The sequence below is a fragment of a genome, unplaced genomic scaffold (assembly GCF_019419815.1).
Source record: "Pyrus x bretschneideri cultivar Hongxiangsu unplaced genomic scaffold, Pyrus_bretschneideri_v1 Contig25, whole genome shotgun sequence".
Taxonomy (NCBI): Eukaryota; Viridiplantae; Streptophyta; class Magnoliopsida; order Rosales; family Rosaceae; genus Pyrus; species Pyrus x bretschneideri.
The window spans coordinates 3,270,999-3,492,167 of record NW_025999557.1 but is presented as its reverse complement, the minus strand read 5'-3'; the positions used below and the strand labels follow the sequence as shown (position 1 = coordinate 3,492,167).

Here is a 221,169-nt window from a genome sequence, read left to right as displayed (position 1 = left end):
TTTGACTGAATTTTCCAACAAGGTTTGCCTTATACATTGTACCTAAAAATCATGTCACAAGATAAAACTAGTTTAGCTTTCTTGACTAGGCTTTATATCTTGCACCAAATGTCAATGGACTATCATCAAAAAAGAAAAAAAGGGATATCTAGGGTTTTCATGATGATGATGGAGGAATGTATGAAATGAGACTTGTGCGTTTCTTGTGATGCTTTTGGAAATTTGAGACACATTGAAAGCACAAGGAAAGTAATCCATGGGCCTAGACATGGACCACTCTTTTACAAACCCTAATAATTGACTGAAATGTTTGTGGTCTTTTATCTTATCTTTTATTTTCTTTGTGTGAAAGTAATTGTGTGGATTTGCACTTCGTAACTAAAGCTATTAAGCTAATTATGTTCTTCTTCTTTTTTTTCGAAAAAATGGGACTAGTTGGTGGTGAAGTCATGTAGTCTATCATTTTTGGGGTTAAAAAGACCCACATAAACATTTCAGCCTCCTTCTGACTACCATTGTGTGATTTACAAGCTCCAAAAATCGAACCAAGAACCATCCGTGTGAAATACAGACCTGGATTCACCCGAATCATTGGAGCACCCCGTTGTGGTTTATTAAGCTAATTGTGTTCACTTGATGTTTCTCTTTATTTGTTTGTATGATTCAATGGGAGTTGCTTCCTAAAGATAAATACACTATACATTCGGGAAAAAAAAAATCAAGTTTTCTAATTACTTACGGGTAATCAGTTTCACCATATATTTGATCATTAAATTTAACCTGATAAATTAAGTTGATTGATGAATGATTATGAGATAAAATTTAACGATCAAACACGGATCGACATTGTAGCTATTTAAGAAAATTTGGCAAAGGGGAGCCAATAGAATTTAGAAACCAGATACATAAAATTCAAATAACGAATGAACTTGATTGCTTATTGACATGGTAGGAGCAAGATAAGTGTGATTATAACTTGATAAAATATGTCACACCACTAAATGGCAAACAAATGGACGACACATAGCGCCAATTAAATCATCTCTATTTTTTTCATATACAATCCATGTATAGAAAGTGTAAAAAGTAAATCCGTATATTATCAGAGTATGCAAATACCATGATTTTTCATATTTTTTATCCATTATATTGAAGAGAATCGAACCTTAATTTTTATTTCACTATTTAAATTTTTTTTACTGAAGGCGATTATAAATTTTTCAATAAATCATTGTTATAAAAACATTAAAAATTTATACATCAAGTGGTTAAAAATATTTATTAATTCAGTCGAAAATATGCATTGCACTACACAATCACACAAAAAAAAAAAAAAAAAAAAGGAGTAGTCCACTTTGCACGGCATGTCGTTGAAAAACGGATGAGGTTTTTTTTTGGGACAGACAGGATTTTAATTCGGAGGCCCACCGAAAAAGGCATTGGGTGTGTGGGACCCATTTGACCTTAATACGGTTGTCCATCCCTCTCTGTGGCCCACAACCAAAATCCAGCCCCAGAAGGAGGCATTTATGTGGAAAATTCATCATTTCCAGATCTCTTCCACCTAATATTCCTTATCAAACAATCTGGAGTCTTAAAATTTAATTCAACAACTAAATTTATTATAACTTTTAAAATAGGCCCGTAATTTTAGCCGTTATATCAAATTTTAAGGATCTAAATTGTTTGATGAGGAGGATTATGTGATAGGGGTCTGAAAATGATGCCTTTCCATTTATGTGCGTTTGCTTGGGCAACGCACATCATGGGTTTTTTTTTTTATTTTTTGGTTGAATAATTTTATTTTATAAGACGGGAGGATCTAAAAAATATTACAATGATTCAGGGAGGACGAATTTTTGAACACGAGATACATAGATGAAAACCGAACATTTTATGTACTACGATATTTGACCACATGCAACTTGAACGTGATGCTAAACTAATTGTGAAAAAATATACGCAAAAAAATAGCTCAGAGAAAATGTCAAACTCGGAACATATAATCCAATAATTGTACCAATTAGTTTACAATACAGTTTAGTAGTATTATTTTTCACTTGTAAGTCAAGCTTTTCAAGGTGCACTCACATGAATGATGATAATGTATATAATTATTATATCTAGAAAAAAAAGAAACATAAGGGGAAAAATAATATTTTGTTATCTTTTTTTAGAAAATTTATTTTTGTAATTATATTCAGCCAATTGCCCCTAGTAAAAATAATATATCCTTCATTTTACATCTTAGTATATTACATCCATTAAGTTTATTCGTGTTAGTTGTATATCATTTTCATGTGCATCTTCAAGGAAATTACGCCATGAATTCCTGTATCAAATTGAAGACACATTATCCCATATTTCAGCTGGCTTTTAGTTAAATTTTTTGCTCAATTGGTTTAGGTAAATACCTAGCTTTCTATTTCACTTGTGAGTTGTTATGCGATTTGAAGAAAACGATCGAGAACCTCCATATTTGTTGGGGTGTACTTTTGCTTACCACGCTCAAGTGGTGGTAATGCTAACCACTTTATTTACTGTTGTTTAATTAGTTTAAATTTTGATATTTGTATTTATTCATTATACAGGTCTCGAAATTTAAATTCATCTAAAAATAATAAATAAGGTAGTATGCTTGATCGGAAGAGCATCCCCTTCAAATCCTGTTTGTGCGGACCCTCGGGATCCATTGATCCTGATCGTTCACCACAGTTCGAGCGGTGAAGAAAAACAAATTATGCCGTCGAAGCGCGCCGTCGTGGCTGAAGGACCTCCAAATTCATGGACACCATGTTTCATCAACTGCCTTCCTCCTCCCTACGATTTTGCCCAATCAAGAGCCGTCTCCGATTTGCGCACTCATCATGCACCGAAGCTTGCCGTTGCCGATGAAGGTGGAATTTTAACCTCTCTTCTGTCGCGGCAGGGCCGGCCCTGAAGGTAACCCAAGTAGGCACCCCCTTAGGGCCCCCACTTAGAAGGGGTCCCCAAAAAAATTTTACATCCTGTAAATAATATATAAATACAAAAAAAAGTAAGAGATATCATATTTCATTTGTTGGTGCAGTGGAAATGTTTGACTTTCTTTTTCTTTGGAGTGTTGAGTTCAAAACACAGATATACCTTTTTTAGTCACTAAATTTTTCTTGTTTTTCAAATTTACTGCCAATTCATCTGTCTAAATGCTTATAAAGTTATAAAACTCAAGTCCCAGTCAATCTTTTTTTATTTCAACTTCCTAATCTCCCTATTTTTATCGAATTTTTAAATCAACTATCACATAGTCTTGAAGATTGTGCTTTAAGGTATTCAAAACTTTGAATTTATATTTTTCTTTTCAATAATTTTTTATTCAATGGATTGTTTTAATATTCAATTCATTAGTGTGATGTTGATTTTACGAAAAAAACACAAGAGAAACAATTGGTGTTGTTGAATTTATTATACTCATCAATCAAGTTTTATTGTTTTTCTACTCCCTTGATCATCAAGTTTTATTGTTTTTCACTCTCAATCTTAGACTCTTGACTACAAACATTTAGTAGATTTGAGTCTAAAAACTTAAACCGTTTAATGTTTAAGTAATGTTTGTATATTTATGTTCTTTTTATATTAATTTTTAATGATATTGGATGTGGAAATAGAATATGTATTTAGCTAATTATTTTTTATACATATCAATGTACAAAGAACCATAAATCAGAAAATATTAAGACCCCATTTCGAAAACTCGATTAGGGCTTCCAAATTTTTAGGACCGGCCTTGTGTCGCGAACTCGTTCGAACTGTGAACACGTGAAGAGAAGGCAGTGATCAATCGGCAGGGAACATGAGAACATAAGCAGTGAATGGTCGTAGCCATTCGATCTGTGGTGAACAACCATGATCAATTGATCCCGAGCATCGGCATAGACATAATCCGGAAGGATTGTCGTCCTGCATCACTATCAATATTTATTTTTTCACAAAACTAAGCAAATCATGACACGTTAAGTCATTAGAACCTCACACGTATAAAAATGGGAAATAAATTAGAATCCCATGTCGGAATAGTAAACAATTAGGTCATGTACATAAAGGGAAAATAAGTTCTTTTATGATATAAATATTATTGTCTGAAAAAAGGGAAGTAACAATGTGTGTGTAAGATCCCACATTGACCAACGGAAAGGAAGTGATATGCCTTATATGTACATGCTCTCCTCCTTATAACACGAGGTCTTTTGGAAACTCACTGGTTTTGGATCCCATAAGAACTCCGAAGTTAAGTGAGTTTGGGCGAGAGCAGTCCTACGATGGATGACCCCCTTGGGAAGTTCTCGTGCCGAAACCCAAAAACAAAACCATGAGGGAATGGTAAGCCCATAACGGACAATATCGTGCTACGGCGGAGCTGAGCTGGGATGTGGCTGTGTGAATGCGTGCACCTACCATGCACGAACGAATCAAAGAAAATCACCACTGTTGTTCCATTCCTAATCCTAATTAAGCTAAAAGTTGGTAACAAGTAGGGCAAAACCTTACTTTCAGAAGAAGCATAAGCTTTGCCATGCCTTCCATTATTTATGGATAATCTACTCAGCCTTTCCCTTTATGTAGATCCAATGCTTCAAGTAATTACCTTATGGAGGAAAAATACAAGCATAATATTATCCTTTATCATTCAAATTGCCCACATAATGACATTATCGGTAATGTGTTCTGTATCCGAACTCATAGTATTTAGTATGGTTCGTCTTTCTCGTCTTACTATTGTTAACCCTAGCTAATTAGGAATCCCATAGATGATGGGGAAAATTGACCTATGAACTTGCTTGAAGAATAAGTAATCTTTCCTTAATAATTTGGATCAAGTTGAAGTTAGAAATCCTAGATAGATACACTTCGTATAGTAATTAGACACTAACCATTTCATCACGTCATCACTATAATTAAATACGATCGAAAATTGTTGTTATATTACAAAACAACAAACTAAGATGCTGTAAGCAATGAAAGATTTGTAGTGTACCAAACACAACCTAATTTATCAAGTGTCATAATATAATTAGTTAGAAATGAAACAAAATTTCAACGAATTATGTTATAACACTTGTATGCCGAGCTGTGTTATCGGCAAACTGACAATTTTCTTGTAATATAGGGAACGGAAATTAGGAATGCTTGACTTCTCCTTAAGGTATCGCATTTCTTTAAATTAAAGTTGACCAAAACTCCAATTAACCTTGTATTAATTCTTAATTTGCATGAATGATGGTTGCTTTGGCAGTGCTTGCTTGTAGAATTATTTATGAGTTAAATTAAGATTCCGTTAGGATGCACCCTCCTCAAAGCAAACATTAGTATAAGAAAAATAATTTAAAAACTCACATATTATCTATACTATATACCTTACTCAAACCCACAAGTAACAACAAATTCAATAAAAAAGTTTCATCTTTCAAATTTTAGTTCCTTCAATTTCAGTTGATTAAATAAACAAATTATCGAATATAATCATTACGTCAATAATTTGGTTAATCGAGTATGAGCGCGTGATACATTCATGAAGGATTGAAAAGATATTACGAGCTCATGCTCGATAGACAGTACCACGACATTCAATTGACAATAAATTTCACACACTATTCAAGAATTGCGATGTTGTTACCTCCACACTTAGTGGAAATATATATTGCCGATACTTTTCAAGAGTTGAGATGATGTAACATGCGCGTTCTCAATTGACTCTAGGACAACTCATTTTGATACGACCTTTGCTCCTCATGTTCATGGGGACCTTCAAACTTAATGAAAATGCGAAGAAAAATATTATATATTTTTTAATACATTTGGAAACAATGTAGAATCTCTCGTGCTTAAAGTACACCAACTAAGCCTTAAAAGCTATTCAATCATTCTACATTTTTGTGTGGATAAAACACAAAGTACTTGTACTCGTCAAATGGTCACATCAGGTGGCATTATCATTTCAACATCGTTCTTGGGAGTTTGTGCTAAATGTAATGGTGATGTTGAAGAGATCATCTTTTTACATTAAATTTATAAATTATACAATGCAGCAGTTGATAGTTAGATTTTTTTTTTTAATCATTAAAAAAAGGAAATTTAACCATCAAATACCACATTGATCTACAAAATATAGTATAAAACAAGACGGTCTTTCTAACATTTTTCTAAATGTAAGTATCTACACTCCCACTATAGAGAGACTTATATTGTACGTACTTTAGTGGTACATATATGTCATTTCAACAGTGTTTTTGGTGGTCCATTTTACCTGAATACCTAACTCTTTCCTTTTCAACCTACTGTTGTCCACATCAAAACTTATGGGCCTACTAGTCCTAACGGGCTTTGAAAGCTGGATCTATAGATCCGAACCCGATTTGTCTCAACGACAACTGTGAGGATTCAAATTCTAAGGGGGGGGGGGGTTATTTTGGTGATTTGGCAATCAGCCGAAGCAATCTAACGGACATCACTACCACTTACTGGACACGTGTCCCGGCCTACACAAATAGCTTTGCATCAATTAAAAGGAAAATGCCCTGCTTTCCCAAAATAGCCCTACTTTCCAGATTAATCTCATATTTTCTTTAGCATTATAGTGGAAATGGTCATTGAATTTGACATAACTCTTCACTTTGCCTTTACAATAAAATTCAATAGAAGTAGTCCCTGAGTTTACTTGTTCCTTGAATTTAATTATCACGTGAACGACCACATGACTATTTTTATATGGTTTTTTGTCAAATCAACCCTTCATTTAATGAGAATACTAGCATATAGGTGGGAGAAAGTTTTTTATTTTTGTTTTTGAAATAGAAGGAGAGAGGAAAAGGAGAAAAACTTGTGTGGGGCTTTACTTACCACTAGATTTTGTTGAGTGGCACTACAATCCAATCAAAACTCGCAACGTGACAAGTCTTAAATATTATCTTTTATTATTTTTCTTTAATATTTAAAACTTTCATAATTATATTTCCTATTACTTTATATAAGATTAATTTAAGATTTCAATTTTCCTCTGATCTCCTCTGTCTTCCCTTTTTCTTCTCAAATTTTCTCTCTGCCAGTGCCGGCTTCTTCCCCACTCTGTGCATTTCCTTCCTTCATAAGAATAATGGGAAAAAAAATTAAACCATCTTCTCCATCTATAATGAAATAAAACTGTGATATATATATATTCTAACACAGGGTTGATGTTTAACAAAATTTGTCTGTTCCTTTTTTTTCATTTTTTTTTTCCTCTTCTCATTCTCGCTTATTTTTCTTCCCCAGTTTTCTCTGCCGTGTGCAGTCTTCTTCCCCCTCTTTATTTCCTTTCTTCATAAGAATATGGGGCAAAAACAAAGTCATCTTCTCCAAACCTATACTTCTTTTTTTCGTTTTTTTTCTTTTCTCTTTTTTTTTTTTAATTTTTTAATATTTTTTAATATTTTTTTTTTTTACAAAAGCTGTTTATTAATTTTTTTTTTCAATTATAAGCACAATTTCATTGCCCAACAGCTCATCCTGTTTTATATATATCTGAGTTGTAATTTGCGTATTTATGTTTTTCCTATAAAGGATTAGAATATTTTGTAGCAAACTCTAAATACAATCTTGCAGACTCACTCCATACAATCGAGTTGATCTTTTCACAATTTATTGGTTATCCTTCACTTTATTTTGGTTGAAGTACAACTATTTTGGTTGATTAGCCATCTTTAACATGATGGTAGAAGTGTGAGAGAGAGAAGAAACTAAAGACTTCTACGACAAAACATAAAAGTACCAAAAGGGAAAATTTGGGAAGAAAAAGAGGGAGGGGGAGAAGAAAAATATACATCAAATTAATCTCATGATGTATATTAATTAGTAGGAAAAATAATTATGAGAATTTTAATTATAAAAGAATGATAAGAGATAATATTTAAGACTTGCCATGTGACAAGTTTTAATTGGATTGTAGTGTCACTCAGCAAAATCCAATGACAAGCAAAGCCCCACACAAGTTTTTCTCGAGGAAAAGAGTGACAAAGAATGTGGGAGTGAGAAATTATTTATTTATTTATTTATATTTTTAAATTAGAGATATGTTAGGATTACATTTATGTCCCATATTTCTTATTTATGTTATGTTTTAATTATATGGTTAAACTGGTAAATTCATAGAATTTTGATTGACAATTAATGTTTTATTAATTAGTAGAGATTAACAAGTTTTTCAAGAAAAATTAAAATAATTTAAGATGGATAAACTCATAAAGTATTTCTATTATTTTTTTTTTTTTTTTTAACTTTTTGAGAAAAAATAGAAAGTGAAAAAGAGAGTGGCATCAAGCACTCAACGGTCATCGAAATATGGACCCCACCCCCTCTGAATTTTCTCTGGCCCCCCAAACTTTAGCTTGTCGGTTTATTTTTTTATTTTTTTATTTTTCAGTTTTCTTTATAGCTTTCACCATCACTTTGGTTGGTTTCGCCAATTTCTTTTTCCCAAATTTTACCCTATAAATTTAAGGTATATGTATACCTTAGGTGGAAATACATTGTTTGGTCTATAATTTGATGTTTAATCAATATTATAGATAATCAACAAAATTATGGTGCTTCACTAATCAATGGAAGTTACAAATTATAGACCGTTAGTTTAAGAAACAACATATTTTTTTAAGGTTAAAGAGCATATCTAAGACAAAAAGGTGAAAACAAAAACATAGCGCTTTTGCCTGTATATAATTTCGAAAAAGGGAGCTGGAAGGATAAAATTTTAAAATACAAGGTAGTACAAGTGTTCTATTGTGTTGTGTGTTTGATTTTCGCATTGATCAAAAGACGGACATATGTTTAAATAACTGGCTACACAAAAACCGTTTTGTGAAACAACACCTCGAGTCACATGGGCACGTATAGTACAACTAGAAATTTATATTTAATTTTTTGAGGGGCCAAAAACTATTTTACCATTACTACAGGGGTACTTCCAGAAAATACCTCTAAAAATAACAAAAAGAAAATAAAAAGGGCAAAAAGGGCCACGTTAATTTCAGGTTCGCCAAAGGGCCTTTCTGTCATACAAGGCGCACCAACCACCGCAATCAAACCTGGAAGTTAGAAGGACCAAAATGACGAATCTGCCCTAATGCACATCCGGCAACGCGGCCTGAAAATCCGTCCCTATCCAACTCTTATCTCCACCCGGAGGAGGATATTTCAGTAAAAACAAGTAAAAAAAGAACCAGAAAAACCGATTGTTTTTGGAACTCGGACCACGCCAGGAACGTGAGGGCGGTTTTGGGATTGGGCGCCTCCATATCACGAGCGGTTCAAAAAAAACAAGAAGATATCATCTTCAGATCTCTAAGTCGGATTAAATGATTCAGATTTTTAAAATTTTATTTAACAACTTACCTGTTTTGATACTTTAAAAATTATAATTATTTTTTATTATTGGATAAATTTTTAAAAACCTGAAACACTTAATCTGGTGATCTTGATGGAAGAGATATGAAGAATATATCTTCTTCTTCAAAAAAAAAAAACACCGCACCCTCGGTAATTATACCAAAAGTCTGAGTGTACTTTCGGTATAAAAATGCGGACCCAACTCGCCACGTAGCCGCAAAACCACAACGTGTCGGCACGGAAAGAAAACAGCGAAACGAACCCGGTTCGCGCCTCCGAAACGTAACCCTCCCGTGACGGATTAGGTACTGTGCCATGTAGGATACACAAGTGGCGGCATAGTCCTAGTCAGCAGCTCCTCTCTTTATAGCTCACCCCTGCTGCTCTTTTGGGCTCCTAAGCACACCAAAAACCATAAACAGAGGAAGGAAGCTCTCATTTCGTTTTCACCTCCCTCTTGAAATTTCTGGGTTTCGTCGGCGGCGAACTGAGACTTGTATCGCCGGAGAATGGAGTTTACGGCGGCCGATCGTCTTGGAATTGAGGAGAACAGCAGGGGCAGCATCATGACGTTCTCTTGCCGTCGCGTATCTCGGGAATCCTAAGAACCGCATTTCCAGAGAAAATCCTACGCAAAAGCGACTTTTACTTGGCAGAGTTTCGAAGTTATTCCATGCTTTGTTTGGCAAACTGGAGGCAGAAGAAACTATATAATATTGGAGATTAAAAGGTACTTGCTACTTGTTCTTCTTCTTCTCGCTCCGGAGCCTCGAATTTAGCTAAAATCCGGATTATTTTTCTCCAAGTTTTCTTGATTTCTGCTTCGATTCATCGATCTCAGTCGCGAGAAGATTCTGTGGAGTTGTCAGTGAAGGATTTCGATCGATGTATCGGCATTAGAACCCTCTGCTTTTTGTTTTCGGGCTTTGAATTTGTAATTTCGGTTTTTAGTGAAAAGTTTAGCTTTTCGTTCTCGAATTTTGTAATTGATTGCGGAGAGAAAATAGATTAGTATAATAGGTAGAGAATCAGGCTTAATTTTTTTGATTAAGCTCGAGAGGAAGCTTTAACCTTGTGGAAATGGAGGAAGTTTGTGAAGACGATCGGACGTTCTGAATTTTTTTTGTTCTCGTGAATTTGATCACGCCGATCATGCCTTTTCCAATGAAAATCCAACCGATCGATTTTCGCACGAGTCCTGAAGAACTGACTCTGTTCGAGCCGGTCAAGCCGGTGGCGGCGAAGTCGCGGCTCAAGCGGCTGTTCGAGCGGCCGTTCACGAACGTATTGAAAAGCTCAGCGGCGACGGAGAAGACCAGCGGAGGAATCGGAATGGAAGAGCTGCATTTCAACAAAGACGGAGGCGGCGGAGGATCGGCCGAGTTCGAGCCGAGCTCCATGTGCTTGACGAAGATGGTTCAGAATTTCATCGAGGAGAGCAACGAGAAGCAATCATCGACTGCGGCGCGGTGCAGCCGGAACCGCTGCAACTGCTTCAACGGAAACGACAGTTCGGAAGACGAATCGGAGCTGTTTGGCGGTTTCGGCGACTCCAACGTGGCGTCCTCTGCCGAATCATGTGAGCTTCTCAAGGTAAACAAAAAATATCTGATATCCTCTGGAGTTTCAACAGCCCAAAAACGACTCCGTTTTGAGGTCAAATGGTTTTTCCACAGGGTTTGGTTTCGTGCCAGAGCGTGAGCGAGAGGAACCTGCTAGCCGACACAGCGAAGATTGTTGAGAGAAACAAGGCCTGCTGCAAGCGGAAAGACGACACCTGCAGAACCGTCGTTTCTGATAGTCTGTTAGCTCTCGGATACGACGCGTCGGTCTGCAAATCTCGTTGGGAAAAAGCTCCGTCCTATCCCGCCGGTACTTTCCCTCTCTCCGCCTCACAAAAATATCTAACCATACGACGCCGTTTCTTAAATGTAGGAAATTATCGGGACTGAATTTGCTGAATTATTTTTTTTTTTGCAGGAGAATATGATTACATTGACGTGATCGTCAAAGGAGAGAGACTGCTGATCGACGTCGATTTCAGATCGGAATTCGAGATCGCACGGCCGACGAAGAGCTACAAGGCGATTCTCCAGACGCTTCCGTACATTTTCGTCGGGAAGCACGACCGGCTGTGGGGGATCATCGCGGTGGTGTCGGAGGCGGCGAAGCAGAGCTTGAAGAAGAAGGGGATGCCAGTTCCACCGTGGAGAAAAGCCGAGTACATCAGGGCCAAGTGGCTGTCTCCTCACACTAGAGCCACACCGGCGCCGTCCGATTCGACTCAGCCACTGATCGGGTCAGGCGACTCGGGACTGAGTCTGGGCGGGACAAGCTCGGTTGAGGATGGTGAGTTGGGCGACGAGTCGGTGTTTGAGTTGTCGGCGAGTTCCGGTGAGGAAGAGAAGGCGATGGAGGCGGCGAAGGAGTGGAAGCCGCCGGAGCTGAAGCCGAAAAGATCGGCGGTGACCGGAGTAAAAATCGTGACCGGTTTGGCTTCTGTCATGAAATATGAACCGTAAAATTTTGATAATTTTTGAAACTTTTTTGTTTTAATTTTACTTTTGACTGTTAGAGGAAGTGAAATATCGTATATGCCCCTGTATATGCTTTATATGGTAGAGCATAACAACCGTTTGATCCCTTCTATATTTTTGATGTAAGGGTCGGATTTACTAGTAGCAAAAAATAAAGTGATATTTTTACAAATTTCATATTTTAGTGTGCGAAAATCAAGGAAAAGAGAAGGTAATAATTTTCAGTCTGATGTTTTATATTCTTTTCAGTGGATAATTATATTCTAATTAATTTTTTAAACTCTGCTGAATATTCAATTCTTTATTTCCTATTTTCTTGTTTTTAAACTAGGGAGGGGGAGGGGGAGTTGGGCAAAAGAATCCGATGACGAAAGGCTGAAGAAAACTCGGTAGATACTCGTGATGTCTCGTGAGTTATGACAAGCACTATTTGGGTTTCTGAGTTTAGCCAGAGTTTAGTCAAGTCAGTTAGAATAGTATGTACTCGTGAATGTCGTGAGAGAATAGTTTTTACTTTTAAAATGCATTTTTGCTCATCATCATTTAATGTGGTATATGCTCACTATCTTATTTATCATATAAGTTTGAATTTTGAGATTTGTATTTATCCATTACACGAATTTCGAAATTCAAATTTATCTAACGATGATAAATAGGATGATCAACATACACTACACTAAAATGATGATAAACAAAAATGCTTCCTCGTTTTTATGTCTTGTCTTCAAGTTTGAATCTCCTTCTACGGAATTTGGTAGATTTAGTGTGGTTCATTAAATGTGGCATATCTTACTTATATTCCCAATTTCTTGAATTGGTATTGACGAAACTGTGCTTTGATCCATATTTGGTACTGATCTTGGAGGTCTGATTTAGAACTGTGGGGCGAGGCTGTAGCCTGTCAGCAAATTATACAGTTACACCATCAATGGGTTTTGTCGTATTTTCTTCTAAAGATGTGACATAATTCTATTTAAGAAAAACTAATCAAAATGATTTGAAAACTTTGAGTTCTAACGATAAAGACAAAATAAAGGGTAAAATGAATAGTGCCAGATTTGACTTTTTAGTGTTAAAAATTTGATTTTTTGTTAAAGTGAACAATACCATGAACTTTTCGTTAAAACTCTCTTCTATTTACCATATAACATGTTATCGTCTCTTCATCACTGTTAGTTTTATCTTAAAAAAATGCTGGAAAACCTTGGACGGATTCAGCAGTTCACTCCCTAGAATTTGATTCAAAATTTAAAAAAGGAATGACAAATATGAAAATAGTTAAGGGTCTTCGTTGGTAAAATTTGTGACAAATGTAGGTTGATCCATATGGACAATGACAATCTGTAGTATCATTTCTTAATTTTGAACAAAGAACATGAGCGAGATGAAGGAACATGAAAACCTTCGAGTGAGACTCGTAGATGAGGTAGCATTACCGAATACACTATCGAGTCAATATGGCATGGTTTAAGGAAATTACTTACTTAGGACGAGTTTACCATCACTGTAGTGTTCTACTTCAATAACGCATTGTCGTGCATAAAAAAAATATACATGATAATGTGTTATCGAACCTAAACATCCCGTAACAGCAAGAAGAAAATTGTTACGAAAACCAAGCGAATGCCAACACAGAAAATCCCAAGTAGTCCGTGATGCCAACTTTACACGATCATAATCTTTGGAAAAGGTCCTGAACACATAAACCCTAATCTGCAAAATCTCTTCTACTTGTAATCCTCCACGCCCCGCGCAGATAGCACCTTCACTACATGAATTCTGCTGACTTGCCGTTTACAAGAGCCTCGTACTGAACCACCGGGTCCATAACCTTTTTCGGAAGCTGCGTTGTTTTAATTTCCTGCTTGGAAATTTAGGGTATTTTATATTTTGAGCCACATAACAATGATGGCGTCTGTATAATTTTACAAAATTTAGTAGCATTATTTAAATCTTGAAAGCTCCTTCTATCCATTTCGCTTTTGTTATCATAAACATTAAAAATGGGGAAATTCAGGTAGGGTCAGAATCAGCTATAATAGCATGTAGTGGGGTCAATTTCTGAATTATATAAGTTAGAAGTTGGACCTAATCAAAACAAATTTGAGTGTTATCTTAACATATTCCACTGTTATTAATTTATGCGTTATAAAACTATTAAACGATAAGATTAATATTTCAAAGATGTAAAATGCGAATGTCCTATTTTATTAGGGAATGTAGAAAACTTTATTTATGGACACCTTGTTCAGGCCGCTCCAAAGTTTCTTTCAAAGGTTCGAACTTTTTGTTTCTTAAGTCTTCATAGACAAAATTGTAAAGTACAATAGAAGATAGATAATTACGATGTTTTGAGAAAATATTAAAATGAACTATTATTTGAATCATTAAATATTTACATGTCTTGAAATGGTCATGTTACATCTTTCTTTTTGTCGATAAATTCTTCAATGGTGGATGTATATTTATACGTCTTGGCCAGAAGGTGTAAATAAAAACTTATATTTATATTTATTTTTACATCTTTTGATGATGAGTCTTGCTAATCAAAGTAAACTAAATGAGATCTCAATTTACATCTCTCTATTACATTTTTCTTTTTGTTGAAAAATTCTCCAATGACGGAATGTAAATTAGACGTTTTGGCAGGAAGATGTAGATAAAAACTTAAGTTTACATTCTTTTTACATATTTTTGTAATGAGTCCCACTAATTAAAGTGAGAAAGTTAAATGAGATCTCAAATCTGGAGCCTACCGAGATAGAACTTTCATTTACATTTGCTGGAAATGTAAAATGGGTATAAATATGATTTTTTGCATTTCAAATTTGCATTTTCTCTTTGGAAACGCCCTGATGTTATGCAAAAATAATCTTTTGATGAAGAGCTATAAACTAGACAATTCAGATTATTAAAAGCAATCCAAAACAATATTTATAACGGTATCCGTCAAGTAAGTTTATTCTAAAAAACTAATAGTATCACTCAGTGGTGTAACTATTACGGCAGAAAATTTCCCCTAAGCCAATGTCCAAATGCTTGAGACCAATGTTCTACTTTGTGAAAGCAACTTCCCACCCACTTTTAGTTAACTCAATCACAAATAAAATTTTGGAAGCTTGTCCTTGAAATAATTGGTTACTTGTGGGATTAAGCTTGGGATAAACCAATCTGGTGAAGCTTGCAAAGATCCTTGATTATTGGCTAAAGTTCATGTTAATTGCGTTTAAAACTCTCCATTATCCAAAGTTTTCCTTTTTAAATGATAGATTTTTCAGTGTACTAGAATAATAGTTCGATACACTATAAGTAATAAAATAATTGGTTAAAAACATGAAAAAATTAATTTTCAACCAATTGTATTATTACACTTAGTATACCAAATTGTGTTTCTGGCATACTGAAAAATTGCTTCTTCTAAAAAAAATTCTCACACTTATCCACGTACCATATGTGCTTTCCTAGTTTTAACTAAAAATTTTCAATGCGAGAGGTGGTCCATTTTTTTTTCCTGCGCCCTTATTCGCTTATGGATCACGAAACTAGGCATTTTGATTTTTTGGTTCCTTCGTGAGAGGGCAAGGTCAATTGTAATTAGCAGAATGGCATTTTCATGCCTCTTCAAGTGACCTACCTAAACGATTAATTTTGTAAACAAAGTGGTATTTTGGTCCAGATGCATCTATCTTTGTTTAGTTGAAAAATGCTTCATATTCGATTCTACAGAAGACGAGGATGATATGAATTCTTGATAAATTTAACATAAGAGTGTCGATAATTTAGATGTGATTCTGTGCGTGCATTGTTGAAGTGTTTATAGTTGCTCGATATCCTTTCGAGCAATGTCAAGTTCTCCTTGAGATAGCTGGAGCAGTGCTCGAACATCCATCGAGTAGTTAATTAAAATTCCAAAGGTGAAAAAAAAAAAAAATAAGCCAAGGTCTTTAGAATGACATAAACCCTAGCCAATTAAGTTTGTTAATAAGGAAGCTAGGTATATGAAGCAAGTTCTGAAACTTTTTGAAATGCGAAATGGCTTTTGTATAAAGTAGTCAGTGTTCGGGTTATAGTGGAGTGCTCAGATGACGTTGGGATTCTGCAATCTTGGAAGGCAAATAAGGCTCTCTGCTAGTTGCAGGCTGCTATGATTTTGTCCTCAACTTACAATTTTTATTCACCATCTGGCAGAAGGATGGTTCTTTTCACAGTCCACTACATACACTATTATTTTACCGTCATGAAAGTCCCTTGTTTTAAGAACAAAATACAAACGTAAATTAGTTAATTAAGAGATCAGGAAGGTGCCTTTTGTTTTTTCTTGGTCTAATTGCACTGGTAATCCAATTTGTTTACTGTGTTTGCAGTTTCCTCCATGCAAAGGTTTTATAGGTCGATTTTCACTGATATATATATCGACAGCCTAATTTACGATTATTATTGGTATGTAAAAGTTATATCAACTTAAATCCGAGAGTAAATTAGACAAATTCAAAAAACACAAGGACATGTCGTGGTTCAGCAACCTCAATTGAAGTTATGTCCAAGTTGGCGTTGTTTTCGTTTTCACAATGTAAATGTAGGTTACATTGTACAAAAATGCTTGTTACTTTAAGAGAGTAAAATGGTTATGATTTAGAATGAGAGGCTCCCTACTTTACTCTTTGAAAGATAGCAAGTCTCCCTGTACAATATAACCTACATCTACATAGTGATTTAATCACTATATATCGACGATATTTTTGTTGATCATCAACGAAAATGATAGAAACTAAGTCCTAATCTCGAAAATTTAAGAATGGTTTAATTACTAACAGGTGCATTGATGGTTCCTTTTGTTTAGTTAAAATACAAAATTCTTTATAGTTCTATTTTTTTTAGTCCAATCCGCCAATTAAGTAGATTTCTCCATCAACTTTCGTGCACGTCTTCTCATTTGAAAAACAGACTAATCGCACTATAGGGACAATACAACAAGAAGAAAATGCCATAAAAAATTACCGTGACAAAAGCAAAAAATTACAGAAACAAAATGTTAGTGTAATTCAACCTTTGTTCTTTTGCATGCGTCGGTGCAAAGGGACACGAGAGTTTCGGTTCATGTCTGCTGATCAAAACACACATACTTTCCTTCCAGTACTGTAATTTTTTTCTGTCGATATGGACCACTTCCAAGAATACAGATTGAGAAAATCATGTCCTGATGCTGCTAGGGTTTCTGGAGCAAGCTTTATTAACCCTAGCTTCTGCTGAGGACTTGTTTGTCAAAGTAGTAGGGTTTTGCTTTTGGCATTCAAAGAATGTGTCCAAACATCTTTCTTTCTGTTGTGGTTTTTGCCGATGAAGATCAAGCCATACCTGTGGGATTTGGTATATGATGCCATTCCCTGCTGTATGGGAGCAGTACTGATGTAAGAAATTGACCTAACCCTAACTTTTTCAATCTGCCACCATTCCCACCAGCAAAAGACTTGTTCACACTCGAACACTTCACGTGTATGTCATTGTATTATTGTATAGGAATATTGTTAGTTTGCCCACGCTCGAATATATGAGTCTGTATAAGAACCATGCATCACGCGTGTGCGACTTACTTTAGTAGGTCATTATATATGTATAAATAGCTAATTGTGAATGTATGGAAGTTTTGATTCTCGCATACGTCATATGTGTGTGCGACTTACCTTAGTGGTCGTCGTTATATATGTATAAACAACGAGAGTATATTGTTAGTTGTAAATGTATGTAAGTTTTGATTCTCGCATACATTTTTTTTTTTTGCAGGAAACGATAGCGTAGTATTTCATTAATTAACACAAACAATTACAAAGGTGTCATTGGGTACATAGCTCCAGTGACCAATCAATTGATCTGGAGTGAATTTGCACAAACAGGCAAATAAGAGTAAACCCTTAGTAGACAACCACAAGAGCAAACATACAATTGCCAACCGCACAAGTGTTACCAGTACAAATCTGTCACAATAAATGATAGCCGCAACAGAGAAATACAGGCAGCCACAATGGTCATCGTTGAATTGCGAGGCCACAAAAAGTCATTGCGTTAAAGCAAGACCACATCAAGTCATCGTTGACAAACGAGACCAACAAAGCGCATCACACAAAGGCGAAGACCAATTTAACCAAAACAAAAAACGCCACCACGATGCACAAAGACGAGTGGACAACTAGACTACACCGAAAAAAGGTCTGTTGTTCAACTCATTGCTAAACAAACTACTCCGAGAAAGAAGCCACAAGGCAGCACCTTCCGATGGTATGATGAGCCAATCCTGATAAAGGCCATTGCACATATTTGGATTAGGGGTGGGCACGGGTCAGGCAGGGCCCAAAATTGAAGGAACCGGACCAGACCTACTTAAAAATAAAACGGGGCAGGGCGAGGCGGGTTTTGGATTTTTCAAAATGGGATCCGGACCTAACCCAGACTGTTGAAATGGGTCGGTTCCTACGGGTCCCCACGGGTCCAAATCTTCACTCATGCTTATCTAGTTTTCGTTATCCTCTTCGTTTTCCCTCCCCAGCATCTCCGCCGACGCCTTTACCTTCCCACGAAAACCCACCCTGTTTCCCACCATTATTACCTCCCTTGCTACTAGGCCTTTTCCTTGATCCTCCTCCTCTCTCTGTTGCCAGCTCAGTACCCCCAACAACCCCGCCTTTGCTCATCCTTGCCTCCCCGTCACCGTCGCGACTCCTCCAACACACCATCCACAGCAGAACCGAGTAGATTACGACCAGATGTGCAACCCTTTTCCCACCATGTCCATCATACACCCCAAAAAATGCCTATAGATTTGCACCAAAAACAAAATCAATTAAAACATAAAAAGAAAGTAATACAAAAAAATAAAATTACAGCAAAACCCATAAATGATTAGAGCAAATTTTTTTACTTTCTTTGATTTCTGGCCTTGTAAGCAAGAAACAATCTTGTGGGTATCTTCCAAAAACTTCTTCTTGCCTTTGGAGACGGAGACCCCAACTTCAATCCTGCCGAAGCATAGGGTTCTGTTTTGCTGGGTGAAATCCTAGAGCTTCTGCGACGGTGATGGGGTGGTGATAGTCGCGACGGCGATGATAGGTGACGATGGTGGTGAATCAATGGTGGTTTGCGAGGAGAGATAGAAGTGGGAATAGAAAGAGGACGACTAGGTCACTCGGATTCGATAAACAAATCTCATCCAGATTGCAGATTCCATTCGTTCCTTTTCAGAAACGAGCTGGGCCAGGGGCCTGTGCAAAAATCAAGAGATGGAAGCATCACAACATTGGAAAATGAGGATGGAAATGGCTTCAACCCACCAAACAACCCTAATCCAAACCCAAGCTCTGAATTAGACCTAAATCAAAAGAATACCTTGAGAAGGGCATAACTCGGATCTGGGAAGAAGACAGGAAAATACGGGACAACCGTGCATAAAAAGGTGGAAGAGAAGAAAACGGGGATAGAGGAAGCTAATAGAGGTGGAGTGGTTGGCACAGAGAAGGGGGACAAAGTGAAACAGAAAGAACAGAGGCGTGGGCGAGTGGGCAGCACGGGGGAGGGAGTGAAAACACGAGGGAAGGGGGTGGAAGAGGAAGGGATGAAAAGCTAGGAAAAGAAAATGAGAGGCTGCCACTGGCCCCCAGCCATAGCTAGAGACCGGCGGCGATGAGGGTAAACGACTAGGGTTTGGTTGGGAGATAGATAGAGCTTTTAGGGTAGACGGCTAGGGACATATGACTTGTTGATCCTTACATACGTCGTTGACATCTAGTCATCTGGTCACGATGTAGCAAAAATAGTTTTGTTGGGGCTCTGCCCCTTGTATCGACGTACACCATCCGTGCACAATAGACACCGTAGGCCTAAGCAACTCTTATAAGAGGAATATAGAAAGACTAAATTCGTAGACTAAATTTGTAAATCAAATGATGTGTCATCGGTAAGAAATAAACATGTTAAATCAACATTTGTAATATCCAATCATGAACTTTTATGTCATTTGATTTTATAAAATTTGATTTACAAATGTTGTCTCCCTAGTATTACTCTTCTTGTAACCAAATGTTTGGTTTACTCTTCATGCAAACATTAAATAATATCCCAAAGACAAAGAGCCTTTGCGATGTAAATTGTAGAAATGGTCTCTCAACTTTAACCCAATTGGAGTAATGGTCCCTTAACTAAAAATCTATGATTGTTGGTCTTGTAACTCATCAAAACGTGCATTAAAGATCATTTTCATCAACTCCATAAGATATCCGTCAAAATTAGTCTTTGTTGGAAGGACCATTGCTACAATTGGGTTAAAGTTGAAGGACCATTACTCCAATTACTTTAAAGTTGAAGGACCATTTCAACCAATTGGGTTAAAGTTAAGGGACCATTACGACAATTTTTCTCATTTAGTTTTCCATAATTTGCCCCTTGATTTAACCTCATGTGCTTGACACATGACTCATTTTGATGGAAGTTCAAACGAAGTTGATGAAAATGACCATAACTGCACATTTTTATGATTTAAGGGACCGATGATCATGGTTTTTAGTTACGAGATCATTAGTCCAATCAGGTTAAAGTTGAAAGATCATTTCTACAATTTCTTCTAATTCTTAGGTACTATGGAATTATAATTCAAAAACCTTTTTGATGACCTTAACCTTAGTTAACACGTCTCACTAAATTTGGCATTTTAGCCAAAATGGTCATTGAGATTTGTATATCACTTTGGTCCCTGAGATTGAAATCAATAGAAATGGTCCCTGAGATTGTCCACCATCCATTATTTTGGTCCTTCCGTTAAAAGCTCTGTTAAGTGTCTCGTAGCTCTTGGTCGAAAGTTTAGGTAATTTTCAAAACTTCGTAACTCAATTGTTTCTTAACCAAATTCGACCCATAATATATCAAAATGAAGATAGGAAAGTGTAGAACAAGATTATCCCTACTTGGAAGCCCAATGGTTTCCGGAGATGGCTGGAAAATAGCCTAAAAGTTGACTGGTTCGCGGGAAAACTGGAAAACTCGTCTGAAACTGGGTAAACTTTAAACGTTCATAACTTCTTCAATACTCAACAAAATCAAGTGATTCAAAATGAAAATCATACGTCTCGACGAGATGAAGAGAATGGTATCTTTCTCGATGCTAAATCGTCATGGTTTGGCTGGAAAACAGCTAGAAAGTGGCAGTCTTGGTCTCGAGTTAGCCATTTTCCGGCCAAACCACAAAGAATTATCCCTCAAGAAAGGTACCATTCTCTTCGTCTCGTTGAGAAGTATGATTTTCATTTTTGAATCACTTGATTTCGTTAAGTATTGAAGAAGTTATGAACGTTTAAAGTTTACCCAGTTTCCACCGAGTTTTCTAGTTTTCCTGCGAACTAGTAACCTTTCAGGCTATTTTCTGGCCATCATCAGCAACTATTGGGCTTCTAAATAGGTATAATCTTGTTCTACAGTTTCCTATCTTCATTTTGATATATCACAGGTCGAAGTTGGTTAAGAAACGATTGAGTTACGAAACTTTGAAAATTGCCCAAACTTCTGGCCAAGAGCTCCTAGACACTTAACGAAGTTTTTAACGGAATGACTAAAATAATGGATGGTGGACAATCTGAGGGACCATTTCTATTGATTTTCAATCTCAGGGACCAAAATGATGTGTTATACAAATCTCAGGGACCATTTTGGCTAAAAAGCCCACTAAATTTTGATGGCTGTGGCTTTCTAAATTGCAGAGCGTAGGCCAAGCCCAAGAGACTTCCCTGTTGGATTAAAACTAGGACAAGCCCAGGTTGTAGGAGGATGGGATCTATTTTTTGGTTCAACTGATAGGACGGGGTACTTTGTTGAAGCCCGTTTGTAAAAGCATCACAACTACTTTAAGAAAAAAGCACTTTTGCTATAAGCATAACGAAAGTTTCTGAGTAAACTGTCGTTTGACTCTTGAATTATTACTCCAATTAAAATTGACTAGCTAAACTATTTTGTTTAGTAAATTAATCATTTGAATTATTTCAAATTAGCCCATTAACCCCTTATAGTCAAATTCAATGAAATTTCATCTACTTTGCCGCGCAAATATTGGCACAACTTTACTTTCAAGAGTGAATCACGTGCTGAATGCCAGCAGTTGACAGCAAAGCGGATGAAATTTCATCTAATCTCGGTGAGGGGTTAGTTGGCTAATTGTAAATGGTTCAAGAGTTAATTTACCAAAAAAAAAGTTCAGAAGGTCAATTTCAATAGGATAATAATTCGAAGAGTGAAACGACCAATTTCTCATTTTTCGTACCACTGGTACGTACCCGTTGAATAAAAAACCTAAAGGCCAAAAAATGGTGACTTAGGTATCTAGTGATCCCTTTAAACAATTTTTTAGGTAACCTATGGTACATACTAATCATATTTTAAACAAAAAATATATATAAATGAAAATAGTAATACTAAAATTCTAATTCTAACTTTATATTTAATTGTCATTGTGTCTGTTTATTATTTTTTCAGACTATTATCAGAGTATAAATATGAATTTTTGTTGTATAGTTTGATTTTTAAAGTGTTTCACATTAATATTATCAGATCGAAGCTCCAAATTCAAAGGAGGGAACTTCTATTGCTTTTGGTCGAAATCTTCACCAAAACCAATTTAACGTTGGAAAGACATGGAGTTTCGTTTTGGAACAAAAGTGACAAACAACAACGTACGCATAACCAATCAGAATCCAGTTCTCTTCCAGATGCCAAATCCTAACAAAATTACCAACCTACCCTTTCTCCTCGTCCGTCCAGACTCCAAACTCCAAACTCCGAGGACTCATCCGTCAATTCAAACTTAAACCCCAATCAGACCACTTCCCGTCTCTTAGGGCAGGAATCCCATGCTTTTCGGGACAAAAACCCAACTGTCCTGAAAGCTTTCCCCTCTCAGAAGAACCGCCATCGTGTGGGTGCACGATTCTTAACGTACACTCATCTCTTCGTCTTCCCCAGATCCCACCACTGCCTTTCTCTGCTTAACACGATTGCTTTTCTCACCCCCATGATTGCTCCGTGCACACAGTTCCGTGAACCCGCCTGTAACTCCACCGCATTTGCCCGATGAAGGTCCCTGCCACCACCACTGCTTCTTCCATGACCATATCTAATTGGGGTTTTGTGTTTTCGATTGTTGTCTGCTTTTTCGCATCTGGGTCGCTCGCAATCGAGAATTTCCACCAGGCGTAAGTGATTTCTGTGATGCAAGTTCTGTTTTTTTGGATTTAAAGTTAGGTGCTTTTTTTTTTTTTTTTTTTTGCTGGTGGGAGAAACCTGGTTCCAATGGGGTCAGCTCGATGGCTTTTGACTTTTTTGGATAGTTGGAGTAGAATTTTGATCATGGTGAACAATATTGCAATGCAGTTGTTATGCTTAGTGAATAAATTTGGAAACTTTTGTTTTAGATCTGAGAGTACATTTGGTGATTCTAAATACAAGTTTCAGAAACATGAGGAAGTTGGAAAAGTTCTTCCAAAATACTGAAAAGTTGGGAACTTTTAGCTGATTTATGTCGTTTAGTGTTTTGTTTACGGCATGAAGTATGTGAATCTGCTTCATATGAACAGTGTGCTTCTTTTTTTAAATTTTTTGTGAGCCAATTGATAGTCACCAATTTTGGATATGATTGTAACGTGCTCTGGATTGTGAAGGTTAAATATTGTTTTGCTCTCGTAGTAGGTAGGATGTTCCTAATGACTAATGAGAGACTATAACGAGGAAAATGAACATCATAAGAAACTATGCTCCCTGCCTCAATTGTGCGGTGCTGTGATTTTTCGCATCCTATTTTGAAAACCTTGTCGACCCCTGAGTCACTTTATGGCACCGTAATTTTGAGATTACTTGCTGCCTAACCGTAGTCGCTGTTTTTCTGCCAATGTTATCTACTTCGTATTTGGCTAATGTTTGTGTAATATTGCACATACAGATTTCCTATTGTGGAACCTGATCCTGGTCATACAAAACTTCGTCTTTCAAGGGAAGGGTTGGAGGCCATTGAAAGAATAACAAATCCAATTGCAGCTGTTGCCGTAAGACTTAAACCTGTTCTCCTTAGCATCTATAATAGTTGCAATTGATCTTCCTTAGCATCTATTACGTAATGGTAAAAGATTATACAGTGATCTTTTAATTTTGAAAATCTTACCGAACTTTGGATATTTAGTTTTAGCTAGAGTTGAATGACTCACTGTTGCAGAGGTGTAGTAGTATCATGTAGGCTACAGGGCAGTAGTTTTCAGTCTCCATGCATACAAATATGACTACAGATTACGATTAAAGTTATTGTCTTACTTTTCCCTCGGTAAAGCAAACTTTCTTTTCTTCTGTGTACATCTTGATTCGATTCAAATGGTTGTCTTCTTAGGTAATTGGACCATACCGCTCGGGAAAATCTTTTTTGCTCAATCAACTGCTATCCCTTTCTTGTTATGAAGGTGTAGTCTTTACTCCTATTAGTTATAAAACTCTTGCCTTCTCATTGTGGATCTTGCTTGATTAATCTTTATGCATTGGTTGTTGGGTTTGAACAATATAACAACCATTAAGTTTTAATTTTTAAACGCCTTCCCCACAGGGTTTGGTGTTGGACATATGCGTGACACAAAGACAAAAGGTAAATCTAGATGCAACCTTGATATCGTGGATGTGCATTATTGTTTCTTGAGAGATATATTTACGGTGGCTATTTGCCTCTTACAGGGATTTGGGTATGGGGAACCCCAATAGAATTGGATATTGATGGAGTGAAAACTTCAGTTTTTTACCTTGATACTGAGGGATTTGAAAGTGTTGGGAAGTCAAACGTATATGATGACCGGTAATCTTCAAGTCATCATGTAATCTTCAATTTTCCTTTGATGGTCATTCAAGTTTTGTATATTCTGCTGGGTTTCTGAGTATGCTTTTGCAGAATTTTTGCTCTGGCAACTGTTATGAGTTCTGTCCTTGTTTATAACCTGGCTGAGACGGTGAGTTGTACAATGTGTGGCGTCTTAGAAGCATGTACTAGTTCTCCTTGGTCCATTATTGTTCAAGCCCAGTTTGCCTTATATGATTTATCTCTTTGGTTGTCATGCTGTAGATCCGTGAAGCTGACATTGCCCGGTTGTCTTTTGCTGTTGAGCTTGCTGAAGAATTTTATGGAAGGTCCACAGTTTCTTTTATTCCTTCTTGTTATTGTATTTAATTTGTTCCCTCTATTATCAAAACTGACATGTTTGCTCTTGGTTGCAAATTTCATGTGGCAAATAGAGTGAAGGTAAGTTCCAATCCCTTAAATCATTGTTCCTCGCTTGTAATATCTTGCAATAATTTACACGGGAATAGTCGGATTGTTTTGTAGGGACAAGATGTTGCCTTTGAACCTGCAAAACTATTGTGGCTTATCCAGCGTGATTTTTTACGTAAGTTTGAGAAATGCCTATAACATGTTTGTTCAAGTTAAATATGAGCAACATAGAAGTTACAATGACAGTCTACCAAGATTTGTTTTTTCACCTATCCACCCTTTTTTTCAAGCTTCCAGCAGAAAGCTCATATATTGACATTCTGGTGTTTGTTCTGCAGAAGGGAAATCTGTGCAAGAAATGGTTCGTGAAGCTCTCCTTCACGTCCCTAACAAGGATGGTTAGTGTTTTTTCCCTCCCTCTATGCTTTATTCATAAAAGCACAAGTTATTTATTTCTTTATTTGTTTCCATGGATTTAATAGTGGGTTCTTTGTGACATTGCAGGCAACAAAAATATTGATATGGTATTTTTCACCCTTATATTATCGCTTGCCGCTGAGATATTGCTGTTCACGGATTGAAAGTGAACCCTTTTTGTGTCTTTATCAGGTCAACCAGATCCGAGATTCTTTGGCTATTATGGGTGATAATAGCACAGCCTTCAGTTTACCACAAGTATGGGTTTTCCTATTTTCAGCTGTTTTTGCATTCATTTTCTTGGTTTTATGTTTTAGTTGGGTGATTGTTCAATAAAGCTTCTCAGCATTACACATTTACAGCAAATCCCTAGATTTTTTTGTTAAAAATGGACAAGACATTGTGTCGAGTTTCCTTGATGTTGGCGTGTTTTGGACAAGCTTTATTTTTATCGTGTGCAATAGTTGATGATTTCTTAGTTGCTATGCATGCTACATGGTCATCTTAACTTTTATTAAGTCACTTGAGCTCACTGTTGATAAAGTAAGCGTCGTTTTTAACCCATACAAAATAATCCATAATATTGTAATATTGTGCATGTACTTTCTTTTATGTTTCCAAGGGTAGGGAAAACAAAAATTGAAGTTTTGGATTCTGAGTTGTTTTCAATTGCCCTAAGGCTTGTGAGATGGAAGATATTTATCTTGGCACACCTGCACCCTACCTATTCATTGCATTTAGATATTCCGTGCTCTGGGAATACTATATTTTGTATCGGGAAAGTTTTTATGATTACAGAAATTTATAATTCAAGTTATTGCTATCACTGCATCACTCATGTGATAGGGAGAGGTAAATGTGAAACATGGTTGACTAGGATTGCTATTCCAATCAATTTAAACTTCCCTTTCCTGTAGATATATTTTCTATTTGTTTGTCAAGTGTTTTGATTCTGTAGAGATTCCAAACTTTTCAAACAGCCTCACCTTGACCGAACGAAACTCTGCGACATGAAGGATGGTGAGCTCGACCCATTGTATGTTAAGAAAAAGGAACAACTAAAACAGCTTGTTTCTAGTATCATCCGTCCAAAGATTGTGCAGGGAAGAACTCTAAGTGGAAAGGAGTTTGTATCTTTTCTGGAGCAGGTACCTGTTATATTGTAACGTTGGTTGGTTAAAATCAGCTACGATAGGAGAATCATTAAGTTTCATTAAAGTTTATGTTGTGTGGCATTCCATCTATTAGGAATTGAAGACAAGAAAAATAAGGGATCCTACCTACATTTGTTCTTTTAGTTTATTTGTGTGTGTTTTTATTATTTCCTCTTATCAGATTCTTGAAGCGTTGAACAAGGGGGAGATTCCATCAACAGGCTCTCTGGTGGAGGTTTTCAACAAGGGTATTCTTGAGAGATGCTTAAAGCTGTACCATGAAAGGATGGAAAAACTCAGTTTACCACTCGTAGAGCAATCTGTGCAAGACTACCATGAAAGGTCCATGGAGGAAGTGATGAAACTTTTTGAGGAGCAACATTTTGGCCGTCACCATGCAAAGAAGTCAGTCGAGCAACTACAAGAAGAAGTAGACAAGGTATATCCACTTTGTAATAATAGCTCTATACCCCTTTCCTCGTCACGTTTTACGTATTTTGTTGGCACCCTCACTTCCACCAGCTACGCAACCTGCAATTTTTTTAACATGACTTTGCTGCTTAAACTCTGGGATTTGTTTAGGTGTTTAAGAATGTGGTCATGGCAAACGAATATCAATCTTCAAAGCTCTGTGAGGCATTGTATACCAGATGTGAGGATAAAATGGACCAACTTCAAGTTCTCAGGCTTCCTTCCATGGCAAAATTCAACGCAGGTTTCCTGCAGTGCAACCAAAGTTTTGAGCAAAAGTGTATTGGACCTGCAAAAGCAAACTATGAGGTTCGCATGATGAAGGTCAGGCATACCTTGTGTCCTCCATTTTTTCCCCTCGTCTTCATTTTTTGCCGTTGGGTGCAAAAGCTCATTTATACGATCTATATTATTTGATTCGCAGATGTTGGGGAAGTCACGTTCTCTATTTATAAAAGAATACAATCACCGGCTCTTCAATTGGTTGGTCGCCTTCTCCCTTGTAATGGTGGTTGTTGGCCGGTTCATCATAAAGTTTATATTGATAGAAATCGGGGCCTGGATCCTCTTCATCTTCTTAGAGACATACACGAGGATGTTTTGGTCTGCAGAGTCTCTTTACTACAACTCCGTTTGGCATGTAATAGTATCCACTTGGGAAACACTCGTTTACAGTCCCGTCCTTGATCTAGACAGGTAACAAAACCCTCCTCCTACTCAGTCCTCAGGATGTTGCTTGGATTGCAAGTCAAGTTGTGTTTTAATTTGTTCTTTGTTTTGAGGCAGATGGGCTATCCCAGCCGGTGTCATGGTAGCTCTGTTCATACTATATTGGCGGTGTTACGGAAGAAGCAAACACGGGTCCGGATGGATCTTACCATTGTACAATACCAAAAAAGGCGGGTCGAATCGGCCGAGATCGGACTAAAGAAAAGAGATGGCATGCTTGATATATACTTCGTCTCGGGCAAGAATGTTTTTGTACATAAAGCCCGGCCGGCCTAGCAGCTCTTTTGGAGCTGAAATGTCAGATTCGTTTCACTCTCCAATCGTGAAGAGGTGAAGGATCAAAAGGACTGCTCGTATAGGTCTAACTGTAACAATTCCAAATTGTTTGTATTGCAGTTATTTTTTTAATTAATTATTTTAAAGTCATTTATGTTTAATTAGCCATTTAAAACTGGAATTTGTTAAAAAAAAAAAAAAAAAAAAAGCTAGAATTGTATAACACTAATGTTTCAAAACGAAATAAGCAAAGCTAAAAACAGAATGAAAATGTTCACTTCAGAGGGGTATTATTTTATTAAAAAAGCTGGACTTGTATAACACTGTAATGTTTCAAAACGAAATAAGCAAAGCTAAAAACAGAATGAAAATGTTCACTTCAGAGGGGTATTATTTTATTTTATTTTATTTTCTAGTGCTTTCAGTTCTTATTTTATTGTTGATTTATTGTTGATGATAGCTGGTGAACTGAAAGAACCAGCAAAATAAAATAAAATAAGAACTGAGAGCACTAGGAAAATAAAATAAGAACTGAAAGTGTTATACTCGTTTTGTTTTTGTACTCTTACTTTAATTTGTTTGTACTTTATACATATCACATGCATATATGATTTCGTCACTTTTCAAGTATGGTGTCAACATGCTTTGGTTTCAATGTCAACATGAATATCCGAGTTAGAGTGTGTCGCTCTTCGAAAAACCCATCCTTCCCAAATGAAGTGCCCACATTTAGTCTTGGCCTAATTGGATTATTACTTATTGGCCGGATAAATGATTCATGTGGTCATAAGGTATTCGGAAGATAGTCTTTGTGCTAAAAAAAAAATCAGATTTAAACCCCTGTAGAGTACTCCGTTAGCAAATTTAGTCCAAAAGTGATTTTTCCATTAACTATCTGTTAATGCATAGGTAAAATTGTACTTTGACATGTGCACTCTTCCTCATCTTTTTGCTCTCTCTGTAATTTGAATTTTCACAAAACCAGTTCTGAGAAAGCTGTCATTGAGATCGGCAAGAAGCTTCAAGACAGTCCTCTCGTTGCTTTCTACAAACAACAAGAAAGTTGTCACTAAGGTCTCCAAGTTTGCTTCGGGCTCATTGCAGCTTCAGAATGAACATGTGGAAGAAGGTGAAGCTGTTGATGATGGCGGTGGTCACATGCCAAGAATAATGGATGAGGTTCGCAGTTTCTTCACTGAGATTTCGGTGATGCCGGACTGCTTAGCCGACTTTCCTACGACGCTTGACCATGGTAAAGTTGCTGAATTTCACTTCAAATTGAATGCAATGTTGGTTTGGCCTATTTTCTTTGTGCCTGTTGCTTTAATTTTCTAATGAAGTTGTGGAGAATTGAAAAGAAATCACGTTTCTGGGAGGAAGCTTTGATTTGTTTTGAAGAAATCGAAATTTATTCAAAATCTGTTATGATGATTTTCGTTCGGTTCGATTTTGTGTTCTACTTTTGTAATGGTAGATACCGGAGTTGGAATCAGAGACCTCTTAATCTGTTTGTGATTGCGATACAACGATTGACAAGATAATTTGAAACAAACTGACATGACATTTGTGTTGGCAAGTTTATGCTGATTGAATTTGATTCAGACATGGTGTTGTACAAATACAAATTACAGACCTTCTTCTTATCCATACTTCTCGGATATGGTGTTGTGAAAGTACAAATTACAGACCTTGTTCTTATACATTGGACAATATAAAGACGAGGAAGAAGAAGGTGTACAAGTCAAAGTACAATTTTACCCATGTATTAACAAATAGTTAACTGAAAAATCACTTTTGAACTAAATTTGCTAACGAAATACACCAGAAGGGTTTAAATCTAAGTTTTTTTAGCACATGAACTATGTTCTGAATACCTTATGACCACATGGATCATTTATTCGATTTGGCCTTACTTATTAGTCCCCATTGTGATAAGGTAGTTGGAATATAGCTCATGTGGTAAAAAACTTCAGATTTAAGCCCCTGTGGTTAGGACGGTTAGGATTTAGACCTAAAATTAAAAATTCTGTTATCTCTTCGTTAATTATTAGCACGTGAGCCACACATATGAGGCTAAAACGGGACTCTCCATCGAGAGAACAAGTGCGAATTAATCAACGTTACTTAGCTAGATCGATGGATATAGTTTAGGGAACTTTAACGAAAAACTCATAGTACTGTTCACTTTAACGAAAAACTACATTTTTACACTAAAAAGTCAATCATAGTACTATTCACTTTACCCTTTATTTTGTCCTTATCGTTAAAACCCAAAGTTTTCAAATCATTTTCATTAATTTTCCTTGTAGTTTAGTTTTGTTAACATAATTTTGTTATTTAGCCAACGGACAATTATATGTTCCCAATTTGTCTCCCTATTTGTCTCCCTTATCAGTTCATATATCTGTCTCTCATATGAAGGTCATTTCTTATTGGTTTACCCACTTTTCCATTGAGTCAAAAACACAAATTCTGTTTCTCCATTTTTTTTCTTTTCTCCGTGGATCCTGTAGAGCACTTTTAATGTGACATTGTGGTTGGTAGGCTAGGTTATCAACCGGTGGTTTTTGCATGTACTTTCAGACCCATCACTTTAAACATATTGGAACTTAGTCTGTTTGCCTTACGTGCATTGAGCACCACCACCACCTTGCAAGCCACCTTTCATTTATTCCACCACCAGTGCAACCCCATTTAATCCATCTCCATCCATTAACTTAAATTAGAACTCAAACCCTAGCTAACCTCTTACACCTCTGCACCCCATCTCTCCTTACCTCTTGAACACACCCCCGTACATCGATCTTTCTCTCCTTACCTCTCGAACATGCCCCGTACATCTCTCTCCTGTAACCAGCTCCAGTATGGCCACCATCACCCAAATAGAGACTGACGACGAAGATGAGTACAAGGACAAAAATGGACGACGATACATTTTGGAATGAGTGGCATTGGTAACATTCCTTTTCCATTGGGGTAAAATATTTCAAATTGGGTAATTAGGACTTTGATAATCAGGTTTTATTTTGTTCAGGTAATTAGGGCTCTGATAATCAGGTTTTGTTTTGTTCGGGTAATTAGGGCTCTGATAATCAGGTTTTGTTTGTTTTCAGGAATCTAATTTGGACTTGAGCTTCATAGATGCACCTTCGCATTTAGAAGACCAGATCCTGCCATACGAGCTGTGGCAGTTTATAAAGAGATATATTGCTTCAAATGACAAACTGGCAAGCTGTTACTACTTGTGCTAGTACTCTGCAAAAAATTAATTCTAAGAAGGTACTGCATTTGTGCTATGAACTGAACGCGCCCTGCTGTTGTGAACTAAACCCTAAAACCTATGAAACCTTGTTCGGAGGGAGACACCAACTGAGCCCTAATTACCCGAACAAAATCTGTTCCTAATTACCCGAACAGAACCTGATTAATAGAGTACTAATTATTTTTGTATCAATTTTTTAAAACACTATATTTAATGTTCACTTGCAGCCGACTGTTGGGCAAACAACGGCTGTGGAATGTGTTGAAGCACTCTACTTTAAAGAAAAGGGAGTCTGAGTTGAGCTATCTGTTGAACACGTTGTGGATAGGGCTTGGAGGCCAAAGCCGAAAGAGGAGCTTTCATTTGAGGAGGAGGGCGGCTACATATACGATGCTTTCGATTTTATCATGGAGCACGGTGTTGCACTGGAGCGCGATTGACCATACAATAAACCTCCAATCAATGTAAGCTAGCTAGCAATCCAGTACTTGTATTATAATACTTTTGAAATCAAAGAAGATTTTGAGTTAACAAAACTGTATTTCATTAATTGATTAACATGAATACAATGCTAACTAAATCAACACACTACACTGATCACAAATACTAATATCTCTAACACTCATGGAATAATCTAAGCCAACCTCTTTAGATGGCAGTGTCATAAGGAGCGCGATTGGATTAAATATTTTCAAGCTAGACACATAATCAATCTAATAAAAACATAACAAACACATCGAAAATACATATCAAATTCCAAAACAAAAAAAATCATAGCAACAGAGAAACTTGAAGTTAAAGGCTATCAACGTTGCTGCTGGCGTCAAATCGGTTGAAAACAATGTCGGGGGTTGATGAGAATTTTATCGAAGTTCAAAATCAAAGTTTGAGAAAGACGAATTGGGGTTTTACGGTTGGAATTTCGCCAAACTACATTTTTCTGCCTTTAAAATTTTCACCTTTTTTTGTGGGTCTATGTGTGCATTTTTCATCATATTTTTATGAGTAATACTAGAAGATAATTCGGAGGTAAAATTTGAAAATTAAATGATATGTCATTAATAAGAAATAAGCACATTTATCAACCTTTTATCTAATTATCAACCTTCATATAATTTAATTTACAAATTTAACCACTCTAACATTTCTTTTTTTTTTTTTTTTAATTTTTGTTTCCTTTATTCTTTTACAATTTCATCACCCCATCTATTATTATTATTTTTTCAATATAAAAATTAATCCAACCTTACGCCGGCAATAGAAAAAAAAGAGGGAAAGTAAAATAAAAAATAGTGACACCATATATTTTCACGTTTTCGCACATTTTTTGAGATACTCCAACCATTAAAGAAAAAAAGAGAAGTTAAAACTAAATAAATGCGAAAATGACAAAAAAAAAAAAAAAAAAAAAAGAAGAGAAAATTACCTCGAGTTCGCCTTTTTCATGCTTCATGCCCTTATTTCCCTATATATCAAGAAGACGTGCGTGATTAGCGAGAAACACAAAAACCAAAAAGGATAATAATAGGGAAATCAAATTCGTTAATTAAATTTACAAACCAAATGATGTGGGTGTTGATGATTGAATTATTATATAAGCTGATTAACATGTTTATTTCCTATTAGTGACACATCTTTTGGTTTACAAATTTAATTTAAAATTTTGGTTATCCTTAGTATTATTGAATAAAAAATAAAGAAATTAACACCATAACTCAGCTACGTTACCAAGAAACACCCAGAAAATCAAAATCAAGAAATTAACACCATAACTCAGCTACGTACTTCTGTCTTGGCCATCTTGTCCTGGTCGTGGTCGACCTTTGCCGGGGATGGAAACAATTAAATAGTGTGAGTGGCGGGAAGTGCAGAGTAACTGTTTAGTTCTTGTGTTTTTTATGTGCTCGTTGTTAGAATGTAAAATTTGAGTGTATGAATTCGATGGATTATTATCAAGTTGAGATTTTGACTCAGAAAGAACAATCACCATTGAAATCTAAGAAAATTTAGAGAGAATTTTAGAAAGAGGTTTTTTTTTCTTTTCTGTGTAATAGCTTCTTCGATTACATCACTCACAAAGTGTGAGGGAATATTACTGTTAGAGAGAGAAGCTCTCTCACTCTCTCTCTCATACATCATTACATAACTTGATCTCAACCATCCATCCATAACTAATTGCTTAAGATCATTACACTTGTCATGAAATATGACTCAATACAATCTATCTAACATAGCAGAGGTGTTGCTTCAACTTGTTCTTCTCCAAAGTCATCTAGTACAAACCTTAGCTAAATTGCCTATGCCATGGCTTCTGCAACACTCGCATACTCTGCTTCTGCAGTGGACAAGGCTACACTGCATTGCTTCATAGAGGTCCAAGAAAATATCCCTGAACCAAAGCTAAATGCATATCCAGATGTACACCTCATGTCATCTTCACTCCTTGCCTAATCATTATCACAAAAGCCAATTAACTTAGCTACTTTGCCTTTGACATACTCAATTCCATAGTCCAAAGTCCCTTGTACATATCTCAAGACTCTCGTGGCAGTTCCCAAGTGTTTTCTAGTTGGACTATGCAAGAATCGAGCTAGTAAACAAGTTGCATACATCAAGTCAGGTCTTGTAGTTGTTAAGTACAACAAACTACCAACAATCTTTCTATATAGACCCTCATCTGTACTTTCACTACCATCAATCTTACTCAATTTCTCATTCACTACCAAAGGTGTGATAACTGCCTTGCAATCTTTCAACCCAAACTTTTCAAGCAATGTTTTGGCATACTTCTTTTGATGTATGAATATTCCTTTCTTAGTTTGAACAATCCCCAAACCAAGAAAATGGTGCAATAGACCTAAATCAGACATTTCATAATGATTCATCATTTCCATTTTGAACTCTTGCATCATAGTTTTTGAGCTTCCAGTGTAGATAATGTCATCTACATATAAAGATACAATGAGAATACCTTCATCACTGGTCTTAATGTATAATGTAGCCTTAATTGGACTATTTTCAAAACCAGCTTTACTGAAATAATTGTCAATTTCATCATACCAAGCCTTAGGGGCTTCTTTTAGACCATATAATGCCTTCTTCAACTTGTACACTTTATCTTCTTGTCATTTCAAAACAAATCCTAATGGCTGATCAACATATACTTCTTTATGTAAATCCCATTAAGGAAAACAGACTTGACATCCAATTAGAACAACTTCCATTCCTTTTGAGTTGCCAAGGCAATCAAGGTCCTAATGGTGTTTAACCTTGCCACTAGTGTAAAGGTTTCACTGAAGTCAACTCCTGGCTTATGGGAATAGCCTTTGGCTACCAATATAGCATTGTTCTTTTGCACCGAATCATCTAGATTCAATTTAGTCTTATAAACTCACTTGACAACAATGATTGGTTTATCAACTAACTCCTAGGTAGAGTTTTTCTCAATCATTTCTTTCTCAGTAGACATTGCTACATCTTCAAAAGACTCAGGCTCAACTATGCACAAATTGCATCTCTCATATACTTCATTTAAACTCTTGAATCTCAGAGGTGTATGATCAAATTCTTGTGGACCTGTGTAAGCAGCTTGCGAAGATGGAGTAATAGAATCAACATTTAGTTGATCATTTTGATCTTGTTACTTGTGCTTCTTGCATCACAGTGTATACTTTGATCTTCATAATTTCCAAAGATATTCACATGCTTCATAGCCTTAGAGTTTCAATTCCAACTAGCATATTCATTGTATATGACATCCCTGGAGACAATCAGAGTCTCAGTTTCAAGATTATAGAGCCTATAGCCCTTTTCACAAATTCCATATCCTAGAAAAATACATTTAAAACTAGTTACATCTAGCCTCTGTCTTAATTGGCTTGGAACTTAAGCATAACATAGACATCCAAACACCCTTAGATGCTTGATCCCTGGCCTTCTCATACTGAAGGCTTCAAATAGAGTCTTTCTATTCAATGCATTGGTTGGATTTCTGTTGAGAATATAGGCTGCAGTGTTGATTGCTTCTGCCCAGAATTCAAGTGGAATACCCTTCTCAAATAACATACATTTTGCCATTTCCTCCAAGTTCTATTCTTTCCCTTTGCCACCCTATTTTGTTGAGGTGAGTATGCAACAGTGAGTTGCCTCTCTAGTCCAAGAGTTTCACAGAATTCAGTAAATTTAAAGGAGGTGTATTCACCCCTTCTATCACTTAGCAGTCTTTTCAGCTTGTATCCACTTTGCAACTCAGCAGTGGCTTTGAACACACTAAAAGTCTCAGATTTATTTCTTAGAAAATAGATTCATCTCATTGTAGTGCAGTCATCAATAAAGGTGAGAAAGTATCTGTTCCCAACCTTGGTTGGTGTTTGCATTGGACCACATATATCTGAATGGACTAATTCTAGTGGTAGTGAAGCTCTCCAATTGGTTATGCTTGGAAATGAATCTCTGCAATGCTTCCCAAAAACACAACCTTCACAAATTGCATTCTTCAACTCTGGCATACCAACTACCATATATTGTTCCTGCAATAACTTCAAAACATTCATGTTTTAATGCCCCATCCTCTTATGCCATAACTCAGTAGATTGGCAAATACTAGTTTTCATTGCCATTTGCATTCATGGTTGAAGTTTAAGTGGGAAACATTTATTACCTTTCATAGGTACCTTCACAATAAGATTAGTGCATGTGTAGTCGTCATAGATACATACATTAGTCCCCCCAAACACCAAGTAATGACCACTCTCTATCATCTACCTCACACTTAACAAATTCTCTTTCAATCCAAGAACCAACATAACCTCCTTAATGTATCTTTTGCCTTGCTTGGTCTCAACCAACAAATGTCCCTTTCTAGTTACATCAACAAGTTGCCCTGTGCCCATTTCTACCTTCGCAGTTATGCTCTTGTCAATGTCAACTAACAAGTCTTCTTTCCCTGTCATGTGGTTACTACAACCACTATCAATATACTATATATCTTCACATCTTTGCACAATAGCATTATTACATGAAAGAACATTGTGGGAGTTTATTCAATCTGATTTGCAAAGTTCACATGCTGGTTTCCCTTATCCTTCTTACCATTACAGTCCTTAGCAATGTGATCCAACTTCTTGCAATTATGACATCTAGGTTTATTCTTGAACCAACATTCACCAAAGTGAAGCTTATCACAATACTTACAAGAGTTCTTAGCTCCATCAGAGGTTCCACCAGCTTTTCCAGCTTGATTAGTAGGCTTATTAACCCATTTTTTGCCTTTTGACTTCCAATTCTTTTGAGGCTTGAAGTTTTGATTCCCATTATACCTATTATCCGTAGGAGCCACATTTAAACTAGCAAAAGCCTTCTCAGTTTGATTGTCAACATGCCTATCAATTCTTTGTTCATACCCCTTTAGAATAGCTACCACATCTTGAGCATTAACTATCTCTAGATCTTTAGTATTCTCAATCACAGGGGCTATACTATCATAAGATCTAGGTAAGCTTATCAACAGTTTCTGAACAATTCTTTGATTACCAATATCTTCACCATAGCTTCTCATTTGACTGATTAAATCAAACAACCTAACTAGATATGTAGAGAAAGATTCATTTTCGCCCATTCTAGTGTATTCAAAGTCACGGTGTAAGCCTTGGAGTTTCATAGACCTCACATGTTTATCTCCTACTAACTCTTGTTTTAACACATTCCATGCTGCATTTGCAGTTTCTTAGATGGCGATTCTCGAAAATATTTGATCGGAAACCGCCCCCTGAATAATGCCAAGCACCTTTGCATCTTTGACAATGTTTTCTTGCAATAGCTTGTTCTCTGTTGCAGTGAGATCCTCCTCCTTCTTCATTGGAGTAGCAAAACCCTTCTTGACTATATCCCAGAGTTCGTGTGACCGGAATATCCTCTTCATCCTGATTTGTCAAAAATCGAAGTTGTCTCCATTGAACACCGGTGCTCAAAGATCAGCACTGCTCGATCTAGCTATATGAGACTTGTAATCGAGTTTCATAGAGATTTTCTCCCTTCAAATTTGCAGCAGCAAAGCTCGATTTAACTCGAGTTCTTCACTACCCAGAATCACAGATTCATGCCCATTTTCAGATGATCTAACATTGCTCTGAGGCCATGTTAGAACGTAAAATTTAAGTGTATGAATTCAATGGATTATTATCAAGCTGAGATTATGACTCAGAAAGAACAATCACCATTGAAATCCAAGAAAATTTAGAGAGAATTTTAGAGAGAGGTTTTTTTTTTTTTTTTTTTTTTTTTTTTTTTTTTTTTTTTTTTTTGTGTAATAGCTTCTTCGATTACATCACTTACAAAGTGTGAGGGAATATTACTGTTAGAACGAGGAGCTCTCTCTCATACATCATTACATAACTTGATCTCAGCCATCCATCCATAACTAAGTGCTTAAGATCATTACACTGGTCATGATTTATGACTCAATACAATCTAATCTAAGATGCCAACTAGACTATGATCTAATGGCTTAGATTAATTCACCCCATAAATCAGCTAATACATTTATAAATCAACACTTGTTATTTTTCTCTTTCGTTAGGGGTATTTATGAACCTAATAGAGGGTTGGGGTTGCAGCAAAACTCGACACACAGAAAGCTAGACAAACAATGGAATTCTCTGGAAAAGTAAGACATGTTATGAAACTGGTTGTTGCAGTGATATGGACTATAGTTCTTCCTGTTTATTTTGGAAATTCTAGAAGAAAACATACTTGTTATTATGCACGATATGGAAGCTGGCTTCAGGGTCCTATATGGTTGCAGTTGCAATTTATTGGACGACTAACGCCGTTGAGATGGTGCTGTTTTTGGTTCCTTTATTCGGCAAATACACCAAGATCTCAATGTACCTGATATGCACCATTTTTTAGCCCACATTACTTCCTCCTCTCTTAAAACTTGGGACGTTCATTATAGTTCCGAGCTTCAGTTTGTAAATCACTGCTGTTATTACCAGTGGCAGTAGTACTCATAATACTCTCTTGGACGTTACTGAGTTCGTTAAACAATTTGGTTTTTCGCTCCTTAATGTTACCAAAAGGCGAGTAGTTCCATCTTTTCACCAGGAACTTAAAAGTATCTGCACACGCTCTGAAGTGATCCATAGGATTAAGAACACCCTTGCACTTCCAAGCATTGTTAAATACCTTAGAAGCTTCATCTATACAACCAAATCTACAATACATAATGGTCACAAAATTTCCTAAAAAGACATCATAGTTAAATCCCTTATGAGAAACACCCGTGCATCCGAATCCCTTCTCGATATCTATCAAAACTTCCACAAGCTTGATGTTGAAATATCTCATATCGATCGTATCTTTGTGAAAATAAGAGTTTAAATATCCTAATCCACTCCAACTAATGCCGTAACCTTTTGTGATAAAGCCTCACACCTAACGAATTGTCCAAGTGGTAATTAACAAGTTGAGGACAATATCAGTGTTGGTGGAAATGAGCTTTCGACCCGTCTCTCTGATAATCCTACACTTGGAACATTACAGCCTCCACTATCCCTTTCGTACTCATGTCCAAGAACAATTCAAAACACGCTTTGAAAATTCCCATCTTCATATACCAATCAATCATTGCTGTCCAAGTAACCACATTCCTCTCCAGCATCTGATCAAACAATTTCTAGCATCCGCAATCCTTCCCATTTTGCAGTACCCATCAACCATGCAGCTCTGAGAAACCACGTTGCTATTAATTACCATACCCTCAAAAACTCGAACTGTATTATCAGTTCTTCCAACCTTCATATACCCATTTATCAAAACATTTGTACAAACCCGTTCCCGCCACCTAACTGGCATCTCACAGTAAAGCCTCTCAGCCTTGTCAAAACATCCCCGCCTTTCCAAAACCCGTGATCATGGCACCATAAGACACCTCATTGTGCTCCAGACTCCAGTATCCCAGAAACAAACTCAAAAGCATCATATACCGTACATTGATTTCTAATATAAGCCTGATCATCGCATTATACGATGCTAAGTTTGGTTGGGGAAGTTCGTCGAACAGTTTACGTGATTTGGAAGTTTGGCCAATTTTGGCATCTGCAGTGAGCATAGCAGTCCAGGAAATAGTGTTCTTCCGTTTTGGGTTATGTGGGAATTGCACTAAACAAGAAAGCTGCTGGCTTTTCTGCTTTTGGACACTCTTGGGGTTTACAACAAGCTTGACTGGGCAAAAATGAGCAGTGAATCTTATGACGAGAAAAGCTATAGTTGGGAAAGTCCAGCTATAGTTGGGAAAGTCCTTCTGGAAAAAGCTGGTTTTGAGTTTCGTAGGCATGATTTGAGTTGGCACAACACATGATCTCAATTAGCAAACTTGTATTTTTAATCTGATGGGCAAAAATCCATGTTAATCAACTTGAACTAGTTGCCTGGCCTCAATAGCCCAACTCTTGTTTTGATGGGCATGGTGGCATTTTCTTAGACCCAACGAGAGGAATAGGCTTAAAAACCCTGACCCGATTTGGATGAGAATTGGGTTAGGGTTGTGAATTGGCTTGGCACTGCTAGACCGAGCTTAGCTCATAATGGAAATAAACAAAATCTTTGGTATTGACATGTTTGGCTTCTAAAGTACGTGAAATTTCAGTAGAAACGAAAGAAAATAAGGGATTCCATATTAATCTTCGTCTAAAATTAAGGTCAATTGAAGATGGTCAATTTTTATTTTAGAAAAAAACCTCGACGATACGAGATAAATTTTATTTATAAAAAAGATAGTTAATCTAAATTTAGAACAAACGTAAACATGAGTCTTCGAAAGAAAAATCTCAAGTATGATCTTTTGTACAATAATTTTTGTTTGAATATAAAATAATTCAACTTGTCTCATGAAAGAATACGCTCACAAATTTCAAGAGTCAAGCATACCGACTTATTAAACTTTTCTTGTTCCTTTCAAATGTCAAGCTTCAACTAACCAATTTACAGCCCTTAGCTTTAGCACTAAGAACCCCTTATATACTTATTTTTATATATCCAAAATTTTACGATTTTTTTTTTGTCAAATGAACTCACGTCGTGGTACAAGGGTAACACTTCTCTCTATTAATGTAGTAGAGGACCCCTTGAAAGAGAAATTTTACGATTTAATAATTCTTTTGTTCTTTCTAATATCGAAATCCAAATGCATCCCACCAGGCTATCCTTATCCTATCATGCTTCTAACCCAATTTTTAACTCCTCCATTCTCTCAACATAATTTTGGAACGCATGCATGCACATAAACAGGTACATGTGTATTGGGTTTAGTAATTATCTAACCAATTGTTGCTTTTTAGGTGGCCGATTAATCAAATAGTTTTACTTCCATAGTTCCATTGCACTGATTTAGCATGATATTACTACTACTATTCATTCCCCTTAGTCTCCTAATTTGTTCTTTGCTTTTTAATTTTTCGGGTGAAAGAGTGAATGATATATCAAGGTCGGTTGACATTTGCTGAAATTTTTTAGAGAAAATTAGGTTGACATCCTTCTTTTTGTTACTCCATTGATTAAAATCTTGTGGGAATATTAGAATCCCCTGCACTTTTCTAATACTCTTTAGATTAAACATTGGTTATATTTTGAAATTTGATAAGGACGCCTAAACCATAGCTATGTCAGCATTTTTATATTTATTTAGATTACATGTAATTATTGTGTTTTTTCAATTTAAAATGTTAATTATTAAATTCCATATATATCCTTTTAGGTTGATATATTTCTGTACGTGGCCTTTTTTTTTTTAGGATGCCAATTTCTTCTCCCACGTTAGAATGCTATGATCCTCATTTTTGAATTTTGAATGGACTTATCCATTTCAATTAGTGGTTGTTTTCACTATTTTATATTGATATCATGTGAGATAATTAGATGAATTATCTATTTTCAGAGGCTTGAGGTTGGTACGTTTAGATAATATATTTAAACGTGCCGAATATGTGCCAAGAAGATATATACAACAATGTACCAAATATGTTTTTTTTAAATAAATATAAACGTACCAAAATAATATATAAATGTACCAAATGCATACAAAAAAAATATGAACGTACCAAATACGTACCAAGAAGATATATAAAGTAACGTACCAAATCTGTACCAAGGAGAAATATATGTTTAATCAAGAGGAAATATATGTACCAAATATGTTTTTTTTTTTAAATAAAATAAATATAAACATATCAAATACATACAAAAAAGAAAACAAACATACCAAATATGTACCAAGAAGATATATTAAGTAACGTATCAAATATGTACCAAGAAGAAATCAACGTTTCATGTGTAATTTGAAAGACTTTTTATTAAAATTGAATACTACAATATTTATCTACAAGATCTAAGGAGTTTTGAGATATTATCTAAGAAAATTAAAAGTTATATTAAATATAATGGCAAGTCGCATTTTTGTGTATTTTGAAAGACTTTTTTTATTGGAATTAAATTCTACAATATTTATCAACAAGATTTTAGGAGTTTTGATGTATTATCTAGGAATTAAAAGATATATTTATATAATGGCAAGTTGGGTAATTTAAATTATAAAAAATGCTACTTCTAATCCATTTGGCACCTAAATTGTAGGAAGATGTTTAATCAAAACTCTAAAGGCCATAAATATTTAATCTCAAAATTTTAAAACCTAGGCATCTGTATCAAAACCCCCCAAATCTTATTCATTTTCAATTTTTGATCAAGGTCCTTGGGTATTAATAACATCATTAATTATTTGAATAATAAAATATTTTTATTTTTAAATATATTCCTTTAGTGTTAAAAATGTTACAATTAGTATATTTATATTTATGGCTAAATTTTTTATCATATATTTTTATTTTTAGTTTGTAACTATTTTTAATTTGTAAATATTTTTTAATTTGTACCAATTTTCTTTTCATTCTTAATTTGTACCCATATATTAATTTCTGTTTGTGCCCATATTTTTTAAAGTTTTACTTGTGTTTGTACTCATGTGCATACCGTCACGTGACATTGTATATTTAATCAATGATAGAAAAATTACATATGGTATATTTATGTTTTATGCCTAAACTTTGTATCATATATTTATATTTTTAGTTTGTACCCACTTTTAATTTGCAACATTTTTTCTTAAATTTGTAGTATTTTATTTTTGGTTTTATTTTGTACCCATGTATTAATTTCTTTTAGCGCCTATATTTTTTAAAAATTCATTTGTACTCATAATTTTCTAATCTTTATCTGTTCCCTAATTTATTTACAACGTACCCATTCTTCTTTATTAATGTATCACTTTGTTATATGTGAAATGTACCATTTTTTTTGTAAAATGTACCAATTTTTTTAACACTATGGATACATTCTTTTGCCATTTATTATTTCTTATTTTTACATAGTTTTTATCCATCTATTCAATCAAAATGTTTGAATTTTTTTTTTATTGTAACCGTTTCTAATAGTATTATAATGAGGGATTTTAAATTTATAGGATTATAAATCTCATAAAATATCAAACAATTAATGTCAAAACTATAAAAATAAAAATATAAATACTAATATAACGAGGTGTACAAAGTCAAGGGACTTTGATCAAACTTTGAATACTATCAAGGTTTTAATCAAAGAATGTTAAGGATTAGAGATCGTATCCAAAGTATCCTAATTTTTTAACTCCAACAATAGAATACTTTACCTTCAACGAGAATACGATACAAGCCAACTCTTCTTTGGCCTTTTATTGTGGTTATCATTTAGTTGAATTTAATAATTAAAATCACTCTCATTTAACTCAAATTTTCTATTAGACTTTGAATCGGATAAAATTAGAATCAAACTCAAATTTCAGACCCACTTTAAAACGCCGTAACCCTTCAACTGTAAACCAGACTTTTCTTTAATTCAAAGAATAGGTGGATGACAAATCAAGATTACGATTAATCAAAATGATTATGCTTAAATAAATAATTGGCGTGGTTTCTGCAAGGTGTTGGTGTCTTGTCGGGAAGCATATCGCTTGGGTGGGGATTCATATTCACAGCGCACTAACAGAGGTTGAGGGAGATTTTGGGATCTAAATTCCACCTAAATTGATGTGGTGGCACCACGTGCACCTTAGCCTATTGGATGTTCGATCAAACATAATTTAGTAATTGGTATCTTAATCCATGCGTTTCTTCAGCTTCTTCCTCCAACCATTTCTTTGACTGACATCCCCTCGAGTGCTTGATCAGATAATTACTTCTCTTATAATCAATGAAATGAATAACAACAAATTATTCAAGTGGATTTTGGAGTAGGTGAAAATTGAACATGAGACTTCAAATGTAGAAATAATTTTGTTAATTTGTTAATTACTTGAATTACAAGATATTTGAGCACTTCTTTGAAAGGTATCATAAAAAATATTTATGAAACCTAAAAATATCACACTACTTATTATATTAACTCGAAAAATATACTATACAAAAGCGTTTTTGATTATCTAGAACTTATTTTGTAAAATATTCCAAACACACACCTATAGGTGTTTGAATAAATTGGAGACCACAGGTGGTAGCTAGTGGGTGTATTATATGATAAGTTGTCTTTGTGCGAATATGCCCATGTTATCATGACTTGCATGCCTAGCCACTTATATAAGGCCTAACTTGTTTATATTTCATACCACTTGCAAATCATTTAGGTCTAATAACTTAAACACAAGTACTAGACTTCTCCCTTGCAATATTCCTCATTTCTTAGTTTCTTGCCAATTTGATCTCTTGCCCAAATGGCTTCTTTGGTGCCTGAAAACTGGTCATACACCAATATGGGTATTAACGATAATTTCTCGGAATCAGTTGGACTTGCGTCATCAAACACGAGCAATGCCCTACTGATGTCCTTGTTGGAAGAAACACAAGGTGGCGATCAAGACCACGACGAGGAACAGTTAAGCAGCCTGATCCGAGCTCTAGAGGTAGAGCTCGAGCCTACGACGGGTGAAGGTGATGAAATTTTCACGGATAATCTTCATGAATTTGGTGGCATTAACCAAGAGGATCATTTTCAGCCGTTCGATGTTGAATATGTGGACGGTAGGGATTTCCAGGCAACAAGCGCACCTGGGTTCGGTTGGATGGATATGAAAAAAGGGTCTTCTTCTTCACAGGGTACTGAGGAATCAGTTGATTGGTACATGGATGATTCTTGTTTTGATGACATCGATTGCATGTCTAGTTCTGGAGGGTCTCAGTACAATGGCAGCATTATTCCTACAACTAATATTACTCCTTGTGAGGAAGATGGATACCAAAATCTGTGGCAGGAAACATATGTTAATACAAGGATGCATGTTTAATTGAGGCTGATTATTAATTAATTACATGTAAAATTTATTTTATAAATATTTTTCGTGTCAGAAATCAAGCTGTTACTAGTTGAGACGGCCGAGAGATAACTAGTAGTAGTTACATCAATAATCGATATTGTTATTTGAAGGAAATCACAATCGGCCTTGCCAGAGCACTGACAGTAATTTAATAAAATGTTTTACTTATGTTACCAACAATAACTGAAATTATAAATCTCAAGACTTTCTTGTTGACCCTTTGGATTGGGAAAACCTAAGTGAAGAAGAGACTTTATAAATACCTAAAGAGAGGACAAAGTAGAAATTTCTCTGTGAGGGTTTAACAAGTAGAAAATTCAACTATTTTAAGGCTATAAATTCATACAAATATAGCAGATTCAAAGTGAAATCATTGTTGCAGATGACTTTTACCGTAATGGTGGAAAATAATCATGTATATGCACTCTAGTGCAAATTTGATCTTCATCGATTACTCTTCCCTTGACAACTAACATTTTAATCGACTATCGTTATGTTTGTGGAAAAAAAAAAAGAAAAAAAAAAAAAAGTGAAATCATTGTTAACAACAAATTGATTCCTTATAAAAAGACGACATTCTGAACTGACCATCCTCTTTCTGGAAAGAAAAAAAAAGGGAGAACTACAGCATTCATGATTCATCATTATGTGAAACCTAGCTAACCTCAAAAGATTTTCTTTATTGTTAATTTATACAATATGATTAGAAAAATTTTAAGTGAAAAAATAAAAACAATATTTTATAGTGTCTTTTGACTCTTTTTGTTGTATTGACAGTCTTCGGACTTCGAATCTAGTTGTTTCTATTCATCATCAAACTCACTTTCATCACTCAGGCTTACTTAATTAGTGACCTTAATATCTTGTAGTTTCATTTATGCATTGGCACATTGATTTTGTATTCTTAACTATAACGAAAGCCAGGTGCATGCGTTGCTTACAACTAATTTTAGAAATATTTTTGCTCTATCACCTTAAAGTGATGGTGATGCTCATCACTCTAAAATGATGGTGATGCTCATTATTTTAATGATTATCATTAGATAAGTTTGATTTAATCTATCTACTACACCAATTTCAAAAAAAATAGTAATCTACTAACAGTAACTAATAGGATGGTGATGATTAACCACCACTTTAGGATGGTGAGAAAAATACACTCTCTAATTCCAACTAATCACACGTTACCACAGCAAAGATGAAGATGGATGGAGTCGATAGGGGATCTGAAAAGTTGGTCCATAATTTAGTGCACAATAATTAATGGACATCACCTCATGGTCTGTGGGATCATTCACCATCTTAATTATTTACAAGCATTAAACATATTGCGATCTAAATCTTTAAACACCACCGAACATGTTTGGGTGGCACCATATGCTTCTAAGCAAGACTTGGAAGGAAAAGAAAAAGGAAAATTCTATGTATAATAATGTATTATTTTATATGTTATAATGTGATAGACGATAATCGATATATTTTATTTATATTAATAAAACAACAAATAAATGTGTTATAGCATAGAACAATAACATCACGTGGTTGTATTTTGGGTATACCAAAAAATTCTTAAAATAGATATATGTTAACCCATTATTATATATATGTCGGAGCCACTTGTTGATCACTCATTCATACGTTTGTCAAAAGAAAACTCAACATAACATGTGAAAGACATTTTATGTGTTATCAGATATAATTGGGCACCCCACATAACTGATTCTTTGTTAAAATTAGTAACATCGATCAATTATATGTACATAGCTGCCTACTTGGTATCAATTATTTACTTATAAAATTGAAACGAGAGCATCAAACTTCACATCACCAAAGCAAAAGAATCCAAAGAGGATTCTTTTCCCTCTTTTTTTTTCCTCTCCTTCCATCATCTCTTATTTGAACGGTTATGCTTAAATTATGTCAACATCTTATATTAATTTTTTATAGAAAGAGAACGAAATAGAGAAGGTAAGAAAAGGGAATGAAAAGAGATTGATAAAGGAAGGAAGAGAATCCTAGTCCGAAATCAACATTATTTTAATAATATTGTCAAAGAATGTATCCCTTCAAGTAAGCATTTGGGACAGTACCAGCTGACCACCCTTAATTATTTTTAAATTATTGTTGGTTTGGTGATCCTTCAGCCAAAGATATGTTCTGCCGTACCTTGTATGGCCATATTCAATACATGCATGATGTTGCATTTTTGTGAGAATGTGAAAGTAAAAGAGTCTCAAATTAATAAAATGAAAAACCTTGCAAGGGCTTATAAGAGATTGTGCTACTTCCTATATTGCCAATTGGTTCGAATCTTAGCTTTCTTCATGGTATTAGAGCCAGGTTTTCCCACGTGTGAAGTCCAACGGCAACACGTGCTCCACGTCACTTGAGTTGTGTTGACGTGTTAGGCAAGAAAATTTGCCACACGTGAGGGAGCGTATTGAGAGTGAATTTCACATTGATGAGAGGAGGGACCTTGCATGTGCTTATAAATAGTTGGGCTATTCCCCATATCGCCAATTGGTTTTATATATGGTGGAACCTCAACTGCTTCATGGTATCAGAGCCAGATTGGCCCATGTGTGAAGCCCAATGGCCGCACATGCTTCACGTCACCCAATTCATTTTGTCTACTTGTTTGGCTTGAAAATTCGTCACACATGAAGTGGCGTGTGAGAATGTGAAGGTAAAAGAGTCTCACATTGGTGAAAGGACAAACCTTGCAAGGGTTTTAAGAGATTGGGCTACTCCCCATATTACCTATTGGTTTTATGGAGGAACCTTAATTTCTTCATGGTATCAGAGCTAGGTTGGTCCACGTGTGAAGCCCAACGGCCGCACTCACTCCACGTCACCTAGTTCATGTTGCTCACGTGTTTGGCTTAAAAATTCGCCAGAGGGGGCTTGTGAGAATGTGAAGGTAAAAGAGTCCCACATAATTAGTGAAAGGAAAAACCTTACAAGGGCTTATAAGAGATTAAACTGCTCCCTATTTTACCAATTGATTTTATGATAGAACCTTAACTTTCTTCAGCATTTTGGCTTGCTTTGCAAACAAGCTAGATATACTTTAGACTCGACAATGAGATATTTGTTTAATGGTGAAATGTGAAGTTGTCCGTTGTTTAACATGGATGTTTCATCATTACATAATCCCCTATATCTCTTCATAATAGTCTATTTTTTGTCCATATGTTACGTAATGTGTTGTTAAACTGTTAATATAACTGACATATTCAAATAAAATTGACTTCATTTGATTATTGGTTACATAACACATGAGTTTTAATATACATACTATATAGTGTTATCAAGTTGTTCAAATTATCATCAATTTAAACCACATATTTCTTCGTATCGCCGGACTTCTCAAAAAAAAATGTTAATATATCAACATTAACATATGGTTTGATAAGAAAACATAGAAAACTATTTGTTCATGTGCACATGATTGGCCAGTCCACAATGAAAGGTCGCTCGTGGTCATATGCGCATATAAAGTCCCACCTCTCTTGGGGGGAATCATATAGCAAATACACAAATCTTTAAGGGCCAAAATCTCACTTCTTGAGCTTGGCTTTTCCTTAAAACTCTATTTTCTTCAATTGTTTTCTCCTTCAAGGGAATATAAATTTCTTCTGCAAAATGGGTTCTTCCGCCACACTGATCAGAAACTATGCAAGCATGAACGACGACAATGCATATGCTTTCAAGGTTCACGAAGGCATGGAAACAAACGGTGCCATTCTCATGTCGTTGCTAGAAGAATGGCAGGAGGAAGATCGAGATGAGGAGAGATTAAACAGTGTGATCCAATCTCTAGGGGCAGAAATAATCAAAACAACTATGGACAACAATGATTCGAGTAACACAGACTGAATGGATCACCATCGAAGATTTGGAAGATAGTAACTTGTGGAACGTCGTAGGAGGCTTGGGCGGTCAGGATTGCTTACGATCGCCTTCATCAGATGATTGCAATCCGTAGGCGATCCGTTGAGATGGTTTGAAATGGATCAGGTGGCTTGCTCACCAAGTAATGACATGAATTGGTATGTGGATTCTTGTGAGTATGATCAGATGGATAATTGTCCAAAAGATCGTTGTGAATGGGTTCGTGATTATTCTCATGTTTATTGTAATGGAGTTGGCATAGAAGAGGAGCATGTGTACAGCTCTATATGGCAGGAAACAGCATATGATTCAATTACGTATGACTAAGCTAAAGAGATTTTTTGCCCATATGTAAATTTTAATTTGAAAGCCTTACAGATTTTTCGATTCAGATATATCATATATGTATCTGCATAATCTAATTTCCTCGAGATCTAAGAAGCAAATAGATTTATTTTTGCAAAAAACGCTTGTGAACAGAAGTGCTTTAAACATAATCCTTCTGAACTCAGGAAGCTGAACTTCAAAACTCAAATCTCTAGAAACCTAAGGTTGCATATTGAAAAATTCAACTTGACAAGTCATCAAAGCCCTTTGGAACATTAGAAACTCCTTGTACAACTCGTTCTCTTCCGTAAACAAAAGACCTGTATAAATTGTCAACTTGTTCAAAACTTCACCATATTTCAACAAATACTTTGCCAATCCAATCTCAGCACGTCATCCCATGAATCCCCTAATGGAGATGGTCTTGAGGTGTGACCGCACGCAACAGGGTGGCTTACATAAGCCTATCGGATTATGGTCTGAATCGTCTTCATTGCATTTGGTTCTCTGAAAGCCATTTAAACAAATGTGTGAAACGAGAATCTTTAAAAGCTGCATTTGGCGGCATGTAGGATAAGTGTACACAGATATTACTTACATCTTCTAAGACAATATCTTCCAGATTACTTGAGCCGTGGAGAAACGCAGCTAACACTTTCCAGTATGGGTCATCACGAAAAACCAGCTTCAATGGCCGCAAATTAGGACAAGAGGGGACAACCAAGCCCTTCGTGAAAGTTAAACAAGTATAGAAATTCAATATATGCTTGTCCGTATATAACATTAGAATGATACATTACCAAATTTGCTCATATTATATGCAGTTTGAGGAATTTAATTTTTGGGATTCATGTAGCACGTAAAATAAATCAAACTCATTCAACCACACAAAATAATCTATTCTTCACTGCTTAGATAGGGCTTTCAATCAGTACTTAACTACAATGAAAGTAAAAGAATCAAGAGAATTGTTAAGAACGGAAATGAGGCGATGAGGAGGATGTCAGCCTTTGAATCTTCTTAAATTTGATATACTAATTCTTAGTTAGTATATCAAGGAAATCGAAAAGTCTTCCTTATTTGCTTTTGTTTTTGAGAATGAAAGATGAAAATCCTCCTAAATAACTTCCATTTTATTTTCTTTCATTCGTTTATTTCAAAACCTATTTACAATTTTTCATCTGTTAATGTGTCCAGCCACCTTTGGTTCCCCCGTAAGCGTAACCCACCTTTATCATCAACCCGTCCAACTCTTTGTCATCCATCCCATTTCTCAAACCTAGTATCTTATCTACCAAACATAGTGTAAAAGAACAAGAGTGAGGCTATGCTTACCTTGAAAAGACATGCCCAATCAAGAAACAAATACTTGACAGTGCAAATTCCCTTCAAAAACTTAAAGTAGGGTTTAGGACCGATGTAGGAAGACCTTCCTTCATTTATAATACTGGCCTTGACTAGAAATTTTGCATTCTCCACGTAATACGTTAAACCATGATCTTGCTTGAGATAAACGCTTTCAAGATTAGGGGCATCGATAACAAAGTTGCATTCAGACAAAAAACAATGAAAGGACTCGCTGATTCTTAATCTCTTCGGTTTAGGCAAAGAAATGGAATACACTTGTACATAACTCTTATTGTCATGTCTAAGATTATTCCCATCTATAGTCAAGTCTTCAAGGTCAGGGCAGTAAGATAAACACTTCTCTATTGTTAACTGCTTTAGCTATGTTACGGTCGAATCGGACCTTATCATCCGTATCAGCCACTCAGGTACTGGTTTCCTTCTGTGTATGCTCTGTCATACCACCACCACTCGTTTCACTGCTACGGATGCTCGAGTCTCAGCTTTGGAAGCTTCAGTGGGAAGGATACCACCGACTATCCAAGCCTCGCTCTCCGATCGAAGCCAAACTGGCGGTGTGTTTTGAGCAGTTCCGGCACGAACTATCTTATGATGGTGGGGGAGATTCTTCCTTAGAACCAGCACATGCTCATCCTCTGATAGTTGCTAATGATGCCAAACTTTGCGATCTCGAGCCACACCGAATCCTTCGTCGTGAGATCTATGATGGTGGTGTTAACTACATTGCAGAAGATGATGAATTGGTACAGAAGAAGAGGAAGATGAAAGAGAGAAACAAGAGAGATTGTATTGATTGATTGGAGAAAATGTATACAATTGAACTTAAGAAAGTGATAGCTATACAATTCCTTATAAAGCCATATATCCTAATTACAATAATACCCTTCTAACTACACTAACAAACTCCACTACTGAAATAGTACCATGTGGCATTTATGTTATTACTAAACATTTAAGTTATTATGCAGAGGTCATTTTCCTCGTCACCAATGGCAACATCAAATTGATTTTCCTCAATTCGTTGATGGTGACAATCCATTAGCCTAGATCTACAAGGCGGAGTAATTTTTTGCTTATTACAATACCGCCGAGCATCAAAAGGTTGTTACAGTGTCATTTCACCTTGATGGTGAGGCCTTGAAATGTTTGAGATGGATGGATCGACTTCAATCCATTCTAGGTGGAAAGATTTCACCAAGGCTTTCTCTAGGGAGTTTGAACCATCTAAATTTGAGGACAATGCTTCAAATTGCACCAAATAGGTATTCTCATGTATTTTTAAGGACTATATCACGGAGTTTCGTAAATTGGCAAATCGTACTAGTAATATAAGCTCTATTTTGCTTAAGAGTTGTTTTCTGGGTGGTTTGAAGCGTAATTAAATTATGATGTGAAGTTGTTGAGGCCTTCCAATGTTCATGAGGCTACAGCTATTGCTGTGCAAATTGATACAAAATTGGCCGAGCTTAAGCCTATTCCTCAAAAGTTAACAACAGTAGCAAAACCTCAACTCTTGGCCTTACCTAATGTTCCAGTCTCTAGGGCTAGGCAGGGTGTACTTCCATTAAAAAAATTGGTTCCTGCTGAATTGCAAAGCAAGAAAGAAAAAAAGGAATGCTGGTTCTATGATGAAAAATGGGCTAGGGGACATAAGTGTAACGACAATCAGTTGCTAATGTTGGAAGTCGTATCGAACAAAGAAGATGAGGGTAAAATTGAAGAGGAATTGCAGGTTAAGATGCATCAAATGACAATCAGTGAATGTGCTTTCTAGGACACTAATGCCAATCCAAAAGTGCAAACTAAGGAGGTGGATGGTCTAGTTAGGAATCAACCTGTGAGGATTCTACTTGATTTAGGTAGCGCTCATAATTTAATTGACTTTAGACCGGTCAAAAAATTAGGGTGGCAGTTGCACAATACTAAACCATTTGAGGTAATGATTGCTGATGGAGGCAAGGTTAGGGGCCAAGCCTGTTGTTGTTGGCAGTTCCAGGCAGGGAAAGTCAACAAGAATGGCTTTAAATATGATTACTCTACTCTAACTAATACTGAGGTCTTTTGTGGAAAAACCTACACCTGACGGATTGGGCAGATATTAAAGTTGGGGACAGTATCAGTGTCGTTAGAGTGGAGCCCCCTGGACCGTCGATCTAAAAAAATTCCAACAGTTGTAAGAGTACTCCCATGAGGGTCAGGCGATATTAGGGTCGGGCAATATGACTGTGAGATAGACCTTACTCTCTTCCTCTGGGAGGCCGTGATGTGATACTAGGAATACAATGGCTCTGTTCAGTAAGTCCAGTGCGTTGGGAGGCTCCAACTTCTAGAAGAATTTTCAGTAGCTGCTGTTATTAGTATTTTTTGTGTCAATATATTAGTTGCACAGAAAGAACAGTGTAAAATTCCTTTTGGTGGTTACTGGCATGGCCAACCAGGTGTCGATTCAACCAACCACGAACATGCCCGCCATAGGCATCAGCGATGGTCTTTTGATATCTTACGGCAATGAAAAAGTCTGTAGAAACTTGGTTCTCTTAAAGTTTGCTCTTTGACCTTCAAATTATAGACATGCATAGTTGTTTACATTATTTCATGCCTTTGCATTTCTTAACCCTTCAACTTTTGATAGCTTTTTAGGTACGTATGGTTGTTTCTTGTCTTGTTTTCTGTTTGATTAGCCAGCCTTCCTGTTGTTGGAAGACAACTAATTCTAAAGTTAGAAACAATGCTATGACTGATGACTTTCATCATTAATATTATATTAATAAATTTGTAAAGAAATTGAAGCACTCACACTTTACAATTTAAAATAAAAATATGTACTACTTTTGATAGATGCTTAATGAACAGAGTAATTTAGAACATGATTTTCATTTGAATAACGAATCTACCCTTAAATATGATTCTTTTTCCTACTATAGTAGCCTTCTTGAGATGATTGCATATGAGTAACCCTAGACACTAGCGGAGTTGGGTGTGCAAAACGTGCAATGGCATAGGCCTGAATTTATGAGAGCCTTAAAAAAATTTCATCCTCATGTATATTACATATGAATATAAGTATTTTAATAAAAAGTTTTTGATTAAAAGAAAAATCATAATCATATGATGAATACAAACGTATTTCTGTATCTCTCTTTCAGTCGTGCTCCCTTTTTCATGGATGAGTCCTATATCTTAATTTCATGGCAATTGGAGATTATGCAATTCATAAGAGTGAGATACTGATTTCGATTAAGTTTGAAAGTTGAATGATGAATTATGTATGAATGTATTGTCAAAACAATTATTATTTTTAATTAGGAGGACCTTTTTATTTAATTTGCACAGAGCCCATAAAATGTCACAGACGACTCTAATGCTAGAAGACCGATTTGAGGAGAGATTTTTCAGTGTGACTGGAACACGGGGTGGTGCACCACATGTTATTATACCAATGGTAGAATATATGTGCTAAAAAGTTAATAACTTAAAAAATACAATTTCTCACCACTTATATAAAAACACGTTATGTATCACTCATGTTCTCGTCACAATGAAAAATTTCTCTGATTTGAGACCATATTATATTAGCTAACCATAATGGAATGCTACAATTGAAAATATGCACATACTTATACTAGTTGATGTAAATCCCATATTTTGTTAGTGGGTACATATATATTATTGGGCCTTTGTATGGTTTGTATGTATATTCAAAAGATTGTGGATGAAAATAATGGTAAAACTCTTTACATAGTGTAGTAGATTCTTCCTTTTAAATTATAAGGAGGAAGATTTAAATTTTAGTGCAGAAAATACAACATTAACTCTAATTAATTTAGCTAAACTAATTATGTCTGTATTACTCCTAATATTAAAAACACAACACATGAACATTTGCTCATCTCGGTCCAAATTTGAGATGTAGAAGCCCTTTCAATCATGATTACTAAAATACTAGACATGACATTTGAGTACGTGTGTCATTGGAAACTTTCTGAAACAAAATTAGGGAGCTAGTCGCATCCAACTTTTATATCTTCCTACCTAACAAAATTTTAGAATTCTCCCCCTCAGTCATTTATTCTTTCAAGTAGACCCTCATCAAATAAACTTAAATTTACGTTCTCTTTTCCTCTTCTCACTTCTCATCCACCCGGTCTATCGTGAAAGCAAGTTCACCTCATTAATACAATAATAACCCGTCAATTGGGCGAATAAGGCAATGAGTGCCATCTCCATCACACTTTGGCTATTATGTAAAATTTTAGTATTTATCTAATAAACATTCAATAGATTTTTCATTTTTCTCTGATGTAGAAGGTTTTTTTTTTAATATATGTACGTAATGTATAAGATACAAGAATATACGAATTGGGCTTGGATTCGTTCACTCGTGGGAGAAACGCGCAATCATTTCACAACCCCCTTGGCTCTTTACCCATAAACTATAAAGTGAAGGAAACTGCTCATGACAAACTTCCAAACGAAGAAATTCATGTAGTTCCCTCTCTCAAAAGAGAAAGCAAAACACAGCTCCAAAAGCAAAAGCAAAAAAGATAACAAATCCTCTTTGCTAATCACACTGTATAAAGCAAAAGGCACTTCTCACTAGCCAAATCTGACCACATTAAGCAAACAACTCATGCAGAAGATCCCACTTATATACTATGAACCCGTGTCAGATTCTCCCTTGTTCACAATCCCACCATTCCTGTTGAGCTCCCAGCAATGTCTGAGATTGTGCTTGCAGAGCCTATCTATGAAGGCGACCTGGAAGAGCCGCAAGGGCCCGTTACACGGGCCATTACTATGGGCTCTACAAGTTATCACAATCATGTTCCTGAACCCTTTGAGAGCGAGAGATTGCCTGCTACTCTGGCTTCTGAAATCCAGAGGTTTCTGCGTGTTGCAAACTTGATCGAAATCGAGGAGCCCCGTATTGCTTATCTGTGTGAGTTGTTAAGTTTTGTTTTGTTTTTTTCTTTTTGGTTTGTTTTATAAGGTGTCAGTTACAAAGGGGTGAGAGATTTTTTGATAAATTTGGAGGTTTTCTTGATTAGCAAGTAAGTCAAATCAACATTAGAAAACTGATAATAGTTTTGTAACATGAAGTTGAGTTGTAATTTTTGTTCTTTTGACTCTCAAATATTTATACTTAAGGTTGCAGAAATTCAATCTGTTCACCTCAATTTAGAATTTTAAAGGGGTAAATCAATTAGTAAGTTGGAATTTCGATAGATGATACGAAAAATGGTTGATGTAATGACGTTTGAGATTATTTTGAAAAAAAAATGCTTTCCCTCTTCTTTTCCTTGAATTTCAATTTGCTTTTGGAAGATACGTTTGAATCTTTTCTCAAGGATAGCAGAATTCGATGTTATAAGTGGTTTCGTTGTGAGTTAAAATTTATTCACGAACCAGTAGCTTTGTCTGAGTGATTTTTATGGAGCAGGCCGCTTTCATGCCTTTGAAATAGCACATAACATGGACCGCAATTCCACTGGTCGGGGTGTTCGACAATTCAAAACTTCCCTTCTCCAGCGACTTGAACAGGTAGTTATACATATCAAAGTATAGTATACAAAAATATGCAACTGCTAACAGGGAAATTGCATAACTTTCATGTATGGAGTAGGATTAGGTCGAAGATAGTTCCCTTCTCTGGCGTTTCTGTGTTTCAGTTGGAAGTATATACTGTGTTTTTCCTGTGTATGTAAACTTCTTGATTCTACCAGTATTTGTGGAAGCAAAAAAGTTGATTTCTTCTGGGGTGGAATATAATCTTTCACAATTTTGACATTTTTTTCTTGTTTTTTATGGTTTACAGGATGAAGAAACTACAATAAGCAAACGGAAGGAAGAGAGCGATATACGTGAGCTGAGACGTGTCTATCATGCTCACAAAGAGTACATCATTAAACATGATAGAGCGTTTCATTTGGAGAATAGGTAAATACATCCACACGTACATTATATGCATATGTATGTTTCGGGATATTCAACTTGGTTTCTAATAAACTAAAAGTATCAAATAGTTTTGTCTGCTAAGCACAATTCATTTGTGGCAATTGATCTGAATCAGACACAGAGAGCAGTTGATAAATGCACGTAGAATCGGCTCTGTTTTGTTTGAAGTTCTAAAGAGAGTTTCAAATACAAACCCTCAGGTATTTTCCCCTTTCTGTTTCGATTTTGTTTTTCTGTATTCTTCTTGTAGGCACATTTTATATGATCATAAAAGTGATGCTTTTGTTCTTTTCTTTTATACCTGAAATGCGTATGTCTTATGTTTCCGTTTGATTTATATATATTATCCCGTAGGCACTTGCTAATAGAGGTCGCATCCAGAAAAAATCTAATGATCTCTTCGTGCCATATAATATTCTACCACTCGATCATGGAGGTATTCAGCAAGCAATTATGCAACTACCTGAGGTATGATTTTGTATGTTAGATAAAAGTTCTATTTCTTTTCCGGAACTTTTACTTATGTAGAATGATCCAAGTGGTCATATCAGTATATGATAGTGCAGGTCCTATGAAATTGTAAATTTGGTCGAGAATGCTAATAATCTAACGAAATGATACAGATTAAGGCTGCACTAGCTGCTATTCGCAATATTCGTGGTATACCTTCGGCCAATGATTTTCAGAAACATGGGGATTTCATTGATATGTTTGATTTTCTTCAGTACTGCTTTGGATTTCAGGTAATCTCTTCCAAAGTTTCTATTTAATTTTCTCCCCACTACCAGGCCTACCCCCTTCTACTTGGCCAGTTAGACATGCACGACATAGTTTTCTCTGTTCTGTGAATCTTCCTTTCATAAATTTGATTCATATGATATCTTATGTCAGGAGGGAAATGTCACCAATCAGAGGGAACATCTACTTCTACTCCTTGCTAACATTCACATACGAAAAACTCATAAGCCGGCATCTGTCTCAAAGGTTCTTCTGTCGTCAGAGTTTATACGTCTTGGTTTAACACTATATTTCTTCTGTTTTTTTCACTTTTTGTGCCATTCTTATTCTTATGATACCAGTTAGAAGATGGTGCAGTGGATGAGTTAATGCGCAAATTTTTTAAAAATTATACAAACTGGTGCAAATTTTTTGGTAGGAAAAGCAACATCCGGTAAGATTAAATTATCTGCTTTCCACCTACGTCAAAAGACACACTGAAATTTCCTGCTCTTTTGTGATTGCTTCTGTTTCACCAATTTGAAGTTCTTAAACTTGTGTACATGACTCCTTACTATAAGTTACATTGTTTACGGGTGTAGGTTGCCTTATGTGAAACAAGAAGCACAACAGTATAAACTTTTATATCTAGCGCTTTACCTTCTTATCTGGGGGGAGGCTGCAAATCTGCGATTCATGCCAGAGTGTCTATGTTATATTTTTCACCATGTAAGTTTACTGTCTCTTTCGATTTAGTAGCTCCATATGACTGAATCTAATTTCATGTTCTTATTTCCCATTCAAATACATCTCGAGTCTTGACATTTATTTCACTTGATGAATTCTTTTCCGTAGTATAACTGTCACTTATTATTTTCTTGTTTTCTTGAAGATGGCATATGAGTTACATGGTATGCTAACTGGTGCTGTTAGCTTGACAACATGGGAGAAAGTCATGCCAGCTTATGGAGGCCAGCCCGAGTCTTTCCTCAACAATATAGTTACCCCCATATACACGGTTATAAGCGAGGTACTTTGTGAATGCACCCTAATTTTTCAGTTGAGCCCGTTCTGTAGTTATTCATTTTTGGTCTAATGAAACTGAAGGAAGCCAAGAAAAGCAAAGGTGGGACAACTGACCATGCCATGTGGAGAAACTATGATGATCTGAATGAGTATTTTTGGTTAGAACTGAACTTGATCTTCTATCTATTTCCATATATATATATGTTAATACTGCTGCATTTGATCCAAATTTGTCTCCCACCGAGTTAGAATCATGAGTCGCGAGGCTGTAAATCTGCCCTTCTTTTGCAGGTCTCCTGATTGTTTCGAAATAGGTTGGCCCATGCGTCTAGACCATGATTTCTTCTGCACTCAACCTTCAAAGAAACCAAAACCCAAGAAGGCTTCAGAATCCACTGGTTCTGTAGAAGAAAGGAGGGAAGACGGGGAGGAAGTGGAAGTGGGGGTATATTATATCACAATCATATTACTGCTCTCTGTTCAGGATTGCAGTTAATGAATTAACAGATCCATAATTTGATAATTCTTGTTCATGTCTCACATGTTTTCTTTTGTCACAGGCTACTAATAAAGAAGAAGATCGCGAGCCCCAATGGTTAGGGAAAACAAATTTTGTAGAAGTCCGTTCATTTTGGCAAATTTTTAGAAGCTTTGACAGAATGTGGAGCTTTTTAATTCTTTCACTTCAGGTGAACATTTTTTCAGTCTGAATGCTTTACCAAGCACCTTCTGACAATGATTCCCGTGTGCTTAATGGTTCCTTTTGCTTTGTAGGCATTGATAATTATGGCATGCCATGAATTGGAATCTCCACTTCAACTGTTTGACAAGGTTATATTCGAGGATGTCATGAGCGTATTTGTCACATCTGCGTTTCTTAAACTCTTACGAGGTATAATTTTTATTACAATCACTGTACTGAACAATAGGCTAAGTAGAATGACTAGAATGTCGTTTATGTGCTCGTTATTTTTCCATTTCGTTTTGGGGAATTTCTTAACCTAATAGAGGGTTGGGGTTGCAGCAATGCTCGACATTGTATTTACATGGAAAGCCAGACAAACAATGGAATTCTCTGGAAAAGTAAGACATGTTATGAAGCTGGTTGTTGCAGCGATATGGACTATAGTTCTTCCTGTTTATTATGGAAATTCCAGAAGAAAATATACTTGTTATCCTGCACGATATGGAAGCTGGCTTCAGGAGTGGTGTTTCTCCTCCTATATGGTTGCAGTTGCAATTTATTTGATGACTAACGGGGTTGAGATGGTGCTGTTTTTGGTTCCTTCTATTCGCAAATACATCGAGATCTCAAATTACCGAATGTGCACTATTTTGTCTTGGTGGACACAGGTAGGTTTATCTTATGCAACTCTCAGATTGAATTTTGGTTTTGGACATTGTCGATATATATTGAAAATTTTGTTCTGATCGTGCAGTCTGGATTATATATTGGTCGTGGGATGCAAGAAAGCCAGCTTTCAGTTTTGAAGTATATACGAAACCCTATGATAAATTTTTGTTACGTACCTTTGCTTTTATACATTGTGCCCTAATATGATGTCTTTCTTATTACTTAGGTATACAGTGTTTTGGGTGCTAGTACTACTGAGCAAATTTTCTTTCAGCTACTTCTTCGAGGTGGGTTCTACCATCACTGCATCTGTTATCCTAAAGGACTGTAATTAATCTTTCAAGAAAGTTTAGGCGACGATAAATATATTCACTTATTCAAAGGAAATGGTTTTCAAAAGATAGCCAAATAATATGAAAAACATTAGTTTCGAAAAGTCAAATATCTGGAAAATGTGGTTGTATCAATATTAATGCCAGTCTCTTGATATAGCTAGTTCTAGTAATTGGATTCACAAAGTTCAGTAGGTATCATTGGGAAATGAGGTTTCCTTCTCTGTTCGAAACTGAAGTATCTTCTTTGAGTTTTAGATTCTTTTTGACGATGTGTTTTTGTACATAATTTTCTGAACGTTTATTTGCTTGCAATGGCCTATGGAACAATGCAGATAAAACCGCTCATAGAACCAACGAAACGGATCATTAAACTTAGTGTGAAACATTATGAGTGGCACGAGCTTTTTCCGACAGGTAAATACCATATTTTTTTACATAGTGAGTATAGGGAGTTGAAGATTTTCGATTATACTAAAGAATTTGTCCTATTGCAGTTCAGAGTAATGCCGGTGTAATTGTTGCTGTATGGGCTCCAATCGTAGTTGTGAGTTTTGTTTAAAGTATCTAAAGTAGTTCCGTTTGATGTTCAATCTTCTGTCTTTTCAGATGATAGAAGTGCAATTTAATAGGTTGGCAGCTCATTAGCATCATAACGATATGCATATTGATGCTGATATACCCGAAACTCACGTGTGGTTATTTCTGTTTTCTTCTTATAAGGTGTATTTTATGGACACTCAGATATGGTATTCTGTTTACTGCACAATCTTTGGTGGAGTCTATGGCATATTGCACCACCTTGGTGAGGTAAGCTGTGTTTTTTAATTTTCTTCCCTCCGAAAACATTTTGTTACCTATCTTACTCCTCTTCTGTACTATAGATTCGGACGTTGGGGATGTTGAGAAGTCGGTTTCACACTTTGCCTTCTGCATTCAATGTTTCCCTTATCCCACCCTCATCAAGAAATGATCAAAAGAGAAAAAACGGTTTCTTTCACAATAAATTCAAAAAGGTACGAGGTTTTAATTGTTCTATCGATCACATTTCTTGAAAAATCTCTTGCTAACTCAATCTCGTATTCTCAGGTCTCAAAGATTGAAAACAATGGCCTTGCAAAGTTTGTATTAGTTTGGAACCAAATTATCAATAGCTTTCGAACGGAGGACTTGATAAACAACAGGTGATTTAACTTGGCACAGGCGTGTGTTTTTCAGCAAAGCTTAACAGAAGGTGCCTTACAAGTTTATTTTCTAAAATAGGGAGTTGGATTTGATGAGTATGCCTATGTCATCAGAACTATTTTCTGGCATAGTTCGTTGGCCTGTTTTCCTTCTTGCGAATAAGGTATCTTCTACATTCAAAACCTTTAAATCGTATCATCGTATCTTTCTTTACTATTTTGGTTCACTTATAGACATCTCTCCTGTACATAATAGTTTTCAACAGCGCTGAGTATCGCAAAGGATTTTGTCGGGAAGGATGAGATTCTTATCAGAAAAATCAAAAAAGACGAGTACATGTACTGTGCTGTGAAGGAGTGCTACGAATCCTTGAAGTACATCCTCGAAATCCTCATTGTTGGTGATCTTGAAAAAAGGTAGAGACATCATCTGAAATCTATGTTTATGAGTGCGTGTGTATGTGCACGCGTGTGGCAGTGTGTTTTCTCTCCTTTTTTAACCTCTTGAAAGAAAACATAATGGAGATTCGTGAGAGTTCCTATTCCCACTTATAATGTATATCGTTTTTCTGAATTTTTATCAGTATTGTATCTGCCGTGCTGACTGAAATTGAAGAAAGCATCGCAAGGTCAAGTCTTCTTGAGGATTTAAGGATGACTGAACTTCCACATCTTCTCGCCAAATGTATCGAGTTGATTGAACTTCTGGTGGTTATTCCAATTCCTGCAAAGCCATTAAACCATTGCCGATCACTTTTAAAAACCCTGACTTTAAGTCATTCTAATCTTTGATATGAAATCTTTTAAGGTTGAGGGAAACGAAGAGCATCACAGTAAAGTTGTGAAGATTCTTCAAGATATATTTGAGCTTGTAACCAACGATATGATGACTAATGGCTCCAGGTTTGGCGTATAAAACTTTGTTTCATTTTGAAGATTCAATTCATTTTGTGCACTTAACAGATATTCATGTAATCCTGCAGGATACTGGATTTGCTGAATTCATTCCAACAAATCGACGTGGACTTTGTTGATTTTAAGAGAACTATTGAACCAGAATTATTTGGATCTGCTGATGACAAGAACTCCATCCATTTCCCTTTGCCAGACGACAGTGCTTCTCTGATTGAGCAGGTGATATTCCTTACCTCCTTCTCATCTTTGTTGATGTTTTCGTTACGATTTTCCTTCTTAAGTTTCATTAGTTTAACCAACTGTTTCAAGTGCAGATCAAGCGTTTCCATCTGTTACTTACTGTCAAGGATACAGCATTGGACATTCCAACTAACTTGGAGGCTCGAAGACGCATATCATTCTTTGCCACTTCTCTCTTTATGAACATGCCCGGCGCACCCAAAGTCTGCAATATGCTGCCTTTCTGGTCTGTTTTCTCCTCTTAACTGTTATTTTCTCATAGGTTTTTCTATGCATTTTTTTCTTTAATTCTGCCATGTATTTAGATCATCATAGGAACATCTTGATGGTGACATTTCAAATTAACAAACAATTGGAGTCGAAAGGAAAATCGTAAATTTTCCAGTTATGAAGAAGCTGATTTTTTATACATAAAAACAACTGCAATCCCATCATCTGTATCTGACCGACTTTTTGTTGATAGTGTTATGACACCACACTTCATGGAGGATATTAATTTTTCAATGAAGGAGCTTCATTCGAGCCAACGAGAGGTCTCCATCATCTTTTACATGCAAAAGATATTTCCAGGTACTGAGATAGTGAATATATTCGTTACGTTGTAGGCTATCCGTTTAGGTTCATCTCTGAACAATTGCCTCTCATATTTCTCAGATGAGTGGAAAAACTTCTTGGAGCGCATGGGTTGTGAAAACTTGGATGGATTGAAAGAGGAAAGCAAGGAGGAAGAGCTTAGGAATTGGGCTTCCTACCGGGGCCAAACGCTAAGCAGAACAGGTGAATATAAGATCTGACATAATCTAAATCCATCAGATCAGTTGATCATTTTAATAACCTCCTTTTTGATGTATATGGTTGTAACAGTTCGAGGAATGATGTACTATAGAGAAGCCTTAAAATTACAAGCATTCCTCGACGTGGCTGAAGATGAAGGTTTGTATTCTGAATCTCTGATGCAAATCTCATTGTAGTTTTTTATTAGACGATTTCAGTAAGCACTTGTATGCCATCTGGCCTATTCTCTTCTTCCAGATATTCTTGAAGGTTATGACGCCGTTGAAAGTAGAAATCACCTGTTATCTGCTCAGCTAGATGCATTAGCAGACATGAAATTCACATATGTACTTACTTGTCAATTGTTTGGATCACAAAAAGCTTCTGGAGATCCACGTGCAAAAGACATTATTGACTTGATGAAAAGGTAATCTGCTACCTGGGAAAGAAAAAAAATTATTGCAGATGTACGGAACTTTTACAGTAAAATTTTAGAAGTCATATGACTCTAGAAATTTTTTCTTGAAGACACCCATCTCTCCGCGTTGCTTACGTTGAGGAGAAAGAAGAGATACGTGGAAAAAAGCCTCAGAAAGTTTATTCTTCTGTATTGGTTAAAGCTGTCAATGATTTTGATCAGGTATGTACAAAAATTATATGGATTAGTATGCCAAATTGGATATTCATGTCAAGCAATTTAAGTAAAGTTCAAATTAGTTTTTATCATATCAACCGTTCAATGCATCGTCCCCAAGTTTTCTTTCATCATATGTGCTGTGATCATTCATAGGAAATATATCGCATAAAGCTTCCTGGTCCACCAACTATTGGAGAAGGGAAGCCCGAAAACCAGAATCACGGGATAATTTTCACTCGTGGTGAAGCTCTCCAGACTATTGATATGAACCAAGTAGGTTCCTTGTCCAGTACCTAAGGATTAGTCATTTTCTTGTTTGTTTCTCTTATACTATCTGCCTTTATAGGATAGTTATCTGGAAGAAGCATTCAAAATGAGAAACGTTCTGCAAGAATTTCTTCAGAACCAAGGACGGAGACCTCCTACGCTACTTGGTTTGAGGGAACACATATTTACAGGAAGGTCAGCTCCTCTAATCCCCTAAACTTCGATTTTGACATCATATGAGATGTGAAATGCATCACTAGCAAATGTATTTCACCTGAGTTTTTATAAACTAATATGTTATTCAGACATTCTTGAACTGTTAAGTCGATTCTTTTTTTTTTCTTTTCTTGCAGTGTTTCTTCTCTTGCTTGGTTCATGTCGTATCAAGAGACAAGCTTCGTCACCATTGGTCAAAGGCTTCTTGCTAATCCCCTCAAGTAACAGATATCTTATTTCCTAAGCTCATTTTTTAATGACATCGAACACACGTGCGCTTGCTTCTGTATCTGTTGTGCGCTATACTTATACATTCTCATTCCTGTTCTCGATAAACAGAGTACGGTTCCATTATGGACATCCCGATGTATTTGACAGACTATTTCACATCACAAGAGGCGGCATAAGCAAAGCATCAAAAACAATTAACCTAAGCGAGGATGTTTTTGCTGGTAAGATTTAGTGATGTTAAAAATCACATTCCTATATTGTTGATATTTCTTCAAGCTGCTTACATAAGATATCATGTAGGATTTAACTGCACTTTACGACGCGGATGTATAACTTATCACGAGTACATGCAAGTTGGCAAGGGGCGTGATGTAAGTCTGAACCAGATATCAAAGTTCGAAGCTAAGGTTGCTAACGGAAACAGTGAACAGACTATAAGCCGTGACATATACCACCTTGGACGCCAGTTTGATTTCTTCCGGATGCTATCATGTTATTTCACAACCATTGGGTTTTACTTTAGTAGCCTGGTAATTCGTTTGAACCCCCAAACAATTTGTTCTTGCTTATTTATTTCTGTTTGAAGTGATTAATCTAAAATTCTGCTATAAAACTTCTCAGATGTCAGTTATTGGAATATACGTCTTCCTTTACGGACAGTTATACCTTGTCCTCAGTGGCTTGGAAAGAGTGATTATAGTTGAAGCGAGACTGCAGAACATACAATCCTTGGAAACGGCTCTTGCATCGCAGTCATTTATACAGCTAGGCCTACTAACAGGATTACCAATGGTGATGGAAATTGGGCTAGAGAAGGGTTTCCTTAACGCATTCAAAGATTTTGTCCTGATGCAGTTGCAGCTGGCTTCTGTTTTCTTCACCTTCTCCTTCGGCACGAAGATACATTATTATGGCCGAACAATTCTGCATGGTGGTGCTAAATACAGACCCACTGGGCGTAAGGTGGTTGTGTTCCATACTAGCTTCACTGAGAACTACAGGTCATATTCAAGAAGCCACTTTGTGAAAGGATTCGAGTTGTTGCTCCTGTTGATTGTTTACGATTTATTTAGGCGGTCTTATCAGAGCAGCATGGCGTATGTATTAATCACTTATTCGATTTGGTTCATGTCAATCACTTGGTTGTTTGCTCCATTTCTTTTTAATCCCTCCGGATTCAGTTGGGAGAAGATAGTAGACGACTGGAAAGATTGGAACAAGTGGATCAGGCAGCAGGGTGGTATTGGAGTTCAACAAGACAAAAGTTGGCAGTCTTGGTGGATGGATGAGCAAGACCATCTTCGCCGTTCAGGGATGACTTCTAGGTTGCTTGAAATACTCCTTTCCGTTCGGTTTTTCCTGTATCAGTATGGTCTGGTCTACCACCTTGACATCTCCCAGAATAGCATGAATTTTCTCGTATATTTGCTTTCATGGATTGTGATCCTCGCAGTTTTCTTGTTAGTAAAGGTAAACCTTATAATCTCCTTCTATTAGAAACTATGCTTATATCTAAGATGCCAACGAAGAAAAAAATCTGTTTGGTCCCTTCTCTTTTCTTTTTGTCTGAGAAATCTGGATTTCGGAATGTCTTTTCGTTTGACATTTACTCAAATTATCTACTTGCCTTCATTCTTTTTGTGACCAATTAATTTCAGAAATTTTCTGACCTAATGCAGTAGCAATGAACATGTGTGTCTAATATCGAGTGCTTTCTTCAAATTGATCATAGGTTACATGAAAAAATAGATCGTCGGTTCCCTTGTATAGCTTTTTGCATGAGTCACTAACACGATCACCTCATCATTCTTCGCAGGCAGTGAATCTCGGAAGGAAACAGTTCAGCGCTAATTATCACCTCGTGTTTAGGCTGTTCAAGGCATTCCTCTTCTTGGGTGTTCTTGCTGTCATACTTGCTCTCTATTTTATATGCAAACTCTCCTGGAAGGACTTAGTCGTCTGCTGTCTAGCATTTTTTCCGACAGGCTGGGGTTTGATATTGGTAAGTTTACGATGACACAGATCCTTTTCCTTTCGGTCTGCATTAGTTCTTTTTCGCTGATAACTTTGTTGGTTCAGTTTGCACAAGCTGTGAGGCCCCTGATAGAGAATACTGGATTCTGGGAATTCACCAGAGTACTCGCCAAGACTTATGACTACGGAATGGGTGTTGCTCTCTTTGCACCTATCGCGGTCTTTTCATGGCTTCCGATTATATCAGCATTCCAGACTCGTTTCCTGTTCAACGAGGCGTTCAACAGGCACTTACAGATCCAACCAATTCTTGCAGGGAAGAAGAAGAACAGATGATTTTAGAAGCTGGCCCTAATTATTCATAGTATATATTGTATAGAGTCATATTATATTGTCAAATCTTATAGGTTTTGGAAATGTGATCACACTGGCACAAAATGGTTTCATATGTTAAAGATAAGGAAAGAAAACATAGTCGATTTAGAAACTTTTGTAAATTATAATGGATCAATAAAATTCTTGGTGACAAATTCAGAAAAGAAGGGAGCGTGCTTTTCTAGTTTTGCCTCAAATGATTCAAATCTTTTCTAGCATGGTTGTAACTTTATGGGGTTCTAGTACATAAAAAGTATGAACCCTCCCCAAGCATTAGGGTGCATTTCAAATTGGTACCGATCTTATAAGACCCTACAAATTCTTTCGCAAACTCAGGAAAACCCTACACATTGTTAATCAGATTGTCAAACCCGAATTGATGACTCATTAATCAGATTGTCAGACTTGAAGTTAATTGATGACTCGTTAACCCCGATTGTCATACTTGAAGTTAATTGATGATGTGACAATTTCAATATGAATTTATTCCCATGAAGAATGGGTGGTCGGTAAAAAGTTTCTTGCTTAAAGTCTAGGAAGCTGAATTTTTTCCTTCTCACTTTCTGTTTAATTTTTTCTGTTCATCTTTTTTAAATCACTGAATATAATAGCTTAAAACATGGGAGTGTTAGAGAATTAAGAGTTGATAAAAGGAAAGTGGCGGCTGAGCCTAATAGCGTGGACTTGTAATTAAGTAGGGCATTAAAGTAATTGATTGTCGGCATGAAGCCTTAACTAGTTGAGATTATGATGGTCTTGGTCTATTCACTTTTGGTGAAATCACATAAAGTGTGCCCTTAAGCCCTCGGGTAGTAGGGTTCACCATCTATCATGGTTGGGTAGCTAATTACTTCGTAAAAGAAGATACCAAGGTGATGGGGTCTCAAGCCAATTATCCAATTATAAGACCAAATCAACTTAAAACATGTGACCTCGTGTCATTAGTTTGAGATGTTGTGTTTGGATAGTGTAGTTAAAATCCTCCATATTATGTCCTCTAACCTCAAACAACCAAAACCCCAGTATGAACTTCCCACAAACCTCATTAGCATTCCACACCTGAGCAGCCAACATGATTCCACGTTCTACAAAGGCACTTTTCAAAAAGCCAATCTTTTTCCAATCAACTCAATCCTGCACCTTCATCATCAAAAACCCATCAAATTTCTCCACACACCCATCATCTTCCCCACCCGAAATCCCCAAAAAGCTGCACCACAAAGACTGGTTATCCGCCAACGAAGTCCTGCAAGTCTTCACCTCCGTCAGAGACCCCAATTCAATCCTCACGGCACTCGATCACTATTCCAACCGCAAGGACTACAAACCCAATGAAGCTCTCTACACTTTGATCATCGCCAAGCTCGCCGAGGCCCGCCTCTTCGACGCAATTGACTCCGTCATGGCCCGAATCAAAGCCGAAAGCAAATGCCGATTGTCCGACGACTTTTTCCGGTCCGTTATCAAGGCTTACGGCAATGTGGGTGGTTTTATAAACAGGGCGATTCACACCCTTTACGATATGCCCAGATATGGCTGCTGGCCTTCTGTGAAGACGTTCAATTTCGTGCTGCATTTGCTGGTTTCGACGAAGATGTTCGAAGTCGTTCATGAGGTGTTCCTGGAGGCTTCCAGGTTGGGGATTGAGATTGATGCGTGTTCATTGAATATAATCATCAAAGGGTTGTGTGAGTTTGGGAAATTGGATGGTGCACTCCAGGTGCTCGACGAATTTCCTAAGCAGAGGTGTGAGCCGAACGCGCTGACCTTTTCGACGCTTATGCATGGTTTGTGCGTCAACGGGAAGGTGGATGAGGCTTTCGGGTTGTTGAAGAGGATGGAAGATGAGGGCATTGACCCGGATACCATCACATTTAATATATTGATAGCGGGGCTTAGGAAGCAAGGGAGATTCCACGAGGGGATTAAGCTGTTGGAGGAAATGAAGTTTAAGGGGTGTGATCCGAATCCAGGGTCTTATCAGGAGGTTTTGTATTGTTTCCTTGATGCACAGAGGTTTCTTGAGGCCAAAGGGTTTATGAGTTGGATGATTTCAAAGGGTGTTGGTCCGAGTTTTGTGTCGTACAAGGCGTTGATTCATGGGCTGTGCAAAGAAAATCTGGTGCAGGATGTGGAATGGGTTTTGAAGCAGATGATACGACAAGGTTTTCTTCCGAAGATGGGGATGTGGAGGCAGATTCTCAAAAGTATGTTTGCAGAGAAGAGCAGCCATTGCTGTGCTTCGTTTGAAGAAATTGTAGCTAGTTGAATCATACAAAATGGATGATTGTATGGTGATGTTTCTCACAGATTAGTCCTTCCAAACAATTTTGAGGTCATGTAAATTGAAAGGCACTCTTCCTATATTCCGGCCCAGCTTGAGACTCGAATTTATGAAACGAAAGGAGCTGAAGATTTTTCGTCTGATAAAATGATCTCGGTACATTGAGTAATCACGGACCGTTGACACTCCGGCGTCCTGCTGAAGCTGTGCAAGGAAATACCTAACAAACTGATGGCGACCGGAATGAGGATAATGTTGGATCGATGGAATTATGGAAGTCGAACTTGTTTAATCAACTTCAGTTATTGGAGTTTTCAAAGTTGTAATTTTATTGCCTAAACCCTATACAAATATGTCCCCTTTCTCTATGCTTTTGTGGCTTACACCACTGAATGTGCTACAATACGCTGCTAACCCGAAGGGTTCTTTATGGCGAAAAGGGGCAAGTAATCTTCGACGTCCCCAAACTTGTAACACGGTAATTGCAATCAAGAACTTATGACTACACAAAAAGATATTGGTTCCATGATCGAACCACCATCTCACAAATGGAACTATATGCAAATTGGTTTCGACCATGAATATCGATGTAATATATATTAGTGTCTACAGAAAACAAAAACAAACGAGTCAAAAAAACAAGCACCCTCTAGCATGGCACTGCCAAAAGAGAATCCGGTGACGGAAAAACACTCCTAGAATACGCCCCCAATGCTACCGGCTATTTTTCCTTTTCCACTTTTCACCTTGATTACTATTTTCCCCTCTTCCCCGGAAATGATAGAAAATAAACCAACGAAGCATTGGCAATATATCAGAACAGAATCAACCTAGCATGGCGTACCTACGAATGCAAAAGGGAACCCCTCACGGCTTGTGAAACTACGTTGCCGACTGCAGAGTTAGCAAGTCCGCCATGAGAGAGGTAAATAAGGATGAGAATGTAAAGAACCCTACTTCCGAAGCCACGAGGGACTGTTAATATAAGAAAGATTTAAATCCAGCCTTCATCGTTGGACCTTCAGCATCAACTGCAGTGTCGCTTGCAACCATAACTGCTAACATATCAACTATTTGGGCAGAGGATCATCATCAGAAGAGTTGTAATATTCTAACATTTCTCTTTCTTTCACTACCGAAGAATCACTTCGAGACTTTGCAAAATCTTTTCGATCAGATTTTTCATTACGCTTGAAGAAACTTTTCATCTCTCTCAACTTGCCCTTTCCCGGGGTACCTGAACCACTCCCTCCTGAAGAAGTGAAATCCTTTTCTTCCGGAACCTTACAAGAAAGAGGCCCAGAAAGGTCATCTTCCACAACAAATTTCACCCCACTTTCATTGTCATGAACTCCTCTAAGATTAATACTTTGAGAACGAGCGGTCTCTTTAAAGCTGCTTGTACTCGGCTCCTTCTTGGAACTCCTGTGGAGCATCGAACATAACTTATTTAGTCCCTTGCGAACTCCTTTCATGTGCCGTTTCGCATCAGGATTTTTATCCATGCCTCTGTCGTCATTGTTTTGGGAGCCAGATGTGACTGAATTACGGCTGTTAGTATCATTTAGAATCTCGGTATCAAGGAGTCGGCTCCTTCCTTTTCTACTTTCCCAAGTTTGTAAAACTTTACTTCCTGGATGATGGACCCATATACCAGTCTCTTTTTGCCCTTCAACATCAATCGGCTCAAAGTTATCTGCCAACCTGTTAGACTTCCCGGATGATATAGATGAGAAGGAACTTTTATTAGCATCACTGGCAAATGAATTTCTTTTATCTTCCAAATCTACCGTTTCCTGAACTTCTGACTGCTCAGGTCCCTGCATATGCAAGTGGCTCAAATCAAACTCTTGAATGCATACTTGAGCATCTTTGGTAAGACTTGCACATATGCAGCAACTACAACTACGAATCTCTAATCTCTTTATTTTCAACTCATAATAGACCTGATCGATAGAGTGCGGTTGAGGTGAAGTAAAAAGGTACCTTCACATTGTCTTCAAGAACAGTTATTGCAAGATGCAGCCTCCCGGTTTTAATATTCTGAAGAGGCACCCACATGTCATGTCTCTGGCCGTCTCTAAGATCACCAATGTTAATCGAGCAGTCACTGGAGATATAGAATAAGAGTAAGTTAGTCCTGCATGTAAGAAAGCACTTATAAAACAATTTCAGTGGAAACTAAGGGCATAAAAGGTGATAAACGACACTTGAAATAAGCTGAAAGCATACTTCTGTAACGAATTTGAATAAATCTAGGCACAGAAGGACATATTACACTAAAAAGTTCAGAAACACACCCAAGGGCATCATCAACGAATCGGTCCTTGTCACAAAGTTCAATAGCAAGCACATTAGGTGAATCCCATGTAATAATGGGGATCTTGAACTCCTCATGCCATTTTGGAGACAGTGTTTTCTTTTGAATCTTAGTCTTGAACCGGTAAAGGCCCAATTGACCCTTAACATAAGGGTCGGAAAATCCTGAAAGAAAGGCTCTATCCGTTAAATATAAATTTAAAACATGCTGTGGAAACTTAACACCAATGTACTAGCAAAGAGAGACTGACCATTTAAATCAGCGGCTTTCACGTCAGATGCTTCAATAACTTCTACTTTGGCAAGAGCAAGAGGCTCCTTCTCATTCACAGAGAACCAACTTTCTGTCAATGAAATGAGCATCTACTATCAACCGAAACATTTTAAAAATACATTTTGAACAACCAGCATATTAGGCTGCAAAGATAAGTACCTTGCTTTGGGGAAACAAATTTCTCCATGTCAACAACCAGCATATTAGGCTGCAAAGATAAGTAATAATTTGATTTAAAGGTCTAATATTCATTCCAATAAGTAATAATTTGATTTAAAGGTCTAATATTCATTCCAATAGGGGCAAGATGTAAAGGTTGTTTACGGAGGAGTCCAAAATCCATACCTCAACAAGTGTCTGCTCAAAGGCAACTGACAGAAGCTTCTCCTGGCAGACAAAATCACAAAGAGCAAGTCAGAGAGAAAGATACATAGACGGAGAGCGAGAAATGGAGAGAGTTAAGAATTTATTCTGCTTCAATATGATAAAAGTTACCAGCCATCCAGCAATCCCAGGGAGTACTGTAACGTCAAGTCCATGAGTGAAAATAGGTTTAACAGTCATCTGAAAATATGGAGGCTCAACGAAGCATAGCCGCACGCGGCCAAGAAATGGCCACCTGCGAAGAAACTTCACTCCAATCAAGACCTTCAAAAGAAAAATTCAGCTTGATCAGAACGCATAAGTAGTTTGTACATGCCATTGTGGACATCCTATTTCCCATGTAAATAAAGTATGAAAATAGCTTACAGATACACTTATGTTACACTAGCTGAACCAACTCAACAAGGTGAAATAGAGTACCTAGCATAAATAACAGGAGCTACAGTGCAACATAAAATGGAAAATTGTTCATCAATTTTAAATTTCAGATGTCTACGACACACGACTAGCTTATAAGTAGTCCCATCTAGACCTACAGTTAACAGTTATTCAAGTACATACCCTTCCTTCAACATGCATGCCTGTAATATTCAACTTTGCCCACATCCCAAAACCTAGTCTTTTCCTTAACTTCACAGCAAGTATTGCGATCATATCATCAGCTGTAAGAAAATTCAATCCCAACTCCAGAACCTGCATCAAGTTACAATTTAGTATCTGAATTTGGGACCTGCTGCGACGAAGGGTGCATGAAAAGTATTGATTGAACATTCCGGAGAATATAAACAATACCAGGTGGTCATCATCAGTAGACTGGCGAACCACTCTCATATCTGTGAGTATAGGTGCATTTCTTCCCAAGTAAAGGTGCTGAACTACTGCTTGCTTCTGTAAACATATTTAGATCATCGTCAATAACTGAAAAAAGTATCAATATATAACCACCAGATAACAAGATGACACTATCGAATTCAGAAAAAAGAAGACATGTTTCACAAAAACTATACCTGCAAAAGATTGAAATATTGGACATCACATAATTCACTTTATAATTTTGGATGCCCTTCAATAAGAAAATGAAAAACAATAACATAGTTGTATAAGATGTGGATTCAACAACAACAGTTGTTGCCACTTCAATAGCATTAATAAATGAAAATACACTCTCTAAAGAACACTAAGTTAAGAGCCAACAAAGCATTACATAGGGGTGGTTCAATATGGGATACCATACCGAAACTAGTATCCCGAATCCCAAACCAAAATTTTTCGGGACGGGAATTTGAAGACCAATCCCAAACCAAATTTTCCGGAATCCCAAATTTCGGGAATCCCGAAATATTTTCGAGATTTTGGGACAAATCGGGAATCCCAAATTGAAATATGAAATTATGAATTGTTCTTCAAATATATAATTCAAGAACACATTCATGAACTAGGAATTTCATTTCATTTACACTATCATTTAATTGAACACTGGTATGCCTGATTGTTTTTATCATAGTCAAAATTCAAATTAATTAAACCCTTTTTGCAATATGTTGAGAGACAAAAGAATCAAGCCTTCTAAAATCATCAGTCATGGCAGCAGCAATAATAAAATCCACATGAATATCAAACAAAACATGAAAAATATGCAAGGTGTAGGGCATTCCAAGTTGCAGAGCATGAATTAGAAACTACTAGCATCAATTATAAAAGAATAATATATATATAATAATTAATATTATATATTTTCGGTTCGGTATGGGATTCCCGAAATATCGAGAAGCCAATCCCGAATCCCATACCAAAATTTTGGGATCGGTTTGGGATAGCATCCCGAAAATTTCGGGAATTTCGGTTTGGGAAATTTTTGGTTTGGGATCGGGATTTTTTCAGTTCGGTTTGGAATTTTTGGGAATTTTTTCCACCCCTAGCATTACATCCTTTGAGAGTTGTCGATCACTCAACAATCTCGTTCAATCAGAACAGGTATATGATAATAAATAAAGTAACCATACCAGAAATACCGACACTGACATACATCAAACTACAACAAGAAATCCAAGAGTCTTAATAAGAGAGCAATTAGGACCAAGTGATCAATCCAAATCAATAGCATGATTTCATCGTATTTGATTTTAATAGATCAGAAGTTAGTCTTACGGCAGTCCATGGCTTGTACTTCTCCAAAAACCAAGGTATGATGGGGAGGAGGATCTTCTGCGAAGCAATCTGTTCCATACATAATGGCCATATCTTTTCAATTGTGTGGTTCAACCACAGCACCGTCTCAGAATCAGAAAGCACCTGAAGTATTCGAAAAAGGAATAAAACTCTAATGAAGTATTGTAATGTCATCTGAACATTAAGATTTAAATTTTTACTCCATGTCCAACAACATTTCTTGGGGCGGATTTTTTTCTCTGTTTTGATAGTTTTGTTGAAGGCATAATTTTTAACCAATAAAGCAATTAATAACAACTGAAAATGCAGAATGGGAAAAGTAAGAAACTACCCGTCTCTGATTAGCCTGTTTTCTTTCCTCGAACTGTAATTTCTTCCGCAATCTCGTAATGTACCTATCATGAACCTTTCACAAGTGCAAGAAAAGTTCACTTCAATCTCATCCTTTTTAGCACATACCAATTTACCAAATTATATTACATACCATGTTTCCCTTCACAGAAATAATCATTACATAACACTGATAAAACGTATCGAAGGCGAAAGACCCTAATGCTGCGAGTTTCAAATGTATACATATATGAAAGATGAATGAAAACAAAATGTAAAGGCATAAGTGAATGGTAAAATTCTTACGAGGTAAAGATAAATGAGAGATAAAAAGTAGGCAACTGGGTGGCAGTAATTGTAGTGGGAAAGCAACCACAGCATGCATAACACAATCCCCACATGGTGAATTATTGACACCTCTGTTATATCCATTTCTCCTTCTTCTTCTTCTTCTTCTTCAACCCCAAAAAAGGCACCAACTTTGCAACTTCTACACACACACACATACACAACTTTACAACTTCCTCTCACCTCCTCTTTTGTAATTTTTCCGGGTTTTCTAATTCACACTGTATAAAATTAAAGAAAATAAAATCATAAAATTCAGTCAAAATATGAGAGAATTTGGAAAAGGGAAAATCGCAAGATTGAGACTTGAACTCAAGAAATCATCAAAAGCCATGAATGAAACAAAACCCTGAAAAGGAAATTGAATTATGAGTTATATTTTACAAGAACAAAAATTGGGAGGGAGAGAGAGAGAGAGAGAGAGAGAGAGACCGTTAAGGATGATTAATTGTGTATTGTTGCCTTTCAGGCTGTGATTAGATATGGCAACGCCTGAAACGGTGTTATACGGTTCTCCGTTAAAGTAACCGGCGGGAAGAAACGCAGAGAGAGAGTGAAGGTAACGGCCAAGACAGAGAACATGATCAGAGAGAAATAATGGCGAAGTTCGCGTTTCAGAGAGAAATGAGCAGTTGCCACTTTTAAACTGGTTTTTAGGCGCCACGTGTATAAGACAAACCAAGTACGCGTGTCACTGTACTCATAGACACAAATACGTATATTTTGCTCATACATATATTTTTTTTTTTTTAAATGGAGCAATAATTCTGAATTTTGTCTTAATTAGAGTTTTCGTATCTAATTAGAAATGTTTTGGATAGAAGTTCTACCAGAGTTATAACTAAGGATGCGTTTGTTGCATCGGACTATTTCAGACTGGACTATCTTTAGGGACTAATCTAGACTGACTTAGACTAGACTAAGCTGGACTAGCTTAGTGAAGCATTTGGTGCAGTGTCGGACTAAAAAGCAGGATAATGAAAATAGTATTGTTACCAGTTTGATGTTTGCTTAGACTAGGACTACGTTATTGTTCTATTTTAATTGCTTTTTTATTAAAGATATTATTAAAATTAATAATATTTGATGAGAGTGAGACTCAATAAAAATACAAAAACCAAATTTTCTTGCCAACAAAAAAAACATACAAGATTCAAGAGTAGCATTGTTCCAAACATCAATATAACAAATTTTTCTCCCAACAATCGACAGGGTTCGTGATGCTTTTCTTAATTATTCACCTTTGGTTTAAAGTTGTAGATTAAAGTTAAAGGTGTTGGCTTATACTTGTATTTGAGTACAACGAAAATTGATGTCTAACAAGTTCAGTTTTTTACTCAATTGTGAAATAATTACTTGGAATTGCTCTTGTATGTATAAGCCAATTTCAGTCCATACCATGACAATTGCATTCAATCCCAAACCCACAATGATGCAAGGCACAATGACAAATGGATAGTTGCACATTGATCATTGCTACATTTGGATTGGCTTGTTCCAACTAGTTTGAAGAAAACTAGTAACAATATGCAAAAGGAAGAGATCATGATCATTTTAAGCATTCCACTTGTATATAAAACTAAGCAATTAAAATGTCTTCCCTCACAACGAAGCAAGTCAGTTAGTCAATTCCATGTGCACTAGTGCTAATCCAATGAAAGGAAAAACAAATGAGAGAGGGAAAGGTCACCAATTTAATCAAACTGTTGGATGTTCCAACTAGAACAAATGAAAGATCCCAATACTACATTAACATTCTACAATTTTTTTTACAATAAACTTTGGAAAATAGCTAACTGCCTCAATCATTCGAGCTATATTTACTCAATTCAAGAACTGCAACAGAAGCGCGGCAAAACAACTCTTTATCCTTCAGGAGGAGACAACTTCCAACTCAATTCCATTTTAGATCCAGTATGCTAAATTGTGGTTAGGGTGGGATGCTCACACTATAGGCAACACCAGGAGTCCACATGTACAAACGAGAACTTCCTGTGCAAACAACATGATGAGTGCATGTAGGATCCTAAACTGCTGCACGAATAAGATATTTCTGCACCAAGATAACAGCGAGTTCAAGGTGGCGTATGTGACATGTCCCATATCCAAAGAATGCTTGGCATGCTATCATAACCATATCACCTACAATAGCCAAACTCATAGCTAAGATAACTTTCCTAGTACAAAAAAAGAATGTGAAACATCAGTGCTGCAATTCATCAATTTTCTTTTCAAATAAAAATCTTCACGGTCTGAGTTACTCCACAAAATTGATCCCAAAATACTTGACCATGGAAGACTCAACGCCAAAACACATCAATTTCCTCCATGTATGGAGGCCAACATCACAACCCCAAACATTCCATCTTGGCTTCAAAAGAATTTTCATATTCATTCATACAAGGAAAACAAATAAAGACCAAAAGTTTAACACAAGAAACAGATTGATACCATAGATTTGTAATGTTTCCACCTGACAAAAACCTGAACAAGTATGATTGCACAATACTCAAATAACTTATTTAAGGACCTTCAATTGACTAGTGATATACTGTGGTCTGAGTGACTTATTTAAGGACTTTAATTGGGGTTATCCACTTCCAGAAAGGTAAGGCGCTGGTGATGGGTCACAGTCAAAATCAAACCATAGCCTCTTTCAAAAGTGACCACAAGGAAACTAAGTAGCAAAAACAAAGCAAAAATCACAAATCAAGCCAAGTAATTGACCAAATTTTTTTTAATAAAACTAATCCAAATTAACGTAATTTTATCAAACCCATTAACACAAACCTGATTAACAAGCTGATAGGGCTGGAGAAGGGGCTCGGTGCTGAAGCTACGGGTCAAGGCTTTGATGCCCTTTTTAGAGCTGCATCACGAGTTTGAAATTGAACAAAAAAAAAATACAGGAAATTAAATAAATTAACCTACACAACTTCTCGGCGGTATTGAATCGAGGACGATGAGTGCGAGATCTTCCTCAGAGGTGGATCGAAGGACGGCTAGAGTTGGACGAACAACGGTAAGAGCGGGGTCTTCCTCAATTCGAAATTCTAGGTTTAGGGTGAGGAGAGAGGGAGAGAGTGGTGGTGTGGTCTTGCTGGAATTGGCGAGTTGTGGTGTGATGGTGGCTGTCGGTGCTCAAGAGAACAAATAGCAGAGAGAGATAAGAGCATAATGAGGACGGAGCATACGAAGACGGAGCAAACGAGGTCTTAGCAATCCCATGGGTATTGGGGGTCTCGCTAAGAACTCCTAGCGAAGGAATTTGTCCATGCGAGTCCCTCTTAGTCTCATTAAACATAATCTCAGTACAGAACAAATACTGGATTGGACTAATTGTTAGTCCAGTCTAGTCCAGTGACATTTAGTGAGGAAAAACAAACGCCCCCTAAATGGATTATTGCTCTACATTATCATTAAATCAAGTTTAGTGACCAATATTTACGAATTTTTATTTCAAGGCCAACTCGAATTAAGCTAAAATTCAAAGACCATTGCTTTAATTATCTCAAAAAAATAAAAAATAAAAAGCGCCGATTTGCTTTGGTAAATTGACTACAAAATGCAAGTCGTGGATTTGGTGATTAAGATCGTCCTCTTTTAACTCATTACGTTCATTCTCAGTACTAAGACAATATGTGTCATTGTTAGAGGATGCCAAAAGACAGAACACATGTAGAATTTGTAGGTTTGCACTTAGATTTGAATGCTTAACCAAACAAGCACCGGATGAAACGAATGTATTTGGACCACACCACATGACGTTTTTATTTCACTAATTTTTTTTGGTTTTTTATTTTGTTATTTCACTAAAATCATGATGTAATTTATTTTCGATTAATAATTTCTCTATTAATTAAATGATAATGCTAAATAGACTAAACATATAGACAAAATTACTTTCTAATTATATGTAACACATAGAATTAATGTTACACCATGTGACTTGGCCTATGAATCAATTTCTCATGAACCTAACCCTAACCCAACTGTAGACAAATGGGGAGGTATTTCTTTCCAATTTTTTTCGTCTACTTAATGTTAGCTATATTTGTTTGAATTCTGTTTGGGTTTTGGGTTATTTTGCCTCAGATCCACAAAACATAGAGAAATGGATATGACATTTCTACCAATGTGAGGGTTTTGTTTCGTTTTGGATCTCTAATTAGGTTTTTTATTCCATTTAGGTGAAGATGCATGTGGTTTGTTATGACATGATAGGTTGCATGTGGTTCAATATATTCTAGTAGATAGGGTGTTAAGTTTCCATTCATACTTTTCGGATTTGAAACTCTCCATCTTGTAAATAACTAAAAAAACTCAATCATTATCATGCATTGGATTTTATTCTCCAAACCCATTAAGCAATTTAACTTAACTAAAACTCAATCGGCATCCTGCACCGGATTTTCATTCCATAGCCCCATAAAGCAATTTAACGTAAGTGTAAACACGGAAAATTCCTGAAACAAGAGACAAGAATACGTGTACAAAATATCTTTTTTGTTTGTATTGATTTTGGGGTTACAATCTCTTTGTAATTTGATCCTCTGATTCTATCTTCGTAGGGTGTAGGTTTGTGGATGAGCTGTTGATCCAAAGGGCCGTCGGGGCTTGATCTAGGGATGAACAGTTGATGAACGGATCTTCAAGGGCTTTTGGGCTTGATCTTGAAGGCTGGGTGTATGGATTTCTTCAAGGGGCCGTCGGGGCTTAATCTTGAGGGTTGATGGATGAGCGGATCTTCAAGGGCTTTTGGGCCTAATCTTGAAGACTGAGTGTATGGATTTCTTCAAGAGGCCGTTGGGGCTTGATCTTGAGGGTTGATGGATGAGCGGATCTTCAAGGGCTTTTGGGCCTAATCTTGAAGACTGAGTGTATGGATTTCTTCAAGAGGCCGTTGGGGCTTGATCTTGAGGGTTGATGGATGAGCGGATCTTCAAGGGCTTTTGGGCCTAATCTTGAAGACTGAGTGTATGTGTGGATTTGTTGAGGTTGTTGATCCAAAGGGCCGTTGGGGCTTGATCTTAGGACGAACGGATGATGAACACTTTCTTCAAGGGGCCGTCGGGGCTTGATCTTGAGTCGGCGGAAGTTCTTCAAGGGCCGTTGGGGCTTGACCTTTGAAGGAGGATTTGACGAAGAACGAAGAATGTTTTCTTGATCCTTCGGGATTTGCTTGAGAGCTTTAGAGTTTCGAGGCTTCAAGGTTTTGGTGTGATGTAAATTCCCTTCTTTCTTTCTCTTCTTCCTTTCTTTCCTTTCTTTCTTCCTTTCTTTCTCTCTTTCTTTCTTCCTTTCTTTCCTTCTTTCTTCCTTTCTTTTTCTCCCCCTAAATGAATGCCTTGGCTTCCTATTTATAGAATTTCAAAACTTGATTTTTGGATTTAAATAATCAGATGAAATAAATCATTTCTGCCAAGTAATGACACGTGTCCTATTTGATGACTTTTCCAATTTATTTCGATTTTTCATTGAGTCACACGCTACATGTAAAATTTATGTGACACGTGAGTGTTGAAATTTTAATTATTGGTCAACATTCATTTCACCGAAATTTCGATGTCCACAAATGCCCCCACTTCAAGGCGCGTCGTAGACATGTGCTTGTCACGTGTAGAAGATGCGTTTTGAAGTCCCTTAATGTAGATGTCAACCCAAGGGCCGTCGAGGCTTGATCTTGAATTGAGCTGGAAATTTCTTCAAGGGCCATCGAGGCTTGATCTTGAGTTCGACTGGAAGATTTTCTGGTTTCCTCCAATCGTTGATTTTCCACAAGCTTAATCTTGAACTGGGCTGGAAGATTCTTTTGGTCTCCTCCGAAGGTCTGAACTTACTCCTTTTATCTGGAGTTGAATTTGATTCAAGGGTGGTGAACACTTGATTTTGAATCGGACTTGTGATTTCTTCAAGGGCCATTGAGGCTTGATCTTGAACTGGGCTGGAGGATTCTTCTGGTCTCCTCCGCTCGTTGATTTTCCTTTGTGCTACTCTTGAACTGGGCTGGAGGATTCTTCTGGTCTCCTCCGCTCGTTGATTTTCCTTTGTGCTACTCTTGAACTGGGCAGCAGGATTCTTTTGGTCTCCCCCCGAAGGTCTACGAGCGGTTTCAGGATATGGCAGGCAAGTACGAAGTGGAGGTGCTGACCTGTTTCTTTGTTCAATCTTTCCAATTCGTATTGAATACGAATCGGAAAGATTGAAGTTTCCTTGTCCCTTCTCTGGCAGTGTATCAACCGTTGAAGATGACTACTCGAGAGCAATACTAGGTAAGCAATCAGGAATAGGTTCCAGGTAGTCGGTTCCAGATCGGAAGACTGACTCCAAGTGCCGGCTGATTGCTTCTTTCACTTTGCCATGCGAGTAATAACAGGGACTAAGGAAAAGACAGGGAAAAAGCATGATATGAGATACCTTTGCTTTCAAAGAAGCAGCGAATGAATCAGCACATATATTTGTTGTGCTTGTCTCCACATGCTTCGATGTATCATTTTCACTTGCCTTACTTGCTCCCCTTTGCAGAAGTGGTATTTCCTTATGCAGGTTTAGCATCTTTTCTTGTAGTATTTGTCCTCCGATGCAGGAGTTGAATGCAACCTTTGCATTTAAATGGTGCTTCACTCCTTGGTGGCAACTGGTTTGAGTGGAGGTTCCGACATATTGCTTTCTTTGTCCTTGTCTTGGCAGGTGAGAACAAGGGCAAAGGAAAAGATAGGGAAAAAGCATGATATGAGATACCTTTGCTTTCGCCCTTGATGATATGAGATACCTTTGCTTTTGAAGAAGCGGTGAATGAATCAGCACATGCTTCAATCTATCGTTTCCTCCTGGGTCATCTGTACTCCAGGCATCTGGTATCTTCAAAGGTTGAATAGGTTTTCTCAAAGGAAGAAGAAGAATTGTGTATTTCGAGAGGCTTTGCTGGGAGTGCGCCCTCAAAGGTGAGGAAGAGTTGGGCATTTTCTTCAGGTCTGCCTTGCCATAAGAGACGAAGGTCGACACATATAGGGATTTCTTAATAGCAAGTGGTGGTACCGTTCTTTTACCCTTGTCGACAAACGTCTCTTCGATATCTGAACGACGCCTCTTCGATTTCTGAACGACGCCTCTTCGATTTCTGAACGAGCGCCACTTTTGACAAAGTTGCACGCGTTTTCTGAAAAGCAGAGAAAGCGTCGCCGAACTTTGCGCTTGTCGGCTAAAGACGTGTAGTTGCGATGATGGCCTCCACGTGTTCTCGACTTTGTCAGATATCTTTTGACAAAGTTGAACGCATTTTCTGAAAAGCCGCGAACGCGTCGCCGAACTTCACGCAGGAAAATCCGGATTTTTTGAATCGGTGGTCGTGTCGCTTGGCTTTTTACAGAGGTATCGATCACTCCAACATACACACTCTGAAAATTGCCCATTCTTGAAAATCGTCTCCGGCCTTTTGAGAATTATCTTCATCCACCCATTCTCTCTGAACACCTTTGAAAAAAATGACTAACTCATCGAACCTTTGCTTAGATTTGAGTCTCAGCAGCGATCCGGTTGCACCCGGTCAAGGTAATGTATGGCGCCCTTCTTTTTTATCTTCTATCGGTCCTCTTACAGGTGAAGACTCCGTGATGCAGGACGCCACAACAGCTACAATAGTAGCTAGGAACCTCCTCACTCCAAAAGATAGTAGGCTGCTGTCAGGACGGTCCGATGAGTTGGCCGTTCAAGAGTCCCTCGCTCTCAGCGTTCAGTGTGCAGGCTCTGTGTCCAACATGGGCCAACGCCTACTTGCTCGCTCCCGTCAGGTTGAATCGTTGATGGCAGAGGTGGAAAGTCTCAAGCAAGAGATCAAGCAGCTGAAGTATGAGAATAGAAGTTTGCACGTGCTTGCAAACAACTATTCGACGGGCATGAAGAGGAAGCTTGATGAGCTGCAAGAATCTGAAGGTCGGATTCAAAGTGATCGTCAAAGGTTTTCGTCTTTCCTCCAGAGGCACCTTTTTCCTGGGTCTTCCAGCGTTTGGCCAAGTATTGAGGCCTGGAATGCTCTAGCTTCAATGCCTCCCGCTCCGATGCCTTCTGCTCCGATGCCTTCCGCTTCTAGAGTTTTGCCAAGTAATGGGGCTTCACGTGAACATCCTTTGTGAAAGCTCCATCTTCTTTTTTTTTTTTTTTTTTTTTTTTTTTTTTGTACACACTTGTAATTTCTTGGAGATTAATGGACATGTTTTATTTTATTCAGTGTATTGTGCTAAATACAAATAAAACATATACATCACTAAGATTTTTTTTTTTTTTTTTTCTTCAAAAGTGGCCAACTTGGCTATGCTTTCAGCTAGACCACAACTTGCAAATGCTTTTGGCTATATAAAAAATTATAAAGGAAGAAAAGGAGAAACATTTTCCTTGTTTTGGGGAGGAAAAACAGGAAATTTTTTTTTTTTTTTTTTTTTTTTTTTCTTCAACATCCGTTGGGAGCTAGACCACAACTTGCAAATGCTTTTGGCTATAAAAAATTATAAAGGAAGAAAAGGAGAAACATTTTCCTTGTTTTGGGGAGGAAAAACAGGAATTTTTTTTTTTTTTTTTTTTTTTCCTTCAACATCCGTTGGGAGCTAGACCACAACTTGCAAATGCTTTTGGCTATAAAAAATTGTAAAGGAAGAAAAGGAGAAACATTTTCCTTGTTTTGGGGAGGAAAAACAGGAATTTTTTTTTTTTTTTTTTTTTTTTTTTTTTTTCAACATCCGTTGGGAGCTAGACCACAACTTGCAAATGCTTTTGGCTATATAAAATTATAAAGGAAGAAAAGGAGAAACATTTTCCTTGTTTTGGGGAGGAAAAACAGGAATTTTTTTTTTTTTTTTTTTCTTCAACATCCGTTGGGAGCTAGACCACAACTTGCAAATGCTTTTGGCTATAAAAAATTATAAAGGAAGAAAAGGAGAAACATTTTCCTTGTTTTGGGGAGGAAAAACAGGAATTTTTTTTTTTTTTTTTCTTCAACATCCGTTGGGAGCTAGACCACAACTTGCAAATGCTTTTGGCTATAAAAAATTATAAAGGAAGAAAAGGAGAAACATTTTCCTTGTTTTGGGGAGGAAAAACAGGAATTTTTTTTTTTTTTTTTGTTTTTTTCTTCAACATCCGTTGGTTTAAATAGCCTTTGAAGCAAAGGGAAAAGTGAGGGTAGCTTATTTCGGTTTTGGAGAAAATAGAGAAGAAGAGAGAGCTCAATACTCTGTTGAGAAAAAGAAAGAAGCTGCAAATAGAGAAGAGAAGCTGCTGCTTCATTTGGTTGATAGTGGATTATTGGGTGAGCTCCTATTGCTCCGAGGACGTACTCCAGTTACACTGACTGTGGAGGAACCTCGTTAAAACTCTTTTTGTCTTTTATATTTTGTTCTTGCATTTTTTTTTTTTTTTTTTTTTTTTTTTTTTTTTTTTTGTGCATGGTGTTGTCCAGCCAGATTCCATCATTTTTTTTCTTTTATATGGTGATCTGCAAGGCTGAGTTTGTGGGTGAAAACCCAGGGCGAGTCCGAGAGAAGACGGAGGATATCTTTGGGTGTGAGTTGACAAACTTTGATTTTGTCAATCACATTCAAAGGCAGCAGCAGAAGCAAGCAGACGGATGAGATCTTTGGGTGTGAGTTGCCAAACTTTGATTTTGTCAATCACATTCAAAGGCAGCAGCAGAAGCAAGCAGATGTGAGTTGACAAACTTCGTTTTTGTTAATCACATTCACAGGCAGCAGCAGAGGCAAGCAGATGTGAGTTGACAAACTTTGTTTTTGTTAATCACATTCACAGGCAGCAGCCATGGCGGAAGTGCAGAAGCAGCCAGAGCTTGAAGCAGAGCGTAAGGCGTCGAGTTTGAAGACCGGTTAGTCGTTTGACAGCGGTCAATGAAGCTCTTCGTTGATTTTGATCATGGTGGCCAGGGTGACGAGCTCGAGGTAGTGCAAGGCGTCAAGCCTGAAGTGGAGGAATTGCAACAGCGCTAGGTGATGAGTAGAGGGCAGATCACAGAACACTTACTGCTGCTGGTGTTTCGAGTCCAAAATGTTTGGTTTCCTTGAGCCCTCTGCCAATGAGATTTGGTAGGGCGAAGCTGGCTCTTGTGTACCTTTATAATCGATTCGAGTATGTTTTCTTTACACAATCGGGACAAGCATTACAGGTTAGTGCACTTTAAATAGAACAACACCCCAATGCCTGTTAACACAGCAGCACTTGCCAGAACTCCAGTGTGCAAAGACGTCCACCCCATTCAACGTATTTTGCATAACCATTTTCAACAAGCTCCAGGGCCAAGTCTTTCGCCGAGTCCCCATCAGGGTAATATACTGACCCAATCAAATTACTGAACTTGTCATTGCCTTCCAGAACGATGCGGACATCTCTATGCAACACACGAATTTCTGTAAAATGTTTAGCTTCCAATGCAAATGGATCTGCGGCTGTGACCGAATCTGGGCCCCGAGAACTAAATGCCGCGACTACTGGAGATGGCTGGACTGGTGCCTCTGCAACTCGACCACTTAGAGGGTCGGGAAGCGGATGTCGAGGACGACCACCTTGGCGCTGTCCATGATGATGGTGGCCATGTACCTGGGGTCCTGCTTGTTCCATCCCAGGCGGACCAAAGGGGGTGTCTCTGTAGCTCTCTGAGAATGGGAGCTTGACCCGGCGCAATCCCGGCCACAGACGGGAGACGTTCTGGACGGTGGAGTGAGATCGGAAGTAGACAGTGAGTGAGGTGACGGATGGGAAGGCGTCACGGAGGCGCTGGGCGAGGAGGAGAGGGTCGGTGGTAATGGCTTTCTGGGAGGGCTGAAAGTTACCGTACCAGATGAGGTTGATGGTAATTTCACCGGAGAGGAGAGGGTAGTGGTCGCGGAGCAGCGAATTCAGGGCGGCGACGGCGTCTTCGAATTTCTGCTTCCTTGAAGGTGGTCTGAATCAGACAGTCCCTGATCAATTGGGTAGAAGGCACATCGAAGGTTCTGTGGAGAATGAATTCGGTGGTGAGGGTTCTTGCGATGGCTTTAAGGGCCGGGCCTGAGCCTGGATTTGGGCTGCTCCTTTTTATGGACTTCAACTTCTGTTTTTTTTTTTTTTTTTTTTTTTTTTTTTTTTTTTTTTTTGAATAGAGAATATATATATATTTTTTTCCTAATACATAGTAACATATGTATTTTTTTTTTCTTTTCTTTTGTAATAAAATTGACTTTCTTTAATGAAACATTTATTTATTTATTTTGATGTGACTGTACTTGAAGTTTTGAAGTTTCAAGCTGCCTACGTACTCTTCCAAAGAAGAGATCAAGTCATGACGTAGTTCAAATGAGTGATAGTTTTGATGATGATTTTGCCGTACACAGTTTATGCTCTTGCGGGCCAGGAGCGTTGATTTTGCTTTAGGGGTAGTAGCGCTTCAAAAATCTGCCGTTGATGGGGCCGATCTTCAACCCGTCTTCTGCCGTGATTAAGTAGGCGCCATTGGTGTAAATCTCTTGTATTACGTAGGGTCCATCCCATTTTGATGTGAACTTGCTTTTTGTCTTATGGGTTGTAATGATAGGCCTACGCAATGCCAGCACGAGATCTCCGGCTTGGAAAGACCTTGGGCGGACTTTCTTGTTGAATGCCTTGGCTAACCGTGCTTGGTAGCATTCCAAGTGTTGTTGAGCTTCGAGCCTTCTCTCATCCAGCGCTTCCAACTCCTGAAGGCGCAACTTTGCATTTTCTTCATCAGTCAAGCCTTCTTGTATAGCCATCCTTAGTGAGGGGATTTGACTTTCAAGCGGTAGAACAGCTTCTACGCCATATACGAGAGAATAAGGTGTAGCTTGGGTAGGAGTCCTATGTGTAGTCCTATATGCCCAAAGTGCTTCACTTATTCTTTCATGCCAGTCTCTCTTTGTTCGGCCGATTACCTTTTTCAGGAGGTTGCACAGCGTCTTGTTGAATGCTTCTGCGAGGCCGTTGGCCGGAGCATGATACATGGAAGACTTGTGCTGCTTGAACTTGTATTTGTCGCAAAGCTCGTCCACGAGTCGGTTGGAAAACTGCTTTCCATTGTCCGTGATAATGTAGCGAGGCACCCCATATCGGTGGATGATATGCTCCTTGATGAAACGAACAACAGTTTCCTTTTTTACTTCCCTTAAAGGTATGGCTTCAGCCCACTTGGAGAAGTAATCTGTTGCAGCTAGGATGTAAGCTTCCCCTGCAGATGACTTTGGCGTAATTGGTCCTTCTGACGGCATCCTACTCCCTTTGGTTGTTGCAGGTTTAGCAAACTCGTCATCATCTTTGCTTGAAGATGGCCCGGCCTGCTCTTTTTGTTTTTTAGGCATGGCTTGCCACTCCTGCTTTTTAGGTGCTGCTCTGCCCGTGGATTTGATCTCTTCCGGAAGGGCTTCGGGTACCGTCTCTTCATCCATGTAGAACTTGGCATCTGCAAAGTGTGATTCGGCTTCGGTGAATGGCTTGGTATCACCTTGGATCACCTTCACTCCTTCTCGGTAAAATTTTAGGCATTGGTGAAGGGTGGACGGCACTACCCCATTTGCGTGGATCCAAGGTCTTCCTAAGAGCAAGCTATAGGAAGTTCTTGCATCAATCACGTGGAATATCGTGCTTGATTTGAGCTCTCCCATGGTCATCTCTACTCGGATCATACCTATCGCCCTTTGTCCTCCTTGGTTAAAACCCTGGATCAGCAGACGGCTCAGGGATAGTTCATTCACCTTGATGCCGATTATGGTCATTGTTGATTTTGGCATGATGTTTATGGCTGACCCACCATCCACAAGCATGCGGTTGACTTTGTATTCCTTTATGTACCCAGAGACGAAGAGAGGACGGTTGTGAGGCTTTGATCCCAACAGTAGGTCTTCGTCAGTGAAGTTAATTACGTCATGGGTGGCACAACATGTGGCACATTCATGTGGCTGAAGCTTCGAGCCTTCGTCGTTACTTTCTTGCACTTCGTGGTCGTCGGGACCTGCCAAGACTGCTGCTAGTGCTCTTCGCATCTTTTTTGGCAATGGTAGCGCTTCCTCGATGCTAAAGTGTGTTGGCAGACCTTCTCCAGGTGTAAGGGTCTTTTCTACCTCAGTGGCAATAGCTTTGCCTTTTGAGGGCTCTTCTATTTCTACTTCAACCATGTGACAGGCCACGGTAGTGCACTGTTGGAAAAAGTCATTCGGGAAGTACTCACGCAAGGAAACGGGAATGCGTGGCTCCTGCTCCATAGGTTCCCTAGCATATGTTGTTTTATTATGCTTTATGTTTCTTTTAGGCTTCGCATTGTCGCGGCCGTGGTGATTTCTTCTTTGTTCCACCTTTGGCTGTATGACTTGTGGTCTTGGTTTCCTTGTCTTTTTGTAGGTTACCAATATCCATCCTTCTTCATCATCAGCATGTGTATCTTGGTCGCTTCTCTCCAGTGATGGTTGTGTAGAAGGTGCCGTGCAACTTAAGCATTCACGGGAACGGTCAGGTGTCATTTGGAGAGGCACAGGATTAAACGATCCAAACGCAATTGTAGTGGTATGCGTTGCGGCCGTGTCCTCAAGGTCGAGCTCAATTTGCCCTTGTTGTGCTAGCTTCATGATGAGTTCTTTGAGAACGAAGCACTTGCCAACAGGATGGCTCACAATACGATGATACTTGCAGTACCTAGGATCGTTTGTGCGATTCATTTCTTCAGGACGCTTGCATTCGGGTAGCTCAATCACTTTTTTTTCCAGCAAGTCATCTAACATGGCAGCCATGTCAGAGTCAGGAAAAGGGTACGTTTTCTGTTCCAACTCTCTCAAGGTGCTCTTGTATCTGTCTTGGGTGCGAGAAGGCTCACTTGTCTTTATCTCCTTCGCTTTCTTCTTGGAGGAGATCTTGATGGGCGCTGAAGAGGTCTTGATGGGCGCTAAGGAGGTCTTGATGGGCGCTGAAGAGGTCTTGATGGGGGTAGTGTTGACGGTGAAAGCTTCCTTAGCGGGCTTCTTCCCGGTCTTGTCTACATTTGGGGCGAATACTTTCTCCTTATTGAAGTTAGTAATTGGCTCCTTTTTCCCATGATTAGCGATACTCAGCTCCATGTCGTGGGAACGAGTTGCTAGCTCTTCGAATGTTCTTGGTTTTATGCCTTGGAGGATGTAATGTAACCCCCAGTGCATGCCTTGAACGCACATCTCAATGGCAGAGGTTTCAGAAAGCCGATCTTTGCAATCCAGACTTAAGGAGCGCCATCTATTTATGTAGTTGACGACAGGTTCATCTCTCCACTGTTTCGTACTGGTCAGCTCTAGCATGCTTACAGTACGACGAGTGCTGTAGAAACGGTTGAGGAATTCCCTTTCTAGCTGGTCCCAACTGTTGATAGACTCAGGTTCGAGGTCAGTGTACCAGTCAAAAGCGTTACTTTTCAGCGAACGCACGAACTGTTTGACGAGGTAGTCTCCCTCTGTCCCAGCATTGTTGCAAGTTTCAATGAAATGGGCGACATGTTGCTTCGGGTTGCCTTTTCCATCGAACTGCATGAATTTTGGGGGCTGATAACCCCTTGGCATCTTCAAAGCGTCAATCTTCTTGGAGTAAGGCTTTGAGTACAGTACGGAGTCATGCGAGCTTCCTTCGTACTGTGTCTTGACAGTGCTTGCGATCATCTCCTGTAGCTGCTGGATAGAGAGAGATCCCATGAATGCCGTTTCTTGGTCTAACTTTGGCTTCTCTTCAACTTTCTCCACTGGTGGCTCCTCTTCTTCGTCGTCTTCTTTCTTTAATAGGCCAATATTTGGGTCGACTTTCACGTCGGGCAGCGCATCTAGTTGGTTGACAAGTGCGGCAATCTGCAAGTCCTTCTCCTCCACAGTCCGTGTGAGCTTTGCGATTGCTTCATTCATCTGAGCTAGCTGCTCCTCGATTGAAGTTGCTCCAGTGGTCATAACTTGCATGGTTGTACTGCCGCTTGAATCAGCGTCGGAGAGTAGGGACTCTGAGTATTTCCTCGGGCTTTCCCCCCTTGATGCCTTTAGCGAGGCTAGGGTGATCACAGGCTCGTACCTCAGGTGCTCTTGTTCCTTTGACAGAGTCAATGCAGGGGCGGAAGCCGCGGCAAAAAGAGCTCTTGCCTTACTTCGGGTTACGATGCCCGAAATATCACCACTTGCGGCGATGATGTTCTTGTTCTTTGCTTTGATTGCAGGAACAGCTTGATCCTTTCTTGATGCCATTTGCGTTTTTCGATGATTGGAGGATAGAGATGAGAGGTAGAGATTGTCCCACTGGGCGTGCCAAATTTGTAAACACGGAAAATTCCTGAAACAAGAGACAAGAATACGTGTACAAAATATCTTTTTTGTTTGTATTGATTTTGGGGTTACAATCTCTTTGTAATTTGATCCTCTGATTCTATCTTCGTAGGGTGTAGGTTTGTGGATGAGCTGTTGATCCAAAGGGCCGTCGGGGCTTGATCTAGGGATGAACAGTTGATGAACGGATCTTCAAGGGCTTTTGGGCTTGATCTTGAAGGCTGGGTGTATGGATTTCTTCAAGGGGCCGTCGGGGCTTAATCTTGAGGGTTGATGGATGAGCGGATCTTCAAGGGCTTTTGGGCCTAATCTTGAAGACTGAGTGTATGGATTTCTTCAAGAGGCCGTTGGGGCTTGATCTTGAGGGTTGATGGATGAGCGGATCTTCAAGGGCTTTTGGGCCTAATCTTGAAGACTGAGTGTATGGATTTCTTCAAGAGGCCGTTGGGGCTTGATCTTGAGGGTTGATGGATGAGCGGATCTTCAAGGGCTTTTGGGCCTAATCTTGAAGACTGAGTGTATGTGTGGATTTGTTGAGGTTGTTGATCCAAAGGGCCGTTGGGGCTTGATCTTAGGACGAACGGATGATGAACACTTTCTTCAAGGGGCCGTCGGGGCTTGATCTTGAGTCGGCGGAAGTTCTTCAAGGGCCGTTGGGGCTTGACCTTTGAAGGAGGATTTGACGAAGAACGAAGAATGTTTTCTTGATCCTTCGGGATTTGCTTGAGAGCTTTAGAGTTTCGAGGCTTCAAGGTTTTGGTGTGATGTAAATTCCCTTCTTTCTTTCTCTTCTTCCTTTCTTTCCTTTCTTTCTTCCTTTCTTTCTCTCTTTCTTCCTTTCTTTCCTTCTTTCTTCCTTTCTTTTTCTCCCCCTAAATGAATGCCTTGGCTTCCTATTTATAGAATTTCAAAACTTGATTTTTGGATTTAAATAATCAGATGAAATAAATCATTTCTGCCAAGTAATGACACGTGTCCTATTTGATGACTTTTCCAATTTATTTCGATTTTTCATTGAGTCACACGCTACATGTAAAATTTATGTGACACGTGAGTGTTGAAATTTTAATTATTGGTCAACATTCATTTCACCGAAATTTCGATGTCCACAGTAAGTAAGGGCTAGTTTGGTATTGTTGTGTTTTGAAAAAAAAGTTGCTTCTACTGTGCTGTGAGAATAAACAGCTGTGAAATAAAGTAGCAGAGTGTTTGGTAAACTTTTTTGTAAAAGTGCTTTTGAAAAAAAAAGCAGTATTATAGTGTTTGGTAAACTTTTATGTAAAACAGATGTGAAAAAAAGTCTTTTTTTCAAAGTTGGGTCTTGCAGCTTCTTGTTTTTGGCTTTTTTCACCCAAAACTGTGAAAAAAAACTGCAGCTGAATGTTTACCAAACACAAAAACAGCTCTCAGCTTTTTTTTATACCAGCTTTTTTCAGAATCACCTCAGTACCAAACCAGGCCTAAGAGCACTTCCCCCTACCAAATTGCCCAAGCAATTACTGCCTTTAGTGAATAGTAACTGCCCAAATGTATCTCTACCCTAAACTGAATTGTGCAGACTATTGGTATGCAATATTATTGTTTTTTTTAATAAAATAATAAAAGATAATTTTATTATTAATTTCAGATGCGATTTTTAACCAATCTCGTCACTCCACGTGTCACTACCCGAAAGCATGATTAGGTATTTATAAAATTTTTTATTTATTTATATTTTTATGTATTTTTTAATTTTTATTAACCTAATTTATATGGACAGTTAGATTACAAAAAAAAATGTAGTCCAATAGTCTAGATTTTGACATGTAAGCCAACGGTAACAATTGGATTTCGTCTTATTTTTTCCTTTTTTAATTTTATTTTTTTGCTAAAAATATGGACTGTTGATTGGAAAATCCAACAGACCAAAAAGCGCCACATCGGCCCCCAACTAAGTGCGCTTGCCCGGCAGCCCCTGCCCTGTTTTCTTGTCCATCCACTCGCCATTCTCCTGCGTCTAACACATGCGCTAGGCCAAAAAAAATATAAAACGAGAGTTGAAGTCAGCCCGACGTCAGATCCACTAGTTGGTAGGCTAGGCAATTCAAGCTTAGGTTGTCTATCGGGCTCCCCTAGAGCCCAGTTAATTAGGTATGGCTGGACATGCTCTAAAACTGGCATCCTGCGCCGGGCTTTCATTCCACAGTGAGTCAATATACCTTAACCAATATATGTTGATTAAACTACGATAAACAGAACTTACACTTTAAACTTGGGACAATAAAAGATGTACTAAAATGTTGGTAGGGTTTGGGCTTGGCTGAACGATATATAGACCTAAAGACTTGGTAGCGAATCCTAGGGAAGGGAGTGAAGACAATACAGAAAGGAAAAATGACAGCATATTTGCTGTCTTCATGCGTGGCCGACCCTTCAAATTGAGGCCAAACACTAAATGCTCCTTAGATAAATCCAAAACATACAGATTGATCCGAAACGCTAAATGCTTCTCTAAAAACATAATAAAGATCGATCGTAACTCAAAGTGTGGAACAAAAGATGGCTTCAGAGATGAAGGTTGACGTCGTTCACTCTCCAACTCCTTACCACCTCAGAAATTTGGGGCTATCTGTTTTTGATCAGTTTCAACCTGATCTTCATATCCCAATAATTCTCTTCTATCGTTGCAGTCCCGATGAAGTCAATAACAATCGCCATTGCCTGTTTGCTGAAAAGCTCAAGCTTCTAAAGAAATCATTATTGGAAGCCCTCACTCGCTTCTATCCCTTTGTGGGAAAATTTGAATACAATGTTTCGATCAGCTGCAATGATCATGGAGCTGCATTCTTAAGGCCCAAGTTAACTGTCCCATATTGGAGATTTTGGACAAACCTCAATTTTCGATCCTAAATCAATTGCTTCCAACTGCTATAGGATCCAATCAATCAGAAGCAGGCTATCTTCTACTAGTTCAGGCTAACTTGTTTGAATGTGGTGGATTGGCAATTGGGGTCAGCATTTTGCATAAGGTCGCCGATGCTTCAACATTCAGCGCATTCATAAAGCACTGGACGGAAATTGCCCTCGGCTTAGCCATTACAAGTGATCATGACGTGCTTCCTGCAGATTTTGGCATTGCAGCTTCTCTATTCGCCCCACAAGATTTCTTCAACTCACCAAAACCTACCGTGCACCTTCCTAAAGACAAGTGTATAACACAGAGATACATGTTTGATGCCTCGAGTATTGCTGCTCTTAAGACCAAAGTTACCTGTGCAGCAGTGCTAAATCCAATGCGTGTTGAAGCAGTGTCGTCCCTCATTTGGAAAGGAGCAATGGAAGCTTCAAGATCGAATTTGGGTTCTATAAAGCCATCAGTTTTGTGTCAAGCGGCAAACATAAGGAAAGGATTATCAGGGCAGGCAGAAAACCTAATGGGGAATCTTGTGTGGTGCTTCACGGCAATGAACTTACAGAGTGAATTAGACTACAAAAACTTGGTTGTGAAACTCCGAAAAGGCATTGAAGTATATAAAGAAGAACGCCCTAATGGAATTAGTGGTGATGTGGTAATGCAAACCATCAAAGAGTCTGGCAATCTGGGAAGACATGATGTAGAAACCTATGCTTTTAGCAGTTGGTGCCGGCTTCCCTTCTACAAAGCCAATTTCGGGTGGGGAAAGCCAGCATGGGTGAGCATTCGTAGCATCGAATTCAAGAACATGATTGCATTGATGGACACAAATGATGGCGGTGGCATAGAAGCCACCTTGACTTTAAAAGAAGACGACATGGCCATGATCGGAAGTAATAAGGAGTTCCTTGCATATGCATCCCTGAATTCGGCTGTCATTTGATTGTTCTTCTTACTGGTATTGTGTTGTGTTTTCATCAAAATTGATATGTTTGCAATCATACATTAGAAAAAAAAACATGTGGTCTTTAAGATTAGAAGACGGAGTTTATTATTTTAATTACCTTTTTATTCATATTTTGCTGGAGAACAGATGAATAATTCAATCAACATAAATGTTACAATTTCCTAAATACTCTCATTATAATCTAAATGGACTTAGCAAATTCCTATGTAACTAAAATACACAGCCTTGTTACTTAGTTCTTCGGTCTCGTGGTATTCATCTTCATTTGTAAGTGAGAGATCTTAGGTTTGATTCTCGCCAAAAGCGAATTTGAACCACATTATCATGGCTCGCTTATTATGAGGCTTAGCGATCCCGTTAATCTAGATAGTATCGCTTGTTCAAAAATATAGCTTGTTCGAAAACAAAAATTACACAGCCTTTATTTTTCCACTGCATGTTATTGGTTTTCAAATTGCTTTCTCGAAGGCCTGTCCAGTGGCGGAGCCAAAAGTTCATATTAGGAGAGGCACACTTTAAATTGAAATTGGCATATAATATATATAGAAACATAGCCTCGTTCTTTTGGTCTCATTGTAACCAAGGATACATGGTCAACTACTCATGAATTTCATATTAAGGGTGGAGAATAAAACATTAAAAGCATATCTATTTATTGCACATTCTTATTAAATTCAAATGTGAGTGATCATACATTCATTTGTAAAAACATTAAGGCATAAGAGAATTTTGAAAGGTTTTATTCACAGAAAAACTTTTTCTCTTCTTAATTTCATAGATGATATAGAGGGAAATAAGAAACTAACAAGAATAATAGTCTGCAAGCAAAGGAAAAAAATTGCATATAGGCAAAAAACAGAGAATATGATCAACTAATATTCTTATCGAATTGTTAAGTGAAAATTATAGGCTTTGTATTTGTTGGATTGAAAACAAATTCAAGTTAATGGTGATATTATAAAATTGATCAATGGTAGACAGATAGTAGAGATTGCAAGAAAAAATAATCAGGGTAGGCCTCAACCTACTGTGGTCTTAAGATGGCTTCGCCATTGCCTGCCTCTCGCATCATTCCCGGCTAGTTTTGAAGTGATTGGTGACTGGTGCATTATTTACCATATTTTCATATTAATTATCCCTAAGTTTTGTTAAGGAATTGGTCTTAAAAGAGCCCTATTACTTTCCTTTTCTCAGTTTCAACCAATCTACGCACTTAGGACGTTTTTGGTGATAATTCGACCTTCCGGAGGAGTTTTGATGCAAGGCCAATTGGAGAAGGAAGCTCAAGGGCTGAAGATCGTTGTGTTTGAATTTCATAATTTTCCATGGAGCCATTCATTCCAATTTTACAAATCAATTTTGCAGAAGTTGTTTTCCTGTCAGAATTGCGCAGCTGTGGAAGAATGAAGATTTGAAGGTTTTCCCGATTTTTCCTAGTGGCGTGCGATATATGCTTGGAAAGATAAGAGATAAAACTACGTTTCTCATATTTTTAAAGAATTTAAGATAAATCGACCCCAAAACGTGCAAGACAAATGACGTGTTTCCAAGCCAAGAAGGATTCTTTCCTAGTTTGTGTCATTAATTGTTTAGGAGTTTGTTTTATTTTAGGAGAGTTTCTTCCAGACATTTTAGGGTTTTTTCTAGTATAAATAAGGTCCCTAAGTTCTCTTTAAGATATCCATCATCCCCCGCATCCCCGATACCATCACACCACTACACTATTCACCATCTCTGCAATTTGTGAAGAATAGCTTAAGGACGTGCTTTGCCATGGATTCCGGGTTCTATCTTTCTTTTATTTTTATTTCCATGTGTAACTAAGTTATTTTCTAAGGTTTATGATGAAGCCATGACATGAATATTTGCGAAGTACTTTGTTAATTATTATCCGATTATATGTCATGTTATATTCTTAATCTTTGTGGGTATTTTATTCTAGGTTCGAATTTCTAATGACTAATCACCTTTAGAAATTTTGCATCTAGATAGTTAGATAAATCTATGAGGATGACCAATCAATTAGGTTTATTGGAACTAAGATTAAGAAGAGTAGACAAACTAGTGAGGATGACCAATATCAAGTTAGTCCTACTTGGTTGACATGATTCTTTTACGCTTAATGGGTTTTTATGTGTTTAATTGTACGCCTAACCAATAAGATATAATTATCATGTAGAGATACAAGAGTTGATGCCTGATCACGAATTAATTCATACCTTAGAAAAAACAACCTTTAACATTGGCATGGTAATTGGATAGTAGTTGGCTCTAGGAAAAGTAAATAGGATTGTTGTTGGTGGATTCATAACCTTAGATTTCCGTTGTTTCTCAATTTCTTCTTGTGTTGTGTGTTTATTAATTGTCTTTTCTTTTTCTTGTTAATTTTAGTCTTAATCAATTATTCAATTCAATCTATCCTTTGTTTGTTTAATTAAGTCTAGCGTGATTAATTGGTTAAACTGGTGTTAAAGCAATCTTTGTGGGATCAACCTCGTATTTGTATATATTACTACAATTGATTTGTGCGTTTGTGAGTTTAATTTGGTTTAAACTAATCTATTATTTAGGTTAGTTTAAATATACATCAATTGGCCTCAACAACTAGCTCGTTGAGTTGTTGGGTGAGTTGAGCGGTTCTCATCCGTCATTCAAGTCCCCAAGAGCTTTTCGTTCATTGGGTCTTTTTGCAAATCTCAGATCTATATTTCTCAATGAACTAGTCATCATTTTGCACTCTCTTCATTTCAATCCTTTGACGGTCATTTTTCTGTTCATGATCCATGTACCCTAAATGGATGAGAGGTCTTCTTAGAGGACAGACTAGCAAGGAAGAACATATTTTTTTTAAAAACGATATTATCTACATTAAAGAAGGAGGGGGTAGGCTAAGCCTCACAATGGGCTAGTAATAATGTGGTTAAAATTCGTCTTTGGCGAGAATCAAACTCAATACCTCTTACTTACAAGTAAAAAGGAATATTACTAGACCGTAGTACTAGTGACAACAGACATTGAGATGGTGGTTTTTTTGTTTCCAACAAAAAGGAAAATGAGAAACTTTACAGTCACGTGACGACAAATACAATTCTATATCGATAATTAAATGCCATAAGATCATTTCTAGATTTACTCTCCAAATTAGCGTCATTTCAAATTTTGCTTTCCAAATTGAGAACCTTGATTACATTTTTAATACCTAGGGTCACAATGGGTCGTGTTGAGAATAACCTATCCACATGTCGTGCTGTCATTGTTTCGGCTCGGACAAAAATAGTGAGTTTGGACTTGGGCTCCCAAGCAACCCATGGCCCTTCTATAACTAAACAAATTTGTACCAGTGTATTAAACAAAAGTTCAAATCACAAAACTTTTCTCAAAACAACTTTACATGTATGCAACATATTTACAAAAAGAACCTATAGCTGCATCAAAATTCCTCAATTTTTGTATACAAGTGTTTTTTTCAAGGTGAAAAAACATATCAACGCATTTGTTCGGCCGAGTGTTTCACAAGAACGTCCATTATGTGGCCTGGACATGCACGCCATAAATCTGCTAATGCAGCCGCAGGACGAACAGTATGAGCTGCCACACCTTCAATTCTGCATCAGCTAGCTTCAACTTTTGACGGCTCGGACAATTCATCGCTACTTCTTCCAGGGCTGTTCAGCTCCTCATCCACTTTTTCGAGTTCTCCAAGTTCAACCCTATTTGCTGGGACTTCAGCATCCACTGCAGTGTCAATTACCGGCTGAACCACGGGCTTCTCTGCTATACCTGAATCAATATCGGAGCTACGAGGTATAGCCTTGGAGGCAACTGGTATCGTTTCAACAAATGGGGACGGAAGAGAATCATCATCAGAAGAGATGGAATCTGCTAAAATTTCTCTTTCACTCACTGTGCGGGAATCAGCTTGAGACTTTCTAGAACCTTTCCGTGAAAGTGCATGCTTTACCGACCTTTCAGCGCTTTTGTAGAGATTCTTTGCCATGTCTTTCACCTTGCCCTTTCCTGGGCTATCCGAACCACTCTCTCCAGAACTTAACGGCCCTCCTTTTGAATTTGCCTTGCCAGAAAGAGGGCTACAAAGGCCGTCATCCATAACAAGTCGCACACCAATATCTTCTTCATTACTCGCACCAATATCTTTTTCATTAACTGCCCTTAGATTCACACGTGGGGTTTCGAGTGGCTCTTTAAAGCTGCATGAATTATCCTCCTTCTTGGAATTCCTATGGAACACCGAACTGATCATATGCAGACCCCTGCGAACTGATGGCATTCGATGTTTATCTTCAGGATTCTCATCAGTGCTGCTGCTATCATTAACTTGGGATCCAAGGCCACTACCATTAGGCTCCCTTTGAACTTGGGTATTAAGTCGTCGACCCTTTCCTTTTCTAGCCTCCCAAGTTTGGGAAACTTCGTTTCCTGGGTGATGGACCCATATACCGGTCTCTTTCTGCCCATCAACATCAATGGGCTCAAAATGATCTGCTACCTTAGGAGATTTCCCCGACGACATGGATGAGAAGGAACCTTTATTACCAGTGTCACTGACAAAGGAATTTCTTTGTTCTTCCACATCCGGCTTTTCCTGAACATCTGGACTGTCATCTCCCTGTGTAAGAAAGTGGCTCAAGTCAAACCTTTGAAGATTTTTCTGTTCCTGAAAAAACTTTATCACCTAGATGTCCTAGAGAATTGAGCCTTCAAATTTGTTTCAACTGTGAGAATAGACATGAGAGAAACAAGGGAAAACAGAAACTAAAACAATTAGAGGATTCATTGAGATCCTCAAATTGTGAAGGTACTTTTTCGAAGGAGCGGAGCGCCATGCACACTTGAGCATTCTTGTGGAAGCATTGCATTCTAATTTATGCAGCAACTAGAACGATCAATCTCTTGACTTTAATTTCCTAATAGACATTATCAGTAGAACTAGTTGAAAAGGAAAAAGTTACCTTCTCATTTTCGTATAGTACGGTTACTGCAACATGCAGCCTCCCAGCCGTTTTGATGTTCTGAAGAGGCAACCACATGTCATGCCTCCCGCCATCCCTAAGATTGCTGATGTTAATGGAACAGTCTCTGGATATAGAAGAAGTGTCAGTTAATCGTACAGGGAAAACAGCACCTACAGAACAACTTCATACAAAACCAAAGCACAAGGAGATAACTAGCTTCCAGACTCATTTAATTTGTGCTTGTGATCATTAATCTCTTCAGTCGGTAATCCTCTAAATGTAATAGGCATACTATAGCAATATTATTTGCAGAGACTTAGGCACGGTACAGAACATAATATATTAAGGAAGTTCAGAAACAAACCCAAGAGTATCATCAACAAATATGTCCTTGTCATTAACTTCAATAGCTAGCACATTTGGTGAATCCCATGTGATAATGGGGATCTTAAATTCCTCGTGCCATTTTGGAGTCAGCGTTTTCTTTTGTATCTTAGTTTTGAATTGGTAAACACCCAAACGACCCTTCACATAAGGGTCAGCGAATCCTGAAAATATAGATCTGTATTAAATACAAAAAATAACCTCCATGTGTTAGTTAAAAAAATCTTGTTGTACTGGCAAACAAATAACTAACCATTAAGATCGGAGGCTTTCATGTCAGATGCTTCGATAACTTCTATTCTCACAAAAGCAACAGGATCCTTCTCATCCACAGTGAACCAACTTTCTGTCATTCACATGAACACAGTAATTGAAACATTTTAGAGAGTGAATGGGTGAGAGGAACTTATATCACATGGGGACTGAATGCAAGAGAATCTAGTCGACGGAAGTACTGAAAATGTATTTACGTGGCCCTTACCCTGTTCTGGTGAAGTAAATTTCTCCATGTCAACAACTAGCATATTAGGCTGCAAAGAGATAAAGATAATTAGTAACATTTTCGGAATTGTCTTGCTGCCATATGAAACATAACATCGAAAAGTCCCATGATTTGTCATTTGAACAAGATTTTTTTTCTAACTAAATCACGTGGAATTTTAATCAACCTTAAATTCTATTTGGAAGGTATGAAACACCTACAGACGGAGAGAACTATCAAGATATTTTTCTAAAATTGGAAATTTGCAACAAATGGAAATCTTAGGCCAGAGGCTTTTCAGCTTAATGAGAAAGGCCTTCATTACAACATGCAAGGAGATGTCTGAACTGAAGTCTTTGCATTCAACAGAGCCAACGGATGGCATAGAATTATATATATGGTATGCCAAATCCAAATAGTTTACCTGAACAAGTGTCTGCTCAAAGGCAACAGCAAGAAGCTTATCCTGGGAGACGGAATCAACGAAGGAGAAAATCAGAGATTAGTAAACACAAAGACAAAGTGAGTGACCGATGAAAGGGGAGATTTAAGAATTTATCTGCATAAAATATCATAAAAGCTTACCAGCCATCCATCAATCCCAGGGACTTCTGTAACATCAAGCCCGCGGGTGAAAATAGGCTTGACGGTCATTTGAAAATATGGAGGCTCAACGAAGCATAACCGCACACGGCCTAGGAAAGGCCACTTTCGAAGGAACTTCACCCCAATCAGGACCTACACAAGAGAAAGAAAATCACAGCCTTATCACATGCCAGTGTTGACATTACTTCACCAAAAAACAAAAAGTTTTCCATCATGCCACCAAAGAGCAGAGGTCACCCCTCTTAAACATTCTTAGTTAACGACACTAACCAGAACCTAATCAATAAGATAACATGGAACATCTAACATAAATCATAAGCTTTTCTGGCTGAGATAATACATTAGATCTAAAGGAAAACTAATGAAAGGGGCTTGAAAACTTTGAGTTTTAATGATAAGGACAATATAAAGGATAAAGTGAATAGTACCACGATTGACTTTTTAGTGTAAAAATATGGTTTTTCGTTAAAGTGAACAGTACCGTGGGCTTTTTGTTAAAACTCCCTAGATCTAAAGCTCGGATGCTATTTCTAAAAGGCAAAACAGATTAGGCAAAACGGAGAAGGCCACATATCAGAATTCAATCATTAAAAATAAAAGTTCCCAGCGGTCTTTAAATTCACAGATATCCATAAAGTGGTGCAAATCAGAACTCAGAAGTTGCAAAATCAGCCACATAGTTAATCCTCATGGAGACCGTGCTTCTATTTCTATCATGCTTAACAAATTTACAAACTTCCTCAACTTTAAACCGACTTAAGATCCCATCCTGAATTACAAGTTGGGCAAATCCATACCTTCCCTTCAACATGCATGCCTGTAATATGCAACTTCGTCCAGATTCCGAAACCTAGTGTTTTCCTCAGTTTCACAGCTAGAATTCCAAGCATATCATCAGCTGTCAGAAAATTCATCCCCAACTCCAAAACCTGCATTTATTACAATGTTTCACTTCATCTTGGCTGAATTCTAGAACGAAAGCCACAGAGTGCAGAAGAAAAATATTGGTCCAATGTGCCGGAGAATATTAACTCGTACCAAGTGGTCATCATCAGTAGATTGGCGAAGAACTCTCATCTCTGTGAACATAGGTGGGTTTCTTCCCAAGTACAGATGCTGTACTACAGCTTTACCCTGAAAATATGATAAATCATCACTAATAACTCAAAAATAGTATCAAAACATAACCACCAGAGAAAAAGTTGGAAGTAGCTAAAGTTGGAAGTAGCTTCCCACACATAATAGCCGCTAAAAATAATCAAAATACACTATGTACTCGAAAACAATCTCTCTTCTGTTTTATTAAAATTATTTGAATTCTCTTATGGATGAGGAAACATAGAACAAACAAGTTATAGCCACTTGAATAGCAATTAAATTTAATGAACAGTTGCTCTAGCAGTTCACATGTCAAAAATCTAATTAAAAATCTTTAAAATCTTGTAACTAAATATGATGATTCACAGTCAAAATTAAAATGAGAAGATCTAGGATTGTGTGCCAAAAGTAAAGAAGTAATCAAATTATCAAAGTACTACAAATTATCAAAGTACATCAGCAACACAAGAGTAAAGTACATCAGCAACACAAGAGTAAAGTACATCAGCAACCCAAGAGTAAAGTACATCAGCAAATTATCAAAGTACTACAAAAGAATCCGAGTTTTCAAAAGAGAGGGAACTTTAAACCCAAATCAATTGGAGCAATTAAAAGTTCAAAACCAGAGTATTGAACATGAATAAATCAGAAGGTAAAGTCATACAACAGTCCACGGTTTGTACTTCTCCATAAACCAAGGTATGATAGGGAGGAGAACTTTCTGTGAAGCAATCTGTTCCATACATATAGGCCATATCTTTTCAACTGCATGGTTCAACCACTGTACCGTCTCAGAATCAGAAAGTACCTGAAGGATCGAACAAGGAAGTCAAAAAATGAGAGATATTGCACTCCCAAACTAATTCAGCCATACATTCAAAACCACAAACTTAATTTCCAAATAAGTAACAAAGAAAATTTTCCAACAAAAAGTGCAAAGCATAGATACTCAAAAGAATTTAATTCGAATTTAAATACAAGAACCTTTCTCATGGCGGGTCCTCTTTCTTTTGATCACTTATCAGTTTGAACAATTATAAAGATCAACAAAAACTCTTTTATTCAATGTACAAATTACAGATAAAGAAATCAACCACACAAAAGGGAAAACTAAAAGTTACCCTTCTCTGATTGGCCTGTTTTCTTTCCTCAAATCGTAATTTCTTCTGCAACCTCACAACATACCGCTCATGAACCTGTTGAAAGCACAAGCAAAAGTGCGTATTAAGTACTGCAATTGCACCTCCAAATTAATACACACCCGTTTATCAAATCACATTACATATTATTGACAGAAAGAAACAATGATAACAGGAAACTTTGTGCTTGATTCTAATTCCTCGCATAAAGGAAAAATAAATTCTCATAATTTACTTTCCTTGCTTTGATAGTTTCCTAAAACCGCAGAAACCAAAAAAAAATGAATGAATAAAAAATCTAAAGCATTGATGAGGAAGAGAAGTGATTCCATACCAGGTAGAGATAAATGAGAGAGATGAAGTAGACAACTGGGTGGCAGCAATTGAAGTGAGAGAGAAACCAGATCACCATTAACACAATCCCCACATGGTGTATTAAAGTAACTTCTGTTACATCCATCTCTTCTTCTTCTTCTTCCTTCTTCTTCAACCTCAAAAGCCAAAAGCAACTTTTCTCTCTCTTCTTGTTTCAAAATTCAAACTTTACTCTCTCTCACCCAACTAAACCCCTCCCCAAGAAAACCCCAACAAAAAAAAAAAAAAATCACCAATCTAGAGTCAACATATCAAAGGACAAATCCAACACTCAAACTAAAAGCTCAAGGAACAGTCTTAAAAACATTAAAAAGGAACGAAAACCCAGAAGAGCAAAATCAAATCAACAACAAACCATTTATTTTATTGAAGATCTGAGAACTACCCACTAAAACATTAAAAAAAAAAAACCAGAATTTTTCAAACCAGAAATCAAAGAAAAACTCTGATGAAACCAGAAGCTTCACAGAAAAATACCCAATTGAAAAAGTAAAAGGAAAGAGCAATGTTTTCGGTGGCCAGGGAAGTTGAAACGGAACCGTAGAGCTGAAGCAACCGGCGGGAAGGTGTAGAGAGAGAAAGCAATACGAATTACGACAAAGTGCGGAGAGGTGGAGAGTTATATATACTTACATTTGAGGAAGGTGCTTTTGAATGGCAGTTGGTCGCCACTCGCCACGTCTACGAAACACGTCCAATACGCGTGTCGGTAATTCGCTATTAAGTTTAACTGGATAAACCATAAAATCTCGCCTCATTTGGAGAAGACCTCTTCATCTATTGCGGCTCCGAACTTGCATAATTTCTACTTTAATTTTGGCTAATTAGTTTTTTTTAATTTTTATAAATAGTCAAATTTCTGATGTTAGATTTTGAAAATTTTCATCCAATGTTCAATCTATCTTAGTCAAGTGAACAAAACATGGCAACCATATAAGGGCAAAAGAGTAATTTTATTTTGGTGATTTCGACTAAAGCTAATACTTTGCAGCTGCTAATTGAACTTCCATGTCTAATTCAGAATCAACCGGCAAAAAGAGAAGAAGGACAAAGCAATATGTTATCCAAATCAGGGATGAAATTACTTTATTGTCTTCAAACATTTGTCATGTGATCAAAATAGATAGAAAATTGGAAGAAAATCTCTAAAATCTATTATTAGGAGGAAAATTGGCTAATTATTAAAGTTCAAAAAGAAATTAGCAACTCCTTACAAATTCGGGAAGAAAATCAACAAATACCTCTTTGGAAAACAACAAAGGAGGTGTTATTCCTTGTCTCGCGGCACAATGTACAGCCAAATTGTGTGCAATTCTAAGCCGAATATATGATTTAAATTTTTTTTTTTTTAACAAAGAATGGTATCTATACTAAGGGATGAGAGAGTGGGTTAAACTTTAAAAATGGGCTTGCCGTAATAATGTGGTTCAACTTCGTATTTGGCGAGAATCAGACCTAAAATTTCTTACTTACAAGTGAAGATGAATATCACTAAACCATAGTATTCATTTAACTTTTTATTTGTGCCTCTTCCAATTAATTGTTGCCACATGTACTCCACTTACACATAAAACTAAAATTTTAATAATATAAAATGACAAATTATTCTTCTAAACTAATAAAAATATGGGCGCGCACGCACCTCTCCCTACCATCTCATTTTTCCCTAACCGTAAGGCCATCTACAATAGAGAGAGTTAAACGTACAAAAGCTAGAAAATGACCTAATCTGCCAAAAATTCATTTCTAATGGATAATTGGGCTATAATTCTATCAAGCCACCAAGCCAGGGTAAAGGTCCAAAAGCTATAAAAAATAAGTTTGATTTGTCTAAAAATTCATCTCTAATAGATGTTTGGGCTATAATTCTATAGAGCTCACATACCATCATTTGGCCAAAGAGGCATCAGGATGATAGAGTGTCCTCTTAGCCCTTTTTTTTGGAGCACCTCATTTGCAACGATAATTAATTCAAATTCAACAGTTAGGTTTGAAAACATCCAACGGTAGTTTAACTAAATTAATCTATGAATTTAAATTATAAACTTAATATTAATAAATTATTAAAGGGCCTATTTTTAGCTTTTTTGTTGAATATAAATTATATGAATACAGACTGAAATTGTACATTTAAAATAATTTCTTGCAGGTTTGTAATTCTATACTGACCATATTTAGCTTTGGAGATAGCCTAACTCTACCACTCACTCAGCACAGCAGCCGCCATGGCCCATGGCTGCTCCTTTCAATGGCAACCCCCGTCCTTCAATTATCAGAATTTATTGCTTGGGCTCTATCATCAATGTCTGATGAGCAAGGCTCATTAAATTGAACAGAAAATAGATAAAGGTACCGATCACCTGGCCGACCTTGCCGACGGCGTCCTTTCCGATGAACTCTTCGTTGCGTTGCACTCATCGGTTGCGCATCGCATGTTCATCGGGGTTTGTGTTTTGATGGAGTTTTAGTAGAGTTTCATATAATACGGCAATAATAACTAGGGAAATTTTACTTAAACCCATGTAACTTCTTTCTACACCCAACTTAAATTTTAAATGTTAATTGTCTATTGTACCCTATTGCATAATTACTATTAAGTACAAAATGAAATTAATACTAAAACTCAAATTTATCAATAAACCCAAACACTATAATTAAATCCTACGATCACTCTTTATTTATTCTATGTTCATTCCAGCTAAAACCCTAATTGCTCTCATAGAGAAAAATAAGTTTTTTTTATTGATAGATGGTGATTTTGAAGTTTTGAATCCTCCAACCAAGGTATGAGTCAATTTATGAATTTTTTGTTCATTTGATTTCATTTTTTTTAGAGTTTAGAAGATGAGTATTTTGGTTTTATTTTTTTTTCAATAAATCCCACATAGTTTGTTTATCTTTCTGCAACAGCAAATTGTTGCAGTCACTCAACAAAAAAAAAAGAAAGAAAGTGTTTCAATTAATATTAGAAGGCATGTTGAAATTGATTGATTGAAGGAGGAGTCCCTGCATAGCTCTTACTCCAATTCAATGCTTCTTCCTGATTCACGTGCAGCGATCCGTCACTACCACCACTACCACTACCACCACCTTCTCTCTCGTCCTTTCCATCTTTTGCGCCGATTTTCTTGTTTCTGTAGCTGCCTGCAACTATGTGAAACCCCCCAATCATAAAAGAAAACAACTTCAATAAGACACAACCTAATCACCTCAAACCCTACCTAATTTATTAATTAACCAAAAATCATCATGAATAAATTTTAAGCTCATCAATTTATTCAAACTTCCAATCTCCTTTCATATATGGCCTTTTACCGATTTAAAAAATAAAAAGGGGAGAAATTGAAGAGAAAAACAAAACTAGAACAATGCACTCGTTGATCGATAATGCGAAGGGAGAGATGATGATATATGGTTTTTGTCAACATTTATAGAAGTGTCATTTTTGTTGTCAGCCATAGCTAAATTCACACCCCAATTTTCAGTGTTCATTTTCAGACGGTGTAAACATAGAGTTAAAAATCAAATGGGTGTAAAGAAAAATCTACATATTAAATTGAGTTCATGGGGGTATAATAGGTAATGAATTTGAGTTTAAAGAGATATTAATAGTTTAGTTAAAATCAAATGAGTGCAAAGAGTAAGTTGGATGTAAAAATAAGTTACATGGGTTTAAATAAAATTTCCCTAATAACTACAAGATATCGATTTTAAGTGAATTTTTGTAAAATGATTTTGGAATCAAAACACAAACCCACAACGTTTTAGATTACGAGTGTATTATATGATGAAGTAAGTCTAAACACGTAATTGACATTGTATTAATTTATTGCAACGGTTTAGGACTAATTTATATTATATAATCTCGTAATTTTGACCAAATATAAATATAAATGTCAAAATAAATATTTAGAAATATCAGGTAGTGGCCCGAGTCTTTGATGAGTCGGCCCGAGTGCTTGGAGTATCAACCTCACATGCAATTGGGTTGATCATAATGGAGAGATGCAATAAAAAACTGGCAAGTCTCTTGTATTTGGAAGAGATTTTTCAATGTGATCGGAACACGGGATGATATTATATAAATGATGAGATATGTGTGTTAAAAAGTTAATGACTAAAAAAATACAATTTTTCACCACTTATATAAAAACGCGTAGTGTACCATCCGCAATGAAAATTTTCTCTGTATTAGAAGCAACTTATGTAAAATAAGTTGGTTTTTTTTTTTTTTTTTTTGGTCGAAATAAAATAATTTAGCTCTGTTATAGTGTTTATGTTCAATATATTTCGTTCTAAATAAGTTTTCACTTTGTTTGGGATAACAATGAAGTAAAATTATTGATAGATTATTATACTTGTTATCTCTCCTTTTAATGAATTATTTACTAACAATGTATCATATAAATAACTTTTATATGTTTTCTAAAATATTACATCCTATCAAAAGAAGATAAATGTAAGGAAACTCTTCCAAAAGTAGACTCTCCATAAACTATCTCCCATCTGTTATCTAATGTTTTTAAAATAATATTTTAAAATATTAGCACGAAAATTAACATTAAACTATGAAATGATAGAAAGTTCGTAAAAAACCTCACTTTGAGAGTCTCCTCAGCTTAAGAGAGTTTCTTCGGCCTTCCTCATCAAAAGAATATATAGTTTACTATTGATAAATGTAGAGATAAATACTTATACATGCCTTTTACAAATGTGAAGTTTGACAGAGTAAGTTGGCTCTCTCATTCTCGCAGTCGATGGTGCTGAGAGTATTTTATATTGATTTTGCATTTAGTACTTGAAAAAAATCTACAAGTATCGATCGATTGTTTCACTAAAGCTAAACTTTCCATGCGATTGGATAAATTTGGGTAGCCCGAGGTGTAGATTTCTTCATCCTCCTCGACATTCAAGAACGAAGATTACAATATTTTAAGGAAATTTTAATGAAAGCTCATGATACTGTTTACTTTAACGAAAAATTACATTTTTACACTAAAAAATCAATCATGGTACTGTTCACTTTATCTTTTATTTTTTCTTTTTCATTAAAACACAAATTTTCAAACTCTTTTCATTATTTTTAACCTTAAACCCTAATTTATATATGCTTGCATGCAGGTGAAACTGCCTTGTCTTATTGGATAGCTAGGTTTGTCCGAGTCCAACGTTTGTCGGCAGATGGATAATATTTGGAATGGATCTGGTGGAGTGGGCAACCTGCAACATAAAAGTCCGTCACCTTTCACGACATATCACGTAGGGACAATCATGTCTTAATCTAACAAGTGGCGCATACATGGACCTTCAAATCATAAACGAATTGACCAACCTTTCGATCGTTTAATTCTCTGCACAACTTTGCTTTCATTTTCTTTATGCAAACCCCACGCATAATCACATTGTTTGCATTAATATAATGAAGCAGATAATGTGATGTTTCCACAATTCCACACGCATTAGGTTTTTTAGTTTTTCTTTCTTTTTCTAAATCAATTGAAGGACTGCATTGTGTATTTTATAATTGAATCTACTTCAAACTGAATATTTTATAATCTCGAATTCTATGTGTACTTTTTTAAGTGATCGTATATTTATTTAATTGTCATCTCAACATCTATACATATAGCTTGTTTAAAGTGGTTTTCTCCACAGCTTTATATTTGACTAACTGCTAGATTTTTTATAATAAGGTCCCTCTTTTTCATGCATCTATTGTTGACTTGGCTTAGGCAAGTTATGTAAGCGGTGTTCTGAACAAACAAATTTAATTATCAATTCGAATCCCAACTGCATCATGTAAAACTTGTTCCATTATTTTGGTTTTTTGGCTCATACCTTCATCTTTCGGATTTGTTTTCGGCTTCTTGGTTGCTTCGAACAAGTTGAAAAAAAATTGTAATTTGTCGTTGCTCCTAATTCTTTGAGGAGAAGTTTCGGATTGCTGAAATTTGTCTACCAAATAGTGTTCAGTCTGCTCCTCGATGTGCAACACAAATTTTTTGTTTCTTTTTGCTTTTGTTTTGGATATTTTGGCTGCCCAAGCCCATTGAATCTTCAGCGGAAGAGCCCACAGTAGGATAAGGCATAACTATTAACATCCAAGGCCAAATCAAGCCTCCTCAAAAATAACTTTTTCTTAGAAACTAAAATAATTCTTTAATTTATTGGTTAATAAAGGTAATCTTTTTGTCTATTTTTCGTGAGAAAGTAAAAAAAAAAAAAAAAAAAATTGGATTCCACAGACTTTTATAAGTCTTTGATCATTGGATGACATAAATCAAACCATGGTGGACTGGTTGAGAAAGATTACAATTAATTAAAATAAATTTAATTTTAATCCGTTAATTATTGTGTTAAAATATGAAATGAAACATACTTAACATGATGGTTTTAAATTCACAATAAAATAAAGGGATGTGATATCCACACGTCCCATTTTACTCCTCACATACCTTTTTAATTTTCTACCATCAGATTGAATGAATTGAAGAAAATTAACGAACAAAAATTATCTTGAAGTTTGTAAAAAGTAAAATGAATCATGTGGATAGCACAACCTTAAACTTGATATAAGTCCAATTTTTTGAGCCAATAGTAGGAATAGTCCAGTTTATTAAAATAAGTCCAATTTGTTATATTTAATTATTTAATTATGATTAGTTATCTGTTCAATGATAAGATTTATTATAAAAATCAAATTTCTTCCCAATTATCTATTTGCTTATTTCTTTTTATTTATCTTTGTTATTTCTCGTTCTTCCTCCTACTTTAAACCCCATTTATAGATTTTATTTTTAATTTTTATAATCAACCTATATCACAGGTTAATTATATTTATTTACTTATATGATAGATTCTTTGTTTATAATCAACCTGTCACAGATTAATGTGTCTTACTTGTAGATTAATGTGTCTTACTTGTAGGTATGTTATGTTTTTTTCTACTTTTTAATTAGGTTTTATATCTCACGTATATGTATTATATACATTCCTATATTTGTTAATTGAGTTAGGGTAGAATGTTTTGTAGATAAATTTATGTTAGTATATAAGTTTTTTTGTTATAAGATATTAAATATATTCTTTTGGAGTTGGAAAATGCATAATATTAGAAGATTTTAATTTATTTTTAATATTTTTAGAAAAAATAAAATGAGTATAAAAAAAATAAAAACATATAATTAGATAACTGAACTCATTCCTAAAAACATCCTACATTTGTAGACCTGGATCTAAAAACCCCTAAAATAAATGATCTAATCTATCTTTGTAGATGAGTTGTCGTTAATACATGATTGCAATATCACATGCCCAACGTGAAAACAAAATAAATCTAATTGACTTGTTGACTCCGACAGATCCCACGGTCCCACCTCGCAATCAATCTCCAAGTCTTAACTCCTAAGTTCCAACTTCCAGCAACCAAAACTCCGAACTCCAAATCCAAATCACACAACACAAAAAACTCGAAAATCAACGATTATTACAAGAAAATATGAGCGAAGACGAACAGAAGAGGGGAGTCTCAAGTGATCCTCATCACCGCTATCCGCCTCCACCCCCCGAGTACGGGACGTTCCAAGGAGTAGCCAACTACCCACCACCGCCTCCCCCGCATCACCCTCCGCCGACCGGGTTCCCTCAGCCTGTGCCGCCGCCGGGAGCTGGTGGCCCTTCAGCGCCTCATCCTGACTACTACACTCATGGATATCAAACCGTTCCTGGTATGCAATTGAGCCTCTATCTCTTGTTCTGTAGTAGCCCGGTGACTTAAATTTGAATGATGATGATACTTTGTGATCTTGATTAGTGAAACATGAGATTAAAAAAATGGGATTTTTGTGTATTTTATGGTGGGATTGGAAGCTACAAGATCGGATCGAATTCAATATTTGTCTTTGTGTGTTGGAATTAGTTGACTTTTTCAGTCACTGCAACAACAACCCTTTTGATTGTATGAACAGAACAAGTAAAGACAATGGTGTTAATAACATCTCAGTTATTGGCTATGTCAAGAATCCCGTTTTCGTTCGCTGCTAGCGATTAGATCATTTCTGTAATGGTGTGATTAGGGGATTAATGTTGTTGTTTTACGAGTGGGAATTTCGTAATTGAATGACTTGATTCTGTATGTTTGCTGCTCGTGTTACATTTTCTGTTTTTTTTTTTTTTTAGCTGGATGTGCGTTTTCACCACAGATCTTAATGAATGATGAATGGTTGTCATAGATGTCGGTTTATTAGACATCTAACTATATTGCTCTGTTGTTTTTCTAGGCTATGCAGTTGCTGAGGGACGACCAGTAAGAGAGCGTCGCCTTCCTTGCTGTGGTTGTGGACTTGGCTGGTGCCTGTAAGTTTTACTGCTTTGAATTTTAAATAGCTTTGCACAAGTTGATCGATATTACCTTTATGCATTGTTCTGTAATTATATGAAAACTGAATGTTTCAATCCTGATGTATGGGTTTAGGACTTAAATTGACCCTGATATTTTCAACTAGTCTAGCATGGTAGGTTGATATTTAAGTGCTGGAACCTTTAATCAAGAAATTCAAATGCTGATCGTGCTTCGCGGTGTTAAAAAACTTATAGAACTTAGAACATGAAAGCTGACAAGAAATCTACAACATCAATAGGAAAACTCTTGATTTTATTGTGCAGAGTCGTTTCTGTTTTGGCAATTGTCAAAAATGGAATAGGTTGAATTTGATGGACACAATTGTGACGTAAAAGTAAACATTTCTCATGTGCAAAGGTGTGAAAGAATTGAGTTTCGCAGAAATTCAAGTAGCACGAGAAATGGGATTCGCGGCCGAACCAAAAAAGATAGTGCTTTAGTTGACATTACTCTCATTTCAATACAATTGACTATGATCGCCTTTTCTGTTCATTGCTTCAAAAAACTAAGATCAGTTCCCTGGCTTCATTGAGAAAACAATAGGATCTGTTAAGTTTATATCTTCCATAATTTGTGCTTTCTCCTTCTGTTATCTTGAAACTATTAAGCATTCTATAACATCAATGAATATTTTTAAACTTAAGCTCTTTCTTTTGAAGGTTCATCATTGGTTTCTTCCTAGCTACCGTCCCCTGGTATGTTGGTGCATTCATCTTACTTTGCGCCAGGATAGACCCCCGTGAGAAACCAGGATATATCGCTTGTACACTTGGCGTAAGTAACTTTTATGTCCTTTCACTTTTCAACTTATGTTTTATCTACCTCCAAGTTTCTTTTGTTCTTCAAATACTTGCCTCATTGCCGGTCTAATTGTCTTGTTTTGCGGCGCTAGTACCTTCGTCTAATACCGCTTTATGTTCAGGCCATTCTTGCAACAATTGCTATTGTCCTAGGTGCAACAAGGGGAAGTCATGACTGGTAATCCCACAGGGAGGAGTTTTATAGCTTGTATGATTGATATGTTATACGTGAGTCCAAACTCTGGGAAGCCTGTACATGGATATCAATCTGCTTATGAGTTATCACATACTGTTTGAACTTGTTTAATTCACTACCGTATCTTGACGATTAAGATTTGACGATGCTATCTCTTTGTCAGCACTCCAACCAAAACGTTAAAGTATGTGTGTGTCAATGGCTTTCTAGCAGTCCTAGAACATTTATATATGGGCGTGGGACAAACGACGTGATGATTGGTGTGTGCGTGTTCCCGTGGATGAGATTTAAACAAGGTTGCGAGAAAATTAGAGATTTTGACGATGATGTCGAGGAAAAGGAGAAACAGAGGAGAAAAGCGAGAGAATGCAAAGCTCAGTATTTTACTATTTCTACGACAAAAAATAAATAAAAGACAGAATACTTTGCAGGGACGCAAACCCCACATACAACTAGGGATGGAAAAAATTCTCAAAAATCCTGAATCGTCCCGAAATTCGATCGAAAAATACTCGAATCAAAATTCTCAAAATCGAACCGATCTTGAAAGTTTCTGTTTGGGATTCGGGCTTCTCTATGAAATTGTTGGGTAATTCCGAATTGAACCGAATATTATATTAAATTTTTTTTTTCAATATTATATATATATATATATATATATTTATTTATGGTTATAATTACAAATAACTTGGATTGTTGGATTGGTTAAGATTTAATCTCAACCATCCACTGTAAATTAGGTCTCTATTTCCCTTGGAGTAAATCGTAGCAATGATTATTCAACCTTAATCAAATCAGAGCAATGATCCCTCAACTACAAATTCATTACCATTGGTCCCTCAACTCATGAAAATATGTAGTTATGATCATTTTCGTCAATTTCGTTAGAATTTTGTCGAAATAAGTTATGTTTGAAGAAACATTGCTTCAATTGGGGTCCCTCCAACTCATCAAAACGTGTAGTTAGGGTTATTTTTGTTAACTTCTTAGAATTTTGTCAAAATGAGTTATGTTGGAAGGACTATTGCTATAATTGGATTAAAATTGAGGAACCAATTCTCCGATTGAATTAACATTAAAGGACCAATAATAATGGATATATATTTTTAATTAATTGATTATTGCTCCAATTGATCTAACCATTTTTGCAATTTACTCTTTTCCCCGAACCTTTTTCAGTCTCTCTCATTCTCGAATCGTCTGCGAACTCAAACTGAAACCCACCCTCTCCGACGCTGCTCCTCCGTCCACCCTCTCCGACGCGAATCCGGCCAGCAACAAGCAAGCCACACACAGAGAGAAGTAAGCACATCTTCTCCGACGCGAAGCCGACGCGAATCAAGTCCCAAAATCAAGGTAAGGGTTTCTGATTTTCGATGGGTTTTTGTTCTTTAGGTACAACATATGAACTTTTCGACTCAATATTCTCTCTCTCTCTCTCTCTCTCTCTCTCTCTCTCTCTAAATCAAAGTCTGAGTCCAGACTCTTGATTCAATTCAAAAAAATCATTCATTTCCAGGGCCATCTTAGAAGCTTTTGTCAGCAGGTACTCTTCTTCTTAACTTTTTCACTTGTTTAGTCTGTTTTCTTATACATACATACATACATACATACATACATACATACATATATATATATATATATATATATAACGTATATATACACATATATTAAATATTTGTTTGAAGGTGACTCTGTTGTTCACAAGGATGTTTTATTGGATATTCTTTTGATTTCCTGCATAACCAAGGATTTGCATATATAATACTTGTTCTTATAAAATTCCCCAATTTTTTATTATACGTCTAAAATTTTACCATCGATTTCATTTGCTTTAGTTTTTTTGAATTTTTACATTGAAAGACTTGCTAAGTTATCAAGGCTAGGTAGAACACAGTAGTGATCTCAGTAATCTTTTTTATCAGCCATCAGGGTACAAGCCAATGAATTTGAAATCGAAGTGTCAAGAGGGAGTTGACAGGATCAGTGAATTGCCAAATTCACTTCTTTGCCACATACTTTCGTTCCTTCCGATATTAGATGCTGTGCAGACTACCATTCTGTCAAGAAGATGGAAGAACTTATGGACTTCTCTTCCCGAACTTGAATTTAATGACGAGGGGTTCAATCATTCATGGACTGAATTCAATCGTTTTATGACGTTTGTTGATCGTGTACTTTTCCTTCATGACTCAACAGACATAAAAAAATTCAGTTTTAAACTTTCTAGGCATAGGCAACACTGTAGAGGACCAACGTTGGAGCACTTCATTCATATTTATCGTTGGATCTGCACTGCTCTTAGGCACAATGTTGTTGAACTTGATCTTGATCTTTTGGATTACGATTGCAAAAGATTTGAGTTGCCTCAAAGCCTCTTCTTGTGCAAAACACTGGAGATTTTGAAGGTATCGTCAACTTCTACTACCTATGCTCCTCCTACATCAGCGTGTTTCCCGAGTCTCAAGGTCCTAAATGTCTATGTAATGAAACTTGATCAATCAGTTGCAAATCTTTTTTCTTGTTGCCCTGTACTTGAAGATTTGAGTATAGATGTAAATTCAAAAGTAGTAGTTTCAAATGTAAACATCTCTGCACCTAGATTGAAGACGTTAAGGATATGGTTCGGCAATGACTTTAAACGTAATTTTGGGGACGATGATCGTGTCCGGTTTTTTATTAATGCTCCAAATCTTGTAAAGTTAGCAATTGTGGCTGGCGATTTTTTCTCATATATTGATTTGGAGAATGAAGAATCTCTAGTCGAAGCAAAAGTTCTTTTCAGGCATGTAGACGAAAATTCTCGCCACATTGCTGATCGTGCAACTAAATTGCTAGCAGGAGTTTCCAATGTTAGAAATCTCTCTGTTTCGGTTCCAATTTTGAAGGTAACTACGCCCTAGGTTGCTTTCACCTGTTTACCATTTTTCTTAAACTTTCTTGTTCTTATTGTTCTTTCAGCGATACCAAACATTAATTGTGGTTGTGACTGGAAGCTTTTCTTCTTTAAATTTGGAATGTTACGAGTTCAACTAATATGTTATGCATTTCGTATATTTTGTTTGAGCATCAACTTTTGATTTCAATAACTTTTCATGCAGGCTTCGTATCTGCCTACTTTTGAAAATTTAATCCAACTGGAGCTGATTCTTCGTAATTGCAATTACTGGGAGTTTCTAACAGGATTTCTGAACAATTGCCCTGTCTTGAAACATTTTGTCTTTCAAAATAATGTAAGATGCACTTTCTCTTGTGCAGCTTGATTTCCAACATGCGGCTCTTAACGATTCTTATTTTTTCTGTTCTTTTAAAAATATTGGCAGGGCAACACATGGTATAAGGAGGAACATGAGCGTCGATGGAATTCAGGCTACAATCCACCAGACATCGTGCCTCTTTGTTTGTTGTCACATCTCGAGACCATCTCCATGAGGGAGTTCAAGGGTCAGCAAGATGAGATGGAAGTTGCTAAGTATTTGTTGAAGAATGGCGAAGTTTTAAGTAGGATGACTATTTATACACGTACTTCTCCAAGATCAGGTAAATTTTTGTGTTCGGAAGACGAGATGTACAGGAAATTTTCAACATTTGAAAAGGGTTCGAAGACATGTCAAGTTGAATTTGTAAAGAATGTGCGATATTAGGATATAGAGTGGGTTCAAGGACGTGCAATTGTCGTTAAACAAATTTCTCTGTTGATGGAAATGACTCTACCTAGTTTCGTACGGCTTTTGTTCTTGATTTTTGCTTCTGTAATATTCTAACGTCTAGAGATTGTGTATGGATTTTATTTATGAATTTGTAGATAAGTTCTTGATATTATTGAGCATCGTAGTTTTTCGATTGTGGAATTCCAAGCTTCCTCAGACGAATCATATGATCTGTTAATTGTATTTTCTTTCATAATATCTATCGTCCTTGGTGCAACAAAGGGAAGTCGTGACTGATAATCTCACAGGGAGGAGTTGTTGCTTAATATTTCAAGCAATTGGTAAGTTTGGAACAATTAATCTTTCTAGTCAGAATAAGATGAGCACTGAATGGTCTCCACTGTCACCGATAATATCCATATCCGTCTTGAAGTGCTTTTAAAATGACAAAAAGTGTTTTCAACTATTTTAAAAGTACTTCTAAACGAGCTGTTGGTATATATATATAGTTCTCAATTGAGAAATTGGACCAAATTTGCGAAAATTCAAAATGTAATAAGGGAGAATAGTTATCAAAAGCAATTAGGAATAACGGAAACTTCTAAGACAATTTCAACCTGGAGAATAAGTAGCACCCTTGCCTCTCCAAATTCGGTTGATCTGATCCGACAGTAGAGCATGAATTATACATAGGGAAATTGTGATTATGCGGTGTTTTAAAGAAATTGTAGGGTGTCAAATGAAATGGAGTGTACGAAAATCACTTCTGAAAAAAGAATTACAAGAATAATAGTGCATGACTTTCTTGTTCTTAAACTTCTGAAAAAAAGTTTTTGACCAAGGCATATAACGTGCCACAGGACGCACTGGCGGAGTCACAGTAAGGGTTACCCCGGGCTGTAGCCTAGGTAGTTTTTGATAGAAAATAAAATTTTACATGTAATTTTTATTGATTTTCGAATGTAGACTACCATATATTTAGTCATTGATTCAAATTCTCTCGGTTTAATTATATAATACAGTATACAAACCGTCTTTTTGTCTCACATCTTTTTTCTCATCGCTTCTTGTACATGTACAAGTTTGAATTTGTTTGAATAACGAAAATTCTTGGCTAACCTTGCAAAAATTTTCTTAAGCTAGCTGAAAATGCAGTATCAAGTTTATTTGTTCAGAAAGATTTAATTTTTAAGCTAGCCCACCCGATGAAAAATTTCGAGCTCCGTCGTTGAAAGGACGAAAACAAAAGGCGCAAAGGAGACTTTTTTTATCATCCAATATCGGAGTGATGCTCCAACTTTTTTCTCCCGGCCAGCACACGCCAATTTCCATAGAAGAAAAAATTACTGCCGCCGTACAATCTGAAATATTTGAACTGGATAGTGCAATTTTACCAAGAAAGCGGTCGGCTTTTCCATCTCCATATTTTTCGAAAGATGGAATTTTTGTCAAGGAAGGAAGTTCGTGTTTGGCTCCTGAAAGAGGGTTTAGTAGAAATACTTGAGAGTTTTCTTCATAGACCATAACCAACCAACCTTTATAGGAACTATGAAACCGCCCTTCATTTTGCTTAGACAACCCTAACTTGATAACTTCACCCTCAGGTGGTATGGAGAACTCTTAAGTAGTTGTAACTTGGTTGATCTCGAGGGACAAATGGCAAGTGGAATTGCGGAACACTGCCTAATAACCAGGGGAATTGCGGAGAACTGCGGAGGTTCTCCATGATGACCTTCAAAGGTGGCGGTGTCTGGTTGCTGTCCTTAACCTTACCAGTGGATCCATCTACAACTAACCATAGTCATTCAATCAATCCCAATATCCAAAAACAACAAAAAAAAATTCCAAAATTCTTTTAAAAAAAAAAAAAAATTGTTATACGCACGTACTCACGCCCATGTGAGATGCCTTTCTTTAAATGGAGTTTTAACGAAACATTCTCGGTCCTATTCACTTTTAAAGAAAAACCATATTTTTACCTTTCCTGATACTATTCACCACATCTTTATTTGTCATTTTTCATTAAAACTAAAGTTTTTTTTTTTTTTTTTGCACTTTTCGTTAGTTTTTCTTTCTTTAAATTGTTAATACTAATACTGATACTACCTTCCCGCAAAGCTTCTTCCATTTAGACACGATTATCATCTCTCATCCCGCAAAGCTTCTTCCATTTAGACACGATTATCACTATCATGTGGCTTTCATTTGTTTTGCATTGTCCCCATCATACGTATTTTTTGCTTTTTGATTACTTGTAAACAAAGGTCATATTGGGGTTTATTTGAACGTTTAACCATATATAAGGGCTTCTCCGTTCCTATATAGATTAAGGTGAGGGGGGAAGGTTTCAAAACTTTTACAAAAATTTAGGGGAGGGAGAGTTTGGAACCCAGGATGCATGAGTGAAATCGCAACATTCTATTCACTAGGATATTGAATCACATGCAAAATTTCAAAACATAGAAAACGGATAAAAGAGTGAATTACCTTGAAGATCTAAGTCCTTGTTCATCTCCAGAGGCGCCGACATGTCGAAGTCTGAGTCCATTTTGGATTGAGGAGCACTGCGGATGTCTCTTTGCATAGAAATCGAACTCCAATACTTGCATGGGATGCTTAAGCGACTACGTAAGTTAAGGCGTTGCATGATAGAATTAAAATTCCTCAAAATTCCATATGGATGCACCCTTATTGAATTTTGAATGTCTATATTTTGTATTATGTAAAATCAATGTACAAGGGAAGCTTATATAAATGAGCTTTGGAAGAAAGGAAAAGAAAAACAGAAGCCGAAAGAAAGGGAGGACAAGCAGAAAACATGGAGCATAAAACATGGAAAAGTAAAGGTGAGGAAAACATGGAAAAGTAAAGGTCACCATACACCCATGTTTTCTTCCAATACTCCCCCTCAAGCTGGATCAAAGGGATTAATTGATCCAAGCTTGAACAAAAGACGTTGAAAATCAGCAGAGGGTAATCCTTTTGTGAAAATATCCGCAAGTTGATCATGACTGCGCGTGTAGTGAGTGTCGATCACCTTGGACTGAACTTGATTTCTGACGTAGTGACAATCAACTTCAATATGTTTAGTTCGCTCATGGAATACAGGATTCGATGCAATGTGCATCGCGGCCTGATTATCACAGTGTAGGGACATGGGTTGTTGATGAGGAAAACCTAAAGTCAACAGAAGGCTTTTGAGCCAAATAAGTTCACAAGCAGTGGACGCCATAGCACGATACTCTGCCTCTGCACTAGAGCGTGCAACAACACTTTGTTTCTTGCTTTTCCAGGTAACTAGGTTGCCTCCCACAAACGTACAAAACCCAGTGGTAGACTTGCGATCGAGAGAATTGCCTGCCCAGTCAGCATCGGTATAGCCTGAGATCTGAGTGTGACTATTGTTGCGCATAAGAATTCCTCTACCAATGGAACCCTTAAGATAACATAGCACACGATGAACAATCTTCAAATGATCCATGCTTGGAGAGTGCATAAACTGGCTAACAATGCTGACAACATATGATATATCAGGACGTGTGATAGTCAGATAAATGAGTTTGCCAACCATTCTTTGATAGTAACTTAAATTGGGAACTGGATCACCGTGAGTTTTTAGCTTCAAGTTGCTATCCAAGGGGGTACGATCAGGCTTGCAATCTGTCATTTTTGCTTCGTGAAGAAGATCCATGACATACTTGCGTTGGTTGAGGAAGAAACCCTTGTGAGAATGTGCCATCTCGATGCCCAGAAAGTATTTGAGAGTGCCAAGATCCTTGATAGCAAACTTGTTGTTGAGATACTGTTTAAGAGCAATAATCTCTGACATATTATCACCTGTCACAATTAGATCATCAACATAAATGAGCACAACTAGTTTACCCACTAAGCTGGAACGAACAAATAGGGAAGAATCCGCAATACTTCGACAAAAACCAACCCTTTCCAGAACATGACTGAGCTTGGCATACCATGCACGTGGACTTTGCTTGAGACCATAAATGGATTTATGGAGTTTGCACACCATTTCTGGATTGTTTGATTGAGGATGACCTGGGGGTAGCTTCATGTAAACCTCTTCTTCAAGTTCACCATGCAGGAAAGCATTTTTAACATCCATTTGAAAGAGAGGCCATGCATTGTTAATTGCAACCGACAACAATACTCTAACAGTGTTCATTTTTGCCACCGGAGCAAATGTCTCTTTATAATCGACGCCATAGGTTTGTGTAAAACCTCGAGCAACCAAGCGAGCCTTATTCCTTTCGATTGTGCCATCTGAATGAAACTTAGTTTTGTACACCCAACGACTCCCCACTGCCTTCTTTCCTTTTGGAAGTTTCACTATAGTCCATGTGTTATTTTCATGGAGGGCTTGAAGCTCCTCTGCCATAGCATTTCTCCACTCATTGTGAAGATTGGCTTCTTGAAAACTTTGAGGTTCTCGAGCTTCATTAATGGCACTTAGGAATGTAGCAAAAGAAGATGAGACTTTGCTATAATCAATAACATCAGTCACGGGATACCTGGCAGTGTAGGTCACATAATCATGCAACTTGGATGGAAGTTTCCTCTCTCGTGCAGGATTGCGACGAACTGTAGGAGATTGAACTACAGGTATTTGAACAACATCATGGTTGGAAGGATCACTGGAGGGTGCAGTGTGAATCTCTGATGAGGAAGGGTTTTCATCTTCAAGATGTTCCACCGAGTGAAGGTTAACATCATCAGGCACATGATCACTAGGAGTGCATGTTGCATCTTCTCCGTTTGGATATGGAAAAGGAAATAAGTCCATCAAATGCTCCCCCTGTCTAGAGTAATCCAGTGATTGTGAGAAGTAAGGAACATGTTCTTCAAATTTAACATCCCTTGAAACAACCATTTTTCTAGTTGTTGAATTATAGCACTTGTAACCTTTTTGGGTAGATGAATAACCTAGAAAGACACATTTGGCAGCCCTTGGGTCTAGCTTGTCACGATTTTGAGTTTGAATGTGAACAAAGCATGTACACCCAAAGACTCTCAAATGGGAAAAGTTGATCTTTCTATTTTTCAAGACCTCATAAGGTGATTTAAAATTCAACACTTTACTAGGCAATCTATTGATGAGATATGCCGCAGTAAGGACTCCTTGAGACCAAAACTTTTTAGGCACATTCATGTGAAACATAAGAGCTCTAGTCTTCTCAAGTAGATCTCTATTCTTCCTCTCGGCCACCCCATTTTGTTGAGGTGTTCCAACACAGCTTGTTTGGTGTAATATACCATGCATGCTCAAGTAGTGTGACATGTTATGAGACATATATTCTGTGCCGTTATCTGATCGTAAAATATGAATTTTTGAAGCAAATTGGGTGGCCACAAGTCTATGAAAATCTTGAAAAACTTCCATCACTTCACTTTTAAATTTCAAAAGATACAACCAAGTAATCCTTGTGAAATCATCCACAAAAGTTACAAAATATTTGTATCCATCAAAAGACTCTATAGTTGGTCCCCAAACATCGGAATGCACAATTTCAAAAGGGTTACTAGCCCTAGACAAAGAGGAAGTAAATGGTAATCTAGTAAACTTAGAAAAATGACAAACATCACAAGGACTTGTAACTTTGCACATATTTGGGAACAAGGTGGATAGAACTTTTTCAGAAGGATGTGCTAGGCGTTGGTGCCAAAGTTGTTGTTCTTGAGCTAAGCTTGAAGTGACTTGAAAAACCTTGGAAACTTGAATATGCTTGGAAAGATAGTAGAGACCATTTAAGAAAAATCCTTCACCAATCGTCTTCTTGGTGACTACATCCTGAAAGATCACATTTTTGGGAGAGAAAATGGCAAGACAATTTAATGAGTTTGTGATCTTGCTAACAGATAAAAGTTGAAAAGGGAATGAGGGAACATAAAGAGCCTCAGACTCGACATCACTTGAGATCAAATGTATTTTTCCTTTTCCCACAACCATAGCATTTTTTCCATTGGCAACTGACACTTGGGATGGAATAGAAAATTTTTCAAATTTATGCAAGTTTGTAGACTTGTTAGTCATATGATCAGTGGCTCCAGAATCTATAATCCAATAATCATGCACATTACCAATGTTGAGAGCAGTTGAGAAGGAGTGTAAGATACCTGGGATGTCCTTTTGTACCACGCCTTCATTTCCAGCCAGGAAGCCAGCAAACTGTCCTAGTAGTGCAGTTTGATTGTTGTCACACTGATTTAGTGGTCCTTCACTATCTCCAAGACCTTGTTTCTTGTGAAGAAACATAGCAAACTCGTTGATCAGTGCAGCTGGATTAGTGGTGAACTTCAGTGCTCCATCAGAAGAAGTTGTGGCAACATGATTTGCCTTGTAAGAAGGGTTGTACGAGCCTTTCGAGACACCTTTGTTATCCCTAGGAAACTTTGGTTTTAACTCTGGATGAAGAATCCAGCATCGATCTCTTGAGTGCCCACCAGCATCACAATGGCTACATTTTAAGCCAGTTTTCTTTCCTTTGTAGCCTCTCTCCTCACCAAGTTTTTGGTTAGAGAAGTAAGCCCTAGCTTCTGGTATATTTGCCTTCATGTCCAAGGTCATGACTTTCCTTCGAACCTCTTCTCTTTGAATTGTGGCACACACACTTGAAAAAGAAGGCAGGTCGGGATTCATGAGGATATGACTTCGAAGATCTTCGAATTCAGGACTCAGACTTGCTAGGAGTTGGAATATTTTGTCTTCCTCGGCTCTTTTAGTTAGCACAGCAGCGTCGATGGTGTGTGGTCGATACACATTCAGCTCGTTCCACATAGTGGTCAGCTTTCCAAGATGTTGCACAAATGGCTTCCCTTCCTGTTGCAAACCAGCAATGTCCTTCTTTAACTGAAACACTCTAGCCGCATTGTTCTGATTTCCATACATTTCCTTGAGATTTTTCCAAAGAGTCATGGAGGATTCAGCATAGCTAAAAATTTCTGCAATCTTACGATCCATGGAATTGAGTAGCCACGACATGACCAACTGGTCTTTGCATAGCCAAGCATCATACTCCGGTGAGGTAGTCTCAGGCATTGGAATAGCACCATTAACATAACCAAGCTTTGATCGTCCTCCCAGAGCAAGAGAAACTGCTATCTCCCATGGAAGATAGTTAAACTCATTTAGCAAGACAGAACTAAGACGTTGATTTGGGTTGATATCAATATCTGAGTGTGGTGATGGTGGAGTAGCATGAAAGCCGTCTCCTTCCAAATTTACTAAGCTTTCTTCAGCCATGATTGAAGGACAAGAAGCTCACAAATCTCTCAAGAGAACATCACAGAGACAGGCCGGTTAGGGTCACTGCTCTGATACCATATTGAATTTTGAATGTCTATATTTTGTATTATGTAAAATCAATGTACAAGGGAAGCTTATATAAATGAGCTTTGGAAGAAAGGAAAAGAAAAACAGAAGCCGAAAGAAAGGGAGGACAAGCAGAAAACATGGAGCATAAAACATGGAAAAGTAAAGGTGAGGAAAACATGGAAAAGTAAAGGTCACCATACACCCATGTTTTCTTCCAATAACCCTCTTAGACATAGTTGTTGATAATCAGACTAAACGAAGAGTGAAAGAGAAAGAAAGCTCCCAAAACCCTAAACCCCTTGTTTAGTGCTTGTACGTAATAGTTACAATAAATGGTGCGTAGAACCCCAGAAAAACAAGAGTGGGCATAGTGAATTCCTTGCCCAACAAAACATCTCAACTGAATTAGGCCTAGGCAATTGGATTTAGGATTTTGGAGGTCATTTTACAAAAGGATAAATTTGTCAATAACACTTCAAAGTGGGTGAATTAGGGTTTAGGACCTCAGGTAATCACATGGTACATACACACAACTTTGTATAAATTCTCAAGAAGTCATGGATGATATTAAATGATGATCCCCAACAAGAGAAGAATAAAAAAACAAAGGTAACGTATTAACTTTTTTCTTCTGGGAGCATACACCACGCTAATGATTGTGAGCAAAAATGCATTAGTTTCTTCTGGTTGAATCTTGAAAAAAATTGAATTGAATACCACTTGACAAACTCTTTTAAAATCATAATTGGATACACATAGATTCATAAACTCCTTTGAAATCTCACAGAATCCTATTCCAATACACCCCTAAATCAATTTTTTTTTTTTTTTTTTTGGAATTCAAATACTTTCCCAATCAATCCCTACATGATCAATTACAATTTCAAATCATACGCATAATCAATTAAATCAAAATTTGAATATTTCCGTATTAATTCTTATCCAATACATAAAAATATTGTTGTATTTAAAATTAAAAATTAAAAATTAGATTAAAAAAATAAAAAAAATGTAATTTTTTATTTTGAACTGTAGACTTGCCTAACAGAAAAGGAGTGCTATTTACAGTTTACTAAGATTCTGCGTTTTGCCTGCGTTTTGCATAAATATAGAGCCCAGGTTTATCAGGAGAGTAGCCTATAAAGATAAACCCTCAAGTGAGTCTGCGGAATGTTCTCGTTTTCTTAGCATTTTCCAACCATTTCTCAGCAACCAATCAATGGTTTTCCTATATCCCTGCACAGGTATCATCGTGCTGGGCCATCTCTGAATCCATTATCAGGTAGTTTAACTTTTATTAATTTGAAGAGTACTGAGTACATGTATTTTTTTTGGGTCAACAGTACATGTATTTGGTTAAATATGTATGAAATTCTACTGACGGTAAAAGCTTCTTGGCTTCTAAAGTTACAGCAACGATTGCAATCTTTACCATGTTATTTTTTTTTACTTTTTCCGAAAATCATCAGGTATAAATGGAATCAAAGTCAAAGCGTCAAGGAGTTGACAGGATCAGTGAACTGCCGGATGTGCTTCTTTGTCACATACTTTCGTTTGTTCCAACTATATGTGCTGTATGGACCACCGTTTTGTCTAGACGATGGAAGAACTTTTGGATATCTGTTCCCTATTTAAACTTCGATGAAGACGATTTCCCAGAAATTTATAAGGTTGATGACAAAACTCGCATCATGAACTTTATTAATCGTACAGTTTCCTCTCATGGCTCATCAGGCATCCAAAATTTCTTTCTTCATTGTACGCGTGAACAGGATTTCAGTGCTAAGGATTTCTCTCACATTGGTAGACGGATTAGAACTGCCGTTAAGCGTAATGTTGTTGAACTGCATCTTCATCTTACCCTTGACGGTTCCAACCGTAGTTGTGAATTCAAAATCCCTCAAATTCTTCTCAGGCTAAAACCCTAGTGGTTTTGACGGTGTATTCAGATTGCATTACCTATGTTACTACAAAAGAGTGTTTGCCGAGTCTAAAGGTCGTCTCTGTTTCAATTGTTTGGCCGGACACTGATTCCTTTACTTCCCTGGGAAATTTGTTTTCTTGTTGTCCTGTACTCGAAGAATTAACTATAGATCTGACTTTAAGACTTCATGATGTCTTGAACTTCAATGTATCTGCACTGTTATTGACGACGTTAAGAATCTCGCTGTCATTGGACCATGTACTTGATTAATGCCCCAAAGCTGTAAAATCTTTATCTCAGTGACAATGTTTTGTCAAGTTGCTTTTTGCTGGAGAGTTCAGTATTTCTAGTCAAATCTGAAATTCATTTCAAATCAAGATTTGAATATGAAGAGTCTAGCTATTCAAATGAAGACGGAGATTGGGACCTTCCAGATGGAAGTCTTGGATTTTCTAACCGGGCAACTCCATCCCTGGAAAAAATTTCGGATGTTAAATATCTTTCTCTGTTTGGCAAGCCTTCACGGTTGGATGTAAGTGTGCTCTATCTTAATTATAATAAGATTCTCATATTTGTTCCTTCTAAAATGAAATTAGTATATTGTGGATAAGCAAATGTTCAATTTCTGTATGAATTTATGGTTGACCAAAATTTTCTTAATGAAGGGGTGTGATCTTCGTGCTTTTGATAATTTGAGGCAATTGGAGCTGGTTCTTTATGGCAGCGCGTATGGGGAATTGCTAAACGAGTTGCTCAAGAGATCACCTATGCTGGAGTATCTTGTTTTAGGAAATCAAGTAAGATGTATTTCTACTTATTTAGTGTGATATCATCATGCAGCTTTTAACGATTCTCATTTCATGCGTTCTTAATTTGGTATACGTGTGTATGAACTTGTTAGTATTCCAGTTGCATGGAAGTATTCTCAAAGCACTCAAAGGATCAATGGAGTCCGCCGGAGCATGTGCCTGATTGCTTGTTGTAGCACCTCTTAACTACCTCCTTGAGCGGATTTCTGGGAAGCCAGGAGGAGATGGAAGTAGCCAAGTATTTGTTAAAGAACAGCAAAGTTTTGAAGAAGCTTACTAGTTATCCCTGGAGGGATATTCCTAGAGGTCAATGGTATGAACAAGAGACGGTGGTATACAAGGAACTTTGTACGGTTAGATGGGGTTCAAAGACTCGTCGAGTTGAACTTATCTAGGATACGATTTTAGGTTTAATAAGGATTTATTTTTTGCGAATTCTACGATTTTACGATATGTTTCACCTTCGCTGTTAAAAGTTCTCTGTCTTTCTAGTTTATTGCCGCTACTTGGAATTGCTAACGGAGTTTCTCAAGAGATTAAACTGTTTATAAAGTTGTGAAATCATCATTTTGTTTGTCCAAGATGAATCTGTTTGCAATCGGTTGTTTTCTTCTGTTGAATTGTCTTGTCAACTCTGTTTATCTTCTTCAACTATGGAGTGATTCGGTTATGGTGGTTATTCAGTTTTCACTTCATGTATTTGCAATGGAGAATGTGCAATTTCACTTAACTGTTATTTTCCCTTCTTCCTATATATGTAGCGATCTAGGAAAGCAGTGATCATTGGAGAAAAATTATGATTAAATTTCTTCATACTTTCAACAATGTAAAGGAAAATCAAATGTCAGAAGACAAGTTGCTTTCTTTTGGTCTTTCATAGAACCTGGGTCCTATATGTTTCTGTTTAGAGCGGGCTTCCACAGGTAAAATATTGATGAACGAAACGAAGCAATGGTTATTCCATTCCTGCATATCTTCCACGCTGAATCGATAATGACTAGTATTATGCTCCCGACTTCGAGAAACCATTTGATAATCATTTGGTTTTTAGTTCTTAGTTTTCTTAATTCCCATATTGTGCTCCTCTTACATTGTAACTATAATCAAGGTTCAAAAAAGTATAAGGATTAGTTCGTGTATAATTTTACTAATTTGGGTAGCCATTAAATGTTGTTAGGTGTCACTCATGGTTTGTTGAAATAAAATAATTCATTAATTAAATTTTACTGCCGGCTTTAGTTAGAATCTAAACTCATCTCTAAAGGAGATGTCAAATTTAAACCTAAACTTTAAATTTGAAAGCTTATATGGCACTCTGACATCTTTTAAATTTTTACTCTCCACCCGACATGCCAAATTTTAAACATAAAACAAAAAATTATATTTATTTTCTTTGCATTGGGAATGAAAGAAAAAGAATTAAAAGGTATAAAAATATTAAAATATAGCATCGGTAATGAAAAGAAACAAAAAGGCAGTGCTTTAAATCAATAAAAAGCATTTAATAATTAATTAAATTTTTTTTTTTGAAGGCACTGTCAAATTTGGCAACAAGGGGAAGAGATGTATTTCCATGTCATGCCACATGAGATTTGGCTTCTCGGTTGGAAAATATTATTACTGTCTTTTATTATCGTTATTGCTAATTTGGACATTTTGACATCTTTTTTAGAGATGCTCTAAGAGGCCACACACTATCGTAGTTCTGGCAGCATTAACTTGGATGATGATCATATATAATTAATTAAATTAGATTAATTATTTGAGCATATTGGACATGGTTTTAATTAAATAGGCTTTACGCTTTATTTAATTTAAAGGGGTCCAATTCACAAGCTCGAATAAACAAGTGATTGGGCTTGATGAATGGAACAAAGCGCATGGCGTCAAAGCTTAAGGAGAGGTGCAGCAAGGGGGCATATGTGTGTGTATCCCTTGTGTTTTCTCTCTCATATGCTAAGTGCAATTAGTTTTGTCCCTCAAAATCCTAATCCAAAAACACCTTAATTAGTGCCGCCCAAACCATATTGATCAAAGTGAGAGATACTGCTAGCACATTTGAATTAATCGGCCTCATCATATGTTGCTAGTTTATTAGTGTGGATATTCTTAAAGGCTCAACAATTGAGAAGCTTCACATGATCAATTATAAGGAGGAAGATCGCGAGCATGTGGATGCTCTAGTCAAGCGGCATGTTCATGACTAAGGATTCAAGTAAGTATCTCTCCGCCATCTTTATTTAAATTTGTTGCTTTATATATTAATTATAACCAACATGATATATAATCAGGATAACATATTGTATGCTATTTATTATTTTTTCATGCATATTTAATTATTCAAATTTAGTTTATCCCAATAATATGCTCTAAAATCCAACAAGTGGTTGGTGGTGTTAGTGGTGGCGGGGGGTGATGGCGGTGGATAATATGTTGGTGGTTTGTGATGTTAGTGGCGGTGGCTATGCAGGTGGTGTTGGTGTCAGTTGTGGCTATGGTGAGACAGTGGAGGTGGTGATGGACATGGTGGCGAGGGTTATGCCAGTGGAAGATATGGTGGTGGCGACGATGGTGGTTGGGGTATCAGTTGTGGTGATGGTGAGACAGTGAAGGTGGTGGTGGACATGTTGGCGATGATTATGGCGGCGATAGCGGTAGTGGTGGTGTCAAAGATGGTGTGCGGTGGTGGGTGGTGATGATGAGACAGTGGCGAATGTTGTGGTGGTGGTGGTGATGGCAGTTGTGTCAAAGATGGTGGCAGTGATGGCGATGATGGTGAGATATTGAATGTTGTGTTGGTGGCAATGGTCAATATAGCGTTATTGATGACATACATAATTTTATTTGTTATTAAACTCTAATTGTGTTTTATAATTGTGAGATAGTGGTGGTGGTGGTGTCTAAGATGGTGTGCGATGGTGGTGATGATGGTGAGACAATGGTGAATGATGTGGTGGTGGTGGCGATGGCAGTTGTGTCAAAGATGGTGGCAATGGTGGTGATGATGGTGAGGTAGTGGATGTTGTGGTGGACCTGGTGGTGGCAATGGTGAGTATCGTGTTAGTGATGACATATGTAATTTAATTTTTTTATTTATTAAAACTCTAATTGTGTTCTATAATGCATATCTTATTTTGATAACTATTAATGAAAAACACAAGAAATATCATTATTTTTTTTTTAAACAAACGATATTATCTAAACTAAAAGGGAGGAGGTGGGCTTAGTCTTACAATGGATTAGTAATCATGTAGTTCAAATTTGCCTTTGACGAGAATCGAACCTAAAACCTCTCACTTACAAGTAGCGGAAAGGAATACCACTAGATCGTAGTACTAAATGACAAAAAATATCAATTTTTTGTTCTACAAAACTTAGAGGGGTGTATTCAATTGGGAATTACAGAGATTTTAATGGATTTATAAATAAATGAATTTTTATAGAGTTTAATTGATTTGTAGAGATTTTATGTAAAATGTTGATTCAATTCTCTCGAAATCTCATGGAGAGATGTGAGATTTGTGGATGCTTAAAATAAACTACAAAATCTCTCTAATTCCCTCTAATTTCTCAATTTTTCTTTAAAATCAAATTCTAAATGAATACACGTGGAAAGTTATAATTTTTTTTTTTTAAATCTCAATTGAATGCACCCAGATTTATAAGGATTTTAATAAACTATCTTAAAATCTTGATTAAATACACATTGAATTTCAGATAATCATTTAAACTCCTGATTGAATACTTCTAGATTCATTAAAAGAATAAAAATCTCTCAAAATCTAAATTGAATACAGCCCCATAGGCTAGGTATAGGATTTGTTGTGGTATAGAATAGGTTATCTATTTTGTTTAAATTTTTTACATCAAGAAAATGGAGAGAGCTTAGATAAATTTAGAGGGAAACTATGTATTAACTTCAATGATACGAAGTAGATATACATTAAATCCCTTTTTTTTTTTTTGAAATTCAAATATCTTTCCCAATCAATTTCTACATGAATTACAATTCCAAATCATAGGCACACAATCAATTAAAATCAAGATATACATGAAATCGTTTTTGTAATTTAAAATCTCTTTCCAAATCAATCCCTACATGATCAATTACAATTCCAAATCATACGCACACAATCAATTAATCAAATTTAAAATATTTCCGTATTAATTCTTACCTAATATATTAAAATATTGTTGTATTAAAAATAAAAATTAGATAAAAAACGAAAAAACGTAATTTTAAATTTTGAATGCTAGATTTTCAAAACTGAAAAGCGATGTGCTATAAGGAGAGAAGTAGGAAAACAAAACCTTAGCATTTTCCCACCATTTCTCAGCAGATAATTATCAGTGATTTTCCCTGCGCTGGCATCGTCGTGCTGGACCATCTTTGAGTCTCTTATCAGGTAATTTCCTCGTAACTTTTCACTTCTTACCATCTATTTGCTTACCAAGAAAATTGAGAAAATATTTAAGCTCTTGCCTTTGTGTTCTTGGTCTCGATATCTCTTGAGAAAGACACAATCCCCAATTTTTATTTTCTAATTATGTATTATATATAGCCTCTGCAAAGTTGTTGTGGTTATTATTCCCTTGACAATTCAGTTTGTTACATCAGAAATCTTCACAAAATTTTGCTGAGAAAATTCAATCCTTCTTTTAATAATTTTGAAGTGTACATGTATTTGGATAACCATGTATGAAATTTTACCTAGGATATATAAAACCTAGCTTCTTAGCTTCTAATCTACAGCAATGATTGCAATTTTAACCAACTATTTTTTCTGAAAACCACCAGGGTATAAATGGAATCGAATTCAAAGCATCAAGGAGTTGATAGGATCAGTAAATTGCCAGATGCGCTTCTTTGTCACATACTTTCGTTCGTTCCAACTATATATGCTGTATGGACCACTGTTTTGTCTAAACGATGGAAGAACTTATGGATTTCAGTTCCCAATTTGAATTTTGATGAAGACGATTTCCCTGAAACTTATAGGGTTGACAAAAATCGCATTATGAACTTTATTAATCGTACACTTTCCTTTCATGGCTCATCAGACATCCAAAAATTCCTTCTTTGTTGTAGGCGTGAACAGGATTTCGGTGCTAAGGATTTCTCTCATATTGGTAGATGGATTAGAACTGCCGTTAGGCGTAATGTTGTTGAATTGGATCTTCATCTTACCCTTGACAGTAACACGCCTAGTCGTGAATTCAAAATCCCTCAAAGTCTTCTCAGGTCTAAAACCCTAGTGGTTTTGACTGTGTATTCAAATTGTATTACCTATGCTCCTACAAAAGGGTGTTTCCCGAGTCTAAAGGTCCTTTCTATTTCAGTTGTCTGGCCAGACACTGATTCCTTTACTTCCCTGGGAAATTTTTTTTCTTGTTGTCCTATACTTGAAGAATTGAGTATAGATCTGAGTTTAAGATTTCGTGATGTCTTGAATTTCTATATATCTGCACCTTTATTGAAGATGTTAAGAATTTCTCTGGACCATCCGAGTTCTCATCATTGGACCAAGTACTTAATTAATGCCCCAAAGCTGGAAAATCTTTGTCTCAGTGACAATGTTTTGTCAAGTTACTTTCTGGAGAGTTCAGTGTCTCTCGTCAGAGCTGAAATTGATTTCAAAGATAGATTTCCATCTGACAATGCTAGCTATTCGGATGAAGATGAATTTTGGGGCCTTCCAGATAAACGTCTTGGATTTTCTAACAGGGCACCCCCATCCCTGGAAAAATTTTCAGATGTAAAATATCTTTCTCTGTCTGGCGTGCCTTCACTGTTGAAGGTAAATATGCTCCTACTTATTTACAGTTTGTTAGAATTTGATTTGGAATGAAAATATTTAATAAACTTGAATTGTCATAAGACAGTTCTTACATTTCTTCCCTGATATTCTAAACTTAATAATCGAGCTGCGAAAGAACATCCATTGAATTCCCCTTATTTTCCTTTCTTACCCCATTAGTTGTTATTATTAATTGTTCTCTGATTGAAATGGTAAGCAAATGTTCAATTTCTGTTTGATCAACATTTTTTTTTAATGAAGGTGCATGATCTTCCTGCTTTTAATAATGTGAGCCAATTGGAACTTACTCTTTATGATGGCGACTACTGCGAGTTGGTAATTGAGTTGCTCAAGAGATCACCTAAACTGGAATATCTTGCCTTAGGAGATCAAGTAAGATGTATTTCCCCTTATTCTTCGTGATGGTACCAGCATGCAGCTTTTAACAATTTTCATTTCATTCGTTCTTAATTTGGTATTACGTGTATATGCAATTGTCAGTATTTCAGCTGTAAAGAACTATTCCCAGAGCACTCACAAGATCGATGGAATCCACCAGAGCTTGTGCCTGATTGTTTGTTGTCACACCTCAAGACTATCTCCTTGAGAGGATTTCAAGGAAGCCAGGACGAGATGGAAGTAGCAAAGTATTTGTTAAAGAACAGTGACGTTTTGAAGAAGCTTACTATTTATCCCGGGATGCATATTCCTAGAGAGCAGTGGTATGAACAAGAGAAGCTGGTATACAAGGAACTTTGTGCGTTTAAATGGGGTTCGAAGACTTGTCGAGTTGAATTTATCTAGGATGCAGTTTCAAGGATTTTATGTTTGAGAAGTCCACAATTTTAGAACATGTTTATTCTTCGCGGTTAAAATTTAGAATATGTCTGTCTATCTTATAAGTTTTGTTGCCGCTACTGGAATTGCTAACAGAGTTTCTGGGAATTTCTAGCAATGTTTATTTTCTTAAATGTTGAGAGATCATTCAGTCTGAAATGTCTTGTTAGCAAATATAAGTGTGCATTGGTGCATATAAAATTTTAGTAAATACACAATCGCCCGCTTGCGAGAGAGCATACCACTAGATAGTAGTCTACCAATGTTAAACACGTGGACTATCACGTGACCACACTCCAATACTAAATATTTTTCCAATACTACGGTCAGTCAAATCGAGTATAGAGACATCAAATTGAACTTTCTAACGTTGTGTTTGGATGACTGCAATGCACTCGGAATTTGAACAAAAGCCATAGCACGTGAAACAGTTCGAATATAGATTAGCATTTCATTAAAAGGCTCAAAAGCTGATCAAACAACACAAGCAAGCCCAAAGACCAACATGCTAAAGGGAAAAAACTAGAACTGCAAGCCGGAAACTGAGCAGACTAGAAGAAGACAAAATCTGGAGAGGGTAAAGCTGAATTCAAATTCGAATCAATTTCGAGCAAGAGAGAGTAAAACCCTATATTCTCAGCTGGCTATAGAAAGATGGTGAAACGCTGTCGTTCGTGATGCTGAATGGGTTCTCATTTTCTCAGCTTCATCCACCATTTCTCAGGTATTTTTTCTTCATAACTTTGTGCCTTCCTTGCTATCTGTTTGGTAAATTCAGTCATATATATATATATATATATAGGGTGGGCCGTACAACTATTCTCATTTTTACCAAAGAATGAGGATCCCTTTGGATAAAGGGCATGTGTGTGTGTGTGTGTGTGTGTGTGTGTATTTAACCAAGCATTGGGTATATTAATATTCTCCTTTTTTTTTATGTATTTGAAATGTTACATTAAGAAGCTTGCTCAAATAATTTTTTGATAAGCCATCAGGATCAGTGTACTTAGCAATGGGTTCGGAATCGAAGCGTCTACAGGGAGTTGATAGGATCAGTCAATTGCCAAATCCACTTATTTGCCTCATGCTTTCGTTCGTTCTGTATTGGATGTGTCATTATTAAAAGTAGGGTGGATAACAGCTCAGCTGCTGTTGGTGTTTAGCTGTTGCTTTCGGTCCTCCATCATCTATTGTTTTTATCCATTGCTTTCGGCCCTTCTTCACTGTAAAGCTAAAGTTAGATAATAGATTAAGATTAGTGGGATTGGAGGTCATCATTATGTTGGTTTAGCTGCCATGGTCCTCCTTTCTTCTTCACGTTTTTCTTCTCCCATATATGTTGCATCGTGTAATGGTTTCAAATATGAAAAATACATCAAACATTCAACATGGTATCAGAGCGGGCATCATCCTGAGCCAGTTCTGTATATCGAACCTGCTGTGTTTATTTTTCAAAAACAATGGCAGATGGAAGTATCATTGCTTCTTCATCTGGAAGCGCTTCTGAAATGGATATCAATCCAAACCAACGACTCAGTTCAGTATTATTGAATGAGTTTAATTATTTGCCATGGGCAAGGGCTGTTAGTCTTGCTCTCGGTGGAAGATCCAAACTCGGTTTCATCAATGGCAGTCAACCTGCACCAGATGCTTCTTCTCCAGAATATGGAGGGTGGCTATGTAAAGATCAACTGGTCATGTCATGATTGTTAAATTCTATGGAAAGGAATATTGCTGAAATCTTTAGCTATTCCGAGTCGTCTCTCATCCTTTGGACCACTGTGAAGGAGATGTATGGAAATCAAAACAATGCAGCTCGCATCTTTCAACTCAAGAAGGATATCTCCAACATACAGCAAGAAGGTAAAAGCTTTGTTCAACATCTTGGTTCTTTGAGAAGCATGTGGAATGAGTTAGATGTGTACAGACCTCACACAACTGATCTCTCTGTGCTCCTTAAAAGAACTGAAGAAGATAAAAATTTTCAATTATTGTCTAGCTTGAGCTCAAAATATGAGGATTTGAGAAGTCACATTCTCATGAACTCGGAGCTACCATCCTTCACTAGTATCTGTGCAACTATCCAACGTGAGGAAGTAAGGAGAAAAGTCATGAACAATGGTATAAAAACCAACGTGACAGAAGCTAGGGCTTACCTGACAAATGAAAAAAGATATAAAGGAAAAAACCCTCATTTAAAGTGCCTACATTGTGACAACATCGGGCATGTGAGAGACAAGTGCTGGATCCTACATCCAGAACTCAAACCTGACTTCATGAAGGATAAATCCGCACCAAAGACAAGTCGAGCACACCCTCGTGCCAACACTGCAACATCTTTATCTATCAACAATGTTGATACCTATCAACAGTTCACTGCAAATCCTGCCATCCTTTTAAATGAGTTCGCATCGTATCTCCAACAAAAGAAGGGAAAAGAGGATGGATCGGTTGATCATGAAGATGGAAGTACTACTGCATTGATGGGCAAATTTGCAGGTTTTTTAGCTGATGCTGATTATGTACCTCAGACAGACTTGAAAGGTATCGTAACTGCTTTCCAAACTACTCTTAAAATAAATGAGTTACATGATTTTTAGGTTGTAGATTCTGGTGCCACAGACCATATGACTAATCAAATGTCAAAGTTACATGGATTTGAGAAACTACATAATCCTTCACATGTATCTGTTGCTAATGGTGAAGGTGCTAGGATTGTAGGAAAGGGAAAAATCCACCTGATATCTGATCAAATAGAGTCTATGGCCCTATATGTCCCATCATTTCCATTTCAACTTCTCTTAGTGGGAAGAATCACAAATTCCTTAAATTGTTTGGCCATTTTTTCACCAAAAACTGTCATTTTTCAGGATTGTATAACCAAGAGGACAATTGGTGAGGGGTTTTACCTTGATGGTCTCTATTACATATCAAAAAGCTCTTCCTGTGGGTTCCATGCCAAGTCAAAGTCCATCCATACCTCCATTCAAGCTTCCACCTTGTGGCACCAACGACTAGCTCATCCATCTCAACCTATCTTATCCACCTTATTTCCTGACTTAGGCAAAGAATCAACCCACTGTGAAACTTGTCATTTGTCAAAGGCAACAAGACTACCTCTAGGGTCTTCGATGTCTAGAGTTTCTCATCTTTTTGAGCTTGTACACTCTGATATATGGGGACCAACAAATGAATCTTTTGATGGTTATAAATATTTCATAACTTTTGTTGATGATTATTCAAGAGCCACCTGGTTATATTTGTTAAAATCAAAAAGTGAGGTGATGGAAGTGTTTAAGGACTTTCACAACCTTGTCAAAAATCATTTTTCTTCTCAAATCAAAACCCTAAGGTCTGATAATGGCACAGAATACATGTCCCAAGTCATGACTCAATATTTGAGCAACAATGGCATCATACATCAAACTAGCTGTGTTGGCACACCCCAACAAAATGGTGTTGCTGAGAGAAAAAACCGAGATCTCCTTGAAAAAACTAGGGCATTGATGTTACAAATGAATGTACCAAAACGTTTTTGGTCTCAAAGCGTCATGACAGCAGCTTACCTGATCAACAGATTACCTAGTAGGGTTTTGGGGTTCAAATCCCCAATGGAGATAGTCAAGAACAGAAAGGTGGACTTGTCTCACCTTAAAGTCTTTGGATGCATCTGTTTTGTTCATGTTCAGTCATTACATCGAGGCAAACTTGATCCTAGGGCAACTAAATGCATTTTCCTTGGCTACTCGTCCACACAAAAAGGGTATAAGTGTTATAATCTACAACTTAAGAGATTAATTGTTTCAAAGGATGTTCAATTTCATGAAACTAACTCTTATTACAGTAAGTCTCTGGATAGTACAAGTCAGGGGGAGATTATCTTGGACATGTTTCCACTGCCAAGGACTGAGATACTCAACAATGCGGGTGATCAAACTCACACAATGGATCTTGTGGCTCCAAATCAACCGGATTCATATGACGACAGCAACATGCCTGTAGAAGATGAAACTCTACGTAGTATTGGTCCTGAAGAACCTTCAGAAGAGTCTCTTCCTACCATACCTCGACGAAATCCAACTCGTGAGAGGCACCCACCAGCAAGACTGCAAGACTTTGTTACGTACAAGCTCAAGCACCCCTTATCCAACTACTGTTCTTATCAAAAGTTGTCACCTAATTACACTGCCTATTTGAGTAATATATCTGCGCATGAAGAACCTCAATCATTTCAAGAAGCTAACCAATCCCAAGTGTGGCAGCAAGCAATGCAGGATGAACTGCATGCACTCGATCAACATAAAACCTGGAGCATTGTGCCACTGCCCAAAGGAAAGAAGATAGTAGGCTGCAGGTGGATATACAAGATTAAATTCAACTCGGATGGGTCTATTGAAAGACACAAGGCACGATTAGTGGCCCGTGGCTTCACTCAAACATTTGATGTGGATTACAAGGAAACCTTTGCCCCCGTTGCAAAGATGAACACAGTGCGCGTACTCTTGTCTGTGGCTGTCAACAAAGGATGGCCTATGTATCAAATGGATGTAAAAAACGCCTTCTTACATGGTGAGCTTGAAGAAGACGTCTACATGAGATTACCACCGGGTTACTCTCAAAGTCATAAACAGGATGTTGTGTGTAAACTGCACAAATCAATTTATGGTCTTAAACAATCACTGAGAGCCTGGTATGCTAAGCTCAGTTCAGTCCTTATCAGTGTTGGTTTTGGAAGAAGCAATGCGGACTCCTCTTTATTTGTACGCTTAGGCACCGCTAGTACATTGGTTGTTCTTGTGTATGTTGATGACTTGATCATCACCGGAGATAACCCTGAAGAAATCAAAGAACTCAAGCACTCCCTTCAGCAACGCTTTGCAATAAAAGATCTTGGTGTTCTGAGATACTTCCTTGGCATCGAAATGGCTACATCTCACAAGGGCTTCTTCCTTAACCAGCACAAATATGTTCTGGATCTCCTTAAGGAAGCAAACATGAGTGATGCTAAACCGGTCCCTACACCTCTTGACATTAAACTTAAGGTCAGCTTAGAGGGTCAATCTCTCCCAAACATAAGTTATTATCAGCGGTTGGTTGGTAAGTTGATATACCTGACCATCACAAGGCCCGACATTACCTATGCTGTCAGTATTGTTAGCCAATTTATGCACTCTCCCACGATGGAGCACTTTAACCTAGTCAAAAGGATACTTCGGTATCTAAAAGGTTCTGTGGGACGTGGTATAATCATGAAGAAAAATGCAAGCACTCAGATTACAGGTTATTGTGATGCAGATTGGGCTGGCAATTCCATTGATCGTAAGTCTACAACGGGATTTTGCACGTTTGTGGGAGGCAACCTTGTCTCATGGAAAAGCAAAAAACAAACTGTTGTTGCAAGATCCAGTGCTGAGGCAGAATATCGGGCAATGGCATCTACTGCGTGTGAACTAATCTGGCTCAAAGGTTTACTGTGTGACTTAGGTGTTTTCAATCATCAATCCATGTCCATTTTCTGTGACAATCAGGCTGCAATGCACATTGCTTCCAACCCAGTTTTTCATGAGAGAACCAAGCACATTGAAGTCGATTGTCACTATGTTCGTACACAAGTTCAATCTCAGGTTATCCAAACGCATTTTGTAAGGAGCTCGGATCAACTTGCGGACCTATTCACAAAATCATTGGCCTCTCATCAGTTTCAGCTTCTTCTTGGCAAGCTTGGATCTATCAACCTTTTGGATCTAGCTTGAGGGGGAGTATTGGATGTGTCATTATTAAAAGTAGGGTGGATAACAGCTCAGCTGCTGTTGGTGTTTAGCTGTTGCTTTCGGTCCTCCATCATCTATTGTTTTTATCCATTGCTTTCGGCCCTTCTTCACTGTAAAGCTAAAGTTAGATAATAGATTAAGATTAGTGGGATTGGAGGTCATCATTATGTTGGCTTAGCTGCCATGGTCCTCCTTTCTTCTTCACGTTTTTCTTCTCCCATATATGTTGCATCATGTAATGGTTTCAAATATGAAAAATACATCAAACATTCAACATTCTGATATTAGATGTTGTGCAGACTACCATTCTGTCAAGAAGATGGGAGAACTTATGGATTTCTCCACCCAATCTGGAATTCGATGACGAGTGTTTCCCCTTTTCATGGATTTTTCACAAACGTTTTATGCTGTTTGTTGATCACGTACTCTCCCTTCATGACTCAACAGACATCCGAAAATTCAGTCTTCACCTTGGTCTGCATAGGAAAGAATCTATAGGAACAACGATGGAGGAATTCTCCCGTTTTCATAATTGGATTTGCACTACTATTAGACATAATGTTGTTGAACTTGATCTTGATCTCTTGGATAACAATAACAAGAGATTTGGCTCTTTTGAGTTCCCTGAAAGCGTCTTCTTATGCAAAACACTGGAGGTTTTAAAGGTGTCATCAACTTCTATTTTCTGCGCGTCTTCTACTCCTACATCAGGGTGTTTCCCGAGTCTCAAGGTCCTAAGTGTCGAGGTTGAGTATCTTGATGATTCAGTTGAAGAGCTTTTTTCTCGTTGCCTTGTACTTGAAGATTTGAAGATAGATGCAAATTTAATTGTGTAAGACTGAAGACATTGAACGTATGGTTGAAAGATGAATATATTCCTGTTCAAGAATCGGATGATGAAGATGTTGGTTTTTTTATTAATTCTCCAAATATGGAAAAGTTAGCAGTCGTGAGTAGTAGATTCTTCTCATGTGTTCATTTGGAGAATGCAAAATCTCTAGCGAAAGCGAAAATTCGTTTGATCACGCATTTCATATTATTTTCACATGGCTAACCGGGAAACTAGGCTACTAGCGGGAATTTCCAATGCTAAAGATCACACTCTTGAAGTTCCAATTTTGAAGGTAACTATGCCCTAGCTTGTATACATTATTTGCCATTCTTCTTACACGTTTTTTTGTGAATATTAATCTTTCTTGCAGGTTTCATATTAATTTTGGTCAAATTGGAGCTGGTTCTTCGCCATTGCAATTACTGGGAGTGTCCAACAGAGGCTTAGAAGAATTCACCTATTCTGAAACATTTTGTCTTTCAAAATAATGTAAGATATAATTTCACTTGTGCTATATGACTGTAAAATGTGCAGGCTCTTACAGATTCTTATTTTCCGTTCTTTTAAGAAATTGTCAGGGAAACAAATGGTATTACGAGGAAGATGAGCGTCAATGGAATTTGGGGAATCCGCCAGACATTGTGCCTTTTTGTTTGTTGTCGCACCTCAAGACCATCTTCATTAGGGATTCAAGGGTCAGCAAGATGAGATGGAAGTTGCAAAGTATTTGTTGAAGAACGGTGTAGTTTTGGACAAGATGACTACTTCTTCGGGTGATCTGAACTGCACAAAAGAGGGCTCGATGCTGCCTTCCATTCTTTGTTCATTATTTTGAGATGTTATTTGATAAGGAATGGAACTGAGAGATCCCGCCCAGATTCCGTCTTCACTGACCGAGTAGCTGTCAAGAATTTTTAATGGTCGAAAGGGGTTCAATAACTTGTCAAGTTGAATTTACCTAAATGCGGTTTTAGGATTTAGGATTCAAAATCAAAGGGGTTCGGAGACTTGTCAAAGTTGTAATAGCATCGTCTTCGTAATTAGAAGTTAGAATCTGCATCCGTCTGTCATATGAACTGAACTGCGAACGGAGTTTCTCAAGAAATCAAACTGCTGTTGGGAATTGCTAAACAAAGTTTATTTTCTTAAGAGATGATCCAATCTGTTGTCTAGTTAGCTAATGTAATGCAATTGTGCATTGGTATTTGATATGTGTGTTTATTTGGATGACAAAAATCAAAGACTACGAGTAATTATTCTGTGGTATTGGAGTACCGTCATGTGGTATAATTCGTCATTACACTATAATGCAAGTGGAGATTTTGTTACTGAACCATAGAAGTGGAAAAAGCAACCAATTGCTATACTTCAGTATGACATACAATAATATTTTCAGGACTGAACGCTAAGTCAAACCGTGAGTAAAAAGACATGTTCGAATGACTGCAGTAAACTAGAATTTAGTCTAAACTAAATATCAAAATGAACTAGTTCACTGTTCTTTCCATACCCAGAACTCAGGTGTATGGGTGAGCATTCCTCCTAAAAGGAAACAACTAAGCCCAGGGACAACCAGGCCCAAACGAGAGAGTGAGATGATGAGTTGAAGACTATAAATGCAGTTCTTTCCATTTATTCTATGTGCCTGTCTGGAAAAGTAGCTAATTTTGAATTGTGTGGATGCTCCACATTTCGTAGTTGGAGGGATGGTGAAACTCTGATGCTCTTCTGGTTCTAACTTTCTTAGCTTCCTCCAACCATTTCTCAGGTACTTCATAGTCTTTTGCCTTTCTTACCATCTATTTGGTTACCAAGAAAAGTTTTAGAAATAATAGAAAATTCAAGTATTACCATTTGTACTGTTTATCTCTGACATAATGTACTCTTTATTTCTTCTTTGGTTATTTTGCTTCAACCGAATTATTTTCTTTAGAAAGTAGAATTTCATGCTTAGACATCTGAAGATAATGAGGAATTTAGAAGGGTTTTCTTGCCAACCAGAGGGTGAATTAGAAGGGTTTTCTTTATTTCAATTGATATTGAAGGAGACATGAAGGATTGAAAACTTTGATGTATTCTTCGATTTCAAAGTAGCTAGAACTCTAAGACATAATATTACTTGGATAAGCTTTTTGAGCTACCAAATTTACAGCATGTTCCAATTTGACCATGTTTTTAACAAAGAATCAGGTTCAAATGAGTTCAATGCTGAAGCATAAGGAAATTGTTAAAGAAAGGATCAGTGCATTGCCACATGCGGTTCTCCATCACACTTCCAACATTATGTGCTGTGCAGACCACCATTCTATCTAGAAGATGGAAGAACTTATGGACTTCTGTTCACAGTCTAGTCTTTGATGAGGATGATTACCATGAAGATTTTCTGAGATATGTTGATAATGTAATCTTTTTTCGTGACTCTTCAGACATTTGAAACTTCCGTCTTTCTTGTGGCAGTGTCGAGGATATCTCTCGTATTGATGGTTTGGATTCACACTGCCATTTGGTTTATTGTTGCTGAACTCATTCTTTCTGTTGAGTCAGACCCAGTTTTTGAGTTGCCTGAAAGCCTTTCCTGTACAAAACGCTGAAGAAATTGACCTGACGTCAAATTTTATTTCAATGCTCCTATAGCAGGGTGTTCCCAAGCCTCAAATCCCTCCATATTGTAATTTGTCGTCCTGTCAATAACTCAGTGGAGAAGCTTTTTTCTTCCTGCCCTGTACTTGAATATTTGAATATCCTTGGAGTTCATACCTGAACTGAAGACATTAGAAATGAGTTGGGAATTGGGATACGTACAATAATAGTGAGAAGTGCAGTTTTTTCATTGTATGCCCCAAAGCTTGAAAACTGTGTTCTCGACCAGAATGTTTTGACTGATTGTTTTCTGGAGAATGCAAGATCCTTAGCCAAAGCTACTATTGCTCTCTATAACCGTGATGCAAATGAAGGTCATCGCTTTACCATCCATGCAACTGCACTCTTAGCAGGAATTTGCAATGTCAAATATATGTCCCTTACAGCTCATTACTTGAAGGTATGTGCTTCCTAACTTGTTCCTTATGCTATGATTTGTAGAGAGGATTATGTGGTTAGAAAAGAGGAATGAAAGATACACGTCCCCATTTTTTTGTAATTATGTTCTTGTTCTTTCCATTGTACCTACAAAACCTAATGAGGAGAAGTATGTGCACCATTCCTTCCATGGTACTCTGAACTTTCATTGTTAGGATTCTAATGGGATTACTAGTAGCTAAGAGTAGTTATAGAGCAATTGTGATCGTGCCAGATGTCATCATCTGAGTGATTGAGTTGTAATACTTGTAATAAGGTTGTTAGTATAGCTGTAATTAGATAAAAGTAGTTAGGGAGAGTTGCTATATAGTTTGGTTTGTAAGTAACAGAAAGGCAGTTATTGTTGGTATTCAAAGGAGTTTGCTAACTCAATACCAAAATATGTGGGTGATAAGTTTACAAACTCTATCACACCTCTCACTTTCACTCTCAATAAAATTGGACAAAAATTGAGAAATGAGGGAAGCTACAAGCTTTGGCAAACAAGGCACTTTGATATTAAAAAACAGATTGCAAATACACTTCTAGAATTGAATGACAAATCAGATGGGATAAGAAAGCTTACAAGCTTCTTCACAATTGGAAGTGGGATTCAGATGGGATGATTCTAAAGCCTAGCAAGGAGGCTTATTTATACAAGCAGAAAATGAATAAACAATAAGACAACACATGCAAACAGATCATGTGAACTTTGGACAGTTTAGCACACATATGCAGTGCATCATTCCAGGTTGTAATAACCACCTACAGCAACTCACATCTCTGCTGTCTTTCAACACACTTTCAGCTAGCACATGGAGGAAACTTTAGTCTTTGTAGTTGCAGCATGTGTGGATACAACCTGTAAAGAAACTAACAGCTAGCAGCAACCTTTTACAGCCTGTTTTTATTTGAATTTCCAACACGCCCCCTCAAATCAAAACACCTTCATGCCTAGCATTTCACGCAATAACCGGAATGATTCAACTGGTAGTGGCTTAGTGAAGATGTCAACCACTTGTTCCTTTGTGTGACAATAGACAAGCTCAATTATCTTTTGCTTCACATGGTCCCTTAGAAAATGGAACCTGGTATCAATGTGCTTGCTCCTTCCATGTTGAACAGGATTCTTTGCAAGTTTGATTGCAGACACGTTATCCACATGAATCACAGTCGATTCCACTTGTGGATGACACACTAACTTCAACAGATTTCTTAACCAAATTGCCTCACACACGGTTGAGGCTACAGCAACATACTCGGCTTCACATGATGACAAAGCAACAATTGATTGCTTCTTTGAAGTCCATGAGAAAGCTGTTGATCCTAGAAAAAACACATAGCCAGTTGTGCTTTTCCTTTCATCTTGGTCACCTCCCCAATCACTATCTGAATAACCAAATAATTTTGCATCTTCACCAAAATTATAAAACAGACCATAGTTTAGAGTACCTCTTATGTACCTCAAAATTCTCTTGGCGGCCAGCCAATGAGACTCCCTTGGTGTTTCCATGTATCGACTCACGAGTCCAACACCATAAACTATATCAGGTCTTGTGATTGTAAGGTACCTTAGGCTTCCAACCAAGCTTTTGTACATGGTTGAGTTTACAAACTCACCTTCTCCTTCCTTAGACAGCTTCAATCCAGTTGCAACTGGAGTGTTAACAATATTGCACTTGTCCATATTGAATTTCTCCAATATATCTCTCATGTACTTTTGTTGAGAAATGTAGATACCATCACTTCCTTGCTTCACTTCTATGCCAAGAAAGTATGACATTAATCCATTGTCAGTCATCTCGAATTCACTGAACATGGATTGCTTGAACTCATAGAACATTGCTTCATTGTTTCCTGTAAACAACAAGTCATCTACATAGAGACAAATAATTAAGAACTCCCCTTTTTCACCGTTCTTCATGTAAACTGAATGCTCGTATGGACATTTCTGAAATCCATTTTGGTGAAGGTAGTTGTCAATCCTTGAGTTCCAAGCTCGTGGTGCTTGCTTGAGGCCATACAAAGCTTTCTTCAAACGATACACCTTATCTTCTTTTCCTTGTACTTGGAAGCCTTCTGGTTGTTCCACGTACACTTCTTCCTCAAGAACCCCATTAAGGAAGGCTGACTTGACATCTAATTGATAAATTTTCCATTTATGCTGAGCGGCAAGAGAGATTAGTAATCTTACCGTGTCAAGTCTTGCAACTGGAGCATAGACTTCATCATAGTCCACTCCATACTTCTGTTTGTAGCCCTTTGCTACAAGCCTTGATTTGTACCGATCTACACTCCCATCTGCAGTGCGTTTGATCTTGTAAACCCACTTGACACCAATAGCCTTCTGATTTGGTGGGAGCTTTGTTAACTCCCAAGTGTCATTTTTCTCGATGGCATGGATCTCTTCTTCCATGGCTTTCTTCCAACAATCTTCTTTTACAGCTTCATTGAATGAGAGAGGCTCATGGTCTGCATAGAAGCAGAAAAAATTGGTTTCTTCTTCTTCTTCTTGTCCATAAATCTCTGTAAGACTTCTTAACCTCACTGGAGTTGAGGAGCTGCTTTCCTCACTAGATGTAGGACCACTCCTTGCAATTCTGTGCACTGGAGTTGTTGTGATTGTTTGAGCAGGCTGTTGCTCAATAGGTGGTACAACTTCTGGGTCTTCAAAATCAGTGGAGACGATCTTCTCTTTACTGACTTCTTTGTTGTTCCACTTCCATGTCTCTTCCTCACTGAAGATGACATCTCTACTAACCACTAGTTTGCCAGTTAGTGGGTTGTAGAGCTTGTATGCCTTGGAGTCTTCACTATATCCCACAAACACACACTTTTCACCTCGATCATCGAGCTTTCTCCTCTTGGCTTCTGGAACCTGAGCATATGCAACACACCCAAAAACTCTTAGGTGTGCAACATTCGGCTTGTACCCACTCCAAGCCTCTTGTGGTGTCATCCTCTTGACACTCTTTGTTGGACATCGATTCAACAAATAAATCGAACAAGCTACAGCTTCTGCCCATAACTCTTTTGGCAAATTCTTCTCCTTAAGCATGGACCTTGTCATGTCAAGGATAGTTCGATTCTTTCTTTCGGTTATCCCATTTTGCTGTGGGGTATAGGCAGCAGTAAGTTGATGCCTAATTCCTTGCTCCTTGCAGTATGCTTGGAAAGCATTGGAGGTGTACTCTCCACCTCTATCTGATCTCACAGCCACAAGCTTGTGGTTACTTTCAGCCTCTGTGAGTGCCTTGAACTCCTTGAAAATTTTTAGGGCAGCTGACTTCTCCTTGAGAAAATAAACCCAAGTCTTCCTACTAAAATCATCAATGAAAGTAATAAAATACCTATTACCTCCATAAGACATGGGATCCAATGGACCACATATATCTGTATGCACCAACTGCAGTGGTGCCCTTGCTCTCCATGTATCACCAACAAGGAATGATAGTCGTGCTTGCTTGCCAAGCACACAACCTTCACATACTTGGCGTGTGGCTTCAATTTGGGGTAGACCACGAACCATTCCTCCACTTGACAGCAACTTTAGGCCATTGAAATGAAGATGGCCAAATCGAAGATGCCATTTCCATGACTCATCTTCCATTACACCGATGTTGCAGCTTCCAATCTTTGTGTTCAAATTCAACGGAAACATCAGGTTCTTTGACATTCGAACACGTGCAATAAGCTTTCTCCTTGCATTCCTGAGAGTGAGAAGCATGTTCTCCATATGTATAATGTACCCTTTCTGGAGCAGTTGACCAATGCTCAGAATGTTGCTCTTCATACCTGGTATGTAGTAGGTATCGGAGATGTATTCTTCTTTAATTACCATCCTTCTGGATGATTTTGATCTTTCCTTTGCCTTCAGCTGGCAACTTTGAGGAGTCACCAAGACTCATAGATCTATAAGGCCCATCTTTGAGTTCGGCAAAAAACTCTTTCTTTCCACACATGTGGTTGCTTGCACCAGAGTCTAAATACCAGACATCTTGTTGGCTATTGATATCATGGTGTGCTAGTAAGACTGTAAGTTTTTCACCAGCATTTCCACTTGATTCTGCCATGTTGACATGCTCACCATTTTTATATGAACATTCATTTGCATAATGTCCATACTGCTTGCAACTGTGACACTGGATATGCGCCTTTCCTCGAGTAGATCTCCACTCCTGAGACTGACCTTGATTTTGTGCATAGCCTCGACCTCTTCCTCGGGCTCGTCCTCGGCTACGGTTGGATGAACTCCCACGACGTGAGTTCCACTGCCCACGACCTTTATTTGGTTTGTCAATATTCAACTTTGACTCCAAAGCTTGCTCTAGCGTTGTGGGGCTTGCATTCTTCTGAATGCGTTGCTCGTGAACTATGAGGGATCCTAGTAGCTCCTCTGCGCTCATCGCCTCCAAATCCTTGGATTCCTCAATGGCAGTCACCACATGCTCAAACTTAGATGTGAGCGACCGGAGTATCTTCTCCACAACTCGTACTTCATCGAGTCTCTCGCCATTTCTCCTCATCTGATTTACTATCACAATGAGCCTTGAGTGATAGTCGGAGATGCTCTCTCCTTCATTCATGTGAGCAGTTTCAAAATCTGCTCGAAGTGACTGTAATCTCACTTTCTTAACCCGATCTACTCCTTTGTAGATTGTACTGAGTGTATCCCATACTTGCTTGCTCGTTGTTGCTTCTGCAACCTTCTTGAACGTTGAATCTTCCAAACCCTGGTATAGAAGATACAGCGCCTTTTGGTCCTTCTTTCGTAAGTCCTTGAGAGTGTTCCTTTGATCCGCAGTATATACAGCTTCTTGCTCGGCAGTGGGTACAACATACCCACTACTGACAACTTCCCATAACTCCTGTGATCCAAACAATGCTTTGAATTGGATGCACCATCTTTCATAATTTTCTTTCTTCAATGTGGGAACTTGGAGTTGCACTAAGTTGGACGCCATATCTGCTGCACCTGCCAGAATGGTATTCTGGCTCTGATACCAATTGTTGGTATTCAAAGGAGTTTGCTAACTCAATACCAAAATATGTGGGTGATAAGTTTACAAACTCTATCACACCTCTCACTTTCACTCTCAATAAAATTGGACAAAAATTGAGAAATGAGGGAAGCTACAAGCTTTGGCAAACAAGGCACTTTGATATTAAAAAACAGATTGCAAATACACTTCTAGAATTGAATGACAAATCAGATGGGATAAGAAAGCTTACAAGCTTCTTCACAATTGGAAGTGGGATTCGGATCGGATGATTCTAAAGCCTAGCAAGGAGGCTTATTTATACAAGCAGAAAATGAATAAACAATAAGACAACACATGCAAACAGATCATGTGAACTTTGGACAGTTTAGCACACATATGCAGTGCATCATTCCAGGTTGTAATAACCACCTACAACAGCTCACATCTCTGCTGTCTTTCAACACACTTTCAGCTAGCACATGGAGGAAACTTTAGTCTTTGTAGTTGCAACATGTGTGGATACAACCTGTAAAGAAACTAACAGCTAGCAGCAACCTTTTACAGCCTGTTTTTATTTGAATTTCCAACAGTTATGATATATTATTGAAATTCATTTATCATTCTCTCTCTCTCTCTCTCTCTCTCTCTCGTTCTCTCATGGCATCTCTGAGTTAAGGTTGATTGAGGATCTATCAATCATGGGCGTAGACACTTTATGTTGCATATACTTATATGTACACACAACGTGCGCTGATATCCTCTTCTTCCCTTTGGCAAGTTTATGAGTATATTGTGCATAACATATTTCAATTTCCGCATATCTTTCTGTTTGATCCATACTTGTCTTTTTCACAAAGGGTTGTTGTCTGCCTTATTTTGAAAATTTGAGCAAGTTGGAACTGGTTCTTCATTATTGCTGCTACTGGAATTGTTAACGGCACTGCTCAAGAGAGCACGTAATCTGGAATGTCTTGTCTTACAACTTGAAGTAAGTTCGTATTTTCATTCATGATATGTTATACCAGCATGCAACTCTTAATGGTTCTCATTACATCCATTCATTTAAATAACTGGCAGGACAACATCTGTATGGAATCCTCAGAGCCTCAGTGGATCCACCAGAGCTTGTTCCTCTTTGTTTGCTTTAACACCTCAACACTATCTCCATGAGGGGATTCAATGGAAAGCTGGATGAGATGGAAGCGGTGAAATACTTGTTAAAGAACAGTGAAGTTTTGAAGAAGATGACTATTTATACTCATGATCCTTTGCGTCCAAAAGAGGAGTTGTACAAGGAATTGTCAACCTGTCAAAGGTGTTCAGAGACTTGTCTAGTTGAAGTTATTTGAGATGCAGTAATCATGGTTTTAAACAGATTTCGTTATCCTAGTTGTAAAAGCATCATATTTGTTTGTACAAGATGAATGTTGGCTGTTTTAAGTTGTAGAATTTTACTTTCAACTCTGAACTTTAGAGTGATTCAGTTATGGTGACACGCCAAATGGAGAATGTGCATGGTTTGATTCCTTTGATTTTTTTTTTCCGAAAAATTTGACAAGCAAAAGAAGCTGTGCTTGTTCCATACGTGCATTGATCCACTAGTATTATGATTAACGTCGTGCTCCCGGACACTCCAAGAGACATCATGAATGCATTCTTCACTTTTCAGTGTGCAGTTAGTAAGAATGTTTGTTATTGTTTGTCTTTGGGAGCTTTCAATTTAGGCCCGGTCAATGGTATGTAACTTATGGTTTTGCCTCAAAGAAAAAGGATTCATGAATTGGGTATGTAACATTGTAAAAATCAACTTAAAATATTAAATTAATGCATACTAATTGAGTAAAATGTGAGCCTGTCATGTGGAAGGTGAGAACTTCACTCAAAATCCTAATATAACTCATCACCTTAAAAATGGTGGTTATGCGGAATACTATGGGGTTTAATTTGAAGATTTAATTTTTTTTTTTTTAATTTTCCCTAAACTATGCATCACATGTGGGATAAAATCAACTTTTCTATTTATCCTTTTAGGCATGAGTTGTTGTTGTTGCTTGAGGTAGGTACACAATCATTTGGTTAAGTCAGATTTGCACGGAACTTTCGCAACACAAACACTGTTTGTTGGCAGACTCCAACAGGTGGCATGCCTATTCTATCTTTCTCTGGGGCCATTCCATTGTGTCGCGACAGAAAGCAACACTCGGATCAAGTACATGTTGAACTCAGTCTAAACTCTGTCCAAGTTTATGACACCAACACTAAGCGTATGAACAACAACGTTCCTTGCAGGAATTTCCACTTAAACATCTATCTTTTTCATCTCCTAGTATAATATGTTCTTTACCTTATACATTAAATGGTAGAGATACACAGAACGTTTCTGGCTACATGTGTAATCACCTAATAGAGTAGGCTAACAAGGGAATTTGAAAGTGAAAAGGTTTCAAAGGCTTGTCTAGTTGAATTTATCGACATGAAATCTAATCCTAGGTTTCAGAAGGACTTAGCTATTAGTGTAATAAAGGCATCACTTTTGTTGACGATGCAATGCAAATGAGGACGCTTCGGTCAAGGTGGTAAGGATTCTGTTATCAAAGAAATATGTATGCGATCTTTTGGTTTCCATCCGGTGTACATAAATCTTGATCTTCTTTGTTTAGTTTTCTTTAATTCATGGTGACGAATTTGACAATGGCTATTAGAATTTTGACAATCCTTTTGGGTTCGTAAATGATTTATACGGTGAAGCACCAGAGCCAATACTATGAAAAATCAACGTGTGCTGGGTCATTTCAAATGCGACAATACTTTATTGAGAAAACTACTTTTTTTTTCTTCCTTAATACAAGCGACAATGTTGGAAGGGTCGTTCAAGACTACAGATGTAAAGGAGGATGTTCTTACCAAATTAAGTTACATGGTCTCTTGCAAGAAAACATCTTTATTTAACGATAGCAAACTAATTTACTGAAAAGGAAGAAACAATAAAAGAAAAGAAAATACATGATAGTAGAAAATAAAAGTTAAAAGAGGAACCAGCTGCTTGGACCTTGGACCAAAGAACTCAAATGCGACAGTATTCCTGGATTACACGGTCAGCCTTACCGTCAATGATTTTTACTTCTTTGAAAAATTCTAAATGTTCCAGTGGCTTGTACAGTCGAGGGTGATCCTCGTCCACGAGTTCGTTTGGTATGCTCACCACCTCTTTCATAAATGTGAATTGACCAATCGAGAATCTTTGTTCATCTTCCGTCAACGAAACTCTATGTCTACAAGGTCGTATTCTGTCGTTGCTCCAAATCTATTTCGAGAAATTTGAGTCAAAATATCCATGAAATTATATAATTATACATGAAGAGGTTAATACTTCGAGATCGATGTACCTGAAATACATCTCCGGCTAGGTATAGAACAGATGACGGCGGAGGATAAAAAACTATCCAGTCGCCATCCTTTGTACATATCTCCAGACCACAGACCTGATTTTGATGGAGTATGGAGGAGAAGCTATTGTCCGTATGAGGTTTTAACCCCACGTCCATTCCAGTTTTCTTGGGATTTTTGTATTTATTGAACCGGAGATGGTAAGAAGTTGATTGAACGTGAGCATCATGATACTTCTCCACACTGTAGTTTTCAAATACCATTCTTGTCACAACTTGATCCAGTTCTTCCATCGCTTTTGCATACTCAAGTGCACCCTCACTGGCCAATAAACCACATTTTCTCAATGTGCAAGTTACAAGTGAAGTCAATATGTCAAACATTAACTAATATACATATAATTTAATGTTCTCTTGGTCACCTGGTGATGACTAAAGAATGCATATATAATCACTCACCCTTCAAGGATGAAGAATAAATAGATTTGCTTCTTTGCCAAAAAAAAACAAATACTTGCTTCTTTGCCCATAAAAACAAAAAATTGCTTCTAATGTTTTAATTAGAACCGTTGATTTAAAATCCTAGGGAACACTATAAACTATTAACTATATATCTATATTTTGGTCCACAAACTAAATAACTACAGAAAAATAATTATGTCTTGAGTTTAAATCTTAAAGACGAGAGTCGTTGACATGTAATAAATATGTCTACAAAATCATACCAAAAAAGATCGTTTCCATTAGGCCAAAAATGACGAGTGAACTTCTGAATTTCTTCAGAGGTGTTATTAAGCACCCCCAAGCCTTCATGGGCAGGATGGATAGATAAATAGGCCCCTTTTTTGTCTCGCACTTTGACGTCCATGGGGAAATCTAACAACTCTTTCAATGCACCAGCGAAGGAGTTGTGGAGCTCCTCCAAAGGAAGTTTGTTGGGCAGGATTGCTATGAAACAGCCAAGCTCTTCAAGTGCATGGCAAACGTCATCGCGTATTGAGAGCCAAGAACTTGTCCCGGGCTTCATGCCGTCCATGGAGAAATCTACCACTGGAATTTTGGCCGCTGCTGCTTGGGTGCTCATGGTCATGTTTAACTTTCTTCACAGTTCTCACAAGCTAAGAGGCTATGAGTTGATAAGCTGCATATCCATGTATATAATACACACACACACGCTTACATATATGTAAACTGCAAGAGCCAAGTAATGCGTATGCGTATATATAGAGGATTGGAAGATATCAAATCAAACTTTAATATAAAAATGGATAACGATGGCATTTCACCTTTAAGAATAAGCTCATTTTTCCAGTTGCAAATAACGTAATTTTACCATTAAAATTTATAATCGAAACCATTTAATATCTTAGGGTTCGTTTGAATATACTTTTAAAATGATTAAAAACACTTTTAAAGAAATATTTTTAGGTTCAAAAGCACTTTAAGTGCTTTCTACAAGAAGCACTAGTTATGTGCTTCTTCCAGGAAGCACTTTAAGTGTTTTTTTAGGATTTACTAACATTTTTACTAAGGATTATTTCCAAAAAAAATTCACCAAAAACGCTTTCAGTCATTTTAAAAACACATCCAAACGAGCTCTTAATCTTTAAGATCATCTATCTCTACAAAAATTATTCAAATCGAAGATCGTTTAGTTATTCAAATGTATCAAACATATTAACGGTTTATCATGAATGTGTTACTTGGTACCTATCATGTTGATTTTTTTTTATACATTTGGATAATTAAATGGTCTACAATTCGAACGATTTTTTTTTTTTTTTTTTTTTTAAGAACCATCCTCAAACAAAGACTAAGAAATTGAGTGATTTCGATTATAAAATTTTTATAATTAAGATACGTTATTGTAAATGAAAAAGTGGGCACATCCCTGGGGAATCAAGAGCCAAAGGTTAGAAATTCAAGGAATAAATTATGAAATTATTATATCAGTTTCGCTTTCAAATGTTATCAATGTTCAACAAACGACAGCTATAAAAAAAAAATAAATAAATAACAAACAAACAAACAAACAACAGCTAGCAGAGGTTGGAAACTGAAAGAATAAATTATGAAATTTGTAAATTGGCAATCAATCTATAAGTTAATGGAATGACGCATTACGATCCAAAGCACATGAGACGTACCTTTATTTAATCAATAATTGCCCACCAGTTTGAATTATAAAAACAAATGTATTTAAAATCAAGCTTATCATGAAAGTGAAACCTCCTGCTAATCAAATTAATTGGAGTTTGTTTGATTGGCTCTATTCCCTTGATCTTCATTAGGCCAAAAATGACTACAAAATCATACCAAAAAAGATCGTTTCCATTAGGCCAAAAATAACGAGTGAACTTCTGAATTTCTTTAGAGGTGTTATTAAGCGCCCCCAATCCTTCATGGGGAGGATTGATAGATAAATAGGCCCCTTTTTTGTCTCGCACTTTGACGTCCATGGGGAAATCTAACAACTCTTTCAATGCACCAACGAAGGAGTTGTGAAGCTCCTCCAAAGGAAGTTTGTCGGGCAGGATTGCTATGAAACAGCCAAGCTCTTCAAGTGCATGGCAAACGTCGTCGCGTATTGAGAGCCAAGAACTTGTCCCGGGCTTCATGCCGTCCATAGAGAAATCTACCACTGGAATTTTGGCCGCTGCTGCTTGGGTGCTCATGGTCATGTTTAACTTTCTTCACAGTTCTCACAAGCTAAGAGGCTAAGCTGCATATACATAGATATATAATACACACACGCTTACATATATGTAAACTGCAAGAGCCAAGTAATGCGTATGTGTTTAGAGGATTAGAAGATATCAAATCAAACTTTAATATAAAAATGGATAATGATTGCATTTCATGTAACATTCTACATCGACCAACAGAGAGGGGATGATGTGTCTTATATGTACATGCCCACCTCCTATAGCACGAGGCTTTTTGGGGAACTCATTGGCTTCAGATTCCATCAGAACTTCGAAGTTAAGCGAGTTTGGGCGAGAGCATTCCCAGGATGGGTGACTCATTGGGAAGTTCTCGCGTGAGTTCCCAGAAACAAAACCGTGAGGGCGTGGCCGAGGTGCAAAGCCGACAATATTGTGCTATGGCGGAGTCGGATTGGGATGTGAAAGAATGATATCAAGGCCACTCTTCCATGTGGTGCAAGTGTGCCGACGAGGACGTCGGGTCCCTAAGGGGGGTGAATTTGTAACATCCCACATCGACCAACGAAGATGGGGTGATGTGTCTTATATGTACATGCCCACCTCCCATAGCACGAGGTCCTTTGGGAACTCACTGGCTTTGGATTCCATCGGAACTCCGAAGTTAAGCGAGTTTGGGCGAGAGCATTCCCAGGATGGGTGACCCACTGGGAAGTTCTCGTGTGAGTTCCCAGAAACAAAATCGTGAGAGCGTGGCCGAAACCCAAAGCTGACAATATAGTGCTACAGCAGAGTCGGGTTGGGATGTGACAATTTGGTATCAGAGCCAATCCCTAGCCGGAAGTGTGCCGACAAGGGAGTCGGTTTGGGATGTGACAATTTGGTATCAGAGCCAATCCCTAGCCGGAAGTGTGCCGACAAGGGCGTTGGGCTCCTAAGGGGGTGGATTGTTAGATCCCACATCGCCCAGATGAGTGGATCCTCTATGTCTTATATGTACATGCCCATCTCCAAATAGCATGAGACTTTTTGGGAGCTCATTGGCTTTGGAATTCATCGAAACTCTGAAGTTAAGTGAGTTTGCGTGAGAGCAATCTCAGGATGAGTGACCCACTGAGAAGTTCTCATGTGAGTTCCTAGAAACAAAACTGTGAGGGTGTGGTCGGGGCCCAAAGCGGACAACTGTTATCAATATTTAACAAACGACTAGCAGAGGTTGGAAATTGAAAGAATAAATTATGAAATTGGTAAATTGGCAATCAATCTACAAGTTAACGGAATGACGCATTACAATCCAAAGCACATGAGACGTACCTTTTTTATTTAATTTAATTAATAATTTCCCACTAGTTTGAATTGTAAAAACTAATGTATTTACAATCAAGCTTATCAAACTTAACCATCAGGGGTGGTTCAGTAATTGGAGACGAATTTCAAACTCGTATTTCATATGGTACGTATTGGGTTCGATTCTTGAAGTGAATCACACGATAGTGGTCAAGGTGAACTGTCGTGGCGAAACCACCAGCTGATTCTTTTTTTTTGTTTTGTTTTGAATAAACCACCAGTGTTCTCGGAAAATCAAGCCATTGCCTGTCTTGGGAAACTTGTCACTTCTACCTTGTGGCATAGCTGATTAGGTCATCCTTCAAACCCTATTGTTTCTCTTATACTTATAAGTCTAAAGTGTCTCTTGTAAAGGATGCATCTCCTATTGTTTGTCAAAGTTGTCTGGAAGGAAAGTTTACAAAACTACCTTTTCAATCAATGTCAACTAGGTTTGTAATCCCTTTTGAAGTTATCCATAGTGATTTGTGAGGACCTACACCATGTATATTCATTGATGGGTTTAGGTACTATGTCATTTTTGTCGATGAATGTACAAGATTTTGCTGGATGTTAAACTTAATCAATAAATCAGAGCTTTCTTCTGTCTTTGCTACATTTGATCAGTTTGTGTATACTCAATTTTCAGCAAAGATAAAAATATTGCAGAGTGATGGGGGAGGAGAGTATATAGGAAAAACATTTCTATCTTTTCTCACTAAAAGTGGTATTACTCACCTAAAGTCTAGAACGAGAGATGGTACGCTGCTTCTTGGAACTCCATGAGATAAGATTGGATCCAAAAAAATACACAATATCCGATTGTGGACCTTCTGGTATAGGGGTAGTCTGCCCAATCTGCATTAGAATAGGTGACTAAAATAGTAGAAGTAGGAAACCGTCGAACATCATAGGAGATGTCAGGATGGGTTATGGTGAGATATTGTAGGGTGCCAACCATTTGTTGATAAAGGGTAGGATCAGTGAGATCATTACAATCAGTGCGGGAAAGTGTACCTTTAGAGGCCATTGGAGTGGAAACACGTTTACAGTCCAAGAGACTGCTGTGTTTGAGAAGATCGACTGTGTACTTGTTTTGAGTAAGATGAATAGAATCGGAGTGGTAAGTAACCTCCACGCTAAGAAAATAATGTAAATGTCCCAGATCTTTGATGTCGAATTCGGCCCCAAATGTTTGAATAAATGAATGTAAAGCCGACGAATTACTACCAGTGAGAACTATGTCATCCACATAAAGTAGCAAAACCATAATGGTAGAATTATATTTGTAAACAAACATAAAATTGTCAGCCTGACTTTGAATAAAACCTTTGCGAATAAGGAAGGAATTGAACTTTTGAAACCATGCCCAATGAGTTTGCTTGAGGCCATAAATGGTTATGAAGTTTACATACATGATTGGGACTAGTAGGATCAACAAAATCAGTTGATTGCTGCATATAAACTTCTTTAGAAAGATTGCCATGCAAAAAAAGGCGTTTTTAAAATAAAGTTGCCGGAAAGGCCAACCAGAAATAGCGGCAAGAGATAGAACAGTTCTAATTGTTGTGGGTTTAACCACTAGGCTGATGTATCAAAATAATCAATACCAGATTGTTAAGGGAAACCCTTGGCAACCAAACGTGTCTTGTATCACTCAATCGTACCATCAGATCGCCGTTTGACTTACATCATCATGAAATGATTACATTAATAGTTTCTGTTTTATTATGTTTTAGGCAAAAACATACAAAGTTACACTAAATTTTAAGTCCTCATTCACTTATGTTCCTTGCAGGAATTTCCACAGTTAAACATCTGTCTTTTTCACCTAATATTTTATAGGCAAGTAAAACATGTTCTTCACATTATATACATCATTATATTTCGCAGAGCCGATTATAGGGAGGAAAAATAGTGTGGTTGGTAAAAGGGGAAGGAATAGTCTACAAAATCCCTTCAAAGCTGGTCAGATTGAGAAAGTGAAATATATCAAATAGTTTTAAGGTTTTGGTATGGATAGGAAATGGTAGAGATACAGAATGTTCTGGCTGCATGTGGAATCACCTAATAAAGTAGGTAAACAAGAGGAACTTCCAAGTTTGAAAGGGTTCAAAGACTTGTCATGTTGAATTTATTAACATGAAGTCTTACCCTAGGTTTCAGAAAGACTTAGGTATCAGTGAAATAAAAGCATCACTTTTGTTGACGATGCAATGCTAACGATGACGTTTGGGTGGAGATGGTAAAGATTTTGTTATCAAAGGAACACGCATGCAATCCAGTGTATAAAATCTTGATTTACTTTGTTTGGTTTTCTTTAATTTATTGTGAAGAATTCCACAATGGCTATTAGAATTTTTTTGAAAATCCTTGTGGGTTCATAAATGATTTGTATGGTGAAGCACCAGAGTCACTAGTAGAAATTTGGAAAATTGCCACTGTTCAATCCGTGGCCAATACTATGAAAAGTCAAGATGTGCTGGGTCATTTCAAATGCGACAATACTGTATTGAGAAAACATCTACTTTCTTTTTTCTTCAATACAAGCGACGGTGTAGAAGGGGTCGTTCAAGACCTCAGGCGTGGAAGGGTTCTTAACAAATTGAGTTACATGGTCTCTTACAAGAAAACATCTTATTTAACGATAGCAATCTAAAAGGAAGAAACAATAAAAGAAAAGAAAATACATGACAGTAGAAAATAAAGGGCAAAAGAGGAACCAGCCGCTTGGACCTTGGACCAAAGAACTCAAATGCGACAGTATTCCTGGACCGTAGGGCCGGTCAGCCTTACCGTCAAGGATTTTACTTCTTTGAAAAATTCTAAATGATCCAGTGGCTTGTACAGTCGAGGGTGATCCTCGTCCACGAGTTCGCGTGGTATGCTCACCACGTCTTTCATTAATGTGAATTGCCCCATCGAAATCTTACCCCATCTTCCGGCAAAGAAACTTTATATCTACAAGGTCATACTTTATCATTGCTCCAAATCTATTTCGTTGAATCAAAATATCCATGAGATTATATAATTATACTTGAAGAGGTTTATATTTCGAGATCAATGTACCTGAAATACATCTCCTGCTAGGTATATAACGGATGACGGCAGTGGATCAAAGACTATCCAGTCACCATCCTTTGTATATATTTCCAGACCACAGACCTGGTTTTGATGAAGTATGGTGGAGAAGCTATTGTACGTATGAGGGGTTAACCCCACGTCCCCAGTTTTCTTGGAATTTTTGTATTTATTGAATCGGAGGTGGTAAGAAGTTGATTGAACGTGAGCATCATCATCATACTTCTCTACACCGTAGTTTTCAAATACTATTCTTGTCACAACTTGATTTAGTTCTTCCATCGCTTTTGCATACTCAAGTGCACCCTCACTGGTCAATAAGGAACATTTTCTAAATGGGTAAGTTACAAGTAAAGTCAATATGTTAAACATTAATTAATATGCATATAATTTAAGATAATTTAAGGAAAGCTAATGAAATGGACTTGAAAACTTTGAGTTTTAATAATAATGACAAAATAAAGGGTAAAGTGAATCAGGATTGATTTTTTAGTGTAAAAATGTGATTTTTTGTTAAAATGAACAGTACCTTGGGCCTTTTGTTAAAACTCCCTATAATTTAATGTTTTTTTGGTCACCTGATGATGATTAAAGAATGCATATATAATCACCCACCCTTGGATTTGATATCAAGGATGGAGAATAAATATATTTGCTTCTTAGCCCCAAAAAAAGATTTGTTTCTAATGTTTTAATCAAAACTGTTGATTTAAAATCCTACGGTATGTAATATTTTGGTCCATAAACTATACTACTACAGGAAAAAAATGTAAATAATGTCTTCATTTTAAATCTTAAAGACGAGAGTTGTTAATATGTTAAAAATATGTATAAAAATCATATACCAAAAATGGTCGTTTCCATTAGGCCAAAAATGACGAGTGAACTTCTGAATCTCTCCAGAAGTGTTACTAAGCACCCCCAAGGCTTCTTCATGGGCAGGATTGATAGATAAATAGGCCCCTTTTTTGTCTCGCACTTTGACGTCCCTGGGGAAATCCAACAACTCTTTCAATGCACCAACGAAGGAGTTGTGAAGCTCCTCCAAAGGAAGTTTGTTGGGCAGGATTGCCATGAAACAACCAAGCTCTTCGAGTGCATGGCAAACTTCCTTGCGTATTGAGAGCCAAGAGCTTGTCCCGGACTTCGTAGGGGAGGGTGATGGCTCTGTAGGGGTGGATGCCATATTTTTAAAATAAAATATTTAAATGATTTTATCTTTAATTTATCAATATTTAATTAATATTTTTATCAAGTTGAGCGAGGAAGTGGGCCCTCCTCAAGCCACGTCATCATTTAACAAAAAAATTGACAGATAAACTAACGGAGGTCTAACTTGGAACAAATTTGTAAGATAATGTATGACATTGTAATATTTAAAACATGAGGTATGAGATTGTAATTAGACTCATAATTGATGTAGTTTTGTGTAATTTACCCTATTATATATGACATCTTTTTTGAAGATACTCTTAGAAGATATCAAATCAAACTTTACTATAAAAATGGACAGTGTTCGCATGCATTTCCCCTTGGGGAATGAGCTTGTTCTTCCATTTGCAAAGAATGTATTTTTACCATTAAAATTTTATAATCGGAACCGTTAAAACTCTTGATCTTCATTTGAGGATCATCCCTAAAAAAAAAATTAAAAAAAAAAAAAATCAAATCGGAGATCATTTAGTCATCCAAATATCTCAAACAAATCAACACTTCATCATGAATATGCTACTTGGTGCCTATATCGTTGATTTATTTTGATACATTTGGATGATTAAAAGGTCTCCAATTCAAATACTTCGTTTGTATGAAGGATCTTGAAAAAGAGATAAAAAGTATTGAGCGGTTCCATTTATGAGATTTTTATGGTTAAGATACATTATTTGTAAGGAAAAGAATGAGTTCATCCTTGATTGCTAGCTTGGAAACTGATAGAATATATATTATCAATATTCAACTGACAACAGCTAGCAGAGGTTTTTTTTTTTTTTGGGCAAAACAGCTGGCAGAGTTTAGAAATTGAAAGAATAAAATATGGAATATTATATACGTCATCGCCATATCTTTAAGTTGAACTTTAAACTATTTCAATTACAAGTAAAAATAAATCTATTGGACCGCAATTTTAATTAATAATCTTCCACTAGTTTGAATTATAAATACAAATTGGATTTGTTTTACATGAATCACGTCACATTGTAGAGTATAATTAGAACAACTTGCCTCGGCTTTCATCTTTAAATTGTATAGTAATAGTGAACATGTGCATTTGCTATTGTTTGCTCTCTTTTTTTTTTCATGGAATATGTACTGTGCAGAAGCTACAAAAAAAATAATTAGCAATTAAGCTTATCAAATTTTATTTAAACTTGAATATTAATTCTTCTAGAATATGGATAAAAAAAATATACAAGCCAACGGAATATTGAGTTAGAATCCAAAACACATGAGACGTTTTTTTTTTTTTTTTATTCTTTTAGTTGTTAATAAACACTTGAATAAAAATGATACTCGTTCATTTAATTTTAAATTAAAAGTCAAAACTTAAAGATAGGATCTAGTGAACAACCAATGCATTTTTTATGTATTCATAAATCGTTGAACTACCAAATGCATTTTTTATGTCAAAAGCGCTGTCAAGACCACCATTTTGTTTAATATATGGAAGTTCAACGATGGGGAGAATTAGAGATTAACCTGACTCTACTGTTTTATGGGATTCGTCTACTATGTGCTTCTCTTCACGTCTCATCGGGCGTTCAAAACTTTGCTTTCGTCTGTAGGAAACAATGCGAGGGCCTTTGGATCGTTATGGAATTGTAGTATGTTGTTGTGAAAGTAATGTCACTACTACAATATAGGCTATCACCGGCGGACCAAAAACCGACAAGAAACCCCGATTTCTGTCGGAAATTTGGCAAAAATCCGACATAAAACACTGCAATGTCGGATTGGAATAGCGACGCCATTGCTACCGTCACTAAAGGGCTTCAGCGTCGCTTTGTTCGCTTAATCCGCCATTACGCAGCGTCGGTTTAAAGCGACGCTGATGTTAACGTCGATTTAAAGCGACGCTAGTCAACAATTAACTAAATAAAATATGCAAACTAGTGACGGTTTAAAGCGACGTTAGAGAACAATTAAATAAATAAAATATGCAAACTAGTGACGATTTAAAGCGACACCACCTTTGATAATAATAATTAAAAAAAAAGTCGAAATCTGTTTCTGTATTCGTTCTCAAATAATTATAACTCAAAAAAAGTATATAATCGAAATAATAAATTTCAATTTTAGGCCAAAACAAACAATAATAAAAATAATTCAAAAGAAAAATAGTGCCATAATATACAAATGTTTTACATCTAACATTCCATATAATTTACAAAAATTCATCCTCCATGCTTTCCTGTGCTTGCCTTTGTCGAAGACCACATATTTTGTAGCTCCATAGTGCCATATATAATACTAGCAACTCCATGCTGCCATGCTTGCCATCAGATCAGTGCTCCAATACTTTACTACTTCAACATTAAGGCTCTAATCTCTATAGATTAAACTCAGGTTTTATACCTTTAAAAAATTATGGATCTGCGATTTCCAGTGTCCTTGCTCTTCAGATCCAACATGCATAAATACAAAAAAAACAATTAAAAACCAAGAAACAAAAATAAATTTTCAATTTAAGCATAAAACTATTTAGAATACAAAATAGAAACTAAAATTAATAATCATAATAATTTAAAAATGAACCACCTTCAAGCTCTTCCTCCTCGAATTGGAGTTCTTCAGAATGTTGACCTTCAAACTGGTGATCCAAAGCAAACGGGGAAGGAGTTGAGGAAAAAATGAAAAGGAGGAAGAAGGGGACGCACAGATGAAATGGGGAAGGAGAAGAAGAAAGTCTGAAATTGGGGGAGAAATGAAAGCACGGTTGAAATGGGAAAGAGAGGGGTTTAAATATGGGTACTTAGTTTGCGTCCGTTAAAACCGACGCAAACGTCTGACACTTTTTTTGAAATTCACATAGCGTCGCTTTAATGAAACTCGCGTCGCTTTAATGAAACTAGCGTCGCTTTAAACCGACACAAACTTCTGACACTTTTTTAAATTCACATAGCGTCGCTTTAATGAAACTTGCGTCGCTTTAATGAAACTAGCGTCGCTTTTAACCGACGCCAACTTCTGACACACTTTTTGAAATTCACATAGCGTCGCTTTAATGACACTAGCGTCGGTTAAAACCGACACTAAGTCTCTCCATCCATTCAAACAAGCGGGAAATTTCCCGCCTAATATTTCAAATACTATAATTTTATAACCCTAAAAAATACTATAATAATTATATATATTAATGTAACAATTTTATACCCCTAAAAACTATAATAATTATATATATATATATATATTAAATTAAATTTTAAAAATTGGTGACCGTTGGATCAGTTTCAATATACATACCATTCAATTTCTTTAAGTGTTATACATACAAAATAAATAAATTTAAATCTACTTAATAAATATATATATATATATACACACACCATTGAACTTGATGGGATACAAATTCTATGGAACTTTTCGATGGTTATAAAACGAAAAACTAATTTAAATCAATATGTCGCTTAAAAGCGACGCTGGGTTTCAAAATATTTTAAAAAACTAATTTAAATTGAAGATCGAATTCATTCATTCTATTCATATAGGGTCAAGGAATGTAGCTGTAAAAAATCATCAAAATCGGAGTTAAAATAACCGTTAAATCGTGATTTTTCGTTTATAACCGTCGAAAAGCTTTGTCCCGTTACTTGATCTCTGAATGTTTGTTTTTTGTGATTTTTTGCTGATGTGATCTTGAAGCATATGCAAACAAGTTTGACGGTTGGGATCGTTGAAATTAGTTTCGGAGAATTCGTATCCCATCAAAACAATAGATTGACTAATACTTAGAGTTTATTTATACTTTCATTAAGTATAACATAAGATTTTTTGGTATCTACTTGTGTAAATATTTTAATTTGAAGATCGAATTCATTCATTGTATTCATATAGGGTCAAGGAGTGTAGCTGTAAAAAATCATCAAAATCGGAGTTAAAATAACCGTTAAATCGTGATTTTTCGTTTATAACCGTCGAAAAGCTTTGTCCCGTTACTTGATCTCTGAATGTTTGTTTTTTGTGATTTTTTGCTGACGTGATCTCGAAGCATATGCAAAAAAGTTTGACGGATGGGATCGTTGAAATTAGTTTCGGAGAATTCGTATCCCATCAAAACAATAGATTGACTAACACTTAGAGTTTATTTATACTTTCATTAAGTATAACATAAGATTTTGTGGTATCCACTTGTGTAAATATTTTAAATTGAAGATCGAATTCATTCATTCTATTCATATAGGGTCAAGGAATGTAGCTGTAAAAAATCATCAAAATCGGAGTTAAAATAACCGTTAAATCGTGATTTTTCGTTTATAACCGTCGAAAAGCTTTGTCCCGTTACTTGATCTCTGAATGTTTGTTTTTTGTGATTTTTTGCTGACGTGATCTCGAAGCATATGCAAACAAGTTTGACGGTTGGGATCGTTGAAATTAGTTTCGGAGAATTCGTATCCCATCAAAACAATAGATTGACTAACACTTAGAGTTTATTTATACTTTCATTAAGTATAACATAAGATTTTGTGGTATCCACTTGTGTAAATATTTTAAATTGAAGATCGAATTCATTCATTCTATTCATATAGGGTCAAGGAATGTAGCTGTAAAAAATCATCAAAATCGGAGTTAAAATAACCGTTAAATCGTGATTTTTCGTTTATAACCGTCGAAAAGCTTTGTCCCGTTACTTGATCTCTGAATGTTTGTTTTTTGTGATTTTTTGCTGATGTGATCTCGAAGCATATGCAAACAAGTTTGACGGTTGAGATCGTTGAAATTAGTTTCGGAGAATTTGTATCCCATCAAAACAATAGATTGACTAACACTTAGAGTTTATCTATACTTTCATTAAGTATAACATAATATTTTGTGGTATCCACTTGTGTAAATATTTTAATTTGACGATCGAATCCATTCATTGTATTCATATAGGGTCAGGAGTGTAGGTGTAAAAAATCATCAAAATCGGAGTTAAAATAACCGTTAAATCGTGATTTTTCGTTTATAACTGTCGAAATTAGTTTCATAGAATTCGTATCCAATCAAGTTCAATGGTGTGTGTGTATATATATATATTAAGTAGATTTAAATTTATTTATTTTGTATGTATAACACTTAAGAAATTGAATCGTATGTATATTTAAGCCAATCCAATGATCACCAATTTTTTAAAATTTAATTTAATATATATATATATATATAATTATTATAGTTTTTAGGGATATAAAATTTAATTTAATATATATATAATTTAATATATATATATATATATATATACACACTTTATGTCGCTTAAAAGCGACACTAGTATTTAAAAATTATTAAAATACGTCGGTTTAAAAGCGACATAAACATTTAATAACGCTTATAAGCGACAGTAAATCCGACGTCATGTTCAGTTAGTGTCGCAACTGCCTAATCCGCTACTATATTAGATTAAAGCGACACCACCCTCCGACACTATAGCCCCCTTTTGTAGTAGTGTGTGCCTTTAGAAATTATGGATCAGAAATTTGATGTGCGGATCTTTCGAATTAAAATAATTAGGATTGTTGACCTTTGCGTGAACCACTTTGAATGATGGTTGATTTTTTGGCCAACATGTCCCGAATCATTCTTGAATATTGTAGTTGGCATGTACAATCTAGAACTATGTGTTTTATCAATAGATTTTTGAGACGAGACTTGTGCTTTGTTTATAGGCATTGATTGTACTTAAGCACTTGAACTTTGTACTAGGGTGCTACAGTGCGGACTCTAGATGAGTGACTTTAATATATGCAATACAGTGATTAACCTTGAAATTCTCATGTGATATACTTTATGGATGTGGCATTGAATTATAAATATGTTTTCTATTAAAATTAATGTTGCTTTTCAATTCAGTCATCGGTCTATTATAAGGAATGTGTTCTTCCATGCGTATTTGAAATGATTGTGAAATGAGAAAGCTGGTAGCGGACCTCTAACTTAGTGCCATGGGGTTTTGATCTCGAGCTTGTATCCTATGGATTCCATTGAGTGAGTATGGAATCCTACTTCCAATTCGGTTCCATTATGAGTATGGAACGCGGAATCTTATAAATTGTAGGCTTCGACTGCACTATGTCACTCTAGCCCTACTTTTAGCGTTTTTATGAAATAGAGGATTGAAAACCTTTGTGGGTCAATCTAGAAAGGGCGATGGACATCTATGTGTCTCCTTTGAAGTTTCTAGCGAGATTTGACTATGGTTTCACAAAGTAAGGATTTTTGTTAATGATTTTAAACTGAGAGCGATGGACTTGTCTTTATTCCTATCACATACTTTCAATTATTGTCACTCACACGAGTTTGCAACTTATCTAGATTTTTACTTTGCCGGTGCACCATTCCCATGATGACGGGACGAGACGATTGTGCAAGTGAAAGGACTGAGTAGATACGAGGAGCTAGTGGGGTAAAACAGAAAGGTCATTGAGCTTGGGGCAATTGGGTTACCCTTGTACCCTTCCTTGTATTATGTTGGATTATCTATTTTGGGAGCCCACGGGCATGGTACCCTAGAGTATTTTGGTGTACATACCTTGTGTTTATATTTGTGGGCGATAGCCCACCAACAAGCTTTATTTTGAGGTATTATTTCTAATATTTCATTGTGTATATTGCATGTATTTCTTGCACCATCTGCTCTCTGGAGTCATGTGTCGATCATGGATAAGTTTTGTTCATCTCTTAAATAAATCGAAAAAGCTTGGTCTCTTGCCAAAATGTAATCTTAATTTTAATTTGGCTCTATATGTAATTGTTCCTAGAATATTATTGTCAATATGTATTTGTTTGAAAATAAAAAAAATTAAATTAATTGCCATGTCAGATTATATATCAACCAAATGGAATGATCTAATAATCTAAAACTTGTGTCAAATATTGTGTCAAAATATGATGCCACTCTTTAACCCACGCAATTTGAATTGTCTCAATCAGAGTAACAATCTCTGCAACAATTCCATTTGGATAAGAAGACAAAGCAAACGCTCCTAAAAAGACCATTAGAGTCACGAAAAACGCCACCACTACCCACCTGTGTAGACATGATTAAGGATCAATAGCAACTAAACCAATACGGCAGTGCTTACAACAATAATTAAAACCATGCTGTTGAGGGTTTCTCTCGTAGCAATGGTTGAATCCACACTGCATCAGGCACAATGCTGTTGAACTTGATCTTCATCGATCTTTATGCAAGTGATGCAAATGACACAACTTTGCTGTCGCCCTCGAAGCCATTTTCATGTCAGAAACGCTGGCGGCTTTGAAATTGTTGTCAAATTGTAATACTTGTACTTCCAAGTCTCAAATTCCTCTACACTACAAATGGTCATCCATAATAATGCGTCGGTGCAAAAGCTTTTCTCTTGCTACTTTTGTTCTTGAAGAACAAGCCTGCTATGAGCAGAGCAAACTACATTACTCAACCGACCCAAGGAACTATCGACAATCTATACTAAGCCAACTGCCCCTTCTCCTATACCCAGCTGAGATGGAAATGTTTGGGGTGGACGGAAAAAGGGAAGGAGTTTTCTCTTCCTTTCCTGTACGGAGGAAAAGTAGAGGGGTGTGGCGTGGATGCAGACCCATCACATTCTACCACTTAAAAATTGGACAGATTGGAGGAATGAAACAAATTAAATCACAATACGGTTTGATGCAAGCTCAAATTGTAAACATGGGAACATAAACCTGTACGCACCACATATGAGAAACTGGCTCTTACAGTCAGAAATGACCGATTAAGCAGCAATTCAAGGACTCCCCTCAACAAATCTAATGAGAAAATTGACCAATACTATCAAGTCTCGACCAATACGAAACTAAGTTGCAATTCTTCTGGGTGCAGACCAAAAGGAAATTCCTAACAAGTCTCATTTTATATCAACTACAAAGAGAGCATTTTGGAGTTCCTTTCAGCAGATTGGTCCTATAATAATTCATCATCAGGCAGACTATTATCGTTTCTTGTGATCAAAGAAAAGAGAACGCTTCAATGTCACCGAAACTATGATTTTTTGTTCAACAGGATCCAAAACCAGTTAGTCCAACTAATACCAATCATGCAATCAAACGAGAAGGAGTTGCTTACCTTTCCTACTTGCATTGAACAGATTAAAACAGGAATCCAACAATATGTGCATATACATATGCCAAAGTCAGAAAATTCTGATCAGATGGAAAACATCAAGCAATTACTAAACTAACTCAAAAATTGCAATAACAAAGCACCAATAGCAAAAGCTTTCCACAATATCGATCCAATCCCTAACTACGACTGATTAAACCTGCAAAGCAAACCCAAGTTTCTAAAGTTACCCAACAATGTAAACAAATTTCTATTATGCTACTAAATGCATAAAAAACCCGACATTTCAATTTTCATCTCGAAGTTTCAACATCTCTGTTCCATTCCACAAACTCGCATTGAACAGAGGCAATCAGGAAACAACGATATATGTATATACATAAGCCAAAGTCAGAACCATCTGATCAGATGAGAAAAGTAAAGCAGTAACTAAACAAGCTCATAAGTGCAACTAACACACATCAACCCGAAAAGTTATCCACAATGTCGACCGAAATCCCTAATTCAGGTCCATTAAAACCAGCATTGTAATCCAAATTTCTAAACTTACCCAACATTGTAAGCAATCGTGCTAAAGCCATAGAAAATCGACATTTGAATTCTCACCGCAACAATGTCGAATTGCAATCCACTAAGCACCCCTAAGATTCAATTGCCTAGCAATCTCATAAGCAATGAAAGCATCAACAGCAGCATACTGAATCTGATCATAAGTAAGCCACTGACTGTCCCACCTGCTCATCGTCACCCTCTTCGGCTTCTGCAGCTCCTTCCCCAGCACTGCGCTCGCCAACCGCTTCAACCCGGCGTTCCCCAGCTCCAAAACCCCCAACCTAAGCGCCGCGAAACCCCGAAGATCAACCGCATTGGCGACCCGCAGCCCGTAGTCCAAAAGTAGCTTCTCACAATCGCTCTCGATCCCGACGCCGACGAACGTGAAGGCGGGATTGGCGAGGAAGTTGGTTAGGGACTGGGGAATCGATTCTGAGTGTAAGACCTGGAAGATGAGGCAATTGGGGTCCAAGCAGACGCCGGGAAGCACAGTGCCGGGCGGGATTCGGAGGGAGCCGGCGTAGTTGGGACCGGTGCAGAGCTGTAGGGTGGCGATCGGGTTGTCAGAGTTGCGGCTGAAGTTAGGGCGCCACTCGACGTCGAGGCCGACGATGCGGTGGTTGGGGTTGGCGAGGGTGATGGTGGAGAGCCAGGATTCTACCATGGCGGGGCTGTTGGTGAGCATGGTGTGGATTCTGTCGCCGTAAAACGTCACGTCGTACTCGTTGTGGGTGTCGTACGGTAGCTGGTAGTCCACTATGCTGATCGCCATCCTGGCTGAGTGCAGAGAGAGAGAGAGAGAGAGAGAGAGGAAGAGGAAGAATAAGAAGAAGAAGAAGAAGACCGCCTGTTGACCTCCTCTGGGGATTTGTTTTGGTAAAGTGAAAACCGAAACGCAGCGTTTCATCTCGTCGACAGAAATCCCGCTGGACCCGCATAAAGTTCCGGGTTTTTAATTTTTCCAACCCGCGTTCTTCTCCGTATTTGAAAAGCAGAGATTAGTTTATGACAAAGTGACAGTTTTGCCCCTGTATTATGTGGATTATTGTATAACAAGAAAGTTAATTTCACGAGGGTAAAGTGGAGATTTGAAAGTGTTGCGGTTATTTATCGAATCCTAATGGTATTAAACGTGTAACAACTTTGAATTTTATTCTAATTGGAACTCGTTTAAATTGCTTTCCCTCTAAGTAATCTCTAGCAATCTGCATCCGAGAAAACCGCCGCGGGTGAGTTGGTCCGCAACTGCTTTTGGCATGTGAACCTAAACCGAAAATACAAATTGATCAAATAATTGCAGTTAAAGCGTCAAACAACGGATCATGATAGGATCATTGAATTACCAGACGAGTGCTTCGGCACATGCTTCCATTCGTCGAAACAAAACCGACATTTTGTCTACGAGACGGAAGAATGTATGGGTGTCTGCTCCCACCCTTGACATTCGCGGCATACTTCTCCCACACTCTATTGCTTTTGTCGAGCATGTACTGTCCTTACTTGATTCTTCAGACATTGAAAAGTTTCGCCTTCACGCAATGACATCAACAGTTCATCTTGTGTCGATGGCTGGATTCGCAAGCTATTCTGCATAACTTTGTTGAACTTGATTTTGTGTTGAGATTTATAGTTGCCCGAAAACCTTTTCACATGCAAAACGCTAAAGTTTTTGAAGTTTATCACCAATGTTCCGGCATTAGGATCCTTAAGATAACTCAATTTTACAGCTTTTCTGGAACTGCCCCTTACTTGAAGATTTGGCTATAGAAGGATCTCGCAGACATAGCAAAGTTATAAATTTCAACATTAATTCATGCTCCTGAACTGAAGAGGTTGAAAATAACATTGGGGTCTTATGATTCTTTGAAAGATGGGGACTACTTGTTATTTCGGCCCCAAAGCTTGAAACCCTTGATCTCCAGGGAGCAGGGTTTGTCAAATCATGTTTTGGAGAATGCAGACCATCTATTCAAAGCCAGTATTGTCCTCCATGACCACCATGCACATCTGAGTACGCTCAAAGTTTGAAAAAATTCCAATGCTGTAGCCTAGTTTTTTATTTTTATTTTTATTTTTTGGACAAAAAGCGATAGAGTGATATTTCATCATCTAAAGTTTCAAACTAACGAGCAAAGGACAATTCTTTCAGTTGGGTTTTGTCATAAAGAGCTTGGTGACAAGATATATGATGGGGTACATAAATTCTTTGTGATGAACCTCCGTCTTATCTTATATTAAATAACGTATTTTGTATTGATGTTCTTGATAATATATTCATAATATTTTACTAGTTCTATTACCGACAATGATATTGACCAATGGCCCAAAAGTCATGTGCTAGCTCGAAAGTCTAGTTTTCTTTTGTTTAGCTATTTAATTATATTATGAGTGTTGATAGACTCATCTCATTGTCCTATTTCTCTACCCATATTATAATTTCACTCACCTTAAAATGTTAAAAAAAAACTAAAATGTTATTTTCCCATCATTTATTATTCCTAAAATAACCTTTAATATATATTCAAACTTTTATAGATTTTTTTAATATATCCCTTCCTTAATCGCAGCACCACATTCATAGCGACAGCCGTAGCCCCAGTCTGCCCACTTACCCCAACTCGCAACCCATCTAAACAATCAAGTATCTTTCTCCCCTACCCACCACCACACTCTCTCCTGATCTCTGCCTCTCTGCCACCTAAACATGTCCCCCTTTTCACGCCATAACCAAATCCTTCTCCAACTTCATAGCCAACCCATAATCCTTACTCTAGACAGCCCCCAAACCCCATCCTCATTTAGGTTTTGAATGAATCTCATCCAACCTAAATCCTATAACCCAACATTTTTTTGTACAAATTGAAGTGGTTATGGTGGTTGATGGTGATGTGGCATTTACACGTCAGCTACCCATTTATAAACAAGGGTCTAAAAGTATTTTTCTAAAAGGATGTATATGTCAATAACATTTTGACTAAAAGGTGGGTGGAAAATAAGACAATGAGGTGAATTTAGTAGCACTTTTATATTATTTGCAATGACAAGTAGGTGACGTGGCCACACCACAGTTCCGAGCCAAAAACTCGATATTGAAGGGTCAAAAATATAAGGGTGCGTTTGTTTGGATTCACTAACCTTCACTGGACTACTCATTAGTGCAGTTCTGTGTTTGTTACATAGTGGGACTATGTTTAATGGGATTGAAGGGGACTTGCGTTCATTAAGGCCATTTCCAACCGACACGGTCAAAGGGCCATAGGGCTAAAAATAGCTAATAATAACACGAAAATTGTTTCACCCTCTTGTTAGATCCCACATCGCCTAGGGGAGATGATCCTCTATGCCTTATATGCACACGCCCACCTCCATATAGCACAAGGCTTTTTGAAAGCTCACTGGCTTCGGAGTTCATCGGAATTCCGAAGTTAAGCGAGTTCGTGCGAGAACAATCCCAGGATGGGTGACCCACTGGGAAGTTCTCGTGTGAGTTCCCAAAAACAAAACCGTAAGGGTGTGGTCGGGGTCTAAAGCGGACAATATTGTGTCACGGGGGAGTTGAGCCTAGGATGTGGTGGAGCCCGGGTCAGCATGTGACAATTTGGTATCAGAGCCAATCCCTGGGCGGAAGTGTGCCGACGAGGACGTCAGGCCCCTAAGGGGGGTGGATTGTTAGATCCCACATCGCCCAGGGAAGAGGATCCTCTATGCCTTATATGTATATACCCACCTCCATATAGCACGAGGCATTTGGGAAGTTCACTAGCTTCGGAGTTCATCAGAACTCCAAAGTTAAGCCAGTTCGCTTGACAACAATCCTATGATGGGTGACCCACTGGGAAGTTCTCGCGTGTGTTCCCAAAAACAAAACCATGAGGGCATGGTCGGGCCTAAGGCGGACAATATCGTGCCATGGCAGAGTCGAGCCCAGGATGTGGTGGAGCTCGAGTCGGGATGTGACATCTCCAGCCCACTAACCCAGCCTTCCAGTGCTAGAATGTCAAGCTTGACATTTTGACAGCCCTCCAGCTCAGCCAATTTGAATGCCAACGTCTACTTGGCATCAGTATGACGCCAACTAGCAATGACTAGCTAATATCATGTTGTCGTCAGGTTACCGTTTGAATTTGATGAATGGCTAAAATATAACGATCCCTAGGATCCCCACCATTTGACCCTCCTTCGGTAGGAGATCGAAATGATTATCGGATTGGTTCTTCCAAAGACAAAAAAACACTTGAGTAATCAGGAAACCAGGGTGGTGTGCGGTAAGGATTACCGGATTAGGTTGGAGGGGGAAAGAGATCGTTCGATCTATTATGTTCTTTTTTTTTCTTTCTTTTTTTAAATTTATTTAAATGATAAAAATGATATCAAATTTCAGTTGTGCAAAAATAATGACATATGGCGGAAATTTGAATGAAAATATCACGACTGACGTGGTATTACAGTACCACTTAATAATTTGTTATGTTAATGATTCTCAATATGTATATATTTTAAAAATGATCTTTGAACGATGTAGTAAATGACAAATGATTAGAATAATTAAAATAAAATTCAAAACGGGACACAGAAGGTGTATACACGAGGGAGGATTTGGATCCCATCTAGATTCAAATGGTGAGAATCCTATAGATCTTTACATCTTAGTCATTTATCAAATTCCAACGTTAACCTGACAGCAGCATGATGTTAGCTAACCGTTGCTAGCTGGCATCATGCTGACGCCAAGTAGCCGTTAGCATTCAAATGCGCTGACAGACCAAGACCACCATAACCTCACCTGGTTAGGAGGCAACCAATCACTTTAATGCTCTGCTTAGTTACAAACCCATGCTACTAGACTCGGCATAATAAAATTCTTAGCGGAATGGAATTTTATGAGTAGATATCTGTGAAGAAAATTAGCATTCAAGGACTTAATTTGTTGTTACATGTAAAACTTATGATTATTGCCATTAATCAGCAAATTCTCAAAATTCGAAATATAGTGGTGTGTTCCCTTTGTTGGGGGTGTGGTGGTGGAGGGGAGGATTTAGTATCAGAATACAAATGGCTTTGATGTCAAAGCGTCAAGCAAACGATGGAGATAGGATAGGATCAGTGTATGGCCTGATACAATCCCTTGTCACATACTTTCTTTCCTTGAAACAATGCTTGCTGTAAGGACCACCGTTTTGTCTACGAGATGGAACAACATTTGGACTTCTGTTCCAAATTTAGAATTCACTGATGGTCATAAAAGTTTTTCGTCTGAAGGTAAAGGTGAAGATCCCTTTGAAGGTTGTCCTAGTCGCTTTAAGACATTTGTTGATCGAGTACTCTTCTTTTGTGACTCATCAGACATCCAAAAATTTACTCTCTTTTGTAACTACCAATCTCATTTCACCCGAGTTGATGGTTGGGTTTGCACTGCGGCTAGGCGCAATGTTGTTGAACTTGATTTTCATCATTGCCTTGATAAGCCCAGAACCACTTTTGAGTTTCCTCAATGCATTTTCATGTGCAAAACATTGGTGGTTTTGAAGATTTTTTCAAATTGCACTGCCTGTTCTCCTCCCCCGTCGGGTTGTTTCCCAACGCGTCAGGTTTCTCCATGTTACACTTCATTATCCTGACAACTCTGTTGAAAGACTCATTTCTTGCTGCCCTGTACCTGAAGCTTTGACTATAGATGGTACACTTGGAAGCTTTGCAAATTTGGTTTTGACAAATGTACTTGAAGCTTTGACTATTTGGTTTGAAGCTTTGACTATTTCTGTACTTGAAGCTTTGCCTATTTGGTTTTGACACATTGGTATGGTATTGACAATTTGAACAAAGTGACGTTGGTTTCTTATGATGGTTACTGGGGATTTTCTAACAAAGTTACTTGAGAGATCACCTAATCTAGAATATATTGTCTTTGAACTAGAGTAAGCTTAGTGCACTTCGTTTGTGCATGTAACAAGGCGATGTTCGATGAAGTTTTACAGTTTCAAAGGGATTCAAAGACTTGTCGAGTTGAAATGCAATTTCAGGTATCAGGAAAGTATAATTTCCAAGTTCAATTGTAGGGTTTGGGAGGATTCTGTTTTCAAAGTTGCTAATGAGTACTTTTTTGTTTTAGAAGAGTTTGTTTTTATGTTCATTTGTAGGGTATGGAGGGATTCTGTTTTCAAAGCCAATATTGTTCTCGAAGCCTGTCGAGAAAAGGAATGAAGTACTGTTTTTGCCAATCTTGTCATTGCGCTTTTGGGAGCAATTGCCAATGTAAAACATGTTTCTCTTTCAGGCGAATGTGCAGTAAGTATACCCTGACTCTTGTTCCTTTACACTATTGCTTGTAGAATTGTGTACCTTCCTTGATACTGATCTATCTTAGTGTTCTTTCTTCCCTAAACATAGAGGCTGTTGACATACGCCTTTATGATTTGAAATAGTAGGCAAAATAAATTTCTGAAAGCGTTTATTTTGATCTGTGTCTATATATTTTCATGAAGGGTTGTCGTCATCAATACTTCCTCCCAGAGGACTAGGTTTTGCATAATTGCTATTACTGGGATTTGCTACCAGCAGTGTGTTGAGAATCAATGTCAATTGTAGGTGAAGTAGGTGGATGTTGTAGGTGAAGTAAGTGTGTGAGGTTGGTGAAGTAAGTGTGTGAAGTTGGTGAAGTAAGTGGAGGTTGTAGGTGAAGTAGGTGGATGTTGTAGGTGAAGTAAGTGTGTGGTGTAGCTTTCATTTGGTTTGCTATAAATACCCAAGTCCTCAAGCATTGTACATCATCCAAGGAGAAACAAAGCCTAGAGCTAAATAAGAAAAGCTTTGCTAATTAGTTTGTTTTGTGAGCTTTCTTTAAGAGTACTCTATTTTCTTCTTCTTGGGATCATTAGAGTTATTTTGGATACTCTTCTTATTCAACACAGTGCTCCAGATATCACAGAATCTACAACATCTCGACTTAGAAGATGCTAGTAAAATCGATGTGTTTACAGTTTCTCAATTCACTCTTTTTGAATAACTGTCAGAGTGCCGAATGTAGTTCGAGGTTCTCAGAGCATCAGTGGAATCCACCAAAATTTGTGCCTGTTTGTTTGTTTTGGCTCGAGATTGTCTCCATACGGAGATTCCAGGGACGACATGTTGAGATGGCAGTGGCAAAGTATTTGTTGAAGAATGGTATAGTTTCGAGTAAAATGACGATATGTGCAAATCGTTAACATATGGAAAAGAAGAAGTTGCACCAGGAATTTGCTACATTTGAATATCGGCATTATTACATAAGTATGGGCCAAATTTTGGATCTTATTAGCTGGCTTCTTATTAGCAGGCTAACTCATGGATCAAGGACCGGAGACCATGCCCTAAAAACGTGGGCATCATTAGTAATTTTTTTATTTATAATTTTTAAGATAAAAATATAATTGTATTTGGAGCTAAAAGTTCGACATCAAAATAGATAGAAGATAGTTTTGAATAAACCCTAGAGAGTTGTAGAGATGGCGATGGTGATAACCAGTTCGTATTTTCCAGGGTAATCACAGCAGCTCAGCTCTACCAGGTTATATATCATTTTCCCTATAAAAATGATTTCCTTATCATTCTGTAACTTTCTGTTTGGTTACCAAGAAGACTGCCAAAGAATATTTGAGAAAATTAAGTCTTATACTTTGTGTCGTCTTTCTCTAGGAAAAAATGAACAAACAAAACAAAACCTGCCAACCACCAATTTTCTCCCTTGCATACCTCTGTTTAATCATTTTCGTTAATGATTTTGTTTGATTTTATTCAATTTGGTGACAAAAAATAAGAAGGGTGTGTAAGAGGAGAAAATTAGTGTTCAGTTAAGGTTCTCTTAAATTTAATAATAAAAATCTTAGGAAAATGGAATTATTTACAAGTGGATATCTGTGATCGTGGGAAGAGAATTAGCATTCAAGTAATTTATTGATAAACTAAATGCAGATTATAGTTATTTCCATCCAGAGCTTAAAAATTCGTATTTACTCTACTCAATCTTAGCTCAAATGACCAGACACGGATGAGGGGAGGTTTAAGTATCAGGGTACAAATGTGTTCGATATTAAAGCGTCAAGCAAGCGATGGAGATAGAATCACTGCATTGCCTGACAACCCTCTGACTACACGATGGGAAAATGTATGTGTTTCTAACCCTATCTAGACTTCCGCTGCGGGAATTTTCCTGCTGATTCTGGTGCTCTTTTAAAATTTTGTTGAGCAGCCATGATTCATCGGATATCCAAAAATTTGGTCATGCCTGTGATTATTTTCATACCGTCAGTTCTTCTCACGTTGATAGTTGGATTCACACTACTTGTAGCTAGAAATATAATTTATTGAGCTTGATCTTTATGCTGCTACATATGGAGACCAGATTATTGAGTTGCCTAATAGCTTTTTCACGTCCAAAACACTAATGGTTTTGACCGAGGTCGAATTTTATTATCAATGTTCCCGCATCCGGTTGTTTCCCGTGTCTCAAGTTCCTTTATATGATACTTAATTATCCTGAAAATGACTCAATGTTTAAGTTTTTCCTGAACTGGCCTGTACTTGAAAATTTGGCTATAAAAGCGTATGATGTAGTTTTTAATTTCAATATTTATTTTCCTTAACTGTGCACTTTGAAGATGGGTACAATGTTTTACATGAGCTTTTGCTCGAAAACCTTGATGCCCGCTGGGTTTCTCAGATTATATTTTACAGAAAGCGCATTTTCTATTCAAAGCCAAGATTGACCTCCATGACCATCATGCAAATGAACCAATTCCTCAATTCTGACCGTGGAACCAAGCTTCCGGCAAGGATTTACAATGTTAAACATCTATCCCTTTCAGCTCATCTTTTTAAGGTAAGTAAATCGGAACTTGTTTCATTTACAATTGTAAGAAGGAAATGGAAGGGGTAATTTGGATGAAGTGAAGGATGCTACTGGATAGTCTGGATGCATGTTCCATTGGTGATTTTGTGTAATGTGGAAGAGTTATGGGGTGCGGCATTCATGCTGGCCCGTGGTTTTCAATCGCTTTAAAGTTAGATCGACTGAATGTGAAGGAATGAAAGAAATTAAGTAGCAATTAGGTTTGGTTGCGAAGGGTGGAAAAACTGAAATATCTCTATATCGGACAAACTGCAATTTCTGCTTGAAGCATCAGAGATTAACGTTATGCATTTCTTTTCTTTCGTCAAGCTTTGTTATGAATTTGATTGCGGTATGTGATATGCACTTTGCTGTCTATGCTTGAGGATTTGGATGCTGAATATGGAACAGTGCTCTTACTATATTTGATTGTTTTTCCTATTATATGATAATATATCAACTTCCTTTTACTGGCAATGAGAACTTGTAATTTTTTTCTCCAGATTGGTTCCTTTAAATGTATATATTTATTTTGTAATCTTTCATAATTATGCAATCTCGTCATTAATAAACAAAGACAGCCCAAAGGGAGGTGTAGCGTTCGTATTGAACGATTCTGATTATGACACATGTACCGTGAAGATTCGTATTGTTCATAAAAAAGTATGAGGGGACCTGCTATCAAAGTGTTCTATGTATAAATAGATAACTATTGACCCCTCATCCCCTCAAAATTTCATTGCCGCATGAAACTGAAAACCCTAAGAATGAAAATTTGGGTCTATCAAATGAAAACCCTAAGATTGAAAATTTGGGTCTATCAAATGAAAACCCTAAGATTCAAAAGTTCAAAACCCTTGGTTTGATATTCAAAACTCCCTTAATTTGCATTTTCGTTTTATCAAATGAAATGTATGTTTGGAATATGATCTCCTTATTCAATGGTCTGCTGAATAGACTCATCTCAAACTGACCAAAAATCTATACAGAGAAAAGAATCATATTAGTCATGATTTATTTTAGTAGCAAGTGAATTTTAAAAACTGTGTATTGTTTTGTGCTTCACTCTCATACTTCAGATATTGTCTCACTAGCATTTTGACTTCCTTTCCATTAACATCTGTTTGGCTACCAAGAAAACTGTCAAAAACACTAGAGGAATAGAGAAATTTAAGTCTTACCCTTTCTGTTGTTTATCTCTAGAGAATATGAAATCTTTATTTTGTTCATTCCGTCTCGAATATAGTATCCGGAACAATTGTTCCAATATAATGAATATTTTCTTTGAACTGTTTGTTTTCATTAAGAAATAGTAATTAGATATTTGAGAAGGCCATTATCATTAGAGGACATTATGGTTAAATGCAAAGTTGTTGGCATTCATTTGTAAATACTCGATTTGAAATATGATATGCTCAAATTTTTGCTCATTTACTTCTCCATTAGATTGTAAGTTACTATATGCACATCATAAATATGCTTATCTTTTTAAATTTTGACTAAAAGGTACAAATGGGTTCAATGCCAAAGCCTCAAGAGAGAGTCAGTGATAGGATAAGTGCACTACCAAATGAGGTTCTTTGCCACATACTTTCATTTCTTCCAACGAAGTATGTTGTTAGGACCACCGTTTTGTCTAAGAAATGGAACAACATATGGACTTGCGTTCCTAATCTGTACTTTTGTGACGATGACTACCCTAATGTTAATGCGTTTATATCATTTGTGGATCATGTACTTGACTCTCCTGACTTATCACGCATCCAAAAGTTCCATCTTCGATGTGACCATGACTACTTCGAACCCCCACCTATTGATCGTTGGATTCACAGTGCAATTAGACGGAAGGTTGTTGAACTTGATCTTTGTGTTTCTCACTTTGATCCAGACGACAATTTGGAATTGCCTCAAACAAATTTCATGTGCGAAACACTAGAAGTTTTGAAGCTGCAGTTTCATTTTATTGCTCATTCTCTTACATCAAAGTGTTTTCCAAATCTCAAGTTCCTCTATGTTCTAATTCATCATCCTGATATTGAATCAGTGAAAAATGTTTTATCTTACCTTCCTGTACTGGAAGGTTTGAGAATTGGGGGATCTCTTGACGATTATGATGTTGAAAGTCTGGATATCAACATCTCTGCACCATCACTGAAGACGTTAGCTATATGTTTGGAGTTTGACGATTTTGATGAGGAGTTCAAGATTTGTATTGACGCTCCAAAACTTGAATCCCTTGATGTCCAGCTACTTACTAGTTTGTTAAATTTTTCTTTGTTGATCAAGGAAAATCTCATAGTCAAGGCCAATGTGGATCCTGTTGGAAATTCAAATCAAAAAAAGGGTGCTACTAGCCATTGTTGAAAATCAATGTCAAAGTTAGGCATTGAAAGTTTGGCAATGTTAGGTATGGTTGAATAAAAATTATTAGGTGCAATTAATGTGTTTTGTGTGGTAATAAATAATCTTAGTTTAATCATTTGGTTTGCTATAAATACCCAAGTTCTCAAGCATTGTAAATCATCCCATCAAAATCCCATTTCTCATTCTCATTTTAAGCTTGTAAGCTATAGAGTTTGTAAACTCTCTTTTCATATATCAAAGTCCAAGTGTTTTATCAAAGCTTGTTGCTTCCCTCCTTTCTCTATTTCTTTCTTTGTCCAATTTTATTTGAGAGTGCAAAGTGAAAGAGGTGTGATAGAGTTTGTAAACTTATCACCCACATATTTTGGTATTGAGTTAGTAAACTGTCAAATACCAACAATTGGTATCAGAGCCAGAATACCATTCTGGCAGGTGCAGCAGTTATGGCGTCCAACTTAGTGCAACTCCAAGTTCCCACATTGAAGAAAGAAAATTATGAAAGATGGTGCATCCAATTCAAAGCATTGTTTGGATCACAGGAGCTATGGGAAGTTGTCAGTAGTGGGTATGTTGTACCCACTGCCGAGCAAGAAGCCGTATATACTGCGGATCAAAGGAACACTCTCAAGGACTTACGAAAGAAGGACCAAAAGGCGATGTATCTTCTATACCAGGGTTTGGAAGATTCAACGTTCGAGAAGGTTGCAGAAGCAACAACGAGCAAGCAAGTATGGGATACACTCAGTACAATCTACAAAGGAGTAGATCGAGTCAAGAAAGTGAGGTTACAATCACTTCGAGCAGATTTTGAAACTGCTCATATGAATGAAAGGGAGAGCATCTCCGACTATCACTCAAGGCTCATTGTGATAGTAAATCAGATGAGGAGAAATGGCGAGAGACTCGATGAAGTACGAGTTGTGGAGAAGATACTCCGGTCACTCACATCTAAGTTTGAGCATGTGGTGACTGCCATTGAGGAATCCAAGGATTTGGAGGTGATGAGCGCAGAAGAGCTACTAGGATCCCTCCTAGTTCACGAGCAACGCATTCAGAAGAATGCAAGCCCCACAACGCTAGAGCAAGCTTTGGAGTCAAAGTTGAATATTGACAAACCAAATAAAGGTCGTGGGCAGTGGAACTCACGTCGTGGGAGCTCATCCAACCGTAGCCGAGGACGAGCCCGAGGAAGAGGTCGAGGCTATGCACAAAATCAAGGTCAGTCTCAGGAATGGAGATCTACTCGAGGAAATGCGCATATCCAGTGTCACAACTGTAAGCAATATGGACATTATGCCAATGAATGTTCACATAAAAATGGTGAGCATGTCAACATGGCAGAATCAAGTGGAAATACTGATGAAGAACTTACAGTCTTACTAGCACACCATGATTCCAGTAGCCAACAAGATGTTTGGTATTTGGACTCTGGTGCAAGTAATCACATGTGTGGAAAGAAGGAGTTTTTTGCCGAACTCAAAGAAGGGGCCTATGGATCTGTAAGTCTTGGTGACTCCTCAAAGTTGCCAGTTGAAGGCAAAGGGAAGATCAAGATCATCCAGAAGGATGGAAGAGAAGAATACATCTCCGATACCTACTACATACCAGGTATGAAGAGCAACATTCTGAGCATTGGTCAACTGCTCCAGAAAGGGTACATTATACATATGGAGAACATGCTTCTCACTCTCAGGAATGCAAGGAGAAAGCTTATTGCACGTGTTCGAATGTCAAAGAACCGGATGTTTCCGTTGAATTTGAACACAAAGATTGGAAGCTGCAACATCGGTGTAATGGAAGATGAGTCATGGAAATGGCATCTTCGATTTGGCCATCTTAATTTCAATGGCCTAAAGTTGCTGTCAAGTGGAGGAATGGTTCGTGGTCTACCCCAGATTGAAGCCACACGCCAAGTATGTGAAGGTTGTGTGCTTGGCAAGCAAGCACGACTATCGTTCCCTGTTGGTGATACATGGAGAGCAAAGGCACCACTGCAGTTGGTGCACACAGATATATGTGGTCCATTGGATCCCATGTCTTATGGAGGTAATAGGTATTTTATTACCTTCATTGATGATTTCAGTAGAAAGACTTGGGTCTATTTTCTCAAGGAGAAGTCAGCTGCCCTAAAAATTTTCAAGGAGTTCAAGGCACTCACAGAGGCAGAAAGTAACCACAAGCTTGTGGCTGTGAGATCAGATAGAGGTGGAGAGTACACCTCCAATGCTTTCCAAGCATACTGCAAGGAGCAAGGAATTAGGCATCAACTTACTGCTGCCTATACCCCACAGCAAAATGGGATAGCCGAAAGAAAGAATCGAACCATCCTTGACATGACAAGGTCCATGCTTAAGGAGAAGAATTTGCCAAAAGAGTTATGGGCAGAAGCTGTAGCTTGTTCGATTTATTTGTTGAATCGATGTCCAACAAAGAGTGTCAAGAGGATGACACCACAAGAGGCTTGGAGTGGATACAAGCCGAATGTTACACACCTAAGAATTTTTGGGTGTGTTGCATATGCTCAAGTTCCAGAAGCCAAGAGGAGGAAACTTGATGATAGAGGTGAGAAGTGTGTGTTTGTGGGCTATAGTGAAGAGTCCAAGGCATACAAGCTCTACAACCCACTAACTGGCAAACTAGTGGTTAGTAGAGATGTCATCTTCAGTGAGGAAGAGACATGGACGTGGAACAACAAAGAAGTCAGTAAAGAGAAGATCGTCTCCACTAATTTTGAAGAACCAGAAGTTGTACCACCGATTGAGCAACAGCCTGCTCAAACAATCACAACAACTCCAGTGCACAGAATTGCAAGGAGTGGTCCTACATCTAGTGAGGAAAGCAGCTCCTCAACTCCAGTGAGGTTAAGGAGCCTCACAGAGATTTATGGACAAGAAGAAGAAGAAGAAACCAACCTTTTCTGCTTGTATGCAGACCACGAGCCTTTCTCATTCAATGAAGCTGTGGAAGAAGATTGTTGGAAGAAAGCCATGGAAGAAGAGATCCATGCCATCGAGAAGAATGACACTTGGGAGCTGACAAAGCTCCCACCAAATCAGAAGGCTATTGGTGTCAAGTGGGTTTACAAGATCAAACGCACTGCAGATGGGAGTGTGGATCGATACAAATCAAGGCTTGTAGCAAAGGGCTACAAACAGAAGTATGGAGTGGACTATGATGAAGTCTATGCTCCAGTTGTGAGACTTGACACGGTAAGATTGCTAATCTCTCTTGCCGCACATCATAAATGGAAAATTTATCAACTAGATGTCAAGTCAGCCTTCCTTAATGGAGTACTTGAGGAAGAAGTGTACGTGGAACAACCGGAAGGCTTCCAAGTACAAGGAGAAGAAGATAAGGTGTATCGTTTGAAGAAGGCTTTGTACGGCCTCAAGCAAGCACCACGAGCTTGGAACTCAAGGATCGACAACTACCTTCACCAAAATGGATTTCAGAAATGTCCATACGAGCATTCAGTTTACATGAAGAATGGTGAAAAAGGGGAGTTCTTAATTATTTGTCTCTATGTAGATGATTTATTGTTTACAGGAAACAATGAGGCAATGTTCCATGAGTTCAAGCAATCCATGTTCAGTGAATTCGAGATGACTGACAATGGATTAATGTCATACTTTCTTGGCATAGAAGTGAAGCAAGAAAGTGATGGTATCTACATCTCTCAACAAAGGTACATGAGAGACATATTGAAGAAGTTCAATATGGACAAGTGCAACACTGTCAATACCCCAGTCGCAACTGGATTGAAGCTGTCCAAAGGAGGAGAGGGTGAGTTTGTAAACTCAACAGTGTACAAAAGCCTCGTTGGAAGCCTAAGGTACCTTACAATCACAAGACCTGATATAGTTTATGGTGTTGGACTCGTGAGTCGATACATGGAAACACCAAGGGAGTCTCATTGGCTGGCCGCCAAGAGAATTTTGAGGTACATAAGAGGTACTCTAAACTATGGTCTATTTTATAATTTTGGTGAAGATGCAAAATTATTTGGTTATTCAGATAGTGATTGGGGAGGTGACCAAGATGAAAGGAAAAGCACAACTGGCTATGTGTTTTTTCTAGGATCAACAGCTTTCTCATGGACTTCAAAGAAGCAATCAATTGTTGCTTTGTCATCATGTGAAGCCGAGTATGTTGCTGTAGCCTCAACCGTGTGTGAGGCAATTTGGTTAAGAAATCTGTTGAAGTCAGTGTGTCATCCACAAGTGGAATCGACTGTGATTCATGTAGATAACGTGTCTGCAATCAAACTTGCAAAGAATCCTGTTCAACATGGAAGGAGCAAGCACATTGATACCAGGTTCCATTTTCTAAGGGACCATGTGAAGCAAAAGACAATTGAACTTGTCTACTGTCACACCAAGGAACAAGTGGCAGACATCTTCACAAAGCCATTGCCAATTGAAACATTCCGGCTACTGCGTGAAATGCTAGGAATGAAGGCGTTTTGATTTGAGGAGGTGTGTTGGAAATTCAAATCAAAAAAAGGGTGCTACTAGCCATTGTTGAAAATCAATGTCAAAGTTAGGCATTGAAAGTTTGGCAATGTTAGGTATGGTTGAATAAAAATTATTAGGTGCAATTAATGTGTTTTGTGTGGTAATAAATAATCTTAGTTTAATCATTTGGTTTGCTATAAATACCCAAGTTCTCAAGCATTGTAAATCATCCCATCAAAATCCCATTTCTCATTCTCATTTTAAGCTTGTAAGCTATAGAGTTTGTAAACTCTCTTTTCATATATCAAAGTCCAAGTGTTTTATCAAAGCTTGTTGCTTCCCTCCTTTCTCTATTTCTTTCTTTGTCCAATTTTATTTGAGAGTGCAAAGTGAAAGAGGTGTGATAGAGTTTGTAAACTTATCACCCACATATTTTGGTATTGAGTTAGTAAACTGTCAAATACCAACAGATCCCTCATACGCAGAAATGCCTAATAGTGATATTGCAGACGTGGCAGATATTCTCTTCTATGCAGAAGAGCCTGATCGCGCAATAGCACTTCTGAGAAATGTCTCCAATGTCAAGTACCTGTCTCTTTCAGCTCATAGTTTGGAAGTAAGTTCTTTACTGTTTAAGATACAAAAACGCATAAATAATGTTCAGTTTCTGAATGAGTTTCTCTTTGATCATTACTTGAACTTATTTTCATCCAGGGTGATTTTCCTGCATTTGACAATTTGAACCAACTGAAGCTGGTTTTTTACGATTGCGGTTACTGGAGATATCTGACAAATTTACTCGAGAGATCACCTAATCTAGAATATCTCGTCTTTGAATACAAAGTAAGACATAATTCGACTTATGCAACTGTTTACCAACAAAGACCAGCCTTTCGGATTCTCATGATTTATTTATGTTACGTGCATTTTAGGATTGTACCATATGCAATGTAGAAGACTTCAGGCATGAATTTATTCCACAAGAAGTTGTGCCTATTTCTTTGTCGTCGCAGCTCAAGATTATTACTGTAAACAGATTCAAGGGAACGCGTGGTGAGATGGAATTGGTAAAGTACTTGTTAAAGAATGGTGGAGTACTAAATAAGATGACCATTGACGCTTCAGGGAATACAAATCTTCCGCATGCACGTACGAAGGTGTTATCAAAGGAAGTTTCACTGTTTCAAAGGGGTTCAAAGACCTGTCAAGTTGAAATTCGATTTGGGATTTCATAATGGCATCATTTTCAGACACATTTCAATAGTTTGGAAGGAACATTGTTCCAAAGGCATTACTGGATCGTGCACACAGTTGTTCCTCAAGAGATCACCTTTTTTGGACGTTGCCTCAAAGATTTACAAACAATTGAAGTAATCAGTACCGATTAGTCAGTTTGTAGTCATTGTTTTGTACTTTTTGTGTCATCGTTTTGAACAAGTTTTGCTTAATTAATCAGTCAGATTATGAACATTATTTAAGTTTTAATATATCTGGTTTTCTAAAAAAGAAAAAAGACTTGCAAACAATAATTGATTCTTAATTTCTAACTAAATAGTTCTTGATCAATCGGTATTTCTGTTTCATCTGTTGGAGTATATCTCAAGTTCGAACAAGACTCTTCTTACAAGAGTAAAAGTGATCTTATTATCAACTGATGCCGCTTTAAGGTTTAGAATCAAAAGTAATCAATTGAAAATATACATTGAAAAAGAAAAAAATACATTGTTTACAATGGTAGACTAGCAAATTTTCACTACTTTAGTTTATCAATAGATGTGTTAGTATGAGTAAACAACTTGTAACTCAATTTGGTTAAAAGCATTCACCTTTGTACAAATGTTCGAGGTCAACTTTCCATTGCCAGTGTTGCTTGTATTAAACAAAGAAAAAAGATGTGGTAGTACATATGCATGTAAATATATATTTTGCTTGTGTTATTCCAAGTTATAACTGTGGTTGTAACCCGACAATGTTTTCTAAAATGCATCAGGTTAAAAATGGTTTCGAAGTCTAAGAATCAAGCAAGATTCATGTTGTCATGTTCCCCATTTGTAGAGAGGAAGGGGGAAGTGGTGAAAAATACATCTAGGATCATAGTTTTTAATCCCTTCATAGCTGGACAGATTGAAAGAAACGAAGGCGTGGAAGACGCTGGTTCTTCCCAGCTGTTGTTTATTACTTCATCTTTCTTGAAGGGTTGTTCTCTGCCTGCTTTTGATAATTTGAGCAAATCGACGCTGGTTCTTCACAGTTGTTGTTACGGGTGGGAAATGCTAATAGAGTTGCTCAGGGGATCGCCTGCTCAGAGCTTCCATGGTATGCACCGGATTTTGTTCCATTTGTTTATCGTCATAAATCAAAACTATCTCCATGAGGGCATTCCGGGGAAATCCAGATGAGATTGAAGTAGCAAGGTTTTAGTTAACGAATGGTGAAGTCTTGCAGAAGATGACTATTTTATACTGCTGATCTTTTGATTAGAAAGGAGACTTATATGAAAAATTCTCAATGTTCGAAATGGCTTCAAAGACTTGTGATTTGTGAAGTGGAATTCATCGAGATGTAGGAGGATTTTACTTTTGGAATCTAATTCTAGGTTTAAAATCGGTTAAGGTGGTTTGGACACGTGAACCGAATATCTATTTATGATTTGGTTAGATGATGCAACTATGAGACGGAGACTCAAGACAAAAAGGGGTAAAGAAAGTCTAGTAATACTTAGGTCCCATTTGGTATTGCTTTCTTTTCACCAGAAAACTGCTTCCCTTTAAAGTTAAGTAGTAAACAAATGTTTGGTAAACGTAAAATATCCTGCTTATTTTACAAGCAATAGCTTCCAAATAACAGCTTTTAAAAGTAGCTTGTACGTTGCTTTTAAAAGATTCTTTAATAAAAAGCTGAGTTGAGCCACTATAAATATTTTCAATTATTGTAATACCTTCATAACTTTTTTGAAAATGACATATTTAGCCATCCACACACATTTTATCTCTTAGAGAATAAAGTGATCGCTATTGTCTACCACCGCCATTCATGTTGCTACAACCACCACCATAACCATAACCTCCACCAATGTGACCACAACCACAATCGAAACTACCACCATTGCCACCACTGCTGCCTCCACCACCGCCGCCACCACCACCATAACCAAAACCGCCACCACTACCACCACAACCACAACCGCCACTACCACCACTATAACTGCAACCGTCATCATTGCCAACACAACTACAACCGCAATCACTGGTGCTACAACCGTTCCTACCACCATTGTTACCTCTGCACTCGAACCACCACATCCCACTATTAGCACCACCACCACCACCACTATTACCACCACCATCCCCCCACTGTTGTTGTCGCATCCACCACTACTATGTCCATTTTGTCATTATATGCGATTATATCACTTTTACCTTAAAATTTATTAAACGCTTTTATACTGCTTGTCAAACTCACAACACTTTTAAAATATAGTTAACCAAATGCTAATATGCTTTATTTTGCAGCTGATTATTTTTAAAGCATAGCAAAAGCAGTTTTTTGAAAAAAAAACATAGTAGTCCTAAACTAGCCCTTATAAAGGGAAGTTAAGAAAAAATGTGAATTACTTAAAAAAGATATGGAATACTTTTGTTAGTACACATTTGTTTTCTCTTATGCACATATTTAATCACATTCGTAAATTATTCTTTAATATATACATAGCATTTAATGATAAGAAAAACATATGATTGAAATTAAAAATAAAATATTTAAATACTTGTGGAAATCAAATTTAGTCTTCGTTGTTATCATTTAAAGTGTAGGATTGTATATTTAATGACATGAGAGACAAATGACTAAAATTGAAAATAAAATATCTAAATATTTGTGGAATCAAATCTAACATTTGTTGTTATCATTTAATGTGTGTGACTGTGTGTTTAATGATACAAAGAACAAATGACTAAAATCGAAAATAAAATATCAAAATATTTGTGGAAATCAAATTTAATGTTCGTTGTTATCATTTAAATTGTGCGATTCGTTTAACTAAACAGAGAATAAGTGACTAAAATTGAAGGTAAAATATCTAAGTATTTGTAGAAATAAAACGTCTGTTCTTATCATTTAAAGTGTGGGACTGTATATTTGACGACACGAGAAATGAATGACTGAAATTGAAAATAAAATATCTAAGTATTTATGGAATCAAATATAACGTTCGTTGTTATTATTTAAAGTGTGTGACTCTATACGCGAAATAAATGATTAAAATTGAAAGTCAAATATCTAAGTATTCGTGGAAATCAAATTTAACGTTCGTTGTTATAGTGTGCGAGTGTGTGTGGCTATCATTTTTATTTCAAAATTAAGCTAAAAAAATGCTTCGAAAAAAAGGACAAAGGAGTATTTATATAATTTTTGGTCTGAAAAATGAGCCAAAGCTGCAGTAAAATTGGCAGCGTAACGCAGAGAATATGAGCGAGAGAATCCGGTAGAAGAGAGCAAGCACGCGTTCGTGATTTTCGATGAGGAAAAGAGCACCGCGAAGAACCCAAAAGCCAGAAGAAGAATTGCAGACCCGAAACCTCCACCCAATCTCTTCGTCTTCAGCTCCAATTCTTCCTCCTGGCTCCGTAAGCTCTCGTTTTCTCATCTGGGTTCTCTCTCACTCCTTTTTTGCTGCGACTTTCTGCGAAAAAATTTGAATCTTTGGTTGCAGGCACGCGAGGAGCAGCGGCGGCGGTAACATGTGCCGGCAGGAGGAGCGGGTGCGGATGTCGTCGGAGGAAGAAATTGCGGCGGAGGAGAGCCTCTCTGTCTATTGCAAGCCTGTCGAGTTCTACAACATTCTCCAACGCCGCGCTATTAGAAATGTACTACTTTTTTTCGTATTGTTTAGCCTAATTATCTGCATATATGTGACAATGAAATCGAAGATTTATACTTTGGTTGCCAATTTGTAATGGGTTTGTGTGCATTTTTCGAATGTAGCCAGCGTTTCTTCAGAGATGTTTGAGCTACAAAATAGAGGCCAAACACAAAAGGAGGTAATGGCAGCAATCAAATTTTAACTTCTGTTCGGTACAATGTGTGTGCTAGTTTGTTTTTTTTTGTTTTTTTGTTTTTTTCTCCTGACTGGGTTGGTGTTGGTTGAAATTCAGGATACAAATGACGGTTTCCATTTCGATGAATGAGATGGAAGGTCTACAAACCCAGAATCTCTTTCCTTTGTATGTGTTTTTGGCCAGACTAGTTCCTGATGTTGCGGTTCCAGAGGTATGTATATGCATGTTTTTAGTCTTAGAATTGTTGATCAACGTCTTTTTATTTTTTTATTTTTGTTATCATCATCTAAAGATCATCATTGCACAAAAATTATTTAATTTGGAGATTATTAGGCATCCTTGCATGTGAAAATCAATTGATGATTTTGATATAAAGCCGTATCATCATATTAAATTGCACATTTGTTAATGCATATGAATTATTTGGAGAAATTTTTCGATATATTCGGATCACCACCATGCGATGTTGTGATTTCACTAATTAAAATTATAGCACGTGTGTTTATTTACTTTTTATTAATATATACTAAAATTGCGACAACAATTTTATCCTTATCCATGTTATAAAAAAATTTCGGTTATTAACGCATCATTATGATGTGCCAACCATTAAATTTGTCCTAAGTCACGGAGATTTTTAGTATATCAGAAACACGATCTGATACACTAAGTGTCTTAATTCTATTGGTTGGTGGTTTTTTTTTTTTTTTTTTTTTTTTAATTTTAATTTTAATTTTTTAAAAAATTTTCAATCAATTGAATTATTACACTCGATATTACCAAACCGTGTACCCAGCACACTGTTAAAACATACACGTGCAAATGCCACCTGGATCCCTACACCTCCATGCAGACTGACACGAAGCCATCCTCTTACGTACCACCACCGTTTTACATGTGGATCAAGACTGGATGTAAGGTGCTTACAGGGAGCAAGCATTTTCCACACCATTCAAACAAGTTCCTCATCACCAAAACTCCATCTCTCTCTTTACTTCCCCTCTCTTTCTCGCTACAGGTTAATGGAAGCCTCACTGGGCAGTGTTGCCCTAACTGTTGTTTTGGTTAGCATTGTAGCATGGGCATGGAGTTTGCTGAATTGGGTGTGGTTCAGGCCAAAGAAATTAGAAAGATACCTGAGGCAACAAGGCTTGGGGGGCAACTCCTACAGACTTTTGTTTGGAGACTTGAAAGAAAGCTCCATGATGCACAAACAAGCAAGATCCAAACCCATGAACCACCTCTCACATGATATAGTGCCGCACATCCTCCCTTTTCTCCACCAGACAGTGATCACCTACGGTATGTCCAGTCTTATTTGTCAAATATGTATGTATGTATACTAATTAGTATTGTGAACTCTCACCGTATGCCAAATATTTGATTACATTCATATCACCAGGCATGTGTAGTACTCTTATAAGTTAAACATGACATGGATTAGTTAATTAAACAAAAACTAAAATTTGCAGGCAAGAATTCTTTTATTTGGATGGGGCCCACTCTGAGGGTGAACATTTTGAATCCAGAAGATTTGAGAGATGTCTTAAACAGATATGATGATTTTCGGAAGCCACTTAGTAATCCAATAACAAGGGTACTTCCACAGGGACTTGTAAATATTGATGGTGAAAAATGGACGAAACACAAAAAGATTATCAACCCAGCATTCCATTTAGAGAAGCTAAAGGTATTGTACTGTATATTTCCAACATGCATTCAAGTTTCTTGAGCTTTCGTTTTCTTCTGTTCCTTTTTTGCATGAACAATTCCTGGAGATCTAAATAACAATTGTGTGTATTTTATAAGTAAAATACTCCACCAGCACTATGAACAATTCTTGGAGATCTATATATTGGTGTAAAGTGATAATTAATAATTTTTCTCATATTGCAGGTTATGGTACCGACATTTTACCAATGTTGTAGCGAGATGATTGATACATGGGAGAACTTGGTGGCCAACGAGGGTTTATATGAGTTGGATGTGTGGCCTTGGCTACAGAGTTTGGCAGCCGATGTGCTTTCTCGAGCTGCATTTGGAAGTAGCTATGAAGAGGGAAAGAAAATATTCCAACTGCTGAAAGAGCATGCGAGAATTGGTGCAACACTTCTAAGAAGAAGCTTAACAAGTGTCTATATCCCAGGATGGAGGTAAAATTTAACTTTTTTTATTGGAAAAAGAAAAAAAAAATACTACTAATGTAACAAGTTCATCATTTGTGCAGGTTTCTACCATCAAAAATGAACAAGAGGATGAAGGAAATTAATAAAGAGATAAGAGTGTTAATCATGGATATTATAAACAAAAGAGAAGGGACGATTAAGGCAGGTGACAATATTAATAAAGATGATTTATTGGGTGTGCTTTTGGAGTCCAACTCCAAGGAAATTAAGGAACATGGGAACCACAAAAACGTTGGAATGAGTATTGAAGAAGTGATTGAGGAGTGTAAGCTGTTTTACTTTGTTGGGCAAGAGACCACTGCAGCATTTCTAGTTTGGGCAATGGTTTTACTAAGCCACAATCAGAATTGGCAAAATCGAGCAAGAGAAGAAGTCTTGCAGGTTATTGGAAGCAATAACACACCAACCTTTGATGAGCTAATGCACCTACGTGTTGTAAGTGTCTAATGTTTTCATGTAAACTAATTATATGTATAATTTGAATGTTTTATATCGCTTACATGAAATAATTAGCTACACCTATAATATGCCCTAGGTGACCATGATCTTACTGGAAGTTCTGAGATTATACCCACCGGGTGTTGAGGTGTCTAGAATCACTCACAAGAAAACACAACTTGGGAAATTATCATTACCAGCTGGAGTCGACGTCTATGTACCCATACTTCTTGTTCACCATGACAAAGAATTGTGGGGTGACGATGCAGATGAGTTCAAACCAGAGAGGTTTTCAGGAGGAGTTTCAAATGCAACAAACAACAGATTCACATACTTCCCCTTTGGCGCTGGTCCGCGGATTTGCATTGGCCAAAATTTTGCTATGATGGAAGCAAAACTGGCCTTATCATTGATCTTACAACACTTCACCTTCGAGCTCTCTTCATCCTATGCTCATGATCCTTCAACATACGCAACTCTTCAACCTCAATTTGGTGCTCACATCATTTTACATAAACGTCGTTATTAGTTTTGTTAAGTATCGATGTTTAAAGTTCTAAACCATGTATTGTGTTGTAATGCATGTATTTTCTCTAAATAGAACTTTGCCGCCTAATATGTCTTGCATGTTATTTCTAGAAGCTGCTACATAAGAATGAGCTAGATATAGATAGTCATAGTGACGCAGTGAGTTCAGCTTCGCCTGTGATGCAAGACGTAGCCTCCAGTAAGAACATTTTAATAGCCTAATGTGGTGCACATGATATGGTCCAAGTGTGATATATTCAGTTTAATGGATATTATTGTGATGGGTAATAAATAACTATGAGTTTCAAGGAAACAGGTTCTCTTTACCTATAACATTGCACATACCCATATAGTGTTACATTAATGAAAAACACGTATTAGGGTGCACATACTCATCTACAGAACGTTCAAGATAAAAGGTTGTAGATGATATTTAACGACTAGTTATCAAGTTATGTGATTTACGTCTTCCCCATTAATTGTGTGAATATCATGGAGTTCAAGATTTTGGCTCATAAATTGAGTCTTATGACTTTACCCAATTTTAAGTTGGTTTTTATTACAAATAATCCATGAAATTAACCCTCACCATCAAGATAGTCTTTGAAATTGAAAATCAATCAATGTAGTTCCTGAAAATAGGTGTTGCAAATCAATGTGGTCATTCCGTCATAATTATGTTAAAAATTATGTTAAGTGCTGATGTGGCACATAAATGGGCCCCATAAGTTTTTTTCTCCTCACAAATGATCCTTGAAATTGATCCACTACATCAAAATGGTCATGAAATTGACTCGCGACATCAAAATGGTTCTTGAATTTGAAAATTGATCAATGTAGTCCAACAAGTAAGTGTCTCAAATCAATGTAGTCCTTCTATTATACTATTGTTATGTGCTGATGTGACACATAAATGGGTCACACAAGTCTAATTAAATTTAAAAAAAAAATTAGAAATATGCTTAATAATTTAATAGTTAATAAAAAATTGTCAACTCAAAAATCCAATCTTGCAATCACCTCCGATCACAGTCCACATTTCTCTACCTCATTCGTTCTCTATTCTCTAAAAGAAATCTCAATACACTCATCTTTACACATTTCGACACCCTTCACCGAATTGAACCTGGATCGAGATCAACTTTGTGATGGCTTGGCCCATTAGCAACACTACTGGAACATCACCGTTAACATTTAGGCGATCAACATCTTCACAACCTTAATCTTGGAAAGCTTGTTCACGCTTCCTTGTTGGTCTGGTGATGCAAAGAACGATGAGGTTTGCCTTAAGATATTGAGGTTATAACTGAGGTGTGCCCATTGTTGGTTGAAAACTATTTCCACACCCCCTCTTAGGCCTTGGTTAAGCCTTGTGCCTTTGAGAATTTATGGAATGGATCTCTCTTCGGAGTAGGCCCTACTATAAGAAGAAAAAAAAATTCCATTGTGCAAAAGGGTATTTAGACAATTTTTTAATTAATTATTAAACCCACATCAACACATAACAAATTTTTTTATAGAATTGTGGCGGAATAATCATATTGATTTGTGACACATATTTTCAAGGACTACATTGATTGATTTTCAATTTCAGGAACCATATTAATGATGTGGATCAATTTCAAGGACCATCTTGATGGTGTGGATCAATTTAGGAACTATTTGTGATAAAAACCTATAAATTTTGTGGGACCCATTTATATGCCACATCAGCACTTAACAGAATTTTTAACAGAATTGTGACAAAAGGACTATATAGTTTTGCGACGCCTATTTTAAGAGACTATATTGATTGATTTTTAATTTCAGGGATATTTGTGATAAAAATCCTTCTAAGTTTACATGTTGTATGCTCTGAGAACTCTTATATTTTCCATTAATATTTAGAGTTTAATTTATTCTGTACCAGCTTTCATGAGGTGATTTGGATTACATATCACCAAAAAAAAAAAAAAAAAGGAGAGAGAGATTTCGTCGCCTTATGTTTTGCCCGACAACAATCTATCGGGTAAAATTCGTTGTAAATGGTAATTTCTGATAGTGTATCTATCGGCAACTTTACTATATGTGGATATACTCAAACGTCGCGTGGAGTGATCTTTGATGAACAATTTCATACGTGAGTATTTAAAATGATTTCTCACTTTGGTTTGGCCTGACACGAGTAAAGTTTATAAGAACTTTTCGTCTGGGTCTTTTCCTTTTTTTTTACTTTATGAAGGATGTATTATCATGTGTGTTGTAAACAGTGTTATTATAGGAATGCGACTGTGTAAATTAGAAATAGGAATTCATTAGGTGTTTGTAGAGATCAAATCCTTTATGACTTGTATTACTTGTAAGCGTGAGAGATTTTAAGTTTGATTTTCACCAAATACGAATTTGAACAATATTATTGCTAGCCTATTGTGAAGCTAAACCCACCTCCTCCCCTTTAGTGTAGATAATATTATTTGTTCAAAAAAAAAAAAGAAAAAAAAGAAGCAACTCTAAACCTAATCCCTTTGATTTTTATTTTTATTTCATGCTTTGTATACTAATATTACTATGTTTCATTATATGCAAATTACTTGTTGATGTATGCGTGGGTATATCAAAAAAAGAATAAACAAAGGATTTCAAAAGAATAATATTACATTTACCATCTAGTTGTACTATCTCTCTAATAGAGATAAGATCTACCAATGCATTTAAGTCTCATTTTTATTTGAGAGATGGTAAGAATAACATTTTTTATTTCAAAAACCCTAAAATCCGTAGTAGCAGCAGCTGGAAGACGCACCCCATGGCGAGACGATGAGCGCGCCAAGCAACGAGCCAAAGTCACCAAACCCTAGCCCTGGCCTAGACAACACGTCGTTTTTTTTTACGGTAGTGTTCCTAACCTCTAGACATAAACCGAGAAAACCCTACATCTGTGAGGACTAGCTAGTCAACATGATGCCAGAAGTCGCCTTCCCGTGATGGCGGGGTTGTCTATGACGACTGGAATCCAAGAGATTACCCAAAGAATCTCATTGGATTAGGGCATCTTGAGGGCACCCGTAACATCTCCGAGGTCGGTACACCTCGCCGCCATCATGTGTGATGATGTCGGCATCGAAATAGGTGAAGGACCACCATGTGTGACGATGTCAGCATCGAAATAGGGTGTACCGAATGGACCTAAGACCTTTGGGCCTCCCTAGGCCATCATTAAACAAAATATAAGGGAGGAAATTTAGAGAGTTTTTGTACTGGCATGAATAATTATTTTGATACAACCTTATTTTACACTAAGGGATGAAAGTTTGAGTTCATAACAATAATTTAATATCGAACTCGCTATTCATATGAGTCGAACTAAGTCCTTCTAGTGTTAAGTGAAAAAAATAAAAAAATACATAATGCTTACATTGGCATGGGTCTTTATAAACTAAAGAAAAGGATGAACCTATAGAGTTTTTATGAGTTTAATTAGTATTGAGAAAATTATACCATAAGCATATAAAACTAATTGTTGAACGCATGGCGGCCACACTGTCAACACAATAGACCTTAATTTATAACAGAAATAGTTTTCTTTCAACATAAATTGATCCTTCATGCAGTTTGGATATACTTGATGTGTTATAGCAGTTTTGTAAAACAACGTGCTATATGCTGTATGGTACGAGCTGCAGAATGGGTCCGGGACTATCATGGCCCCCATGTGGCTCAGCCGCTGATCCGATTTTTATTACCATGAAGCTGAAGTTTGCAAATTCTCTTGTGCAGACTTGTGTGTGCGGACTATCTGTTTGGACCAACATGAACTGTTGAATTTTATCTAAACGGCTCACATAAGCCAATTGAGCTTAGCGTGAAACCAGGTCATAAATGATCCATTAATTATTGGCCAACAGAACTGGACAATAGTTACAAAAAATTGAATTTGTAACTTCCCCGTGAGTTTACTTTGTCGTCTCCCTCTGCCCAACACTTCCATGCGAATTAAAAAAATTTCGTTCGAGTTTCACACAACGTCTCTGACGGCGTCTTCCACACCGCGTCTTCGAATCGACAGTGGCATACTTCGTTTCAAACTCTTTTGACACAAAAGACGCACCTTGATTCGTTTGCAGTTTGTGCTGAGGAATGACGGCCTACTTACTTCCTCCAAAACGATTGCCTACTTGCTTCCTTCAAATCGATGACAAACTTGCTTCCGCCAAATCGACGTCATAGTTCCTTCCCTTAAAGTCACTTTGAAATTTCGGGTTGTTGATTTGGTGACTTTAAAATTTTGGAACCCTAGTAAGTAAACTTTTATTTATGTTCATCTTTTAAAAAAAAAAAAAAAAATTAATTTAGCATTCATGGTTAATTATTCATACTTGATGAAGTTTGTTGAAATTTGAGATTGATATAGGTTTATGAATGCTTGTTGAAAGTTGTGTTTAGGTTTTATATTGTTAAATTTGGTCGAGATGGAGTTATATTTTTAACTTGGTTGAGTTGTGTTGATTAAAACTTGTTTAAATTTATGAATGAACTAATTTTTTCAAAATTTATGAAGTTTTGTTTAGGCTTGGTGTATGTTTATATGAATACTTGTTGACATGTTGCGTTTAGGGTTTATATTGTTGACTTGGTTTGTGTTGGACTTGTAGTTGACTTGGGTTGAGTTGCGTTGATGAAACTTAGATGCAAACTCGGATGTCAAATTAATTCATTTTAAACACGTGACCTTATCAAGTGCTGCCGCCTAAGTTTTGCAAGTGTTTGGACCAATCAAAATGCGTCACATGTTTGGGTTGTGTATTGCCAAATTCAATACTACCGTCGCGGGTATTTTTTGGATGATGCCTTGTGACATGTAATGAAATAATACCCTAAACCCTAGTGATGACACATAATCTGTCACATGAATGATGAAAATGTTGACTTCCATTGACTTTTGTCTGTTGACATGTAGAAAATTTTATTTTATTTTATTTCTATAGCAGTCGTCGATATGAACAGATAGGCACAAACAAAATCGGATTTGAAGCTAAAACGAAGCTTCTACGAATTTTTGAATGTTAAAGGCATTTTGATAATTTCACAATTGAAGATATTTCTCCGCTTTGGGCCTCTCCTTGGTTGACAAGTGGCAATTTCCCCCCATTTCTGGGGTGCCCTTTTCTTCCCCTCATGTGACTTCTTTCTCTTTCTCTCTCTCTTCTCATCTCTCTCTCCTTCTTCAGCAAAGCACAGTCATCACCATCACAACCAGATTTCGACCACCGTTCCCTAATCTTCTATCTCTCCCTAAAACCTAGGATCATAGATCACGAAATCAAACCAAAGCTCGAAGTTGTACATTGCACAATGCTGCTACATTGTTCATTACATTTCCCGGTGAGTTTCTTTCATTCACAACCAAGGTAGGCCTCGAGGTCCTTTCCTTCCGCCTCATTTCATTAAAATGTTTAATTTCTGAGCTTCAATGTGAGTTGTGCACGTGATTTGACATGGGAAACAACTCGAGGGAAACTTTCCCTAGATTCCGATGAGAACCGTCACCTTCTTGGCCATTTCCAACCACGACACAGCTCCAAAATGGTATGAATCTCATCTTCTCATTCTAAGCTTCATTTCTATAGTTAGAATGTTGAAAATGGTGAAGAAATGAGCTGAAGCAGAGCTCTAGAAACTCTGCCCAGATTTCGGCCAAACCCATGGCCTGAAACCGAGTTGACCCAACCCACAACCCAAAAACCCAATCCAATAACCCAGCCCAAATCCTTGGCCTTTAAACCCTAACCCGGGTCCAACCCAACTACTAAGCCCAATCCAACAACCGGCCCAACCCAGCAACCCAAAGCCCAGATCTGACTCGACCTAGACCTAATCCTAGTTTCTAAGGTCCGCCCGTGGAGAGCTGTCATGGCCGGCACATGGAGCACACGCACCTCCGTTTGAGGTACTGTGCTCCGCCGCCGTCCACAATGGTGACCACGACGACACTGGCGAATTTTCCAACGACTCAACTCAGTGTGTGGCGGTGTGTGTGGTGGCTCGTGGCCTCTTAGGTTGCCACTGCGTGATGGAACCCAAGGTCCCTCCTTAGGTTTTTCGACGTGCCGAATCCGAATCCACTGTTCGTTTTCCCAAATTCTATCGTTTTAGTAGAGATTTAGTAAATGGTCTCCATTTGTGTTTAGGTGCAACGATTGGAAGTGATCCGGTCCTCCCTAATTCGAGCGGCTCTCCGATAGCGGAATACTTGTGAGTGGACCCCTTCTCAAATTGCATGTTTTTTTTTATAAAATATTATGCTTGCATGCATTTCATATTTCATGAATTGAGTATGTTTTATATTATGTTTTACAGAGAGTTTATGATTTATTTAAATTGCTTTTACAAAATATTTATGATTTATCGAATTTACGTTTTACTAAGGTTATGAATTATTGGATTTTCTTATATAAAATTCTATGGATTTACGATTATGATTTTTTGGATTTATGAGATGAGGCTTTGAGCTTTTGAGCTCCGAATTTGATATGAGATTTTGAGATATGTTTTCGGTGCTTATCTAGTGGGTTATCATACAGCACATTCACACAACACGGGTATGTAGACATTTATGGCCATAGGACACAATTGAGGATATTTATGACATACCCCCAGCTTCACTGGCAAAACTAGTGTCGGACAGCTTCACTGGCCACGACTAGTGTCAATGTGTTATGTATATGTTTCTTCTCTAGCGTAACCCAGAGTCGTACAACTTCACCTTCGGGTGATGGGGCCTACCATGTTTCTTCACTGGCGTAACTCAGTGTCGTACAGCTTCACCTTCAGGTGATGGACAGGTTATCCCTTCGGGTGACTATGATACCCCTAGTTGAGTACATTAATGATGTGATTTACAAAGGTTTTATGGATTTGCCTTCGGGCGACGATATTACCATTGTTTTGATTTATGAGATTCTTGGGTTTTGCCTTCGGGCGTTTCGATACCACCTTAGAGATGATTTTATTGCTATGAATATTTTTGGCATGTAGAGTTTTAGAAAAACTTATATGTAGTATTATATGAGTTTTCAAAACAGGGGGTTAATATGTTCAAAAAGAAATCGGTTTTCGTATTATTAGTATTAGTATAAATTATGGTCCACTTACCTTTTGGATTATTGTTACTATTGCCTCTTAATGTTTGCATATTCTTTTTTAATGTTGTTTTTTGCATAACTTTTGGATTACATGTCCCTTCATGTTCTCGTAAATTCGTATATCCATGGCTTTCGTCACTTTGGAATGGCAGCTAGCACGTACCATTCAGGTGTCATTTGGATATCTGGGTTGGTGCGTGTCATCTAGTCATTTACAATCCCCTCTATCTAATTTTTCTAATCCATTCCTAACAAATTAAACCTAAGTTCCATGAACTTAAAAAGTCCCTCTTTCAAACGCGCCACTAGGGACTGTATGTACAGTGGCGTTCAAATAAGCGTTTAAGTATTTAACTATTTTCACTCTTTGCCCTCAAGATTTTTTTGGTCAGACCCCTTCTTTGGTCTGAAGTTTAAGGACTTCACCTTCAGTATTGAACAGTTTCTGTATAAAGTGATTTTGTCTCTGCATCATTCCTGCCCCTATCCAGCCCCTATCTAGCGAAAGCCATCCGGAAAGCACCTAGTATCATCTGACTGTCTGTTATATGAGAATAAGATAATTTGTCATCTCAAGCACTGGATGCTTTACGTATTGCCTTGGAGGAAAATGTAGCATTATCATGCTGTGCTTTTGATTAGAATTTGTGAATCTCAAACGACAACTCACTTTGGCAGGTGTTGGAGATTATTTATGCTCAAATTGTGGAATCATGGTCTCCTTGACGCACGGACCATGAACAACTGTAACATAATTCTTGAACAATGTCAAAGCCCGGTGTTGGAACCCCAAAGTTGAAAGAGATTATTTTGTTGCCTCCATTTTGTATTATGTTTGCTTATTTCATAGTTGGGCTGAAAGATTTTTCCATGCCTATTGCCTTTGTTATAATGACCTGTGTGCGATTTTCCAGATGAATGTAGAACTGTACTATGTATCCATGTATCCTAACATGAGAGAAAGCATAGCAAAGATATTTCAATAAATGTCTTAAAAAAATTTAAGTTCTTTCTTTACAGTGATTTAGTGTTCAGGTTATGTTTTACTTGCCTTTTTTTCAAATAATTTATTCATGCTATATGAATAAAACTAACTAAATTGATAATAACGAGGAATAATTGCAATTTGAGTCTATGCATAATAGAAAGATAAGAGTACCAATTTTGGTGCAAATGTAGGTTTAGTCAAGCTGGTTAGCGGAGCGTACTCTCTTTCTTTACATTCAAAGTTCGAGTCTTTATTTTTGTAGTATAGATGAATTGTGAAGAACATTTTTGAAAATATGTGACCTTTCTATGGGGGAACGTATTTGCCCCTCCACTTGAGATTAACGTATCTTTAATTATCGTACAAACATTATATTCAAATTATTTATTTATTTATTTATTTTTATCATCATCTAAAGATCATCATTGCACAAAATCATTTAATTTGGAGACTATTTAGCCATCCTTGCATGTGAAAATCAATCGATGATTTTGATATAAAGCCGTATCATCATAATAAATTGCACATTTGTTGATGCATACGAATTATTTGGAAAAAAAATTTCGATGTCTCCAAATCATCACCATACGATGTTATGATTTCACTAAAATTATAGCACGTGTGTTTATTTACTTTTTATTAATATATTCTAAAATTGCGACATCAATTTTATCCTTATCCATGTTATAAAAAATTTCGGTTATTAACGCATCATTATGATGTGCCAACCATTAAATTTGTCCTAAGTCAAAGAGATTTTTCAGTATATCAGAAACATGAACCGATACACTAAGTGTCTTAATGTTATTGGTTGGTGGTTTTTTTTTAATTTATTTTTTATTTTTTTATTTTTAGTTTTTAATCAATTGTATTATTACACTTTGTATTATCGGGTCATATACCCAGCACACTAAAAAAACATAGACGTGCAAATGCCACTTGGATCCCTACACCTCCATGCAAACTGACACCAAGCCATCCTCTTACGTACCACCATCGTTTTACATGTGAATCAAGACTGGATATAAGGTGCTTACAGGAAGCAAGCATTTTCCACCCCATTCAAACAAGTTCCTCATCACCAAAACTGCATCTCTCTCTTTACTTTCCCCTCTCTTTCTCGCCACAGGTTAATGGAAGCCTCGCTGGGCAGTGTTGCCCTGACTGTTGTTTTGGTTAGCATCGTAGCATGGGCATGGAGTTTGCTGAATTGGGTGTGGTTTAGGCCAAAGAAATTAGAAAGATACCTGAGGCAACAAGGCTTGGCGGGCAACTCCTACAGACTTTTGTTTGGAGACTTGAAAGAAATCTCCATGATCCACAAACAAGTAAGATCCAAACCCATGAACCACCTCTCACATGATATAGTGCCGCACATCCTCCCTTTTCTCCACCAGACGGTGATCACCTACGGTATGTTAAGTCTTATTTGTCAAATATATATGTATTGTGAACTCTCACCGTATGCCAAATAGTTGATTACATTCATATCACCATGCATGTGTAGTACTCTGTATAAGTTAAACATGACATGGATTAGTTAATTAAACAAAAACTAAAATTTGCAGGTAAGAATTCTTTTATTTGGATGGGGCCCACCCTGAGGGTGAACATTTTGAATCCAGAAGATTTGAGGGATGTCTTACACAGATATGATGATTTTCGGAAGCCACTTAGTAATCCAATTACAAAGGTACTTTCACAGGGACTCGTAAATATTGATGGTGAGAAATGGACGAAACACAGAAAGATTATCAACCCAGCATTCCATTTAGAGAAGTTAAAGGTATTGTACTGTATATTTCCAACATGCATTCAAGTTTCTTGAGCTTTCGTTTTCTTCTGTTCCTTTTTTGCATGAACAATTCCTGGAGATCTAATTAACAATTGTGTGTATTTTATAAGTAACTAGCCTCCCTGTCGTTTTTCATTGTTCATATAATCCAACACTATGAACAATTCTTGGAGATCTATATATATATTGGTGATAAAGTGATAATTAATAATTTTTCTCATTGCAGTTTATGGTACCGATATTTTACCAAAGTTGTAGCGAGATGATTGACACATGGGAGAACTTGGTCGCCACGAGGGTTTATTTGAGTTGGATGTGTGGCCTTGGCTTCAGAGTTTGGCAGGGGATGTGATTTTTCGAGCTGCATTTGGAAGTAGCTATGAAGAGGGAAAGAAAATATTCCAACTGCTGAAAGAGCAAGCGAGAATTGGTGCAACACTTTTGAGAAGCGCAACAAGTGTCTATATCCCAGGATGGAGGTAAAATTTAGCTTTTTTATTGGAAAAGAAAAAAATTTACTACTATTGTAATAAGTTCTTCATTTGTGCAGGTTTCTACCATAAAAAATGAACAAGAGGATGAAGGAAATTAATAGAGAGATAAGAGTGTTAATCATGGATATTATAAACAAAAGAGAACAAACGATTAAGGCAGGTGACGATATTAATAAAGATGATTTATTGCGTATGCTTTTGGAGTCCAACTCCAATGAAATTAAGGAACATGGGAACAACAAAAACCTTGGAATGAGTATTGAAGAAGTGATTGAGGAGTGTAAGCTGTTTTACTTTGTCGGGCAAGAGACCACTGCAGCATTGCTTGTTTGGGCAATGGTTTTACTAAGCCACAATCAGAATTGGCAAAATCGAGCAAGAGAAGAAGTCTTGCAGGTTATTGGAAGCAATAACACACCAACCTTTGATGCGCTAATGCACCTACATGTTGTAAGTGTCTAATGTTTTCTTGTAAACTAATTATATGTATAAACTTGTAATTTGAATGTTTTATATCGCTTACATGAAATAATTAGTTGCACCTATAATATGCCCTAGGCGACCATGATCTTTATCGTATAAACATCATATTCGAATTGTTCTTTTTATTTTTTTATTTTTGTTATCATCATCTAAAGATCATCATTGCACAAAAATTATTTAATTTGGAGATTATTAGGCATCCTTGCATGTGAAAATCAATTGATGATTTTGATATAAAGCCGTATCATCATATTAAATTGCACATTTGTTAATGCATATGAATTATTTGGAGAAATTTTTCGATATATTCGGATCACCACCATGCGATGTTGTGATTTCACTAATTAAAATTATAGCACGTGTGTTTATTTACTTTTTATTAATATATACTAAAATTGCGACAACAATTTTATCCTTATCCATGTTATAAAAAAATTTCGGTTATTAACGCATCATTATGATGTGCCAACCATTAAATTTGTCCTAAGTCACGGAGATTTTTAGTATATCAGAAACACGATCTGATACACTAAGTGTCTTAATTCTATTGGTTGGTGGTTTTTTTTTTTTTTTTTTTTTTTTAATTTTAATTTTAATTTTTTAAAAATTTTCAATCAATTGAATTATTACACTCGATATTACCAAACCGTGTACCCAGCACACTGTTAAAACATACACGTGCAAATGCCACCTGGATCCCTACACCTCCATGCAGACTGACACGAAGCCATCCTCTTACGTACCACCACCGTTTTACATGTGGATCAAGACTGGATGTAAGGTGCTTACAGGGAGCAAGCATTTTCCACACCATTCAAACAAGTTCCTCATCACCAAAACTCCATCTCTCTCTTTACTTCCCCTCTCTTTCTCGCTACAGGTTAATGGAAGCCTCACTGGGCAGTGTTGCCCTAACTGTTGTTTTGGTTAGCATTGTAGCATGGGCATGGAGTTTGCTGAATTGGGTGTGGTTCAGGCCAAAGAAATTAGAAAGATACCTGAGGCAACAAGGCTTGGGGGGCAACTCCTACAGACTTTTGTTTGGAGACTTGAAAGAAAGCTCCATGATGCACAACAAGCAAGATCCAAACCCATGAACCACCTCTCACATGATATAGTGCCGCACATCCTCCCTTTTCTCCACCAGACAGTGATCACCTACGGTATGTCCAGTCTTATTTGTCAAATATGTATGTATGTATACTAATTAGTATTGTGAACTCTCACCGTATGCCAAATATTGATTACATTCATATCACCAGGCATGTGTAGTACTCTTATAAGTTAAACATGACATGGATTAGTTAATTAAACAAAAACTAAAATTTGCAGGCAAGAATTCTTTTATTTGGATGGGGCCCACTCTGAGGGTGAACATTTTGAATCCAGAAGATTTGAGAGATGTCTTAAACAGATATGATGATTTTCGGAAGCCACTTAGTAATCCAATAACAAGGGTACTTCCACAGGGACTTGTAAATATTGATGGTGAAAAATGGACGAAACACAAAAGATTATCAACCCAGCATTCCATTTAGAGAAGCTAAAGGTATTGTACTGTATATTTCCAACATGCATTCAAGTTTCTTGAGCTTTCGTTTTCTTCTGTTCCTTTTTTGCATGAACAATTCCTGGAGATCTAAATAACAATTGTGTGTATTTTATAAGTAAAATACTCCACCAGCACTATGAACAATTCTGGAGATCTATATATTGGTGTAAAGTGATAATAATAATTTTTCTCATATTGCAGGTTATGGTACCGACATTTTACCAATGTTGTAGCGAGATGATTGATACATGGGAGAACTTGGTGGCCAACGAGGGTTTATATGAGTTGGATGTGTGGCCTTGGCTACAGAGTTGGCAGCCGATGTGCTTTCTCGAGCTGCATTTGGAAGTAGCTATGAAGAGGGAAAGAAAATATTCCAACTGCTGAAAGAGCATGCGAGAATTGGTGCAACACTTCTAAGAAGAAGCTTAACAAGTGTCTATATCCCAGGATGGAGGTAAAATTTAACTTTTTTTATTGGAAAAAGAAAAAAAAAATACTACTAATGTAACAAGTTCATCATTTGTGCAGGTTTCTACCATCAAAAATGAACAAGAGGATGAAGGAAATTAATAAAGAGATAAGAGTGTTAATCATGGATATTATAAACAAAAGAGAAGGGACGATTAAGGCAGGTGACAATATTAATAAAGATGATTTATTGGGTGTGCTTTTGGAGTCCAACTCCAAGGAAATTAAGGAACATGGGAACCACAAAAACGTTGGAATGAGTATTGAAGAAGTGATTGAGGAGTGTAAGCTGTTTTACTTTGTTGGGCAAGAGACCACTGCAGCATTTCTAGTTTGGGCAATGGTTTTACTAAGCCACAATCAGAATTGGCAAAATCGAGCAAGAGAAGAAGTCTTGCAGGTTATTGGAAGCAATAACACACCAACCTTTGATGAGCTAATGCACCTACGTGTTGTAAGTGTCTAATGTTTTCATGTAAACTAATTATATGTATAATTTGAATGTTTTATATCGCTTACATGAAATAATTAGCTACACCTATAATATGCCCTAGGTGACCATGATCTTACTGGAAGTTCTGAGATTATACCCACCGGGTGTTGAGGTGTCTAGAATCACTCACAAGAAAACACAACTTGGGAAATTATCATTACCAGCTGGAGTCGACGTCTATGTACCCATACTTCTTGTTCACCATGACAAAGAATTGTGGGGGTGACGATGCAGATGAGTTCAAACCAGAGAGGTTTTCAGGAGGAGTTTCAAATGCAACAAACAACAGATTCACATACTTCCCCTTTGGCGCTGGTCCGCGGATTTGCATTGGCAAAATTTTGCTATGATGGAAGCAAAACTGGCCTTATCATTGATCTTACAACACTTCACCTTCGAGCTCTCTTCATCCTATGCTCATGATCCTTCAACATACGCAACTCTTCAACCTCAATCTGGTGCTCACATCATTTTACGTAAACGTCGTTATTAGTTTTGTTAAGTATCGATGTTTAAAGTTCTAAACCATGTATTGTGTTGTAATGCATGTATTTTCTCTAAATAGAACTTTGCCGCCTAATATGTCTTGCATGTTATTTCTAGAAGCTGCTACATAAGAATGAGCTAGATATAGATAGTCATAGTGACGCAGTGAGTTCAGCTTCGCCTGTGATGCAAGACGTAGCCTCCAGTAAGAACATTTTAATAGCCTAATGTGGTGCACATGATATGGTCCAAGTGTGATATATTCAGTTTAATGGATATTATTGTGATGGGTAATAAATAACTATGAGTTTCAAGGAAACAGGTTCTCTTTACCTATAACATTGCACATACCCATATAGTGTTACATTAATGAAAAACACGTATTAGGGTGCACATACTCATCTACAGAACGTTCAAGATAAAAGGTTGTAGATGATATTTAACGACTAGTTATCAAGTTATGTGATTTACGTCTTCCCCATTAATTGTGTGAATATCATGGAGTTCAAGATTTTGGCTCATAAATTGAGTCTTATGACTTTACCCAATTTTAAGTTGGTTTTTATTACAAATAATCCATGAAATTAACCCTCACCATCAAGATAGTCTTTGAAATTGAAAATCAATCAATGTAGTTCCTGAAAATAGGTGTTGCAAATCAATGTGGTCATTCCGTCATAATTATGTTAAAAATTATGTTAAGTGCTGATGTGGCACATAAATGGGCCCCATAAGTTTTTTTTCTCCTCACAAATGATCCTTGAAATTGATCCACTACATCAAAATGGTCATGAAATTGACTCGCGACATCAAAATGGTTCTTGAATTTGAAAATTGATCAATGTAGTCCAACAAGTAAGTGTCTCAAATCAATGTAGTCCTTCTATTATACTATTGTTATGTGCTGATGTGACACATAAATGGGTCACACAAGTCTAATTAAATTAAAAAAAAAATTAGAAATATGCTTAATAATTTAATAGTTAATAAAAAATTGTCAACTCAAAAATCCAATCTTGCAATCACCTCCGATCACAGTCCACATTTCTCTACCTCATTCGTTCTCTATTCTCTAAAAGAAATCTCAATACACTCATCTTTACACATTTCGACACCCTTCACCGAATTGAACCTGGATCGAGATCAACTTTGTGATGGCTTGGCCCATTAGCAACACTACTGGAACATCACCGTTAACATTTAGGCGATCAACATCTTCACAACCTTAATCTTGGAAAGCTTGTTCACGCTTCCTTGTTGGTCTGGTGATGCAAAGAACGATGAGGTTTGCCTTAAGATATTGAGGTTATAACTGAGGTGTGCCCATTGTTGGTTGAAAACTATTTCCACACCCCCTCTTAGGCCTTGGTTAAGCCTTGTGCCTTTGAGAATTTATGGAATGGATCTCTCTTCGGAGTAGGCCCTACTATAAGAAGAAAAAAAAATTCCATTGTGCAAAAGGGTATTTAGACAATTTTTAATTAATTATTAAACCCACATCAACACATAACAAATTTTTTTATAGAATTGTGGCGGAATAATCATATTGATTTGTGACACATATTTTCAAGGACTACATTGATTGATTTTCAATTTCAGGAACCATATTAATGATGTGGATCAATTTCAAGGACCATCTTGATGGTGTGGATCAATTTAGGAACTATTTGTGATAAAAACCTATAAATTTTGTGGGACCCATTTATATGCCACATCAGCACTTAACAGAATTTTTAACAGAATTGTGACAAAAGGACTATATAGTTTTGCGACGCCTATTTTAAGAGACTATATTGATTGATTTTTAATTTCAGGGATATTTGTGATAAAAATCCTTCTAAGTTTACATGTTGTATGCTCTGAGAACTCTTATATTTTCCATTAATATTTAGAGTTTAATTTATTCTGTACCAGCTTTCATGAGGTGATTTGGATTACATATCACCAAAAAAAAAAAAAAAAAAAAAGGAGAGAGAGATTTCGTCGCCTTATGTTTTGCCCGACAACAATCTATCGGGTAAAATTCGTTGTAAATGGTAATTTCTGATAGTGTATCTATCGGCAACTTTACTATATGTGGATATACTCAAACGTCGCGTGGAGTGATCTTTGATGAACAATTTCATACGTGAGTATTTAAAATGATTTCTCACTTTGGTTTGGCCTGACACAAGTAAAGTTTATAAGAACTTTTCGTCTGGGTCTTTTCTTTTTTTACTTTATGAAGGATGTATTATCATGTGTGTTGTAAACAGTGTTATTATAGGAATGCGACTGTGTAAATTAGAAATAGGAATTCATTAGGTGTTTGTAGAGATCAAATCCTTTATGACTTGTATTACTTGTAAGCGTGAGAGATTTTAAGTTTGATTTTCACCAAATACGAATTTGAACAATATTATTGCTAGCCTATTGTGAAGCTAAACCCACCTCCTCCCCTTTAGTGTAGATAATATTATTTGTTCAAAAAAAAAAAAGAAAAAAAAGAAGCAACTCTAAACCTAATCCCTTTGATTTTTATTTTTATTTCATGCTTTGTATACTAATATTACTATGTTTCATTATATGCAAATTACTTGTTGATGTATGCGTGGGTATATCAAAAAAAGAATAAACAAAGGATTTCAAAAGAATAATATTACATTTACCATCTAGTTGTACTATCTCTCTAATAGAGATAAGATCTACCAATGCATTTAAGTCTCATTTTTATTTGAGAGATGGTAAGAATAACATTTTTTATTTCAAAAACCCTAAAATCCGTAGTAGCAGCAGCTGGAAGACGCACCCCATGGCGAGACGATGAGCGCGCCAAGCAACGAGCCAAAGTCACCAAACCCTAGCCCTGGCCTAGACAACACGTCGTTTTTTTTTACGGTAGTGTTCCTAACCTCTAGACATAAACCGAGAAAACCCTACATCTGTGAGGACTAGCTAGTCAACATGATGCCAGAAGTCGCCTTCCCGTGATGGCGGGGTTGTCTATGACGACTGGAATCCAAGAGATTACCCAAAGAATCTCATTGGATTAGGGCATCTTGAGGGCACCCGTAACATCTCCGAGGTCGGTACACCTCGCCGCCATCATGTGTGATGATGTCGGCATCGAAATAGGTGAAGGACCACCATGTGTGACGATGTCAGCATCGAAATAGGGTGTACCGAATGGACCTAAGACCTTTGGGCCTCCCTAGGCCATCATTAAACAAAATATAAGGGAGGAAATTTAGAGAGTTTTTGTACTGGCATGAATAATTATTTTGATACAACCTTATTTTACACTAAGGGATGAAAGTTTGAGTTCATAACAATAATTTAATATCGAACTCGCTATTCATATGAGTCGAACTAAGTCCTTCTAGTGTTAAGTGAAAAAAATAAAAAAATACATAATGCTTACATTGGCATGGGTCTTTATAAACTAAAGAAAAGGATGAACCTATAGAGTTTTTATGAGTTTAATTAGTATTGAGAAAATTATACCATAAGCATATAAAACTAATTGTTGAACGCATGGCGGCCACACTGTCAACACAATAGACCTTAATTTATAACAGAAATAGTTTTCTTTCAACATAAATTGATCCTTCATGCAGTTTGGATATACTTGATGTGTTATAGCAGTTTTGTAAAACAACGTGCTATATGCTGTATGGTACGAGCTGCAGAATGGGTCCGGGACTATCATGGCCCCCATGTGGCTCAGCCGCTGATCCGATTTTTATTACCATGAAGCTGAAGTTTGCAAATTCTCTTGTGCAGACTTGTGTGTGCGGACTATCTGTTTGGACCAACATGAACTGTTGAATTTTATCTAAACGGCTCACATAAGCCAATTGAGCTTAGCGTGAAACCAGGTCATAAATGATCCATTAATTATTGGCCAACAGAACTGGACAATAGTTACAAAAAATTGAATTTGTAACTTCCCCGTGAGTTTACTTTGTCGTCTCCCTCTGCCCAACACTTCCATGCGAATTAAAAAAATTTCGTTCGAGTTTCACACAACGTCTCTGACGGCGTCTTCCACACCGCGTCTTCGAATCGACAGTGGCATACTTCGTTTCAAACTCTTTTGACACAAAAGACGCACCTTGATTCGTTTGCAGTTTGTGCTGAGGAATGACGGCCTACTTACTTCCTCCAAAACGATTGCCTACTTGCTTCCTTCAAATCGATGACAAACTTGCTTCCGCCAAATCGACGTCATAGTTCCTTCCCTTAAAGTCACTTTGAAATTTCGGGTTGTTGATTTGGTGACTTTAAAATTTTGGAACCCTAGTAAGTAAACTTTTATTTATGTTCATCTTTTAAAAAAAAAAAAAAAAATTAATTTAGCATTCATGGTTAATTATTCATACTTGATGAAGTTTGTTGAAATTTGAGATTGATATAGGTTTATGAATGCTTGTTGAAAGTTGTGTTTAGGTTTTATATTGTTAAATTTGGTCGAGATGGAGTTATATTTTTAACTTGGTTGAGTTGTGTTGATTAAAACTTGTTTAAATTTATGAATGAACTAATTTTTTCAAAATTTATGAAGTTTTGTTTAGGCTTGGTGTATGTTTATATGAATACTTGTTGACATGTTGCGTTTAGGGTTTATATTGTTGACTTGGTTTGTGTTGGACTTGTAGTTGACTTGGGTTGAGTTGCGTTGATGAAACTTAGATGCAAACTCGGATGTCAAATTAATTCATTTTTAAACACGTGACCTTATCAAGTGCTGCCGCCTAAGTTTTGCAAGTGTTTGGACCAATCAAAATGCGTCACATGTTTGGGTTGTGTATTGCCAAATTCAATACTACCGTCGCGGGTATTTTTTGGATGATGCCTTGTGACATGTAATGAAATAATACCCTAAACCCTAGTGATGACACATAATCTGTCACATGAATGATGAAAATGTTGACTTCCATTGACTTTTGTCTGTTGACATGTAGAAAATTTTATTTTATTTTATTTCTATAGCAGTCGTCGATATGAACAGATAGGCACAAACAAAATCGGATTTGAAGCTAAAACGAAGCTTCTACGAATTTTTGAATGTTAAAGGCATTTTGATAATTTCACAATTGAAGATATTTCTCCGCTTTGGGCCTCTCCTTGGTTGACAAGTGGCAATTTCCCCCCATTTCTGGGGTGCCCTTTTCTTCCCCTCATGTGACTTCTTTCTCTTTCTCTCTCTCTTCTCATCTCTCTCTCCTTCTTCAGCAAAGCACAGTCATCACCATCACAACCAGATTTCGACCACCGTTCCCTAATCTTCTATCTCTCCCTAAAACCTAGGATCATAGATCACGAAATCAAACCAAAGCTCGAAGTTGTACATTGCACAATGCTGCTACATTGTTCATTACATTTCCCGGTGAGTTTCTTTCATTCACAACCAAGGTAGGCCTCGAGGTCCTTTCCTTCCGCCTCATTTCATTAAAATGTTTAATTTCTGAGCTTCAATGTGAGTTGTGCACGTGATTTGACATGGGAAACAACTCGAGGGAAACTTTCCCTAGATTCCGATGAGAACCGTCACCTTCTTGGCCATTTCCAACCACGACACAGCTCCAAAATGGTATGAATCTCATCTTCTCATTCTAAGCTTCATTTCTATAGTTAGAATGTTGAAAATGGTGAAGAAATGAGCTGAAGCAGAGCTCTAGAAACTCTGCCCAGATTTCGGCCAAACCCATGGCCTGAAACCGAGTTGACCCAACCCACAACCCAAAAACCCAATCCAATAACCCAGCCCAAATCCTTGGCCTTTAAACCCTAACCCGGGTCCAACCCAACTACTAAGCCCAATCCAACAACCGGCCCAACCCAGCAACCCAAAGCCCAGATCTGACTCGACCTAGACCTAATCCTAGTTTCTAAGGTCCGCCCGTGGAGAGCTGTCATGGCCGGCACATGGAGCACACGCACCTCCGTTTGAGGTACTGTGCTCCGCCGCCGTCCACAATGGTGACCACGACGACACTGGCGAATTTTCCAACGACTCAACTCAGTGTGTGGCGGTGTGTGTGGTGGCTCGTGGCCTCTTAGGTTGCCACTGCGTGATGGAACCCAAGGTCCCTCCTTAGGTTTTTCGACGTGCCGAATCCGAATCCACTGTTCGTTTTCCCAAATTCTATCGTTTAGTAGAGATTTAGTAAATGGTCTCCATTTGTGTTTAGGTGCAACGATTGGAAGTGATCCGGTCCTCCCTAATTCGAGCGGCTCTCCGATAGCGGAATACTTGTGAGTGGACCCCTTCTCAAATTGCATGTTTTTTTTTATAAAATATTATGCTTGCATGCATTTCATATTTCATGAATTGAGTATGTTTTATATTATGTTTTACAGAGAGTTTATGATTTATTTAAATTGCTTTTACAAAATATTTATGATTTATCGAATTTACGTTTTACTAAAGGTTATGAATTATTGGATTTTCTTATATAAAATTCTATGGATTTACGATTATGATTTTTTTGGATTTATGAGATGAGGCTTTGAGCTTTTGAGCTCCGAATTTGATATGAGATTTTGAGATATGTTTTCGGTGCTTATCTAGTGGGTTATCATACAGCACATTCACACAACACGGGTATGTAGACATTTATGGCCATAGGACACAATTGAGGATATTTATGACATACCCCCAGCTTCACTGGCAAAACTAGTGTCGGACAGCTTCACTGGCCACGACTAGTGTCAATGTGTTATGTATATGTTTCTTCTCTAGCGTAACCCAGAGTCGTACAACTTCACCTTCGGGTGATGGGGCCTACCATGTTTCTTCACTGGCGTAACTCAGTGTCGTACAGCTTCACCTTCAGGTGATGGACAGGTTATCCCTTCGGGTGACTATGATACCCCTAGTTGAGTACATTAATGATGTGATTTACAAAGGTTTTATGGATTTGCCTTCGGGCGACGATATTACCATTGTTTGATTTATGAGATTCTTGGGTTTTGCCTTCGGGCGTTTCGATACCACCTTAGAGATGATTTTATTGCTATGAATATTTTTGGCATGTAGAGTTTTAGAAAAACTTATATGTAGTATTATATGAGTTTTCAAACAGGGGGTTAATATGTTCAAAAAGAAATCGGTTTTCGTATTATTAGTATTAGTATAAATTATGGTCCACTTACCTTTTGGATTATTGTTACTATTGCCTCTTAATGTTTGCATATTCTTTTTTAATGTTGTTTTTTTGCATAACTTTTGGATTACATGTCCCTTCATGTTCTCGTAAATTCGTATATCCATGGCTTTCGTCACTTTGGAATGGCAGCTAGCACGTACCATTCAGGTGTCATTTGGATATCTGGGTTGGTGCGTGTCATCTAGTCATTTACAATCCCCTCTATCTAATTTTTCTAATCCATTCCTAACAAATTAAACCTAAGTTCCATGAACTTAAAAAGTCCCTCTTTCAAACGCGCCACTAGGGACTGTATGTACAGTGGCGTTCAAATAAGCGTTTAAGTATTTAACTATTTTCACTCTTTGCCCTCAAGATTTTTTGGTCAGACCCCTTCTTTGGTCTGAAGTTTAAGGACTTCACCTTCAGTATTGAACAGTTTCTGTATAAAGTGATTTTGTCTCTGCATCATTCCTGCCCCTATCCAGCCCCTATCTAGCGAAAGCCATCCGGAAAGCACCTAGTATCATCTGACTGTCTGTTATATGAGAATAAGATAATTTGTCATCTCAAGCACTGGATGCTTTACGTATTGCCTTGGAGGAAAATGTAGCATTATCATGCTGTGCTTTTGATTAGAATTTGTGAATCTCAAACGACAACTCACTTGGCAGGTGTTGGAGATTATTTATGCTCAAATTGTGGAATCACTGTCTCCTCGATGCACGGACCATGAACATCTGTAACATAATTCTTGAACAATGTCAAAGCCCGGTGTTGGAACCCCAAAGTTGAAAGAGATTATTTTGTTGCCTCCATTTTGTATTATGTTTGCTTATTTCATAGTTGGGCTGAAAGATTTTTCCATGCCTATTGCCTTGTTATAATGACCTGTGTGCGATTTTCCAGATGAATGTAGAACTGTACTATGTATCCATGTATCCTAACATGAGAGAAAGCATAGCAAAGAGATTTCAATAAATGTCTTAAAAAAATTTAAGTTCTTTCTTTACAGTGATTTAGTGTTCAGGTTATGTTTTACTTGCCTTTTTTTTCAAATAATTTATTCATGCTATATGAATAAAACTAACTAAATTGATAATAACGAGGAATAATTGCAATTTGAGTCTATGCATAATAGAAAGATAAGAGTACCAATTTTGGTGCAAATGTAGGTTTAGTCAAGCTGGTTAGCGGAGCGTACTCTCTTTCTTTACATTCAAAGTTCGAGTCTTTATTTTTGTAGTATAGATGAATTTAGTGTAGAACATTTTTGAAAAATATGTGACCTTTCTATGGGGGAACGTATTTGCCCCTCCACTTGAGATTAACGTATCTTTAATTATCGTACAAACATTATATTCAAATTATTTATTTATTTATTTATTTTTATCATCATCTAAAGATCATCATTGCACAAAATCATTTAATTTGGAGACTATTTAGCCATCCTTGCATGTGAAAATCATCGATGATTTTGATATAAAGCCGTATCATCATAATAAATTGCACATTTGTTGATGCATACGAATTATTTGGAAAAAAAATTTCGATGTCTCCAAATCATCACCATACGATGTTATGATTTCACTAAAATTATAGCACGTGTGTTTATTTACTTTTTATTAATATATTCTAAAATTGCGACATCAATTTTATCCTTATCCATGTTATAAAAAAATTTCGGTTATTAACGCATCATTATGATGTGCCAACCATTAAATTTGTCCTAAGTCAAAGAGATTTTTCAGTATATCAGAAACATGAACCGATACACTAAGTGTCTTAATGTTATTGGTTGGTGGTTTTTTTTTAATTTATTTTTTATTTTTTTATTTTAGTTTTTAATCAATTGTATTATTACACTTTGTATTATCGGGTCATATACCCAGCACACTAAAAAAACATAGACGTGCAAATGCCACTTGGATCCCTACACCTCCATGCAAACTGACACCAAGCCATCCTCTTACGTACCACCATCGTTTTACATGTGAATCAAGACTGGATATAAGGTGCTTACAGGAAGCAAGCATTTCCACCCCATTCAAACAAGTTCCTCATCACCAAAACTGCATCTCTCTCTTTACTTTCCCCTCTCTTTCTCGCCACAGGTTAATGGAAGCCTCGCTGGGCAGTGTTGCCCTGACTGTTGTTTTGGTTAGCATCGTAGCATGGGCATGGAGTTTGCTGAATTGGGTGTGGTTTAGGCCAAAGAAATTAGAAAGATACCTGAGGCAACAAGGCTTGGCGGGCAACTCCTACAGACTTTTGTTTGGAGACTTGAAAGAAATCTCCATGATCCACAAACAAGTAAGATCCAAACCCATGAACCACCTCTCACATGATATAGTGCCGCACATCCTCCCTTTTCTCCACCAGACGGTGATCACCTACGGTATGTTAAGTCTTATTTGTCAAATATATATGTATTGTGAACTCTCACCGTATGCCAAATAGTTGATTACATTCATATCACCATGCATGTGTAGTACTCTGTATAAGTTAAACATGACATGGATTAGTTAATTAAACAAAAACTAAAATTTGCAGGTAAGAATTCTTTTATTTGGATGGGGCCCACCCTGAGGGTGAACATTTTGAATCCAGAAGATTTGAGGGATGTCTTACACAGATATGATGATTTCGGAAGCCACTTAGTAATCCAATTACAAAGGTACTTTCACAGGGACTCGTAAATATTGATGGTGAGAAATGGACGAAACACAGAAAGATTATCAACCCAGCATTCCATTTAGAGAAGTTAAAGGTATTGTACTGTATATTTCCAACATGCATTCAAGTTTCTTGAGCTTTCGTTTTCTTCTGTTCCTTTTTGCATGAACAATTCCTGGAGATCTAATTAACAATTGTGTGTATTTTATAAGTAACTAGCCTCCCTGTCGTTTTCATTGTTCATATAATCCAACACTATGAACAATTCTTGGAGATCTATATATATATGGTGATAAAGTGATAATTAATAATTTTCTCATTGCAGTTTATGGTACCGATATTTTACCAAAGTTGTAGCGAGATGATTGACACATGGGAGAACTTGGTCGCCAACGAGGGTTTATTTGAGTTGGATGTGTGGCCTTGGCTTCAGAGTTGGCAGGGGATGTGATTTTTTCGAGCTGGCATTTGGAAGTAGCTATGAAGAGGGAAAGAAAATATTCCAACTGCTGAAAGAGCAAGCGAGAATTGGTGCAACACTTTTGAGAAGCGCAACAAGTGTCTATATCCCAGGATGGAGGTAAAACTTAACTTTTTATTGGAAAAGAAAAAAATTTACTACTATTGTAATAAGTTCTTCATTTGTGCAGGTTCTACCATAAAAAATGAACAAGAGGATGAAGGAAATTAATAGAGAGATAAGAGTGTTAATCATGGATATTATAAACAAAAGAGAACAAACGATTAAGGCAGGTGGACGATATTAATAAAGATGATTTATTGCGTATGCTTTTGGAGTCCAACCCAATGAATTAAGAACATGGGAACAACAAAAACCTTGGAATGAGTATTGAAGAAGTTGATTGAGGATGGTAAGCTGTTTTTACTTTGTCGGCAAGAGACCACTGCAGCATTGCTTTGTTGGGCAATGGTTTTACTAAGCCACAATCAGAATTTGCAAAATCGAGCAAGAGAAGAAGTCTTGCAGGTTATTGGAAGCAATAACACACCAACCTTTGATGCGCTAATGCACCTACATGTTGTAAGTGTCTAATGTTTTCTTGTAAACTAATTATATGTATAAACTTGTAATTTGAATGTTTTATATCGCTTACATGAAATAATTAGTTGCACCTATAATATGCCCTAGGCGACCATGATCTTTATCGTATAAACATCATATTCGAATTGTTCTTTTTATTTTTTTATTTTTGTTATCATCATCTAAAGATCATCATTGCACAAAATTATTTAATTTGGAGATTATTAGGCATCCTTGCATGTGAAAATCAATTGATTTTGATATAAAGCCGTATCATCATATTAAATTGCACATTTGTTAATGCATATGAATTATTTGGAGAAATTTTTCGATATATTCGGATCACCACCATGCGATGTTGTGATTTCACTAATTAAAATTATAGCACGTGTGTTTATTTACTTTTATTAATATATACTAAAATTGCGACAACAATTTTATCCTTATCCATGTTTAAAAAAATTTCGGTTATTAACGCATCATTATGATGTGCCAACCATTAAATTTGTCCTAAGTCACGGAGATTTTTAGTATATCAGAAACACGATCTGATACACTAAGTGTCTTAATTCTATTGGTTGGTGGTTTTTTTTTTTTTTTTTTTTTTAATTTTAATTTTAATTTTTTAAAAAATTTTCAATCAATTGAATATTACACTCGATATTACCAAACCGTGTACCCAGCACACTGTTAAAACATACACGTGCAAATGCCACCTGGATCCCTACACCTCCATGCAGACTGACACGAAGCCATCCTCTTACGTACCACCACCGTTTTACATGTGGATCAAGACTGGATGTAAGGTGCTTACAGGGAGCAAGCATTTTCCACACCATTCAAACAAGTTCCTCATCACCAAAACTCCATCTCTCTCTTTACTTCCCCTCTCTTTCTCGCTACAGGTTAATGGAAGCCTCACTGGGCAGTGTTGCCCTAACTGTTGTTTTGGTTAGCATTGTAGCATGGGCATGGAGTTTGCTGAATTGGGTGTGGTTCAGGCCAAAGAAATTAGAAAGATACCTGAGGCAACAAGGCTTGGGGGGCAACTCCTACAGACTTTTGTTTGGAGACTTGAAAGAAAGCTCCATGATGCACAAACAAGCAAGATCCAAACCCATGAACCACCTCTCACATGATATAGTGCCGCACATCCTCCCTTTTCTCCACCAGACAGTGATCACCTACGGTATGTCCAGTCTTATTTGTCAAATATGTATGTATGTATACTAATTAGTATTGTGAACTCTCACCGTATGCCAAATATTTGATTACATTCATATCACCAGGCATGTGTAGTACTCTTATAAGTTAAACATGACATGGATTAGTTAATTAAACAAAAACTAAAATTTGCAGGCAAGAATTCTTTTATTTGGATGGGGCCCACTCTGAGGGTGAACATTTTGAATCCAGAAGATTTGAGAGATGTCTTAAACAGATATGATGATTTTCGGAAGCCACTTAGTAATCCAATAACAAGGGTACTTCCACAGGGACTTGTAAATATTGATGGTGAAAAATGGACGAAACACAAAAAGATTATCAACCCAGCATTCCATTTAGAGAAGCTAAAGGTATTGTACTGTATATTTCCAACATGCATTCAAGTTTCTTGAGCTTTCGTTTTCTTCTGTTCCTTTTTTGCATGAACAATTCCTGGAGATCTAAATAACAATTGTGTGTATTTTATAAGTAAAATACTCCACCAGCACTATGAACAATTCTTGGAGATCTATATATTGGTGTAAAGTGATAATTAATAATTTTTCTCATATTGCAGGTTATGGTACCGACATTTTACCAATGTTGTAGCGAGATGATTGATACATGGGAGAACTTGGTGGCCAACGAGGGTTTATATGAGTTGGATGTGTGGCCTTGGCTACAGAGTTTGGCAGCCGATGTGCTTTCTCGAGCTGCATTTGGAAGTAGCTATGAAGAGGGAAAGAAAATATTCCAACTGCTGAAAGAGCATGCGAGAATTGGTGCAACACTTCTAAGAAGAAGCTTAACAAGTGTCTATATCCCAGGATGGAGGTAAATTTAACTTTTTTTATTGGAAAAAGAAAAAAAAAATACTACTAATGTAACAAGTTCATCATTTGTGCAGGTTTCTACCATCAAAAATGAACAAGAGGATGAAGGAAATTAATAAAGAGATAAGAGTGTTAATCATGGATTTAAAACAAAAGAGAAGGGACGATTAAGGCAGGTGACAATATTAATAAAGATGATTTATTGGGTGTGCTTTTGGAGTCCAACTCCAAGGAAATTAAGGAACATGGGAACCACACGTTGGAATGAGTATTGAAGAAGTGATTGAGGAGTGTAAGCTGTTTTACTTTGTTGGGCAAGAGACCACTGCAGCATTTCTAGTTTGGGCAATGGTTTTACTAAGCCACAATCAGAATTGGCAAAATCGAGCAAGAGAGAAGTCTTGCAGGTTATTGGAAGCAATAACACACCAACCTTTGATGAGCTAATGCACCTACGTGTTGTAAGTGTCTAATGTTTTCATGTAAACTAATTATATGTATAATTTGAATGTTTTATATCGCTTACATGAAATAATTAGCTACACCTATAATATGCCCTAGGTGACCATGATCTTACTGGAAGTTCTGAGATTATACCCACCGGGTGTTGAGGTGTCTAGAATCACTCACAAGAAAACACAACTTGGGAAATTATCATTACCAGCTGGAGTCGACGTCTATGTACCCATACTTCTTGTTCACCATGACAAAGAATTGTGGGGTGACGATGCAGATGAGTTCAAACCAGAGAGGTTTTCAGGAGGAGTTTCAAATGCAACAAACAACAGATTCACATACTTCCCCTTTGGCGCTGGTCCGCGGATTTGCATTGGCCAAAATTTTGCTATGATGGAAGCAAAACTGGCCTTATCATTGATCTTACAACACTTCACCTTCGAGCTCTCTTCATCCTATGCTCATGATCCTTCAACATACGCAACTCTTCAACCTCAATCTGGTGCTCACATCATTTTACGTAAACGTCGTTATTAGTTTTGTTAAGTATCGATGTTTAAAGTTCTAAACCATGTATTGTGTTGTAATGCATGTATTTTCTCTAAATAGAACTTTGCCGCCTAATATGTCTTGCATGTTATTTCTAGAAGCTGCTACATAAGAATGAGCTAGATATAGATAGTCATAGTGACGCAGTGAGTTCAGCTTCGCCTGTGATGCAAGACGTAGCCTCCAGTAAGAACATTTTAATAGCCTAATGTGGTGCACATGATATGGTCCAAGTGTGATATATTCAGTTTAATGGATATTATTGTGATGGGTAATAAATAACTATGAGTTTCAAGGAAACAGGTTCTCTTTACCTATAACATTGCACATACCCATATAGTGTTACATTAATGAAAAACACGTATTAGGGTGCACATACTCATCTACAGAACGTTCAAGATAAAAGGTTGTAGATGATATTTAACGACTAGTTATCAAGTTATGTGATTTACGTCTTCCCCATTAATTGTGTGAATATCATGGAGTTCAAGATTTTGGCTCATAAATTGAGTCTTATGACTTTACCCAATTTTAAGTTGGTTTTTATTACAAATAATCCATGAAATTAACCCTCACCATCAAGATAGTCTTTGAAATTGAAAATCAATCAATGTAGTTCCTGAAAATAGGTGTTGCAAATCAATGTGGTCATTCCGTCATAATTATGTTAAAAATTATGTTAAGTGCTGATGTGGCACATAAATGGGCCCCATAAGTTTTTTTCTCCTCACAAATGATCCTTGAAATTGATCCACTACATCAAAATGGTCATGAAATTGACTCGCGACATCAAAATGGTTCTTGAATTTGAAAATTGATCAATGTAGTCCAACAAGTAAGTGTCTCAAATCAATGTAGTCCTTCTATTATACTATTGTTATGTGCTGATGTGACACATAAATGGGTCACACAAGTCTAATTAAATTTAAAAAAAAAATTAGAAATATGCTTAATAATTTAATAGTTAATAAAAAATTGTCAACTCAAAAATCCAATCTTGCAATCACCTCCGATCACAGTCCACATTTCTCTACCTCATTCGTTCTCTATTCTCTAAAAGAAATCTCAATACACTCATCTTTACACATTTCGACACCCTTCACCGAATTGAACCTGGATCGAGATCAACTTTGTGATGGCTTGGCCCATTAGCAACACTACTGGAACATCACCGTTAACATTTAGGCGATCAACATCTTCACAACACCTTAATCTTGGAAAGCTTGTTCACGCTCCTTGTTGGTCTGGTGATGCAAGAACGATGAGGTTTGCCTAAGATATTGAGGTTATTAACTGAGGTGTGCCCATTGTTGGTTGAAAAAACTATTTCCACACCCCCTCTTAGGCCTTGTGTTACAGCCTTGTGCCTTTGAGAATTTATGGAATGGATCTCTCTTCGGAGTAGGCCCTACTATAAGAAGAAAAAAAAAATTCCATTGTGCAAAAGGGTATTTAGACCATTTTTAAATTAATTATTAAACCCACATCAACACATAACAAATTTTTTATAGAATTGTGGCGGAATAATCATATTGATTTGTGACACATATTTTCAAGGACTACATGATTGATTTTCAATTTCAGGAACCCTATTAATGATGTGGATCAATTTCAAGGGACCATCTTGATGTTGTGGATCAATTTAGGAACTATTTGTGATAAAAACCTATAAATTTTGTGGGACCCATTTATATGCCACATCAGCACTTAACAGAATTTTGAACAGAATTGTGACAAAAGGACTATATAGTTTTGCGACGCCTATTTTAAGAGACTATATTGATTGATTTTTATTTCAGGGATATTTGTGAT

At 37.1% G+C, this 221,169-nt stretch overlaps 16 protein-coding genes, 1 long non-coding RNA gene and 8 pseudogenes across 25 annotated transcripts; 17 read left to right on the top strand and 8 right to left on the bottom strand.

The window, feature by feature from the left end:
- The first annotated feature begins 9,785 nt into the window (after positions 1-9,785).
- Positions 9,786-12,110, top strand: LOC103931571. Of its 2 annotated transcripts, XM_048586978.1 has the most exons (4): positions 9,786-10,126; positions 10,238-10,989; positions 11,073-11,268; positions 11,377-12,110. In XM_048586978.1, the coding sequence occupies exons 2-4, from the start codon at positions 10,549-10,551 to the stop codon at positions 11,916-11,918; spliced, it is 1,179 nt and encodes a 392-aa protein (XP_048442935.1). In that variant the 5' UTR covers positions 9,786-10,126; positions 10,238-10,548; the 3' UTR covers positions 11,919-12,110. The 2 variants fall into 2 exon arrangements, with proteins under 2 accessions (XP_048442935.1, XP_048442934.1); XM_048586977.1 differs by having other exon boundaries at positions 9,786-10,989.
- Positions 12,111-22,915: 10,805 nt separating this feature from the next.
- On the top strand, positions 22,916-28,395 carry LOC103931539 (guanylate-binding protein 4). 2 transcript variants are annotated; one of them, XM_048586975.1, is made up of 17 exons: positions 22,916-23,155; positions 23,899-24,001; positions 24,337-24,406; positions 24,547-24,585; positions 24,672-24,789; positions 24,883-24,940; positions 25,054-25,118; positions 25,224-25,230; positions 25,315-25,375; positions 25,539-25,598; positions 25,705-25,724; positions 25,810-25,875; positions 26,598-26,765; positions 26,953-27,210; positions 27,354-27,566; positions 27,667-27,938; positions 28,029-28,395. In XM_048586975.1, the coding sequence occupies exons 1-17, from the start codon at positions 23,034-23,036 to the stop codon at positions 28,168-28,170; spliced, it is 1,842 nt and encodes a 613-aa protein (XP_048442932.1). In that variant the 5' UTR covers positions 22,916-23,033; the 3' UTR covers positions 28,171-28,395. The 2 variants fall into 2 exon arrangements, with proteins under 2 accessions (XP_048442932.1, XP_048442933.1); XM_048586976.1 differs by lacking the exons at positions 22,916-23,155; positions 23,899-24,001; positions 24,337-24,406 and having other exon boundaries at positions 24,553-24,585; positions 24,672-24,808.
- Positions 28,396-33,806: 5,411 nt separating this feature from the next.
- On the bottom strand, positions 33,807-37,066 carry LOC125478491. Its single transcript, XM_048586672.1, has 3 exons — positions 36,575-37,066; positions 36,318-36,488; positions 33,807-33,956 (listed from the first exon to the last, which is right to left on the bottom strand). Exons 1-3 carry the CDS (start codon positions 37,064-37,066, stop codon positions 33,807-33,809), a joined length of 813 nt encoding a protein of 270 aa, XP_048442629.1.
- Positions 37,067-55,096: 18,030 nt separating this feature from the next.
- LOC103931546 (putative callose synthase 8) lies at positions 55,097-66,858 on the top strand. Its single transcript, XM_048586989.1, has 41 exons — positions 55,097-55,433; positions 55,935-56,035; positions 56,310-56,431; positions 56,565-56,649; positions 56,804-56,917; positions 57,073-57,192; positions 57,341-57,433; positions 57,529-57,620; positions 57,769-57,895; positions 58,059-58,196; positions 58,274-58,350; positions 58,484-58,637; positions 58,753-58,881; positions 58,967-59,084; positions 59,217-59,545; positions 59,632-59,684; positions 59,773-59,833; positions 60,214-60,295; positions 60,376-60,425; positions 60,602-60,688; positions 60,763-60,894; positions 60,968-61,062; positions 61,142-61,226; positions 61,319-61,479; positions 61,647-61,770; positions 61,871-61,965; positions 62,046-62,196; positions 62,292-62,443; positions 62,681-62,787; positions 62,872-62,994; positions 63,082-63,150; positions 63,250-63,418; positions 63,520-63,631; positions 63,782-63,901; positions 63,975-64,090; positions 64,249-64,332; positions 64,451-64,563; positions 64,643-64,872; positions 64,964-65,812; positions 66,159-66,344; positions 66,422-66,858. Exons 1-41 carry the CDS (start codon positions 55,211-55,213, stop codon positions 66,650-66,652), a joined length of 5,859 nt encoding a protein of 1,952 aa, XP_048442946.1. The 5' UTR covers positions 55,097-55,210; the 3' UTR covers positions 66,653-66,858.
- A 773-nt stretch (positions 66,859-67,631) lies between these two features.
- On the top strand, positions 67,632-69,343 carry LOC103931545 (pentatricopeptide repeat-containing protein At3g14580, mitochondrial). Its single transcript, XM_009341056.3, has one exon. It carries the CDS (start codon positions 67,764-67,766, stop codon positions 68,958-68,960), a length of 1,197 nt encoding a protein of 398 aa, XP_009339331.2. The 5' UTR covers positions 67,632-67,763; the 3' UTR covers positions 68,961-69,343.
- A 177-nt stretch (positions 69,344-69,520) lies between these two features.
- On the bottom strand, positions 69,521-75,547 carry LOC103931572 (C2 domain-containing protein At1g53590). The gene is made up of 13 exons (XM_048586635.1): positions 75,232-75,547; positions 74,758-75,020; positions 74,453-74,527; positions 74,101-74,244; positions 72,745-72,840; positions 72,514-72,645; positions 72,064-72,216; positions 71,914-71,955; positions 71,728-71,776; positions 71,546-71,638; positions 71,276-71,459; positions 70,962-71,085; positions 69,521-70,795 (listed from the first exon to the last, which is right to left on the bottom strand). The coding sequence occupies exons 2-13, from the start codon at positions 74,881-74,883 to the stop codon at positions 70,046-70,048; spliced, it is 1,968 nt and encodes a 655-aa protein (XP_048442592.1). The 5' UTR covers positions 74,884-75,020; positions 75,232-75,547; the 3' UTR covers positions 69,521-70,045.
- A 17,092-nt stretch (positions 75,548-92,639) lies between these two features.
- On the top strand, positions 92,640-93,943 carry LOC108865888 (annotated as a pseudogene).
- A 3,347-nt stretch (positions 93,944-97,290) lies between these two features.
- LOC103931542 (C2 domain-containing protein At1g53590) lies at positions 97,291-103,618 on the bottom strand. The gene is made up of 12 exons (XM_048586797.1): positions 102,983-103,618; positions 102,631-102,705; positions 102,174-102,317; positions 101,450-101,545; positions 101,209-101,340; positions 100,391-100,543; positions 100,230-100,271; positions 99,806-99,854; positions 99,578-99,670; positions 99,305-99,488; positions 98,938-99,064; positions 97,291-98,594 (listed from the first exon to the last, which is right to left on the bottom strand). The coding sequence occupies exons 1-12, from the start codon at positions 103,106-103,108 to the stop codon at positions 97,578-97,580; spliced, it is 2,238 nt and encodes a 745-aa protein (XP_048442754.1). The 5' UTR covers positions 103,109-103,618; the 3' UTR covers positions 97,291-97,577.
- A 6,786-nt stretch (positions 103,619-110,404) lies between these two features.
- LOC103931547 (60S ribosomal protein L18a-like protein) lies at positions 110,405-112,535 on the top strand. Its single transcript, XM_009341059.2, has 4 exons — positions 110,405-110,750; positions 111,303-111,378; positions 112,084-112,198; positions 112,347-112,535. The coding sequence occupies exons 1-4, from the start codon at positions 110,522-110,524 to the stop codon at positions 112,404-112,406; spliced, it is 480 nt and encodes a 159-aa protein (XP_009339334.2). The 5' UTR covers positions 110,405-110,521; the 3' UTR covers positions 112,407-112,535.
- Positions 112,536-113,591: 1,056 nt separating this feature from the next.
- On the top strand, positions 113,592-116,271 carry LOC103931548 (F-box/FBD/LRR-repeat protein At5g56420). Of its 7 annotated transcripts, none has more exons than XM_048587011.1 (5): positions 113,592-113,776; positions 113,940-113,966; positions 114,346-115,308; positions 115,522-115,653; positions 115,744-116,271. In XM_048587011.1, exons 3-5 carry the CDS (start codon positions 114,364-114,366, stop codon positions 116,062-116,064), a joined length of 1,398 nt encoding a protein of 465 aa, XP_048442968.1. In that variant the 5' UTR covers positions 113,592-113,776; positions 113,940-113,966; positions 114,346-114,363; the 3' UTR covers positions 116,065-116,271. The 7 variants fall into 7 exon arrangements, with proteins under 7 accessions (XP_048442968.1, XP_009339335.2, XP_048442967.1 ...); XM_009341060.3 differs by having other exon boundaries at positions 113,892-113,966; XM_048587010.1 differs by having other exon boundaries at positions 113,642-113,776; positions 113,903-113,966; positions 114,353-115,308.
- An 8,601-nt stretch (positions 116,272-124,872) lies between these two features.
- LOC103931573 lies at positions 124,873-126,525 on the top strand (annotated as a pseudogene).
- Positions 126,526-130,935: 4,410 nt separating this feature from the next.
- LOC103931550 (F-box/FBD/LRR-repeat protein At2g04230-like) lies at positions 130,936-132,732 on the top strand. The gene is made up of 3 exons (XM_018643583.2): positions 130,936-131,928; positions 132,190-132,321; positions 132,430-132,732. Exons 1-3 carry the CDS (start codon positions 130,936-130,938, stop codon positions 132,730-132,732), a joined length of 1,428 nt encoding a protein of 475 aa, XP_018499099.2.
- Positions 132,733-133,777: 1,045 nt separating this feature from the next.
- LOC108865887 lies at positions 133,778-140,076 on the top strand (annotated as a pseudogene).
- A 9,678-nt stretch (positions 140,077-149,754) lies between these two features.
- LOC103931576 (deoxypodophyllotoxin synthase) lies at positions 149,755-151,970 on the bottom strand. Its single transcript, XM_009341094.3, has 3 exons — positions 151,519-151,970; positions 150,794-151,115; positions 149,755-150,711 (listed from the first exon to the last, which is right to left on the bottom strand). Exons 1-3 carry the CDS (start codon positions 151,881-151,883, stop codon positions 150,472-150,474), a joined length of 927 nt encoding a protein of 308 aa, XP_009339369.2. The 5' UTR covers positions 151,884-151,970; the 3' UTR covers positions 149,755-150,471.
- Positions 151,971-152,754: 784 nt separating this feature from the next.
- On the bottom strand, positions 152,755-153,474 carry LOC103931577 (deoxypodophyllotoxin synthase-like). The gene is made up of 2 exons (XM_009341095.2): positions 153,110-153,474; positions 152,755-152,785 (listed from the first exon to the last, which is right to left on the bottom strand). Exons 1-2 carry the CDS (start codon positions 153,472-153,474, stop codon positions 152,755-152,757), a joined length of 396 nt encoding a protein of 131 aa, XP_009339370.2.
- A 4,006-nt stretch (positions 153,475-157,480) lies between these two features.
- On the bottom strand, positions 157,481-159,049 carry LOC103931578 (annotated as a pseudogene).
- Positions 159,050-161,186: 2,137 nt separating this feature from the next.
- LOC125478443 lies at positions 161,187-161,663 on the bottom strand. The gene is made up of 2 exons (XR_007259318.1): positions 161,620-161,663; positions 161,187-161,477 (listed from the first exon to the last, which is right to left on the bottom strand). It is a non-coding gene; the product is annotated as an uncharacterized LOC125478443 (long non-coding RNA).
- A 5,829-nt stretch (positions 161,664-167,492) lies between these two features.
- Positions 167,493-168,538, bottom strand: LOC103931551 (Werner Syndrome-like exonuclease). Its single transcript, XM_009341065.3, has one exon. It carries the CDS (start codon positions 168,462-168,464, stop codon positions 167,772-167,774), a length of 693 nt encoding a protein of 230 aa, XP_009339340.2. The 5' UTR covers positions 168,465-168,538; the 3' UTR covers positions 167,493-167,771.
- A 9,529-nt stretch (positions 168,539-178,067) lies between these two features.
- On the top strand, positions 178,068-185,772 carry LOC103931552 (F-box/LRR-repeat protein 13-like). Its single transcript, XM_048586668.1, has 6 exons — positions 178,068-178,874; positions 179,462-179,484; positions 183,872-183,989; positions 184,088-184,216; positions 184,306-184,553; positions 185,364-185,772. The coding sequence occupies exons 1-6, from the start codon at positions 178,068-178,070 to the stop codon at positions 185,770-185,772; spliced, it is 1,734 nt and encodes a 577-aa protein (XP_048442625.1).
- A 2,012-nt stretch (positions 185,773-187,784) lies between these two features.
- Positions 187,785-188,839, top strand: LOC125478489 (polycomb group protein EMBRYONIC FLOWER 2-like). Its single transcript, XM_048586667.1, has 5 exons — positions 187,785-187,998; positions 188,085-188,238; positions 188,357-188,412; positions 188,527-188,683; positions 188,807-188,839. The coding sequence occupies exons 2-5, from the start codon at positions 188,113-188,115 to the stop codon at positions 188,837-188,839; spliced, it is 372 nt and encodes a 123-aa protein (XP_048442624.1). The 5' UTR covers positions 187,785-187,998; positions 188,085-188,112.
- Positions 188,840-189,452: 613 nt separating this feature from the next.
- LOC125478623 (cytochrome P450 CYP72A219-like) lies at positions 189,453-191,619 on the top strand. The gene is made up of 5 exons (XM_048586984.1): positions 189,453-189,732; positions 189,903-190,120; positions 190,327-190,583; positions 190,658-191,051; positions 191,152-191,619. Exons 1-5 carry the CDS (start codon positions 189,453-189,455, stop codon positions 191,581-191,583), a joined length of 1,581 nt encoding a protein of 526 aa, XP_048442941.1. The 3' UTR covers positions 191,584-191,619.
- A 9,205-nt stretch (positions 191,620-200,824) lies between these two features.
- On the top strand, positions 200,825-202,442 carry LOC125478487 (annotated as a pseudogene).
- A 905-nt stretch (positions 202,443-203,347) lies between these two features.
- Positions 203,348-205,472, top strand: LOC125478451 (annotated as a pseudogene).
- A 9,241-nt stretch (positions 205,473-214,713) lies between these two features.
- LOC125478486 lies at positions 214,714-216,325 on the top strand (annotated as a pseudogene).
- An 897-nt stretch (positions 216,326-217,222) lies between these two features.
- On the top strand, positions 217,223-219,345 carry LOC125478509 (annotated as a pseudogene).
- Positions 219,346-221,169: the final 1,824 nt, after the last annotated feature.

Coding starts and splice junctions, on each gene's coding strand:
- LOC103931571 (XM_048586978.1), top strand. CDS start 10,549: ATGCCTTTTCCAATGAAAATCCAACCGATCGATTTTCGCACGAGTCCT. Junction 10,990..11,072: donor AATCATGTGAGCTTCTCAAG/GTAAACAAAAAA, acceptor GTTTTTCCACAG/GGTTTGGTTTCGTGCCAGAG. Junction 11,269..11,376: donor AGCTCCGTCCTATCCCGCCG/GTACTTTCCCTC, acceptor TTTTTTTTGCAG/GAGAATATGATTACATTGAC.
- LOC103931539 (XM_048586975.1), top strand. CDS start 23,034: ATGAAGGTCCCTGCCACCACCACTGCTTCTTCCATGACCATATCTAAT. Junction 24,407..24,546: donor ATCCCTTTCTTGTTATGAAG/GTGTAGTCTTTA, acceptor CCTTCCCCACAG/GGTTTGGTGTTGGACATATG. Junction 25,876..26,597: donor CAGCCTTCAGTTTACCACAA/GTATGGGTTTTC, acceptor CTTTTCAAACAG/CCTCACCTTGACCGAACGAA.
- LOC125478491 (XM_048586672.1), bottom strand. CDS start 37,066: ATGAGAAGCTATGGTGAAGATATTGGTAATCAAAGAATTGTTCAGAAA. Junction 36,489..36,574: donor AGGATAAGGGAAACCAGCAT/GTGAACTTTGCA, acceptor GAAGATATATAG/TATATTGATAGTGGTTGTAG. Junction 33,957..36,317: donor GCAAAAGATACATTAAGGAG/GTTATGTTGGTT, acceptor GATAATGATTAG/GCAAGGAGTGAAGATGACAT.
- LOC103931546 (XM_048586989.1), top strand. CDS start 55,211: ATGTCTGAGATTGTGCTTGCAGAGCCTATCTATGAAGGCGACCTGGAA. Junction 56,432..56,564: donor GCGTTTCATTTGGAGAATAG/GTAAATACATCC, acceptor GATCTGAATCAG/ACACAGAGAGCAGTTGATAA. Junction 59,085..59,216: donor GTTTCTTAAACTCTTACGAG/GTATAATTTTTA, acceptor TTGGGGTTGCAG/CAATGCTCGACATTGTATTT.
- LOC103931545 (XM_009341056.3), top strand. CDS start 67,764: ATGATTCCACGTTCTACAAAGGCACTTTTCAAAAAGCCAATCTTTTTC.
- LOC103931572 (XM_048586635.1), bottom strand. CDS start 74,883: ATGGATATAACAGAGGTGTCAATAATTCACCATGTGGGGATTGTGTTA. Junction 72,646..72,744: donor CTACTGATGATGACCACCTG/GTATTGTTTATA, acceptor AACTTGATGCAG/GTTCTGGAGTTGGGATTGAA. Junction 71,777..71,913: donor TTGAGCAGACACTTGTTGAG/GTATGGATTTTG, acceptor TTATCTTTGCAG/CCTAATATGCTGGTTGTTGA.
- LOC103931542 (XM_048586797.1), bottom strand. CDS start 103,108: ATGGATGTAACAGAAGTTACTTTAATACACCATGTGGGGATTGTGTTA. Junction 102,318..102,630: donor AACAGGCCAATCAGAGAAGG/GTAACTTTTAGT, acceptor TCGATCCTTCAG/GTACTTTCTGATTCTGAGAC. Junction 99,855..100,229: donor TTGAGCAGACACTTGTTCAG/GTAAACTATTTG, acceptor ATCTCTTTGCAG/CCTAATATGCTAGTTGTTGA.
- LOC103931547 (XM_009341059.2), top strand. CDS start 110,522: ATGAGCGAAGACGAACAGAAGAGGGGAGTCTCAAGTGATCCTCATCAC. Junction 111,379..112,083: donor TGTGGACTTGGCTGGTGCCT/GTAAGTTTTACT, acceptor TTTCTTTTGAAG/GTTCATCATTGGTTTCTTCC. Junction 112,199..112,346: donor ATATCGCTTGTACACTTGGC/GTAAGTAACTTT, acceptor CTTTATGTTCAG/GCCATTCTTGCAACAATTGC.
- LOC103931548 (XM_048587011.1), top strand. CDS start 114,364: ATGAATTTGAAATCGAAGTGTCAAGAGGGAGTTGACAGGATCAGTGAA. Junction 115,309..115,521: donor TTTCGGTTCCAATTTTGAAG/GTAACTACGCCC, acceptor CTTTTCATGCAG/GCTTCGTATCTGCCTACTTT. Junction 115,654..115,743: donor ATTTTGTCTTTCAAAATAAT/GTAAGATGCACT, acceptor AAATATTGGCAG/GGCAACACATGGTATAAGGA.
- LOC103931550 (XM_018643583.2), top strand. CDS start 130,936: ATGGAATCGAATTCAAAGCATCAAGGAGTTGATAGGATCAGTAAATTG. Junction 131,929..132,189: donor GCGTGCCTTCACTGTTGAAG/GTAAATATGCTC, acceptor TTTTTAATGAAG/GTGCATGATCTTCCTGCTTT. Junction 132,322..132,429: donor ATCTTGCCTTAGGAGATCAA/GTAAGATGTATT, acceptor TGCAATTGTCAG/TATTTCAGCTGTAAAGAACT.
- LOC103931576 (XM_009341094.3), bottom strand. CDS start 151,883: ATGACCATGAGCACCCAAGCAGCAGCGGCCAAAATTCCAGTGGTAGAT. Junction 151,116..151,518: donor AATGGAAACGATCTTTTTTG/GTATGATTTTGT, acceptor TTTATTGGCCAG/TGAGGGTGCACTTGAGTATG. Junction 150,712..150,793: donor TAGCCGGAGATGTATTTCAG/GTACATCGATCT, acceptor TTCTCGAAATAG/ATTTGGAGCAACGACAGAAT.
- LOC103931577 (XM_009341095.2), bottom strand. CDS start 153,474: ATGACCATGAGCACCCAAGCAGCAGCGGCCAAAATTCCAGTGGTAGAT. Junction 152,786..153,109: donor AATGGAAACGATCTTTTTTG/GTATGATTTTGT, acceptor TTTTTTTTATAG/CTGTCGTTTGTTGAACATTG.
- LOC103931551 (XM_009341065.3), bottom strand. CDS start 168,464: ATGGCGATCAGCATAGTGGACTACCAGCTACCGTACGACACCCACAAC.
- LOC103931552 (XM_048586668.1), top strand. CDS start 178,068: ATGGGTTCAATGCCAAAGCCTCAAGAGAGAGTCAGTGATAGGATAAGT. Junction 179,485..183,871: donor TGGGAAGTTGTCAGTAGTGG/GTATGTTGTACC, acceptor AATGCCTAATAG/TGATATTGCAGACGTGGCAG. Junction 183,990..184,087: donor TTTCAGCTCATAGTTTGGAA/GTAAGTTCTTTA, acceptor ATTTTCATCCAG/GGTGATTTTCCTGCATTTGA.
- LOC125478489 (XM_048586667.1), top strand. CDS start 188,113: ATGTGCCGGCAGGAGGAGCGGGTGCGGATGTCGTCGGAGGAAGAAATT. Junction 188,239..188,356: donor AACGCCGCGCTATTAGAAAT/GTACTACTTTTT, acceptor TTTCGAATGTAG/CCAGCGTTTCTTCAGAGATG. Junction 188,684..188,806: donor TCTTAGAATTGTTGATCAAC/GTCTTTTTATTT, acceptor TTTGATATAAAG/CCGTATCATCATATTAAATT.
- LOC125478623 (XM_048586984.1), top strand. CDS start 189,453: ATGGAAGCCTCACTGGGCAGTGTTGCCCTAACTGTTGTTTTGGTTAGC. Junction 189,733..189,902: donor CCAGACAGTGATCACCTACG/GTATGTCCAGTC, acceptor TAAAATTTGCAG/GCAAGAATTCTTTTATTTGG. Junction 190,121..190,326: donor TCCATTTAGAGAAGCTAAAG/GTATTGTACTGT, acceptor CTCATATTGCAG/GTTATGGTACCGACATTTTA.